General features: G+C 42.7%; 14 protein-coding genes, 1 long non-coding RNA gene, 11 other non-coding genes and 2 pseudogenes across 35 annotated transcripts in view; 13 read left to right on the forward strand and 15 right to left on the reverse strand.

Annotated features, from left to right (window-relative positions):
- The first annotated feature begins 12,154 nt into the window (after positions 1–12,154).
- On the forward strand, positions 12,155–24,520 carry spp1 (secreted phosphoprotein 1). The gene is made up of 9 exons (XM_020938384.2): positions 12,155–12,249; positions 16,635–16,689; positions 17,645–17,689; positions 17,774–17,827; positions 18,098–18,151; positions 19,275–19,442; positions 19,760–20,104; positions 20,714–20,916; positions 22,376–24,520. Exons 2-9 carry the CDS (start codon positions 16,636–16,638, stop codon positions 22,614–22,616), a joined length of 1,164 nt encoding a protein of 387 aa, XP_020794043.1. The 5' UTR covers positions 12,155–12,249; position 16,635; the 3' UTR covers positions 22,617–24,520.
- A 2,334-nt stretch (positions 24,521–26,854) lies between these two features.
- Positions 26,855–32,754, reverse strand: LOC110172429 (uncharacterized). The gene is made up of 4 exons (XM_020938290.2): positions 32,581–32,754; positions 29,824–29,961; positions 29,314–29,388; positions 26,855–28,365 (listed from the first exon to the last, which is right to left on the reverse strand). The coding sequence occupies exons 1-4, from the start codon at positions 32,752–32,754 to the stop codon at positions 28,030–28,032; spliced, it is 723 nt and encodes a 240-aa protein (XP_020793949.2). The 3' UTR covers positions 26,855–28,029.
- LOC110172430 (regulator of G-protein signaling 3-like) lies at positions 31,960–55,153 on the reverse strand. Its single transcript, XM_055153216.1, has 16 exons — positions 54,881–55,153; positions 46,453–46,534; positions 44,749–44,854; positions 44,384–44,471; positions 43,631–43,853; positions 40,807–40,991; positions 40,580–40,663; positions 40,388–40,499; positions 39,908–40,104; positions 38,640–38,844; positions 37,717–37,928; positions 34,620–34,666; positions 34,464–34,547; positions 34,336–34,397; positions 33,243–33,406; positions 31,960–33,177 (listed from the first exon to the last, which is right to left on the reverse strand). Exons 1-16 carry the CDS (start codon positions 55,151–55,153, stop codon positions 32,983–32,985), a joined length of 2,319 nt encoding a protein of 772 aa, XP_055009191.1. The 3' UTR covers positions 31,960–32,982.
- Positions 55,154–58,757: 3,604 nt separating this feature from the next.
- On the reverse strand, positions 58,758–60,691 carry LOC129408886 (uncharacterized). Its single transcript, XR_008632131.1, has 3 exons — positions 60,591–60,691; positions 59,609–59,672; positions 58,758–58,808 (listed from the first exon to the last, which is right to left on the reverse strand). It is a non-coding gene; the product is annotated as an uncharacterized LOC129408886 (long non-coding RNA).
- Positions 60,692–66,068: 5,377 nt separating this feature from the next.
- Positions 66,069–81,541, forward strand: cog5 (component of oligomeric golgi complex 5). Its single transcript, XM_055153415.1, has 22 exons — positions 66,069–66,173; positions 66,654–66,793; positions 66,930–66,987; positions 67,993–68,047; positions 68,116–68,185; positions 68,301–68,421; positions 68,632–68,762; positions 68,864–69,020; positions 69,286–69,398; positions 69,724–69,801; positions 69,916–69,997; positions 70,129–70,327; positions 70,672–70,833; positions 72,754–72,853; positions 73,297–73,407; positions 73,879–73,941; positions 74,162–74,265; positions 75,296–75,533; positions 76,207–76,283; positions 77,637–77,763; positions 78,483–78,562; positions 79,237–81,541. Exons 1-22 carry the CDS (start codon positions 66,125–66,127, stop codon positions 79,358–79,360), a joined length of 2,439 nt encoding a protein of 812 aa, XP_055009390.1. The 5' UTR covers positions 66,069–66,124; the 3' UTR covers positions 79,361–81,541.
- ndufa5 (NADH:ubiquinone oxidoreductase subunit A5) lies at positions 79,849–85,974 on the reverse strand. The gene is made up of 5 exons (XM_020938335.2): positions 85,862–85,974; positions 84,478–84,522; positions 83,918–84,034; positions 81,769–81,834; positions 79,849–80,036 (listed from the first exon to the last, which is right to left on the reverse strand). The coding sequence occupies exons 1-5, from the start codon at positions 85,880–85,882 to the stop codon at positions 79,935–79,937; spliced, it is 351 nt and encodes a 116-aa protein (XP_020793994.1). The 5' UTR covers positions 85,883–85,974; the 3' UTR covers positions 79,849–79,934.
- Positions 85,975–88,805: 2,831 nt separating this feature from the next.
- trnal-caa (transfer RNA leucine (anticodon CAA)) lies at positions 88,806–88,915 on the forward strand. Its single transcript has 2 exons — positions 88,806–88,843; positions 88,870–88,915. It is a non-coding gene; the product is annotated as a tRNA-Leu (tRNA).
- A 1,120-nt stretch (positions 88,916–90,035) lies between these two features.
- trnak-cuu (transfer RNA lysine (anticodon CUU)) lies at positions 90,036–90,108 on the forward strand. Its single transcript has one exon. It is a non-coding gene; the product is annotated as a tRNA-Lys (tRNA).
- A 1,226-nt stretch (positions 90,109–91,334) lies between these two features.
- trnak-cuu (transfer RNA lysine (anticodon CUU)) lies at positions 91,335–91,407 on the forward strand. Its single transcript has one exon. It is a non-coding gene; the product is annotated as a tRNA-Lys (tRNA).
- Positions 91,408–91,950: 543 nt separating this feature from the next.
- trnal-caa (transfer RNA leucine (anticodon CAA)) lies at positions 91,951–92,060 on the forward strand. The gene is made up of 2 exons: positions 91,951–91,988; positions 92,015–92,060. It is a non-coding gene; the product is annotated as a tRNA-Leu (tRNA).
- A 549-nt stretch (positions 92,061–92,609) lies between these two features.
- trnak-cuu (transfer RNA lysine (anticodon CUU)) lies at positions 92,610–92,682 on the forward strand. Its single transcript has one exon. It is a non-coding gene; the product is annotated as a tRNA-Lys (tRNA).
- A 1,229-nt stretch (positions 92,683–93,911) lies between these two features.
- On the forward strand, positions 93,912–93,984 carry trnak-cuu (transfer RNA lysine (anticodon CUU)). Its single transcript has one exon. It is a non-coding gene; the product is annotated as a tRNA-Lys (tRNA).
- A 543-nt stretch (positions 93,985–94,527) lies between these two features.
- On the forward strand, positions 94,528–94,637 carry trnal-caa (transfer RNA leucine (anticodon CAA)). The gene is made up of 2 exons: positions 94,528–94,565; positions 94,592–94,637. It is a non-coding gene; the product is annotated as a tRNA-Leu (tRNA).
- Positions 94,638–95,762: 1,125 nt separating this feature from the next.
- Positions 95,763–95,835, forward strand: trnak-cuu (transfer RNA lysine (anticodon CUU)). The gene has a single exon. It is a non-coding gene; the product is annotated as a tRNA-Lys (tRNA).
- A 466-nt stretch (positions 95,836–96,301) lies between these two features.
- Positions 96,302–96,411, forward strand: trnal-caa (transfer RNA leucine (anticodon CAA)). Its single transcript has 2 exons — positions 96,302–96,339; positions 96,366–96,411. It is a non-coding gene; the product is annotated as a tRNA-Leu (tRNA).
- Positions 96,412–98,285: 1,874 nt separating this feature from the next.
- LOC110172508 (zinc finger protein AEBP2-like) lies at positions 98,286–116,542 on the reverse strand (annotated as a pseudogene).
- Positions 116,543–117,510: 968 nt separating this feature from the next.
- On the reverse strand, positions 117,511–154,969 carry LOC110172439 (pleckstrin homology domain-containing family A member 5-like). The gene is given in 30 exon segments (XM_055153540.1): positions 117,511–118,196; positions 118,461–118,576; positions 118,952–119,061; positions 120,753–120,836; positions 121,505–121,627; positions 126,014–126,202; positions 130,892–131,013; positions 131,307–131,442; positions 132,549–132,595; positions 132,672–132,777; positions 132,915–133,016; positions 133,124–133,273; positions 133,542–133,622; positions 134,897–134,953; positions 135,952–136,005; positions 137,383–137,502; positions 138,309–138,386; positions 138,768–138,997; positions 139,672–139,907; positions 139,989–140,825; positions 140,827–140,952; positions 141,292–141,422; positions 141,855–141,955; positions 144,267–144,339; positions 145,744–145,848; positions 145,926–146,115; positions 147,899–147,982; positions 153,693–153,750; positions 154,205–154,281; positions 154,382–154,969. Coding segments are annotated over 30 exon segments (4,050 nt in total). The 5' UTR covers positions 154,474–154,969; the 3' UTR covers positions 117,511–118,161.
- A 6,945-nt stretch (positions 154,970–161,914) lies between these two features.
- Positions 161,915–176,880, reverse strand: recql (RecQ helicase-like). 4 transcript variants are annotated; one of them, XR_008632211.1, is made up of 15 exons: positions 176,631–176,879; positions 175,254–175,478; positions 172,368–172,547; positions 171,125–171,231; positions 169,656–169,854; positions 168,729–168,895; positions 168,011–168,092; positions 167,786–167,934; positions 167,185–167,302; positions 166,817–166,955; positions 166,463–166,554; positions 166,079–166,295; positions 164,547–164,670; positions 163,767–163,972; positions 163,160–163,300 (listed from the first exon to the last, which is right to left on the reverse strand). XR_008632211.1 is itself a non-coding variant. In XM_055153973.1 (15 exons), the coding sequence occupies exons 1-14, from the start codon at positions 176,650–176,652 to the stop codon at positions 163,862–163,864; spliced, it is 1,932 nt and encodes a 643-aa protein (XP_055009948.1). In that variant the 5' UTR covers positions 176,653–176,879; the 3' UTR covers positions 163,168–163,300; positions 163,840–163,861. The 4 variants fall into 4 exon arrangements, 3 of the variants coding, with proteins under 3 accessions (XP_055009947.1, XP_020793974.1, XP_055009948.1); XM_055153973.1 differs by having other exon boundaries at positions 163,168–163,300; positions 163,840–163,972; XM_055153972.1 differs by lacking the exon at positions 163,767–163,972 and having other exon boundaries at positions 161,915–163,300; positions 176,631–176,880.
- A 556-nt stretch (positions 176,881–177,436) lies between these two features.
- golt1ba (golgi transport 1Ba) lies at positions 177,437–191,823 on the forward strand. Of its 3 annotated transcripts, none has more exons than XM_055153519.1 (6): positions 177,437–177,595; positions 179,028–179,119; positions 180,348–180,526; positions 181,135–181,216; positions 182,462–182,501; positions 188,437–191,823. In XM_055153519.1, exons 1-5 carry the CDS (start codon positions 177,571–177,573, stop codon positions 182,474–182,476), a joined length of 393 nt encoding a protein of 130 aa, XP_055009494.1. In that variant the 5' UTR covers positions 177,437–177,570; the 3' UTR covers positions 182,477–182,501; positions 188,437–191,823. The 3 variants fall into 3 exon arrangements, with proteins under 3 accessions (XP_055009494.1, XP_055009493.1, XP_055009492.1); XM_055153518.1 differs by lacking the exon at positions 182,462–182,501 and having other exon boundaries at positions 188,437–188,507; positions 190,190–191,823; XM_055153517.1 differs by lacking the exon at positions 182,462–182,501.
- A 10,041-nt stretch (positions 191,824–201,864) lies between these two features.
- On the forward strand, positions 201,865–206,382 carry LOC129408912 (spexin prohormone 1-like). Of its 2 annotated transcripts, XM_055153521.1 has the most exons (3): positions 201,865–202,030; positions 204,493–204,579; positions 206,249–206,382. In XM_055153521.1, the coding sequence occupies exons 1-3, from the start codon at positions 201,925–201,927 to the stop codon at positions 206,311–206,313; spliced, it is 258 nt and encodes an 85-aa protein (XP_055009496.1). In that variant the 5' UTR covers positions 201,865–201,924; the 3' UTR covers positions 206,314–206,382. The 2 variants fall into 2 exon arrangements, with proteins under 2 accessions (XP_055009496.1, XP_055009495.1); XM_055153520.1 differs by lacking the exon at positions 201,865–202,030 and having other exon boundaries at positions 204,281–204,579.
- Positions 206,383–208,164: 1,782 nt separating this feature from the next.
- Positions 208,165–234,947, reverse strand: gys2 (glycogen synthase 2). Its single transcript, XM_055153667.1, has 16 exons — positions 234,482–234,947; positions 231,538–231,719; positions 230,477–230,668; positions 228,836–229,021; positions 224,494–224,638; positions 223,370–223,487; positions 217,998–218,118; positions 217,643–217,749; positions 216,908–216,967; positions 216,745–216,823; positions 213,568–213,681; positions 212,206–212,332; positions 210,938–211,033; positions 209,501–209,664; positions 208,688–208,768; positions 208,165–208,553 (listed from the first exon to the last, which is right to left on the reverse strand). Exons 1-16 carry the CDS (start codon positions 234,603–234,605, stop codon positions 208,353–208,355), a joined length of 2,097 nt encoding a protein of 698 aa, XP_055009642.1. The 5' UTR covers positions 234,606–234,947; the 3' UTR covers positions 208,165–208,352.
- A 7,372-nt stretch (positions 234,948–242,319) lies between these two features.
- On the reverse strand, positions 242,320–254,912 carry LOC110172433 (L-lactate dehydrogenase B chain). Its single transcript, XM_020938296.2, has 8 exons — positions 254,795–254,912; positions 251,217–251,353; positions 250,399–250,516; positions 248,319–248,492; positions 246,164–246,337; positions 245,025–245,142; positions 244,167–244,290; positions 242,320–242,843 (listed from the first exon to the last, which is right to left on the reverse strand). The coding sequence occupies exons 2-8, from the start codon at positions 251,343–251,345 to the stop codon at positions 242,676–242,678; spliced, it is 1,005 nt and encodes a 334-aa protein (XP_020793955.1). The 5' UTR covers positions 251,346–251,353; positions 254,795–254,912; the 3' UTR covers positions 242,320–242,675.
- Positions 254,913–258,654: 3,742 nt separating this feature from the next.
- LOC129409092 (5S ribosomal RNA) lies at positions 258,655–258,767 on the reverse strand (annotated as a pseudogene).
- An 8,200-nt stretch (positions 258,768–266,967) lies between these two features.
- On the reverse strand, positions 266,968–273,252 carry slc25a3b (solute carrier family 25 member 3b). 2 transcript variants are annotated; one of them, XM_020938330.2, is made up of 8 exons: positions 273,105–273,252; positions 272,577–272,735; positions 270,487–270,608; positions 270,080–270,259; positions 268,867–269,048; positions 268,420–268,592; positions 268,071–268,181; positions 266,968–267,286 (listed from the first exon to the last, which is right to left on the reverse strand). In XM_020938330.2, exons 2-8 carry the CDS (start codon positions 272,716–272,718, stop codon positions 267,126–267,128), a joined length of 1,071 nt encoding a protein of 356 aa, XP_020793989.1. In that variant the 5' UTR covers positions 272,719–272,735; positions 273,105–273,252; the 3' UTR covers positions 266,968–267,125. The 2 variants fall into 2 exon arrangements, with proteins under 2 accessions (XP_020793989.1, XP_055009899.1); XM_055153924.1 differs by lacking the exon at positions 270,487–270,608 and adding an exon at positions 271,095–271,219.
- On the reverse strand, positions 268,653–268,844 carry LOC129409090 (small nucleolar RNA SNORA53). Its single transcript, XR_008632257.1, has one exon. It is a non-coding gene; the product is annotated as a small nucleolar RNA SNORA53 (small nucleolar RNA).
- Positions 269,855–270,046, reverse strand: LOC129409089 (small nucleolar RNA SNORA53). The gene has a single exon (XR_008632256.1). It is a non-coding gene; the product is annotated as a small nucleolar RNA SNORA53 (small nucleolar RNA).
- Positions 273,253–275,044: 1,792 nt separating the features above from the next.
- LOC110172495 (lamina-associated polypeptide 2, isoforms beta/gamma-like) lies at positions 275,045–283,575 on the reverse strand. 3 transcript variants are annotated; one of them, XM_055154032.1, is made up of 9 exons: positions 283,253–283,575; positions 279,913–280,009; positions 279,253–279,378; positions 279,053–279,177; positions 278,571–278,639; positions 277,835–278,272; positions 277,374–277,469; positions 276,909–277,009; positions 275,045–276,490 (listed from the first exon to the last, which is right to left on the reverse strand). In XM_055154032.1, the coding sequence occupies exons 1-9, from the start codon at positions 283,487–283,489 to the stop codon at positions 276,127–276,129; spliced, it is 1,653 nt and encodes a 550-aa protein (XP_055010007.1). In that variant the 5' UTR covers positions 283,490–283,575; the 3' UTR covers positions 275,045–276,126. The 3 variants fall into 3 exon arrangements, with proteins under 3 accessions (XP_055010007.1, XP_055010008.1, XP_055010009.1); XM_055154033.1 differs by lacking the exon at positions 278,571–278,639; XM_055154034.1 differs by lacking the exons at positions 277,835–278,272; positions 278,571–278,639.
- Positions 283,576–284,780: 1,205 nt separating this feature from the next.
- LOC110172453 (serine-threonine kinase receptor-associated protein) overlaps positions 284,781–285,993 on the reverse strand; it is a 9,449-nt gene continuing 8,236 nt past the window's right edge. Inside the window, exon 9 of the mRNA XM_020938324.2 lies at positions 284,781–285,232. Coding sequence (XP_020793983.1) covers positions 285,171–285,232 — 62 coding nt within the window. The 3' untranslated portion in view covers positions 284,781–285,170. The remainder of the gene's footprint in view (positions 285,233–285,993) is intronic.

Here is a 285,993-nt window from a genome sequence, read left to right on the forward strand (position 1 = left end):
GATGTTGAAGAGGCGTGTCAGCCAAGACCCACAACATCCAGAGACTTAAGGTACTCAGGATGGATCTCATCCAGCCATGGGCTTTATATTATGAATAGGATTTTTTTGATGGACAAAATAGCAACAAAAAAAAAAAAAAAAAGGATCATGTAGAGCGGGTTCATACAAACATTTTAAGACCAAAATGTCAAGGCTCACTGCAGCAGGTACAGAGAGAGGAGCCACAAGATCCTAATGTAAGTCCATTGGAGCCAGAGTCAGAAGGAGCCGGAAGAGCCTCCTGGAGAACTTCCTATTTGGCACACGGCAGCTCCAGCGTTAGATCTGTCCACTCATATATACAGTCTATGGTTGTATGAAAGTGATGATGATAATGATGATGTATAGAAAATGTCTCATAAAAAAGTTGTGTAATCATATTGTGTCTAAATGTGTGTGTTGACATCCAATATCCAAATTTTATGTTAGCTACTTTTAAACTCTTTGAGTTATCTGACCAGCTGCATGTGATGTTTATAATTTGTTTTACCCATATTGTTGATGTATTTCAGCAGGATAATAATAAAAAAAAAGAAAAACATGTTTTTGGAGGAACATGGAGTATTACATGTGAATATTACAGTGAAAATGCAAGAAAACAACCAAACTGGGTCATTTTTGACCCACTTATTCATCTAAGGGTTAATGTGGGTAAGTCTTACAGCTTTGTAACTAGCACCATTTGATTCCCTGACCCTGAAAATGTGGGTTTAGCAGTTAAAATCAACATTTCAACTTATTCAGAGGCTGAGATATTCCAAAAAGTTTTTTTTGGCGGCCATTTTTAAAAAATCCATTATGGCCGCCATAAAGACATGTGGGTAAATGCAAACATTGATTTTCTCCATATACTATAACCTTTCCAAAAATATATAGGTTAGCAAATCCCCAAAAACTTCCCACTAAGGTCAAAAAATGACAATAAGGAACCGGACTAATAGTCGTGAAGGCCCGGAAGATATCATGATATGATCCCGCCCATAACTTGATGAATATGATTGGCTAAGACAACTGTCAATCTCAGAATTATACCCACATTGACTTGAACTGTACGGGCCTTTGCTACAGGAAGACCAAGGCATTGAACTAAAGAAACACCTGCAGGGAAGTCACTGATTTACCCAGATACAATTGGAAGAAAAATTGTGATTGGTCCATTTCCATTCCATTATATTAACCCTTTGTTTCCCAGATGAAACTTGATGAAGCCAACAGCACATCATATGCAAACAGCATAGATGAGATCCTGTGGTCCCCAAATCGGACCCCCTCTAGCCCTTGACTGCGCCTAGAAATTCTGTCCATAAATACAATACACAATATACAAATACACAACCGGTGACAAAGGGCAGCCCCGGTGGAGTCCAACATGCACCGGGAACAGTGCGTGGGAATATTGCTGGCCATAAACACAGATCCTTCTCCAGTCATACAGGGACCGTACAGCCCTTAGCAAAGGGCCCTGAACCCTATTCTCCCAGAGGACCCCCCACATTGCACCATGAGGGACACGGTCGAATGCCTTCTCCAGATCCACAAAGCACATGTGGACTGATCGGGCAAACTCCCATGAACCCTCGAGCTGGTCCAGTGTTCCATGGCCAGAAAATAAAACACACTGCTCCTCCTGGATCCAAGGTTCGTCTATTGGCCAGATTCTCCTCTCCAGTACCCTGGCATAGACCTTGCCGCGTAGGCTGAGGAGTGTGATTCCCCTGTAGTTGGAACGCACCCTCCGGTCCCCCTTCTTAAACAGCCACCGCCACCCCAGTTTGCCAGTCCAGAGGTACTGTTCCCGACCACCCGATGTTGCAGAGACATGTCAGCCAAGACAGCCCCACAACATCCAGAGACCTAAGATACTCAGGACAGATCTCATTCACCCCCGGAGCCTTGCCACTAAAGAGCTTGCCAGCCACCTCAGTTACTTCAGCCAGGGTGATGGATGAGTCTGCCTCCGAGTCCCCAGCCTCCGCTTCCTCCTAGGCAGATGTAACAGTGGGATTGAGGAGATCCTCAAAGTATTCCTTCCACCGCCCGACAACAGCCCCAGTCGAGGTCAACAGCTCTCCCCCCGCACTATAAACTGTTGGTGAAGCACTGCTTCCCCCACCTGAGGCGCCAGATGGTTTATCAGAATTTTTTTGAGGTCGTCCAATAGTCCTCCTCCATGGCCTCCCCGAACTCCTCCCAGCTTAGAATATTTGCCTCAGGAGTTCCATGAGCCAACAAGGCCTGATAGGACTCTTTCTTCAGCCTGACGGCATCCCTTACTTCTGACGTCCACCACCGGGTTCTGGGACCTTACACCCACAGTGACGAGCGGACGTATTGACAATAGAGGCTGAGAGCAAAACCCACTCGGACTCCATGTCCCCAGCTTCCCGCCAGACGTTCCCAAGAGACACTCACTACACGCTTGGGCCTGCCAGGTGTTTCTGGCTTCCTCCTCCACCAGCGGACTGAACTCACAACCAGGTGGTGATCGGTTGAGAGCTCAGCCCCCTCTCTTTACCTGAGTGTCCCAAGCCTGGAGGTCAGATGACTCGACGACAAAGTTGATCATCGACCTCGGGCCTAGGGCGTCCTAGTGCCGTGTGCACTGATGGACACCCTTGTGCTTGAACATGGTGGACAAATTGTGACACAGAAGCACAGAATTCCAGTAACAGAACACTGCTCGGGTGCAGACCAGTGAGGCTGTTCCTCCTAATCACCCCTCTCCAGGTGTCACTGTCATTGCCCATGTGGGCATTGAAGTCCCCCAGTAGAACAACAGAGTCCCCAGTTGATGCACTGTCTAGTATCCCTCCCAGTGTGTCCAAGAAGGCCGGTTACTCTGCACTGCTGTACGGCCCGTAGGCCGACACCACAGTGAGGGACCTGTCCCTGACCCGAAGGCGCAGGGACGCAACCCTCTCGTTCACCGGGGTGAACTCCAACACACGGCGGCTGAGGTGTGGAACAATGAGCAGGCCCACACCAGCCTCCCTGTGGCCAGCGCCAGAGAAATGGAAAGTCCAGCCCCTCTCAAGGAGTTGGGTTCCAGAGCCCAAGCTGTGCGTGGAGGTGAGACCGAATATATCTAGTCGGTAACGTTCAACCTCCCACACAAGCTCAGGCTCCTTCCTCCCAGTGAGGTGACAGTCCATGTCCCCAGATGATCGGATCATCGAAGCCCCCTGTCTTCTACTGCCGCTCAGATCTCCTTGCACCGGTCCCATATGGATCCTCCCGTGGGTGGTGGGAGGATCATTCTGTGCCTGGCCTGGCCCCGTGGGTGAAGGCGCGGCCACCAGACGTTCGTCATCGAGCACCCACCCCAGGCCTGGGTCCAGGGTGGGGCCCCGGTAATGCCATTCTGGGCGACGTAACTGGCCTCATTGGTATGCTTATCATAGGGGGCATCTGGACCATTCTCTTGGTCTCTCTCTCCCTCATCCAACTCGGGTCCTCTACCAGAGGCCTGAGAGCTTGAAAGTTCCTGCTCTGCACTTTTCTGGACTATGATGTCTGTTGTTTTTCCTGGGAAAAACAAGTTTGGGAGTTACAGCCCCGAGTGCGCCGATCACCACAGTCACCACTGATGCCTTCATCTGCCAGGCCTTCTCCAGCTCCTCCTTGAGCCCCTGATATTTCTCTAGTTTCTCGTGTTCCTTTTTCCTGATATTACCATCGCTTGGCATTGTGATGTCCACCATCATGCCTCTGCTCTGTTGCTTATCCACCACCACTATGTCTGATTGGTTCATCACCATCCTGTCAGTCTGTATCTGGAAGTCCCACAGGATCTTGGTTCAGTCATTCTCCACAATCTTTGGAGGTGTTTCCCACCTTGACCTTCGGGTCTCCAGTCTGTACTCTGCACAGATGTTTCTGTTCACTGCCCACCACTTGGTTATGTCACTTTTCCTGCCAGCATCTTATACCCTGCAGTTATGTGCTGACTGTCCCAGGAGCCTCTTTGCAGAGACTACACCGTGGGTCTTGTCTGGTGTGGTAGATCTGGGCCTCTATTGCTCGAGTACTCAGAGCCTGCTCCTGTGCAGCCAGGATGAGAGCCTCTGTGCTGTCCGTCAGACCAGCCCTCTCAAGCCATTGGTAGGATTTCTTGATATCAGCCACAGCCACAGTTCTGTTTCGGTGGTACGCCCCATGTAGGAGCTTGTGCTGCCATGATGGTCCCTCCAGCACCTCTTCCTCTGAACCCCACTGTCTGAAGACATTCTCTGAGCACGTCATCTGTCGGGACCTTGTCCTTGATGTACTCATGAAGCTTGAATGTTTCATCCTGGACAGTGGTTCCCACGCTCACTAGTCCTCGGCCCCTTCCTTCCGGCTTGCATACAGTCTCAGGGTGCTGGATTTGGGATGGAACCCTCCATGCATGGTCAGGAGCTTTCGTGTCTTTCTGCGGTCTGTATCTCCTCCTTTGGCCAGCTTATGATTCCTGCAGGGTATCTGATCACTGGCAGGGCATAGCTGTTTATTGCCTGGGTCTTGTTCTTGCCACTGAGCTGCTTCTAAGGACTTGCCTCACTCTTTGCAGGTATTTGGCCGTAGCCGCTTTCCTTGTTGCCTCTTCAAGGAGCCATTTGCTTGTGGGATACCGAGGTACTTGTAACTGTCCTCAATGTCTGCTATTGTTTCCCTCTGTGTGTACTACCTTCCCTCTCTTTGTCACCATCCTAGTCCATTTCTCAAGCCCGAATGACATTCCAGTGTATGTGCTGTAGATCATGGTGGTGTGGATCAGTGAGTCAATGTCTCGCTCGCTCTTAGCATACAGCATGATGTCATCCATGTAGAGGAGGTGACTGACGGTGGCCCCGTTTCTGAGTCAGTATCCATAGCCAGTGCGGTCAATGATTTGGCTGAGGGGGTTCAGACCTATACAGAACAGCAGTGGGGACAGTGAGTCTCCTTGGTATATGCTACATTTGATGGACATTTGTCCAAGTGGCTTCCCATTGGCTTCAAGGGTGGTTTTCCACAACCGCCTCGAGTTTGTAATGAACGTCCATAGAATCCTGTTGATATTGTACAACTCCAAGCACTCAGTGATCCATATGTGTGGCACTGAGTTGTAGGCTTTCTTGTAATCAATCCAGGAAGTGCACAGATTGGTCTGATGGGATCTGCAGTCACGAGCAACCAGGACTTGGTGTTTGACTCCCCTGGTGTTTTTGCCGATGCTCTTCTGTGCTGTGCTCATGTATTTATCCATGTGCCTGCTTATCTGAGCCATGATGATGCCTGACATGAGCTTCCATGTTGTGGATAGACAGATTATTGGCTGATAGTTGAATGGGACTGTACCCTTTGAGGGAGACTTCAGGATCAGGCAGCTGGTTCATTTGTGCTGCTAGGTGCTCATGGAGAGCAGTGAGCTTTTTTAGGCAGGATGCGTGGAATATGTCAGGGCCTGGTGTGGTCCAGTTTTTCATATCTGAGACTCTTTCCTGAATGTCTGCCACTGTGATGATGACTGGATTCTGTTCAGGAAGGTTGCTGTGGTCTTCTCTCAGATTCACCAGCCACTGTGCATCGGTGTTATGTAATGCCTTCCTCTCCCATATGCCTTTCCAGGACCTTTCAGTCTCCAGCCTTGGTGGATCTGCTCTGGTGTTATTACCCTGCCACTGAGCGTACACTTTCGCAGGTTGTGTTGTGAACAGCCGGTTTATTCGTCTGGCTTCGTTATCTCGTGTGTACAAGAGGCGGCTGGGTGGCTGGCCAAGGTTTGGAGCCTTTGTTTGGCAGTTTCAAGTGGTTCAGATATGGGCATCTGGCTGTAACTCTTGTGTGTTTAGTTTTTCATTGCACCTTTCTGTGCCTCTGACAGTTGGTTCACTTCTCTCCACGCCTCCTTGATTTTAGACTCTAACCATCTTTTCCATGGTGGGTATTGTTTCTCATGGCTCCCATGGTTGCTCTTATAGCCCAGCACCTCTCGGATCACTGCTGCGGAAGTGTATATCAGTATATCATAAGTGTATATCAGTTAATTGGTTTCAGTGATGGTTGTGGTAGCGATAGCTCTCAGTGCTGCATACTCCTAAGAGACTTTCAGATGGTACTTCACTTAGCCTCTGTAACTGGCGTTGGGGTTGCTTTGTGTTCATTCGGGCCATGATCTTATCTTTCAGGTCAGCCGCTGCCTCATTCTTTCTGGTTCCCCCTTGTCGTAGCATTTGTATTGTACCTCATCAATCTCTAGTTGTGATAGCAGTTGCCGTTTGTGGACGTTGAAACACTGAGTTACTAGTTGTGTGGGTGTTAGCTTGGACTGTGGGTATCGAAGTATCCATCCAACCATTTTCTTCCACTTATCCGGGGGCCAGGTCGTGGGAGCAGCAGTATGAGCAGGGTCTCCCAGACTTCCCTCTCCACACACACTTCCTCCAAGGATCCTGAGGCATTGCCAGGCCCTAAGTCCCTCTAGCGTGCCTTGGGTCTTCCCCGGGGCCTCCTCCCGGTGGGACATGCCTGGAACACCTCTCCAGAGAGGCATCCAGGAGGCATCCGGAACTGATGCCCAAGCCGGGTAAGTAACCAAATCAAAATCGAACTAGATGTGGGAGTATAAATAAAAATAATTTTGCCAGTAAATGCTTCGAAACCGCCCTTTCTTATGGTGGTATTTCTGGTTAAATATGGATCCCATGAATTTCAAAGGAGAATATGAGAATGGTTTTGCAGCTTAACTAAGACATAAAGTAGTTTAATTTGTGTAAAATTTTCATGTGCACCAATAGTCAAAACTGCATTGATTCTCTGTGAGGCTTTAAAAGGAGTTTATAGTCTGTTTTGAAAATCGGCAGCCCCATAGAAAATAATACAATGATGGTAGTGCACATAAAGGTGTAATAAGGTGGATAAGAGCCCATAGACTAGTATATGCTCATGGACCACCGCGGACCACATGGAAAAAGAAAAGAAAGTATAGTTGTAATGTTGAAAACTAAAATAAAATCTGTTGTCTAAATAAAGACTTAAACTATTGGTATTGAGTATCAAGCAGTGTTTGTTCCTTGGTATCAAGATTGAAATTTTTGTATTTGGTAACAAATTTTCTAGCAGCATACTTTTACTCCTACTTGAACAATATTTGTATTGAAGTAACAGTATTTTTACTTGAGTAAAAGTTGTGGTTCCTCTTCCCTCTGTGAGTAAGTCTACAGGTGACAAAAGCTTTATAAAACACTAGAAAATTATTTGAACATTTGTGTTTCTTGCATCTCATTCAGATATGATTTAGTTTTTGTGTCATTTTTGTGTTTGCCCTTTAAAAATGTGAATCTTAATACAATCATTTCTTGGAGCACTTCTTAGTCCCTGTGCCCTGGTTTGGCCCTGTTTTTTGTGTTGTGTTGTTGGAGATGAGTGTGGCAGCTGAGGGCAGAGGACACACTCACACACACACACACACACACGCACACACACACACGCACGCACACACACACACACACACACACACACACACACACAACACATGACACAACGGATTGAATTCAGTCATTGCGACAAACCACGGCTGTGACAATAACCATAAATGTCCTGCTCCCACCCAGAGTCCATCCAGACACCTCAACTAGTCAAGCCTGCCATGTGGAAAGTGCTGCGGCCTGCACAATCCAGGGCTCACACAGCGCTCCCTCTGCTCCTGCTCCTCACCACCTCTGCTCCTCACATCTTCTGCTCCTGCTCCTCACCTCCTCTGCTCTTGCTCCTCACCCCTCTGCTCCTGCTCCTCACCTCCTCTGCTCCTCACTCACCCTCTGCTCCTGCTCTCACCTCCTCTGCTCCTCACCTCCTCTGCTCCTGCTCCTCACCTCCTCTGCTCTCCTCACCTCCTCTGCTCTCACATCCTCTGCTCCTGCTCCTCACCTCCTCTGCTCCTGCTCCTCACCTCCTCTGCTCCTCACCTTCCTGCTCCTGCTCCTCACCTCCTCTGCTCTTGCTCCTCACCCCCTCTGCTCCTGCTCCTCAGCTCTTCTGCTCCTCTCCTCCTCTGCTCCTGCTCCTCACCTCCTCTGTTCCTGCTCCTCACCTCCTCTGCTCCTCACCTCCTCTTCCCCTGCTCCTCACCTTCACTGCTCCTCACCTCCTCTTCCCCTGCTCCTCACCTTCACTGCTCCTCACCTCCTCTGTTCCTGCTCCTCACCTCCTCTGCTCCTCACCTTCACTGCTCCTCACCTCCTCTACTCCTGCTCCTCAGCTCTTCTGCTCCTCACCTCCTCTGCTCCTGCTCCTCACCTCCTCTGCTCCTCCTCCTCACCTCCTCTACTCCTGCTCCTCACCTCCTCTGCTCCTCCTCACCTCCTCTGCCCCTGCTCCTCACCTCCTCTGCTCCTGCTCCTCACCTCCTCTGCCCCTGTTCCTCACCTCCTCTGCTCCTGCTCCTCACCTCCTCTGCTCCTCACCTCCTCTGCTCCTCACCTCCTCTACTCCTGCTCCTCAGCTCTTCTGCTCCTCACCTCCTCTGCTCTGGGCTTTAAGTGTCTGCTCTAGGTTCATGTGTCGCTACATGTTCCCACATTCCTCTGCTCAGCTTCAGAGTGATTCAGACACAGACAAATTCACCTTCTCACCGCCACAAAACCACAACATGTCTGGAGGTCGGTTTATCCCCTCTGGGCCTCAAGAGGAGCAGGAGCAGGAGGAACACATCATCTCTCTCTCTCTCTCTCTCTCTCTCTCTCTCTCTCTCTCTCTCTCTCTCAGGACTGGTTTTGCATGTGGAGGTCATTTCATGTTTCTACCTCTTCGTGTTTTTTGGCTGGTTTTTCACTAGTGCTGCTTTGGCTATAGTAATTATCACTAATATGAGTATGAGGCCATTCCTTAACCCTACAGAAGTTACACAGATTGTGGCACATCCAGACATGCTGTTGCAAGGAGATTTAATGTGTTTCCAGAACAATCTCCAGATCATGGAGATTAGGAGATTAGGATCATTAGGAGAGCTGGACAGGGCCGAAGAAGGTCCTCAACCCATCAGCAGGACCCATATCTTCCCCTTTGTGCAAGAGGAACAGGTTGAGCACTGCCCAGCAGACCACTAGTGTGAACATCTCTGCCCAAACAATCACAAACAGACTTCATGAGGATGACTTGAGGGCATCACGTCCTGTAGTGGGCCCTGTGCTCACCACCAGCATTTTGGAGCTCCACTCACATTTGGGTCCGGTCAAGTGGTAACGGAGGGAAACGGGCAGATTTTTATATTCAAATGTCTCTTATTCAGAAACTAGAGGGACTATTGAAATAAGTAAAGTATCAGAATGTAGGAAAGAGTTAACACTCCAACAGGGTCAAGTTAAACCTGTGATATTCTTTCAAGTTGTTGACAAAAAAATTTAAAAACTCATGTCGGTAACGGAGGGAATGAAATATGCAGCACTTTTTGGGCAATAAATCCAAACAGTGATAACTAGTGGTTCTCACTTACATATCCTTAACAAACTGGTTTGAATATTTGCTTCATATAGTTTTCTACCATATGGTACAAGATTAGGTTGAAAAACCTCTTACTTTTTGACTCATGAGATTTTTTTATTAAGATCATGGTAATGGAGGGAAAAGTAACGGAGGGAAAATTGTGCAAACAAGTAGAAGGTGCAGGATTTTACATCATTTGTCAACTTTTTTCTTCCGAATACTTTAATATTACTTCAAAATGAAAGGAAACTATTTCTATAAAATATGTCAGTCCTTCCAAGCCAATTTATATCATTTTAAATACATTTTTTTTTTTTAAATCATGTACCTTCATCAACAGTTCAAAGATGGAATAACACAAGATATGATGAAATACATCATTTATTGACATGATTTGCAGGTCTTTGAAATTTGGGAAATAATTTTTGTTCCATGTTTCATACATGGTCTGTTTAAAACATATGGAACTTTAGAACCAAAAATGGTACAGAAAAAAGGTCAACAGTTTCATAAACTAGAGTACATATGTATCTGTTCAATACATTTTTGTATCAGATGCATTAACTTGAATTTTTGGCCTTGCTGTTTATTTCTGCTTGACCGGACCCATTTGCTACATGACACCAGACATGGCAAGTCCACCACTGGTGCCCTGTGCTTTTCACAGATAAGAGCAGGTCCACCCTGAGCATCTGTGATAGACGTGAAAGAGTCTGGAGAAAACAGGAGAACACTATGATCCCTGCAACATGGTTCAGCATGAGCAGTTTGGTGGTGGGTCAGTGCTGGTCTGGGGAGGCATATACATGGACACACAGACCTCTACCAGCACGACAATGCCCGGCCTCATGTGGCAAAAGTCTGCAGACAGTATCTGGGGGATGAAGGGATTGATATAACTGATAGAACACCTCTGGGACATTATGTTTAAGTCCATCAGAAGCTGCCAGGTTGCTCCTCAGACTCTACAGGAGCCCAGTGATGTCCTCACACAGATCAAGGAGGACATCTCACAAGACTCGTCTTATTAGAAACATGACACAACTTTGTCACATGTGCAGACAAGCACGTGGGGACCACATAAGATATTGAGAAGCATTTTAAGTTGCAGAAATAAAATTTTGGCAAAATAGACCAGGCTGTCACATTTCAGGGTGTCTATAAAATGAAACCCTCTGTAGGCTGAAATTGTTATTTCCATTAGAAGAGATGGCATCCCTTTGTACCTCAGACATTGCCCATTGAAGTTAAAAATGTATACACTTGTATTGGCTTTTAATGTTTGTATTTGGTTTTCGATATGTTTTCTCCCACTTACCCACAACATGAAAGGAAACATGAGACACTTGGATGAGTGCTTGTTTTGTCTTGTTCGGAGGCGTTTTGGAGAAGTGATTCAGAGTCACAGTAAAGTCAGGCTTTAGAAAGTCTGCATCATCGTCAGATCTTTCCACACTGTGTTTGGATTTTTATGAAGAGACCAGGAATCTAAAGACAGCTCATGTCTACACACAAAGTCATGTTATGCAGTTATAATGATAGACGGAAAAGCAAGTCAGACTCGGGCCTAACCCAGGTCTAACCTGGGTCTAGTCCAGGTCTATTCCAGGAACAAAGAGAATGTTTGGTGAATTTTATCAAGGGGAAAGACGTTATTGTCCTTCTTCCTACAGGATTTGGGAAAAGCTTAATATACCAGTTAGCTCTGTTAGTGGCGCATTACATAAATCACGACCAAATAGCAGCGATTGGTTTAATGAAAAAAAAGTACCCGCCTACCACCGAGCGAACAAATCCTAATGCTGCGAGGTCAAATGGTTTCTAAGTCTATTTCAGATCTAACCTAGGACTATCCCAGGACTATGCCAGGGCTAAACTAGGGCTAATACAAGACCATCCTAGATCTATCCCAGATCTATAGGAATATAAATCTAAGCAGAGACTAGTCCTGGACCATCTAAGGTCAAACCTGGTCGAACCCTGGACTATGCCAAGACTAAAAGAGGCTGTTGTCCCTGTTCTGCTTCATGGATAGACTCTAGAAGTCATTTGTACCACACGCCATACGGCTACACAACGTTTCTCTATAATTTAATAAATGTATATAAATTGATGTCATGTATTACATTATGGATTTATGCTGCCTGAAATACAAATTTCCTTCAGTAGAATAAAGTATCTATCTGTCTATTGCTGCATTCTATTGACTGTTTGTAGTGGATAAATCCGAGTCACTTCTCCTGACATCCATTGTAAATGTGTTCTATTGCAACAGTTGGGACGCCCAAGAAAGTTTAATGTCCAACCGATTCAGTCTGCACCAAACTAGTCTGAGTTGGTGTTTCAGAATCCCGATTTGATTGGTTTTTCCATTGCAGTCTGTCTATCTCTCTCTCTATCTATAGATATAGATATAGATATAGATATAGATATAGATATAGATATAGATATAGACAGACTCTGGCAGGACTGTGTCAGGTCTCTCACAGCTGTGCACATGTGTAGTCGGAGTGCGTGTGCAGGGAGAGTGGGAGCTGTGGTTTACCACATGACCCCACACACCCGCTGGTGATTGGCTGCTGGCTGTGAGTGTGCAGCATGCTGATTGGCTGCAGGAAGGACTGGGGGGTTTATAAAGAGGACCATGAGCTGGAGATGTTAAACAGCATCTGGAGTCTGAGGATACAAGTCCACAGAGAAGTCCTCCAAGAAGCCCACAAGAACCAGAGGAACCAGACCAGAACTCCATTAAAGACCGCAGTCCAGGTGAGTTCCACACCAGTGTTAGTCCAAGTTTAGTCCAAAGTTAAGACTTGATTTAGTCCTGCTTTAAGTTTTTGTTAAATCACAGGTTAGGTCCTGTTTTAGTTCATGTTTAGTCTAAAGTTTCATCCTGTCAAATACTGGTTTATTTCAGGTTTAGTTCCAGGTTTAGTCGGTGATGCCACACAAACTAATTACTAAACTAAGACTAAACCTGGGCAGACCAGGGCTAAACCAGAACTAGAACAGAACCAAATGACCAAAGAATGTCAAATCTAAACAGTGAGTGTGAATGTATTCTAAGTCCTGGTAAAGTCACAGGTTGTGGTCTTATTTGTAGTCCTGCTTTAACTCTAGTTTAGTCATAGGTGTAGTCCTGGTTCAGTCCTGTTTTAGTCCTGTTTTAGTCCTGTTTTAGTCCTGTTTTAGTCCTGGGTTAGTCCTGGTTTAGTCTTTCTTTAGTCCTGATTTAATTCTGGTTTAGACTTGGTTTAGTTCCAGGTTAAGTCTTAGGTTAGGTCTCTGTTTGACCTTTGTTCACCTGTGTCATGCACTCTAATGCTTTAGATTCAAAATACCAATCACTTTTCTCATGGAGGATCTGATATCTGCTCATCTCCATGGAGAGTAAATTTTGCCTGTAATGTTACATAATATTGCATTATTCCATATTCAGAGGAGACGCTGCTACAGTAACAACATATTTTTAAAGCAATAAAACACCTGTAATTGATTAAATGCTAAATGTCATACTGTCAAACCTTTAAGGAAAAGAAGTTACTCAAGTAAAAGTACAATTGTAGTGCTCCATCAAATCACGCACGTATGTTAAGTAAGAGTAAAAAAGTAGTCTGTGGTAAGAGCAACATCTGATTTATTATTTGAAGAGAATGTCATTTGAAAGACAAAACATTAAATAATGCACAAGAACAGACACAAAAGTTCTGGGTTCGATGCCCGGGCCTTTCTGTGTGGAGTTTGCATGTTTCTCCCCTTGTCTGGATGGGTTTCCTCCGGGCGCTCCGGTTTCCCCCATCAACCCAAAACATGCTCCAGGTCTCCAAGAACAGTTAACAGTCAAGGTCAGTTAAATACAATCAATCAATGAATCTGTCCAGGGCACTGGTGCTAGTGGCAAGACACTTCACCCACATAGGATAAAAGTGGTGTGTGTGAGTGATGGTGGTGGTCGGAGGGACCTTTGGCGCCGATTGGCATGGCAGCTGTGCCTCTGTCAGTCTGCTTACCATCACCAGCTATAGAGTGAATGAATAATATATGCTGAATGTAATGCTTTGTAAAGCATCTTTGTGACAAAAAATGTCTGTGAAAAGCGCTATATAAATGGGGACTTACTTACTTAAAAGTGAGACAAACCAAATCACATCTGAAGGAGATGCAAGAAACACAAATGTTCAAATCTTCTCATATTGTCACATCAAGATTTTATCACTTTAGGCAATGTTTATATGATGACGGTCTGAACAGAAAATGCAAAAGTGGCGTCGCTTCTTCACTTTTTATTCCACGTTTTTCAGAAGGAAATGTGTGTACATATGGTGACGCAAAAGCATTGGTGTAGTGGGCCTGGTACGCAGGCGTACGCCGTCCACCCACTTCTCTCAACATCAGATATACAAAACTAACATACAAAATGACCTACAAATTAAATGTCAAACCGGAGCTGTTGGAAATGGTGAAAACAAACTGCATAGGCTCATGGTATCTGCACTACTGTCCTGTACCTGAGGCATGAGGGACCAGGACTGAACTTGGTGTGTCATCCTGGTGTAGTCCTGGTGTAGTCCTGGTGTAGTCCTGGTGTAGTCCTGGTGTAGTCCTGGTGTAGTCCTGGTGTAGTCCTGGTGTAGCCCTGGTGTAGTCCTGGTGTAGTCCTGGTGTAGCCCTGGTGTAGTCCTGGTGTAGTCCTGGTGTAGTCCTGGTGTAGTCCTGGTGTAGCCCTGGTTCAGGTTCAGTTCTGGTTTAGACCTGGTTTAGTCCTATTTACTCATAAACTCATAAAACACTAGCATGTAGCCTATAACTTTATACACAATTCGCTGCACATGAGCCTGGAGCAGAAGCACTGAGTTCAGGTAACAGCGATAAAGAAAGAGGAGCACTCACTGTTGGTCAGATGGTCCGGAGGTTCTGTCCTCCATGTGCTGGTTCCAGATGAGGGCGAGCAAGACCAGTGCGAAATGGACTGGGGCGGAGCGGTCCGAGCTGTCCTCTGTGCACCGGATCCATGCAGGGAAAGTGAGAATGCGCTGTGGACTACAGGTGGGCTGCTCCAGTCCTCCGTGCTCAAGGACCGTGAATGGTTATGAGGTGGTGCAAAGAATTCAGACAGAAGCGCGAATCCAGTTTGATTCGTTAAATGTTGTTCTGAGCTGTCTATCCTCTGCCCTGTCCGGGTTCTTCCCAGGGAAAGCACTTCTCAGGCTGAGGCACCTAACACCACTCCCTGCTCCAGCTCCTCTGAGCCCGGCCTGAACCGGAACTGTTCCCGCTGGGTTAGGACTGTGGTTTGTACCTAGTCCAACTGTAGCATTCCTCACACGAGGGTAAAAGAAGGGCATTTTAGAAGTTGAATCAATTACCAATTGTCATCAAATTATTTGGTTCATTAATAGCCTAAAATAACAAATGCTGGTTGCTACATGAACACAGGGAACACCAGGACCTCTCTGTGCGTGCACCATCGACTGGTTCTCCAGGTCTCATCCGCAGGTGTATGGCTCGCCTACGATGAACTGATGCATCTGAGACAGTGTAGACAGTAACCCTATGACACAGTCTATTCAACTTTTCCACCCTGGAGAGTGGCTTTAGATTTTTGCATTTTAAAGCCCCAAAAACGCCGTCACCATCTAAACGAAAAGCACTTCCCATAAAATATTTTGTCATTTTTAGGCACAAGTGTTCTCGTGTAAACAGACCCTTAGACTCACAGTGGGAAGAGGATACACAGCTTTTCAAATAACCTCAGTACAAATACACTGTTAGTCAAGTAGGAGTAAAAGTATGCTGCTAGAAAAGTACTCTGAAAACAGTAGAAAAAAATAGTTACTCTAGTAAATGTAACTGATTACTACCCACGTGTGCTGTTGTATTTGTGATGCGTTGGTGCGTTTGGCCTGTGCCCTGGTCTTATGTGTCAGACGAGTGCACAGTGGAATGTTCCGTCCCAGTTAAGCTGGGCTCACTCCTGTTTTTGCGCTGATGTTTTGCATGTTCCTCTTATGCCAAGGCTTTACTTAGAGCTGGAAAATGAGCACTTCTTTTTAAAGACTTTACAGTAGCGGAGAGTCCGACCCGTGATTGGCTGAGGGGGGGTGTGGTGGGCGGTGGCCTGTGATTGGATGATTAGCAGGAGGAAGTTGTGGGCAGAAATGACAGAGTGTGGAGGGAGGGGCTGCTCACATATTCTAAAAACATATTTTTTTTAGTGAAGGTGGAGCAGGTGAGGATTTTTAGCCACTTGTCTTTAAGATGTTATTGTTTTGCCTGGAATGTTCCACCTTGCGGCATTAAATGCATCTATAATGCATCTATATAATTACAAGAAATTAAGCAAATTGAAGTTAGTTTAGTCAGCAACTCAGAAGAGACTGGAAAATGATGGAATTTTGACTGATTACTAAACCAGGACTAAATCTGGACTAAATCAGAACTAAACCAGGACTAAACCAGGACTAAACCAGGACTAAACCAGGATTAAACCAGGAATAACCAGGCCTAAATCTGGACTAAATTCAGATTAAACCAGAACTAAACCAGGAATAAACCAGGGCTAAACTAGAACAAAACCAGGATTAAACCAGAATAAAACCAGGATTAAACCAGAACTAAACCAGGAATAAACCAGAACTAAACCAGGAATAAACAAGGATTAAACCAAGACTAAACCAGGGCTAACCCAGGACTAACCTAGGACTAAACCAGGATTAAACCAGGACTAAACCAAGGTTCACGACCCAGATCTTCCCTCTAGCCCAGAGCCGGACCCAGAGCCAGTCCAGGACTGCAGGGCGGATGTGGTTGTCTGTGCACAATAAAACCTGGGCCTGTTTGCTTAGGGCTGTGGTGCGTTCGAGGGCTGTGGTGCGCTGGAGGCCCTGGTGTGTTCGGGTGCTGCAGGACTCTGTAATGACTCGGCTGCACTGTGTAATTGAGCAGGTTAAAAGAGGAAAGCATGTAAAGCCACAACTTCTCTGGCTCCACACGCCCTGCATACAGCTATATTTATGAGAGAAACGCATGCAGACCGGGTTAAGTCCTGCTTTAGTCCTGGTTCGGTCCCGTTCGGGGTCCTGCTTTAGTCCTGGTCGAGTCCCCTGTGTTGTATTGTCTGTTTGAACGTTGTCCCCTGTTGTGTTTGACAGGATGAAGGTGCCGCTGCTCATTGCTCTGCTCTTCACCGCAGTCCTCTGTCGACCGGTCAGTCTCCTCTTCATTTTCTGACTCCTACATCATGTCTCCTAAGGAATGACCATTACATCCTCAATCCTATGTTATGTTCCCTACGTTCTGACCCTTATAGACTCACCCCTAAGCCCTGGCCCCTTTTACATATCCCCTCTGTCCTGTCTCCTGTGCCCTTAGCTGTATGTCCAAACCACTACATCCTCCAACTAAGCCCTGTGCACTTTTTTCCATACTCCTATGCCATGTCCCCTATGCCCTGACCCTAATATCCTGACCCCTAAGTCATGCTGAGGAGGAGCTCAAAGGGAGCAGAGGAGAAGGCAAAATAGATTGAGCTGAGGAGGAGGTGCAGAGCAGGTGAGGAGGAGCTAAGTCCATGTTGAGGAGTATGAGGCTGGAGTCTCCTCTGTGTTCTCTTGGATAGTGAGACATGTGAGCAGAACTGTGGTCGTGCGGTGGTCAGGCTGTGGTCAGGCTGTGGGGGAGGCTCACCACTTCACTGGATTTGGAGGGGCACATACAGACCCCGGGCCTTCATTCCATTCACTAAGATACTTTTTGTTTTCATCGGTGTCATATTTTTGCTGTCTAAAATATATAAGATGTAATCATAATAAAGGTGTGAAAGTATTGAAAATAAGATACGAATTTATATTAAATTATATTAATTAGTATTAAAACTCGACTCATTAGAGCAGGTATTGCTTTAGAATGAGCTTGAGCTGTATGAGAACAAGTCCAAGAGTTATAATTGGTATTGAATATCAATGAGTCTATTATTGAAATCAAACTTAACTTTTGCTGACTAAAACAGTAACATAAAGTTGATCTCTTTGTCACTATAACATATAAATGAAAGAGAGAGACGAGACAAGATTCAAGTAGCACTCTTCATTCCCTGAGCTCAAAAACAGACCATAAACAAGCCTGTCCAAGAAGCATCTTCTCACACTAGTTTTCATTCCAGGCGAGGAAGGTTTCTCTGAGCAGTTCGGAGAGCTCTGAGGAGGTGGTGAGTACACATGTTTCTCTACAGAGTTCCTCACGGTCGAAACATGGACGCACTGACCTGACCCTGTCATTTTGTGTCCTACAGGCAAGACGTCCCACTTCTGCGCTCCAAAGACAGTCCCAGTCCACCTCTGTACAAGTCAGTAAAGCAGGCCAGACCATGTGTCACACACAAACCATAAATATTCAAGCATTCTTTTCTCAAATGGAAAACACTTAATACACTTTTTAAACTCCATACACCTTCACTAGAATCATTTGGATAATTTCAACCCTGGACTCTTGTCCTCACTGGTATCTGGACCAACAGACCACATGAGGCTTTGTTTAGGTTCCTTCAGATCAGTTGTGGTTAGTGACCCTTCACATGTCCAGAGTCTGAGCTCCTAAACCTGTGTTTCTGTTTCAGCACGTGTCCGTGTCCAGCAACTCTGATGACAGCAGTGAAGCCTCCGAGGAACAGGTCAGACCCTGACCTCACCTCCTGACCCCACCTCCTGATCCCACCTCCTGACCACACCTCCTGACCCCACCTCCTGACCCTCCTGACCTCACCTCCTGACCCCACCTCCTGACCTAACCTCCTGACCACACCTCCTGACCACACCTCCTGACCCCACCTCCTGACCCCACCTCCTGACCACACCTCCTGACCTAACCTCCTGACCACACCTCCTGACCACACCTCCTGACCCCACCTCCTGACCACACCTCCTGACCACACCTCCTGACCTACCTCTGACCCCACCTCCTGACCACACCTCCTGACCCCACCTCCTGACCACACCTCCTGACCTAACCTCCTGACCACACCTCCTGACCTCACCTCCTGACCCCACCTCCTGACCACCTCCTGACCACACCTCCTGACCCCACCTCCTGACCACACCTCCTGACCTCCTGACCACCTCCTGACCTAACCTCCTGACCACACCTCCTGACCTCACCTCCTGACCTCCTGACCACCTCCTGACCACACCTCCTGACCCACTCCTGACCTCCTGACCTAACTCCTGACCCACCTCCTGACCTCACCTCCTGACCCCACCTCCTGACCCACCTCCTGACCACACCTCCTGACCACACCTCCTGACCTAACCTCCTGACCCCACCTCCTGACCACACCTCTTGACCCCATCTCCCAAGACAAGATCATTTCTGTATTGTCTTACAATCAATGGTTTTCAAAGATGAAAACAATAAAAAAAACTCATTAAAATTATATCTTTGAATGAGAAGTCTTCAAAATGGAGCCTTTATACAAGTGACTGAAAGGCATGAGTAGATTTTCTACTGTCCAACCCAGACTAACTAAATCCCGATCACACTCAGACTCACTGGAGCTCTTCAGATCACTACTAAAAACTCACCTGCTCAAACTGGCATTCCCCATGATTCCTCCGTTTTCTACAGTGTCACTGTTTATTTGTTTATAAAGCGTTTATATAAGTGCTATATAAGTCTGATGTATATGTGTTATTATGATGATGAAGATGATGATGAACCAGTACTGCCCTAATCCCAACCGATCGCGCTCCTGCCCAGCCTGATTTCAACTCTTCTCATGTCATGTGTTGTCACTGCAGGTAGCTGCAGATGTTTCGCTGCAGCTGAAGTCTGCCTCTCTGTCCGACTCTGTGTCCGACTCTGTGTCCGACTCTGTGTCGGCCACAGCCTCGGCCTCCACACAGAGCCCGGACAGTGAGGACAGCGATGATGATGACGATGAGGAGGAAGATGATGATGACACAGAGGTGAGTTTAAGTTCACACTAGTACATGTTCATTCTCTTGCTGAATTATTGTTTGTGGCTGACTGGCTACCAACCACACTGAGCAGTTTCTTAACTTTCTTTTAAAAACTGATCTTATATTTTGAACTTATGGAAACCCAACCAATTAAGTTCCCGAGAAGCACATGAATGCAGCAAAAAGAAGTGAAAGGACAGAAGGATTATTGGGTTGTGTGATCTGAGCACTTTGTTTTTCCTGTGTCCGTGGTGACCCTGCATGGAGCTAGCTATGCTAAGCTCTGAAATGCTATGAATTGAAATTGAAAACTTGAATTTCAGGAAACTGAGGAGTCAGAGAGCTCTGAGTCTGGTGAAGCCTCCACCGTGTCCACAGCTACAGTGTCCCCGGTGATTGTAACCGATGATGTTACCACAACAACCATTGTGGAAGAGATGACCCCTGACCCCATCAACCCCACCATTGTCACGGACGACACCGCAGACTCAGGGCGCGGGGACAGCCTGGGCTCGTATCCCAGCGAGTACAAGACCATTGTGTATGTGGAGGACAAGTCCTACCACAAACTGCCTGAACCACACAAGTCCTGGGACTACACCAGCAAGAAGAGCGCCTATGAGCCCAACTACGACAACGAGGTGCACAAGGCCTTCAAGGTGTACAAGGTAACAGCTCTTTACAATCAACATCACAACTCACACAATACATGTATAATGTAGAGGAGCTCAAGGAAAAAATTGTGTGAACTTGAAGCCAACGTGCATGGTTCTACTCTGCCTATGGTCCCACATTATTAAAGAGGACTATTACTCTTCTCTGGGTATTAACTCACATCATCATTAGATCACCATGTTACTTTTAATGTTTTGAAAATGCTATACTCTCCACAAAGAACAAATTAACATGTTTTATATCTTTACCTATGCTAAGTTACTCCCCATTCGGAGCATTATCACATTACAATCAGTGTGCATTCGGCTAATGAAACTACTGCACTTCGCTTCAGGTTTGTCAGGTTGTGTTGTATTGTGTTGCATCGTCAGAGTCAAGCGAAAAGCACTTGGGAGAGAAATGTAGATATGTAGATAATCTCAAACGTGCATGGATGACATCTAAAACCTCTTCAGACATGTTTATGATGAGGGAACATTATTAGAACCCTTTGGACTTATTTGGACTTGGACTTGATTGAACTGTTTTTGCTTCTAAGTTTGATTTGCACTACAACAACACTTTCTTGTGTGTGTGTGTGTGTGTGTGTTTGTGTGTGTCAGGGTGTGCAAGTTCATCAGGAGCTGCTGGAGGAGGACACCAGCACCCCGGAGGTGGAGAGCCAGGACCTGAGCCCCAGACAAGCCTCTCTGGACATGGAGGGCAGCCCCAGCCAGAGCAGCAGCAGCGACAGCACCAGTGGCAGCACCAGTGACAGCACCAGTGACAGCTCCGGCACCGCTGAGGAGGAGGACGCCCAGGCAAAGTGAGAGCTCCAAAAGTTAATTCACTGTTGCAAGAAGAATCTCTACATGTTAAAATGAGTTAAAGGGCCCATATTACACTATTTTCTGATTTATGTTCCAGTGTTTACCCACAGTTGTGTTTTGTTTCATTCACGCATTTTAACACACACATCCTGCAGATTTAGATACGACTGAAATGATTCTGGTGAAGGTGGGTGGGGTTTAAAAACTCACTAGGGCACTTTCTGTACTGGAGAATTGACAGAGTGTTTTCTGTTTGAGGTCAGAACTCAGCCTAAATGTGCAGGGTTTGTGTGTTAAACGTGTGAATGAAACAAAACACAACTCCAGGTCTGTTTGTGATGAGGAAACTATATTATGACAAAAAAATATATATAGTGTAATAATAGTACTTTAGAGATGCATTTCATTTGTGAGCCATTAGTTTCTGCCTTGACTAGCATGCTAACATCCATCAGTCAATCAAACTGTATTTGTAGAGCACTTTTTATACATTTGAAATGTAGCACAATGTGCTTCACATGCAACAGAAAAATGACAACAGCAGAATCACCCCAACCCCACTGTTTCATCCAAACTTACAGCAGTTTAAACAGAAACATAAAACATAAAGCTTAGAGTAAAGATTAGAGTAAAAAAATAAGATAATTAGATGGAGACTAAGTAGAATAATAATAATACTTTAATTTAAAACAAATGTAATAATAATAGAAAGTATATAAATATGAAAATAAAAGCTACATTTAAAAGATATGTTTTGAGTTTACTTTTAAAACTATGAACTATCGCAGTGGACCTCAGGTCTCAGGTCGACTGTTTCCCAAAGGTAAAAGCTGATTGACGAGTCCAAACGACTTGAGGCAAAAAAGATGAGACCTGAGGACCTGAGAGTCCAAGAGGCTCATATGATAAAAGCAGATCAGATAAATAAATAGTGTGGTGTGATGTGCTCTCTCTTCCTGGTCCTCGTCAGCAGCTGCTGCAGAGTTTTAGAGGAGCTGTAGTGGAGCTGTAGTTTTATTTGGAAGATCAGAAAGGAGAGCATTACAGTAATCATCACGGTTTGTAATAAAAACAGGTATGAAAGTCTCTGCACTGGCTTGAGAGAGAAATGGTCTGACTCTAGCAATACTCAGAGCTAAGCTCACTATCAAGAATAACTCCTCAACATCTAACCCTCTCACAGGGTTCAGCGAGGAGGTTTGGAGCTGAGCTTTGAGCCTCTCTCTCTGAGCTTCAGGACCAATAATTAAAACCTCGGTTTTTCTCCCTGGTTGTGCTACTGGACAACAAAATGGTTTAGAATTAGATGACAACAACATGCAGCTGCATCTGCATCTGTATCATGTAATGTATCTGTACTGGGCCACGTTTTGCTCAAATACATGTGAACTATTGGGTACAGAGCTTTTAAGCATAAAAGCTAAAGTGTGTGTGTGTGTGTGTGTGTGTTTGCAGAGCAGACAGCATCAGCTCTGCTAGTACCCACGAGGAGAGCACCAGCACCCACGAAGAGAGCGCCAGTGCCAGCGAGGAGAGCCCGGAGGGGGAGAGCCTGAGCCAGAGCAGTGAGGAGGCCACAGCTACACCAGGCGCCGCCGACAGCCAATCAGACGAGAGCGATGAGAGCCAGTCAGAGGAGGACACACAGCAGCCCGAGCTCACCACTGACCTGCCAGTGGTCATCACCGCCAAATAAGCCCCGCCCACATGGACAATATCCCAAAGGACTCACTTACAGCAATGAGCTCATCAGAAGTCTGTATGCATCATGTCTTATTTATTTGAAGAACACTATCTGTGTAATAGAACCACACGTGTGCCTGAAGGAGCTATGGCCCTGGGTGGACCAAACTCATGGAGGAATTCAGGTAACTTCAGGTACAACAGAGAGTACATGCAAAACAGATTTTTCTATAGAGGATTATTTGTTTCATCAGATTTTGAATTTTAAATGTTGTTGAATTTCTCACTTGGACATTTTTACTCTTCAAAAAACATGTTTGGTCTTTTTTGATGGGCTTGGAAATAGATTTAGCTGAATAATATTAAAGGTGATCATTTTTTAGATAGAATTTTTAAACACATTGAAAATGTATACTTAAAATTCATCAATTTAAATTCAGAATAATAATATGTTTTTTTAGCGTTATAAACTTCAATGGCATTTAAAATTCTAAATCTGATGATACAAATTATCTTCCATTCCTCCTCTAAAAGCAAAAAATAAAATTAAAAAAAAAAAAAAAAAAACAGAGACGTAATTCTGATGCAGAAATTTGCTTTGAAAAATAATTTGTAAAGATGTTTTCTTGTGTTAAATGTTATTCCTTTATGCACTTATTTCCTTTTGGCACTCAGATATATTTGATAAATATTTGCATATATTTGCTGTTCTACTCTCACATATGCAGGAAACAACTCAGCAACTCGGGTGTGTTAGTTTTAGTGTAGCTCCTCCCTTCAGACAGATATAAAGCGGTGACTTAACAAACGAAGAGCGACCAAACATATTCAGTTGCTCTTTTCCTAACATGCTCTTAAAGCGGGACTAAACACCTAAACTCATCCCACAACCACATTCCCAACTGAGCTGCTAAACTGGACCGTACCTGGAGGAGTAAAGGGAAGAATGAGGGGGAGGAGGAGCAGGTCTGGAGGGTTTTTGGAACATTTCAAATTCTAACCCTGCAGCCAGAAACACCTGACTGTAGTCACTGTCACACCACTGTCAGAACACACAAATGTCCACAGGCCTCCACCTGAAGCACTGTTTTAAGGTCAGTGTAAAAATACATAATAAAGTATTTAAGAACATCTCTGTCATTAATTTCACATGAAACCATCACTGATTCCAAGTCCTTCTCTGGCACAACAAATCATTTCAAACAGATTAGTTATTTGAAGCTGTGGGCTCACTCACTCATTCAAGCCTGATGCTGTTACTGCTAACACTATTAGGCAAAGATCTAGAACAATATGAGTGGTTGCAATTTTTGTTTTTCTTTTGGAGCTTTCCACCATATTCTAATGTTGTTCCTCATCCAAAACATGCCTGGAGAGGTTTTAGATGTCATTCTTGTATGCTACCAGACCTACGTCACACAGGCTCCCACACAGCTATTCTCCATAAACAGACAAAAACAAGACACAAAAGTACAAAAAGTACACAGCAACTGGACAAACCTGATGTGGAGAGCATCATGGAGAGCACAGTGATTGTGTTGTGCTAAGAAGGGGGAGTGACTTTACTTCAGGAATAAAACACATTTTTCTGTGTGAATATAGTATTTTCAAAACAATAAAAGGTAGCATGGCTTTCTAAATATGTTATGTGTTACAGTTAATATCCCATAGAAGTCAAGTAGTAAACACATGATTTTGAGCACATTTACACATTGTGTGTGTACTTGGAAGTGTCACAGCAGACTCCCTCTCTCCTGCACCTGCTGTAGTCACATGCTTTGTGTGTGATTGCTTAAAAGCCGTTGGGATGCGAGGCGAAGTGTATTCATATGTCCAACTGATTGAATGTAACCCTTTTTCGATGGACTATGTTTTATTTTATCATATTATTATTCATAATAAATGCTCTTAAAGGAATTGTACACAGCCTGCACTCTTACTCAGAACCTTCAGAATTCCCTCCCTGAGCTGCAGAGGCTGCACTAGCACTGACTCATGACTGGTGCAGGTGCTGGGGTTTAGGGAGTGACCGTCAGATCAGAGAGACACATTTTAGATTTAAACACACTGGATTTTAGCATTGAAACTGGAAACCCACATGAGAGAGTCATGTGAGGCTCATTCTGCTTTGTGATTGGAGAATCATTAAATTAAAAAAGCAATTATAATTATAGCAATAATTAAGAATAAATCAACATTGCAGTTGTTAAGCTATTTGATTTGAATACATTTATCTTGCATCTTACCTCGCTGTGCAGGTCCACCAGATGGAGCTGCTGCTTTGAACAAAAGCCCAACATCACAATACAGATCCCAGACCAGTGCAGGACAATGTCAGCCTCTTTCTTGCTCTAAAGTGGGTGGAGCTTGTTTTTCTTTATGGTATTTATTTGTGAGGATCCTTGGAGCAAAGGCAGTACACTAACAAGAGATTTCAAATGTAGGAAGAGGATTTGACTCTGTCATTTTGGGAGTGTCTGTGTGACATCCTGAAGAACTGAGGGTTCTGAGAAGAACATCATTTACATCACATTTATTTATCGGGACATGTTTGACATAGATGTGTGACTCCATGCACAATACCTCAGTGATACTACTACTACTACTACTACTACTACTACTAATAATAATAATAATAATAATAAAAAGGCAGATGCTATTTGCACAATGGGTGTAAATAACTAACATTGTTATTCACACATAGGGCACATAGCCATTGTTGCTGTTTACACCCGGGTGTATTTAGTGTGGCACACAGAAGGGCACCTGGGTGTTCCTAGACAAAAATGCTATTTACACCCAGGAAAAAAAACAAAACTCACTGTCAGTACAAACATAAAGGCCCCAGCCCAGTGAAAATCAGTAATATTTGATGTTTTTTTTTTACTCAAAATGATGCGGAATTGATCAATCAATCGCAGTCTGTGCCTAATGGTTTAGTCCTGGTTAAATCCTGTTTTAGACTTGGTTTTAGTCCTGGTTTAGAACTGGTTTTAGTTCTGATCAACTAACATAACCGTTAGCTATACATCGCACAAGCTCAATAAACTGCCCATGATGCCGTGATGCCTTCAACTTAATTACCCAAACAGTAATGGTCGGACAGGCATTGCAAATATATTTTGTAGCAACACTGACTTACCTTTTACCTTTTACCTTACTTTTGTTTTGAATTTTATTTCTTTGGATTCTCAAATCCAGCTTCCCACACTTTTCACAGGAAACGACGTGAGCAGACATGTCACCATTCCCTTTTTTCTTGAGATGGGTGTAAATAAGAATCATGTCCATTGAACTATTAACACCCGAGGTGCAAGTAGACACTCCATAAAAAAAACAAAACAAAAAAAAACTTTCTTTAGACAATAGAATGTTATTTTCAATATTAAATAGTAGTACTTTCTTTTCTATTCCCATGTGTCTTATATGTGTGTAATGGTCAGTGGTGCAGTAGGTTCATGTTGGTCCATGTGTGTGTACTAGTCTATGTGCTCTGACACTTGTTCTGATACAGCTCATCATCATTCTAAAGCTGCAGTATTCTAAAGCAGGAACAATTCATTTCTGTCCTGTCAATAGGACTTTTTGATCACTTTTTATTAATAACTGCTACTTTAACCCAACATCTCTTTTCTCTGCAGAGTACATGATGGCTAAAACTATGAGATAATGCTGATGTCATTCCATGGACACTGTTTAAGAGCAGTCCTTTTATTAAACTGCACTGAGACATTTGACACAAAATCCACTGAGACGCACAGTGGAAATGCTGCAGCAAAACTTGAATTTCCCTCAGGATCAACTAAACCTGGACTAAACCTGGATTAAAGCAGGACTAGAATGGTACCAAACTAAATCAAATCATTAGGACTCAAGATGGACCCAAACAAGCAGGTAGTGCCAGATCAGAGGAACAAACAATTGAATAAACAAATCATAATACAGACTAGACCAGACAACTAAACCCATTTAAACTGGATGTATTTTCCCCCAGACCAGATCCTAAATCAACATGACAGGAAAGAGCTGGTCAGTCTGTGCATGTGCAGTGTTTGTGTCAGATCATTCATAAATAGAGGTGTGCAAAAAGATCTAAATATCGATATATCGTACCGTTTAATGTGATGATACAGTATCGATATCGTGAGCTGCTGTATTGATATATCACCAAGAGTATTTTTTGATATATTTTTCAAAATTATTTTGGTACACTGCTAAAATTTTGTTGCTTATTCAGTGAAAAGAAACTCGTTTATGTGACAGATTTGACATTTTTTTATAGATAAGGTTGTAATATATTTACATTGAATACATACATTGAATCAAAAGTGCACTGTATCAAGATGTGTATGGTATTGTGGCCTATGTATCGAGGTATGTATCGTATCGGCATCTTCTTAATGATACTCAGCCCTATTCATGAACGTCATGGGTCTTGTTCACGAGTGAGGGGAGGATGGAGCGTGACATTGGCAGGTGGATCAGTGCAGCGTCAGCAGTGATGCTGTCACTGTATCAGAGTGTTGTAGTGACGAGGGAGCTGAGCAGAAAGGCAAAGCTCTTGATTTACTGTCAGTCTTCGTTCCTCCACTAACCTGTGGTCATGAGCTCTGGGTAATGACCGAAAGGACCAGATCACTGATACAAGTGGCACAAATGAGTTTCCTCTGCTGGGTGGCTGGGTGCTCCCTTAGAGATAGGGTGAGGAGCTCAGTCACACAGGAGGAACTCGGAGTAGAGACACTGTTCCTCCACGTCGAGAGGAGCAGCTGAGGGGAGGGCATCTGTTCTGATGCTTCCTGGGTGTGCTGGAGGGACTTTGTCTCTGGGCTGGCCTGGGAATGGCCTTCCCCGGAGGAGCTGGAGGAAGTGCCCGGGGTGAAGGAAGCCTGCTTAGACTGCTGACCCCATGATTTGGCCCTGGATAAGCGGAAGAAATTGGATGGATGGATGCCTCTTTCAATCCCCCTTTAGAGCACTACCTAATTTTAATAATGAAACTACTGCACATTGCATCAGGTTTGTGAAGTTGTAGTGTTCTGTTTTGTGCAGGAGACTGGATTCCAAAGACTTGTGGATGGAAACTTGTACAGGCTTGAACTGCAAAATGTAAGGAGGATTCAAATAGCATTGGGAGAGATCGCAAGAATATTGCAACATGCAAGGATGACGTATAAAACACAAATGTTTTTGTCTTTGAGGGAACAAAGTTAGATGATGGTAGAAAGCTACAAAAAGAGAATAAATAGCCCTCTTTAAGTTTTCTCTTGTGGACATGGCTGTGGGCTCGTCTGTGTCTTAGCAGTAGGCTTTTGGTTTGGGTTCTTTTAGAAACAAACATTAGTTCACTTTTCTGGGGTAGATAAGTTGTGAGTTGTGAAAAGAGCAGTGAAAGTGAAGCTCAGTGAGTTCATGTTCAGTCCGTGTTAGGCGTCCCCTCTGCGGATGGTGACTGGGGGCTCTGTGGAGATGTCCACAGTCACACAGCCAGTGACCATTGTGGGCAGGTGTGTCCCGGGCAGGCCTGTTGTCATGGTGACAGGGAGCCCGGTGGGAGGGGTGGAGCCGGCAGGGGGCAGCTCTGTGGGAGGAGCCTGAGTGAGGCGTTTGTCTTCTGAAGACTCCTCGGAGGACTGGGACTCGCTGGAGGATCTCGTGGCTGTGTAGAACCTCCACATGTTCATCCTGTCCTGGTCTGAGTCCTGGTCTGAGTCTGAGTCTGAGTCTCTGATGTGTGCTTTATGGTGCAGCAGCAGTTTGGCCTGAGGACACATGGGAAACTAATTTAGACGTATGTTATAAGGAGAAGAAATGATATGTAAACCAATGAAACCAACCAATGATAAACCAAGCCACCTCCAGAAAGCAGAGGTGCTAGAGTAGCAAAAATTGTACTCAAGAGCAATGTTACTTCAAAATAATCAACTAAATCATACCTGAAGCAGTGCAACAAGAAACACAAATGTTCAAATCAATTCATATTGTCAAGCTTTTGTCACAGCAGGAAAAGGAACTACAACTTTTACTCAAGTAAGAGTCCGGGTTCCCACTCTTTTTCACTGACAAAATTTCAAAACTTTTCCATAACTTTTTCATGACCTGAAGTGAATTTTCCATGACTTTACAACACCTACATGTGTAGAACTGATCAAACTTTTAGAGCTAAATATGAAATGTTAACTCTTTCCGTATGGTTTGGGATTATAGTTTTTGAACATTCTAAATCCTGTCAGTGCTTTTATTGTCGTCTCTTTTAAACAAAAGTCGCATATTTTCAGAAATAATCATAACATCCTCATGAGAACTTAACAGAATGCTGGAGTTGCATGAAACAGATACTAAAATTCCTTGACTTTTCCAAAACTTTCGTTGAATTTACAAAATTTCATGACTTATCCAGGCCTGGAAAATGACATTTTCAATTTCCATGACTTTTCCAGGATTTGACTGTGGGAACCCTGAAGAGTACCATTACTTGAATACAAATACAGTAGGAGTAAAAGTATGCTGTTAGAAAAAGTTAAATATCTTTTAAAAGTTTAAAAAGTTCAGAGAGTTACATACTGTAACTATAAATGACTTCAAATAATATTGTATGAGAACATTGGGCTGTGAATGAATCCTAAAACTGTAAAGAAACAGTGAAAATCCCATTCTACACATCAGAAGTCAGATCTGGACTTGTACATGGTTAGTGGTGGTATTATTACCGGGCCGGCACAGGCACTGCTGAGGAGGGCACACACCAGAGCACAGATGAGGAGCGCCATCTTCTGTCCACTGTTCTGCAGAGGGACAAACCATCAAGAGGTCACCAAGAGTTCATCAGTCTGACCTCAAGTCTCGGTGAATGGACAAGTCTACAGGTACACAGGTAGGTTCACAATTGCACAATCACCACATATACTGTACATTGGTTCAAAACTGGAACTAAATTTGGAAGTGTACCTGAACGAGAACAGGAATAAACCAGGATTAGAACAGGACCAAAACAAGTCTACATCAAGACAAACAGACACATAGAGAACATGCAAACCCCACAATGTTTACACAGAAGAACAAGCAGAGCAGAGGTGGTGCACAGGCAGTAGACATGTCCAGGACTAAATTATACATAGACAAATCTGTAGAGTTAAGCTATATTTATTTGGAAGACATGCAGGGGGTTAGAGGACGGGGGGACAGAGGGACATTCAGACACGTAATGGACATCGTCTCACCTGCCCTTCTGAATCCTGAGTCTCCGTCACAGTGGAGCGCGTGAGGCACTGCGGGCGCTTATATCCTCCTGGAGTGGTATGTGGGCGGTGCCGCGTGGAGGGGCTGAGGCTGTTGGAGCGTCCTAGGATGGTGTGTATCTGCTGGGGTGGGGGAGCGACGCAGGAGGGTCAGGATGTGGGCTAACCTTGGGCAGTGTGGCAGTGAAGGGGGAACATACCAAACATAGCTCTCATAGCTGACAACACCCCCTTCTGAACATCTCTCCATGGCTTAGACGTCATCACGCTGTTGGCCTTGTTGTTGCTTTTCAGTTTCAGGAATTGCCCATATGACCCCATTTTCTGATCTATGTGGTGACGTTTTCTTGCCAAAACTATGCCTGAAGTTGTGTTTTGTTTCATTCACACAAGTTTAACACACAAACCCTACATATTTAGGTTGAGTTCTTCTCTCAAACTGAAAGTCAAACAGTTTCACTTGGATGGATTTGAAAAGTATTACTGCATGACATCACAAGGTGAAACAGAGTATTTGGAGCTTTAAGATGTAAGATTACACATGAGTGAATGAAAGAAAACCAACTCCAGTATAAATGTTTTGAATAAAGGTAACAACATTCTAACATAGGACCTTTAAATAGGAATAAAGTTATGAAATGTTTTAACAGTGTTGCAGAGTTGTTCGGAGCTCTTGAAGAAGCCCAGTGATGGTTGTGTGTGGTTAAGATCTGCCCACGCTCACACTTACTCACTACTGTAAATCTCCCAGTGGCAAACATCAACACTTCAAAACAGGAAACGGTTCACATGGCATTATTGTGAACAACAGGAGGCAGCCGCAGTGACACAAACACTATGTGTCTGTGGAGACATTACATGAGATAAACAAACTGAATCATGGCACAAGCCAGTTGTAGTGCCCAACTCAGCTGAGCCTGTACCAAACACCACAGTTCAGGTTTCTCTAAAAACGAGAAACTATTTAGAACATTTTGTCTTTTATTATAATGAGGAAAAATCTTTATATAAACGCAATGTCCATTTGGGTTCGAGGCATCATTAAAGCGCAACAGTATTTTGGTACAGGTCCCTCCCTCGAGCACCGGTGCTGGGCTCCAGATGCTGCTCACATGGGATTCTGCTCTGGATTTTATAATAATGATAATTATTATTCATTCAATTATTAATTATAATAATGACAATATTAAAATAATTCAACAACTAGAAATTCAGCTCTTTCAGGCTGGTTATTATATTGGCGTATCTGCCAATACCAGATATTAAACAATACCAGTTTTATTTTCTTAAAATACATTTAACTTATTACACAAGAAACCCAACAGTGTTAACAAAACTGTTATTTATTATTCACATCACTACAAAACAGTTTTGTATGAAGAAAAGTTCAAACATTATGAGACAGTAAATAGTCATTCAATTAAAGGCCCACCCAGGGTATCGACTTACGGACGTGTTCAAAATTGTTGGTACTCCTCTGATAATGAAAGAAAAATCAACACTGGTCACTGAAATAACTTGAAACAAAAAAAAAAAGAAATAATAAATAAAAATTTACTGAAAAATAACCAATGAAAATCAGACACTGTTGTTGAATTGTTGTTCAACACAGTTATTTAAAAAAACAAACTAATGAAACTGGCCTGGACAAAAATGATGGTACCTCTAGAAAAGATTGTAAATAACTGAACAATAGGGACATGTTAAACTGTGGTGTGTCTCTAATCTGCATCACAGGTTCTTCAAACTTGTCCTCAGTCAGTGTGTCTGTTTAAAGGGACAAGTGTCATTGTGCTGTTTGGAGACATGATGGACACAACACTGAACATGGAGCAGAGAAAGAGAAGAAGAGAACTGTGTCAGGAGACTAGAAAGAAAATGACAGACAAGCAGGTTAAAGATAAAGACAATAAGATCATCCCAAGCAGCTTGATGTTCCTGTGATTACAGTTACACATGTTCTTCACAAGTTTAAGGTCCACAGGACTGAAGCCAACCTCCCTGGATGCAGCTGCAAGAGGAAAATTGATGACAAATTGAAGAGATGGATCATATGAATGGAACCAAAGAGCCCAGAACAACCTCCAAACAAATTAAATGTGAAGTTGAAGGGCAAAGTACATGAGTGTCAGATCACACCATCCATCAGTGTTTGAGCCAAAGTGACTTCATGAGAGGACACCACTGCTGAGAGCAAATCATAAAAAAGTGAGACTGGAATTAACAAGAATGAAACCACAAAGCCTCTGGGAGAATGTCCTTTGGACAGATGAGACAAAACTGGAGCTCTTTGGCAAGACACATCAGCTCTATGTTCACAGACGCAAAAATGAAGCAGACCAAGAAAAGAACACTGTCCCTACTGCAGGGGTCTCCAACCTGTAGCTCGGGATCTACCAGTAGCTCTCCACCCCTTTCCAAGTAGCTCACCAAGGGAGTTCTGATTTCCACGTATTGTGCTCAATAAGTAAAATTTGATTAATTAAATGCCTTTAATGATTCTGTTGAACCACAGGTGAAAAGCAAAGTTTGATTTATGTAGAACCATTTTCAGTAATTTTTTAGTGTTTATTGTTTTTATCAGATTCAATGTATTTCAGTGATGATTGTTGATTTTTCTTTCATTGCCAGAGGGGTACCAACTATTTGTACTATTTTGTATTCTCAACTGGAGAAGGTTAAGATCAGACCATGTCATCATGATCTTCCCTAATGAAAAGGGCCTCAGCTTTATAGTACCAGTGAACCAGGGTTCCAGGGGTGTGAACAGGCCCTGAAGTGCTCCGGGAGTGTGAACAGGCCCAGACTTTCTCCCAGAGTGTGAACAGGGCCTAGACCGGCTCTTGGGGTGTGTAGAGGGGTCATGGAGGGGCCACAGAGGTTGAGGGACTCCAGGTTCCAGGTATCCAGCATCCAAATCACATTTATAATGAGCACATGAACATGCAGACTTCACAAGTGCACATCCAGGAATTGTACACTGTGCTCTGATACTATGCAACAAAATAAAGTTTGATTACTACTAGAAATATAAACAGGTTACACATATGGTATATAGATTCAGATGTTAATAGTTCTGAAAGGTTAATTCTTTTTCTTGATCAGCCCTTGAGAAGAAAATGTTCAGTGACACATTTGCAGTCACAGCAGTTTTTGGCTCTGTCGTAGGTTTTGATTGGCTAATTGGGTGTAAAGGCGCGACTTCAAGAAGCGTGGGTAGCTGTCTGTCAACATAAGGTTGTATATCTGATCCTGGGCCAGCTGAAAAGAGGAGGGGCTAAGCCGAAGAGAAAGCCTTTGATTGGTCAGCTCTCGCACCGTGGAGTCGATGTTGACCTGGAAAACACAACATTTGAGTTCAAGCTAAAATTGTGACGGGCTGCAGGGGGCGCTGTGCACACCTGTCGTGTGGCGTTGCAGGAAATAAACTCATTGTAAATCCTGGTTGCCTTGGAGACCATCTTCTGAGGGCATGTTCTCTTGAACTTCTCCACAGCTAACCAGAAGTCAAGGTTCTCCTCACTGAACTCTGAGCGCAGAAAATGTCGGAAGACCGCCAGACCATCTGACACACACACACATACACACACATGTTGGCTTTCCATCCTTTTTGGGGGCACACATTGACTAAGATTAACTTCCTGGAGACTGATTCTAACCTAACCACCACATTACTATTCGAACCTTAACTCATTTTGATCCATCTCTTTAGACCATATTGTTGATTTTATGATGCCATTTTAGGTCTTCATGATGTTCATGCCCACATGCCTGCTCACATCTACACTCTCGCTCACACGATGTGACATGTTCAAGAAGGGTGCACACAGTTGTCTGCACATGGAGGAATCAGGTCTCAAATCAGCAACTAAATGACACCCAAATGGCCAAGATGCGAATGAAGCAGTTTTGAGGCTCAGAGAAGATGACTTTAGATTAATGGATTAATGAAACAAGCTTGTATGAAACAAAGTACATCTCCATGTATGTTTTGGATGAGGCAGTATAACATGGTCACTAGGTTAAAAAAAGTCAGTTTAGCATAAGTGTTCTTTAAAAGTCCAATATTACTCAAAATAGACAGTTTTGAGCTTTAAGCCATGTTGTTACCTCATCAAAAACATACCTGGATTTGTGTTTTGTTTAAGTAATTATTAATTATTAGTCTGCCTACAACTCCACAGCAGAAAATGCTCTGTTCCACCTTGTGATGTCAATAGTTTTCAGGTTAACAGCAACCTTTTACATTTTCTTCAGTAGAGATTGTCAGTTGCAGAACTGAAATCCTCCAACTTCACGTGAAAGTGTACGGATTTTAAAACACAGTGTATATATTACCTCATGGCATCACAAGGTGGAACATCATGTGTATTGTGTCTGCGAGAAGAACTCAGCCTGAACATACAGGGTTAGTTTATGTTTTAGTGACATAGCTCAGAAAATACATACAGGATCTTTCAATAGAGTTTGGGAGTGTTCTGTTTGGACACTTACACTGATTGGTCAGAAGAGCCTCCAGGGACTCCGCCCACCTTTGGACCTGTTCTGTGGCTGGTCTGAAACAGAAGCTGTGGTCAGTGTTGGAGCACGTGGGAAGAGTGAAGTGTGAGACTGGAGGTCACCTGTTGTTCCGCAGGGCCTTCTCCAGACTGTTGCTGCTGAAGAAGCTGCTGTTTTTCCTTCGCTGGAGAAAGGCCAGGCTCACCCTAATCACATCAAACGTAAAGCTTTTAGTCCCACCCACATTTCAGCCAATCAGATGCAACCACTGGACTTACAAATTCTTGTTCCTCTTTTTGAGTGGCCCGGGTCCTGCCTCCAGAGCCTGTCCACACAGAAAAGCAGAGTTGTCTGAAAGGTTGTCTTCATTTGATGTGAATCAGTTAATCAAGACTAATTGACTATAGAAAATAATTGTAGTCATATTTTAATAATTGTAAATGCTAGCCTGTGTCATCAACATTTCCTGGAGGTGTAATGCTAACTAAAGGCACTACTCTGTCAGAGGCTACTGTACATTAGACATTAATCTGAGCTTTATTTTAACACATTCTGATCAAAAAAACATGAATTAGTTGGAACTACAACAGGTGAGATGATTTTTTTTTATTTTAAAAAGTCCCTCACACATAAAATTACAGTCACAATTCTACCTAGCAACAGTTTTTCAGTTTTTCCTAAACATGATCGCTAATAGTGATCACAGGCTTCTGAAAATGTGCTTATTTAATTCAGTTTTTTGGAGCTTTCGGATGATCTTAAACTTTTTTGGCTGTGTTTGCTAATGTCTACATTGTGTCTCCATGGTTACTACTGAACATTCCATCTTAGAGGTACATGTAGATCACTCCCTGTGTGATGTCACGTCAAAGTATCAATACAGTCTCTAAAACACACACAAAAAGACCTTTTATAACAAAGACAAAGGCATTATTAAATCAAAACCTCAAAATAATATACACTGTGGCCATAGCGGCTTGCCAAAACCCAATCCTGGTCAGTACTTGGGTGGGAGACACTGGGAAAATCAGGTGCCACAGTGGGGCGCCAGTGGGAATAACTGTCGTTGTGTCCTTAGGCAAGACACTTCATCCGCACTGCCTAGTATGAAGGTGGTCTGTGCGTGAGAGATGGCGCAGATTGGCAGCCGTGCTTCAATAGCAGTTTACCACCACTGGGTATGAAGTGAAAGAGTAATGCTCTGTAAAAGTGTCTTTGTGACATTTGTCTGTGAAAAGTGCTATATAATAAAAAACTTTCTTACTTTATTTGTAAATATTAAAAGTCTTCAGTCAGCAGATTTCCGCCTTTATTTGTTTGATCATTTATTTAAAATGTTTACAAAAAATGATTATTGACTAGCTGAAAAATGAATCGCTGACTCCAGGACTAGTAAAAGAATTAGTTGCAGGATAATTCCAATGAGCCTTTGGTTTAAACTGGAGAGAATGATTTTTTTTACTGTTAAACTATTAAATGTAATTGCTTTTCTCTATTAAGGTGTTACTGCTTTGTCTGAAATGTTTCACAGTATGGCATTAACGTTTTTATCTTCATGGAGACCAAATCAGACTAAGTAACAGGTCAGATCTGTGGAGAGGCGACCCCGCTCAGTCAGAATGTGTGTTTTTCTATGAATTTCTGAGCTATAAAACCAGCTGTAATTGAATAAATGTAAGGTAGAGTTGTTTAATGCCATACTGTGGAACATTCCAGGCAATGACATATACATAGAAATAAGCAGGTGATGGACCCTCCAACCAAAAAGTGCAACTTCAAATATTTCTGTAAATACTGACTTACACAACCACTCAAAAGTCTGGACATGCTCTCTCATTCAGTGTTGTTTTTTTCTTTTCTTTGACTACTTCCTACATTTTAGATACAATCAGAAGACATATGGGGCCCTATCCTGACACCGCTCTTTGCGCGGGTGCTAGTGTTAACGCATTTCCAGGTTGGGCTGTACTTGGCCGCTGGGAGCTGGAGTGGGATTGTACAGGTGCATATATGCTGATGGCATCTGAATCAGTCTGTGACGAGTGTGGGATTTCAAACCTCTGCCAGCATGGGTAATGTCTGCAGTCTTTGCTCCTTAGCAGGCAGCACAGAGGAGTGTGGAGAAAAAGGGAACAAAGCAAAAAAATTGGTATGGGTTAAAAAAAAAAAAAAAACAGCTCCAGAGCCTCACACACCAGTACAAGCACCCCACAAATCGGCCATGAAAAAAAATTGGGGACTGGGGTTTGGGTGCATTCCTTCGTTCATTTGTCTTTCTTGTGCACTCTCCCCCCGGTCACACCCGCTCCCGCCTGTCCTGGGCCGGGGGCAGTCTGCTCCCACTTGTCCCGTGTTTCTCACCTGAAATACAAGTTCCCACTGCTGCTACTGCTGACCACTCGCATTTTCGTTTCACAGGTGTCCTCTGCTTTTGGTCCCAAACAGACAGATGTCTCGAGGTCCGCAAATTATGGAATATATTTATTATCATATAAATGTTTCTGATTTTACCACTTTGTGGACAGACATGTCTTAACCCATGAACATACAGGGAGGGTGAATGCACGGCCTGCACTTGTAGAAAGATTTGCCACATGATGAGCAGTACCATGCTGACAGGGTAAGAAAAGACACTTTAGGATAGTGCAGTAAACGACCTCATGTGAATGAGCAGCTTTTGTACAGATTGTGATCAAACCAAACTGTAGAGCAGCGCTGAGCCGACAGAGGGAGAGGACACGAGTCTGAGCTCTGCTGCAGGAGGACATCCGAACAGCACGTGAATATGTGAATATTATGCATTTATCATATATTTAAAATAATATATTTTATAATAAAATAATATAAAATAAAAGAAGGCTTTTTATGCCTTGAATATGTTACACATAATGTTTCTGTGTGGACTAGTTTGATATTTATGTTTATGTTTCTGGTAATTCACTGAACGCTCCACACTATGCTCTCAGTCTACTCCACTCCACCTGATATTCAGGCACAGCACACCAACTGTTTAGAGCTCCATGCTCTTATGCTTGCGCTCGCAAAGGCAAGATATGCCCGATGATGTTTTCTTAACCTTAACCTTTTACATTATATATACATACATATATACTATATATATATTTTACTTTATTTTTTCACTACATAATTTTAAATACTGTATGTTGCTTCATATATTTATTGTCTTCTGTATGTAACTAAAATGTAGAAAAGAAAGAACACTTTTGACTGGTAGTGTACATGAACCAGTAGCTGACACAAAGTTCAGCGGCTATGTGTCTTCACATTAACAAAGGGCTTAAAAAGTAAAAAAAAAAATAATAATAATAAAATAAGGAATGTGTGTCTAAATAAACAGACAAACTCCAGACGTACCTTAGTGCCATAGAGCAGCTCCAGAGCCCTGTGCAGACTGCCTCCCTCAGTCAGGTGCTTCTTCAGGGTGAGCACAGACGGCTGAGGCACACCAGAACTCTCAGGGCCCAGGCTGGCTCTGAGGGGCCACGTCAGGACAGGACTGTGGGACAGGAGGTGAGGGGACCGAGGCTCATGGAGCAGTGAGCCCTCAGAAAGAGAACGGGTCAGGCCTGTCCACAGGAGAACACGAGTGGTCAGCGCTGGACACTCACATCCAAGACTAGTCAACTCATATGGCCTTAGAAAGGCAATGGACTGAAACAGTGGAGGTTCATTTCTGTTTCTGGAAGTCAAATCCCATGAAAAAAGTAGTAAGTACTTAATAGTAGAAGTAGTACTTGTCCTCTCTTAAGTTTTACACACCACCAGGCTAACTTTATTTCACCTGCATCACTGAAAAAACTAATTTGACGGCACGTTGCGTTTCAACCTGAGGAAGTTGTGACCTAACTTGGCTCACTCCAGATTGATCTGTCACTCTAAACTGAGCTCCTAATCAGTCTGGGATGGTTCTCGATGAAAGAGAAGAAAATACAGATCGTCATGACCATTATTTGAATCTGATTGGTTGAAGCGTTTAGTGTCCTTTAGTGTCCGCACAAACCTCAATGCTGCTCTGAGATTGAGATCTATCCTATCGCACCAGCGCACACATGTCAAGATGGATTCTGATGAGCGTGTGAACTCACAAATACCTACAATATAGAATCCATCTTGCTGTACACAGTTAGTGGTGACCATGTATAGTCCTTAAAACAACGAGCATTCCGTAATCCTGAGGCACCTTTAAACACTTAATGATTTTCACAAAGTCAGAGAATGAAAATGTTCCTTCCATAACCAGAAATACCCACTGCTTCATAGAGAGGAGAGTGAAGGACCTGAGGGGCTGTCTGATCCCCGCCTGAGCTGTTTCTCATAAGTGTCCTCTGGCTCTGAGTAGACAGGCACTGGCTCTACAGCATCAGGAGTTCTCTCTTGGCCTGGCTCGTGGTACTCTGTGCTCCGTGGCTTCCACACTGGACTGCACAGGGCGGAGACCGGGGCAGGAGGCGGGGCCAGCAACTCCGAGGGCTGGTCTCTCGTCTGTACACAAATGAGATGGCTCTTGGTTTGTGTACAGGCATTACAATTTCTATTTCTAACAAATGAGAGTTCAGCACTGCTAGCCCCCCCTGTTGTAGGTCATGCTCTTTAGATGTTACATAGCAGCATTTATAAGTGGAAAACATATACGTGCTCTCACCACCTTGAGAAATAAGACTGGCAAGGAGATGGAAGGAGCACAAAGTGCAGCTTCCAAAGGGTGGCCTGTTCTAATAATGTCTTGTGACTGGCCTGGGAGCACATTGAGGTCCTCATGGAGGAGGTAGAGGAAGTGTCTGGGGCGAGGGAAGTCTGGGAGTCCCTGCTCAGATAGCTGCTTCCTTCATCCGGCTCCAGATAAGTAGAAGATGATGAGTGAGGGCACATGTGTTTGGATTCACCCGAGGTGAAGGTAAATGCACCATATTATCATTATAGATTAAAGATTCATGCTGAGACCTGTATTTTATGGCTGGAGAATGGGACCATCACCTCTTCTTGTGGTGCTTAAGTTGTAAAATGTGCATATACATTTATCACCAGAACAAAACAAGGCAAAATTACATCAACTCAACTTGACTCAATGAATTTAAAGAGGTAGATTTTAATTCTAGGGGGGTATTAACTGCTAAAGAAGCATCAAATATTTAGATCACATGATACCTTATATTGTTGAAAAAACTATATTTCCCCAAAACAAAGTATTAACATGTTTTATAAGTTTCACTTTTGTTTTTGAGGAGTGCTATCACAACACAATCAGCGTACATTCACTAATGAAAGCATAGGGATTTTCAAGGTGCTGTGTAGTTTTATGTCATGTTTTTATATATTTATGTAGAATTGTCATGTTGGAGCATGGGTGACATAACCTTGTGGAGTGATCATTACACACAATCTTACAGCTAACTGTAAGGAAAGTTTGAATAAAGCTAAAACATTCAGATCTGCATGGATGACATCAGGACTCGAGGCATGTTTTTGATGAGGGAAACACATTCTAACATGGATATATGATGGGTCGCACCTGGGGGTTTCACCTTTAACTGTAATGACACTGCACCTGTTTGCACTCCGGTGAAGTTGGGCTGTTGTCATGGAGGGAGAGGCGCTGTGTCTCCATGGAAACCAGATGATGCATATTGTCATGGAGACAGATGCTGAGGCGGTGCTTCTGCTGGAGACTGTATGCTTCCAGGCTAAACTGAACAGAACCATGAGCCGTTCTCAGGAAGAACAGGTGCAGAGGCTTTGAGCTGACTGCAACAGGAACAGAAAAGGAACAGATATTTTTCCAAAATCATTCAGCCCTGGTCTGTGGAAGGTAAGTAGTAGTTCTGTAGTAGGTTAGTCATACATCTGTAGTACATCAGTGGTAAGTCAGTTGTAGATGTAGTAGGCCAAGCATTGGTCAGTCAGTTGTAGGTCAGTGATAGGTCAGTTGTAGCTCTGTGGTAGATCTTGAGTGTATGTGTAGTAGGTCAGAGGTAAGTTGGGCATTTGTAGGTGGTAGGGTCAGTCATAGTTCTGCTGTGGCTACTACCTTCGATGAATGACACGGTGTCTAGGTACACGGGGCTCTGCAGGATATTGTATCGGCCAATCTCATCCTCTTTAGTGAAGAGCAGAAGATCGGTGTACACCATAACCGTCACCTGCTCCACAGCAGACTGATGAGCCACTTCAGATTACGCAAAGAAAAATATGTGTTTAAAAAGAAGCTCAGAGACTGTACCTTGGCAGGCAGCAGGTCTGGCTGGTGCAGGATCAGGTCTTCAGACATTAGAAGAGTTCTGTTAGGGCTGCACAGATCTATAGGCTGCACAAAAACACAGTCAGTTCACACAAAGGGGCAGTCCTGGTCCAGTCCTGGTCCAGTCCTGGTCTAGTCCTGGTCCAGTCCTGCTCCAGTCCTGCTCCAGTTCCAGTCTAGCGTTGGCACAGTCCCTTTTTCGCTCTTACCTTGAGGTGTATTGGGAAGATGAGAGTTTTGGGAGCGATGGAGCCAAAGTCGTCACAAAGGTGGGATTGAACGATGGTGCAGTTCTCGTAGTCGCCATAGCAACCTAGAGTCTTAGCCAGCAGAGGGGGCAGTGTGGCAGAGGAGTATGAGGGGCGTGTGGAGGGAGGGGGGTGGTACCAGCGACCTGTGACAGAAAACATGCCCTGAAAACAAAGCCGTTCATTGGGCGACTGTGTGCTGGGAGGTAAGGTAGGGTAAGGTAATTCATATTCAGCTGATTCAAAGAAAAAAGGTACCAGGTTTGATTGTTAGATTCTGTGGTCACTTTTCTCTGTGGAGTCTATCTACATGCTTCAAAGGGCTGAAGTGCTTCCACAGACTGTAGAGGTGGACTAAGACAGTGTGACATCAGCATTCATTCAGCTCCAGTCAAATGAAGCCAATCGAGGCTACAAGTTATGGTGGCTAATTTACTTCCATGTTCCATAATTAAAATTACGACCACATGTATCATAGCAACCAAAGAGCCATTCAGCCAACCAGGCTGCTGGTTTGGTAGGGAGCCTCAAAGAAAGAAGGCACTTGATTGACCTATTATTATGAATCATATCTTAATTTATGGACAAAATTGTCAAATACAAAACACCAGGATCATGTACAGCAGGGTAATACGAACATTTTAAGACCAAAATGACAAGCCTGACAGCAGTAGTTAGAGAGAGAGGCCATACTTTTTCAATATAAAGTCAACTGGAGTAGATGGAATTGCTGGAGCTCAAACACGCCCATGCTCACTTCCTTTCTGGAATGCAGTGGTTAGTGGGTTTAATAGGTCCATTTATATATCCAAGCCCAAGACAAAAACAACTGGAGATGGTCCCCTGGTGCTGTGCTGCAGTCACCCACCACTATGATTACTATATATTATTATCTAGACAGCAGGCTAGGACGGTTTGCAGCCGAGTGTGAAGCTGCTGGGATGAGGATCAGCTCTTCCAAATCCGAGGCCATGGTTCTCGACTGGAAAAAGGTGTCTTGCCCTCTCCGGGTTTGTGGAGAGTCCTTGCCTCAAGTGGAGGAGTTCAAGTATCTCAGGGTCTTGTTCACGAGTGAGGGGAGGATGGAGCGTGAGATTGACAGGTCGATTGGCAGCATCTGCAGTGATGCGGTCACTGTATCGGACTGTTGTGGTGAAGAGGGAGCTGAGCAGAAAGGCAAAGTCTCTCACCTGTGGTCATGAGCTCTGGGTAGTGACCAAAAGGACAAGATCGCGGATACAAGCGCTCGAAATGAGTTTCCTCCGCAGGGTGGCTGGGCGCTCCCTTAGAGATAGGGTGAGGAGCTCAGTCACACGGGAGGAGTTTGGAGTAGAGCCGCTGCTCCTCCACGTCAAGAGGAGCCAGTTGAGGTGGCTCGAGAGTCTCTCCTGGGCGGCTCAGAGGTGTTCTGGGCATGTCCCACCGGGAGGAGGCCCCGGGGAAGACCCAGGACAAACTGGAGGGACTATGTCTCTCGGCTGGCCTGGGAACACCTCAGGGTTCCCCCGGAGGTGCTAGAGGACGTGTCTGGGGTAAAGGGAGTCCCTGCTTAGACTGTTGCCCCCGCGATCTGGCCCCGGATAAACGGAAGAAAATGGATGGATGGATATTATTATTTAGTATTGGAAGGTACTGGTTTAAATGTTATATATCTTTGTTCTAGGACCTTATACAGTGTGTAAATGCTATTTGTGAAAAAAAAATGTCTGAAATGAATGCTATTGTCTACACATTAAACATATATACATATAGGATAGGAACCATAAGCAAACAACTGCTAGGAACAATTGTTATATCCAATAAGAGACATTTTTATGAGACTGACCCAGACAGCTGGTTGTTTGTCACAGTTCAACAGTGAGGCAGAAAGGGGCAGCGTTACACTCCAGATGGTTCATAGTTCAAAATAGAGGGTGTTCCTTAATTCCCAGGATCCTTTTTTCTAAGACCACTTTAGAGCACTCCTCTTAGTGTCCTGCTCACAATAAGCTTCTGCTCACAGTGTCTGAGGTGCATGTGAAACAGGCTCCGGAGGAACATGACCAGATCAAATGCATTAAAACTCTTTTTTGAACATCAGTGCTTCAACAAATGAAAAGTATCCAGATGTGTCTTTATGTGCCCACATTCATAACAGATAACAGATGATCCATTTAGCCTTCATTATTCACATGTTTTAAATAAAGAAATGCACATTGTAAAACATCCCCAGTCCCCTTCAAGAGGTTTTGCTCATTATGCTGCATTTGTCCTGATTTAAATTAATTTGGTAGTGTTATCTGAAGCAGTGTGGCTAAAACATAGGCAAAATATAAGCATAGCAAAATATTTACTTAATTTCTATGTGTAATGACTCATCTTATTAAAATGCATTTTACTGTTTAAATAAAGTTTGTAAAAAAAGTGGCAGTGCATTGTGCAATTTCAAGCTCTGCAAGGAGTGAAGCCTCGAGGATGTGAAGGGCTTTTGGGGAATTGGAATACCACTGGGCAGAGTTCTGATGATGTGAAGCTTTCAATATTCAGAAGTCAAGGATCGTGGCAATTAACACCCAAAGTAGCTGCTAAACTGGGCAGTACCTGTAGGACTTGTGGAGTACCTATGGTGGTGTTTATAGTTAGTGGACTGTGGAGTACCTATGGTGGTGTTTGTAGTTAGTGGACTGTGGAGTACCTATGGTGGTGTTTGTAGTTAGTGGACTGTGGAGTACCTATGGTGGTGTTTGTAGTTAGTGGACTGTGGAGTACCTATGGTGGTGTTTGTAGTTAGTGGACTGTGGAGTACCTATGGTGGTGGCCCGGCCTGCGCTCAGGTTCTGCTCCATGGAGGACAGAAGGATGTAATCCTCCCCTCCAAATCCACTCAGCACAGGTCTTCTCAGGGCGGGCTCTTCTCTGACAGTGGGATTAGGCTCCACCCCCTTGTCTTGGCTCCGCCTCCACAATGACCTCTGACCTCTCCTCCTGTTTTCTGCTCCAGACTGCTCCAGACTCTTTGTCACCTCACTCTGGGAAAGACAAACATAGAGGGTTGGAGAGGGGCTCGTACAGTTCTAGTAACAACCTTTCCAGTCTACATTTTCAAAAGATCCATCTTCTGCTCCTCTGACCCAATCCTCTGCATCCTCTGACCCAATCCTCTGCATCCTCTGACTCAATCCTCTGCATCCTCTGACCCAATCCTCTGCATCCTCTGACTCAATCCTCTGCATCCTCTGACTCAATCCTCTGCATCCTCTGACCCAATCCTCTGCATCCTCTGACCAATCCTCTGCATCCTCTGACCAATCCTCTGCATCCTCTGACCTCATCCTCTGCATCCTCTGACTCAATCCTCTGCATCCTCTGACCCAATCCTCTGCATCCTCTGACCCAATCCTCTGCATCCTCTGACCCAATCCTCTGCATCCTCTGACTCAATCCTCTGCATCCTCTGGCCTTTCTTTAGATCTGTTTCCTTGCAACTTTAAACATTAACATCTGACAAATAACTAATGTAACATTACTCATCTCACCCTGATTTGTAGAAGGAACTGACCTGTTGAAGTGGTGGGCGAGGCCATGGTGTGGGTGTGGTTTCAGCAGCAGGTCTCCAGATGACCAGCGAGATGTGGGCGGGGCAGCACCTGTAGAAGCGTGCATGATTGAAGGCCTACAGTTGCACTTTGATGTTCTTGTGAAGCTGGTTAAGAGTTGATTAACAGCATCACATTCAGCGTTCTTCAGAGATGTCTTGTGCACATTTAATGTGCATTGTTTTTTCCACTATTGTAATTGAGCTACTGCAGAGTATGCAGTATATACTGCAAGTATATCTAAAGTAATCTAAGCAGAACTGTGCTGTAAAAACAGCCATGACCAATGTGAACTTGGTAGTTTCTGAGTGGTACTGTTTAGGGTTACCTGATGGCATGTGCAAGCTGACCACATCCCCACGTTTCCACGGAGACCCCATTTAACTGGAGCACAGCATCACCATGACGTAGGCCTGCCGAGTGGGCGGGGCCTCCTACACACCAAAAAAACAGGTGTGAGACAGATGTATTCACTTTATTCCAGAAGTTGCTGTGGCAACAGCAAATATACAGAGGCGTTTTAAAGTTTAAAGTTTTGAAGCCTCACAGAGTCAGGGCATTGTTGACTTGCTGTTAAAGAACATTGAACATTTTACACAAATCAACCTACATTATATCACATGTTCATAGCAAAACAAATTCACCATTGAAATGAGTGGGATTCCCGCTTAACCAGAAGTGCCACCACAACAAAAGCGTGCTTTACTAAAACATAGCCAGAGTCCGCCCCATTCTCTCTCCATGTATGCTTTTATCACCAGTCGAATAGACTACTGTAATCTGGCCTTCCCAAAAAGACTATTTCAGGTTTGCAGTTATTACAAAATTCTGCAACACGTGTCCTGATGAGGACCAGAGGGCAGGACCACGTTACACCAGTTTTAAAATCACTGCACTGGCTCCTGTGAGTTTCAGGATTTTAAAGTCCTTTTACTCTTTTTTAAATGTCTTAATGGTCTTGGGCCCTCTTATCTTTCAGAACTGCTTTTACCCTACAAACCCTCGTGGACCCTGCGCTCCTCCAGCAGTAGCTCCTGGTCATTCCCAAAGTCAGGACACACACTCACGGAGAGACGTCTTTTCTGTTCTATGGCCCCCGTCTATGGAACTGCAGCCGGAGGAGCTCAGGGCCAAAGAGAACGTTCATGTTTTTAAGAGCAGGCTCAAGACCAACCTTTTTAGCTCAGCTTTTGAATGAAATCTTATACTTTTACTTGTTTTTATTGTACACATTTTATTATATTTATTTATTTTAGGCATATTTTTAGGATTTCCAATGTTTCCTCTGTAGGAGCCTCTGCATCAGGAGCAGAGATCGGCTGTAGCTGTTGGATCTGTCCCGTGTGCGGTCTTATGTATTTTAGCATGTTAGTGTGTGTGTGCATGTTAGTGTGTGTGTGAGTGTGTGTGTCTGGGTTGTTTGGTTGTGTGGGGTTGGGGGTGGGTTGGGTAAGTGGGTGTGTGGATGGAAATGTGGGACTGTTTTTAATCACCGTAAAGCACTTTGTGTTACATTTTGTATGAAACGCGCTTTATAAATAAAGTTTGATTTGATTTGATAACTTGAGCAACAGAGTTTCAAACAGAGCAGTGTAAACAATAGGGCTGGGCCAAAAAATATATATAAAAATGGATGAACTGAATTTGAATTTCAAATCAATTTGTTTTGAAAAAAAAATCTATATTTATTTGCCCCACTTTCTTGCACTGGAAACTGCAAACTGAAAATGAGCAGAATTTAGTACAGGGTCATGCAGCGCTGATGCTTTGAAATCCATGACATCAAAATAAATAGCTGCTTTTATCTCATCCATAAAACATTTCTCCAGTGGGTTAAATATGATCACTGAATACAGTCTTGGCACTTTTGACTATTTTTGCAGAAATTTTTTTGTGGAGAGTGGAAAAAAAATTGAAAATCAAATAAAAAATCTAATACTTTGAGGAAAAAATAGACAAATGGCCAACTCTAGTCTACAGCTCCAACTTATTACTAAAGCAAGCTCTGACAAAGGCTGAAAACTGGACCAACCTGAGTCCACGTCCTGCACGCGCACTGGGCAGTCCGAGAAGATGGTGAAGCCAAACCCATCTGGGCCACGGGCGATGACCATCTGAAACACACATGGAGAGGAGACTGAAGAGAGCAGAGTTATATTTGAATTTATTTGTCTGGAGGAAAAGCCCCTTGAGATGTCTCGCCAACTCGTTTTCATGGAGGTTCTCAGTCCTCACAACAAGAGACAGATACAGTAGGGTAGACATAGACTACATAAACTCAAAGAAACAGAAAAAACAAAACAACAAAATCAGCACAACCACACACACACACACACACTCACACTTGATTGTTAGATACATAATAAATCAAATTTGAACAAAAATTATGACAGAGTTCAAATACAGCCACAAAATACAAGATGAACAAAATTCAACAAAATGATAAAAAAAATGACATAGGATATGTAAATATCGAACCAGAGCATTTTTAAATGAAGGGACAGAAGTTAATTGATGAGGGAAGATTGTTCCAATCAGAGGGAGCTTTATTTTTAATGTTGTTTTTTGACTCTTGGGACAACAACAAATATCTGCTCTGCGTGACATAAACTGTACGAGGATTTGAATGGAATTAAATACTGTTTGAGGTATTCAGGAAAACTGAGGGACCCGGTCAAGCAGAAGTAAACAGCAAAGCCAAAAATTCAAGTTAATGCGTCTGATATAAAAATGTATTGAACAGATACATATGTACTCTAGTTTATGAAACTGTTGACCTTTTTTCTGTACCATTTTTGGTTCTAAAGTTCCAGACGTTTTAAACAGACCATGTATGAAACATGGAACAAAAATTATTTCTCAAATTTCAAAGACCTGCAAATCATGTAAATAAATGGATGTATTTTATCATATCTTGTGTTATTCCATCTTTGAACTGTTGATGAAGGTACATGATTTTTGTATTTAAAATGATAAAAATTGGCTTGGAAGGACTGACATATTTTATAGAAATAGTTTCCTTTCATTTTGAAGTAATATTAAAGTATTCGGAAGAAAAAAGCGACAAATGATGTAAAATCCTGCACCTTCTACTTGCTGCACAATTTTCCCTCCGTTACCATGACCTTTCTTAATAAAAAAAATCTCATGAGTCAAAAAGTAAGAGGTTTTTCAACCTAATCTTGTACCATATGGTAGAAAACTATATGAAGTAAATATTCAAACCAGTTTGTTAAGGATATGGAAGTGAGAACCAAGAGTTATCACTGTTTGGATTTATTGCCCAAAAAGTGCTGCATATTTCATTCCCTCCGTTACCGACATGAGTTTTTAAATTTTTGTCAACAACTTAAAAGAATATCACAGGTTTAACTTGACCCTGTTGGAGTGTAACTCTTTCCTACATTCTGATACTTATTTCAATAGTCCCTCTAGTTTCTGAATAAGAGCTATTTGAATATAAAAAATCTGCCCCTGTTTCCCTCCGTTACTGCTTGACTGGACCCTGAGATGAATGCATTTAAAGATAAATAATAACCAGTGAAGTTGACGTCGGGAGCAGGACAGACGGTGGTAAATTGTACAGTGGTGAGTTCTGAAGGGACAGCGGAGAATGAATCTGCACAGACTGTTCTAGATAACACTGAGTGGTTGGTGGACAGAAGTTGTAGTATTTTGATAAATCATATCACAGTAATCTAAAATGGGAAGAATTAATTGTGAGATATTTGATATGATGATAAAAAGGCTGTTGATATTGTCAGATGGTGGTGAGCTTGAACTTTTCTGCACACAGCCCTTAGCTACAGACACTTCTCCACTCCTCCTATTGGTGCATTAGCAATTATTTAACAAAGTAAATACATTCATGTTTCTGCTCCTAAAAGAATGTTGACTGGTCAGATTTTGGTGGAGCTTTTCAATAAGAGAGAGTTTTGTTTATGTGTTTTTTGGCCATATAGACGTCAGACTGGACTACAAGAATCCTTGACACAGCTGTACATGATGACTCAGTACTCCACCGTACTCCACGGCACTGCAAGTAGTGGTGAAAGGGTCTGTGTGGTGGATCTTTGTCCTCTGTCACCTAAAGCGTGTGAATGTTGTGACCTGTGTCTAAGGCCCTGAGCTGCATAGAGAGGACGAGGGGTGGAGGGGCAGAGAGAGAGGAGCAGAGATGTACAGGGGCAGAGGAGAAGAGGGTGGAGGAATGGAGGAGTGGAGAATCAGAGGGCAGAGGACGGCCCTTCTCTGGATCTGCTCAGGCTCTGGTCCGGTGTTCAGTCCAGTGCCTCGGGGCTCGGTCCACAGGGTCATTTGCTCTGGCTCTGGGTCAGCTCTGGCTCCTACTCTGGTTCTGGTTCGACTCTGTGCCTGGCTGTAGCTCTCCTCTGCACAGCTGACAGGCGCCTGCTTATTGCCCCGGGCCTGTGTGACTGTCTCTAAAGGTTACACAGATACTTGTGTAGTTTCTGTGGAGACAGTGTGGACTCCTGCTGTGCTTAAGGCCAGGACAATAGTCTGACCCAGAGTCCTGCGCCGAGGGGCATCTGAGCCAAAGGCAACACAAGCATTTGAGTCTATGTAAATGTTATTTTCTCTTTGCTGAGGTTTTTATACTCACCCTTTTGTATTGTATTTTAAAGTTGTGTTGTCTGATGTATTTATTAGACTGATCTACTCCTATTCATGCACTGTTTCTTAAAGGGCCTGTATCACGTCATTTTCTGATTTATGTTATGTTGTTTCCTCTTCACAAACACACCTGAAGTGGTGTTTTCTTTCATTCCCACATGTTTAACACATAAACTCTGCAGATTTAGGCTGAATTCTTCCCTCAAACTGAAAGCACATTAAGCTTGTGATTTCAGGAAGTACTCTGTGATAGAAATTTAGATTGTGGAAAGATTTCTCTCATTCTGTCTTTTGTGTAAATTAATGTGATTTCTACCTGAGACCAGACCCCCACAGGAAAATACTGATTATGATTGATTACATTAAAATGATTAGTTTATCTTTTAGAAACCCATTTGGTCTTGTAACTAAAACTCATTTGGCTTTTTAGGAAGACCCTTCAGTGTAAATACTTCTGTTCCTTTTGCTTACTGATCTTATGAGGAAGTGACAAATGCAGGTGACTGTGGAAGCAAATCAGATCAAGCACATGTGACCACACCTCAGTAGGAGCAGTCACCTTCTCACTTTGGATATAATGTATATCTTCTGGTCATCTCAGGCTATATAAACTTGGTGCTTTGTAACAAAGGGGAAGATAGATGGGCAGAGATACTGGGAGAGACAGTGGGAGATGTAGTAGGGACATTCTGCTGGTGGGGAGAGGCTGTTGGGCTTTGGCCAGAACAGGCCGAGGCCCTGTCCATATCTGCTGTAACAAGAATAAACCTTGGTCTATATTCCAAAAACTCATCGGGCTTTGCAAATTGATTAACTATTTATCTTCAAGAGATATATAATTTTTTCCACGACAACTTCATTCCATTTTTAAATTCTATACTTTTAAATTCTTTACTATTCCTTCACTAGAATCATTTGGATGATTTCAGATCTTGAATTGCCAAGCTCTACTGAACTTAAGCTAAAAGATATTAGTTTTAGTTAGATATTAGATATAGTCTGTCTGCATCTCCAAAGTCCTTTCTACACAAGTGAGTGCCTTGGTTTCTTTCAGCCCCACTACCATTCACTTTTTAAACTAACATGATAAAGATAAATCTCTGTTTGTCCATGATATGTAGCCTCATTCTTGAATAGCACCTGTGTCCTACATTCTTCCCCATTACAGCCCTCACCTCCATCTCCTCTGTATCAGGGCAGCATCAGAACAAGTATAAGAGCACATAGATTGGTATATGCCCCAGGTCCACTATGGAACCTACCTGGATGACTGAGAAATTACACAGATATGAGGTCACATGGTAATATCATTTAATGTTGAATATAACATTGTATTGTCTAATAAAATCAAGTCTATTTCTTAATGTTAAAATTAATTCAAGCACAAATAGATCATTTTAAAATGTCTTCCTTCAGTGATAAGCCCAATGCCAGTCTGGTCTCCCAACCTGCTCCTCCTGTGGCGCTCTGGGTTGTCTCAGGGTGGGACAGTGAAGTGTGTGTGATAGGTTTAAGTGTGTGTGATGGGTTTATTCAAGTGAGACAAAAGCCCATGAATAATGGACACAAACATGACATTCTAAGCTCCTGAACAGTGGATGGACAGCCCAGAGGAGCAGACAAGAGCAGAGACAGAGGAGCAGACAAGAGCAGAGCCAGAGGAGCAGACAAGAGCAGAGCAGAGCAGAGAGGAGCAGACAGACAGAACCAGAGGAGCAGACAAGAGCAGAGCCAGAGGAGCAGACAAGAGCAGAGCCAGAGGAGCAGACAAGAGCAGAGCCAGAGGAGCAGACAAGAGCAGAACCAGAGGAGCAGACAAGAGCAGAACCAGAGGAGCAGACAAGAGCAGAGCCAGAGGAGCAGACAAGAGCAGAACCAGAGGAGCAGACAAGAGCAGAGCCAGAGGAGCAGACAAGAGCAGAACCAGAGGAGCAGACAAGAGCAGAGCCAGAGGAGCAGACAAGAGCAGAGCCAGAGGAGCAGACAAGAGCAGAGCCAGAGGAGCAGAAAGCAGCAGAACCAGAGGAGCAGAAAGCAGCAGAACCAGAGGAGATTAGCCTGTTGTTTTCATACCTGACTTTCACTTTTTTTTTATTATTTATTACCCAGTGTCCTTATATGTGTGTAATTCCTCAGTGGTGCAGTAGGTTCATGTTGGTCCAGGTGTGTGTACTCGTCTATGTGCTCTGACATTTGTTCTGATCCAGCTCAACATCATTCGAAAGACATTCAGGAAAAGTACATTTCTGTCCTGTGAATGGGACTTTTTCATCCATAGCTGCTCAAATGAGTATCTAGTTTCAGTACTCATTTCAATATTAATTAGAAATGGATTTTCAGTATTTTTGACAACCCTACCCTGCTCACAGTAAGACAGCATGTTGTCCAATGAATTTATAAGATATATAAATTAGATAATAAATACTTTATAAAATGATTTAGTGCCATACTGTGAGAAATTCCATAAACAAAGCATAAATGACATTTCCCTGGAGACAGCCCAGTAGCAGACCACTACCAGAAAAGTTAGTTTAAACTATATCAGTCAGATATAGATTCCATTTGAACATTTTCATATTAACATTTTTCTGTTGCAAAATCATTTGTGTGTGTGTGTGTGTGTGTGTGTGCGTGAGTGTGTGTGTGTGTGTGTGTGTATCTGTTTTGAGTGCATCACAGGCTCCTGGGAGACGCGGCTCATCAAACATTGACCAGTGTCACTATATTTACCGCTGTCCCTGCTCCTGCACTCGCACCATGAATAACACATGCACCAAATGGATGTTTCTGCGTGTGTTTGAGAGCAACAAGCCCATGGGAAAACCAGCTCCATTCAACTGTGAGGAATAAACCCAGCAAACACATCTAAAGAGCCTACAGAGCCTAATAAGCCTACAGACCGAGAAGACCCTATGGAACCTTCAAAGCCTGAAGAACCTATTATGCTTAAAGAACCTGAAGAGCCTATATAGTCTACAGAACCTGAGACTATAGCCTACAGAGCCTCCATAACATATGAAGCTTACAAAATCAGAAGAACCTATGGACCCTTCAGAGCCTGAAGAACCTATGGAACCTTCAGAGCCTAAGGAACCTACGGAACCTTAAGTATTTTTAAGGCCTGAAGAACCTGATGAGCCTACACAATATATGAAGCTTAGAGAATCAGAAGAACCTGAGAAGCCTAGCAAAACAGAACATATGAGGCCTACAAAACATGTAGAATTTATGAGATCCACAGAGCCTAAGAACATGAACAGCTGATAGAATCTGATGAATCTATGAGGCCTACAGAACCGAAATAACCTATAACCTACAGAGCCTAAACAATATTTATATAAGGCCTCTATTCATATATGTCAGAACCTATGGAGCCTACAGAAGAACCTACAAGGCCTATAGAGCCCAAAGATCCTATGAAGTCTACTAACCTACATAACACGTGAAGCCTTCAGAACCTGAAAAATCTACAGAAAAAATGTAAAGAGCCTAGAGAGCCTGCAGACATGCAGAGTGTGAAACCTATGTATGGTTGTGCTGTTCTGCTGATGAAGTCAAACCTGAGGCAGGCTCTGTTTGATGCAGGTGCGACACAGGCGATGCAGGGTGTACATCTCAGTGAGAAACACATCCAGGGTCCAGCAAAAGTCCAACAGCTCCTTCAGTCCTGAAAGTATGAGACAGGTCCCAGCTCCTCAGTGCTGCTCCGAACCTCTCCAAACCACAACATCTCAGCAGAAGTCCAAATCCAGAGAGTCCCAAAGTGTGTGAGAGAGCAGAGAGCTGGGCCAAAGAACAGTGTGGGAACAGGAAGTGATGCGGACACAAACACAGGCTGTTTCCTGTCGATAGAGCCTTCCTCTGAGCGGTGTGTCCGGCTGCACTCAGCTCCTCTCACTCACATGGACCTACTCCACACTATGTTTATGTTATACAAACAGTCGGACAGCAGGGGGAGACCGGCACACCAGGTCAGCGGGACACAAGTCTGCCTGAGAATCCTAATCAGTCAGTAAGAAGTTTGGGACATTTCCTTAGTAACACTTGCATATAATGGCCAGGATTAAACGAGCAAAACAACAGGGTTATGGTGAGATTTCTCTGGCTTGAGGCTCAGTGTGGTACTGCTCAGCAGGACCTGATCACCATAGCGACTATAGTAACCGCCAGCAGGCCCTGCATGTCTCCAGCAGACTCCTGTCAGAGTAGATGTACTGTGTGTGGACGGGCTCAGAGACTTGTGACTGTGCTACAGAGGGACACACTCTGTCATCGCACACAGACCTGCTCTATAACAGAACACATGAGGACTCCTCAGGGACATGAGTAAAGAACCAGCAGAGTACTACAGACCGGCCCCTACACCACGCTGCTTAAGGCTACTGACAACACTGTATTAGGGCATTAATAAAGGATAACAAACTTTATGTCATGTATAAAATGTGGCAATGCCTAGTAAACAGGCTTTTCATTACATTTTTTATTTACTGAATGTTAAGGACAAAAAATGTATTAGATTCAGAAAGGTACAATATGTGACTTTCTGGAGGTGGCACATCACCTGCACGGTTCCATGGAAATAAAAAGTTAACATCATACTTCAGAACATTCTCCATGGAGACAGATTTTTAGGTTAGGCTTTATGACATACTATGGAATATTAGAGCCAACAGAGCAACAATTCCATGGAGACAAATAGGAGCCCAGCTCCCTTCAGCACAGGGGCCATACTGCCCTACAGAGGTAAAGAGCTTAACTCTCCAGAGTGTGAAACTGAAAAAAATGACAAGTAGTTGCTATAATGAAGAAATATTTGTATGTGAAAAATATTGAGCTCAAAATTGACCTTTGACCCTTATCTGTCAGTTCCTGTTCTCTGTCTTTGTGTTGTGTCAAAAATAAGGAGTCGTTCAAAGGCAAAAGGCAGAAACTGACATGATCATTATTTGCTTGATTTTGCCCAGATCCATTATAAGAAAAACACGTCACCAAGCTCCAGTCATCATGATGTTTGTCTGAAATGATCTAGAAGAGCTTTGGATTTCCTGTTTAGTGCAGCAACACTTACACAGTTAAACAGTTTGACAAAGTGACTTTGCAGTATAGTGTGTACAGTTTGAATAAATACACCAGATACTTTCACATTAAAGATCATTGAAGTATAACTGAATACAAAGGTTTATTTATGTAATGTGTTAAGACCGTGTGCCAAGGCCGCAACAATAAGGAGGTCAGAGGTTGGATTTTAAAATAAAATACATTTATGAACTAAATCACAAACAAAACATACACTGTTACTGCCTTTTGCCTTTGCCTTATTTTTGATTCATGATACACAGGCAGAGTACAGGAACTGACTAATAATTTTGAGCTCAATATTTTTCACAATATTTAATCACATGATAAAGGAGGTCTCAAATACAAACAAAATGACATGAACTCATTTTTGATCAAACATGATTATGGTATTCTGCCTTTGCAGGGCAGAATGGTTATGGAGTAGAGGGGGAGGGTCCACAGCCCACAGTAGACCAGGACCAGGACCTGAACTCCACAGGATGTCACTCTGCAGCCTCTGGTGGACACCAACAGTTTTATCACCCTGCACAGCTCTGAGATGTGGAGCTGAAATATTCAGTTGTATGTGAAAGTTTAATGAGGCTGAGTGAGGGAGGGGCTGTGGGCACACTGAGTTAGACGACAGCTCCATATGTGTGGAGACTGTCAGAGCTATGATGATTCTCCACTGTTTAAAAGCTACAGTGTGAGAAAGCATGAGAGAACAGCCTCAGAGCTGAAGTAGTGAAGAAAAGTGGTCCACTCACCTTGAGCTGGCTGCTGTCTGTTCTGCCAGGGTTGGAGCTGGAGCTGACATTAGCATTGACCCTTGTGGAGGTGTTGCAGGTGTTAGCTTGCTCCTTGGGTGCACTGCGTCCATCATTTGACACCAGACTGGGCTCCACTTGGCTTCCAGGCTCTGAAGACACTGTCGGATTGATGCAGAAGGGGACAGCGTGCTCAGCTGTGAGTAAAAAACCATCATCGTCAGTGTCTTTGAGAGTGCCATCGAACGGCCACAAGACATTTCTCCAGAACATGCTCAGTGTTCAACCTGACAGATGCTTTTAGTGAAGAGAACATCAAACCAGCATCCACAAAGTCTACAGTGGACTGTGTCCAACTTCTTTGCCCATGGCCAAACCTAGAAAAAGAGTCCACAAACTCCAAATGGTTTTCAAGAATGGGGGAGATGTTAGGATGCCTGAGAACACGGGAGATCGCTGGAGCAGAGATAGCTGGTCTTCTGTAGATGAGCTGGAGTCTAAGTCTGAGCTTGAGTCTTCCTGAGGGGCTTTTTCTGTATGTGACATCATGACAAAGGGAGGAGGGAGGGCTCCTGGTTTCCACAGCAACCCAGAGTCTCAAGCAGAGATGCAGCGAGCACAGAGCCCATAGCAATACACTGGAGAGGAGTATTCTAATTGAAAGCACTGCATGTCCCTCTCTATTTGAAGGAGGGTCACTAAATACATATGCATAAGTACATAAAGAATAATACTTTACAAGTGTGCTGTACAATAAACACATTTAAATCAAAATGAAGTCGTTTGGTTGCTTGGGTTTTTGAATGGAAGTAAATGCATGTGTTCTGGACCCTCAGACTTTTAGTGTTAAATGGTAACGCTTAAACCTCAAAAGTCCTTATTCTTTATGCTCAGGATCGAAAGCCATAGATAAAAAAAATAATTTAAAAAATTAGCAATGTAACAGTGCTACAAAGAAAAAAAAAAAAATATTGCTTTTAATTTGGACGGCTTTAGCTCACTTGGTAGAGTGTTTGTCCACTGATCTTGGTGGTTCGAATCCCGCTCTCGACATAAACGTCATGGGTTGTGTGGTCAGATCCGTTGACCCACAGGTTGGCTGGTGTGATTCCAGCTCCCAGTTGTCATTGTGTCCTTGGGCAAGACACTTAACCCACTTTGCCCCCACTGTCTGCGTACACTGGGGTATGAGTGTATGTATGAACGGTTTACAGCTTTGAGTGTCTTGAAGGTGGAAAAGCGCTACAGAAAAATATGACTATTTACCATTAATTTCCACTAATTTTACCTATATGTGTCCCCAGATATGAGGTAAAACATTTAAAATCAAATATAGCTTTTAATGATAACATTTATAATGGAGATTTATTCTGTTATAATTTGATTATTACTCTCTGACGAGTACTATTTCTTTAAAAGTGCATTTGTCTGCTTGCATGCTCTTAACAGCTGGGCCTGTGCTTTAGTGGCCTCGTGGTTAGGTGCAGTACTGCAGTGTTGTGACCTTCACACTGTACAACACAGACAATTCACATTAATAGAGTTCAAACTCACCTGTTTTGTGTCTCCACCCTGATGCACTGCGGAGGTGTTTCCTCAGACCAAACTTTGGTCTTAAAAAATAAAACCAACCACTGACAGGCTGCAGTGGAAGAAGAGTCAGATAATATGAAAGGTGAAACTTAGAGTGGTATTATGATTTTACCTTTGAAAGCAAAGAGGTTACTCCAAAACTCATACAGCCAATCACAGAGCTGCTCCCACTTCTGCAAGACATGCATTGCCTTAACTTACAAAGGCTCATCAGTTCTTTATGTATGCAGTAAAGCAGAGAGTATAGGACATGGGTGTAGTCGTGTATGGAGGACTGGACTCTGGAGTGTAGGTCTCACCTGTGCAGAGACAGCACGAGCCGAGAGCGGACACGAGGGGCCCCAACCACAGCCCTGTACGGAGCAACACAACACAGTCACTCATCCCAAAAGGTAATCATAGATGGCAACAACAGCACAACAGGGTGCAGTCATATAGCCTCACTCATACTATTTAGAGCATTAGGACTGGAGAACAGACCAAAAAGAATCCTATGCATTTCAGAACACGTTTGTAGAGGTCTGAACTAGAGATGCACCTATACGATATTGGTATCTGATATCGGCACAGATACTAAAAATTTAGACTATTGATGTAATAAGACTATTTATTAGCTGGCCCAGAAAGTCTCAGAATGTTTGAATTTCTATTCATACAAAGCTGTTCTGTGTTACCTGAGAGATAAACAAAGAAGAAGAATCAGTATCGAAACTGAAAAAGCTGGATCAGTGCATCTCTACTATAAACTACAGAGTTAGCAGTTTTTACACAAAATAAAACCCCATTCACACACAGGAAGGGCATCTGACACACAGGAAGGGCATCTGACACACAGGAAGGGCATCTGACACACAGGAAGGGCATCTGACACACATGAAGGGCATCTGACACTCACAGGGTCAGTCTCTGATTGCAGGAGGCTCTATTGCTCCTCATACTCTGAGTCTTGCTGGAGGTGCTGGGGTCACAGGTCAGCCACACCTGCAGACACATATATATACACACACACACACACACGCGCACACGCACACACACACACACACACACACACATTACACACGACTACGGGTGGGACTTCTATTCCTAGATATATAGTGCCACTAGTCGTACTGGAGTACCAAGTACAACAAGTAAAAGTGCTTAAAAATTTTTATATATATATATATATATATATATATATATATATATATATATATATATATATATATATATATATATATGCAGTAGAAATTACAGATGCCTAAAAAATGATACTAAAATAGGTTTACTTTTGGAAAAGTAAAAGTTCCTAATGAGTGCAAAGGGAAATGTGAGATTCTGATGATGAGTAGAACCTGACTGGAAGACTCTGTTCAAAAGGAATCTTTGTGAGAATGAAAATGAAAAGCACAATACATTTCTGTGAGAAGCATGTTGAACAGAAACATCTTAGCTGTGTGAACAGATGATTCTTACCTGGACATAGCAACTCTGCATGTGTGCCCTCTGCCTGAGGGGGCGCTGTGCTCCTGCCAGCCTGTGTGCCTCCTGGACTGCATGAACACACACAGACACACACACACACAGACACAGACACAGACACATAGACACACACAGACACACTATTTGGGTTAGTGTTGATGTACAATATATTATAATCTAATTAAGCATTTAAATGTTAGAATTGAAATGTAAACATTTAAAGTTGTATAATAATGAATCCTTTTTTAAATGCTGTGGTTTTCAGTCCTTGTCATACTCTCAGATATCAGAAGACACATGACTATGAGCTGCAGTACAGGCTGGGGACAGTCGGGCTGTCGTCCACTAAAGACATGCCTAGCGATGAACCGATACAATATTGGTATCAGATACTGGCGGTGATATTGAACATTTTGGTGGATATTGGTTTAGCTGATATCTCATTTTGGTCCAAAAATCTGTGCAATTTACTAGCCAATGTGTGCTCAAACATAATATTAAACATGTAACTTTTATAAAGTTGTTCTGTAATTACTTTAAATGACACATTTGCGTGTGCACTCTCTGCCCTAGTATTGGTTGATATCGAGTATTGGTAGATACTTAAAGCCAAAGTATCAGAACAGAATAAGCTGAGTCAGTGCATCCCTCCACACGTCCTGCTGATCGATTAGTTGACTAAACGGGCTGTTGCAACTGAGCCAAACTGTACCCAGGACCAACATATAAATAAATCTTTAGCTAATTCACTTTCTAGTGTCCTCTTATGGATGTTATATGTTTCACGGAAATCTTTATAATCTAAATAAAATGATAGTCTTACTGTGGATGTGGATGTGGGCCTGCTCTCGGAGGATGGACACTTGCAGCACACCTGAAACAGCACAGTTTTTAGGTCTTATTTCAGAACTTAAAGTGTCCACTAAAGGAAAAGAGCAGTCATCATCTGGATGTTTAAATGTCCTATATTACACATAGAGCCGTGTTCTAATGTTGTTCCCTCCTCAAAAACAGAGCTGGAGTTGTGTTTTGTTTCATTCACACATGTTTGAGTAACTCTTTATTATTAGTCTGTCTCCATCTCCAAATTTCAAAATGCTCTGTTCCACCTTGTGATGTCATGAAGCTGTAGTTTGAGTTAACAGATACCTCTTACCTTTTTATTCAGTAGAGATCGGCAATTCCAGGGCTGAAGTCATCCAAATGATTCTAGTGAAGGTGTGTGGAGTTTAAAAACACAGTGGGGCACCTGCATTACCACACGACATCACAAGGTGGTGCAGTTGTAGTTGTAAGGGATGGTGTGATATGGATTTTTTGGAACCAATACTGATACTAATATTTACCTTTTACTTTAATTTAAGATACATTTTTAGGCCTTACTACGAACTTTAAAGATCACAAATAAAATTTTCACTTTTGTAAAAATAATAAAACATATTTATCTTATCCGCTATAAAATCATTAGTTACATATTTCTATTCTGACTCTTTACTCAGAAAAGGGCACTCAAAAATATTAGAACTGAATATTAAATATTGAATACTGAATATCAGCCAATACTGATATAGATGAACTGTATCGTATCAGGCGATACCAATATTGGAACTGATATATCGCCCATCTCTAGTTCCAAGTAGTGGACATAAACATGGGCACAGTGTTCTGCCTCACCTGTGATGGCTGAGCGAGGGACTGTGTGCCTCCGTCTCCCAGAAGGCCGAGCGCAGGGCTGGGCCTGCAAGATCACCATGGTTACAAGATACTCCCAGCTACGTCTGTCACAGTAAATGTTATTTGGACTTATCGTACAATACAGATGAAACTATTATTTTTAGGTGTCAATATTTATCGTTTATTGTATTTTTTGTTGTTTTTTTGTACTTTCCTGAAGATTTGAGCTGTAGAAGCATATATAACTTATATGGCTCATTAAATGTTTCATTTATTCATTGCAGCTCATGTTCATTAAAAATACTGTACAGATAACAATTATTTTGGGGGGAACTCTTCAGTGGTGCGATGCCATTCAGTATTATTGTTTATTGTCTGTTTTCTTCAGCAATGTAGCGCACATCAAAATGGTAACACTCCTTTGAGGATAGTGAGGTACAGATCTCAGTCAGAGAAAATAAATGGTTTGAGAGGGGAGTTAAAGAGGCTATTTTTGTGAAGAAAGACAATTCTTCCTTGAAGAGAAATGGAGGACTCAAACATCATTATTATTATTATCATTATTTCTTATTTACAACCCCATCCTCATGCCTACATCAAAACAAAGAAAACAATAGAACAATAGTGACAGCCTGTTCAGGTTCAGAGACCTGAATGATTCTGCTAAAATGTGCCAGTCCACACTTAGTGCAGTTCAACAGATCGAGCTAACACACAGAAACTGTAAACAAGTAAGATTACTAGTTTCAGAGTAATTACAGTGTAGTTAGCTCCTTCCTTCAGCAGATATAAGGCAGTGTCCACCAGCGTCTGACCAGAGCTGAAGAAGCAGCTTGGATGAGCTGTGAAACGTATTCGATCAAAAAACTTTTGTCCAGTTGACAAAATTGAATTTCAGAATTTCTTTGCCCTGGGTTCTACCTGGACAACTGAGGAATTTCATAAACTACAGGGTTTGTCCACAGGGGGCCACTGCACTCACCTCAGCCCGGGTACTTGAAGGCTCCAGTGTTAGGTCCTGCTTCTGTCTGCGAGGGGCGCTGTTCCTCTCCTCAGCCTGGGCACTAGAGCGTTCTGATGAGAGACTGTACTTGAGACTGTACTTCTCTCTGCAGGGAGCAGACAGAGAATTGAGAGTGTTGAGTGTTTGGGCCAAAACTGAGTTCCATTTTTGAAATGTATTATTTTATTTAATGTATCTGGATTTTTATAGCGTGCATACCTGTACTACCATCTGGAATCACAAGTTCAGAACTGAACATGGCCAGGTCTCACAAACCAAACCTCACGTAAAAGCTAAGAACCTCCAGAATTTCCTCTCTGAGCTGCAGAGGCTGCACTAGCACTAATTTATGACTGGTGCAGGTGCTGGGATTTAAGGAGTGACCATTCAGATGAGAGAGACACATTTTAGGTTTAAACACACTGATTTCACCACTGAAACTATAAACCCACATGAGAGAGTCATGTGAGGTTGTCTTGAACCAAAATACCAAATTATAACATAAATAATGTCTAATGTGTTTTGTAATTAAGTAAGAATAAAGTGTTCAGTAAAAGGGTAATTGACTTGAGGACCATTTTTGCTGTTATGAATTTAAATGACTTTCTAAATAATAAACTCAGAGTTAATCTGTCAATTATGTACCTGAAAGATTTTAAGGGTTAAGATTAAGAGATTAAGGATTTAAATTTAATAATTATTTAATAATTATTATTATATAATAATATAATAATTATAATAATTTTATTGTTTTGTTATTTTCTCATTTAGTGTGATGTTCTGCAGAGTGACAGCTGTATTTAAAAAAAAATATTAGTTATTTAGTAGATTTTTTTGACACATCAAATTCGTGGTGTGTGTACAGTGGGGTGACAGGAGGGGTCAGACCGCACAACACGTTAAAATGTCTAAAATTATAAGAGTTACACAAAAACATGATGTGATGTTTGTGAAAAGGCTTATTTACAACTGCTGTAAAACTGATATGTTTTTTAAAATATTTTCTGGATTTTGCTACAAAGTTTTGTCACAGTACAGGACAGAAAAAAGGTGTTAGGCCTCCAAATGTCAACTACCCAAAAGATGTGAACAAGTTTACCCCCATCATGTTTATGGCATTTCAAATATGACATACAGTTCCTTTCATTGTGTAAGAGTTGCTATCACAAGTCAATCTCTCCTCTGTGAAGTCAAGAAAGTTCTGTCTGCTCTTGAATCAAGTTCTTTTTACTTTCTGCTCTGAAAACAAGGACCAGACAGAGGTGACCAGACTAAAACCTGCGTTTACAAGACACCTACACTCACTCACCTGCACTGCTCCGGCTCCGGCTCTGCGTTCTCCTTACAGCTCCTCCTCTCACTCCTCCTCCTCATCTCGTGGGCCTCCATGTGCAGCTCAGAGTGGTCCCCCAGGTGCAGGTAATACTCCCCCACACAACAGGACCTATAAAAATGGTCTGGTTAGTATTGGCTTTGGTCTGTGTATATTGGGCATACCTTCAATTGAAAAGAATTCTGACACACAAAACAAATATCTTAAATATGAGTTAAAGGAATTGTATATAAGATTATGAGTTTAAAATTTCATAAACATAATCCATCTGTGTCCCCAGATATGAGGTAAATATGTTCAAATCAGGACAGAACAGGTTTTGAAAACATATTTTTTCCAAAGCATTTATGGGAGTTGTATATTTTTGTAGAGTGAGGTCTGAGCTGTGCAGAAATGCAAAGGAACAGGTTCTCAATATTTTTTTATTTTATTTTTTAATATTGCATATTTCCCCATACAACTCCTTTATTGTTAACTCCATCAAACACACAAAAACACATAACAATTGATTTATTACATTCCTATTAATGTAATCTATGGCATTCAATCCTATGTTGTAATAAGGGGTATACACAATTTTATCTGAAAACATTATCTGTAATTTTATACTTTTAAAATAAATAAACGTTATAAAATGTTGTGGCACACACCTCAGGCTGTAGGTGTCAATGCCCCTTACCTAACCACTTAAAATTAGATGCAATAGTCAAGTTTCAAAATGGACAAAACTCCCCCTAAATGAAAGAACACTGGTAACAACAGACCAAATATGTTTAGTCCAAATGAGAAGAGATGCTACAACTTTAACATACTATACTTCAGAACAATTATTTCACTTCCAACCTCCAAACTCACTATAGAAGACTTTAGAGATTGGTGATTTTATAAGACTCCTTGAAGCATTAGTGTCGCAACATGACTGGTCTGGAACAGGCTCAAAATAGAAGTGCCAACTGTCAATACAAGAGTCAAGAGTGTCAAGAGAGTTAGTCAGTTTGTCAACTCCACCAGCCTAAAATGTCAACTCTGTCACACATTCAGCTAGAGTTTTCAAACACCATCAAACCAAATGTTTCCAGCTGTGATGGCACAAATTTCAACATAATATGAAAAAGTGTAAAAGTGGCCTGGCTGTATGACCCTCAGGGATTTACATAATTATATTACAGACTCATTTAATTAGGTTTTTCAAAATGTCTGATGGAGTTGACAAAAAGATGGGACACTACTTTGACAAGCTGAATTTTGAAGAAAAATTAAATAAATAATACGTTTACCAAAGGTGTTTGGGTTTTTCTTATGTTTTTTGAGAATCTCTGAACCCTGGCAGAAGACACACAAAATTACATTAACTGCAAGGTTTCCTTTACATTTATGTCAAAATCTTGTGTCAGTGTCAAAAAATCAAATGTCAATGTCAAAAATATTTTTAAATAAAAAGCTCCAGTATACACAGTATACATAGTTCCCTTAGATTTAACTTTGTATGCATGTCAATTGTGATATTTAAAAAAATATTTGATACAAATTCCTGCGTTTTAGAAGATGTGTTTTTCCCCGACTCTCAAGAATCACTGACGTAACTCTTGCTCGTAACAATTCTAATGCCGATTTATATATTAATTACCAAAATAATTATAATTCATTAATAATATATTCCATTTATTTATGTTATAATATGGTGTTTTGGTCAGCAAGACAATTATCCAGTCAGAAAGCAGAATGCACTCACATGAGTCAATCATCGGGGTTGCCAGTTTCAATGCTGAGGTCCAGTTGGTTTAAACCTAAAATGTGTCTCTCTGATCTGAACGTTCACTCCCTAAACCCCAGCACCTGCTCCTGTCATGAGTCAGTGCTACTGCAGCCTCTGCAGCTCAGGGAGGGAATTCTGGAGGTTCTGAGCTTCACCTGAGGTTTGTCCATAAACTGAGAATGAGACAAACTTGGATGTGTCTCTGTTTGCAGGTTAAGGCTCCGGAGACACAGGTTCAGTGTTTTTTTTTTAAACAGTAGGAGCGCAGGCTTCATACAGCACTTTTAACACCAACACATTAGGTGGTGGCAATGTATCACCTGACTGTATAGTGTTTCTGTGCTCCTGGGCAAGACTTTTGACCCACATTGTACTTAAATCTCTATGCAGCAGGTTTACAAGAAGTAAGCAAAAAGACCCAGAAGCTAAAATGTATGTAATTATATTTATATTTAATTAATATTACTGCTTTTATTACTGTATAAGTGCAGAGGTGATACAGTAGCCAAAAATTGTACTCAAGTAGGAGTAATGTTGTTTCAAAATAATATTTCTCAAGTTACAAGGTAAGGCTCAAGTAAGTATTTGGGAACACTGCTAAGAGTATCTGTCAGGATTTGTCATTTTAATGTAATGTAACCTGAAGGACAAAACATTAAATAATGCACTGAATCTGGTATTTTCAAAGGACAGATACAAAAATAAGACAAACTAAATCATTATTATCATTATTATCTGAAGGAGCGCTGCAAGAAACACAAACACTCAAATCATTTCAGATTGTCCACACAAAGCTTTTGTCACTTGTAGACTTATTCACAGTGGGAAGAGAGGAGCCAACACTTACTAAGAGTACTTAGGTCAATACAGATATTACTCAAGCAGGAGTAAGAGTATGCTGCTAGAAAAGTATGCTGGAAAGTACAATTTCCTTAAAAAATTACTAACAGTTAAGTCAGTGTAACTGAGTAAATGTAAAGATGTACTACCTATGTCTGCATAAGTGGATGTGTTTACCTGTGAGTGAAGTCCATCGATCTGTGCACACTGGAGCCTCCTGTGCTCCCTCCTGGTTCTGTTTAAACTCAGCCTCAGCTGGCGCTTCCTGTGACCTTCACTATAAAGCACGCTGAGGGAAGTCTGAGGAGCACTCACAACATTAGAGCAAGTTTTATTGTGAAGGGTGAGGGGCTGCTGTGCTGAGAGGCCACACATCTGGAGCTCATCAGTGGCCTCCTCCAGATGCCCTCCCAACGGCTGCTTTGGGGGCAAGATGTGAGAATAACTCTGTGAGGCAAAGGAGGAGAGGAACCAAACTCATTCATGGCCTGCTTTATCCACACAGTGCAAGTAAAAGCTCAAAATGCAGCGCAACGAAACCAAGGTTCAGGGGTAAATGTGGTGTGTGCACGTGTGTGCGTGTGTGCGTGCGTGTGTGTGTGAGTGGTTAGACGGGCTGATGGTCAGTCCACCCCAGGACAGCTGTGGCTATGGATGTTTCTTGCCACCAACAAGTTTATAGGACATGAATACTGGAGCAGCCCTATAGCCTCTGAAAGATCTGCACAAATTATAAATGTAACTGAGAGGCTATGACTTGGTCCTGGACATAGTGCACACTAAGCACACTCACCATCACCATCCTGTCAGTCTGTATCTGGAAGTCCCACAGGATCTTGGGTCGGTCATTCTTCACAAACTTTGGAGGTGTTTCCCACCTTGATCCTGGGGTCTCCAGCCTGTACTCTGCACAGATGTTTCTGTACACTATGCCCGCAACTTGGTTATGTCGCTCCATGTTTGTTTCCCTGCAGCATCTTACACCTGCAGTTATGTGCTGGACTGTCTCAGGTCTTGTCTGGTGTGGTAGATCTGGGCCTCTATTGCTCTAGTGCCCAGGGCCTGTTCCTGAGCAGCCAGGATCAGTGTCTCTGTGCTGTCCTTCAGACCAGCACCTCTTCCTCTGGACCCCGCTGTCTTGAGACATTCTCTGAGCATGTCATCTGTCGGGGCCTTGTCCCTAATGTACATGTACCAATGGAGTGGTTCACACACTCGATAGATAGATAGATATAGATAGATATATCTATATCTAACACATTGTGGACATTTACTAATTTTCACTTTGTATATGTCCCTTTGCAAAAATGTCAACAGTATTAATTTGTTTATTTGCAAAAGTTACCACCACTTCATGATCAGGCTTAGAGGACTTGTGCTCAGCTCTGCTCCACTCTGTCGGTTTTGAAGCGCGTTAAACGAGAGGAGCTGCAGGAGAGAGGACCGTGCAGGCCTCAGGCGCCCGCTGCTCTTCAGGAGGAAGCAGCGTCAGGAGGGGGCGCTGAGCCGACCACTGCCCCCACAAAAGAAAGAAGAAGAAAGTGCCGCGTCACCCGGAAGTGAACGCGGAAATGAAAGGTAAACATGGAGGAGCCAAGAACCGCAGGCAGCTCCGACTCTCTGCTCAGCGAGGGTAAAACTACTTTAACATGTCATCTGATCTGTGTGTGTGTGTGTGTGTGTGCGCGTGAGTGAGTGAGTGAGTGTTAGGCTGAAGTCAAAAGTACTTCTAATGCCAATCCCTATTAAACAATGACAGAATTCCAAGACAGAAAAGCAGCATATGAACAGCAAGTTTGAGTTTACAATTTCACTTATGACTTACTGTATGTATAAGAGACAAAATATAAATTAAAACAAACTAAATTTAACACATAATTCACTCATCTCAGAGCTGTATAGCTTTCAAACAACGGTTTATTCTCTTTTTAAAGGCTTCTACAGTGTTAGACTTTTTAAATCATCACTCAGGTTGTTCCATATACTCACCCCTCGAACAGAAATACAATCACTTTTTTTTTTCTTCAAATAAAGATATGATGAGCCTTTATTGTCATGGATTTGAATGGCACTTGATGGCAATATGAGCCTTAAGCCACATTTGTCTTCACAGAGTGGTACGTGGACTTTGTGGCAGAGGAGTTTGATGTGAAGGCTTACACGGCTCAGGCCATCCACCAGGCGGTGATCAGCGAGCAGCTGGCCCGACTCGCCCAGGGCATCAGCCAGCTGGACAAGGAGCTGCACTGCCAGGTCTGTGCCCTTCACCATGCTCTCATGTTCTGCCTACAGTCTGGAGAGGAACTCAGTTGGACAATCTTATGTTTCTGGACTTCTTAAAGTATCCTCACACAGATGATCTTTTTCATTTGCGTTATTGTGTGTGCAGGTAGTGGCCCGACATGAGGACCTGCTCGCTCAGGCTACAGGGATCGAGTCTCTTGAAGGTAACACAGCATTGACATGTGACACACGGTAGTTACTATATCGACTTATTATTCAATATGTGAAGATGGAAAAATACTTTTTCAGGCTCGAAAAAAATGTACCTTTTCAGATTTTTTTGGTGTATTCATCTTTTTGGTAGCATTTGAGCTCTTCTTTGTCAAATAATGAATATTGTTAAGTGTTTAGTTGTGCTGTTTATGTATGGGTCGCATGTTTTTTTACAATATGGGTCACTTCGAAACAGGTTTACCTGGTTCAGGGTTATTGTGTCAGTGATATCAAGTAGTTTCAACATTATCGTTTATCATATTTTTCCATAGCAAGATCTCATACTTCAAAATGTGTTATCCTAACAGGACTATTGTTCTAGCACTTTATAGCAGATGTAGTGCTGGGGCCGTAGTGTCCAGCTAACTGTAGACAGATAGATAGATCTACTTTTTTATCCCAAAGGAAATTCATTTTTTCAGGTAGCAACAGTACTATTATGTAATCAGTTTATAGTGAAACAGCCTGTCCCCAAAGGTGCTCCTGTCCGGTGATGGTGCTGTGCAGGGGTTGCTGGATTATCCAGGATGGACAGGAGTTTGTTTAGGGCCCTGTTCTCAGCCACAGATGTGAGTGAGTCAAGATCTGCATCCACTACCTGCCTTCCTCACCATCTTATCCAACTGTACAGCGTCCTTCTTCTTGAGGCTTCCTCCCCAGCAGATCACAGTGCTGAAGGAGCTTTTGGCAGAGGTTAAAGGACTTCAGCCTTCTGAGAAAGTACAGCCTGCTCTGTCTCTTTCTGTACAGCAAGGCTGTATTCTCAGACCAGTCCAGTCTGTGATCGAGATGTAGGTCCAAATACTTAAAACTCTCTACAACCTCGACAGTGTCCCCCTCAATGGTCTCAGGTTGCAGCTGTGGCCTGCTCCTCCTAAAGTCCACCACCACCTTTTTGGTCTTTGCAGTGTAGTGTTGTGGCTGTAGTGTCCAGCTGACTGTAGTATTGTCTGTAGGGGTCCTTCACATGATGCAGACCAGGATCAGTGCTCTGCAGGCAGCTGTGGACAGGTCAGTAGCTCTCCTCTGTCCCTGTTATGCTACTGTTACATCATGTCTCACAGACTTTTCACTTTCAGAATAAGAAATAAGATTTTAGATCCATACAACAAGATTATGGCCCGGATTACACAGCTCTCCAGACTCCAGGTAAATCTGAACACACGTTCAAATGCTGCTTGTAGTCCTGATGTCCAGTCTGATCATCTTTGATAAATGCATAAGTTTGTAAAAAGTGAAAAAATGTTTGACCATGTGGCTCCAGATGGCCTGTGACCTACTGCGTAGAATCATCCGTATCCTGTACCTGAGTAAGAGGCTCCAGGGACAGCTCCAGGGGGGCAGCCGTGAGATCAGCAAGGCCGCACAGAGCCTCAACGAGCTGGGTATGTCTCCCAAATATAATAATGATCAGTTTATCAAGCACCACATAGTTCGTTTTAGCACTGCACCTTTTAGAGTCTTCACAAATCTAATCTCATATTTCTTAGTTATAAGAAAGGTATTTTTTTCCAAAATCATTCTGTCCAAGTACTTTTCTGTGACAGCCTTGCTGTTTGTGTTCTGGTGTGTGTGTGTTTTGTGTGTGTGTTTAGATTACCTGTCCCAGGGTGTGGACCTGAGTGGCATAGAGGTAATAGAGAGCGAGCTGCTCCTGATCAGCAGAGCTCGGCTGGAAGTGGAGAACCAGGCACACAGACTGCTGCAGCAGGGCATCGAAATCCAGGTACCCCACAGAAACTCCCACCCTTCAGTCTCCAGTGCAGCCCTCTGTGTCCAGCACGTGGGAACTCTACCTAAACCTGTAATGTCCCTGTGTCCTTGCAGAACCCCACACAGGTGGGCACAGCCCTGCAGGTGTTCCATAACCTGGGCAGTCTGCGGCAGACGGTGCTGGCTGTGGTGGAGGGGCACCAGAACAGTGTCAGGGAAAATATCCGATTTGCTCTGGAGATCAGGGGCCTGACTCAGTCTCACACCAGAGGTAAATACAGCCACACATTATTAATATATAAATATTTAGAGTTGCCACAACAGTTCCAATGTCTTTAACTTTACCAAACTCTGACAGGTAATTTGAATTAAAAGTAACATTAGCATAAGGAGTGGGAGAAAGCTATCTGGGTTATTTGCAGAGCTAAACACGCTATCTTTTGCTTCTTATAATTAGGTACTTTGTGGTGCATAATGTAATTTGTCATTTTCTAATACAATGGCAATGTTCCTCTATATCTGAATATGTTCTACAGGTGCTCCTGGTCGGGCCATGCTGCCCACGCCTGGCACCACGGCACAGTTCCGGGCTGCCTTATGGACCAACCTGGAGAAGCTGATGGACCAGATCTGCGCAGCCTGCAGACAGGTGCCATCAATTCACATGCTCTTTACACTGTGACTGCTCTGTGTGATAGGCCTGGGAATATACGCTATCTCCTGCATCTATGCTGCACTATCCCAGTCTAAAAAGCAGATCAGAGATTGAGACAGGGCTTGGACAATCAATGTAAAAGACAAAAAATAATAAATAGTTACATAGTTAATTACAGTACCAGATAAGTTCTTGCTGGATGGCAGGAATACTAACTCAGCAACTCACTAGTGCGACAGCTGCTGTATATTTCTAGAGACGTATTCATTTATAATATGTTTAACTGTCATCATTTTTTCAATCGATTTTGTGGAGGCAGGTACAGCATCTTCAAAAGGTTCTGATCAAAAAGAGGGACCCAGTGAGTCACGTCTGCTTCATTGATGAAATCATCAAGGTACGAACCCCTCATGAAACAGAGTTTTGGAGGCCCCCTGTTGATCCTGCGGTGGTCCAGTGGAGGTCCTGTTTAGGTTCTTTGTACGTATGATGTGTGTGTTTCTGTGGACAGGACGGGCAACCAGACATCCTGTGCACCTTCTGGACCAATGTGACAGACACACTGAGCAAGGAGTTCCACAGAGCTGCAGAGGGTGAGCATTATCAGGAGGGTCATGCCCACATGTGTGACGTATAAACACATAAAAACTGAGCTGAAAATGTAATCCATAAAATGTACACCCAGCATTGTAATATTTTGGTTTAAAAAGGGTTTTGTTGTCAGCCTCGTCGTTTCTGAAGCAAGCATTAGAAGGAGAATACCCAAAGCTGCTGAGGTTATTCAATGATCTGTGGCGTCGCCTGCAGCAGTACAATGGCAGCCTGCAGGGGGCGATACCAAGTGGCACGGAGCCTGGTCTGGACCTGAGCTCCACTGAGTCAGAGGGACATGACCTCTTCACCTACGCACAACAGGACTACAAGTGAGTGTGCACAAAAGTCACAAGTGAAATTCTACTAAAAGCTCAGATCTGTGCAAACACACATTTCAAAACAGCTCATAATTACCCATTAATAATGAATACATAAATCTGTATTTTTAGTCAGTACCATAACAAATGATAAAAATGTCACACAGGTTTTTGGAACTGTGTTTGTGAACAGAATGTTTCAACAGGTTTTGAGTTCATACCACATATTCCCTATAGAAAAGACAGTATAGTTTGATTTCAAATGGCGTGATTGCTCTAACAAAGGTCCTCAGTGAGGATGGATGTTTATATTAGACACTTGATTCCAGTTGTGTTGGTGTTGTTTGTGTGTGTAGCCCGGAGAGAGCACTGAAGGACTGCCTCCAGCCCTACGAGTCAGCCTATCTGTCCAAGTCTCTGTCACGCCTCTTTGACCCAATCAATCTGGTGTTTCCTCTGGGAGGGTACAACACGCCCTCCACTGAAGAGCTCGACAGCATCGTGCGCACCATTAGCAGGTAACTTACTGGAGGGAGGCCTACAAAACCCATTTGGACCGTGGTATTTCCGTAAAGTAGTAAAGAAAAAGTAGTTCAGAAATGTATTCCTTTTATGTCAGGTTTGCAGGTGTTATACCATGTTATAACATTGTTCCCTCATCAAAACGTGCCTGAAGAGGTTTTAGATGTCATCCTGGCATGTTTGAGTAATCTGGTAATCTTTCCCAGGCACTATTCAAATGCTCCTTTATGGTTAGCTGTACGAGCCAGTACAAGCCAGTAGGGCTACTTGAAATCACAGAATCAGTTATTCAAATGGTTATATTTTAGTTATGTGATGTATTTATTCAGCATTTCTCTCTTAAAAAAAACAAAAAAAAAACAAAACAAAACACTTTGTTATTGATAATTTATGCAAAACTTTCAAATTGGAAATAAATATAGACTATAAATATGTACCTTAGAGCAGTTTTGCAATGTATAAAACATAAAATGAATAAAATATAAATTTGGAAAAAACTGAGACACTCAAAAAGTACAAAATAATTAAAAGCCTTTAATAGCACATGGCAAATAAACTTAAAATCATGCCAACGCATTTCGGCGCTTTGGCCTTCATCAGGGCAAATTTGAGATGGCTATCACAGTGCAGATTTAAAGTCATAGGTGTAGGTCACATGTTCACAGTGGGCTGGCCCACAGTCCCCTGGTGCATGATGGGACATGTAGGCTGAACAGATTTTAGTTACAAGCTACTTATGTTTAAATATAACACAAGATATAAATAGTACAAATCCCAACAACCAATACATAGAAAGATACATATTATAAAAAGATACATAGTATAAGTGTAGATAGATAGATAGATAGATAGATAGATAGATAGATAGATAGATAGCAAAAATTCAAAGTGCTACAGATATAACAATCATTTGTATAATATATTAAAGGGCTAGTCTTAAACTGTTTCATGGAGGTAAAACAGGAATTGATTACACATTTAAAGCTTTTGGTTTTAAAGGAAGGGGGTGAAATCTAACTCTCCACTGAGTCCTGGAAACTGGGTGGTCTTGAGAGTATAGATCCAGTAGGACTCTCTTTAATAGTTTTTCAGTCTATCTGCTCCTCTTATTGTTTCTGTGTATTGTTTCTATTCTATATGGTCAATGGCACAGATTTTTAGGCTTTTACAGCTGCCAGCTTTTAGGCTTCATCTGCCATCTGGTATTAAAGGCTTTTAATTTTTAATTTTTTATTTTTGAGTGCCTCGGTTTTTTCCTATTTTGTATTTGAGACTGGTCCCTACACTGAAGAGCACCAAAAGGACAATTCTGCACAATTTTTTTGTATATCCAAGTAGCACTCCTGCCCCCAAAAGTTTTGTTGAATAAAATATACTTTGAACATGAAATAAGGCATAGAAAAACATAAATGTATCCAAATTAAACTATATCCAGCTGTTCTACAATCTCTATATTTAAAAAATGTAATAAATATACTATAATAAAACATCATAAAATAAGCTTTGTTAAGCTTTAATCATTTCAACTCAATTATATGAGTTTGGAGATCGTTTGACACACAAAATCACAATCAAAATTTGATTAATTGCACAGCCTTACAAGCCAGTATAACCAGGAAGCACTCTTCAGCACTCCTGCCCATTCTCCTGCACTGCTATTTTTCATAAATATACAAAAGCATGAAAAACAATACACTAACAGAAACTAATTAAACATTGTAATAGATTTTCAGCAAATAAAGCACTTTCAAAATGATAAAAGGTAACAACCAAAAAACAAATAGTTACAAATAGTAGTTACTGAGGCTAACCTACCTCTGTATAACTGGGTCACAAATTTCTCTTTCTCTGCATAATTCATTAGTGTGAGAGTGATGAGACGAGATGTAAGATGTGCGGTTGTTGTGTGCTGACAGTGAGCTGAGCGTGGCTTCGGTGGACCCACAGCTGTCCCTGTCTGTGGCCAAGAACGCAGCCAAGACAGTTCAGCTCTTTTGTGTCAAGTCCGAGCAGCTGGTGAGTCTGGCACAGGGCACATTGAGCTTTGACATTTACCTTAAACTGAAGTCATGATGGACAGATACAGTCACGTCATTTGTGCTTGTAGCAATTATTTGAGCTGTAAATCTTAAATCCTGGTGGTGGTTCAAAAGGCCTGAATAATGCAGAATATACACTATCAGCCTCTTTGTTTACTACTTACTACATTTTATATACATACAAATATATGAAGCAAGATGTATGGAATTATGTAGTAAAGGAAAAAAAAGTATCTATAACTCAATTAGCTATATTTCATATTCAAATCCTCAGAGTATCCACCCTTTGCTTTGTTGACATCGCTGCAAATCATTGGCCTTTCCTCAGTGATCTTCATGATGAAGTGTCATATTTTTGTTTGCTATATTCCACATGTGTCATTCACTCTGTGTGTGTGTGTGTGTGTGTGTGTGCGGCAGTTGTACACGGGGCCGGATGCTACGCAGGTGATCGGCCCGCTCACCGAAGGCCAGAGGAGGAATGTGGCGGTGATCAACAGTCTGCAGCGGCTGCACCAGGCTGTCCTCAGGGTAAGAGGGTTTTATTATTGTATGTAGTACTCCCACTGTGAGTAAGTTTACAAGTGACAAAAGCTTTATGTTGACAATATGAAATGATTTGAACATTTGTGTTTCTTGCAGTGCTCCTTCAAATTTAATTTAATTTAATTTAATTTGTGTCTATCCTTTGAAAATGTAAGATTTTGTGCATTATTCAATGTATTATTTCTTGAGTCACAAGTAACACTGTTTTACGCTTACTTGAGCAATTTCTTAGACCACTACTTTATACTGCTACTTGAGTAATATTATTTTGTATTCTCTACCTACATCTACCTCCAAATCCATTCATTTATTGTAGTTGTATTACATGACCATGCCTCAGGAGAGTAACCAAATAAATCAAATAGATGTGTAGAAAAGCCCTGAATAGATTCCAAATGTCTTGGTGCACTGACTGTGCGTGTGTGTGTGTGTGTGTGTGTGTGTGTGTGTGGGCAGGTCCTCTCCAGTCTGAGCTCCTGTCCGGCTGCTGCTGTGGAGTCTCTTTCCTCCTCACTACAGGTACGGATTATGCACCTTTGAAGCAAGGCTAACCACGGCCTTAGTCATTCTGTGTAGCGTGAAAAAGTCACAGAATGTCATAATGATATGGTCAACTATTTATAAAACTCATTTAGTCAAAAATATAATATAGAAATATAAATAAATGTACTGGTCTTTCTGAATAACTGCATTGAAAACAAACAAAGTGCAGTATCTTTGAGCTGTGTGTGTTATCCAGGGTTTGCAGGTGCTGATGGGCAACGCAGTGCAGCCTCTGCTCCAGTCTGTCAGTGACTCCATCCAGGCCATCCTCCTCACCCTGCACCAGGAGGACTTCTCTGGGTTAGACCACCACCCTGTCATCACACACACACACACACACACACACCCACACACACCCACACACCCACACCATGCTCTACACATACTGACCCATCTCCTCACCCTGCACCAGGAACATTTCTCTGAGTCAAGCCACCACCCTGTCACCACCACCATAGGACACTATATAAATGGACATAGCTAACGTGTTAGCCTCTGCGTTCCAAACTGGAGGTTGGCGTGGGGGCCTTTCCCGCTCCTTCTGACTTTGGCTTCAATTGATGTGCATTGAATATTTGGGTCCCTCTTTCTGTAACTGCTGCTGTGAACCTCGTCATTTTGACTTGAACCTGCTCTACATGATCCTGTGTTTTTAGTTCACTGTTTTGTTCATAGATTCCTATTCTTAATATGGAGCTGAACACTATGGGCGACATCACACTCCCTTAATCCACATCTTTATATGGTCTATGGTCACCACACACATCACACTCCATACACCCCATACACACTAGACACAATATATATCAGGGTGGACAAAATGCTCAACTCAGTTCTGCATAATATTAATTGTATTTCTTTATAAAAAGCACTAAATATCAGTTTTGACACGCTGGTCAGACTGGTAAGAGTTTATGTTATGACTAAGCAATGAAAAAGTGAAGTTGCCTTACAAAAAATGTCATTTTACCTGCATGAGGTAAAATGATAAAATGTGGTTATTTTATCTTAAATTATACTTCATTATCTTAAATGGGCCAGTAAGAGTCCATCAAAGGGCTGTATGTGGCCTGGGAGCTGCACAATGCCCAGGTCTGCTGTATATATTGTACCATGTCCTCACCTGCACCAGGAGGACCACATCCTCCTCACAGTGTACCAGCAGGACTTCTCTGGGTCTGCACACCACACTGTCGCCATATGCACATACATTTAGCTCTTTATACTCCATAATAACCTACAAAGACATATGCATGTATACATGGTTATTTCTGTATGTTTGGTTGAGTCTTGACTCTGCTGTGCCCCTTGGGCTATGTGCTGTGTGCAGAGGGCTGTCCAGCGCTGACAAACCTGATGTGCCCTGCTCACTGTACATGAAGGAGCTTCAGAGCTTCATCTCACGTGTGATGGCTGAGTACTTCCAGAATTTCCAGTGTGTAGACTTCATCTTCGAGCGCACAGAGAGTATTGCACAAGGCGCCATCCAGATGTTCATCCGCCACGCCAGCCTGCTGCGCCCTCTGGGCGAGGGCGGCAAGATGAGGCTGGCTGCTGACTTTGCTCAGGTAAACATCCTGGGCTGTTCCAGTATTTTTTATTATCAGGATTTAGGGTTATCAAAAGTATCAACACTCTGATACTAAGAGATACTACATCTAGTACCAAAAATAGAACAAGTATCAATACTAAAATCACATAAATAAGATACTGAGTTTTCAAAACTAATAGAAACTAGTGTTATTTTGTGTTTAGAATAAGGTACTCAGTTGTATTGCTATTGTTTGTGAACACAATTCACAAACAGGCCCTGGAGACGTGCAGGTCCTGGAGAAATGGGGTGCTGCAGCCCATGTGGCCTTGATGTGCCACGTGTGATGGATGAGGATGGACTCAATGATTGATGGCTATGTTAACTTTCCCTCACCTCCTATAAATTACATTCTATTGTGCACAAAAGGGGTGTTTTAAATTATTCTTGTCATATAGAATATCAAAATATACATTTTGAGATGTAACCACAATCTGCAAAATCTGTACATATTCCCACTGTATCTGGACTTGCCTCCTACCTGAAAAATCAAGTCCCCAAGAGAAGTAAATCCTTTATTAATATTAGATTAGTTCAAAGTTCAGATATGGGTTGAATAACTATGGTTAACTTTAATAATAAGTCTCAAGGAAACAAATGTAAGGCAATGTAATGTCCCCATAACTAATATAAACCTAACATGTGTGCAGATGGAGTTGGCTGTCGCTCCGCTGTGCAGACGCGTCTCAGACCTGGGGAAGGCCTACAGAATGCTCAGGTCCTTCAGGTCAGTATACATGTTTTTTTTGTTTGTTTGTTTTACTTTTAACAACTACAGCAGCTAAAATGGAATTGGAGGCATCATTATTTCTAAGCAAATGTCTTTTTAAAGATGATTCTGACACATTTTCAGCAGATGTCTGTAACAACCAAAGTAATCCACATGTGCCAAGAAATCCGAGCATATGTACAGTCTTCTGTAGTGATTTGAAATGACATTTTGCATTGGACACAAATCCCAATTCACACATTTATGTAGTAGTGAAAGGAATAAGCATAAAAACACTGGCCCTTCTGAGGACAGGAGATTCACTCGCTCTCTGTGTCAGAACTGTGTATCACCGAACCTACATGCAGATCATGACAAGGCAACCCAAAAAAAAATCTCTTGAAACCCACCTGAGAGTCTCAAAATAGTCTTTGGGATACAATGAACTTGACAATCTAAATTAACAAAGCTAGACTTTGTTGCTCCCCCCTTTGGCTTGGTCCAGGAGGTCGCTGCTAATGTCCACATAAGGTCTTGCCTCCTAATGATCAAGTCCCTTATCTCTTAATTAAATGTATGTGTATGGTAATTAATGATGTAATTAATTAAATGTGAAATCTAAAATGTAAATCAACTTAAAGAAAAATACTAACTCTGTGGAGTGGTGGCAGAGGAATCCAGCACCGAAACATTGCCTTAAACTAAAGGGCCTATTATGCAGATTTTTGATCTACATTATTTTATAATGTAGTTTCCTCATCAAAAAAAAAAAAAACAAACATCCCAGAAATTCAGTTTTATTTCATTCACACATGTTTAACACACAAACACATTTAGGCTGAGTTCTCCTCTCAAATTGAAAACACTGTGATACTTATTGAGGAGGAAGCGTTCCCCTGTGTTTTTATTGTTTTTATACTCCATATACCTTCACTAGAATCATTTGAGTAATTTGCAGTCCTTTAAATGCCAAACTTCAAAGCTACATCTATTGTTGAAACACATTCACTTCATGAAATAAGAGAAGATACTGTAGACTTTGTGCTTTTTTTTATTATTTTTTTTAAAGACAACAACTTAAGGTTATTCTTGTATCACGTGAAGTTCTTAATATTAAAATACGACTTGATGACATCACAAGGTGGAACAGAGCATTTTGAGCTTTGCAGGCATAGACAGATGAAACAAAACACAACTCCAGTTATATTTTTGATAAGGTGACAACATTCTAATACGGCTTAAAGCTCACAAGAGTCAGGAGGAGTCACAAAATTCTGCTGTTGTACACTAAATGATGACACTAGTATAAAAACAATAACACTCTAAATGGAGGTCCCAGCAGGTAACAGCTGTTTGTTCTCCACACTCCAGGCCGCTGCTCTTCCAGGCTTCAGAGCTGGTGGTGTCTAACCCGGCCGTGGGAGAACTCATCCCCTACAGCACGGTCCTGCACTTCCTCTTCTCCAGGGGCCCCCCAGAGCTAAAGGGCCCACACCAGGTCAGTGAAGATATTGAATAAACAGACCTAATTTCAAAGATATGAGAACATGTTCAAATCAAATATAGCTCTTACAAGTAACAAGTAATGCCGATTTTATTCTTAATTATAACACTGGACATAATGGCCAAAGTGTGACAAGTGACAAAATTATAAACGAGTCTTTGGTCTCTACCTAAACGCCAGCACCTGCACCAGTCATGAGTTGGTGCTAGTGCAGCGCCTGCAGCTCAGGGAGGAATTCTGTAGGCTCTGAGCTTCACATGAGGCCTGGGCATGGCCTGTCCATATACTGAGAATGAGAGTGCAGGCTACATACAGTTCCTTTAACGGAGACAGATTATGCAAAATGTTATTAGGGTTTTCCCTTGAGTAGAATATTGTGTGATATTATATAATAATATTATATATAATATTGAAGTGAAGTGAATATTGAAAACAACCTTATCCTTTATTTGAAGAATTCAAGAGACAGGATTTGAATGAAGTCAGTTGAAGTTCTGTTTTAATCCAGGTTTCTCCTGTCCTGGTACATCTTGTTCTCAATTACATACAGTGTGGCACATTCTTACCTTATTTTAAGGTCTGTTTAGTCTTAAAACCTTGGCCTGTGTTAGTCCTGGTTATGACCTACTTAGACCTGGTGTAGTTCTGTACTTCCAAGATGCTCTGGGTATGGAAAGCTCACTGATGCTCTGGTTGACTGGTCTTGTTGACAGAGGGCAGACTGGTCTATCGCACGATACTCCCAATGGCTAGATGACCACCCGTCGGAAAGAGACCGCCTCACACTCATACGGTGAGTCCCTCCATTCTGTTTGAGTGGGGTGTACAAAAAGAGGCTGTCAAATCTCAGTTTCTACATTGATTGACAGAGTGACCGAAATAATTGCTTAGAGTTGCATGACAGGGGGCGTGGTCGGAGGGGTTGATGGCACAGATTGTGTGAAGTGAACGAATAATGCTCTGTAAATGTCTTTGAGTGTCCAGAAAAGGGCTATATAAACTGAGAAAAATAATAATAATAAATCATTCTCTGTTGAAATGAGTGGGATTCCCGATTAACCATAAACCATAAACCATACAAAACCATGATACAGAACTGTACACAGCAACTTGACAAACCTGCTGACGTGCAGTACTTTCATTAGTGGGATGCATATTGACTATAGTGACTCTGATGAGGGAGTAACTAGAAGTGTGGAGAGCAAAAGGGGCTCTATGAAACATGTTCATTTGTTTTGGGTGAATATATAGCTTTTTCAGAACAATAAACGGTAGCATAAAACAACCAAAACAAGACCATAATATGTGTATACAAAATAAACTAGTTATAAATGAGCAAATGGGAATGCTGTGCATATAAGCCCAGTGTTTGAATCTAATGCTCTTTTGTACAGCATATACCTGTAGATAACTTCATAAGCATCAGCTCATCTTGAATGTGAAGGTCATATACATGTATTTGTGCAGAGCAAGCCTGGAGGCCTATGTCCAGTCGGTGAGAGCCCGGCAGGGGAAAGAGTTTGCCCCCATCTACCCCATCATGCTCCAAGTGCTGCAGAGGGCCAGTGCACCGACCGACGCCCGAGCCTGACCAACACACCCATGGGCACAAGGACTGTGGTTTTAATCTGCATCTGACAGATGAATATTTTCTTTATTCTGACATGGTTTGGTGGGATGGTACTCAAGGTAAATATTAATAATTTTGTAAGTCAAGTGTCAGTACTTTTTCCTCACAAACTAACAGCTTAGAAAATACATGCAGTGTAAGTTCTAGAATTCCTCTACCTGTTATCAATGCCTCAATTTATGCACAATGATTTAATAAACTTTCCTGTCAAATCATAAGAGCTGTGTAATGTTGACAGGTTTTAGCTTTTGGTAACAGTTATGAAATTACTCTGCCTTGGTCACGGGCAGATGTGACAAACATGAAGTAAAATGAGAAACTTGACCAAAACTACAAAAGACTAGTCATGATTTGTGTAATTTTATCATTTTAAACTACAGGTTAGGGAAATAAAGCTCATATGACGTGTCAGACTTAAGTTTTACTATGAGTAAAATAAATGTCTGAAAAACAAGGAAAACATTTTATTTACACAGGTGAACATTAAATGCAGACACAGCAGCAGTTGTACAGTTGTTTGGGGGTGGAGGGTGCTTTAGATGGGCCACTTCCACTGGTTTGGGGGTGGCTCTTCCACCAGCGGCTCCCAGGCCTTCCACTCACTCATCTTCCGAGACAGGCTCAGCTCACACTCCGCCTGCATGACAAGGATTTAACTCAGTCACAAACATTCTGTTAAAAAAGCCTATATTGCACCAGTTTCTGATCTACACTAAACTTTCCACCCTGTGATGTGGTGATACAGGAAACATTCCACTCTGTGTTTAATCTCCATACACCTTCACAAGAACCTTTTGGATGATTTCAGATTTAACGTAAAATGTAGCTGTTAACTTAAACTACCACTACATGACATCACAAGGTAGGGGTGTGCAAAAAATATCGGAATATCGATATATCGTATCGTTTAAAGTGATAATACAGTATCGATATCGAGTATTATTAGGTGTGTTTTACTAAATTATTTTGTTACAGTGCTACAGTTTTGTTGCTTGTGAAGTGAAAGGAAACTCATTTATGCCACACATTTGACATTTTTACTGTTTTGAGAATTAAAATGTTTGTGTTTCATATGAACTTTGCATAAGAAGTGATTTAACAAAGCCCTTTAGTATCACAGCCACGATTTAGCCTTTATTTTTTATTAAACCGTATCGAATCGGCAGCTCCTTAATGATACCCAGCCCTATCACAAGGTGGAAAAGAGCATTTTGAGCTTTGGAGATGAAGACATCATAATACAGAGTTAAACAACAAAACGTCTCCAGGTATGTTTTTGAGGGCATGACTTAAAGATAGAAGAATCAATTTGTGTAATATAGGACCTTTAACAAGACAAGGAACGTTACAAGTCCCCAAATCTATTCTTCCAGCTTTTATATATTGAACGATTAGTCAAGATAGTAGATCTGCTATTAATCTTACAGTATGGGCCCAGCCAGCTGCCTAAATGTGCATGAAAACACAAATACATAACCAAGAATACATGAACTTATGAATCTTTAAAAAAAAATGGCATATATCGTGAGTCACATGGTAAAAGTTATTTTTGACATCCCTGGGTGTACCATGATAAAAATTTTCAGCTGTGAGCCTCTATGGAGCAGTTTACCAGCTGCATCTGAGGAGGACGCCACACTAACTGTTTCCCTACTGGACCAAAATATTTAACAATGCAGCGTGTAAGGAGGGACGCGTGTGTATTGAGCGAACAATTCAATATTAAATCAAATATGTTGCATCCCTAATGAGTTTGTACAGAATTCTGATTAGACCATGAGGAAAATTACCAAAATCAGATAAACATATTGGCCCAAAAATATCAGCAGAGGTCATCAGGCATCGATTCCTCTGGTTTCTCAAACAATCTGTATCATGATCACACTCACAGGCTATATATATTTTTTTTATGTAGCTTCATCTTCACCAATACATTTTTATAGAGTAAATGCATAGTCTGTTTATGGAGTAGGGCCAAAAATTTATCTTAAAAAAGGTCATAAATTATACTTTCATCTTGTGGAAATGTTAAACACCAAGTAACCATTTTTAATCTGTAAACATTTTATCAGTATTTAACAGTACAGGCAATAAGGCATTTTTTACTCCCCAAATTGTATTCAATAAAATGTTTTGAATATGGATTGTGTGTGTGCCACTAAATCTCAGTATAACCCAGTGGGAAACACTGATATACATTTCATCCAATACTGGAGCAAACAAAGCAACATCTCTCTGGAGACAAGCGGCCCTCCCTCTGGACCATCCATAATGCAACTTTACAGCCACTGGATCCATTTAAGTGCCCAGAACATTCTTTTTGTAATCAATTCTTTCAATTGCAGTGTTTGTGACGTTTTGTTGCTCACCTGGAAAATAACCTCTTCAATCTGACCACAGCTGATCTTCTGCTCCAGCTTCTCCACATCCGGCTCCTGCAAAACACCACAGCCTTCACTCATCTGTTTGTGTCTATTCTTCTACTGCATTCTAAAAGCGCAAGTTCATCTTCTAGAATATGATATCAGTCGCAGAAGAGAAATGCCCAGTAAAACTAAAGCAGAGGCTTCACAACAGAGGTTCAAAAAACGTGTTAACTTGCTGAGTCGTTGGTCTCCTGAGAGTTTCTCTCTGACAAACAGGTTTGGAGCAGAGTTAAAAAAACTCACTTTATTCACCTTGAGTTTAGCCAAGGACTCTGTCAGTGGAGGGGAGGGGGTGAATTAAGGTTCAAATCATTCAAATTGAGTGTGTAAACGAGAAGAGAAAATGTAACATTAAAACATTACACTTAACAGATTTAACATAGATCAGAAAATTGTTTAAATGTTGTTTCCTCATCACAAACATACCTGGGCCTGTGTTTTATTTCACACGTGTTTAACACACAAACCCTGCAGATTTAGGCCGAGTTCTGCTCTCAAACAGAAAACACTCAGCTTTGATTTCAGTTTATGGGCAGATGCTCTATTGTGTTTTTAAACTCCATACACCTTTACTAGAATAATTTTGATGATTTCAGACCTGGAATTGCCAATCTCTACTGAAGAAAATGTAGCCTTTAACTTACACTACATGACATCACAAGGTGGAACAGAGCATTTTGAGCTTTGGAGATGTAGACTGACAATAAACCAGCATCAATCAATGTGTGCATGAAGCAAAACAAGCTCATGTATGTTTTGATCATGTAACAGCATTACAACATGGTTAAAAGCTCACAAGAGTCCATTTTGTGTAATAGAATGCTCCAAATGCATACAATTGACAAATATCCTTAAAGAGGGGGTATTTCTATGGGATATTAATTACTAACACATAACATATTTAGATCACCATGTTACCTTTTATTCTTATTCTCCCTTGAGTCAGTCACCGCTAATGAAATCATTGCACATCGCATCAGGTTTTTTTAGTATTTATGGAGAACTGTCAGGAGCCTTCAGAATCTTACTGTAAGGAGGGTTTGAATAGGGCCCTGGGCAGACTGCTAAAATACTCAAACATGCATGGATGACATCTAAAGCCTCTTGAGGCATGTTTTTACTAAGGGAACTTTATAACCATTGGTGGGCTGTCAGGGCCTGGAAGGCCTTCTCTGCCGGCCTAAAAAATATCTGAATCACAGACTGATGTTAATTGTATTATTATAAAATTCCAAATGGTCTGTCCGCTTCCTTTCATATTTTTTTCCAGTGATTGTACTGCTTCCAGACATGTATTTTCATATTAAAGCATTTGACCAATCACATTTCAGCCATCATTTGTTGCCAGGTGAATCTCAAAGCAGTGTACCGGAGGCCTTCCCAATCTGTTCTGCAGGCCCTCGAACTCAATAAATGTCCATGAAACTGTTGCTTCAACCAATCAGATTTTGCGCTGGTGTCACCAGAGCCTTCTAACAGACGTATGGCAATGTCACCGGATTCAGACCCATTGATTGGACAGCGACCGTCAGAGAGCGACAGAGAGAGTGAGAGAGAACCCCGAGCCCGCGCAGCAAGGTGTCCGCAAAGTGCAATCGGGCGACGGCTGCATTTAGCCCCACGGGGTGTGGAGCTCTGGGCCAGTACTTTCACCTGGGGTCATCCGACGGACTACGCGGGCTCCCCCGACACTCAAATGGCCCTCGCTTTGACTACGTCTCTCCAAAACATGTGAATCCTTGCAAAACTATCGTTGTCACATGGAATCTCTGCATACCCCCAGCTCCCCACTTCTTCACCGTGCACAGAATCTCCTCGGTCATAAAATAGTTATTGAGGAGTGCATTGTTTCAGAGGGAGTGAACTGCACACTCCGCCACTGATTATAACAGTAGAAAACTCCATGAAACAATTTTGCACAATACCCCCCCTTTAAATCGCTCACACATCTGAAATCATCACATCGTGAGTTTCTGAGTCGTTGGTCTCCTGAGAGTTTCTCTCTGACAAACAGGTTTGGAGCAGAGTTAAAAAAACAATGGACAGAAACATGTTGGTTAATCCTGGCATCATGTGTGGAGCTTGTACTTACTGTTTTGACATGGTGCAGTCTGTCATTGACCAGCTGTTCTGTGTACTTCCTGTAGGCGGCGTCTTGTGGCATGCTTTGCAGTGAGGCCAGGATCTTGGAGTACAGGATCCTGAGCCGCTGGGCACACACAGCAGTCACAACACAGTCACAAAGAAAAGGCACAAAGAGCAGCCTGACACAAGTCTCCGTGAACCAGGGAATAAAGAACAAAGTGTAACTGTGATGTTGTGACTTTGGCTATTCCCAAGTCAGTTCAGAGAAGGTACAGCAAATTAAAAATATAGAAAATTTGATCATCTCTGTGTAGTTGTGTAATGACAGCTCTTATTGCGATACACAATATCAACTGGTATCAGTGCACAGACTGGGAACAGCATTTATCAAATACTGCATCTGATCACTGCATTCCTACAACTACTGTACAGGAGTATTTGCGTAAACACATCCCTACAGAAAACCCTTCAGACAGCAACAGAAGAGATTTTAATTTGATTATTTAATTTACTGGAAATTGGCACACTACAGTCACAGATATAATGGAGACAACATTAAAGACTTACCTCGTGTGGGTTCTGGGACACTGCAAGGCCGACCAGCCCGGTGGTCTGAGGAAAGCACAGGGACAGAGGAGTTAGTTCAACATGTGATTTAAAACTCCATGTCCTGTCCAAGTCATTTCTTATTTATTTATTTGTAAAGGAACAGCACAAATTAATGAACATTTAAAATGTAAATATGTAAAGATGCAAGCATGGCTAATTTCCATCTCCCGTCCCTTGGCAGGTTGATGTGAAGTCATCTACAGGACAGGGAAAAGTACAACAACAATCACACAAAAGTACACAACACCAGCACACTCACCATACACACACACAACACACTCACTGTACACTCACTATTCATACAATTCATTTCAAACAGTTCCTTTGAAGTTTGAAGTCAAGAGTTAAAGAGTTAAACCAACAACCTCAATATAAAAAAATGTAATTTGGTTAAACATGGTGACATATTTGGCCATGTCATGTCCAAAACTAGTAGAAAGTTATCGTGGGCTCCTGTATCGCCAAGAGTATTTTTTTTGGAATGTTTTACTAAATTATTGTGTTAGAGTGCAACAGTTTTGTTGCTCGTTTAGAGGAAGGAAACTTGTTTAAGCAGCGGATTCGACATTTTCACTGGTTTGATTATTAAAATGTTTGTGTTTCATAAGAACTTTGCACAAAGACTTTTAGTATCACAGCCATGATTTAGCCATTATTTTTATTGAACTGTATTGCATCAATTTACTGTATCGAAAAGTTCAATGTACTGAGATATGCATTGTATCATGGCCCATGTATCGAGGTATGTATCGTATCGGCAACTTCATAATGTTATTCAGCCATATCCTTGATTGTTGTAACCCTTTAAACCTTAATTAGTAGTCTAGCGTTTGAATGAACCAAAGTACAACCTGAAGTACGTTTTGATGAGGTAACAACATTAAGGCTCACAAGAGTCAATTTTGCACAATATAGGACCTTTAAAGCCAAAGCATCAGTATCGGTATCGGTACGAAAAGACTGGGTTGGTCCATCCCTAATTTCACCTTTATCGCCCTTAACCAGTGTTTGTTGTTTCATGTGGACAGGCCCAGTGGGGTTTAGATAGACATCAGAACCATAAACCACGCCAAAGTAACGTTAACCGTTTTATCACACCTTAAGAGAAAACTCAACAATGTCCTCGATGTTTATTTTAAACCTGTGGAAATGTTGGTCTGAACGCTGGTTTAGACATATTGCTGCAGAAGTGCGCAGGACCATGAGCTAAAGCGCATTCGAGAGACGGCTGAGGGTCATTTACACACCGAGCACCGCTGGGCCCGTGTGCGGAGGAGAAACAAAGCTAAATGTGCATAAATGTGCATAAAAGTGCGTGAAGGTGCAGAGTGACCGCTGTTACCTTCTTGAGCACGCCCGCCATCTTGTCCTCTATAGCATCAGCGGTTTCTTCTTCGTCTTCTTGTGTGGTTTTATTGGCAAACAACTACTGGTGCATTACCGCCACCAACTGATAAGGAGTGTGAACTTAAATGCGACTTGCTGATAATACTAATTAAAATAAAATAAAAAATAAATAAATAAATGATACTACTAATAACAATAGAGATCAAATAACTAAAGCAAAAATAATGACTCAAATCCTGTTAATCAAATTAATATACTTGAGAAACTTAAATAAAACTCTGAAACTGCTATTCCTGGGTGCTGCTGTAATAATTGCACCAAATCAAATCTCCTTGAGCCTTTTCTTGTACGGGGCGTAGGGCCGAAAATCACTGGGCTGAAAATCACTGTACATCATCTAGACAAGTGGGGCATCTAAAGTTATGGAATTTAGTTTGCTAACTGTCACGGTTCACGTGCAGCGAAGCTGCAAATTTCATTCAGTTTTTTTGCAATTCTCCAACATCAAATTTTGTTCCCGTTCGCACATACAAAGTCCGATTGGCCTCAAATTTGAATCACTTGGAAAAGTTTCTGGCCAAAGCCTACTAATTGTGACAAAAACTAAAATGGGGCGATAGCGCCCCCTACAGAACACAACAATAATTTGCATGGAGGGTGAAAATTTTAGTTTTTCCAAAATGAACAAAATTTTGCAGAACATTACCTTGGGGCTTTTCAATCAAAAAAGTCAACATAAACCCAAAGGTATTTTTAACCATGTTGCCATGGTGATGCACGAAAGCTCCAATGTTATCCTAAACAAAGGGAAAGATCAGAAAAGTTCCCATTCATGAAAAAAAAATTACAATCATGGAATATTCTCAAATTTGGCACAATGACTCTTCGTGTCATCCTGATCAAAAAAGTCAATGACAGTCATATGTGAATATTATATATTTCACAGGGTTACCGTGGCAATGTGCCAAAGCGTCCTTGTTATCCTAATGGCAAAATTTAAACAATTTCTTACATTTCAAAGTGATAAAACAATTTATTAATTTCACTGAAGAATGTGAAATTTGTCACAGTGATTCTTCAACTCACCCCGATCAAAAAAGTCCAGGGGGCCAAAGTGGTATTTTGCAGTGTTGCCATGGTGATGTTCCAAAATGCAAATGTTTATTTATGTTAACACATCAGCATCTCCAAGGTGTGTGACTTTGTGTTTACTGACAGGTACAAACCAAAGCCACAATCACATGGAATCACAAGCAAAAACGTATATTACTGACATCAGAACGTTTCATGGTTGGCCAGCAGGGGGCGCAAAGAACATTTAAAGGCGCACTATGTAGATTTTCTGGTGGAGGATGTGTTGGCACACAAATTCAGGAAAATGACAGGGTTCGGTGAGGAGTTACAGTTCAGGTAAGGACTAGGGTTACAATTGGGGTAGGGGCTATGGTTAGGGTTACGACTAGGGTTAGGTTTAAAGTTACGGTTACATTGAGGGTTAGAGCTAGAGTTATGGTTTGGGCTAGGAGTTAGGCGCGGCGTTTGCAGGGCAGGGTGTTGCGGGCATGGCGGGCACTGGGCGAGGGCCGTTCAACACTGCTTGCAGCTTTAATTGTATTTCTCTCCCCTGTATATTTTCTACACTCCATAAATACATGTTCTATTGTTTGTGGTTGTCCACAGTTGTCACAATGCCTGCTATTATGGTTTCCTATTTTATTTTATAGTTTAATCCTGAATGTCCAAATCTTAACCTCAAAGTTAGCATATCTAATTTAGCATATCTTGATTCCACTTTTTTCTAAGTTTTACGAGTTGTATACAGTCAGATGAGACGAAGTATAGAGCTCAGATAAAAAAAATATATATATATAAATTATGCTGGCACTATGAGAAAAAAGTCGTAACATTTCGACATTAAAGTTGTAATTTTATGAGAATAAAGTCATAATTTTACAAGAATAAAGTCGAAGTCAAAATAAAGTCGTGGCCGGGAGCAAGACTGGGTCTGAGACCGGGACCAGACCAGGACTGAGGCCAGGACCAGACCGAGACCAGACCAGGACTGAAAACAATTTAGTCCTGGTTTAGTCCTGTTTTAGTCATGATTCGGTCCTGGTTCAGTCCATATGCAGCCCAAAGTCTGGCATTGCAGTCACGGAAGTCATGTAAATGGGAAACAGCCGTTATCTGCTTTTTCATTTTGGTTTTGGAGAAAAATAATGAAGAAAACCCTTGTGTTTTCATTTTCTTTTTTGGTTTTATATTGAAAAACGAATGAACGAATGATACAAGGACTGATACTTCTCCTTTACAAATTGGCTGGAAGCCAGGTTCACTCCTCAGGATGTTTTTTACTAATTTTTTTTCACTATTATTTCCTGTTATCTTATATCTTGGGCCATAATAAACTCATAGGGACCATTCGGTCATTTGGTAGAGCATGAGACTCTTAATCTCAGGGTTGTGAGTTTGAGCCCCACATTGGGCATTTGCTGTTTTGAACATGATGGAAAAAATAGCCATAACAGTCCCTGGCAACCTCATTTCTACACACATACATTTCAACACGTTTACTGGAAGATACATAGAGGTCTCAAGGCCAATATAGGGGAAATGTCAAAACGTCTTGAATGCCCATTCATTGGACATTGTGCTTTGAGCAACTTGCAAGGATGTAGATCGCCTCAATGGCTGCTTTACTCAAAGTTGAATATTGCTTAACTACTTTGCTACATTGCTTCTTCTTGGATACACTACTATTGCTGCAGCTGTGAAATCATCTCAGTTTCAAAGACGCTTCAGATGATGCACTAGTTATATATGCTTGGTGCCAATTCAACAGTAAGTACAAGTATGGTCATTTGTGCCAGGAAAGCCAGTAATAATGGATTAGGGCCTACATACTGACAGCACACACCAGGACCAACATGCAGCAGGATGTCAGGATGGCCGAGCGGTCTAAGGCGCCAGACTCAAGGTTAGCACCTTTCTCACCATAGGAACTTCTGGTCTCCACATGGAGTCGTGGGTTCAAATCCCACTCCTGACATAGCAATTCTACATAGACTAGCTTTTGAACTGTAGGCCTGTTTATACACCACTGAATTAAAATCACATGAGTTTAACGACACAATGAAACACTTGAACATCTCCAAAATGAAAGGCTTTGATGTTCCCTCAAACATAGATGAACTGTGATGGTCAGTGGTCGCAAAGGCACATGTACTGGCCCAAAGTACTGACAACGTTCTCCAAGGTTAGATTTGAATGGTTGATGTTGTTTTGTTCTCTCATCTGCTTTATATGTCCTTGTATTTAGTGTGTATTTTTTGAAGAACATTGTGTCTACTCTCATTGTAATATGCTTTATAAATAAATGTGTCTCTGTGCATAACCTTCAGCCTCAGTCAAATACTTTACAATCCAAGCTGCTTCTTTAGTTCTGGTCAGACGCTGGTGGACACTTCCTTATATCTGTCTGCAGGGATTAGCTAACTAACTGAAACTAACACACACATTTGTTTACAGTTTCTGTTAGTTAGTTCGGCCTTTTGACCTGTACAGGGTGTGGGGTCTTATTAGCAGAACAATTCATAACCCATAATGGAGCTTTCACACCTCTGGACCTGACCTGGATACACCTGTTGTTTTCTTGTTTGTTTTGAATTAGGTTTGAGGATGGAGTTGTAAATAGGAGGTAGATGGTGTCTGAGGCCTCCGTTTCTGTTTAGAGAAGGATTCTCTTTCTTAACAAAAATGGCTTCTTTCACTCCCCTCTCAAATCACTTCTTTTCTCTGGTTAAAATCTGTACCTTGCTGTCCTCAAATGAGTGGCCTGTGGCTTTTAAGTGGAGATGTACAGCAGACTGAGGTCCACTGCTGCTCTCTCGTCTGTGTTGGTACATCCTCTTGTGAAGTAGCTGTTTAGTTTCAGTGTAGTTAGCTCCTCCCTGCAGACAGATACAAGGAAGTGTCCACCAGCGTCTGACCAGAACTGAAGAAGCAGCTTGGATGAGCTGTGAAACGTCTTCAACCAAACTAACTTTTGTTCAGTTGACAAACAGAATTTTCTCCTCACCTGGATGACTGAAGGATTCTTCTCACATACAGTAATTGTGAATATATATCACATATCCTGAATCACGTATGGTACTGTACTGCGTGTAGATGCCCGACTAGCTCAGTCGGTAGAGCATGAGACTCTTAATCTCAGGGTCGTGGGTTCGAGCCCCACGTTGGGCGTTTGAGGTTTTGAACGTGATGAAAAAATAGTCATAACAGTCCCTGGCAACCTCATTTCTACACACATACATTCCAACACATCTACTGGAAGATACATAGAGGTCTCAAGGCCAATGTAGGGGAAATGTCAAAACGTCTTGGATGTCCAAGGCATCGACCTTATGTTAAACTCCTTACTGAGCCCTAACCCACCTGATCTCCGAATGGAGTCGTGGGTTCAAATCCCACTCCTGACATAGCAATTCTACATAGACTAGCTTTTGAACTGTAGGCCTGTTTATACACCACTGAATTAAAATCACATGAGTTTAACAACACAATGAAACACTTGAACATCTCCAAAATGAAAGGCTTTGATGTTCCCTCAAACATAGATGAACTGTGATGGTCAGTGGTCGCAAAGGCACATGTACTGGCCCAAAGTACTGACAACGTTCTCCAAGGTTAGATTTGAATGGTTGATGTTGTTTTGTTCTCTCATCTGCTTTATATGTCCTTGTATTTAGTGTGTATTTTTTGAAGAACATTGTGTCTACTCTCATTGTAATATGCTTTATAAATAAATGTGTCTCTGTGCATAACCTTCAGCCTCAGTCAAATACTTTATAATCCAAGCTGCTTCTTTAGTTCTGGTCAGACGCTGGTGGACACTTCCGTACAATTCATGGTCATAATGGAGCTTCCACATCTCTGGACACCTGTTGTTCTCTGGTTTGTTTTGAATTAGGTTTGAGGATGGAGTTGTAAATAGGAGGTAGATGGTGTCTGAGGCCTCCGTTTCTGTTTAGAGAAGGATTCTCTTTCTAAACAAAAATGGCTTCTTTCACTCCCCTCTCAAATCACTTCTTTTCTCTGGTTAAAATCTGTACCTTGCTGTCCTCAAATGAGTGGCCTGTGGCTTTTAAGTGGAGATGTACAGCAGACTGAGGTCCACTGCTGCTCTCTCGTCTGTGTTGGTACATCCTCTTGTGAAGTAGCTGTTTAGTTTCAGTGTAGTTAGCTCCTCCCTGCAGACAGATACAAGGAAGTGTCCACCAGCGTCTGACCAGAACTGAAGAAGCAGCTTGGATGAGCTGTGAAACGTCTTCAACCAAACTAACTTTTGTTCAGTTGACAAACAGAATTTTCTCCTCACCTGGATGACTGAAGGATTCTTCTCACATACAGTAATTGTGAATATATATCACATATCCTGAATCACGTATGGTACTGTACTGCGTGTAGATGCCCGACTAGCTCAGTCGGTAGAGCATGAGACTCTTAATCTCAGGGTCGTGGGTTCGAGCCCCACGTTGGGCGTTTGCCATTTTGAATGTGATGAAAAAATAGTCATAACAGTCCCTGGCAACCTCATTTCTACACACATACATTCCAACACATCTACTGGAAGATACATAGAGGTCTCAAGGCCAATGTAGGGGAAATGTCAAAACGTCTTGGACGTCCAAGGCATCGACCTTATGGTAAACTCCTTATCGAGCCCTAACCCACCTGATCTCCGAATGGAGTCGTGGGTTCAAATTCCACTTCCAGCAATCTGTTTGTCTTATCTTGTGCTTTGAGCAACTTGCAAGGATGTAGATCACCTCAATGGCTGCTTTACTCAAAGTTGAATATTGCTTAACTACTTTGCTACATTGCTTCTTCTTGGATACACTACTATTGCTGCAGCTGTGAAATCATCTCAGTTTCAAAGACGCTTCAGATGATGCACTAGTTATATATGCTTGGTGCCAATCCAACAGTAAGTACAAGTATGGTCATTTGTGCCAGGAAAGCCAGTAATAATGGATTAGGGCCTACATACTGACAGCACACACCAGGACCAACATGCAGCAGGATGTCAGGATGGCCGAGCGGTCTAAGGTGCCAGACTCAAGGTTAGCACCTTTCTCACCATAGGGACTTCTGGTCTCCACATGGAGTCGTGGGTTCAAATCCCACTCCTGACATAGCAATTCTACATAGACTAGCTTTTGAACTGTAGGCCTGTTTATACACCACTGAATTAAAATCACATGAGTTTAACGACACAATGAAACACTTGAACATCTCCAAAATGAAAGGCTTTGATGTTCCCTCAAACATAGATGAACTGTGATGGTCAGTGGTCGCAAAGGCACATGTACTGGCCCAAAGTACTGACAACGTTCTCCAAGGTTAGATTTGAATGGTCTCAATGGTAAAGCAGACTGAGGTCCACTGCTGCTCTCTCGTCTGTGTTGGTACATCCTCTTGTGAAGTAGCTGTTTAGTTTCAGTGTAGTTAGCTCCTCCCTGCAGACAGATACAAGGAAGTGTCCACCAGCGTCTGACCAGAACTGAAGAAGCAGCTTGGATGAGCTGTGAAACGTCTTCAACCAAACTAACTTTTGTCCAGTCGACAAACTGAATTTTCTCCTTGCCATGGATTCTACCTGGACTGAAGGATTCTTCTCACATACAGTAGTGAATATATATCACATATCCTGAATCACGTATGGTACTGTACTGTATGTAGATGCCCGACTAGCTCAGTCGGTAGAGCATGAGACTCTTAATCTCAGGGTCGTGGGTTCGAGCCCCACGTTGGGCGTTTGAGGTTTTGAACGTGATGAAAAAATAGTCATAACAGTCCCTGGCAACCTCATTTCTACACACATACATTCCAACACATCTACTGGAAGATACATAGAGGTCTCAAGGCCAATGTAGGGGAAATGTCAAAACGTCTTAGACATCCAAGGCATTGACCTTATTGAGTTCTAACCCATCTGATCTCTGAATGGAGTTGTGGGTTCAAATCCCACTCCTGACATAGCAATTCTACATAGACTAGCTTTTGAACTGTAGGCCTGTTTATACACCACTGAATTAAAATCACATGAGTTTAACAACACAATGAAACACTTGAACATCTCCAAAATGAAAGGCTTTGATGTTCCCTCAAACATAGATGAACTGTGATGGTCAGTGGTCGCAAAGGCACATGTACTGGCCCAAAGTACTGACAACGTTCTCCAAGGTTAGATTTGAATGGTTGATGTTGTTTTGTTCTCTCATCTGCTTTATATGTCCTTGTATTTAGTGTGTATTTTTTGAAGAACATTGTGTCTACTCTCATTGTAATATGCTTTATAAATAAATGTGTCTCTGTGCATAACCTTCAGCCTCAGTCAAATACTTTATAATCCAAGCTGCTTCTTTAGTTCTGGTCAGACGCTGGTGGACACTTCCGTACAATTCATGGTCATAATGGAGCTTCCACATCTCTGGACCTGACCTGGATACACCTGTTGTTCTCTGGTTTGTTTTGAATTAGGTTTGAAGATGGAGTTGTAAATAGGAGATAGATGGTATCTGAGGCCTCTGTTTCTGTTTAGAGAAGGATTCTCTTTCTAAACAAAAATGGCTTCTTTCACTCCCCTCAAATCATTTCTTTTCTCTGGTTAAAATCTGTACCTCGCTGTCCTCAAATGAGTGGCCTGTGGCTTTTAAGTGGAGATGTACTGCAGACTGAGGTCCACTGCTGCTCTCTCGTCTGTGTTGGTACATCCTCTTGTGAAGTAGCTGTTTAGTTTCAGTGTAGTTAGCTCCTCCCTGCAGACAGATACAAGGAAGTGTCCACCAGCGTCTGACCAGAACTGAAGAAGCAGCTTGGATGAGCTGTGAAACGTCTTCAACCAAACTAACTTTTGTCCAGTCGACAAACTGAATTTTCTCCTTGCCATGGATTCTACCTGGACTGAAGGATTCTTCTCACATACAGTAGTGAATATATATCACATATCCTGAATCACGTATGGTACTGTACTGCATGTAGATGCCCGACTAGCTCAGTCGGTAGAGCATGAGACTCTTAATCTCAGGGTCGTGGGTTCGAGCCCCACGTTGGGCGTTTGCCATTTTGAATGTGATGAAAAAATAGCCATAACAGTCCCTGGCAACCTCATTTCTACACACATACATTCCAACACATCTACTGGAAGATACATAGAGGTCTCAAGGCCAATGTAGGGGAACTGTCAAAACGTCTTGGACGTCCAAGGCATCGACCTTATGGTAAACTCCTTATCGAGCCCTAACCCACCTGATCTCCGAATGGAGTCGTGGGTTCAAATTCCACTTCCAGCAATCTGTTTGTCTTATCTTGTGCTTTGAGCAACTTGCAAGGATGTAGATCACCTCAATGGCTGCTTTACTCAAAGTTGAATATTGCTTAACTACTTTGCTACATTGCTTCTTCTTGGATACACTACTATTGCTGCAGCTGTGAAATCATCTCAGTTTCAAAGACGCTTCAGATGATGCACTAGTTATATATGCTTGGTGCCAATTCAACAGTAAGTACAAGTATGGTCATTTGTGCCAGGAAAGCCAGTAATAATGGATTAGGGCCTACATACTGACAGCACACACCAGGACCAACATGCAGCAGGATGTCAGGATGGCCGAGCGGTCTAAGGCGCCAGACTCAAGGTTAGCACCTTTCTCACCATAGGGACTTCTGGTCTCCACATGGAGTCGTGGGTTCAAATCCCACTCCTGACATAGCAATTCTACATAGACTAGCTTTTGAACTGTATGCCTGTTTATACACCACTGAATTAAAATCACATGAGTTTAACGACACAATGAAACACTTGAACATCTCCAAAATGAAAGGCTTTGATGTTCCCTCAAACATAGATGAACTGTGATGGTCAGTGGTCGCAAAGGCACATGTACTGGCCCAAAGTACTGACAACGTTCTCCAAGGTTAGATTTGAATGGTTGATGTTGTTTTGTTCTCTCATCTGCTTTATATGTCCTTGTATTTAGTGTGTATTTTTTGAAGAACATTGTGTCTACTCTCATTGTAATATGCTTTATAAATAAATGTGTCTCTGTGCATAACCTTCAGCCTCAGTCAAATACTTTACAATCCAAGCTGCTTCTTTAGTTCTGGTCAGACGCTGGTGGACACTTCCTTATATCTGTCTGCAGGGATTAGCTAACTAACTGAAACTAACACACACATTTGTTTACAGTTTCTGTTAGTTAGTTCGGCCTTTTGACCTGTACAGGGTGTGAGGTCTTATTAGCAGAACAATTCATGGCCATAATGGAGCTTCCACACCTCTGAACCTGACCTGGATACACCTGTTGTTCTCTTGTTTGTTTTGAATTAGGTTTGAGGATGGAGTTGTAAATAGGAGGTAGATGGTGTCTGAGGCCTCCGTTTCTGTTTAGAGAAGGATTCTCTTTCTTAACAAAAATGGCTTCTTTCACTCCCCTCTCAAATCACTTCTTTTCTCTGGTTAAAATCTGTACCTCGCTGTCCTCAAATGAGTGGCCTGTGGCTTTTAAGTGGAGATGCACAGCAGACTGAGGTCCACTGCTGCTCTCTCGTCTGTGTTGGTACATCCTCTTGTGAAGTAGCTGTTTAGTTTCAGTGTAGTTAGCTCCTCCCTGCAGACAGATACAAGGAAGTGTCCACCAGCGTCTGACCAGAACTGAAGAAGCAGCTTGGATGAGCTGCGAAACGTCTTCAACCAAACTAACTTTTGTCCAGTCGACAAACTGAATTTTCTCCTTGCCATGGATTCTACCTGGACTGAAGGATTCTTCTCACATACAGTAGTGAATATATATCACATATCCTGAATCACGTATGGTACTGTACTGTATGTAGATGCCCGACTAGCTCAGTCGGTAGAGCATGAGCCTCTTTATCTCAGGGTCGTGGGTTCGAGCCCCACGTTGGGCGTTTGAAGTTTTGAATGTGATGAAAAAATAGTCATAACAGTCCCTGGCAACCTCATTTCTACACACATACATTCCAACACATCTACTGGAAGATACATAGAGGTCTCAAGGCCAATGTAGGGGAAATGTCAAAACGTCTTGGATGTCCAAGGCATCGACCTTATGTTAAACTCCTTATCGAGCCCTAACCCACCTGATCTCCGAATGGATGTAGATCACCTCAATGGCTGCTTTACTCAAAGTTGAATATTGCTTAACTACATTGCTTCTTCTTGGATACACTACTATTGCTGCAGCTGTGAAATCATCTCAGTTTCAAAGACGCTTCAGATGATGCACTAGTTATATATGCTTGGTGCCAATTCAACAGTAAGTACAAGTATGGTCATTTGTGCCAGGAAAGCCAGTAATAATGGATTAGGGCCTACATACTGACAGCACACACCAGGACTAACATGCAGCAGGATGTCAGGATGGCCGAGCGGTCTAAGGCGCCAGACTCAAGGTTAGCACCTTTCTCACCATAGGGACTTCTGGTCTCCAAATGGAGTCGTGGGTTCAAATCCCACTCCTGACATAGCAATTCTGTATAGAAAAGCTTTAATGTATGCTTTGGCCTTAGGTTTTCCTGTAAACATTCTAGTTAGAATGGGTTTTATGTAAATGAGATTGATATGTGTCAGATGAACTGGGCAGATACTTGAATACATGGAGCTAAACAGTTTCACTTACAAATTTAAGCCTTCACAAGGTGAGCATGTATTATTAGAATTTTTTTTTTTTTTTTTACTTCATTTAAATCCTCAGTTCATCTTTGAAGTTGTTAGAGTTTTGATGTTGAAGGGCCTTAAAATGGTGCACTGTACACTGACAGAACTCGCTACCCTCTGGGAAAGATGTGCATAAACTATAGGTCCTGTGTGATATATAAAGGAGACACACAGAAAAACTGTAGGCCTCAGCTTTCTATGAAGGTGGAATAAAAAAAATAAGTTTTAGGCAAATAAAGACTGCTGTGAAAAGATCAAAGAGGCCACCAATACATACATAGTGCACAGTGCGTAGGGCACAAAATGCTTGCGGGGGCACCACACGTGAATTCTCACAAAACAACTGGCATAGCATTCCGCGGTGCGACCAACGGCACTTTGAGAGCTCTGGAGGCCACAGCGACAGGTTAGCCAGTTAAACTTCAAATATCATTACACGTTACAGCGCAGAGTTCCATGGACAAATGTGGACTTCATGTGATTTTTACTCTGTATTATTTTATTTGATATGTAGCAACTCAGTTGGCACAGAATCATCATGACATCTTCTGTCATGTCAGGCTACGTGATTGATTTGGGTCCAAATAGGCCCATACGAATTATACCACATGTAGAGGCTGAAAGAGGTGTAGAGAGATTTACACTGTGCTTCTCAGTCGGCTTTGTGTCTCAGTCAGAGGTCTCAGTGCAGATTAACAGGAGGACTGGTCAGCAGATCTGTATCAGGGCAGTTTGAGAAGAAGAACTAAGTGTCTCTCCTCTGTATCCTGCATCATCAGTGTCCAGGGCAGACAGGTGAACACATTTTTCAAGGATTAGGGTTAAAATCCCATGATGTGATGTTAAAAATAAATAAATAAAATCTGCTCAGTGTGTGAGGCAGGTAGCCATAAAAGCAGCCACCACTTGAGTTGCCATAGGATAAACAGACAACTTGTTTCACTTAACAGATTTGGACCAGATCATAAAACTGGAGTTTAGAAGAGGACACAAGACTTTATCAGTGAATTCCAGAAAGGAGGATTCACCATAATGGTAAACCAGAGGAGGTTTAATCCTCTAAAAAATGTTGTTGCAGCCTACTTGCCATACACCAAACAAAAAGTTTAAATTCACAATTTTTTTGATTTCAGATTTTAAATCAAATTTGATATCATTTTAACTCATCTGGGGTTAGGTGCTGTATAGCTCATTGAGTATTTTTAAATGTACACAAATCAACTTAAACTATGACCCATTAATCTGATCTTCAGTTCTCAACATGATTTACTGCAAAAGGTGATCAAAGTATTTGAAGTGTAAAGTAACAGAATACAAGTCATTAAACTCTTGTCAAGCCTTATAAGAGCACCTGGTCCATCTGTGACTGTCCAATCAGGGCTCTTCTTCAGTTGCAGACTCCTCTGGGTTAGAGGAATAAAACCCACTCTGGACCAAGTTAGGTTCACCAAGCAGGTTACCATGGTGACTGACTCAGTGAAAATGAAAACTCTGAAAAGAGGTCAATCCAGAGTTAACAAAGACTGAGTTTGGACCAAGCCTGCTTCATCGAACACCTGTCACCCATCTGGGCCACAGCACTGAGTCAGTTACTATGGTACCACAGACCCCAACAAGAAGCCAACTCACAAATGCACACAGAAGAATCAGGCTGAGGGTTAGTCTTTAATGACTTCAACAAAACAAGTCCAGTTCAATGATCATATGTTTAAAAAAAAAAAAACTATCTACAACAGTGTGAATACAAAAGTAGAAAATATATTAAACATGGGGGTATTTACAGCAGTTTCACAATTCAGAGCAGCTTCGGGGGGCAGCAGAGGGTGCCACTGAGGAGCCTCGGAGACTCAGAAGAACATCCTAGAACAAGGCAAGAACCAAGGTCAGAAATCCATAGACACACCGGGGAAACAGAGAGGGGATACAGAGAGGGGACACAGAGAGGGGCCACAGAGAGGGGCCACAGAGGGGACACAGAGGGGACACAGAGGGGACACAGAGAGGGGACACAGAGAGGGGACACAGAGAGGACACAGAGGGACACAGAGAGGGGACACAGAGAGGGGACACAGAGAGGGGACACAGAGGGGACACAGAGGGGACACAGAGAGGGGACACAGAGAGGGACACAGAGAGGGGACACAGAGGGGACACAGAGGGACACAGAGGGGGACACAGAGAGGGACACAGAGAGGGGACACAGAGGGGACACAGAGGGACACAGAGAGGGACACAGAGAGGGGACACAGAGAGGGGACACAGAGAGGGGACACAGAGGGGACACAGAGAGGGGACACAGAGAGGGGACACAGAGAGGGGACACAGAGGGGGGATGAAGATTTACAGGGCCATGGGGGGCACACAGGATAGAGGAGACACTGAGGGGACATAAAGAAGCGAATCATAAATGATGAGTTTGGATGTGATCAAACTACTCAATCTAATGGAGACACAGGATGTACAGGGGGCATAATACAACATAGGACATGCAGAGACAGGACATACAGTGAGGGGACATACATGTAGGACAGGCAGACAAAGGGTGTACAATAAATCAGATTCATAGTTGTGATTTCAGTGATTACTCAATTAAAAAATACTATAATTTAGCTTGCGTTTAGAATGAGCTGTGTGCCAGTTCTGCCACTCACAACCTGGAGCAGTTTGTTTATTTATTTATTGATTTATTGATTTATTTATTTAATGAGACAGGGACAGTGCACAATTGACATGAACCTTAACAGGAGAGATGTTTGTAGCAGGTTGTAGCATCAGTGTTCATTTCCACCTGTCGTCCCTGGGCAGGTTGATTGATTGATTGTATTTTTAATTGACCTTAGCTATCAACTGTTCTTCCTGGAGACCTACATGGGTAAAATATTAGGTCTATACTTTCTCCAAAGGTTCATTTCAACAATACAAAAGTATCGACTTGTTGCAGCTGATGTCAGCCTGGGGGTGTGGTGGTAACTGTAGGCACGGCTCTGTCTGAAGCTGTTACTCAAGTTAGACTTTAATCTGAGATTCTTTTTTTTTTTTTAGTTGGAGCTACAAAAGGTGAGCCAATTTGTGCTGATGAACAAGTCTTTCTCAAATAACATTACAGTCACAAGCTAGCAACATCCCCCCCTGTCCACAAGCTGTCCACATTTTAGATGGTCCAACCACAGCTGCTAATTTGGAGATGATTCTTTAAAAATCTGCACTGTTTCTCCTTTGATTGGTTAATCCGCCAGTCCATCATGCCCTTCTGACTGGGCAGGTAAGATAATGGGTGCACCGTGGTAACTGCTGAACAGCCCACCATAAACATGCAGAAGCCCCTAGCAGGATGTTACTGCAGAGTATCAGTAATCATGATTATGACTTTCATTATAAGCAGCCCTAATACAGACGGTACATTCTCAGGGGACATAGTGAGGGGTGGACTGAGGGGAGACACAGAACATGCACAGGACACATGTATCGAGGGGGACATAGTGGGGACACATAGAAACAGCCAGAGGACATACAAATAGAGCATGCAAAGAGGACAGAGGAGAGATTACATAACAGACACACAAGGAGACACTACTGTCTAAAGTTTGGACACACTTTCACATTGTAGATTCTCAAAACTATGCATGACATGTGGACTGTAATTAACTCAAAATAACCTCAAAATGAGTTCAATTCAAAATAGCCACTCTTTGCTTTGACACTTGCCATTCCTCGAGAGAAGGCCAAGGGTTTGCAGTGCTGTCAGCAAAGCAAAGGGTAGGGTAGGTTGACCTATCTGGGGCACAGATCGCAGGGGCAGCAGACTGAGCACCCACTCACTCAGCTCCCCCAGTGGACACCAGGGCAATCCCAGGCCAGCCAGGAGCCATAGGGCCCTATCTTGCCACCAGCAAGTGTTAATGAGTTGGTGTGTCCAGGTCCTGTAGGCTGTGCATGTACACTCCTGTTAACCATAGTTTTCTCTGTGTTCTGTTTTTTTGCCTCCCATTACGCAGCTGACCGGTATCTTTCTTGCATGCTCCCCATCCCACATCAGACTCAATGATGTCCTCTCTCTCCCAGGTCACATCTGCTCCCGCCTGTCCCGTGTCTTTCACCTGAGGTACACTGAGGTTTCACTACTTCTACAGGTGATCACTCGCATTCTCATCTCACAGGTGTCCACTGCATTTGGTCTCCAACAAGTCAGCAAATTATGGAATATATTTATTATCATATAAATGTTTCTAATTTTACCACTTTGTGGACAGACATGTCTTAACCCATGAACATACAGGGAGGGTGAATGCACGGCCTGCACTTGTAGAAAGATTTGCCACATGATGAGCAGTACCATGCTGACAGGGTAAGAAAAGACACTTTAGGATAGTGCAGTAAACGACCTCATGTGAATGAGCAGCTTTTGTACAGATTGTGATCAAACCAAACTGTAGAGCAGCGCTGAGCCGACAGAGGGAGAGGACACGAGTCTGAGCTCTGCTGCAGGAGGACATCCGAACGGCACGTGAGTATGTGAATATTATACATTTATCATATATTTAAAATAATATAGTTTATAATAAAAGAAGGCTTTTTATGCCTTGAATATGTTACAAATAATGTTTCTGTGTGGACTAGTTTGATATTTATGTTTATGTTTCTGGTAATTCACTGAATGTGCCACACCACGCCCTCAGTCTGCTCCACTCCACCTGATATTCAGGCACAGCACACCGACTGTTTAAAGCTCCACACTGTTTATGCACTGGAGACCGGAGACAAGATATGACCCATAGTCTCTTGAGCATGTGCTGGGCCTTCCCCGGGGCCTCCTCCCACCAGGACATGCCTGGAAACCAGGAATGCAGACTGATTGTTAAATCAAAAGATTTACCTTTAATTTCAGCTACTCCTTTACCTCAACAGTCCGATACAGGTTTTTTTTTTCCATCATTACAATTAATTATGTCTTGTGTCTTTCTTATGCATCTAAAATGTAGAAAGTAATAATAATAAAGAAAAAAACTAAACAATGAATGAGTATGTGAGTCCAAACTTTTGACTGGTAGTGCACTCAAGAGCTCAAGTGTGGCCATGTGTGTGGAGAGGAGCAGCACCTGTAGATGTTGGGGTCCAGGAGGACAGCTGTGTCCGTGGGCAGTTTGGACAGATGTACCACACGAGTTTTCTGCTGCAGACGCTCACTCTCGTTCACCCACACATCTGGCAGTCTGAAGGCAAGCACAACAAGTCAGCAAAACTCAGTCTCACCAAAGTCACTAAAGACGCCATATCTGATTTTTTGTCTTAAAAAAGTGAAAAACTTAACTAGCTGATTTGATCTGGTTTGCAGTGGTTCCTCGTTAGTATCCCAAAGCATCATAATTATAAACTCATTGTGGTGAATGAGTACTTTTTACAACTCTCTGAGACCATAGTGGAGTTATATATATTGAGCAAGTGTATTTATTGCCCCTGCGGATGACAAGAGAAAAAATCTGATACGAGGCCTTCAACTGTGGCTTGTGAAATATTTGTTCTTACTTGCCATGGCAGTTCTAAGTAAGTAAATAAGTCAGCCAGTCCCCATTTATAGAACGCTTTTCACAAACATTTTTTTCACAAAGACACTTTACAGAGCATTACATTCAGCATATATTACTCATTCACTCTATACCTGGTGATGGTAAGCTACTGTTGTAGCCACAGCTGCCCTGGGGCAGACTGACAGGCACAGCTGCCATGCCAATCGGCGCCATCGGTCCCTCTGACCACGACCATCACTCACACACACACCACTTTCATACTAGGTAATGTGGGCGAAGTGTCTAACCACTAGCACCAGTGCCCTGGACAGATTCATTGATTGATTGTATTTAACTGACCTTGACTATCAACTGTTCTTGGAGACCTGTGTAGCATGTTTGGGTTGAGAGCTCCTGCAGTTGTCACCACGCAATCCAAACCTCCAAACCCCACACTGGCAGTGGACGGCCGGACAATTTCCATTGAAACTAACAGCATGGGCCCCAGTGAACAAACTTCATGGGAGTTTCAGAGATTGTGTACAAATGTTACCCCAGGATGTAACATTATTAAAGCGAGAAGAAAACTTGAGCCTTTTACTGGATTTACAAAGCTCCAGACTGACAGTATAAGTGGATTTCTGCAGCTTCACATACTAGCAGCTAATCAAGACTGAGGTATGAATCTATTTTTAAATCGATATTTTTTTCTTTATTTGAATGATTCAACCATAGTCTCATAATGATTCAAAAACTGTTTATTAATGAGGCAGAGAGAGAGTAGATTGAAGAGAAGCAATCTCAAATGTTTTTTGCAAAACACTGTTCATACGTTTAACTGACTGCTTAGAAACGTGGATTGCAGATTACATTTCCATGAGGGATTTAGCTGCTATGTAGCTACAACATCTGCATATTTGTCAGAGCACATTGTATTTTTGCTATTTTATCCATTTCACATTATTTAAACTGTAAGTATCAGTAAATGTTACCAGACAAACACTTCACACACATCTCCAGATTCAGTGTCTCAGAAAATTTGAATATTAGATATGATTATAAAAATAAATAAATAAAAAAATTAAACAGAAATGTCAGGCTACTGAAAAGTGTGTTCATTTCCCTGTACTCAGTACTTGATTGGACCTCCTTTGGTGTAAATTGTTGCATCAGTGCGGCGGACATCACCCTGTGGCACTGCTCCGGTGGCACAGAAGTGCAGGTTGCTTCGATAGTGGTCTTCAGATCATCTGCATTATTGGCTCTGGCATCTCATTTTCCTCTTGACAGTATCCCAGAGATTCTCTATGGGGTTCAGTTCAGGTGAGTTTGCAGGCCAATCAGGCAGAGTAACACCACTGAACCATCTTTTGGTTCCTTTGGCTGTGTGAGCAGCTGCCAAGTCCATCCATCCATCCATTTTCCCATTTTCGTCCGCTTATCCAGGGCCGGGTCGCGGGGGCAGCAGCCTAAGCAGGGACTCCCAGACTTCCCTCACCCCAGACACGTCCTCCAGCTCCTCCGGGGGAATCCCGAGACGTTCCCAGGCCAGCCGAGAGACATAGTCCCTCCAGCGTGTCCTGGGTCTTCCCCGGGGCCTCCTCCCGGTGGGACATGCCCGGAACACCTCCCGAGGGAGGCGCCCAGGAGGCATCCGGAACAGATGGCTGAGCCTCCTCAACTGGCTCCTCTCGACGTGGAGGAGCAGCGGCTCTACTCCGAGCTCCTCCCATGTGACTGAGCTCCTCACCCTACCTCTAAGGGAGCGCCCAGACACCCTGCGTTGGAAACTCATTTCGAGCGCTTGTATCCGTGATCTCGTCCTTTCGGTCACTAGCCAGAGCTCATGACCATAGGTGAGAGTAGGAACGAAGACTGACCGGTAAATTGAGAGCTTCGCCTTTCGGCTCAGCTCCCGCTTCACCACAACGGTCCGATACAACGACCGCATCACTGCCGAAGCTGCACCAATCCGCCTGTCAATCTCACGTTCCGTCCTCCCCTCACTCGTGAACAAGACCCCGAGATACTTGAACTCCTCCACTTGAGGCAGGGACTCTCCACCCACCCGGAGAGGGCAAGCCACCTTTTTCCGGTCGAGAACCATGGCCTCGGACTTAGAAGAGCTGATCCTCATCCCAACCGCTTCACACTCGGCTGCAAACCGCCCCCAGTGCACATTGCAGGTCCTGGTTCGATGAAGCCAACAGGACAACATTGTCTGCAAACAGCAGAGATGAAATCCTGTGGTCCCCAAACCGGACCCCCTCCGGCCCCTGACTGCGCCTAGAAATTCTGTCCAGCTGCCAAGTCCTGCTACAAAAAGAAATGAGCATCTCCATAAAGCTTGTCAGCAGAAGGAAGCATGAAGTGCTGTAAAATGTTCTGGTAGATGTGTTGACTGTGGACTTCAGAAAACACAGTGAACCTACACCAGCAGATACATGGCAGCTCAAATCACCACTGACTGTGGAAACTTCACAGTGGACTTCAAGCAACATGGGTTCAATGCCTCTTCGCTCTTCCTCCAGACTCTGGGACCATTTCCAAAAGATATGCAAAATGAACTTTTATCTGAAAAAGAGACTTTGGATCACTGAGCAACAGCCAAGTACTTTTTTTCTCCACAGCCCAGGTAAGACTCTTCTGACATCATCTCATGTCCCATAGAAACTTCATCTGCACGTAGTGGCTCTCGATGCTCTGACTCCAGCCTCAGTCCACTCCTTATGAAGCTCCAATAAACTCTTGAGTGGATTTTTCTTGACAATACTCTCAAGGCTGCACTCATCCCTTTGGCTGGTGCCAAACCACTACCACTTTTTAAATTCCACTCCAGTTTCTCTGAATACACTTGGAAACAGCAGGGAACAACCAGCTTCTTTAACAATGACCTTTTGTGGCTTTCTCCTTGTAGAGTGTCTTCTGCAGCCTTCTGCAGCTGTCCAATCAGCAGACACCATGAGTGTGTAGCCCACAGACTCAGAGAGACAATTTAAAGGCTCAGGAAACCTTTGCAAGTATTTTGAGCTAATTAGCTGATTAGGGTGTGACACTTCATTTGGGGTTTTCACTATCTGGAAGCCACATTCATAGAAATTAAAAAAAGAAATAAAGGCTTTAGAGTTTTACTCTCTGTGTCATGAGTCTATAATATATGGGTTTGACTTTTTAGACTAAGTGACAAAAAATATTTAACTTTTTCATTATATTCAGATTTTTTGAGATGTACTTCAACATCACACCCGTGCCAGCTAAGGATCCCTAATGTTTAATCTTATTAGTTTTAAGATAAATGATTGTCTAAAATTTCATTTAATAACAAAAAACTCCAAAAGTGACCTAATCCACCACTGCCAACATGGTGTCCGTTAGATTTAGTCACGTGGCTGCAGGAGCTCTATACACTTCATCATAAATTAAAAAAACACTTTAGCAGTAGGTAGCAGCATGTGTAAACCTGAATGTAGAATGTCTTGAGTGTTTGTGTCGCCCTGCCCTGCATTGAAGGGAAGTACACTTCTCCTGTGTTCCAGATCCAGATCCACATTCAGAGCCTCCAGCTTCTCTACTACTACTACTAGTTGTACTACTAACTACAACTAATGTTTCTACAACAACTATCATTGAACTATCACAATAAGAACACATCTTAAGGCACATTCTACACGGAAATAAAGTGTGAATCTTTGGATATTCTGGCCATTCGAATCTGATGCTGAACTTTTTGTAGCACTGCAAAACAAACAACAATAATCTTGATTTGCCAAAAAGTGACCTTGAAATTTCTTCTAATCTTTCTGTCTTATAGTACCGGTAGTTAAGGGAGGAATAGATTTTGAAAAACTATTTTAGGCTATCTAATTCAATAACTGTATTATTATGTCATATTGCCTAAAGATTAACGTGCAATTTTTGAAACAAGAGTCCACCAAGAATTTGTATGCAACATGAAAAAAGCCTCATGGGGTGAAATTGCCCTGTTACCATGACTGCCCACAGCAGCCATAGGTGCCCACACAGAACACTCACATGTCCTCCGGAGTCCAGTGCAGCAGGACCTTGACTTTCCCAGAGTCCTCCTTCCTTCGAGCGATCACCTGTCATACACACAAGGTTAAATCAGACATGTCCAGACTAGAGATGCGCGGATGGGCTATTTTTTCATCCGCAACTGCGACACAAAACTCATCATCCGCCCGCTGTCTATTTTGCACCGAAGGTTTTCAAAACCGCACCCGCCGCCATCCGCCGATTGATTTTAGATTTTAGAACAATCATACAGCAAACAAACTAAGGAGCCTCGATAAAAATGCAAACTCTCTAGCTCATTCATTCCAAAATTGGCTCAGCGTGTATGTTCACATTCTTAATTGTCCGTAACAACCCCAAACTTACCTGGTTTTCTTGCGCAGCTAATTCATTGACAATGTTTTCCGACTAGGCTGTTTTTGAACCTTCTTGCCTTCGTGTTGGATGTTGTTACATTCTGAACATTCTGCCATTGCCCGATGTTATTTCAAAGTCATAGCCTCACTCCATCGGTCTTTCTTTAAGTTTTAAATCCCCCGAGTGGCAGTCTACGCTATAATGTCTGCGTGTTTTAAAATATAACTGATATCGAAATGGCCCTATAGCCACTTATGTGTTGGCAAACAGCTGAAATAAATTAGAAATAATAAAATAAACTGCATATAATATGTGCCCCGTAAACCTTAGGCATCAATAACCCGACACAACCTGAACCTTCAGAACATAAAAACGAGGTCAAATGGGCTAATTAAGGATATAACGTACACTTCATACTACAAGCATAGACAATGAGACTCATCTTTCCAGATGTAGGTAACAATACTAACAATAACTTTTTAGTAGTTAAACCGCCACCTGCCCGAATTTAATTAAAATGTAATTTTTCGTCACGTCATCTGCCCGACCCGCGGATTAACCGCAGATACCGCGGTTGTAACCGCAATTCGTGCATCTCTAGCCCAGACACATGCACGCACACACCCCTCTGGAAAAAAAATAAGAGACCGCTGCATTTTTTTCTGAAATCAGCATCTCTACATGTATGAGAAGCAATTCCAGTCCAGCATCTGTTGAATTCCAACACAGGCACACCTCATTCTGCTCACTGAGGTACTGATTAGGTAATCACCTGAACCAAATCTTCTTTAAGAAGGAAAAGTATAAAAACCACTGCTGTGTTCATCACTCTCCTCTTGCAACAGGACAAGCTGGATGGCAAAATCAGTGCTAGTAGTACCTAAAAAATAATTGGAATCAAATAATAACTACTGACCATGCCAAAAGAGTTAAAAAGAAAAAAGTTCTGGCTTTTCTGGCAGAGGAATACAGTGAGCATCAGGTTGCTTCCATCCTTAAAATTTTTACAACAATGGTTCATAAAAACAAGGTCAGGCAGCAGACACTGGGGACAACAAAGCTACAGCCCGGCAGGGGGTGGAAACGACTCTCCACTGACCCAGATGACTGTCAACTCATTTGAGTGTCACTCAAACTGTAGGATGACATCAAGTGACCTACAAAAAGAATGGCAAATCACAGCTGTGGTGAAGTGCACAGCAAGAACTGTTCAAAACAGGCTCTTAGGGTCAGGGCTCGGGTAAAGCTAGAAAAAAGCTCTTCATCAATGAGAAGCAAAGAAGAGTCAGGCTGAGGTTTGCAAAAGACCATAAGGATTGGCCCGTCGAGGATTGGAGTGAGGTCATCTTCTCTGATGAGTCCAGTTTTCAGCTTTGCCCAACACCTGGTCGTCTAATGGTTAGACGGAGACCTGGAGAGGCCAACAAGCCACAGTGTCTTGCACTTACTGTGAAATTTGACAGAGGATCGATGATGTTCTGAGGAATGGATTGGATCAAGGACGAGGAATGACAATCAAGTGATGGGAACACCAAGCCATCAAACAAAGCCTGGGCTACTTGAATTCTTGCACCAGGATTGGAATAAAGTCGCCCAAGAACAATGTGAAAGACTGGTGGCGAGCGTGCCAAGACGCATGATAAAAAATCTGGGTTATTCCACTAAATATTGATTTCTGAACTCTTCCCAAATTAAAACATTAGTACTGTGTCATTTTAAAATTAATATGATCTTCTTTTCTTCGCATTATTTCGTTTATTTGCATTTTCTGCAAATAAATGCTCTAAATGACAATATTTTCATTTGGAATTTGGGAGAAATGTTGTCAGTAGTTTATAGAATGAAACAATCTTTTTCATTTTACTCAAATACACAGAGAAACTGATAATTTTGCAGTGGTCTCTTATTTTTTTCTAGAGCTGTGTGTCATACATACACGCACTTACATAGATCCACATCACAAAAGGCAGACTTGGTGTAAAGGTAGAGGGCGAGTAGCGCTTACCGTGCTGTGGAAGACCACACTATGCCCGCTGCCCAGGCTCTCGATGTGGGTGGCCAGGTTCAGGCAGATGGCCCTGTGGCGGATGGCGTCCATGGTCTGAGCGTCAAAGAAGTCATGAGGCCGCGCTGTAAACAGGACACAAGAGTGTGAGCAGACGAGAGTGTGAGCAGACGAGAGACGACAGTGTGAGCAGACGAGAGACGAGAGTGTGAGCAGACGAGAGACGACAGTGTGAGCAGACGAGAGACGACAGTGTGAGCAGACGAGAGACGACAGTGTGAGCAGACGAGAGACGACAGTGTGAGCAGACGAGAGACGACAGTGTGAGCAGACGAGAGACGAGTGTGAGCAGACGAGAGACGAGTGTGAGCAGAAGAGAGACGACAGTGTGAGCAGAAGAGAGACGACAGTGTGAGCAGACGAGAGAGAGAGACGACAGTGTGAGCAGAGCAGAAGAGAGACGACAGTGTGAGCAGAAGAGAGACGACGACAGTGTGAGCAGAAGAGAGACGACAGTGTGAGCAGACGAGAGACGACAGTGTGAGCAGAAGAGAGACGAGAGAGACGAGTGTGAGCAGACGAGAGACGACAGTGTGAGCAGAAGAGAGACGACAGTGTGAGCAGAAGAGAGACGACAGTGTGAGCAGAAGAGAGACGACAGTGTGAGCAGAAGAGAGACGACAGTGTGAGCAGAAGAGAGACGACAGTGTGAGCAGAAGAGAGACGACAGTGTGAGCAGAAGAGAGACGACAGTGTGAGCAGAAGAGAGACGAGTGTGAGCAGACGAGTGTGAGCAGTGTGAGCAGAAGAGAGAGAGACGAGTGTGAGCAGAAGAGAGACGACAGTGTGAGCAGAAGAGAGACGAGAGAGAGAGAGACGACAGTGTGAGCAGAGAGAGACGACAGTGTGAGCAGAGAGAGACGACAGTGTGAGCAGAGAGAGACCAGAGAGACAGTGATGTGAGCAGAGGAGAGACGACAGTGTGAGCAGAAGAGAGACGAGTGTGAGCAGAGAGAGACGAGAGAGACGAGAGCAGTGTGAGCAGAAGAGAGAGAGAGACGACAGTGTGAGCAGTGACGAGTGTGAGCAGAAGAGAGACGACAGTGTGAGCAGACGAGAGACGACAGAGTGTGAGCAGAAGAGAGACGACAGTGTGAGCAGAGAGAGAGACAGACAGTGTGTGAGCAGATGAGCGAGTGTGAGCAGAGGAGAGACGACAGTGTGAGCAGAAGAGAGAGACGAGTGTGAGCAGAAGAGAGACGACAGTGTGAGCAGAAGAGAGACGAGTGCGTGAGCAGAAGAGAGACGAGTGCGTGAGCAGATGAGAGACGAGTGTGAGCAGAAGAGAGACGAGTGTGAGCAGACGAGAGACGAGTGCGTGAGCAGACGAGAGACGAGAGTGTGAGCAGAAGGGAGACGAGTGCGAAAAGACGAGTTATGGAGATTTTACACTGGATATTTTGCCTGGAGAAAGGGTGACTTACGCAGAGAGCGCCGTTGTCGGCTCCGGGCCTTCCTCCTCTTGAGTCCTGCCTTAGACGGAGACTCATCCTTGGCCCTGCTGTGCCCGGGCACTCTAGAGGAGCTGTGGGCGCTGAAGTGGGTGGGCACGTGGCGCGGCCAAGCCTCCTTGAGAGGAAAAGGTGGCAGTGCATCCTCCCACCAGGCACTGCACAAAACAAATAAGCCTTAGAAGTCACATGAGCCCCAGTCATTTTGATTGATAGATTTGACACAAGACTCACTTTGAAGGGCTTGTCCCCACTGTGGCTCAGCATGTGCCTCTGCAGCCAGCTCTGACTGGTGGACGGCGTGTTGTACACTTTACAGCCTTTCCACAGACATACGAACACCTGCTGAAGGAGGAGCAGTCAGAGCGCATGTGTGATAGAGCAGCTACCAACCAACCCTCAGGAGAGCTCTGAGGGAGAAAAGCACACAGGGAGTGTAGGGGGCACACAGGGAGTGTAGGGGGCACACAGGGAGTGTAGGGGGCACACAGGGAGTGTAGGGGGCACACACACAGGGAGTGTAGGGGGCACAGAGGGAGTGTAGGGGGCACAGAGGGAGTGTAGGGGGCACACAGGGAGTGTAGGGGCAACAGAGGAGTGTAGGGGGCACACAGAGAGTGTAGGGGGCACAGAGGAGTGTAGGGGGCACACAGGGAGTGTAGGGGGCACACAGAGAGTGTAGGGGCACACAGGGAGTGTAGGGGGCACACAGAGAGTGTAGGGGGACACAGGAAGTGTAGGGGGCACACAGGAAGTGTAGGGGGCACACAGGAAGTGTAGGGGGCACACAGGAAGTGTAGAGGGCACACAGGAAGTGTAGAGGGCACAGAGGGAGTGTAGAGGGCACAGAGGGAGAAAGGGGCACTACTTCAGGGCATTTGGCTGAACAAAACACAAGTAAAGGCACATGAGGAGTAATTAGAAATCCACCTCAGTAAGAATAACTAATATAACAATTTAGTACCAAATAATCAATAAAACAGGTAAATGTTTGAGTTTTATGACTGCAAGAAATCAAATTATTAGCCCATTAACATTGGTGCATATTTAAGACAACTGTTTGATTTTTAATGACAGATTTGTGATAGTGAATCTAAAATATGTAGAGTAGAGCCTCAACTCAAATTGTTGCAATTGACAACTGCTACAAGGTGGTCATACCGTCTTCTGCAGACAGTTGAAGATCCATGTGCATGAGATGCCCTCCCTGTGTCCCCATAGGATCTCATTCTGTATAAAAGTTGCACTGTAGTTTGGACTAGAGCCCGACCGATAAAACGGGAGTTGGAGCTGCCAATGGCCGATATAATCGCCGATATATTTAGTGATGTAAAAATTCACTGTAAATCTTGAATTATTAAAAAAAAACTTAGGTTTGGCTTTGTGGATTTTAAACTGAGTTTATTTAGGCAACATTTGTTGTTATTCTGCCTCTTTACATGATATGTCATAGGACTAAAGCAGGACTAAACCAGAACTGAACCAGGACTGAAAAAGGACTAAACCAGGACTAAAACAGATCTAAACCATGTGTAAAACAGGACTAAACCAGAACTGAATCAGGACTGAGTGTCGGGACTCGGTCTCTATCTCTCTCACTCTCTCGATCCCAAGATTAGTCCTGGTTTATTAATTTTATGCTGAATATATTTATGCAAGTTTTTTTAATTCCTATGCACACGCAGACTTTTGAAAGTTTCCTTTTGAGCCGTTGCCGCTGTCAAACTACCACGAGTCTGCACCAGTCCCAATAAGGAGCAGGCTCCCGTCGTTCGCTTCAAAGAGCCGACTCTAAGAGCCGCTTCGTTCGCAACCGACCCATCACAACTAGCTAGTAAAGAAACAATTGCTATTAGCCTTTAGCCGTAAATGCTGCGCACCGCAGTTAGGGACGGGCATTCAATGAAATTTTCTTAATCAATCGTCGGAAGAATTAACGATCGATTATCGATTAATCATTAACTTTTTTATATTAAAATGATCATCATTATTATTACTATCTGCACTACTAATCTGCATAAATAAATTCAACTTTACAACATATAAACCGTAACGACTCTAGAGCCACATCAGCCCGTTTGAGATTATAATGTGTTTAATTCAGTTTTGTTCAACTCTCACAGAAACAAAACTTAAAACCACATCACTAATTTGCATAAACTCAGCGAAGATAAAACTACAGCTGTTGTGTCGCTGATGTGGTTCAATTTCTGTCGGATTAAAAGACATGACTCAGGTGAATAAAGGTTAGTGTGACCAGATTTGCGTTTGACAAAACCAGGACACCGTACGGGGGGAGGGAGGTGGGGACTCGTCAGCGACATTGCGCGACTCTCACCTGGTAAAACTTTTTCCCACTGGACACTGAAACATATGTGCTGCTTTGTACACTGTGCACATGGACTCACACTTGTCCCGAACGCAACGGAAAGCGTGGAATTTCTTGTACAAATCATCGTTAAATACGCATTTCTGCTTCGGTACGTTGCAGACTGACCGACTGTTTGTGTTTGCTCGCTCCTTCTGAGTGCAGAGAGACACATGTACAGACCTGTTTGGTCACGCTACACACAGCAACCTACATTCGGTTTGTCGATTAAAATTTACGTAATCGATGAAATTCTTAATGATCAATTATCGATTAATCATGCCCATCCCTAACCGCAGTAATTAATTATATGCGCAAATTTCATCATTCACACGTCTATTCACAGCTCATTTACATGTCAGTGCAGGTCCAATAACAAATATATGGCCAATACAGTCACTTTACAATAGACCAATAGAAAACAGTCTGTTTATGTGCAGGAGCTACAGCAGCTAATCGCTAATCAATCAGAACAAACCAAAACTAGTTTCAAAGTCGAAATATCAGCACTCAGCCTCACACAGGCTCCTCCTCACATCACAAGTCTGCACTAATAAATGTCCTTTTAATCCAGACTCAAATTGATTGTCCGTAAAAAGAATATAATATCAGTGTTGCACATGGATCTATGTCTGTGGGGGTAAACAAACACACGTGACTCTGGGGGTGTGTTCAGGGACAGTACGGACACACACACTGAAAAATGACTCCGCAAATAAATCCTGATGAGGAGACACATATTAGGACATTTATCTGTCTGTAAATTGGATTAAATGAACAGAATATAGAGAGTCTAAGATTTATAACGAGGTATAACATGCCCACGTGAAATATTGGCCCCTATCAGCAAGCATATTGGCTGATAATATCGGCCAACCGATATATCGGTCGGGCTCTAGTTTGGACCTCTATAAAACATGTTGTGAAATGCTTGAGGCTGCTGGATTCATTTAGCAGGATTAGCATGTGTGAGTGCTGGGCTGTGGTCTCACCCCTCCTCTCTGCCCGTCCACGTGGCGGTCGCGGATGTGGTCGGCCAGGTCGGGGCTGGAGGAGAAGGGCAGCCCGCACAGGTCCCAGCAGCAGGTGTAGTTCAGGGAGGCAGTGGGCGGAACCACCCTCTTCTGCTCCAGCACCAGGCGCAAGCTGCTCACATCAAGTTCAAGTTAGACCGAGCTGCAAAGGCTCACAACAGATCACAGATGTGCATCTTTTGTATTTGGTAACTTCCCCATCTCATAGTTGACCTTTATAGAGTAAATGAAAGAGTAATGTGAATGTTAAATGCGCTGTGATTAGAATAATTTCCTTTCTGGGCAACATGAGCCCTGATGTGTTTTCTGTTTTTATGATTTATGTTAAATTGTCGTGGTCTCTTTCTGATTACATAAGAGGGAAGCCTGCCTGTGTTCTTGGCATAGGAATAAAAAAGGTCACAGTTCAGTTCAGTTGGTAGAGCGTTTGTCCACTGATCTGAAGTTGGTGGCGTGAATCCGGCTGTTGATGTAAAAAGATCATTGGTTAAGCAGTTTGATCCACTGACCCACAAGTTGGCAGTGCGATTCCAGCTCCCACAGATGAATGCTGTTACTGTGTCCTTGGGCAAAAGACTTAACCCATCTCATCCTTAGCGTCTGTGTACACTGGTGTGTTGTTTCTTGATATAAAGCGCTTTGAGTCCCTTGAAGGTGGAAAAGCACTATCTAAAAATGTGACCATAACTTGAGTTGCCAGAGCCTTAAACTGTCATATACTACACAAAATTCACTCTTGACTCTGAGCTTTAAGCCATGTTATGTTTGAGTAATCCTGCATCAGGCGGTCTGCCGCCTCAAAGCTCAAAATGCTCTGTTCCACCTTGTGATGTCATGAAGCAGTAGTTTAAATTAACAGATCCTTTTACCTTTAGTTCAGTAGAGATTAGCAATTCCAGGGCTGAAATTATTCTAGTAAAGGCATATGGAGTTTAAAAACACAGTGGAGCACTTCCTGCATTACCACATGACATCACAAAGTGGAACAGAGCAGAGAATAAATATGCGGCCTAAATAAGCAGAGTCTGTGTGTTTAACATGTGTAATGATACAAAACAACTCCAGGTATGTTTGTGATGAGGAAACTAAATTCTGACATAAATCAGTAAATATCTTCATAATGAGCCCTTCAACCTGCAAGTTTAGGACAAACACAATATTTCAGTTCAAGTAGCTGGTCCATGCCTCAACTGAAAGTCCAGAACCTCCAAAATTCACTCACTTGAGCTGCAGAAGCTGCACTAGCACTGACTCATGACAGGTGCAGGTGCTGGGGTCCAGATCAGAGAATACCGTTACATTTAAACAAACTGAATTTTGCATTGGACCTGGGAACCCAAATGAGACTCCTGTAAGGCTCATAACCTTTTTGACTTGAAAAACAAAACACCAATGCAACTTGCCCAATGCTTTTAAAGAGCATCTGAGCTGTTATAGTGTCTCCTCATCAAACACCTACCAGTGTGTCACTTTGTATCTTTTACATACAGGATTTATACACAAGTAGACGAGTCCTGTTTGAACTCCAAGTCCTTGGTGCTCCTGGTACACAGCAGGCCGTTATTATGTAAATAAATTAAAGCCAGGAGGCTCTAGTAGACTATAGGCTACTGCATTTACTGTGGGCTCTATGTTTTTGACACGTTTAATTACTTCCGATTATTTCTACGTGTAAACCAACTTATTGGGCCCAACACTGACCTGTCCTGCTCCGCTGGGCCCGGGAGCCTCTCTCCACTTGAGTCCGGGGCCACGCTGCTGGGGCTCGCTCTCTCGGTCTTTGTGCGCTCCGCAGACCCCCCCGGCCTTTGTTCTGAGTCCAGCGGGACCCGTGAGCCCTCTGGGGGGCAGTCACTACTGCTGGCCAAGCTGCCCTGAACGGGACTCTTTTCTGGTTCGGACAGATCTTCGCTGTCTTCATGTTCCACGCCGTCGGGACTTGGGTTCATTAACCGCGTTCTGGAGTGTGCCTCGGCGGACGCAGCGCCCTGGTCTGGCCCGTGCCCGTTCTTACCAGGTTCTGGAGCGGAGTCCTCGGCATCAGGCTTCGAGCCGGTGTGTGCCGCTTCACTGGTCGCCTCCACCGCCGCCATCGCCTCGGGACTGTCGTACGAACCTTTGGTCAGTATTTGGGGCATTTTCCTCCGCGTGTACTCGTCCCGTTAACTCTGATCTCTGAAGTTGTTTGCGCGTGTTCTCCTTTCTCTGCTGCCGCGCGTCCCCCGCGTCCGCTCCGAAACACAACAGGGGTCCTAACCATAGAACATGGTCCTAACGCGTGACGTGTACGCCGTGGCAAAGATCGTCTGTGTGGACTGATGCCTGGACTGAGACCTGGACTGAGACAGTACTATGGAATTGATTTAATAATGCGCATTTGGTACAACTCCACACCCCCGTGTGCACAGTGACAACCTTTGAGCGTCAAATGTAAAAGCGTGTAGCTGACAGCGAACGCGAACGACGTGGATCAGACACGGAGCTTACGCAGCGCCTGAAGCGGGACTCGTGTGCGAGGAAGAGCTCCTGCTGCAGCAGCTGCTCCACGTGTTCTGTGCAGCCGCGTGTTTGGCTCCTGAACTCAGCGCTGGATCTAGTGATGAGACTTTGGGCTCTTTTATGGGATCCGAATAATTTGGGTCTGTTTATTTCAAAGAACCGTTCAGCAGACTTATTCTTTTGCTATTCATTTACAGAAAACAACAAAAGAAAGATTAGATTAAAACGGTTCAAATTGAGAGTGGGAGTGTGTTTACCCTGTGAAATTATGCATGAAATAAATATCACGTTGCACTACATTATTATTATTATTTCTACTATTATTAACGACAAACGTGTTTTTTGTGCAGAACTCTCGTGTTGCCTACTGCTTCGGTGCAGATTTTTGTGTTAAGCGTTAATTGGTTTAAAAATGCACAGCCACTGGTGAGAAAAATATTTGGATCCTTTAAAAATAAATAAAAATAATACACCTGTTCACATTAGCGAACCGTTCAAAAGAGTCGACTCCTTCACAAACATAACATCAGTAACTAGAACATAAGGACGAGGCATGCTCCACTCTCACCCCGCCTCCCAGCGCTTCTGTCCCTGGACATATACGCGGACGGATTAACCTAAATATAATGAAGTGTATCATATAGACTGTACAAGTAATCAGCAAGTAACTACCGATGCATTTCCTGTGTTCCGCTGCAGAGCGTGACGATAGACACGTGAAGACTCTGGAGAAACTGGGTTGTTTCATTCTAGCTCACTAACCAGCACACACATAATGTACTGTATACAGACTGGAGCATGCTCACCGGCACAACACAAACACAAACACAACTAACCTCTTATTGTACACTGCTAGGATATTGGAGTTTTTAATTACACCTGTGTGTTTGTGAACCCGACAGATAATAAATTGTATATATAAATAAATTTTCATTATTTTATATATGTCAAATGCCTAGTTTAGCTGCTGAAATGTGGTTGTTGGCAGAGTTTAGGTGTTTAGTCCTACTTTAAGTAGGTGTGTTTTAGAGGCTGAAATCTGCTAGGACACTACACAACAGGACAGATCTCACATTAATTTGAAATGTTCCACTGAATAAAACTACATCAAACTCGGTGAATGCATTCTCCTGTTTCCCTGCACATCGCGGACTCACCTCGTGTCACTAGAGCAGAGAAGTGACCCCGCGTCACCAGAGCAGAGAAGTGACCCCGCGTCACTAGAGCAGAGAAGTGACCCCGCGTCACCAGAGCAGAGAAGTGACCCCGCGTCACTAGAGCAGAGAAGTGACCTCACATCAAAGGTGTGCTTCTGGACTTGCAGGATATTAAAACACATTGGGTTCAATCAGTCATGAATGCACAGGTTTGAAAACACTGCCTCTCCCTTCATTCAGTTTAGGCTTTGATGTCCATAAAGGCAGGTGAAGGTGGCTTCAGTATTACTGGGGCATGCAGTGTGGTAGGACTGTCCGCCCGCTTCAGTCTTCACTGCTTTGCTTTGCTTCTCCAAGTATTTAACAGGACGCGTCAGTCAGAATACTCATGCTGAAATGGTTCTAAACTGGTAAATGTGATCTGATATGAGACAGCCCATATTGTGTGAACAGTAATATTTATTTTACATGATATAAAATTGATGGGTTATGAAGGCTTTGCATATTGACACTATTAATATAATCTCATAGTTCTATATTCACTCTCATTCTTTTGTGTACATAAATTAAGCTTAGGGTTTACACATTTACATTTATACAGACTGAAGTGTTCAGCTCGTGGGTTTGCTGTCCGCCTTATTGCTCATAAGGACCTTTGGTCCAGGCAGCATGTCCCTCTGTCCATTCAAACGGTCAATGTTAAAGATGAAATGTAACAAAAAACATTCAGAGTTGAGATTAAAAAATACAAATGTTATAAAGATTTGTAAAAATGAAGTGAGCAGCATGGGGTTCTGTACTAGTGAACATTCTATGGAGAAAGAGGCACTGATGATCCCTGCCCAAACGCCCCCTCCCCCCATGGAAGGCCTGGTATCCTCCACCCACACCCCCCCACAGTAGGCCCTATCCTGCATCCACACATGTGATCACACAGAGAGGGGAGCGAGGGGCCACATAGGGCTGTGTGCCCGAGTGGGCTAAGGGCCCAGGCTGAAGTGGATCCAAAGCACTGGTCGGTGTTCCTCTGGAGATGGTCTGCTGGGTCTGAATGTGTCCATGGAAAAGCTGAAGATGTGGAGTTGTGTGTTCATGTGTCGCTGCTCACCAGAGCCATGGTCTGTGCTGAGGAGAGAATAGACAGAGTAAAGGTGGTTACTTCACACTCTTTTGGTCAGGATTAAAAAAGCACAGTGCACACCTGCCAGACTTGAGAGATAAAATAAGAGCTACATAACACATTTGGGTTAGTTCTTTCTCATTTTTTCAGTTTAAACTAAATGTTGTAAGTGTCTTCTCTGGTATTGGTTGATATTGGATATCACCAGATACTTAAAACTATAGTATTGGAATCACTATCACAACTGAAAAAGCTGGATCAGTGCGTACCAGGCAGGAGGTTGTTGAGGTGGAGGTCGTCAGCGCTCAGCTCACTGTCCCCACCCTCCTCTGCTCTCAGCTCCTCTCTCACTTCTGCACTCCACTCAGCCTCTGGAGTCTGCAAGCTGAAACACAAACACTCGTTGATTTCATTTCAGATGAAACTCAAAGGTCTGTGTACCTCTTCATTAAACTGGAATGAAAATCAGAAGTGAGGCGTGTGTGGCATTTGCCACTGAAGGCAGCACACACCCATTTCTAGATGATTTTACAACAGAAAGGTGCAAATTATGTTGGGTTTGTACTAAATGACTAGAGCAATGCTCTTAAAATGCAGTGTACACAGTACAATGGCAAAGGAATAGTAGGCAAGAAAGTATATTAGTTTAAAAGGCTAAATACATTGTAATCTGGCAGTTAATTTTCATGTTCATATCACACATCTTTACGTGGGATTACAGACCCAGACTGCTACTGTGACGTGACCAGAGCTGACTCACCTGTGCTCTGAAGGAGAGGTGGCGGAGCTCAGATCTTCAAACGGCTGCAGCTCCACCACCTTCACCGTCCGAGGCAGCTCCAGGATGACTGCAGTCTGCCGCTCACCCTCCTGCACACAACACACATGTCAACCAACAGTTATTCAACTATTATCGGCATTTCAGAACATGTTTTTAGAGGCTGCAGAAAGGCTCAGGTCACCACTGTCAATTTAAATCTAAATGGTACTGAATAGTTGTTGAATAGAGTAAAAAAAGTATTTGCACTCTACCAAACAGCAGTATTGTAAATAGCATCTAATAGTGGTATGTGTGAATGCAACAGGGCCTGGCCCCAGGACTTAAATGTAACTGTTCATAGAAGAGATGGTCAACATGTGCTTTTGTCACTTGTAGAATTAGGCATATTGTATTAATCCACAAGGGAAATGACTTGGACACAGTAGCTCATATGTCACAATAAATATATGAACAAAGAGCAACAATAAAAATGGTAATAATAAATTCTAAATAATTAGCAAAAAGAGATGGTGTCAAATAAAGCATAATTATATAAATGTATATGTACAGGTTAAAATAAAGAAACCCAAAACATGCTACATGGGTCTCCAGGAAGAACAGTTGATAGTTAAGGTCAATTAAAATACAATCAATCAATGAACCTGCCCAGGGACGACAGGTGGAAATGAGCACTGATGACCTGGTAAAAGCATCTCTCCTGTTAAGGTTCATGTAAAAAATGTGCGCTGTCCCTGTCTCATTAAATAAATAAATAGAATAATAAAGTAATACATTTCTATATTTTTATTTGTCCTTGTACATATACATTTATATATACCTTGTGGATAAATAAAGTTTGTCTAAGTCTACATCTACTCACAGTAGAAAAAACAACCCAAACGTTTACTCAAATAGGAGTACTGTTACAATATATTACTCAGTTAGGAGTAAAAAGTATGTCTGGAAACTACTCAGAGGAGCACGGTGCTCCTCTGAGTAGTTTCCAGACATACCTATTTAAAAAGTAACAGAGTATTTCCCCTCTCTGTTACCATGACATGAGTGTGCATCACAGGTCTTTAGAGTGGTGTTACAGTTCTTCTGGGGGGCTCAATCTAACACATGTGGGCGCGACTTGTGAGACCAAAACTACTTCCAATCATTGTGGGGAAAAAACAGCCATGGAGGATCATCTGAAGGTGAAGATCTCCAACATGAACTCTATGACTTTTATATCAAGCAAGGACTGTGCATTTTATGAACTAAAATTAAAAGCAAACAAAAATATGGAGCACTTATGGGCCTCGTGATGAGCTGAAGCGCTGAGGTGATGTACATGACGAGCTACGCAATGGCACAAGCCCCACCCACAGAGTGCACGGGCTGCTTGGAGAGGCCCCGGTTCTGATGAAATGACTGTGTGAACAGCACCAAGCATGATAAAATGTCAAGTAATTTGCGTCACTGAGATTGTAACAAGTCATATATTGCTGATTTTCATCTTGGTAATGTGTTATATTGCTGCATTACAGAAAAATTAAATATATATACTATAATTTGTTAACGTTGTAGCAATGTGTTACTCGTAACACTGAGTTTCATAGGAGATATTTGACGAGGAAACCTACGCAGGCACAAGGGGGAGCATGTAAACTTCACACAAAAAGGCCCAGAAGTAAAAAATCACGTTATTAGTAGTGAAACATAGGAAGTAGCTTTGTCCTGACAAGCCACGCCCACATGTTTTGGACCCAGTGCCCCCAGTTAACAGCGCCCCCAGGAGGAGAGTGTTGGGACAAACCTCTGTGGTGGGGTCTTTGCTTTCGCTCAGCTGCTGGAGCTCTTCACTGTGTGCCGCTCCCTTTGAACAGCCCCTGTCCTGCACCTGGAGCACCAGCCCAGGGAAACAAAGCATCATTCACCATGTTATCATGCACAGGCAACTCAGGTCTTTGCCACTCTGTTCCAGTCTACAGCAGGTCCAACCAAACAGGTGTGAACGGAGGACTACGAGGCATCGCAGCTTTCATACATATAACCAGACTTTTGACAGAAATATTGACATCTTATTTACACTGAGCATTTGATTTTCAGCCACGAAGAACTGTGTTAGTCACAAGTTATTTGCTGTCCACTGCATATATAAACACTGAAGCTCCGCTAAGTTTTATTTTCACTTTAATGCAGCGGACCAAAAAAAAACATGTGCTCAGAGGAGAGGGAAAAAATGAGTAAATGTCCAAGCACATGTCAAAAAGTTTCCTGGTTGTTTCTTAACATGAATGCCTCTCTTAGTCTGTGCCTAGTGTAAGTCTCACTGGTTACATGCATGCAGGTTATAGGGATCTTTGAGATTCAAATCACAACGCCTCAGTCCCAATTCCCAGCTTTACATGCATTTTGAAAAATCTGAATAAAATTGGACTAGGCCAGTAGTCTGGTTTCCCGGGTGTGCATGTAAATGTAGTGAGTGTTAGAGGTTGGAGGTAGGAGGTAGGGTGTGGGGTGTAGGGTTAATGGGATAGGAGAAAGTCTGAACTTTTAGGGGCTTACCTGCACCTGCTCTGGCACCAGGGCCCCTCCCTCAGACAGGGACTCACTCATATCCTTCAGACGCTGCAGTGCTGCTTCCAGCCCACAGGGGTCAGTGCACGAGCCCTCAGTCTGCCCTCCACTCTGTACAGGAGATCAGGACAAGTCAGTTAGCAGAGTTAGTTTAAATGGACCATTGGGACGTGGAATCAAAAATAAGATGTAAATCAGGCCATAGCTAAGAGACCTGCTGTGTGTGCATTTTTCACTTCTGCAAACAGAGCTATTGGATTTCACGTGAACATTCTTTATCCTTTAGTGATGAATTGAGGTGGGGGCAGAGAAAATGCGCGGGCTTGAGTCAACAGAGCTGCTGCAGTTGTCACAGTCCCAGCATTGCATCTCCAAACCCATCACGGCAGAGATAGTGGCAGAGAATTCCCATAGACTAGCTGCGTCTGGCAGAATGAGCAAACTTTATGGGAGTTTCGTAGACTGTGGATTATTGTTGCACACTGGGATGTAGCATTATCAAGTGTAGAAGAAAGCCTGAGCCAGACTGACACGAGAACTTAGTTGGCTAATCAAGACATACATTAATTTAGATAGGATTTCATTTTTGCATTGATACTGGTAGTGCATTTATTTGGGGAATGATTTAACCATTGTCTCATAACAAGTCCAAAACTGTATGTTAGGGTGGTCCAATTTTTTCCCCCTATTCTCTATATTAGAACCCTGCATCTGGTTCCATTTCTGGCCAAAATATGTGAGTCCAAATCTTATGCAAATGAATATTTGGAGGTTGCTCAAGACACTTACAGGGCCTATACTATAAGATAGAACCAAATAAATAAGGCATATTCAAATCATTTGTTATTTTATTCTGGAAACACCAATCTGAAACTTGCATAAAAATGACTTAAAAAGTCCATAAAGTCCAGAAAAAGTCAAGTCCAGCTCCACTGTGTCTTTGTTGGCTTTGTCACTAAAGATGTGCCTTTGCTCTTGTTTCCTGTTTCTCATCTTCATTCTTTATTCAGCTACAGTTAAAATCTTGAATAAGCTTCACCTCCTTTCAGTAGCATTATTGAAACTTTCCTGGAATGCAGAGTTTTATCAGCTTCTGAAAGTCTGCATCATCAGCCCAGTCTGCTGGAGAACTGTTCAAAACTGTTTTTAGCAGATCAAGAGCTTTGAAGGAACACATCGTACTGGTGGTGACGAAAATCCCTGATCTGCTTCTCATCATAATCTGCTTGATTCAGAGCATCACGTCGCTTTGGTGGAACCTCTGAACCTTCCTTTTCCATAATATTGTGAAGTATCATCTTCTCCTGTTCTTCTGTCACACTGGAGTGGATGAATGACAGGACTTCACTCAAATACCACAGATATCACCTGAAACCTGTTAAAGCTGCTTTCTTGACAACTGAATTTTCAGACTGTCACCGCTTCAAAACCAAATCATCTGCAGGAGCTTCAACACTTCATGCAGAAACTTCATGCAGCTTGAGCAACCTCTAAAACATCTTTTTTTTTTTCCAAAATAGAGAAAACAAAAGCTAAAACCTATTGCAGTGTTCTAATGGAGGTTATCTGAAACTTTATTTTTTACCATGCTTGAATGGACCATCCTACATGTATGTTTGTGTATTGTTAATTAGCATTAGTCTGTTCAATACAACAATAACCAACATTGTCAAATTGTGTGATATTTTATATCCATGACAAAAGGAGAAATTTGTCATTCTACCTGGACTATAGGGTTTGTAAACACAGTGATATTGTATCGTCAAAGCACTCACAGTAATATCATGAACACAATATATCCAATTGCAAGGTTTTTCACTTAAAAGTAATGAACAAGAGAAAACTGCATAGGCCATGATCTGTTACTTAACTTACTACACAGCAGAATAACATTATTAAGCACTTTTACATTTTATTTCTTTGGAGTATGACAGTAATGATTCACACTGAAAACTTGTCAAGGTATTTAAAAAGGAAAACATGTACAATTCTGTTAACCTCTCCAAAATATCGCACTAATTATCGTACCGTGAGATGCATATCATGATAATACAGATGTGGACAAAAATAGTTGGTACCCCTCTGGCAATGAAAGAAAAATCAACAATAATTACTGAAATAACTTGAAACTGATAAAAGCAATAATAAATACAAATTTACTGAAAATTGTCCAACAAAAATCAAACATCGTTTTTCACCTGTGGTTCAACAGAATTATTAGAAAAAACAAAATAATGAATCTGGCCTGGACAAAAATGATGAGGCAAACTCTGGAAACTCTCAATTTCTGTGACTGTCAATGAGACTTCTGATTTGGTCAACAGGTATTCTGACCCACTCCACGTGAGCAAACTGCTCTAGTTGACGTTTGAAGGGTTCCTTCTCCAGACGCATGTTTCAGCTCCTTTCACAAATGTTCAATAGAACAGATCTGGACTCACAGAAGAAAACTCCAGAACAGTCCAATGTTTTGTTCTTAGTCATTCTTGGGTGTTTTTAGTTGTGTGTTTTGGGACATTATCCTGTTGGAAGACCCATGACCTATGACTGAGACCGAGCTTTTTGACACTAGTCTACACATTTTGTTCCAAAATACCTTGATAGTTTTGAGATGTTGTTGTAACTTGCACAGATTCAAGACGCCCTGTGCCAGATGCAGCAAAACAGTCCCAGAACAAAACCAAGCCTCCTCCGTGTTTCACAGTAGGGACAGTGTTCTTTTCTTGGTCGGCTTCATTTTTGCATCTGTGAACATAGAGCTGATGTGTCTTGCCAAAGAGCTCCAGTTTTGTCTCATCTGTCCAAAGGATATTCTCCCAGAAGCCTTTGTCAATATGCATTGTGGTGAATTCCATCTTAGTGTTTTATGATTTGCTCTCAGCAGTGGTGTCCTCACATGAAGTCACTTTGGCTCAAACACTGATGGATGGTGTGATCTGACACTCATGTACTTTGCCCTTCAAGTTCACATTTAATTTGTTTGGAGGTTGTTCTGGGCTCTTTGGTTCCATTCGTATCTCTTCAATTTGTCGTCAGTTTTCCTCTTGCAGCTGCGTCCAGGGAGGTTGGCTTCAGTCCTGTGGACCTTAAACTTGTGAAGAACATGTGTAACTGTAATCACAGGAACATCAAGCTGCTTGGAGATGATCTTATTGTCTTTATCTTTATCCTGCTTGTCTGTCATTTTCTTTCTAGTCTCCTGACACAGTTCTCTTCTTCTCTTTCTCTGGTCCATGTTCAGTGTTGTGTCCATCATGTCTCCAAACAGACACATGTCGCCCTTTAAACAGACACACTGACTGAGGACAAGTTTGAAGAACCTGTGATGCAGTTGTTCAGTTGTGTCTAGAAGTGGCACATTGAACTCTTGGTTCGTTCCTCGTCGGCGTGGAGTGATGAGTGTGTCTGTGGGTGTGTTTCGCTGTGTGGTCGCTCTCTGCTCCGTGTGTGTTTGTGTGTTCTGCAGGTGGTGCGGCTTTGTAGTTTACTGAAGTCGTGCTGGGACACCTGAGTGAATTTGTGTATAAGGCGCTCTGGATTGTGGGGCGCGCAGTCGTTTTTTGATGAAGTTAGAGGCTTAAGAGCGCGTCTAATAGTGCGGAAAATACAGTATTCCTGTTGAACAACAATTCAGAAACAGTGTCTGATTTTGTTTGGTTATTTTTCAGTAAATTTTTATTTATTCTTGCTTTTCTTAAGTTATTTCAGTGATCATTGTTGATTTTTCTTTCATTACCAGCGAGGTACCAACAGTTTTGTCCATGACTGTATCGTGAGGCATTTGGATATCATTACATGCCGAGTAGATTGTGGAGAATGACACAATGACAAGTTAAATCAATGTTTTTTTTTTTTTTTTTTAATTGGTTTAGCTGCTGAGTAGGCTACAATATCTGCACATTAGTTACAGAATCATTTTTTCATTATTTTAGTAGGCTCACACTATTTTAAAGACTCTTTTTTTTTTCTATTCTAATCTATGACACCATGGATCAAGTCATTATAATTTGGACATTTTAAATCGCAGTATTCATCTAAAATGTGGTCATAAACGTCATCACAACAAAGCGCCACATGCTATGGATAGCTGCACATCATATTAGTGAGCAGAAGATTTTTTTTTTTTTTATTTGCACCAAAAAGACAACAAAACACTGCTGAATCCTACATGAATCAATGAAGTAAAATTGGAGAATGAAGTAAGTATGTCACAGTGGGTGTTTAGGAGAAATTTGGAAACATGGCGTCTTCAAAATAAGGGATTAAAGATTGCTCAAACTTGCATGACTTGTCACTCCAAATACAACCTGAAGTGGGTAAAGGAGAAGGGGAAACAGATATAACGTGGTTAAAAGCTCTGAGAGGTCCATTTTGCATAATAGGTCTGTTTTAACCGTCAGTATGAGTAAAAGTTATAGGCACAGGGCTTCATAATTAGTATGTGCATGTGTGTATGTGTGCGGGAGATCAGACTTGTGTGTGTGTGTGTGTTCAGACCTGTGTTCCAGGAACCGGCACCAGGTCGCGGTTGAACGACGAGGAGCGGGACAGCCTGCTCCTCCTGAGGGTGGAGGCTTCCTGGTTCCTCCTGATCCTCTCTAGCTGCTCCTCCACACTCATGCGACTCCTGCCCAGCTCCCGCTCCCCGAAGCTCCCTGCCTGGTCCAGAGCACTGTGGGGCCGCTCCTGCACACAAGCATGAGGGATCGCCATATTAGACTACAGCAGGTGTCTGTCCACTGTCTCAAGAGCCACATGTGGCACTTTGATCAGCCTCTGGTCTGCCTCTTTGCACTTGGACTGAAAAAAAGTTTAGGGAAAAAAAAGATTGATTTGGAGGAGGAACAGAGTATGAACAACCACACTCCAAACTCCGCCCCTGCAGCCCAACGCTAATCAGAAACACCTGGCTGTAGTCAGGGCAGTACTGTGTGATGTCACATAGTACTCGAAATTACAGTGGCCACTTGAAGGCAGCACACATTCAGGTATTTTGATCAGAACCTAGTTTGTACTAAAGTTTTGTACACAGTTTAGTAGTGAAAAAAGTGGATTTAATGCCTCTTCCACTATAATTTATATTTTGTTTTTGTGGAATAGAAAGTCCAAGACTGGTCGCTCAGTTATAGATAAAACATAAAAATGCCCCAGAATGTAAGAAACAATACGCCATTATGCTCAAAAGCTGGAGAACCCCCAAACCCCCTCGCATCTGCAAGAAAATCGAGCAAGCTGATCTTTACAAATGTTACTGATTAAAAGCAGAAAAAAATGGACCTACTTCTTTTATATTAAATTAATCAAACTGAATTCATTGTATTGATCACTTTGTTGTGTCATTGGTATTCTGACTTTCATTTGGTTTGTAACAGGTCACTGTGGTTATTTTGCTGTTTAAGGTCCTGTATTATACAAAATTGACTCTTGTGAGCTTTAAACCATGTTGTTACCTCCTCAAAAACAGAGTTGGCCTGGAGTTGTGTTTTGTTACATTCACACGTAACCCTTATTGGTTTGTCTATATCTCCAAAGCTCAAAATGCTTTGAATCATCTTGTGATGTCATGAAGCAGTAGTTTACATTAACAGCTACCTTGAAATTTTCCCAATCTCTAGTAAACAAAAGGTATTATTTACTAAAATCAGGGCTGAAATTATCCAGTGGTTTTAGTGAAGGTGTATGGAGTTAAAAAAGACAACAAAGCACTTCCTGTATTACCACATTACATCATAAGGTGGAACTAAGTGTTTTCTGCTTGTGAAAAGAAATCAGCCTAAATATGCAGGGTTTGTATGTTAAACTTGTATGAATGAAACAAAACACAAGTCCAGGTATGTCGAGGAGTTCTTCAGAACTGAAGCAGCAGCTTGGATGAGCTGCCAACCGTCTTCAACCTCACCTAACCTTCAACCTAACTAACTTTTGTCCAGTTGACAAACTGAATTTCTCCTCGACATGGATTCTACCTGGACGACTGAGGGATTCTTTACACACAAGTCCAGGTACTTTTTTAATGAGGAATAAGGACATAAATAAAGCATAATGTGTTTAGGATCTATCTTTTCATTTATTGGATGTAAAAAATACTATTTGGGATCACGATTATTGTACCAGGATCCGGTCAAGCAGAAGTAAACAGCAAGGCCAAAAATTCAAGTTAATGCATCTGATATAAAAATGTATTCAACAGATACATATGTACTCTAGTTTATGAAACTGTTGACCTTTTTTCTGTACCATTTTTGGTTCTAAAGTTCCATACGTTTTAAACAGACCATGTATGAAACATGGAACAAAAATTATTTCCCAAATTTCAAAGACCTGCAAATCATGCCAATAAATGGATGTATTTCATCATATCTTGTGTTATTCCATCTTTGAACTGTTGATGAAGGGACATGATTTAAAAAAAATAAAAATGTATTTAAAATGATAAAAAATTGCTTGGAAGGACTGACATATTTTATAGAAATAGTTTCCTTTTAATTTTGAAGTAATATTAAAGTATTTGGAAGAAAAAAGTTGACAAATGATGTAAAATCCTGCACCTTCTACTTGTTTGTACAATTTTCCCTCCGTTACCATGACCTTTCTTAATAAAAAAATCTCATGACTCAAAAAGTAAGAGGTTTTTCAACCTAATCTTGTACCATATGGTAGAAACTATATGAAGCAAATATTCAAACCAGTTTGTTAAGGATATGTAAGTGAGAACCAAGAGTTATCACTGTTTGGATTTATTGCCCAAAAAGTGCTGCATATTTCATTCCCTCTGTTACCGACATGAGTTTTTAAAATTTTTGTCAACAACTTGAAAAAATATGACAGGTTTAACTTGACCCTGTTGGAGTGTAACTCTTTCCTACATTCTGATACTTTACTTATTTCAATAGTTCCTCTAGTTTCTGAATAAGACACATTTGAATGTCAAAAATCTGCCCCTGTTTCCCTCTGTTACTGCTTGACCGGACCCACCAGTTACGTTAGAGTATAAAATTGTCATTAAAGAGACCCTATAATGTTCCAAAGTTTTGCTTGAGGACACTGTGCCTTGTTGCCTGAGACAGGGCCTCGGTCAAACTTATTGTGAGACCCCTGGACTAGAGCCAGACCGTGTGGACTTCTGTATAGAGCATTTTCTCCAGCTTTCTGACTTTACTTTTGTAATTATGAAACTTGACCTGGCAAGCACTACAATACTAACATGATTTCTTATGTAGCAAGCTGGTCCATGTGAGTAGAGTAGGATTGTGAAAAGTAATTGAAATACTACTATAATCCTATAAACTAGAGACAAAACTCGATACTCATTTGAGTAGGCATCAATGTAATACATGAAAAGTCACATTCACAGGACAGAAATGTACCTTTCCTGAACAGCTTTAAAATGATCTGAGGTAGGAGTGGGCGATATCTCGATATTTTAAAAATATCGAGATATTTCTTAAACTCAGTTTGAATCCTGACTTATCGTATATATCGATATAATGCTTATATTCAGTTCTGATTTTGCCTCCGCCTCTCTGATTTTGCTGCTTGTGTCTCATTCACTTCTCACTGCTGCTGTGAACGCTGAAGGTTGGTGTCAGTGAAAAGCTTCTAGCACCACGAACAGACAAGATCATTTACAGACAAGACCATCAGCAGCACATCCTCTGTCACAGAGAGAACACTCATATGAACACTGAGTCGTGTCCTTTAGTCTGAAAGAAGCTGAATCTGCATCAGTGCACAAGGAAAGAGCTGTTTATGCAAATGAGCCATGTGCTGTTTGTTTCTGTAAAACGTAAACACATGTGTGCATAACTGCATTAAACACATTATAATCTCACACGGGCTGATGTGGCTCTAGAGTCGTTATGTTTATATGTTGTAAAGTTTAGTCATGTAAAGTTTATTTATGCAGAAGATTTTAATGAATAATCTGCTGCAGTGTCACTTGTACAACAGTGTTTGGAAACGTTCAGTTTGATTTGCAGTGGATTGTGGGATTAAACCTCAGAGCTCCTTACTGCTGGATAAGAACATGGATCTGTTCAAATAATGAACCTCCCAATTAGGGATGGGCATTCGATGAAATTTTCTTAATCGATCGTCGGAAGAATTAACGATCGATTATCGATTAATCATTAACGTTTTTATATTAAAATGATCATCATTATTATTACTACCTGTACTACTAATCTGCATAAATAAATTTAACTTTACGACATATAAACCATAACGACTCTAGAGCCACATCAGCCCGTTTGACATTATAATGTGTTTAATTCAGTTTTGAGCAACTCTCACAGAAACAAAACTTAAAACCGCATCGCTAATTTGCATAAACTCAGCGAAGATAAAACTATAGCTCTTGTGCACTGATACGGCCAACTTCTTTTGGATTAAACGACATGACTCAGTGGAATACAGGTTAGTGTGACCAGATTTGCGTTTGTCAAAACCAGGACACTGTACGGGGGGAGGGAGGTGGGGACTCGTCATCGACATTGAGCGACTCTCACCTGGCAAAGTTTTTTCCCACTGGACACAGAAACATATGTGCTGTTTTATACACTGTGCACATGGACTCACACTTGTCCCAAACGCAACGGAAAGTGTGGAATTTCTTGTACAAATCATCGTTGCACATCGTTCGCATTTGTGCTTCGGCACGTTGCAGACTGACCCACTGTTTGTGTCTCGCTCCTTCTGATGCAGAGACACATGTACACACCTGTTTGGTCACGCTACACACAGAAACCTACAATCGGTTTGTCGATTAAAATGAACTTAATCGATGAAATTCTTAATGATCAATTATCGATTAATCGACTAATCATGCTCATCCCTACTCCCAATCTTGAATGAAAAGAAGGAAATATGTATTATTTCTTTTATTTTACAGTTAAATTATTACTTATGTAATTAGGAATTTTTGTAAGCTTAAATGTGGCAGAAGCCACATTGTGGAATTTAGCAAATTTTTTTTTTGCAGTTTTCAGTTTTAGGGGCTTATTTTTTCCTGTACAGATATCGAGATATATATCGTATATCGAGATATGGCAAAATATATTGAAATATATTTTGATCTATATCGTCCAGCTGTAATCTGAAGTATATCAGAATTAGTATAAAACCACATAGACAAGTATATGCCCATGGACCACTATGGAACCTACAATTATGACTGAGGGATAATAAACATTAGGCCACAGTACAAAAGAACGTAAAAAAGCAAAAGAAAGTACTGTGATTTAATGTTGAAATCACATTCTATGGTCTAAAGAGTGTTTTCTATGATTATTGTGATATTGGTATCAAAATTGGTAATGAGTATCAAATATATTCCTTAGCATCGAAATCAAGTAGGTGAGGTGAGGAGACACATACCGCTCGAGGCTCCAACTTCTTGCTCTTCCTCAGGGTCACATATGAAGCAATGGTGCTGGATTCTGGGGCACTGATGCTGCACTTGGTCCTGGGGGGGACGATGCCCACCGGACAAGGTGGAACTGCGGAGACAGAATGTACTCAGCACTGTCGTATCAAATGTGTGATAAATGAGAATACCAAATATGTCACCAATTTCAAAAACCTCTCACCGTTGCAAAGAGGGCCAGTGGGTTTCCCTGGTCTTCATGCTTTAGTGAATAACTGAGATGGCAGGCCAAATGTGTATTGTGAGTTTTATCGTGTGTGGTAGTATAGCATATATAAAAATATGATTTGTGATGCATCTTCCCTTTGGACATTTAGTATTCAAATAGCATACTGGATCTCTTCTGCATTGAGGAGCTATGCATACCTTTGGAGACTGGGGTGTCCCTGCGCTCTGAAGCTCCAGTCCCTCCTCGCTCCTCTGGGTGGGGCTCATCAGGCTCCTCCTCCTTCACCGTGGTCAGCTCTGGCTCACTCTTGTACAGTCTGTAGTCTGGGCCCTGCTGCAAAGCCAAACAAGCCTTCAGAAGGAAGCACTCACACAAACCAGGAGGGCACGGCCACAGCAAAGACAGACAAACGCATGGCTCATGATGAAGTACTTTCACTTCATTTAGTCACTTCACATAGTCTTAAAGCACACATGCAGAAAACATGAGGTGAACAAGACAAGGGGTTCAAACAGACAGTCCAACTGTCCATTCTCCACTGTGGACTTAACCTGCTCTGTCAGCAGCCCGCTGTTATGCTATTCTATTCACATGGTAATCAGACTTTGTGTAAAACTTTTTGTCTCATAAATAACATTGTTGGAGCTTGAAACAGTTGGGTCACCTCTCTGTACCAGAACTCTCTTTCCCAGAGTTTCGACACGTGTAAAGTAAACCTTAAGGTGACTCACTCTGATCAGGTCCTGATGCTAAATGCTACAGAACATAAGGGCTTGATGAAACAAAGTAAAATGGTGGGCAAGGACAAACAAAAACTTGACCAGAGCTATGGTATTTTTCCCTTAGCATTATGACTGTGAATGGATTTGATGGCGTGAAAAAGGGAACGCAGGGCTGATCTTACACTCTGTGCTCCGCTCCGGGAGCCAGCTGTCCTATCGTCCGAGCGGGCCGTAGGGTGGGGGTAGTGGTGGGGCAGGGGTGGGCGAGGGGGCACCGGCTCCCCCTCCTGCAGGGGACTGAGGGGCAGCAGCACTGTCTGTCAACACCAAACACAGCCTCACAACAGCGTGCACAGATACAAGCATCCAGAACTCCAGCACGCCAAGAGGACCATGTGTTATTACCACACCCTGAACAACAGAAAAGCTCCACAGACACGCTTTTACCATCATGTACTTGGAATCCACGTGTGCAGCACAACTTTGCACCCTGGACCCAAACCCGGCCTGACCACAGAGCAGTAGATACTTCCCCAGCTCAGCTCCATTTGTGTGTGTTGGGTTTTAGTAACAAAGATTTCAAAAAGTGGTCCACTGAAGGTTTCAGTTATTCTTCTATCCAAGTCTTTTTCACTTCTGGAGCAAGCACTGGTTTGAGGGCTGAAATGATCCTGCTGAGGTGTAATCTAGAACAATGTCAGGCTAAAGAGCGCTTACCTCGTTTTTGGATATGCTGGACAGGGGTTTGGAGCTTGGGAACAGGTCTGTGAGAAAAAGCTTGGATTTAAACTAAAGAAGCGCACACACTTTGGATTACAGTCAGAGAACGTGCAGACATACTGTCGCTGGGAGCCTGGGACTTGTGTTTGGCCAGAGCCTCCATCACGTCCTGGATCCTCCACAGCTCCTTCTGGATCTGGATGTGTCGCTGACTTGGTGGCTCGGTCTGCATGCACAAACGCACACATGTTCTCACTACAAGTCATTTGACCCACCAACCCACCAACAATGCCATATGATTCATGATGTGATCATCCTGTGATCCAGTCATGGGACCAGTCGTATGACAATCATGTGACTCACCTGTGGACTGCCCAGTGCCTCCAGCTGCTGCAGCAGGTTGGCCTTGGCCTGGCTCACGTCGCCCTCTAGCCGCTGATACTCCTGCTTCGAGAGCTGCAGCTCCTGCACATCCATCACATTCATGAAACCAGATTCTGAAAACATTCAGCTCCACACTCGCAAAAATGACACCTAAAATAACATTGGAATATATAAATGAACATTCTCACCGCTATGACACGGTTGAGCTCGCGGCATGTGCTCAGCAGCCCCCCCTGCAGGACATCTCTCTGCTGAAGCAGGCTTTGAGCCTGAGCAGAGTGCAGGTTCTGCTCATTCAGCTCCTGACTGGCCGACAGGAGCGCCGTCTCCAGTGTGTGCTGCTCACCAAACAAACCAAATAAAGACAAACGCAAGTTTACCTTCATGGAGCTTTTCAAAAGTCTTCACACATGCCCATGGTAGTGATTCACTGAAAGCCCTCTCATATGAATATATCCCTGAAGACCCTCTCTCATATGATTATATCACTGAAGACCCTCTCTCATATGAATATATCACTGAAGACCCTCTCTCATATGAATATATCACTGAAGACCCTCTCTCATATGAATATATCACTGAAGACCCTCTCATGTCACACAGTACCTTCTCACGGTGCAGTTGCTGCACCTTCTCCTCATGTGTCCTCACCACCTTGTCTTGCTCACACAACCGGCTCAGCTTGGTCTGAAAAAAGCACATTTGTCACATACACATTATTTTTGTCAGTGTCTACAACCATTGTTCCATAGGATAATGGTATATAATACTGTCCTCAGGGCCTGGAGCATACAGCCTAAATTTAGTGCACAAGGTAGGGCTGGGCGATATGGAGCAAAAAATATATCTCGATATATTTTGCTATATCTCGATATATGATATATATCTCAATATGTGTACATGAGAAATAACCCCTCAAAACTAATTCAAAAACAAATATGACAAATTCCGCAAGGTCTTATTTATTGAACTGCAAGAGTTCGGCAGTTCATGTAGGAACAAAGTGCTTCAGCCACATTTAAGATTACAAAAATCCCATATTACATAAGTAATAATTTAACTGTACCTATTTTCTTCCTTTCATTCATAAATAAAACAACAACAACTCAAGCTCATCTTTGCATTAACTCTGTTAACCGTATAATAACCATGAGTAGCAGAGGAAGATTGGGAGGTTCATTATTTGAACAGATCCATGTTCCTATCCAGCAGTAAGGAGCTCTGAGGTTTAATCCCACAATCCACTGCAGATCAAACTGAACGTTTCCAAACACTGTTGTACAAGTGACACTGCAGCAGATTATTCATTAAAATCTTCTGCATAAATAAACTTTACATGACTAAACTTTACAATATATAAACATAACGACTCTAGAGCCACATCAGTCTGTGTGAGATTATAATGTGTTTAATGCAGTTATGCACACATGTGTTTACGTTTTACAGAAACAAAAGCACATGGCTCATTTGCATAAACAGCTCTTTCCTTGTGCACTGATGCAGTTCAGCTTCTTTCAGACTAAAGGACACGACTCAGTGTTCATATGAGTGTTCTCTCTGTGACAGAGGATGTGCTGCTGATGGTCTTGTCTGTAAATGATCTTGTCTGTTCGTGGTGCTAGAAGCTTTTCACTGACACCAACCTTCAGCGTTCACAGCAGCAGTGAGAAGTGAATGAGACACAAGCAGCAAAATCAGAATTGAATATAAGCATTATATGGACATATACCATAAGTCAGGATCCAAATTGAGTTTTAAAAATATCGAGATATATTGAAAATATATCGCCCACCCATAGCACAAGACCAAATAAACTGAAGAAGCAGCTCGGATCAGCTGCGAAATGTATTCGACCAAATTAACTTTTGTCCAGTTGAGAAATTGACTTTCTCCTTTTGCCAAGACCAAATAAACTTTCATCTGAAAACTAATCCTTTTTGGCAAACAGAAAATTGTCTTACATCGATGTCAGGATCTTCAGTGTCACTGACCAGGCTCTTGATGGCCTCTGGGCTGATCTGAAAGACAATGAGGACTTTTTAAAATGCTGACGTAACACAGGATGCATGTTGTATATGGCAACCAAAGATGAGTCATGAGTGTGTGTAATGAACAGGTCTGATTTAACACTGATGATCTAGAGTCAGGGCTGTAGATGGAGCACAAAACAGGACTGGTCCTGGACATCTAGAACCTGAAGACAGGCACTGCACTGGTGAATGTGAGGACGGCAAACTCAGCGGGGCTTACATGACCATGAGGGCAGGGCTTACATGACCGTGGGGGGCGGAGCTTACATGACCATGAGGGGGCAGAGCTTACATGACCATGGGGGGAGGAGCTTACATGCTGGTAGAGCTGCGGTCTTGGTGCAGAGTTCTCAATCATTGTGTGAATCATGAAGATTAGAGGCTCGTTGTCCTTTTTCTGCCCAGTGCAGCAGAGAGAGACAGACCAGTGAGAGTCAGTGTCCACATGTGGACACATGTGGACACATGTGTCCACATGTGTCCACATGTGCACAAACGCAGTGTTTTCCATCAGTGCATATGCATATGAACTACACTAGAGGATACCACCATGTTCTAGTCAAGGCCCTATTGAGTCATTTAGCAGTGATTCAATTATTTCAATTATTTAACTGAAAATGTCCAAGAATAAGACAATAAAATACTGTAACAAATCATATTTAACCTGCTTTAACATGTTTGTTAATGTTAACTTTGCGGGGCCAGTACCGAGGTGGTGGCATTGTTATTTGGAGGTAGAGAAGCTCAGCCTTATAGGTCAAAGTCAAGTACAGGTCATCAGCTCCAAGTCTAAGACATGGTCGTTACTATGAAGCTGCAGCAAAGAGTCAAACTGTAGCAAGAACCGGAGCAAACACAACCAACAGAAGAACCTGGTGAAGACGTGAACATATTGTTGATGACGTCGCCTGGCTGTCCACTTATGGAGAAGTGTCCTACAGTTTTATGACAGGGAGAAGAACAGTGTTAGGCTGACAGGGCCTCACCTGGCTGTCCAGGTAGCGCAGACTCCTCTGCAGATGGTGTGAGAGAACATCTGTCTGCTCAGAGCAGCAGGAGGAAGAGGACAAGCACAGTGAGACCTCAGGACACAACCCTACTCTTGCCACACGCTTGAATCCATCAAGTGCCCAGCCATGTCAAAGCAATGTCAATGTCACTATGGCAACCACAACAGTACAGCCCTGAGCTACTCATGAGATGAGGACAAGCAACACCTACTATGTTACTATGGCGATTTTTTTGGGTTGGATTTCACTGATTGCAATAAAAGACCTTATCTTGGCCTGTCGCAATAATGACTATATCTGCTATGTCGTTCAGTATATGAAAACTGGAACAATAGATTGTGTGTATATTTCTTTGCAATAGTGGAGAGATTTCTGCCATTTTTATTTAATGCAATACAGTTTGAGCTATAGAGGATACAATAACTAACTTCTATTGCTAAATATTGATTGATTCTATTATGTATTTGTTGCAGCTCAAACCTTTTAATGCTGTATATTTAAAACTGATTTATTGGAATTATCCAGTTTTGTATCAGTGGCATTAAGTACTTTAAATATCATCTTTTATTGCAATATTTCTCTTTAGCAGTATAGCATTCTTCAAAATGTATTATCATCATGGACCTAACCTTATCACTAAAATAAATGATCAGGGTCAGTATGCAGAGTGACCCTCCCCCCACCTGACAGGGTCATCAGCTCTACATTCTCACAAAGGCCAGTGCAAACTCTGGAGCCCCCTGGTGGTGGGAGGAGCTCCTTCATGACTCTGAACATGGAACATTGTCCTTCTCTGTTCTCCACAGAACACCAGTCTCACATGGGCATGCACACTCATGCAAAAGCACTAAGCACAGTCCTCCACCAGCTACAGAGCTCCTGCAAACCCAGGCCACTCAGGAGCCCTCCACAAACCTGCCACACAAACTCAGGAGAAAATGGCCACATGCCTGTGATGTCATGAAACAAACACGCCGACTGCGACACTGTGTTAAAAGGCCCGTCTATGACTTGGTTTGCAGAAATGTGGCACTTTCTCCATGTAGGACCATGCACACACAGCATCCCCACAACTGTACTAGGGTGACCAGGAGTCCCTGTGTAGGCTCAAGCACCATGGAACACACTCCATTGTCAGGAAATCTGGTCACCCTAAACTGTGGGCATGAACATGCGTTTTGATCTCATGATACGTTCATGAGAGAAGCATCAGTATTTCCCAACTAAAACAAAAGAGTATGGTGGCCCCTGTAGGCCAACAGTCTCGTCTAAGGTCTAACCAAACTGAGTTTGGCAGAAGACAATGATTTACATTTTGTACAACATAAAAATGATGAGCAGCACCACCATAGCCTCAGCAGAGATCTGTGGGAAATCCTGAGCATGCATACATAGGTGCAGGCTGACCTTGGCGTTGGGCCCCTCAGAGCCCAGGGCCCTTAGCTGAGCCAGTGTGTGTTCACGCAGGCTGCTGAGCTCTGCCTGCTGCCGCCGCAGTTTGATGAGCAGCAACGTCAGCTCCTCAGACTAGACACAGCATATGACAGCATCAGCTAACACTAGCTGACATCACATAGTATTGCTAAGACTAGTGGCACATCTCAATTCTCTTTCCTCCTCTTGTGTCCCTAATTTATTACCTAGGAAAGAAGAAGTATCAGCCACAGGCTGAGTCTCTCTCTCTCCTCTCCCCTATTCTTCTGTTGTCAATCCAATGAGCTGTAAGTGGTGTCCCAAAGATCAGGAGAAAAGGAAAGAAAATATGGAGGAATAACAGGAATGGTCTAGGAGGCAGATATAAGCTTATGCTAAAATTAAACTAAATAAGCCTTAGTCCTGACTACAAAGTCATTAAGGTCAGACCAGTGCCATAGAAATGAATATGGGGCCAATGTGATACAACAGAGTCAAAGCTGAGGAATCAAGGAGTGAGGAAATAGAAATGAGATGTACCCTAACTAACATCATGTAGTTAGTAGAAGTAGTATTAGTTGCAGCATCTCCTAACAACAGCTTACATCACTTTGCCTAAGCCATTTCTGACCCTCTTCACTTATAAATCATCTTATAACTAAATGACCAACCAGATCTCCCCACAGTGTGCTACTGAAACACTATCAATCCTTCAAGTAGCTTTTACATCTTTTGTTTTTTGCAGTCATTATTTTCTATGAAAACCAGTGCATCCACAGGCCCAACTGTGACCAGGAGACCTCAGCTTCCTCTGATGGAAGGCTCTTTGACCCATCATGAGTCAGGCTTGCTCCTGCTCCTCACACTGGGCCATATTGAGCTAGAGGAGCCGCTCGAGAGCCACATGTAACAGTTCTTACCGTTTTACCCTGCAGGGACTGAGGGGTGATGTTGTGAGGAGAAACACCAGCCGTTGCAAAACGCTCAGGATACCCCAGCTACAACAGAAAGATTATGGTCCAACATTATGCACACATTTCAAGCAACTTTTCACATCGAATTATCTGTTCTGTGTGTGCAGACTGCCTGCCTCATTTTTTTTTTACCATGATACATTATAATGTGATTTAACAATGTGTCAGAAAAAAAACAAAAGAAAAAGCAAAAGTCACTTTATAAAAGGTACCCCACTATATACCTCACTATATATTTCGTGTTGATAGGACCACACAGGCAGAGTCCTCATCAGCACCATGTGCTCTTACTGCCACATGAGCTTTCCATTAAACTACACTTGTCTCATCGAGCTCAGCCAAAGTAGAGACTGTGCTCTATCAATCTTTAGATTTTTGGATGTGTTGTGTATACAGTGATGGTACCTTGAGAGGGAGTGTCTTCTGGCGCCCGAGCGTCGCAGTACCGTCTCTGAGCACTGGAGAGGACAGCTCAGAGTGTGGGCTGCTAGGGTTGGGCGCCCCCTTGAGCCTTGGAGGAGGGAGGGTGCTGTAGAGAGAGCCATGGGACGGGGAGGTGGGGAGGGGCGTGGCTATGCTTTCACGGAGGTGGCTCATGGTCTTAGCGCTCGGCAGAGTGCCATAATGACCTGCACCTGAAGAACCAAATAGAAGAAACACTTCTTACCCACAAACTTCAACCACAGATCACTAATGCTCAGGTCAGTGCGTGTTGTTGTACTGTTCCCTCTGGCCCTCACCCCTCTGGCCCTCACCCCTCTGGCCCTCACCCCTCTGGCCCTCACCCCTCTGGCCCTCACCCCTCTGGCCTCACCCTCTGGCCCTCACCCCTCTGGCCCTCACCCCTCTGGCCCTCACCCCTCTGGCCCTCACCCCTCTGGCCCTCATCCCTCTGGCCCTCATCACTCAAACACAGTGCATGCAGTTTGGGACTTCCCGCGCAAGACTTAAAAAGTGATTAAAACCAATGCACCCTGCCACACTGACCTCTGAGGAGTGCGGGTGAGGCATAGGTCTGCGGAAAGAATCAGCAAGGTGTATATTCTGCAGGACATTGCAGCAGTCTGGAGCAGTTTTCAGGTTATTACATATGAATTATCACTGCAGTTGTCATGTAACAGACAATCTGTAAGTAACCTGCTGTTAGTACGCAGCACACTGCACTTCAGACTTAAGGCTTCACGCTGGATTTACTGTAACTATGGGCAGGTCAGAGCATACCTGTGGTGCAGTTAGAGGATACCTCTAGACAGGGTCAGAGAGTATCATGGGTGGGATCAGAACACCTGTGGGCGGGGTCAGAGCATACCTGTAGGCGGAGCCATGCTGAGCCTGGAGTAGGCTTGCCGCTGCTGCCATTCGTAGAGCTGCCACATGGTGTCGTCCTTCATAGACCTTCTCTTGTCAGCTGAGCTGGCAGCACAGACACTGTCAGGACGGCACAGGCTGTTGCGAGGCAGAGTGCGGTAGCCCTCAGGAAACTGGGGTCCCATCTGGCTCCGGTGACTGGGCATGTTTCTGGGTAATGTCTGGTATGAAGAAATGCTGTGGAGATAAAAAGTAACTCCCCAAGATATATTTATGCCGTTAGCAGCTGAATCACCACACTACGCATCAGAGGCTCACCTTGTTGTTTCCGGGTCTGCTTTGGCCCTGTAGGGCCGTGCCCAGGGCTCCATGGGGGGCATGGAGTGAGTCCTGGACAAACTGGTCTTAGGGGCAGTGTCAGTGGGCAGTGTTGAAGTGTGGAGGAGCCTAGAGCTGCCGTCTGGTTGGTCCACAGCGGCGCTCACGGACCCGTTGACCTTCTGGTTTTGCCGTGAGGCCGAGACGGCGGCTGCGATGGCAGCTGCCTGGGCTGGTTGTAGCTGGATGCTAAGCTTGGTCCTCTCAGCGCTGGTGTCTCTGTGCAGACCATACTGCAAGTCTGTGTCCTTCAAGGTGGCATAGCGATCTCCCTCTCGCAGAGTGCTGTACTTCTTCACCTCCTTCAGCGTGCCATATCGATCCATCAAATGTACGGTTCCATATTTGTTATTAGCAAACATGCTTCTGTCGGTCTCCCTGAGAGACAGCTGTCTCCTTACCTCCTTTACTGGGGCATACCTGTGCCCTTCTGTGTGCTGTGCTGGAAGAGTGTGCGTCTCATTCACATGTAAGAGTTTGGGTCCTTCTTTGACCTGGTTGTACGTGTCCTCTGAGGAGGATGTGCGCAGGTGGTTCTTCATAGTGCTATTCCTCTGCAGGTCTGGGTGGAGCGCACAGGGCTCATCCCTTTGGAGACTGTATTTGTCTCCATTCTTCTTCAATAAGAACTGCTCTCCATCTTTGTGGAGGACATACCTGTCTCCATCCTTCTCCAGAGTGTAGTTCACTCCGTCCTTGCGTAGCAGGAGGCTGTCTCCGTCACGATGCAGAGTGTAGCATTCTGCTTTGTCACCATGTTTCTCCTCCTCTGGTACAGGAGGCCTGCCGCGTGGGTTCGCGGTTGCGTTGGTTGTTCTGGATCTCTGGGCAGGTTAAGGCTCGCTGGTTGTGCTGATTGTTCAGTTCCTCAGACTTCTTCAGATCTGCATTCACTTTGTCAATTCTGAAAACAACATCAGAGTAGGTGGTACTGATCCAACAGGTGATTGCTTTTAAACATGGTTAAATGGATCCCTTATGAAAACATACAACTAACAGCATTGCTGTAACATGCTTATTTGCTATTCCAAGAAGCTACTTGTTTTCCAACTACTTTTGAGTAGACTGCTCACCAGCCATCATTCATCCATCCACTACAAACCACACTCATCCATAAGCACAGTGGCACTGGTCTGGTTAGAGCTGGACTGGTTAGTTTGGGTTGGTGGTAGCTATAAGGCCGCCCCACTTTAGTCCATCCCCCAGAATGTAGGACATTAAATCTAAATGTGTGTGTGCTCACAGGTGCTCTGCAGAGCGCCGGAGAGGCTCTGTGTGCACCAGAGCAGCGTCCGTCATGACCTTCATCCAGGACTCTGAGTCTTTGGCCGAGTCGCTGCAGAAGTAGTATGTGCGCATGTTGGGATGGGTGGCCTGGGAGCACAGGAAGCACACGCTTGTTTAAGGAATCAACAATATCACATTTTAGTCTTACTATTATTGTAAGAAAAGAAGAAAACATGATTATTCACAACTACTGAAATCACCTAACAGTAACAATAAAATCATTCATTTTCTTTCATTTCCAGTATTTAACATGTGACAGTCTGACTTGGTTAATGAAATCAAACTTTCAAAATGATAAGGTAAAGCTGAGGTGACATAAATAGCCAGATAAACACTTTACAAAAATTATTTCATTTTGCTTCTAAAATGGTTACAATTATTATTTGTAGTTATTACTCTTATATGTGACCTGAATAATTATGATTATCGATAAACCTAATAATCAACATCCCTGCTCTTGTTTAAATACTAACAGTGTTTACATTCAGAGCAAAGACACAGTACACAGAGTAGGATTACCTTGAAAGCATATTTTCTGTTGATGTGGTCATCCACTGACAGCATAGAGATGTGGAAGCTGGGCAGCAGGATGCTCCCCAGAACATTGTCTTCTTTGTCATCTGAACCACAAACACACAAACACAGCTCTAACTCCAACTCCAAATCCCATAAAGTCAGCAAATCCAACAGGGTCATATCAACTCGTGTATAATTTAAAACTAAGGATGTAATAGAAATAAAAAAGAAAAAAAATCTACAAGTAATAAAACAACAATTTTATTCTCTCATTCTCAATTTCCTAAAAAAGTTCACAAAATATTCTTTGTCCATCTTAAGGTCGCCACAAACTACAGGTCAGGAAAAAGCCCACATCAGACACGAGGAGAATCTGATGAGATTTAAAATCTCTGATCGCAAAGACTGCAGCAGGATGTGTCTGCGTAAAACAGTTTAAAGTTGTGAGCCAACAATGGTGAGTCTACCATTTCCTGTCTACAGTAAAACCACTCGCTTTGAGACTTTTAAGTGTTCAAAAGATCAGAGCACTGCACTGAACTAATAACAATGTTAGTACTTGTCAGATGTGGTGCAATACTTCAGACACACGATTTTTAAAGCATAGAAAGTTGGAGACGCAGTACAAAGGATGCAGAATCTTGCTACTGTGCAGCTTCACACCCAATCCGCACGCTGTGTGGATGTAAACAGAGACATGTGAGGAACTACTTTCACCTTTTTACTGTAAAAGAATGTGTCAAACTAGATCAACAGCGCTGTTTTGTGGATGGGGTGTCATTATTTACAGAAGACAAATTCTACAGATAATGTGCATGAGATGCTGCAGTTTAAATTTACCACTTTTTGAGAGGTGAGTAATAATTATTTTCAATATTTAGTGAGTTTGTTCTTGTGCCTCTGTATCCTGCCTCCCTCTGCCCTGATGCTCTGTTTTATTGGCTGATGTTTGGTGGTTATGACAGAGCAGAGCAGCTCACAGTCACACAGACATCACACATATGAGGAGCACAGCGGCTTCAAAATTGCACACAAAGACACAAAGTCGGGTCCCGCCTCGCCGAACTCGGGGAGAAACAAATCGCAACCTAAACCGGGGAAATTCTCTTGTAAGGTGTGGCGGCCTTAAAGCAGGGATGTCCTAATGTTTTTTCACATGCTTGTTCTTGCACATGACCAGGGTATAGTGCAGGGTAGGTAGGGTCGGCGCGGCTGTGGGTAGGGTCCCTGAAAACTCCCTGAAAAATAAATAAGGGACACCTCATTGGCAGGGCCGGTGTACTGTCGATTTGAGCTACCCGTCATTTTGCGCTACATAGCACTACTGCGCATGCGCACACCCCCCAAGTGCTATTCCAGTGTAAATGCCGTCGATTTGAACTTCATAGGCAGAAGTGGAGTAACAAGTCACATTTTAAAAGTGGATTGGTTTTATTGTATGTTTTGACCAGTTAAGCGTGTAAGCATGGACATGTGTGTGTTAGATTTGTGGCAGAATACCTATGTTAGGCTGCAGGTAGCTCATTTCGACGGGACAGCCCATTTCAAAAGAACACTGTAAAGCCCTGTTGGCGCCACTGTCGTCCATGCTGCTTTGTGACAGAGTTGAACCCTCAGGGCCTTCAAGGTATTCAGTGAAGGCCCAAGAAAAAATACTGACTTAATTTTTGTACTACTAATAGAATTTTTCAATTTTTCTATTCAGTGAGTAATAAACACTACACTAGTAATCATTTCTAGATCATTGTTGTAAACTTGGACTGATAATTTTTGGGAAACAAAGGGTTAATAAAATGGAATGGAAATGGACCAATCACAATTTTTTTTCCCCAATGGCATCTGGGTAAATCAGTGACCCCCCGCCAAAAAAATGCGCTGGATGCCTCTATTTAGACGCCTTGGAGACATCTGAAACAGAGGGAGGAAAAGACCTGAGAACTGGAGCTCGTAGCCCACGACCAGGGCAGAGCACGGAGCTTGCGGAGACTCGGAGCACGCGGTCAGGCCGGAGCTCAGAGCCCGCAGGCAAGGCGGAGCTCGGAGTCAAGCATCCTCGACCAATGAGATGATGAGCGGGGTGTGTGTGCTGTCAGCTCATATGTCACAGAGCAGGAGAGGCTGAGAATAACTTTACTGTAAATTTTCTTATAAAGTGCATTCCACTGATTACACACTATTTCTGGTTCTCGTGGTAAAAGTGCGTCCCTTTTCAGTTCAATACGGGAGGCGTACTTTTGTTTCCGAATACGGGACGATTCCGTTTTTCAAGGGACGGTTGGCGACCCTAGTAGGGTGTCTGTGGGTGGGTACAGCGCAGGCTTAGGGTAGGGTGAAAAGCAGCACAGTATGTCCTTGCACATGACCCAGGTACAATGCAGGGTTGGTGTAGGGGCGTCTGTGTCTGTGAGTCAGTACCTCGGTAGTAGAAGAGGCACATGTCACACAGGACGAACCAGCGCTTCTTCCACAGCTTCATGCCTGTGCTGTCCTGAAGGTCAAAGGTCAGAGGTAAGTGCTCTGTGAACACTTATCAGTAGAGCGCACATAAAACACTAGTATAATATAATATCAAATGTTAATGTTACAATTTTGACACTTTTGTTAAGTCATTAAAAGGTTCTATATGATGCAAAATTGACTCTTGTGAGCTTTAAGACATGTTAGAATGTTGTTACCTTCTCACAAACAACCTGGCAACCAACTTGTGCTTTGTTTCATTCACACATGTTTGAGTAATTCTTTATTACTACTAATAGAGATGTAGTCCGTCTACATCTCTAAAGATCAAAATGGTCTGTTCCACCTTGTGATGTCAAGAAACAGTAGTTTAAGTAAAACGTAAAGAGCAGAATTGGTTGGTAAATCCAGAGCTGAGATTGTCAAAATGCTTCTGGTGATATATTGTATGAAGTTTATAAACACAGAAGAGAAGAACTTAGCCTAAATAGGCAGGATTTGTGTGTTAAACATGTGTGAATGAAACAAAACTATTCTGTGTACGTATGTTTTTTGATGAGAAAGCAACACTGTAGGAGCCAGAAAAAGGCAGTGTTGGGACCATATTATGCTAAAACATAATTAGGACCATTTCATTTAAAAGTTCGTATTGTAACTACTCTGATCGTTACGTTATTACTTTGCCTGGAATGTTCCACAGTAAACGTTAAACATGTCCATCTCAGGTCAAGTTTCAGGTCAGGCAAAAAAAGAGTCTGTTCCCTGTAAGAATGTTTTTCAAGGGTTTTGTTCTGCGTTTTAGAAGCATTTTTGTTGTTTTGTTTCCCAATAAGTATACAAGTAACTAAAGAAATTATAGGGAAAGCAATACGTCTAAAATCTTGTATTCTAAAATTGAGTACATCAGTGACATAACCGTCCACTAGAATGCAAACAAAGAATCACATGAGTGTTCCTGGGCCTTGAACTTGTGCAAATGCACAGAACAGTGTTGTACAGGGTTCTTCACTGTAACACGTTAGTCTCTGCTATTAACGCTAACTATATCAGAAGTCTGAAAACTTGTCTTAAAAGAGCTAAGCAAGACTTGGCAGGGGATATTTCATCTTTTAAAGTTTTCATATAGCACTTTAAAACCACTTTAAAAGAGATTTCATCTTTAAAGTGCTCCTTTGCCATTTAAATTGTATCTACTGGTTAGAATGTATTTTGGGGTTTTTATAATTTCCTTTAGGATAAGAAAGTATTTCTAATTGTATGTATATTTTATTGTACTTTTAAGTAATGGACCCCAGGAAAACTAATGGGGATACATATGATACAAATACATTTGCACGGAGACAAGTAGGTGGTGAAGTATTCTCAAAAAAACTATTGATATTTGACAATATAATACACATTTTGACAATGAATTTATGAAGATTATAGGACAGACCTGTTTGTAGAGCCAGCCCCTCTTCACCACAGGCGCATTCACGTTCCTCTTAATTGAGTTGGACCTTTTACCAAAGTTATGAACTTTTTTGGAAGACCTTGAAGGCTGTGGAAAACAAAGTCAAGATAAGTCCTCCTGTCCAATCTCCTACTTTTGTGGGGGCAGAATTTGGAGAGACAGACCCGTGCTACAGCAGAGGGGGCGCTGCTGAGCCGTGGGGGGGCATTGTTGAGGCCTGTCCCGGGGCAGGGAGAGGTGGCCGTGCTAACGCTGGTGGCTGGACTGAGGTCAGAGCCCCCATTGTCGCTCAGGATACTGGTGGGACGCTCCCTTTGCTCTGCACTCTGCTCCAGCGGGACAGGAGGGGCGGGCCTAAGAGAGACAGGACACTTTGCTCACAAAACAGTAGGTTCATAACATGTCCTCTGGGTTCTACACTGATTTCTGATCTGAATTCTTCTCTAAACTTCTTCATATAAAGTGCTGAACATGGTGAGGAAGCAGACTCCTGACAGAACAAACCTTACACAGCATTGCCACACTGAGGAGATGCAGAGGGACACTTTTTGCTGTGATTCTCTTGACAATAGTAGGTGTGCGCATTCGTGATGCACTACTGTTGGTTTGAGCATCCATCCATCCATCCATTTTCTTCCAATTATCTGGGGCCGGATCACAGGGGCAGCAGTCTAAGCAGGGACTCCCAGACTTCCCTCACCCCAGACATGTCCTCCAGGTGTTCCCAGGCCAGCCCAGAGACATAGTCCCTCCAGCGTGTCCTGGGTCTTCCCTGGGGCCTCCTCCCGGTGGGACATGCCTGGACATGCACCTCCAGAGGGAGGCGCCCAGGAGGCATCCGGAACAGATGCTCGAGCCACCTCAACTGGCTCCTCTCAATATGGAGGAGCAGCGGCTCTACTCCGAGCTCCTCACATGTGACTGAGCTCCTCACCCTATCTCTAAGGGAGCACCCAGCCACCCTGTGGAGGAAACTCATTTCGAGAACTTGTATCCGCGATCTCGTCCTTTCGGTCATTTCCCAGAGCTCATGACCATAGGTGAGAGTAGGAACAAAGACTGACCGGTAAATTGAGAGCTTTGCCTTTCTGTTCAGCTCCCTCTTCACCACAACGGTCCGATACAGCAGCAGCATCACTGCCGAAGCTGCACCGATCCACCTGTCAATCTCACGCTCCATCCTCCCCTCACTTGAGAACAAGACCTCGAGATACTTGAACTCCTCCACTTGAGGCAAGGACTCTCCATCCACTTGAACATATGTAGTAGATTTATGTAGTTTGAAGAGTCAGGGCTGTGGCACTGAAACATGTGCATAGGTTTAGGACATTGGTCTCTCAACCTGTGGGTTAGGACCCAGAATGGAGTCACCCTACATCAATATATGTAGATGTTTATTATTATTATATATTTTTTTTTTTACTTTTTTTTTTTTTATCACAGCCAACAAAGTGAGAGATGGGTTATTCCTGTGACATGTATAGACAGACATTACATTTTCATTCTCTGAATTAATGTAAATCCATATCTTACTATTTATCGGCCCTTCGATATGCAAGTTCTCCACTTTTTTCACTGACAACATTTCAGAACTTTTCCATGACTTTTTCATGACCTAAAGTGAATTTTCCATGGCTTTACTGCACCTACATGTGTAGAACTGATCAGGCTTTTAGAGCTAAATAAAATGAAAGGCAAACTCTTTCCTTGTTAACCTTATGGTTTGAGATTATAGTTTTTAACTTTCAAAATCCTGTCAGTGCTTTTATTGTCGTCTCTTTTAAACACAAGGTGCAGATGTTCAGAAATAATCAGAACAGCCTCATAGAACTTAAAAGAATGCTCTAGCTGCCTGAAAGAGATACTACATTTCCATTACTTTTCCAAACCTTTCATTGAATTTACAAAATTACATGACTTTTCCAGGCCTGGAAAATAATAATAATAATTTTCAATTTCCATGACCATGGGAATCCTGAATATGAAAATTCTTCATCACAAATAATGGCAAATATAGAGTGTGTCATATGTGCTTGTTACAAAAATGCCAGCAGGGGGCACACATGCCAGTAGAGGACTTGTGCAGCTCCTGGAGAGTGTGTGTGTGTGCGCGAGTGTGTGTGTAGTGGGGACGTACTGTTCATTGACCACAAAGATGCAGTTGTCCTGGGAGGGTGCTCCAGACAGAGGGTGCTTACACGTCACCTTCCGCTCGTTATGACTGCAGCAGAACGACAGGGGTGGGGGGAGAGACGGGGAGACAGGGGGGAGAAGTTAGATCATAATAAACAAAAAGCCATTACGATTTATTTTTTTTCCAGAGAATAACAAACATAATGTAAACAAGTGCCAGAACTTGTTTAAATTGCACAATAGTTATGATTAGACTAATACTATTAAATGACAAGAGCTCAATGTTCAAACATCAGGGTTTAAACTGTCAGAATGCCTTCTTTGAGCTTAAAGTATCCCTGGATTCAAACTGCCACTTAACTGTTGTAAAACTATGATAAATATTTACTATTCCTATTTCACCAAACCAAGTTAAGACAAGAAAACAATATGAATCTGTCAAATGCACCTGAAGTTCTTCTCCACTGCACAGAGCCTCCAACAGGCCCTCAGTCTGAGAACATCTCCACTGCACAGAGCCTCCAACAGGCCCTCAGTCTGAGAACAATGTGCGCAACTATTTGGTTTTGTTTATTTGAGCAAAGCACCATGACACATTTTCACATGTCTTCTTTTCAGTCACGAGACAGGACTGACATTGCACTGGAGCATCTTAAACGGTCTTAAACATTCAGCACAACTTGGGCAGTGATGTTTTATGTGTGGCTCATTCCAAGTCAGTGCCCTAGAAAGTTAGGCAATCCCAGCACAAGTACATGATCATATTTTTAACGGTAGTAATTAATACTACTAATTAATACTAATTAGAAAAGGAATCATGTTTTACTTGTGCTATAATGAAATGAACTGTACCCAATTGGCGACTATTAGAGGTTAGCACAAGAGTTCACTCCAAATAGATTCTGATGAATGCAAAGGAAAGCAAAGCAATATTATCAATGACAATATTATTATTATAAATATCATAATTATTATTAATATTATTATAATTTGTTTCATTGTTGCTGCTGCCAACAATGAACTGCTAACAGTTTCGTTTGGGATTAATAAAGTATTCATCTATCCATCTATTTTAGTGTTGTCACGATCCAAAAATTTCAATACAAAAACTCAATTTTGATAGAGTCGATACTCAGTACAATTCTGATACCACGATAATAAAAAGCACTTTATTTAAACAGTATGTAATTTAACATTACATGGTAGCACTTTCTGCTGTCTTCTCATGTGTCTTATGTGTGTGTAATGGTCAGTGGTGCAGTAGGTTCATGTTGGTCCACGTGTGTGTATTTGTCTATGTGCTCTGACACTTGTTCAACTCAGATGAGTATCTAAGTTCAATACTAGTTTTACTACCAATTAGGATCAGATGTTCAATGCTTTACACTATCGGGAAAGAGAGAGAAAAAAAAAAGAAAAGCACAAAAGCCAGTATTTTCAAAGGACAGAGACAAAAATGAGACAAACTAAATCATATTTGAAGGACCCCTCCAAGAAACACATATTTTTCATATTGTCCACATGAAGCTTCTGTCACAGGTTGAGAAGTTAGAAAAGCTGCAGTCAGACTGGAAGCACATGACCAAACTCAGAACCTTAACATTCACATTTTGCACTCGCAGCAGAATGGAATCTTTCACTTCCTCTCAGACACCACAGGATTTTGAAAGAAGAACTATTGTGTTTGCGTCTGCTATATAAATATGTAAAAAAAAAAAATCCCATTTTCCATCGCAATATTCATTTAAAACAACTTAAAAAAAAAACAGAAGTCTGCTAACTTCCACGTTAGAAAACTGTGTTGCCCAATGGGAGTTGATGTCGCTGCAAACGTCATGGCACACATGCTGTGTGCCCTTCCTATGGATAGTTGCACATCACAGCTGCGAGCAGCGGATTCACTTTCATTTAAGACACTGACGAATCCTACGTGTGTCACCAATCAGATTGGATTGGATTGAAACTGGCAATGAGAGGCTCCTGTGAGCTCATGGACCACATGGAACCTACCTGGAAAACTGAAGGATTACACAGATATAAGGCCACATGGGAATAGAAAAGAAAGAAATACCATTTCATGTTGTAAATCACATTATATTTTATTGTCAGTGGGGTACCGAAATGGGTATTTGTAACAAGTTTGAAATTTTAGCATCATGGCAACACAGTTTGCAGTGAGTGTGTTTATAAGCTCTTTTCACAACTGTCAGAGACCACAATAAAATTTTGCTAGCATGCCAACAGTGCACTTCTGGACAATCCCAATAGGCAAAACAACGCTGTGTAGTTAAATGCTGACAGGACACAGCAGACTTCTATTGTAGCTGCTCTTAAGGTACAAAATGTGTGTAGTGAGGCAAGACAGTTTGCTCACAAATATGGGGAAACAATCTAACACAGGCCCTTTACAGTGAGGATGATTCATTCACCTGCAGGAAATATAAAGAATATAATCTGTTCAAAATGACAGGAAATATAGAGGTATCTAAAGGTTATAGGCACAATTTACACACATGAGCATTGTTTTCATAACATAAAAGGTGTTTCCTTACATTTTTACATCTTACATAATTTGAGGAGTTTTGGCAGAGTGTCCTACATGGTTGCTAGGTAACAATAATGGATTTCCCTAGCGTGATGTCATGACTTCCAACCAGGAAGCACAATTTGAAACCTAAATAATAACCAAATTGGGTTTTCAGACTCAGACCAGGTCAGATATTGGCTCGATCACAGTGGGAGAACTTGGGAATTGTCTTCTGGCTCCTCACTGGACAGAGGAGGCCCGCCCATATCTGAGGTTGCCATCAGACCAGAGCAAAGTGAGGACAAACAGGAAGGCACCTCCCTGCTGGAGAGGTCACGCCCTGCACGACACCCACGGGCTCATTAGGAATCCAAATGAGTCAAATGGCTGGGAAAGATCCTGCTACTCACTGTGTTTGTCTGAAGGAAATATGTGGGCAGGATAATACTGGAATTAGCAGTCAGATTTGACTTGAGTATATTGTCCATTTAAAAATAGATATTTTTGGCTTTTTTTTAAGTTCTCACTTTGTACTCAGTTACATTTACTCGTGTGACTTTTTAAAGAAATTGTACTTTTCAAATAATTTTAAGAGTGGCATTATTTTATTCCTACTACAGTCATTTTTATTAAAATAACAGTACTCTTTTCAAGTAAAAGTTGTGCTTCCTCTTCCTCACTGTGAGGAAGTCTAAAGTGACAAAGCTTTATGTGACAATATGACATGGTTTGAACAATTGTGTTTCTTGCAGCTCCTTCATATATGATTTAGTTTGTCTCATTTTTGTGTTTGTCCTTTGAAATGATCAGATTTTGTATATGATTTCATGTTTTGTCCTTTAAATTACATTCACTTCAAATTATAAACCAGATGTCTGCCTCGTCAGTCTGTCCCAGGGCAGCTGTGGCTATAGTGGTATCTTCCATCCCTGAGTGTGGGTGAATGAAAAATGCTCTGTAAAGTGCTCCGGGTGTCTTAAGAGGCACTATACAATATATTCAATGTTATGTCTAGACAGTTATTTTTACTTGAGTCGTCTTTTCCCAAAATACTTTTTTACTTTTACTTGAGAAAATATTTGGACCAATACTTCATGCTTCTATTTGAGGATTATTATCTTTAAGTCACTGTACTCTAACTTGTGTACAATTTTTGGCTACTCTACCCCTTCTGATAAAACTGTTATTGTAAAACTGTTTGATAAAAATAAATGAAGTTGATCATTTGCCATTATGAATGTAGGACTGGGGAGGTGGGTACTTCAAAATAATATTACTTAAGCATAATTTGGAAAACTACTCAAGTAAGAGTAAGTTAAATAGTAACTGTCATGACGTAACATCTGATTTATAATTTGAAGTAAATGTAAAGTGAAGGACAAAACATTAAATGAACAAAATCTGGTCTTTTCAAAAGGTCAGAGACAAAATAAGACAAACTAAATCATATGTGAAGGAGCTGCAAGAAACACAATTGTTCAAACCATGTCAGATTGTCACAGATAGATTTTGTCACTTATATGCTGCTAAGGAAATGTTCAGGGTTAAGCACATAAATGTAAGTGAGTACCACAGTTAGAGGATGTGTGTGTTCTGCACTAATGTGGCTCATTTCACACTCCAATCACACTTGTGTAACACTTGGGCCTTCACCAACACATTTAGAGGCATGTTTGGAAGCAATCATAAAGGATTACAAAAATACCATCTGATTACAGTTACTGGGATCATAAACTTCTTTATGTAAATCCCTCCTGTAATGTCGGGATGAATCATTAAAGGCGCTGTACCTGACTTTGTCTCAAAAATGTGAGAAATAGTTTGCAGTGGTCCAAAGTTAATCCTCACTTACCTTCTGCATTCTGAGCAACCTACAGTCATTATTCACGGCGATGAGTTTACAAGCACTTTTCACAGGTTCCAAAGCTGAGTACTATGACGGTAAAACAACAACATGTACTTCCTAATTATCAATAAAGCATTCAAATGCTCTAGAAGTAGATGCAGACTGCACACAGTGGACTTATTTTGACTTCAGGAGCTGCTTATAAACAGAATAGCACTGGGACATTTAGCTCAAATATATGAGAGCAAAAAATCCAGCACAGGAACTTAAAGCACAGGAAAAAGTAAGCTGTAGCCACAGCTGTCCTGGGGCAGACCGAGGGAAACATGGAAGCTAATGAGGACAGGTGATTCTAACCCAACAAATCCTTCAAACATATGACAGCCAAAGTCATTCTGGGTGAGGTGTCTTGCCCAAGGAGACAAACGCTGGGAGAAGAGGACAGAGACACTATGTCGTCACCATACAAACATTTCCAACATGATTTTGATGTTAAGGAATAAACTCAATACTCAATACCAATTCTGATACCACAATGATTAGAAAAAAGCACTTCCTACAACAGAATTAGATTTTCAACATGAAATGGTAGAACTACTCCAGCTCATTATCATTCTAAAACATTCAGGAAAGGTTCATCTCAGTCCTGTGGATGTACACTTTTAGTTTCTATACAAGTTTAGGGTTGGGGACAACTCTAACAGAGAGGAAAGGACAGGCTGTGGAGAGGACAGTGTAAGGTCAGAGGCTGTGGACAGTTTAGCCGATGGTGTCAAAGAGAGCAGAACTGGAGCACCTGCTGACCCCTGACCCCTGAGCCTGTGGGAGGGGCCACAGAGCTGCAGGTGTAGGGACATGTCTCTGACAGTCCCTGTCCCTGCTCACACATACCAGTGTACAGCGGTGGGGCTATTTATAGAGGTGCTATATTAGCTCATACATGTGTCAGCTGCTGCTCTCAAAATGGCCCCACACAGAGGGGCCTCCTCCCACAGCCTGAACCCTCCACACCAGCGCGGCGTGCACTGCGTGTGCACGTACAGGGCGCACTCAGGGCATGGTGCTGTGGGTGTGTGCTCACAGTGTCTCAGACTCTTGTCAGACACTGTTGTCAAACAGGTCTGTGGAAGAAGCCCGGGGAGGTCCAGGCGACATGTGCGCACAGGCAGCGCACAAACAGCGCACAAACACAGCCCAAACAGCGCACAGGCAGCGCACACAGCGCACGCGGATGGCATATCAACAAGTCGAGCCTGTTCTGACTAACGCCCCAGTGTCCTCCCTCTGCTGTGTGCGCATGCACGTGCAGTCTACCGCTTATGGGTCACCACTATGGACAGTGGACAGTACAGACAGAGATGGGCACGCGTGTGTGAGTGCGTGCGTGTATGTGTGAGTGCGTGCGTGCGTAGTATGATCACTCACTTGATGAAGCAGCGCGCGCCCTCAAACGTGTATCCCTCCTCCCATCCTGTGGGCAGATCTGTGGAGACAAGAGGCACACGGTCAGCGCGAGACACACACTGCTACAGCCCCGCACCGAGTATGAACGCGACCGCGGCTCTATGGCCTCCCGCACACAATCCCGCACACACTGCGGTGCTCGGCCCAGCTGTGCGCCGCTGGTCCGCCCTCCTCTGCTCAGGGCTAGGCTGCTCTGGCTGAGCCTTGACACACAGAGCCACGGCCTTTGGGTAGAACCGTGTCGAACGTGAGTGAGGAATGGCCTCGCACGGCGCGTACGTGACAGAACTTCCAAAAAGTGTGGAGATTGGTCCAGGTGAAGGCGGGAGGACGGAGCTGGCTCTGCTGCAGAGCCCCAGTCCCCCTCTGCTCCAAGCTCCAGCCCGCACTTTGTCAGCTCCTTCCCCATGACGCGCATGGAGCCTCGGTGTGAGCGAGAGCGGTGGGCTTGAGGGCCGTACGGACGTGGTTACCTGATGTTTTTCGGTGCCCGGTGACCACTGCCTCTCCGCTAACAGGATGCAGCCAGGTTGTGCTCTGGGCTTGCTCACTGTGGAGAAGAAAACCACAAACACAAGTCAGTGACGGTGCTCTGTCCGGGCCGTAAAGGACAAAGCGCTCCGTGCCGCGCCGATCCGACCCATATTTACTTGATAAAGAAGATGCGTCCGTCTCGAAGCACTCCGTAACTCCACGCAGAGGGCAGACGGGAGAGCCAGTCCGGCCGAGGCTCCGCCGCCATGTCTACACTGGACCGAGCACTGCGCTCATGTCTGTGCGCGCTGCCGACAACTGCGCGCTCGCACGCAACGAGACCGCGCTTTCTTCACACGAGGGCGCGCCTAAGAAAAGGATAGAGGCAACATTTCTGAGGAGTAGGACTAACACATGACGAAATGTGGTCACGTGATCTGGTTTTAAAATTCATAACAGTCTCCAGACGAAACGCACGAAGAACAGACTCCCAAGAGTCCCACGCATTATAGAAGAGTCCTCTTGTTGGCTGGGGCCAGGAGATCCTCTGCTGGACACTGATCACAAAGTTCAAAAAAAAAAAAAGTCAACTAAATGAAAAGACCCTTGCGAAACAGTCTGCTCCTGTGCTCACGTAAGAGATGGTTAAAGCAGCTTCTGGCGCCTCATGGTTAAACCATCAACTAGAACTTCAGGAAAGTGTTCTGAAGCACAGTTTTCCCATAACAAACAGCCCAGGCGCGTCCCCGTGTGCGTCAGGCTGCGTGACCGCGCTCGCTGCCTTCACGTGCCATATGATACGTCATTCACCCAAAGGCTCTCACGCTTAAGACAAACCCGAGGAACGTAACGCACGGGGAGCACCTGTCCCCCTCTGGGCGTTTGTCCAAACTGTTCCAAACGCACCTGTCACGCGTTTCCATGGTGACGTTTAGTCCGTACGCGGCTGACGTGAGAGGGGCTGCTTATCTGTGCATGTTCAGGAATGATCCTAATACTGGAGGAGCCAAGAGCCCATTACCCGCGCCCCAAGCGCATCTTGTGACTACGACCCGGAGAGAGTTGGGACAGACGGACCCGGAGCACGGGACCCAATTAAGATTCTCATTTGGGATTGTTTATTTGACCTTAAAATGATTGAAGGAGCACTGAAGTTAGTATTTCAAATAATCCCAGTTAAACAGGAGGCTCCTGTCTGCTTCGAATGTTCCACAATATGGCATTAAAGAGATCAACCTTATACATGTATTAAATTACAGGTGATTTTACAGCCCAAAAATACCTAGAAAAACAGACATTTTATGTCATTACTTATTTTCTATTTTATTTTGACTTGTACATATACATTGATATAATTATGTCTTCTTTGACACTCGTTTGTTGCTCTATTCTGCCACTTATTTCGAATTTATTATTACCATTTATATTGTTTATTATTTGTTATTATATTATTATATTGTTTGAGCTACTGTCCATCCATCCATTTTCGTCCGCTTATCCGGGGCCGGGTCGCGGGGGCAGCAGCCTAAGCAGGGACTCCCAGACTTCCCTCACCCCAAACACGTCCTCCAGCTCCTCCGGGGGGACCCCAAGATGTTCCCAGGCCAGCGTGTCCTGGGTCTTCCCCGAGGCCTCCTCCCGGTGGGACATGCCCGGAACACCTCCCGAGGGAGGCGCCCAGGAGGCATCTGGAACAGATGCCCGAGCCACCTCAACCGGCTCCTCTCGACGTGGAGGAGCAGCGGCTCTACTCCGAGCTCCTCACATGTGACTGAGCTCCTCACCCTACCTCTAAGGGAGCGCCCAGCCACCCTATGGAGGAAACTCATTTCGAGCGCTTGTACCCGCGATCTCGTCCTTTCGGTCATTACCCAGAGCTCATGACCATAGGTGAGAGTAGGAACGAAGACTGACCGGTAAATCGAGAGTTTCGCCTTTCGGCTCAGCTCCCGCTTCACCACAACGGTCCGATACAGCGACCGCATCACTGACAAAGCTGCACCAATCCGCCTGTCAATGTCACGTTCCATCCTTTCCTCACTCGTGAACAAGACCCCGAGATACTTGAACTCCTCCACTTGAGGCAGGGACTCTCCACCCACCCGGAGAGGGCAAGACACCTTTTTCTGGTGGAGAACCATAGCCTTGGACTTGTGGATCAAGTTTGTCTAAGTCTAAGTTTAAGTCATTCTGGCTGTGAGCGGGGCTGCCTTTGCACAGATCTGTCCAGTAACTTGGCCTGGTTCCATGGCTCCATGATAATAGAAAGGTTTAATGTTATAACTGTGACAATTAGACAAAGCAAAAACATCTCCATGGAGAAAAGCGTGTGGCGGACCCTCCATCAGAAGATGCACCTTTAAAGGCCCAGGATGTTTCAGGATTGTGCAGTTTTGTTGAACACAGGAGCAGGAGGGTCAGGGAGTTTGTTTGGATGGATCAAAGACAGGCAGAACTGTGTCAAAAAAACAAACAAAAAAGTTCAGTTCACTTTCATTATTTAAGGCAACACAATAACATCGCCATGGAGACCAGCAGACGTTGACTCCTCCATCAGAAAAGTTCCACAGTGCACCTATAAGGCAAGTTACAAATGTTCCCATAAGTCGACACAAACCTTCTAGATACTGGAAAGTACTGACAAGTGCAGAGCCTTATCTCACATACACACAGAGCATGTGGCAGGTGCGCTCCTTCAGAGAGTTGACATCTCAGGTCTGTCCCAAGGCCACAGATAAACACAGAACACAGACTGCACTGTCTGCTGCTGTGGAGCTCATAAAAGACTGTCTGCACGACTGTCTCTTACACTGCGCTCACACAGAGGCACATCGAATAAGGCTAACAACACCAGTGAGACTTTGATGTACTTTGGATTAAAGAGGGGGGTTTCACTTTTATGGGGTATTAACTGCTAACACACAACATACTTTAATCACCATGTTACCTTTTATTGTTTTGAAAATGCTGTATTGGCCCAGAACAGTGTATTTACATGTTAGGCCTCTACATCAATGGCAAGTGTAAGTAAGTCTTTATTTATATAGTGCTTTCACCGACATTTCTGTCCCCAAAGACGCTTTACACTTTATTCAGCATTCATTCATACAGCATTATTCATTTACTCTATACCCTGGTGATGGTAAGCTACTATTGTAGCCACAGCTAGGACACAATGACTGAATTGATTGTATTTAACTGACCTTGACTATCAACTGTTTATGGAGACCTATGCAGCGTGTTTTGGGTTGATGGGAGAAACCGGAGCGCCCGGAGGAAACCCATCCAGACACAGGGAGAAACATGCAAACTCCACACAGAAAGGCCCGGGCGACCCGGGGATCAAACCCAGAACCTTCTTGCTGTGAGGCATAAGTGCTAGCCACTCAGCCACCATGCCGCCAAGTGTGTGGAGCAGGTCCACACCTTCGGGTTTCTTGATGTTCTCATCTCCGACAACATGGATTGAGAACATCACAGCAATCACCAAGAAGGCCCAGCAGCGACTACACTTCCTGAGAGTGCTCAAGAAGTATGACCTGGACCCCAGCCTGCTCCTGATCTTGTACCGCGCGTCCACTAAGAGCCTGCTGATGTACTGTATCACAGTATGGTATGCTAACTGCACTTTGGCAGAGAGAGGCTTCAGCAGGTAATCAAGACAGTGCAGATCATCTGCTGCCCTCTCCCCTCCCTGATGGACATCTACACCTCCAGCAAACTCAACAGGGCCAAAAACATTATTAAGGACAACTCCCACCCTGGCACTGAGGTGTTTTGTCCCGTGTCCTCAGGAAGGCGCTACAGGTGCATCAAAGCAACGACCACGACACTCAAAGGCACTTTTTTTCCAAGGGCCACACACATGCACTGACTGTCTCCACATTCCTACCACTCCATCCCCTGACCTCCTTCCATCCATCTGCTAATTTTTCTATACAATTTAATACAGTGTAATATTTTGTGTAAAATTTACTACAGTACAATCTCTCTCAGTGCAATATTTCATATTTAACACAGTGCAATATCTTGCTTGTTTGAATTTTGTAGTCGTAGATGTCCCAGTCTTTTTATGTTTTGCACGAGTACTACGTACTTATTTATTTTCATTATTCAATTTTTTCTTTTGTACTGCATTGTGTGTCCCATGAGCATGTCTGCACTGGAGAGTGAGTTACTTTTAATCCCGTTGTGCATGTGTATACTGTGGTTTGTACATATGTATAGTGACAATAAACAAGGTATTCTATTCATAAGTTTCACCTCTGTTTTTGCTCCAAGTTCCCTCTGCCTTTACTCTTTGCTTTAAGTCACTCCCCCTTCAGAGCTCTATCACAACACAATCATCTCACTAATGAAACCACTCCATATCACATCAGGTGTGTCAAGTTTGCTTTGTTTTGTGGTTGAGTTTATTTCACTTATTTAGTGCCAAGCATCATTTGGTAGGTGCCCACCTACCAGTTTATAAAACACATCAAACATAAAGCAAACAGATCACACATCAAACATGCATCGTGTTTTGGTATGTAGGCTTGTGGGCGGAGTCTTGCACAGAATCTTACAGCTAACCATAAGGAGAGTTTGAATAGGGCTCATGGGAGATCACTAAATTTGTCATACATGCATGGATGACATCTAATCTCTGGATTAAGGGGCACTATGGAATATTGAGGAAAATCTTAGATACAGAATTCCCTTCAACACATTCATGCATTTCAAGTGAATTCATTTTTAATTTATTCAGTCAGTGCAGATATCTTAGAATTACACTACTCATGGTTAAAGACATTCTTTTTGTTTTGTTTCGTTTTGGATCAGAACAGTATTTTTACCACTAGATGTGATACTAAATCCAGCTCATATAGAGTCTAATGGGATCAGGACGGGTGTGTTCAGGTCAATGGGCAGGTGATGAATATTTAAGGGCCCATATTACACAGATTTATTTATTTTTTTAATTTATGCCATAATGTTGTTTCTGCCTCAAAAACATACCTGGAGTTCTGTTTCAACTTGTGATGTCATGTGGTAATACATACAGGAAGTGTTCCAATGTGTTTTTAAACTCTGTACACCGTCACTAGAATCATTTGGATCATTTCAGACCTGGAATTACCAAACGGTAAAAGGCAGCTTTTAACATGAAAACTATCACTACCAACACAGAGCATGTTGAGCTTTGGAAATGTACAGATTAATAATGCAAAAACAACACCACAACTGTGTTGAGATGAAGAAGTAAACATTCCAACATGGCTTAACTCTCACAAGAGTCCATTTTGAATAATACATGACCTTTAAGAGATCTGTCAGGCTATTTGAATAATCCAAAGTTGTGGTCCACATCAAATACTGCAGTCAAATGAAGTCCAGGTAACAAAAGAATAGGCTACGATTCCACACACCTCACTCAATCTTTGGCACGCTCTGTGTAATGTGACCACTGGGTGGCGCACTAATCATTACAAAAGCATTCAGTGCAAAATGAGCATCAGAGCTCCCCTCCTCTCTTTAAACAAGATTACACCATTTCTTGTTTTGTTTTCAACAATTCATTATACCAACAGATTCTAAAACATGTGTGCATGAAACCTGCACAATATTGGACCCATTTTGCGATATATATATATATATATATATATATATATATATATATATATATATATATATATATATATATATATATATATATATATATATATATATATATGTGTGTGTGTGTGTGTGTGTGTGTGTGTGTGTGTGTGTGTATATATATATAGACAGATAGATAGATATAGATATAGAGATATAGATGTATAGTCTCTCTGGCAATGAAAAAATCGACAATCATAAAATAACTTGAAACTGATAAAAGCAATAATATTTAAAAATTTACAGAAAATTATCCAACAAAATCAAACAATGTTTTTCACCTGTGGTTCAGCATAATTATTAGAAAAAACAAAATAATGAAACTGACCTGGACAAAAATGATGGTACCTTAACTTAACATTTTGTTACACAACCTTTTGAGGCAAACTATGAAAACAAATGATTTCTATGACTGTCAGTGAGACTTTGGTCAAAAGGTATTTTGACCCACTTCTCGTGAGCAAACTGCTCTAGTTGTCTCACGTTTGAAGGGTTCCTTCTCCACACAGCATGTTTCAGCTCCTTTCACAAATGTTCAATAGAACAGATCTGGGCTCACAAAAGAAAACTCCAGAACAGTCCAATGTTTTGTTCTCAGCCTTTCATGTGTGTTTTTAGTTGTGTGTTTTGGGTCATGATCCTGTTGGGAGACCCATGACCTACAACCGAGACCAAGCTTTCTGACACTAGACAACACATTTCATTCCAAAATACCTTGATAGTTTTGAGATGTTGTTGTAACTTGCACAGATTCAAGACGCCCTGTGCCAGATGCAGCAAAACAGTCCCAGAACAAAACCAAGCCTCCTCCATGTTTCACAGTAGGGACAGTGTTCTTTTCTTGGTCAACTTCATTTTTGCATCTGTGAACATAAGAGCTGATGTGTCTTGCCAAGGAGCTTCAGTTTTGTCTCATCTGTCCAAAAGACATTCTCCCAGAGGCATTGTGGTTTGTCCCTCTGCATTGTGGTGAATTCCATCTTAGTGTTTTATGATTTGCTCTCAGCAGTGGTGTCCTCTCATGAAGTCCACTTTGGCTCAAACACTGATGGATGGTGTGATCTGACACTCATGTACTTTGCCCTTCAAGTTCACATTTAATTTGTTTGGAGGTTGTTCTGGGCTCTTTGGTTCCATTCATATGATCCATCTCTTCAATTTGTCATCAATTTTCCTCTTGCAGCTGCATCCAGGGAGGTTGGCTTCAGTCCTGTGGACCTTAAACTTGTGAAGAACATGTGTAACTGTAATCACAGGAACATCAAGCTGCTTGGAGATGGTCTTATTGTCTTTATCTTTATCCTGCTTGTCTGTCATTTTCTTTCTAGTCTCCTGACACAGTTCTCTTCTTCTCTTTCTCTGGTCCATGTTCAGTGTTGTGTCCATCATGTCTCCAAACAGCACAATGACACATGTCGCCCTTTAAACAGACACACTGACTGAGGACAAGTTTGAAGAACCTGTGATGCAGATTAGAGACACACTGAAGTTTAACATGTCCCTATTGTTCAGTTATTTACAATCTTTTCTAAGGGAACCAACCATTTTTGTCCAGGCCAGTTTCATTAGCTTGTTTTTTTTAAATAACTGTGTTGAACAACAATTCAAAAGCAGTGTCTGATTTTCATTGGCTATTTTTCAGGAAATTTTGATTTATTATTGCTTATAACTCTAATAACTTGAAACTGAGAAATATGAGATATATAAAGATATATAGATATATTAGAATACTGAAACTGTCAAAATGAAATATTATATATTAGACCCCATATTATGCAAAATATTTTAACTTAGCTGGAGTTGTGTTTTGCTTTAGTCATCTGTAATCCATTATTAGTATTTTTTTAATGTTTATATCTCCAAAGCTCAAAATGCTCTGATCCACCTGTGCCATGCAGTGGTAGTTTTCAAGTTACCTTTTACCTTTAGTTCTTGTGAAGGTGTAGACTTTAAAAACAGAAAAGAGGACTTCCTATATGACCTCACAAAGTGGAACAGTGTTTTTTGTTTGAGTTCGGCCTAAATCTGCAGGGTTTGTGTGTTAAACTTGTGTGAATGACACAAAACACAACTCAGGTCTGTTTTTAATGAGGAAACTACATTATAACAGAGGTCAGACAACAGTGTAATAAGAGCCCAAAAACAGAAAAAACACTCCCACTCTCCTGCTGCTTATGTTTTGGAGTGAATCATTTTACAGGAGAATTATGACACCCTAACTCACCATGTCCACAGAGACGCAGAGATGCAACCCAAAAGCAGACACGCAACTCAGACACAGAGACGCAGCCCAAAAGCAGACACGCAACCCAAAAGTAGACACGCAACCTATAAGAGACGCAACCCAAAAGAGACGCAACCCAAAAGTAGACACACGACCCAGACACAGAGACGCAGTCTAGAAGCAGAGACAGGTACACAGGTACATCAGGACACAAAAGTTAGCTGCACTGTGCACTGTCCACAGCTCTGTGCGCAGGCTCAGAAGGACCAATATCTCATCTCACTCATACCAAGAGAAAGACTCCATACTCCACATCCATTTCAATAACACTGTAATAACGTTTTTGTAAAAACAATATAACATTAACAATAATTACAGAAGTTCTGATAGAGAGACTACTCTAAAATCATGATACCAGGTTTAGAATAATCTTTTTTTACATTAACAGGAACAAAACAAAACAAATTAGATGCTGCTTTTAGATTATGTATATAAACAGGTTTTAGTGTTTAACTCATGAAACAGATTAACAATGAAATCTAAATATGGACATCATTGACATCTAAAATGTCTTATATTAAAGCAAAATTCTACAAAAACAATAGACAATCAAGAGGCTCAGAGGTTCTGGTCCCCATCGTGCCGCAGAGGTCGGGCTCCGTCGTGCAGCAGAGGTCGGGCTCCGTCGTGCAGCAGAGGTCGGGCTCCGTCGTGCAGCAGAGGTCGGGCTCCGTCGTGCAGCAGAGGTCGGGCCCTGTTGTGCAGCAGTCAGATGGTGTGCTTGGTTGGTTGCAGAGGCACAGTTGTGTCCTCAGAGGAGCTTTTTGCGGGTGCTGAGCCTGCTCCACAGGCTGTGGGCCGACTGATTGACAGTGCACGACAAAAAGAGGCTCCTCAGGGGGCCACTGAGACAGCTCAGGGCCCCGTGCTCAGGGTCAGGTCCCACATCCTCATGGGACATGTAGTGTATCCTCCTGAGCTGTCGGTGGTAGTAGTTCCGCAGGTGGCACAGCTCCTCAGTGGGGCTGTCTGAGATGATTGACAGCTGTGAGGAGAGATGGGCAGGGACAGAGTTGCGTATACTGGGCTGTGGACAAGGTCTTTTCCTGTCCTCTCCTCTGTCCTCCTCCACAGATCTCTGTGTCTCTGTGTGTTCCTTATATCTACCCAGGCGCCTCTGCACCTGCTCCTGCTTGTGCACCTGCCGCACCTGCCCAGAGCTCCACTGCATGTCCTACAGGAAAGCACATACAGGCAGATAAAACACAGGGCCTATAACATTCATCTGGTTAGTTCAACATGCCAGATTAGAGGATATAGGGTCTGGTGTTAGGGCTGTGGGTATAGGGTCTGGTGTTAGGGCTGTGGGTATAGGGTCTGGTGTTAGGGCTGTGGGTATAGGGTCTGGTGTTAGGGCTGTGGGTATAGGGTCTGGTGTTAGGGCTGTGGGTATAGGGTCTGGTGTTAGGCTGTGGGTATAGGGTCTGGTGTTAGGGCTGTGGGTATAGGGTCTGGTGTTAGGGCTGTGGGTATAGGGTCTGGTGTTAGGGCTGTGGGTATAGGGTCTGGTGTTAGGGCTGTGGGTATAGGGTCTGGTGTTAGGGCTGTGGGTATAGGGTCTGGTGTTAGGCTGTGGGTATAGTTTAAAAATGACAGTGGTAGGAGTAATGCTTTTAGACTGGATCCACAAGGGAAGTTACTTGGACACAGTAGCTCAGTAGCAGAGTTGGGGCTGGTAGTTTTAGGTTGTGGTGCTGTGTGGCAGGACAGTACTTTGCTCCAGGGCAGGGCAGGGCTAGGGGAGTGCCCTCTTTGCCTTCTTGCTCTCAGGGCCGTCTCCTGCGTTTTGGCCTGACCGCTTTGGCTCTTTGCTCCTCTCTTTGTCACCCACAGCACACGGCTTTACCTGGAAGTTATCAACAGTCATTACCAATCCCTCTGGATTTCACATGAGATTCTACAGAAAATACAACCAGGTTTAGTTTGTCTAAACTGGTTATGACTCTAGATGGAGGGATGGAGGGTTCACTGTACCATGACCAAACAGATGAAACAAGGAGACAAGGGTGAGTGTGCAGGGTGCATAGGGCGAGTGCAAACACAAACCTACACAAAAACTGTCAATTGTTTGTGCTTCATTTGTGCTTCTTTATTAATTTGCTCTTCAATGAGTAGCAGTTTTTCCAAATGTTACTCTTGAGTAATTTCTTGGACCTCTACTTTGTGCGTGAGTAATATTATTTTCCAATAACATTACTTACTTGAGTACAAATTTTGGCTACTCTAACCACTTTTGAAAATAAGTAAATAAATAAAATAAAATAAAATCACAGTCTTGGTGTATGATAAGGCCTGTAGCTGAGACTGTGCAGTGTGTGCAGTGTGCAGCAGTGATGTGGGGGTGACATGTTTGAATGAACCATACAAAATAACATCTTGGGCTGGACAGGGGCTTGTGGTCACAAGTTTGCAGGACTCACCGCAGCTGCCCCCGGGGACCTCATGTTCATGCTCAGTCTGTGGTTGGAGCTCTTGAGGAGGGGAGCTTTCCGGCCCAGTTTGAGGTAGAAGTGTGTGGTGTAGGGCGTGAAGCTGAAGTCCTCCCTGAAGGAAACACCAGAGCTGTTAGTACAGACAGACACAGCATGGGCCAGTACTCTGTGCCCTGTGGGGGATATCCACACACTAGACATTTTTAAACGAGAGGGGGGGGGGGGAGTTCACCATTTTTGCGCTTTCTACCATGATAAAATGTTGTTCCCTCATCAAAATCATGCCTGAAGAAGTTTTAGATGTCATCTATGCATGTTTGAGTATTTTAGCAATCTCTCCCAGGCCCTACTCTAACCTTCCTTAGGGGTAGCTATAAGATTCTGTGCAATGCTCCATCCACAAGCTTACATCCCACACGACAATTCTCCATAAATATTCAAAACGTGAATTGTACAAAGAAACTTGACAAACTTGATGCGATGTGCAGTATGCAGGATGCATGTTGAGTGTGCTGTGACAGCTCTGAGGGGGCATAAAATATTTTCCAGATAAAACATTGACATTTGCAGCTTATTTTTCCTAAAAACCATGAAAGATGAGTGGGGCAGTAATACTGTGAGGGTAACAATGTAGAAGTGAGTGTTCACTGTAGGGATGCAACAATACAGTTTTCCCATGATTCGCTACATATCTCAATACACGGGTCACGATATTGATTTAATTTCAATACGTTTTAAGATGCAAAAAAAAATATAAAAAATCATGTAATTTTTTTCTGCTAATGAGTATAATATAAAAACAATATGATATTAATGAAACATTACATACAATACACACAATACACTACAGTAGAACTACTACTAAAGTTATGGTTCATAGGTTAAGTGTTGTTCAATTCATTTGGTTCAATGATTTATAGCACAAAATTTTTATTCAGTGAAAATAAGAACAGACTTTTCTCTGTTATACTTTATAATATACCAGTCTATTCTTAATATAGACTGTAGGGGAGTTACACACTGTCCTGCTACAGTCTGTGATACACAGCATTCTCCCATTCTCTTTCTGGATACTAAAACTATATTATAATATATAATATATATATATATAATATATAATGCAGAAATGTCTCAACAGACTGTTTTCTAAGTAAAACGTATGAGATACAGAGTCTGAAAAAAACACTGTGTATATCGTACACATGTATCACAGGTGCGAATAGGAGAGCATTTGATTAAAGCTGATGTGAAGGCAAAAGCGATTCTAAAGTATTTAAAAGTGAATGTCTTTGTCATTCCTGGGTCTATTAACGTAAAGTAAAAAGTGAGTGTAAGTCCATATGGAGCTGTTTTCTTGCTGCATCTGAGGAAGGTGATAACCCTTTTCCTTTCAGACCAAAATAAATGACAACAGAGCGCATTGGAGGGACACCTGCATATTGACCGAACATGTGTATCGCATTGTGACACCAGTTTCGAACGATTCGATATATATCGTTGTATCTCTAGTTGAGTGTGACCTGAGGTATCCGAGCAGCAGCATGTGCACCAGCACGGCCTCGGCGTGGTGCCGTCCCAGTGTGGTGCTCTGGATCATCTTCCTGTGTTTGGCCGGGCCCTTCCCGCTCCAGGCCTCCAGCAGCTTCAGGGGAGTCAGCCTCTCGTCCTGAGACGCAGCCAGCTCCAGGATCTGCACCACCTGCCGCGCATGAGGACTGATATCCACCGAGGTGTATTCTAGAGGGGAGAAAAGCAGAGGGTTAATAAGGGCCAACCATTAGAGTAGTGACGTCACGGTACCACATACCAGCCAGATCATAAGTACTTTACATTTAGGTTCATTTATTGGGAATGTCCAGCCAGAGAAGTCAAACCAGAGCAGTCTAATAGTGAAAAAGACACACCGTTTCCATGGCGACAGGTGTCACACATCTGGTTGCAGTCCTTCTTGTCCCACACTTCATCAAAGTGAACAGCCATGAGAGAGCGCCGACACCTGCCAGCACAACAGTTACTGTCACATGGACGTCACATTTTAACATGTTCTTAGGCATCAATAAATTATCTAGCTGTGTGGTTGTGGTCAGGTCATGATGAGGTTTCACTCTGTTCCTCTGAGGGAAGTCCAGGAAGTACTCTTTTATCTCTTTTTACACAAACACAAGTCAGGTCAATCCCAACCCTTGTCTTAGCCTGTTATTACAATGTTTTTATGATTTTATATTAAAAGAGTTTTTATGAAGGGGGGTGCATTGTACCTGTCCACATTCTGGCAGTAGTCCACCATCTGCAGCAGCTTCTGTTGGCCCACGTTCTCCATGACCACCATAGTGCTGATCCTGAAGATATCTGCAAAGCCATAGTAGACGACGCAGTCTGCTGGCTGGTCGTCTCGACCTGCGACACACAAATACAAGTGTAAGTACAGTGGCTAAGGCATGATGCTTCACCCATATTGCCTTGTATGAATGTGGTGTGTGCACAAATGATTGGTGGTGGTCGAAGGACCAATGGCGCAGATTGGCAGCCTAGCTTCTGTCAGTCTGCCACAGGGCACGTGTGGCTACAAAAGTAGCTTACCACCACAAAGTGTGGAGTGAATAATAACACACACACACACACAGACCTGCGCGGCCGCTCTCCTGGTAGTAGTTCTCGATGGACTTGCTGATGGTGTGGTGGATCACGAAGCGGACGTTGGGCTTGTCTATGCCCATGCCAAAGGCCACTGTGGCCACCACCACCTGACAACACACAGGCCCCCCAACACCCACATCACATCACATCACATCACTAGAAACACCATTATGAAGTTATCCATTTGGAGCAGCCTTTAGCATATCCTTCAGTTGGAGAGCTTCTCCTGATGCCATGTAAATGTAGTAAGTTGAGCAACACAAAATGATCACATACAAAAGATTTAAATGGTCAACAATGTATCAAGATATGGAAGATAAACTTCAAGATAATAAAGACTTGCATTTGTGCTTAGTTATTATTTAAGTTTTAGTTCCACTTCTTCCACTCCTAACATCTCTCTTATTATTTTAGCCTCTGCAGAGAGAGTGTTTAAGTCACTCTAGGCCTGTAATTGCCATAAACGTCACACTACATCAGCCAGACATGATGTAGCCATGTGACTTCATGATTGTATCATTTGGAATGGTGGAGTCAAAGTGCCCCTGAGCCTCTGCTCTGCTCTGCACCCAGACCACAGCAGCTCTTGCCTGTATCTTGTTGGAGGTCCATTTGCGATGGACTCTGGACTTGTCATTAGCGTCCATGTTGGCGTGGTATGGGTAAGCCACGATGTCCCGCTTCTGTAGCTCAGAGGACACGGTCTCTGCGTCCTTCTGGGAGAAGACATAAACAATCCCTGAGGACACAGGAGTGAGAGAATGAGCAGTGTACAGCAGTGTATCCCATCAGGCCTGTGTTTGGGTCCTCTGTACCTGACTGGCCCTGGTATTTTTTCGTGATCAATGAGGCTATGTCATTTAAAGATGTGTCACTGTCTGAAGCTTTGAATCGCACCTGCAAAAAAAGAAAAAAACAAAAGACTGTAAAAAAGGTTGTAAAATGCTTTTAAAGTGCTCTGTATTATTTGCTGGATTTAATATGCATTTTTTTATATTACTATTTTTTTTAAAGAGCTGATGTATTGTAAAAAAATATATACTAAAATTTTTAAAAATGTAAAAAGTAAGGATTGGGTCTACAAACTTGTCATATTATTAAACCCGTAAGTCCTTTCAACAGACAACAATCACAAATTTGTGTTTGAGTAAGGTATTGAGGCTATTCTGAAAAACAAATGTTTACCTTAGTTTGTTTCCCTGAATTTTGTGTCAGTTTTTGTTTTATGTATTACAGAGATATTAACCATAAAAAAGGTCAAACAGTTGCAGTTTGACTTTTAAAAGGTAAATCTGATCACAGACTCTGACCACACATGCCTGTGGAGCATGGGAGATCGCAGGTAATACCAGAGGCTCTAGTGAAAACTGTTATTGTGTCTTTAGGCAAGACATTTCACTCAAATGCTCTGGCTGTCATGACCAGTGTGATATAAATCCAATGTAGCATTATTATTAAAATGAGTCCCGCTGTAGAAATCATCTACAGAAGTGATTGTTCGAGTGAGAGGAGCAGAGGGAGCAGAGCGAGCACCTCATAGTAGAGGTTGGTGCGGTTGAAGGAGGCAGTTAGGGTGATGGGGCGTGACACATTCAAGATCTTCTCACAGTCCTGGAGCACACTGGAGGTGGCTGTAGCAGTCAGGCCTAACAGAGGGACCAGGGGGAACTGTCTCTTCAGGATGCCCAGCAGCTTGTAATCTGCAGCACACAAAGACACAGAGAGACAATTATAGGTCATTGTTTATCTATATAAATAATTACTAGTAGAAACCACTTTTTGAGTTTACTAGTTATTACTTATTTATTATTAATTTGTATAGAAAAAGTCTTAAGTGATAGGAATATAAAAAGCACAAAAATGCAAATTATTCATTACATTGCTCTAACCGCATGAATGATGAGGATTATGGACTTCTATTTTGCTTTATTACTTATTTGTGAGGTCTGCTCCCTCTAAACTCCATGAAAACATGCAATGTGACAGAAGAGTCCAAATGTGGAGTTTTCCTGATCATTTCTATATTTCTGTCCTCAAATCCTGTTCATTATAACTGCATGTTTCAATGAGCATGTCAGAAAAAGCTACTAAAAGCTGCTTGAGTTTGTGCTTTTTTCAGATGTAATTCCCTCTGTTGCTGGGATTCATTTCAACCCTGAGAGATCCCATCTCTACTCAATAAAGAGTAAAAGGTTGTTGCTGACTTGAAAACAATGGCCTGATGACATTACAAGGTGGAACAGAGTATTTTGAGCTTTGGAGATTAGACAGACTCAACCCTTGAAGACGTCTGCGTGGGCTGAATAAAGCAGAACACTAGTCCGGGTACGTCTTTAATGAGACATCGTTCTAAAATTCTAATATTATGTGTAATACAGGACCTTTAAAGACCTGTAACAATGCAAAGAATGCATAATATTTGCTTTTTAATGGTTGATGTAGGGACAGATCAGGTCTCACCAGGCCTGAAGTCATGGCCCCACTGGCTGCAGCAGTGCACCTCATCCACGGCCACACGGCTCAGCAGCTGGGCCTTGTATGCCTTCTCCAGACGTGACATCAGTAGCTTGCTCTTGGCGATCTTTTCCGGGGTCACGTAGATCAGCTTAAAGGGGCTCTTAGGCTCGGTCATGGCTGCCATCACTGTTTTAGCATGCTCCTGAAGGCAACACACAAAAGACATGGTTGAAATTGTTCTTTGTGTGTCTGACTAAAATTATTTGTAGCTCTAGTTAGTGCTGTCAAATGATTAAAAAATTTAGAGATTAATTAATTATGATCTGTAATTAATTAATCTCTTTTTTAATCTCACCTAAAAATTGCTGAGAAAAGCTTCAACTTGAGGCATTTTCATTTGAATTCATTATTACATTATTTTCATACTATCATCAACGTTTTTATATAAGTATCATCATTATTACTGTTACTAATCTGCATAAATAAACTCAACTTTACAACATATAAACATCACCACTCTAGAGCCACATCAGCCTGTTTGACATTATAATGTGTTTAATGCAGCTTTTCACAAGTCTCACAGAAACAAAACTTAAAACTGCATGGCTAATTTGCATAAACTAAGCAGAGGAATGAAGAAGAAAAAAAACAAAAAAACGCTTGTGTCGCTGATATGGTTCAACTTCTACTAAAGGACATGACTCAGTGGAATATGAGTGTTCTTTCTGTGACAGAGGGATGTTGATGGTGAAGGTGAGTCTGTTTTGTGTGTATGTCGTGATGTTTTCAGAGATCAGACGTGTGCAGGTTTATCACAAATGCGGCAAGAATGGGAATAAAATTTTAATTCTTTGCGGGAGCGAGCAGAGCAGGACTGCACAGTGACTGTGTCCTAACAACACATAAAAACAGATTTTATAATAAGGCAACTCGCGAACAGAAACAGTAAAGTTAGAGATTAAAAATAAGATTAACACGATTAAAAAACATAACTCTCTAAATATGACTTTAATTAATTCATCGCAATTAACGTGATAATTTGACACCCCTAATTCTAGTCAATGGTTATTCTTCAGTTTTACATTTTCCATGGAAATAGACTGTGGAACATTATAGCCAAAGGAACATTTCCATGGAAACAAACATGACGAGGCCTTCCTCCAGGCTAATAAGAGTCAGGTTTGTGGAGATACAAGTCCACTCACAGCAATAATGCTTTTTATGTTTTTAGTGCAATAAAAACTGTTTAGAATTTGGCTAAATGTTACGTAGTAGAGCTTTAAACTAGGAAACACTACTGTAAGCAATGTGTTAAATAGTTTCTCTTCAAAATATTCAGTCACAAACAATGTTCTCATTGTAGACATGCTCATGAAAGTAGTAGATGACAGCTTTGGCATGTCACCATTTGAAACATGATGCTCCACTCCTCTCCTCTTTTCTAGAGTGATGTGCACTAATGCTGGTGTTACCTTGGTGCTGGAGGCGTTGAGCATGGCAGCAGGTACCTCCAGAGAACGCAAGAACATGATCTGATCCTCCATGAGCGAGACCAGAGGAGTGACCACCAGTGTGAAGCCTGCACACAGACAACACACACATGGCACCTGTACCAATACTGGTATTGAATATCGGTGCCGATCCACAAACATCTGCAGATCGTCAGTTCAGCTGATATCCTGGTTGGAATCTTAACTGGCTGATGTAAGCCCAGGACATCTCAGAATGTTTGAAGTTTAATTCATGCAAAGCTGTTCAGCAGTTACTTTCATAAAAGTTACATAACACAATCGGATCAATTTTGACATTTTCAGTCCCAAACAAAACAAAACAAAATCTGCAGAATTGTGTTCCAACTATGAGGAAACTAACAGAATCAATCAATAAAAAAAAATAAAAATAAAATCGATGAACAAAAAAATAATAAAATCAGTACATAAAGGCAGTACTAAAAAAAATAAATTAGAAAGTAGAACGTAAAAGTAGAAAAACAATTGTCCACTGCCTCCAGTGGCCTCTGCAATTTCAAGTACTACATGACATCCCACATGACTGGTTAGTAAGGAGACAAGGGAGGAGACAAATAAAGATACAAGGCAGCACTACATTTTCATGACTTATTTTAAACAAAGTAATACTAGTATAGTCATGTAATACAGAGTAAAGATGCAAACTAATGCTAATGGAGATGTTAAAGGCACAAAGAAGGAGATAATCAAGGAGGCAAGGGAGGAGGCTGTAAGGATGTAAGGACAGAAAGGAGAGGAGAGAGAAGAAAAGGAGGGAGGCGATGAGACTGATGAGGAAGTGCATAGGCACCAGTGATCAGGCTCCAGCAGTACCTGTCCTCCGTCAGTACCTGTCCTCCGTCAGTACCTGTGCTCCGTCAGTACCTGTCCTCCGTCAGTACCTGTCCTCCGTCAGTACCTGTCCTCCGTCAGTACCTGTCCTCCGTCAGTACCTGTCCTCCGTCAGTACCTGTGCTCCGTCAGTACCTGTGCTCCGTCAGTACTGTGCTCCGTCAGTACCTGTGCTCCGTCAGTACCTGTGCTCCGTCAGTACCTGTGCTCCGTCAGTAACTGTCCTCCGTCAGTACCTGTGCTCCGTCAGTACCTGTGCTCCGTCAGTAGCTGTCCTCCGTCAGTAGCTGTCCTCCGTCAGTACCTGTCCTCCGTCAGTACCTGTCCTCCGTCAGTACCTGTCCTCCGTCAGTACCTGTGCTGCAGAGCGCGGGCAGCTGGTAGCACAGACTCTTGCCCCGGCCTGTGGGCATGACGAGGAACAGGTCTCTGGAGGACATGGTCAGGTTTATGGCTCTCAGCTGCAGAGGCCGGAACTGATGCAGGCGGAACGTGTCCTGTAGGTGGCGCTGTGCTTCATCTGACCAGGGGAAATCTGCACACAGAAGAGAAAGGCAGCCATCAGCAACTTTGTGTGAATGATAGTTTGTGTTCTTAGTAATATGTACTAGTACATCTAAAAAAAATAAAAATTAATTAATAAAAAAATATATATTTTATGTCACTTATTTTGGAAAGTCAAACCAATATATTATATAGACCAGCGGTTTTCAATAGGTGAGGTGACACAGATGACCTAAACCGGGAGGACTAAACCGGGACTGAACTAGGAATAAAACAGGACTAAATGAGGACTAAACCAGAACTGAACCAGAACTGAACCAGGACTGAACCAGGACTGAGAGTCAGGACAGGCCCGGAGGTGCGCCCGCGTGGACTGTCAGGTGTCCACAGGCGAGAGAACCCGTGCAGCTCCACACCTCACAGAGCTAAGCGCACCAGTCGCCCGATTGCGCTTTGTGGACACCCTGCTCTGTGGGCTCGGGGTAGAGCACTGCTCTCCCATGGGTTTCCAGCGGGTCCCAACGCAAAATAGTGCAGCATGGGACACATTTTGAAAGCTCACTGCAGCCGCGGGCGGGAGCGGGATTGCACAATGTGAAAGCAGGTGGGTGGGATGATAAACTGCAGACCCGCAAACTAAATATGAGTGTAAAGTCCATCCATCCATTTTCTTCCGCTTATCCGGAGCCGGGTCAGGGGGGCAGCAGTTTAAGCAGGGACTCCCAGACTTCCTTCACCCCAGACACTTCCTCCAGCTCCTCCAAGGGGACCCCGAGGTGTTTCCTGGCCAGCCCAGAGACATAGTCCCTCCAGCGTGTCCTGGGTCTTCCCCAGGGCCTCCTTCCTGTGGGACATGCCCGGAACACCTCCCGAGGGAAACACCCAGGAGGCATCTGGCCTGAGCCACCTCATGTGGAAGAGCAGCGGCTCTACTCCAAGCTCCTCCTGTGTGACTGAACTCCTCACCTTATCTCTAAGGGAGCGCCCAGCCACCCTGTGGAGGAAACTCATTTTGACCACTTGTATTGGCGATCTCGTCCTTTCTTTCATTACCCAGAGCTCATGACCCTAGGTGACAGTAGGAACGTAGACTGACCGGTAAATCGAGAGCTTCACCTTTTGGCTCAACTCGTTCTTCACCACAACGGTCCTGTAGACGCTGCAATGATCCGCCTGTTAACACCTCATCCTCTGTCTTCCCTCACTCGTGAACAAGACCCCGAGATACTTGAACTCCTCCACTTGACGCAAGGACTCTCCACCCACCCGGAGAGGGCAAGACACCTTTTTCCATTCAAGAACCACGACCTTGGATTTGGAGAAGCTGATCTTCATCCCAGCCGCTTCACACTCGGCTGCAAACTGCTCCAGTGCACATTGCAGGTCCTGGCCTGATGAAGCCAACAGCACAACATCCTCTGCGAACAGCAGAAATGAGATCCTGTGGTTCCCAAATCCGGACCCCCTCCGGCCCCTGACTGCGCCTAGAAATTCTGTCCATAAATACAATGAACAGAACCGGTGACAAAGGGCAGCCCTGGGAGAGTCCAACATGCACCGGGAAGAGGTCTTGACTTACTGCCAGCAATAAACATAGCTCCTGCTCTGGTCATACAGGGACTGGACAGCCCTTAGCAAAGGGCCCCGGACCCCATACTCCCAGAGCACCCCCCACAGGACACCACGAGGAACATGATCGAATGCCTTCTCCAGATCCACAAAGCACATGTGGACTGTTTGGGCAAACTCCCATGAACCCTGGAGCACCCGATGGAGAGTGTAGAGCTGGTCCAGTGTTCCACGACCAGGACCAAAACCTCCTTCCTCCTCCTGGATCCAAGGTTCCAGTATCAGCCAGATTCTCCTCTCCAGTACCCTGGAATAGACCTTACCGTGGAGGCTGAGGAGTGTGATTCCCCTGTAGTTGGAACACACCCTCCGGTCCCCCTTCTTATACAGAGGGACCAACACCCCAGTTTGCCAGTCCAGAGGTACTGTTCCCGATCACCACGTGATGTTGAAGAGGCATGTCAGCCATGACCCACAACATCCAGAGACTTAAGATACTCAGGATATATCTCATCCCGGAGCCTTGCCACCAAGGAGCTTACCAACCATCTCAGTTACTTCAGCCAGGGTGATGGATGAGTCCGTCTCCGAGTCCCCAGCCTCGGCTTAATCCTTGGAAGATGTGCGGTGGGATTGAGGAGATCCTCAAAGTACTCCTTCCACTGCCCGACAACATCCCCAGTCAAGGTCAACAGCTGTCCCCCCACACTGTAAACAGTGTTGGTGAAGAACTGCTTCCCTCTCCTGAGGTGCCGGATGGTTTGCCAGAATCTCTTTGAAGCCGTCTGATAGTCCTGTTCTATGGCCTCTCCGAACTTCTCCCAGCCCCTTAGAAGTCAAGCGAGCCAACAAGGCCCGATAGGACTCTTTCTTCAGCCTGATCCCTTACTTCTGACATCCACCACTGGATTTGGGGACTGCCGCAGCGACAGGCACTAGAGACCTTATTTTTTTTAATCATTTAATGTAAGATGATGTAATCCCTTTAAATGGGATTTAAAAAAGATGTATCCAGTCTGATTGCTCAGCATGGAGTGTTGGCTTGCACATGTTCTGAGAAGCCACTTTAAAAACCATAAACCTGCCCCTATGAATGCATACAGATGGTTAAGGCAAGATTTAGAAACAAACATCCTTTTAGTTTTTTAAGAACAAGCCGAGTTTGTACCTGCTCTGTCGTAGCGCTCCAGCTCCTGTTTGGTGATGGCCGGTGCTCCCTGTGAAGAAGAGGAAGAGGAGGAGGAGGAGGTCCCGTGCCCGGACCCTTCCTCCAGCTGGGACAGCAAAGCTTTGCGCACAGACTCCAGCTCTTCCTGCCTCTTCAGCAGTTCTGAGATCTGCTCCTCCACCCGCTGGAGCTCTACCTCCACTTGCTGTAGCTCTGCATGCACATCTGCAACAACACACAAATACTCCAGCACACAAAAGTATTGAACATCAGACACCATTTGAAACTAGATAGTAATCTGAGCTAAAACATTCACAGGACAAAATTGGGCTTTCCTGAACAGTTTTACCAGAAGTATAAGAGTACATGAGTAGATTTGTGGGGTAAACTTTGAGTAGATATTTCAACTTGTACTTGTAATTGAGTGTAATTCTAGCCATGTAATTGCAATTAGTTACATTTAGAGTACTGAACGATTCCTAAGTGGTCCGATCCATATCTGTCTCTGCTCCTTTTTATATTGAAAAACTTACATAACAGCACTGTATCGCCTGCTGTGATTGGTCAGAGTTCAGAGAATACGTGGATTCAGGTCTAGAACAAGATCAAGTTTTGTATAAAAGTGTGACCTAAATGCTTCTAATATTTTGTTAAAAAGGAGCTAGTAAGGCAAAGGAGACATTCAATTTGTCTACTGGACAAACTTTATTTAGGTTGAAAACGTTTTGCAGCTCATCCAAGCTGATTCTTCAGTTTCGCAGTTTGGATGAGCTGCCAAACATTTTCAACCTAAATAAACCTTTGTCCAGCTGAGAAATAGAATTTCTCCTTTGCCATAGATTCTACCTGGACGACTGAGGGATTCTACACACATCTTGAGAAGGAACTAGTAACTAATACTCCGAATAGAATTTTTTATGAATACTTTTTACTTTTACTTAAGTACAATTTTGGCAGCAGTATTTATACTTGTAATTGGGTACATCATCAGCCATGTACTTTTACTTGACTACACATGTACTCTGTACTCTTTCCACCACAGCTTAAAGGCTCATTGTGCAACTTTTCTGGTGGGGGGCCTGTCACCTGCTTGTTTCTATGGAGATGTCATTGCTCTGCCTGGAATGTTCCACAGTATGACATTAAACCTTACTCAATAAAAAAAAAAAAAAAAAAAAAAGAAGAGAAAAAGAAAAGAAAAACACTGACTATTGTATCCACAGATCTGACCAGTAACTTGGTCTGGTTTGGCCTCCATGAAGAAAGTGAAACATTCCAAACAGAGTAAGAACATCTCCATGGAGAAAAGCATTTGACGGAACCTCCACCAGAAAAGTTACACAATGCACTCTATTTGAAATAAATTACCAGACTTACCACCATCTTCACCAGCGTCCATGACTCTAAACTCACACAGACCAAGCACCTTGCTCTTGTCTACTCAAGCAGGACTGTCTCTGGATAATTATGATTAAGTGGCTCATGGGAAACACAGTGGAGTTCGTACTTATGGAGATTATAGCAGATAGATGTGTAGCAGGTCTGTAAAGTATTGGATCATTGTCTTCTGGAGGTCTGTTGTGCGTTTCCAGCCGAGGTTGTGAGGCGTGGGACCCGGGACGGATGCTCCAACCACGTGGCTTTAAAATCCACAGACCAGGGCGGATATTACACTTTCACGTTTTGTACTGCGCGTCTGCGAAACGTAAAATAATCAAACCTATATGTCATATATTCGAGAAATTATACATGGCATGATATGTGATTAATTGTGGGTTTTATTAAAGCAAGGTAGCTATTTATCAATCTTCTGACGCGTTTAAAAAGCCTTGGAGCGACTTTGCGGGGACGAGTTTTTGGTTTTCTTTAGTGTTCTTAAACGCGTCACTGTATTTTTGCGGAAATGACCCGCGTTGCCAATTTTTTATTTATTATTTTTTTTAAACAGAAAATAAACAAATACAAACAAACAAACAATACTAGACCAGCCACAGCCAAAGGTCACACATAACCAAAGTTCACGTTAACAAAAAAAAGTATAAATTAAATTGTTCAGAATTTTAACCTCTTTGGAACTGGGTGATAAGTGGATGGTTTTCTTATAATATTGTATTTCGGAAACAAGTTCTTGTTTTTTTCTTTAGCGTTCTTAAACCATCTTAAACGAGTCACTGTGTTATTGCGGAAATGACGTCAGGGCGCGTTGTGTTTCCGGAAGACGTGGCTGTCATGGCGTCTGTGACAGGGGGCTGACACTTTAGCACAAACTTGTACTTTTATTTCCTTTTAGAAGTGTTGGATCAGAGCGGACGCCAGGATGATTTCGCTGACGGATTCTCAGAGTAAGACCCGAGAAAAATCGCGTGTATTTGTGAACTGTTTTCGCCTAGATTCTCGTTTGAAGTTGTTCTAGTCGCAAATGTCCATGATGTTCCAGAGTTCAGTCCCAGCTCATTGTAACTGATGGCAGCGGTTTAAAGCGTTAAATGTGCGGTGTAGCTTTTCTGGAGGAGGCTTGCTTGTCTTCATGGTAGGGTGACTAGACGTCCCTATTTCCCCCGGGACAGTCCCAGTTTTGAGCCCTGTGTCCCCTGTTCCAGCAGATTTATACAACAGTGATTTGTCCCAGTTATTATACAAGAAATGTCCCAGGTGTCCATGTTTTTGACCCATTTGATCCCTGCCAATAGTAAGAAGAGGCATAAACTGTCATTTGTTTAGGTAAAATACAGAAAAGCTGCTTGAAAAGTCCAAAACACAAAGAAAATATCTGAAATCATTTTAATCAATACCCCCCAATCCACCTCCCATACCAGCAATAGTCTCAGCCCTCTTGCTCCCAGCATCACCCCTGCTGCCACAACCCCCTGTGTAATTTTTGAATCTCACTTCAACTTCCCAATTCCCAATCCTGTTTTCTCCACCTCCTCACAGTTAGAAAAATCAAAACTATCCTCTCCTGTCCTGATCTTGAAAAACTCATCTTCTCCCGTCTAGACTATTGCAACTCCCTCCTCTCCGGCCTCAACTCCAAATCCATCTCCCACTTCCAACGGGTTCAGAACACAGCAGCTCAGCTCCTCACTGGGTTTAACAGGCATCAACACATGACTCTGTTTTACTTCCCTTCACTGGCTGCATGGGGGTTTTACAATCAATTTTAAGATTTTACTGATCACTTTTAAAGCTCGCTTAGGGCTTGCACCAAGCTACATTTCAGAACTTTAAGCCCGTATGAGCCTCCCGCAGCCGCAGATCCTCAGGCAGGTCCCTGTGGCTGTTCCTAAATTCAGGCTCTGAACAAAGTCTGATGGAGCCTTTTCAGTCCGGGTGCCTCGCCTTTGGAACAACCTGTCTGAGGAGATGAGACCATCAGTATCATCTTTTAAATCACTTCAGTTTTATCGGTTGGCCTTTCTTTAACTTTTAATTTTTCCTTATTTATTTTTACTCAGTTTCTTTTTATTTATTATAATCAATTGGATTATTTGCATCATTATCTGTTTTTGTCTGTTTTCTGCATGCTTTTTTATGCTTTTTGTATTGTTCATTGTTGCTTGTACAGCACTTTGTAAATGTTATTTTTAAAAGTGCTTTATGAAGAAAGATGTATTATTATTATGATGATGATGATGATGATTATTATTATTATTATTATTATTGTTATTGTTATTATTATTATTATTATTATTATTATTATCATTTGCCATCATTAAACCATAAATCATTGTAAACAATCTAACCTTGTGTGTGTGTGTGTGTGTGTGTGGACAGAGATTGGCATGGGGCTGACGGGCTTCGGTGTGTTCTTCCTTTTCTTCGGGATGATCCTGTTCTTTGACAAAGCCCTTTTGGCCATCGGCAATGTGAGTCCTCCAGCACAGCAGAACACTAACACTAGTCAGTACACATTTAAATAGAGGAACTTTAAATTACTGGAACTAAAAAAAACATCAGGCCACTGTGTTCCTTTATATTTGATTTGAATTACTTTATATATATATTATATATATATATATATATATATATATATATATATATATATATATATATATATATATATATATATATTAGAGAGAGAGAGAGAGCATGAGGAGAGCATGAGTTAAAACACTTTTTCACACACACAGTTTCCGCTTTAATGCAGTTTTAGAAGATAGTTATGTGTATAACTCAACATTTTCTAATGAACTCTTTAAAAGTGTCAGGATACATCATCTCATATGGATATGCATATTGCCAAGAAGTCTGCTACCATCTATTTCTAATCTATTGCTGCACTGATATTTGGACTACAGCCCTACAAGCTGTTGTAGATCAATATTGTTGTTATTATTATATTAGTTAGTTATAATAAGTTATAAGTTATAATAATGATCTAGTTGGTGATTGCAGGACTAATAAATAAGAATGAAGATTTAAAGTTGAATTAATTATGTTTTAACTCAACACAGAGCATGTGCAGAGCAGGGCATTAGGCTAACATCATTTGAATGAATCAAAGAAATACAAAATGTACTTGTCAAGTAAATCTAAACTAAAACTTAAAGTGAAATCATGTAGCTTTCAGGAGGTGGCACGTCACCTGCATGATTCTATGGAAATAGTTGTTAAAGAAACAAAAAACATTTTCATGGAAAAAAGCAGAACAAGACTGTCCTTGAGGCCATTATCTTATAAAAAGCCTCTTAATTAAAGTTACATCTTGTCTATGTTACTTTCCCTTGTCTCTAGAAAACTGGTTTTATACAATGGTTTTATTTATTTTTTATGTACTGTTGACACAGTTGATGATTTAATGGTACAATGTTTAACTCTTCTGGTGGTGGGTCTGCTGACTTGTTGACTCAATGGAGATCCAACAATGTTCCGCAGTACTGTATGTCATATGCATCTCCATGGAGAATTTTAGATACATACAGTATGTATTAACGTGTTGGGGAACATTACAGGAAAATCAATAACATTTTCCTACAGATTAACAGGGAAAACCAGAAAAGTTCCACAGTGCCTCTTTAACATGAACCCCTCAGCCCGTCACATCTCTTATGTCTTTTCAAACATCTCCGCCCCCTGTGCTGTCTTGTTTGGCAGGTTTTGTTCGTGGTGGGTCTGGCCTTTGTCATCGGTCTGGAGAGGACCTTCCGCTTCTTCTTCCAGAGACACAAGCTGAAGGCCAGTAGCTTGTTCCTGGGTGGGGTGCTTATCGTGCTCATCGGGTGGCCCATCATCGGGGTGCTCTTGGAGCTCTATGGCTTCTTCCTCCTCTTCAGGTTCACACTGCTGCAGTTTTTACACTTTATCTGTTACTAGAATGTCTATCTCTTACTGCAAGTCGCTAATCAACTTTTTACACTACTTAGTTACTTCAAAAAAGTACATTACTTTGAGATTACTGTTCTATACAACTGTATAAATGAATCAAACATGTGCTTTTATTTAGTTTTTTATATTTAAATACAGGTAAAGAAGAAATGAGTTGTTTAAATTGTCTCAAATGTCATCACACCAACTATAGAAATGTGTAATATTATGGCACTGCTTCTGTCTGCTTCTCTGAAGCAGAAGTCATGTATGTGGGTAATGTGTAATGTGGGTATTTTGTCAGTGATGTCTTTTAATTACAAGTATTTTCACAGTAATGCGTTACACTACTAGTGTACTTAATATTACTATCCAGTTAGAGTAAGTAAGTGTTTGTATTTCAGTTACACCTAACACTGGAACTTGGGCAAGACAACATCCAGCCACTTGAAGTTGATAAGGTCCAAATTTAGTAGAAGTCCTGAAGTAACCAGAGCCACCACTAGAGGCCACTGTGTTGTCATATAGTGCAGCCATACTGTTGTCCCGGTGCTGAGTGTATGTGTGCTGTCTCCAGGGGCTTCTTTCCGGTGGTGGTGGGCTTCATCAGGAGGATCCCTGTGCTGGGGGCCCTACTCAACCTGCCCTTCATCAGCTCGGTGAGTGCCCCACTGCCCCCATGCTCCCCTTTGTGTCCTCCTTTGTGCCTCTCCTGGGCCCAACTCCTTATGGTTAGCAGTAAGTCTGGGCAATATGGGACAATAAAGAATCACATTTCTTCCCCCCATATTGCTTGATTTCGATTTTCAATTCAATCTTCATAGACAGACATAAAGAATGGTGTGTAAGGATCACTGCAGTTTTTATTTTGTGTTGATAGGGCCAATAACTCTGGAGAAATCCACATGTGAAGTTTGTAATGAGTTTGTACAATATATTAAACCTAAATGCATGTGCAGGTTACTGTTAGTGGCAGATACACAAGCACGCGTGTACTACCTCTATCAACAGAAACATGTGCGATGTCTGTGTGCTAAAGCAGGACTTAAGTTTCAGTCGTAAAAGGTGAGAAAATTGTCATTTACTTTCAGTAATTTGAATTATAAAGATGAGAAGCACCAGAGGAGAGCAAGAGGAGAAACTGGACTTTTAGTCAAATTGTCCAGAGTTACCTAAAAACTTGTGAACACTTGAAGAGACATAAAGAGACACACTGTGGCTCAGGCTGCTTTTTCCTAAACAAGAGCTTAATTCGTCATCAGCACCATGTGCTCTTACTGTCATGTGACTGGCAGTAGACCTGTCAATGACCTTATCTTCGAAATCAACCAAGCTGAGATTGCAATCTATCAATCTTACGATTTTTGGCACAGCCCTAGTTAGCAGTTCTGTGCAATGCTCAGTCCACAAGCCTACGTCACCCATGCTCCCACGCGACAATACAAAGCTGTACACTACAACTTGACAAACCTGATGCAATGTGCCGTAGTTTCGTTAGTGGGATACATGCTGAGTGTGCTGTGATAGTGCTGAAAGGGGAGTGCATCAGGTGAAAGTGAAATTTATGAAACATTGTAATATGTTTTCGGTGAATATAGCATTTTCAAAACAATAAAAAGTGAGATGGTATGTTATGTGTTAGCAGTTACTACTCCACACAAGTCAATCTTTAATTTCTATTCTAATGAAATAAAACAGAATTCTGTTACTGTTTTCACTTTTTCTTTCAAAAATGTAAACTGACATAGAGTTACAGTGACCTGTGACTGAAATAGTGCCATCATCACATTTAGGAATGGGAGCCAGCCTAAAGCATGTCTAACAGAGCGGGTGCCCCCTTCAGCTGTGAGTGAGTGTGACCTGTGATGATTGACAGCTATGTCTGTGTGTTCTTTATGATTCAGAGCACAGGGGCGTGACCACAGCCGCTGCCTCCTTCACCTGGTGACTATCTGCTCCGTCTGTACCCCCTTCACCCCCTTCACCCCCTCCACCCCCTTCACCCCCTCCACTCCTCACACAGAGACGGGCCTGTTGTGTCAAACCTGTGTCCACCAGAGCACCCATCGTTAACCACTCTTATGCATTAAACTAATGTTGTCACAATACTATCATTTCAAATTTGGTTTTGGAAGGAATAATAAAAACACACACTAGAATGTGATTTTCAGCATTAAATTGAAGTATGTTCTATTCCCATGTGTCTTACATGTGTGTAATCTCTGTCCTGTCAATGGGACTTTTTACTAAAAAAGTCCCATTGACTGATACTTGCTCAGATGAATATCTAGTTTTGATACTAGTTTTAGTATTGATTAGTATACCATTTTCAGTACAAGCCTTGTAAAAGGCCACATAGACTAATCCAAACAAGTTAATTTTGTCTTCTTATGGCAAAGGAAAAATTCAATTTGTCAACTGGACAAAGTTTATTTTGGTCGAAAACATTTCAGAGCTCATCCAAGCTGCTTCTTCAGTTCTGGTCAGAATGCTCCTTTGCCTTGGATTCTACCTGCCCAATTGAGGGATTTTACACACATTTACACGCACATCTTCTTATGTACATGCACCTCTTGGGTACAGTAGGAGGTGTGTTTACCTTGTTGACATGTTTCACCTGCTAGCTGCTAGCCGTCTTCAGAACTGTCCTAGACTGTAGACTAGACTAGTATACACCCATGGAGCACTATGGAACCTACCTGGACCACTGAGGGATTACACACATATAAGACACATGGGACTAGGAAAGAACGTACTATGATTTAATGTTGAAATCACATTCTACTGTCTCGAGAAAAAGTTTCTTACTATCTTCTCACCAGCAAGTTTATTCCTTAGTATTAAAATTAAAATTGTAGTATTTTAGTTTGAAATGTGATCATGCTGACAGTATAGATTAAAACTATGATGGCTTACTTTGTTCACATGCCTTATGCTACACACTTGTTTCACATGTTTGACACGAGAGCCATGCACACAGCTCCTCAGTCTACTCTGCTGTCTGCTCTACAGCTCCTATATTCTGCACAGTCTGGCTTTTCAAAACTACCTGGGGATGGCTTTCGTCTTATAGAACTCCACATAACTGTTACACAGTTTGAACAACTTGGTAAAATATGAAATATAATCATAGAAATGTAAATGATAATGAATAATATATGCATTGTAAACATGTAAAAGTACCTCCTCCATAAAGTATGTATAAAAGGCCAGCAAGGGGCACAAGGGGCTAATGCGCTGGATATCCATCGTGATGGAGGAGAACTTCAGGACTTCCTCCTGGTGACATAATCAAGTGGGAGAGATTGAGGAGGACACAGCAGTTTAACAGTGTTCCAAAAAGTCACATTGGCAGAATATAGGACCATTAAGAGTGATGGAAAAAGTGTTATGCTGTCCACCACTCCATATGAGCTCATAGCATTGTGTCAGTGTTCTCCACAGTTTTGTGCTCACAAAGTGGTGGCACGGCAGTCTTTACTTGGAATAGGTCAGGTATTCATCTGAACAGTTTTTGAAAAGGGGGTGTTTCGACTACCATCCACAAGTCAGAAACACTGTCCAGATCCTTAGCACTGACATGTGTTCTGGGGATGTAACCAAATCCAAATCTCTGTATGAAATTATCACTATATGCATCTCACTTTACCATATTTATTCTGATATTTTGAATTGCAGAATGTTTTCGTTTTTCCCTTTTTAAAATGCCTTCAGAAAGTGGTGTGTCGTAATCTAAAGTAGTATGTTTTTTCTTCTGCACTGAAATAGAGCAAAGGATCATGGTCTATGTAGTTTTCTGTTTTTTAAGCAAAGGATCTCATGATTTGATTTTGTTATATTGACAACCCACAATATTTTAGTTCGACCTTTGATGACAGGATATCACATTTATGAGTGTACAAAAATATCAATATATTGTATCACTTAGTGTGATGATACAGTATCGATATCGTGGGGTGCTGTATCGATATATTGCCAAAATTATTTTTTGGTATATTTTATTCAATTATTTTGTTACAAAGCTGCACTTTTGTTGCTTGGTCAGAGGAAGAAAACTTGGTTATGCGTCACATTTGACATTTGTGCTGTTTTGATGATTAAAATGTTTGTGTTTCATATGAACTTTGCACAAGACGTGGTTTAACAAAGACTTTTAGTATCACAGCCGTGATTTAGCATTTAGTTTTATTGAAGCGTATCGAATCGATTTGAAATATATCATATCGAATCAAAAGTACACTGTATCGAGATATGTATTGTATCATGGCCTCTGTATCGAGGTATGTATCCTGTCGGCAACCTCTTAATGACACCCAGCCCTAATCACAATATTTTGGTTAATATTGTTACATCCCTAAGATTTTTGACCATTTTATTTGAATAAAACCTTGTGACAGTGATCAGAAGAGCAGGCTCTGTGTCACCACTGTCTCCTCTGTGAGAAACGCTGCTTTAGTCCCCTCTGTGTCTGTCTTGTGCTCTGTCCATCCTCAGTCCTGCATGTCTTCATTTCGAGCTCATTATGTGGACCTGTGCTCATATTTCCATGTATAACACTTGATAGTACTTGATAGTTTAGTGTAGAACTGTCGTGAGCAGAGAGCAGAGGAGGTGCTGTGTAACGTGCACATGTGCATACATGGACACTCACAGGACAAGGTGAAGGGGAATGTGCACTTTAATAATGTCCTTATTACTGTTGTCCCAAAACTAAAATGTCAAACACAATTTTGACATGAAGGAAAACATTTGATCATACTGATTTTGGTAACGCCGACAAACACACAATGCCATTTTCATCTTAAATTAACAATAGTTACTCTTAAAATGTAATCGAGATCAAGTCCATTTAAAAACTATTATGGAAAAGTCCAGCATCCAGCGAAAATGAATATTGTTACATTGCAGATTTGTGCTGTAATACAATGAGTTCTTGGGTCTTGTCACTAATAGAAATGATCAGGTTCAACATTTGACCTTTTGTGTATTTCATGGTAAAGTACAATGGAATCAATAAGGAAATCTGTCTCAAGTACTTTTTATATGTGTGTTTCTAAAGAGTTATTTAGTGTGATGTCACTTCCTGGTCCAAGGCGTATCAGCTGATTGAAAGCAATGCGCAGTTTACAATTTCCTTTTTTCTTTTTTTCTTCTTCACCGACCACATCAATTAGTGAGATGTACACACTGATAATCCTATTTTATCATAGATTATTACTGCATTATTCACATATTTGATGCTTTTTCATTGTGATTAAATATTAAACATTTGACGCACCGATACCGATACTGGTATGGGTTGTCAGCCCGATACTTCCTTAATATACTCGTACTCGTTAAACATTTGTCGATACCACGCTCTGATACCACTGTTATACGACACCACACAACATCACTGGTCACGTTTAAGAGGCCGTTTGTTGTTCAACTTCAGTGTCGAGGCAGAGACAAAGAGCCAAAAGACACGGCTGGTCATAAGCACAGATAAAGCTCAATCAAGTCATCGTAAGCAGTTTTGGAAGTTTTAGTATTGGGGAGGACAACAGGAGTGAGGCAGATTGCAAATGATGTAGTGCCAGTGTTTCGAGAGGTGGAAGGGAAAACACCTCATTTAATACAAGCAATTTAATCAAACATTTGAAGTAGGGATGGGCATGATTAATCGATAATTGATCATTAAGAATTTCATCGATTACGTTCATTTTAATCGACAAACTGAATGTAGGTTGCTGTGTGTAGTGTGACCAAACAGGTCTGTACATGTGTCTCTCTGCACTCAGAAGGAGCGAGACACAAACAGTCTGTCAGTCTCCAACGTACCGAAGCACAAATGCGTATATTACGATGACTTGTACAAGAAATTCCACGCTTTCCATTGCGTTCGGTGTGAGTCCATGTGCACAGTGTATAAAGCAGCACATATGTTTCGGTGTCTAGGGGAAAAAAGTTTTGCCAGGTGAGAGTCGCACAGTGTCGATGACGAGTCCCCACCTCCCTCCCCCCGTACGCTGTCCTGGTTTTGACAAACGAGAAATCTGGTCACACTAACCTGTATTCACCTGAGTCATGTCTTTTAATCCGACAGGAATTGACCGCATCAGCGACACAAGAGCTGTAGTTTTATCTTCGCTTAGTTTATGCAAATTAGCGATGCGGTTTTAAGTTTTGTTTCTGTGAGAGTTGCGCAAAACTGAATTAAACATATTATAATGTCAAACGGATTGATGTGACTCTAGAGTCGTTACAGTTTATATGTCGTAAAGTTGAATTTATTTATGCAGATTAGTAGTGCAGATAGTAATAATAATGATGATCATTTTAATATAAAATGTTAATGTTAATGATTAATCGATAATCAATTGTTAATTCTTCCGACGATCGATTAAGAAAATTTCATCGAATGCCCATCCCTAATTTGAAGACACAACACAGTGAGTGTACAACGAGTTCACCAAAGCAGCACAAGCCGTCAACAGCCAACTTTCACCCAAGTTTTCAAGAAGCGAGAGAAAATGTCCAAAGATAGCACTCCATCAACAAAAACAACTGAAGCACTTATCCACTGCATTGCACTGGATGACCAGCCACTTTCACTCATCAATCAAATTGGGTTTCAGCATCTTATAGATGTTCTAGAGCAGGGGTGCTCAATATGTCGATCACGATCTACCAGTTGATCGCCAAGGTCGTGTGGGTAGATCACCGTGTCTCGTCTCAGACTCGCGTTTGGACTCGGTCTTGTCTCTCACTCAAGGTCTGACACTCAACAAGTGCGATCGTATTTCATTACGGCCGCTGCTGTTGGTAATAAACTTGTAGCGGGTGCAGGAGCGTGTGGGGCGTCTCAGTGCAGCCTGTGCGCTCATTTGAAACCCGCGGAGACTCTACGGCGCATTACAAACACACACGCTCCCTATGCACGGCTCGTCTGCAACAGCGTGTGCCCTCGTGTACCAGCGTGCATCACAGGGCAGGTTCAACTTCCTAAACATCCTACCTGTCCATCTGCCTCACGTCAGCACGCCGCCCCTCGCCTTTTCACACTCTCGCTCCTTCCTGCGTACAGCCAACACAAGCCCCTCCCACAGTGCGGCTGATTAGAAGAACAAGACCAAACGTGAAGCAAAAACCAGTCTAAATTTGTGTTCCAGTGTTGGCACAAAGCAGGTCTACAGCATAGAGTAGATCTACAGAACAGACCTACTGCCACATTTGGCTGAAGTTTGTCTAACAAAAGTGCACAAATGCATCTGTGTTTGTCACGATGTGCGTTTGGTTTGGTAAACGTGCAGAGGCTGGTAAATATCACTGCAAAACCAGAAAAGAATGCAACTCCAGTTTGGAACTTTAAAAAACAGGTTTAAAAATCTTCCTTCACTTTTTTCACAGTTTTGTGTAAAGTGCCAGAGGAAGTTCTCTTAAAGAAGAGGTTCTCAAACTGTGGGTGAGGGTCCAAAAAAGGGGCACAGAGTGTTTCAGTGCAGTTTGCTTGGCTTTGTATTAGGTAGATCTTTATGACTTGGTCATTTTGTAAGTAGCTCACATGCTGAAAAAGTGTGAACACCCCTGTTCTAGAGCATCACATTTTCTAATGATCAGAAAGTAAAAATAAAATCTGCACTTCCATTTAAGTGTCGGTATCAGTACTCAGTATTGGCAAGTACAGAAATGATTATACTCATACTCGTATGGGTTTTCAAAGAAGTGGTGTCTGTGCGTCCGTACAGAAATCAGCAGTGAAGATTCTGGTTGGACCCGGAAGTGACACCATCGCTTCACAGCCCTATTTCTGGTTCTATACATTTTCCCATGATGCTTTGTCCACTGTGTTGGGTTTCTAGGTGTGTCTTTGGGCCTGAAACTGTCTGTGTCATTTCAGTACGTGGATGGGATGGCGGAGAGCAGTTCGATGGTGTAGCAGTGTGCGCAGCAGCGTTCAGGAGCCAGGAGGTTTGTGGACCTGTCTCTCCCCCCACTACTGTTCACACTACGGCGCCCCTGTGTGAGCGACACTGGCCACTGCAGCCACTCTGTCAGACTCTTAAGCTTCTACCAACTGATTTTATTTAATGTTTTTTTTTTTTTTTTGAATAAGGATATTGAACTGGTTTATGTGCCGCTGTTGTAGAAGTGGTACCAAGTGTCATGTTTTTGCCCTGTGCCAATGTTCACCTGTGGAGACATAAGGGCTGGGCGAGTATTATCTAAATTTGTTTTATTAGTATCCCTAATATTTTGTAAATCCATTGAAAATGTGTTAAGACATGCCTGTAAATGTAAAAAAGGCAAAGGGACTGTGAAATGAACCTCAAAAGTGCAGAAATGTTTATCTAGGTCCTTATTTGAAACCCTGATAGTTTAGTTTGACTTTTTAGTTTTATTCTTTTAGCAGCCTTACTACATCTATTCTCATTTTGTGTCTCTTCAAAACTATATTATTTATTTCCCGACATATCTCCCACTCTTCCCCTGTTGGTCAGCCTGTGTCATACTCTTAGTTAGGTCCCTTTAGTTGCTTTTAAAGGAGACATATTGTGCTAAATCTACTCTTCATTATGTTTCAATCATTGTATTTGGAAAGATTCATGCATGTTTGAGTTATCTTTATTTTTTTTAAGACGTCCTTGCTCCGATCTACCCCCCTTTTCACCTCCACTGGTACACGCCCACTAATCAAGCTTGCTCTGGGCTGATATGTGTGTCACTCTGAGCTCTCACAGCTCTGCTCTGTCCGGCTTGAAAACAGCTCCTGAAAGGCAGAAGGTCACGACAGACATTTGCGGAACAATTGAAGACAGAAAAAAAAAAAGGCGCCGCTTGCTCGTGTGACGTGCAGGAGTGATGTGATGAGGAGTTTGCAGGGCCGTGCTGTACAGGCGCTGGTGGGTTAGGCTCCAAAAAACCTCACTGGGCTCCGCAATTTTCCAGCCCAGAAGTCAACCCACCTGTCGTTTTTGATGAATAGTGTGATTTAAAGGTGCAATGTATAACTTTTCTGGTGGAAGATTCGTTACCTGCTTGTTTCTATAGATACTTCATTGCTCTGTCTGAAATGTTAATCTAAACTGTTTGGTTGAGATGAGGGGGTTTGCAAGATCCTCAGGGAATTCTACAGAAATTCACTTTAATCATAACAAGCTCGCGCTATTGTTGGTGCAAAATGTAATATTTGTCAGACTTTAGACTGGTCCTTCTGCTGATGTTGGAAAATGGCGACGACTACATGCACTCCAGTCTCAGGAAAGATGCATGATGAAGGTGCAATAATGTTACTTTTTAGGTTGTCTCCCTGGAGATATTAATGCATTCACCTTACCTGTTACCTTACTTATCTAGTATATATTTATATTTAGGTATTTTTATTGCTAAAAAAAATGCTTTGAAAAACATGAACAGGCTCTTCTCTTCACAGACCAGACCTGTAAATTTAAGTTTAATGCCATTCATATGACCATAGAAAAGTTACAGTGTGTCTTTAAAGTTGTATAGATCCCACTGTTATAAAAGTTACTTGTAATATTTCATTTACTGATTCTGTCCCGCCTCGAGAACCTGAATGAGAACAGCTCATGTTTAAATATGAAGTGTGTGTGTTTATGTGCCATGTTTTCAGTTTTCTTTGTTTTTTAAAGATGCCTTGAGCAGCGCCCTCGTGTGTGCACTGGGCTGGGACGTACCCACAGTGGAAGATATGAGAGTCAAAAGTACCTGGTCATGTGTTATTTCCAAAGATGAGAGTGTACAGATGAAGCTGAAATGTTCAAACCATAGACTGTATAAATGGACATAGCTAACCCACTGGCCGCCACATTCCTAACACAAAGTGAGCATGGATGCACTTTTGGCTCCATCGACTCTCGTATCACTAATGGAAAAACCTTCGTCCCTCTCTCTCGTAACTGCTGCTGTCAGCCTCGTCATTTTGGTCTTAAAATGTTTGTATTAACTTGCTTTTCCTGATTCTGGGGTTTTTATTTCACAATTTTGTCCCTAAATCGAGATTAAGATATTAATAACAGACCAATGAGGTGGTTTCTTTTACCAAGGTCATTCTACTAGCGTTAGCAATAGGTTTGATTGACAGCCTCGATGAGCTTCATTTGACTGGACCGATATGGGTGTCATCATTTTCCCTTAGTCCACTTTATACAGTCTACGGTTCGGGTTCCCACAGTCATGGAAATCCTGGAAAAGTCATGGAAATTGAAAATGTCATTTTCTTGGCCTGGAAAAGTCATGGAATGTTGTAAAGTCAATGAAAGTTTTGGAAAAGTCATGGAATTTTAGTGTCTCTTTCACACAACTATTGTTCTGTTAAGTTCCCATGAGCCTTTTGTTTAAAAGAGATGAGAATAAATGCACTGACAGGATTTAGAATGTTCAAAAACTATAATCCCAAACCATAATGTTAACAAGGAAAGAGTTTACATTTCATATTTAGCCCTAAAAGTCTGATCAATTCTACACATGTGGGTGCCATAAAGTTATGGAAAATTCACTGTAGGTCATGTAAAAGTCATGTCAAAAATTTGAAATTTAGTGAAAAAGAGTGGGAACCCTGACGGTTAAATAGTTTATGTCAACATAAAGAACTGTATGTAACCTGGACTCAGAGTCTGACTTTTTTAAATATCATCACATGTGAGCCTGTGTCTCCAGAGCCTTCACCTGCAGACAGAGACACATCCAAGTTTGTCTCAGTCCAGTCCTGTCCATAAGACGAAGCCTCATGTGAAACTCAGAACCTCCAGAACTCCCTCCCTGAGCTGCAGAGGCTGCACTAGCACTGACTCATGACTGGTGCAGGTGCTGGGGTTTAGGGAGTGACTTTTTCTAGTTGGATACTTTGCTTTGAGAACAAAAAATACCCTATTATAACATTAACTACCATGTCCACTGTTTTTCTAATTAAATGTAATGCCTATTTATTCTTTTCATAAAAGTTATATTGAATTTGCACGTGTTTACCTCAAATCTGGGGACACAGATCTTCTTAAATCATGGAATTTAAAATCCAAAAATCGTACACAGAGTTCTTTTTAAGCTTTTGTCACTTGTAGACCTATCACAGTGGGAAGAGTAACCAAAATGTTTATACAAGTAAGAGTACTGTTACTTCAAGTGTATTCGGAGTACAAGTATTCTGTCAGAAGCCCTCTGTTATGTACAGGCTGTTGAAAATGTATCTGTGAGTGGAGTGCAGCCTCTGTGCTGTGCTCTACAGGACAACGTGCAGAAGGTGGAATAAAGATGGTCTGGTGCCTTAGCTCTCCTCTGCTCTTTCTTCAGTTAAAGGTGCAAGATCCATCACAGTCCATTCCAATTCACAGTTTCAATGGATGTAATTAGCAAAGCATTTTTAAAACAGACCTATTCCTTTTCAGAGCTTTTAATCATGTTTCCTCTCCCCATTTCCTCAAAAGCTGTATTTGGAGTGATCCCTGCACGTTTGAGTAATCTGCCATTGAAAAATCTTAAGTAATCGCTTATTTTCAAGATGAAATTTTGCAGCTCTAAAAGCAGAAGTCATTTTAGATTAATATTAAGATTTCAAGGTCCCTTATTAATTGCATTTTTCTCATTTATGCTCTAATGTTGTTTCGTCATCAAAAACCTAGTTTTGTTTCATTCAAACACAAACCCTGAAGATTTAGGCTGAGTTTAGGCTTTTCTTAAATAGAAAACTGTCTGTCTGTATATGGTAATACAGGAAGTGCTCCACTGTGGTTTTTAAACCTCATACATCTTCACTAGAATCATTTGGATCATTTCAGCCCTGGAATTTCCAAGTAAACAAAGTAAACAAAACAAACAAAAGGGAAAATGTAGCTATTAATTGAAAGCTGCCACTTCATGATAGACTAATTATAAAGGGTTACTCAAATGTGTGAATGAAACAAAACACATCTCCAGGTCTGTTTTTGAGAGGTAACAACATTATAACATGGCTTAAAGCTCATTCTCGTTTGTCAGCTCATATTTCAGTCTTTGTCAATGCAAGCACAAGTAATTGCGAGGCTTATCTGACGTTCAGACTGCAGCCAGAAGTGACCCAAATCCGATTTTTTAGCTTCTATGTGACCTGTATCCGATCTTTTAATGACAGTCTGAACGACACAGATCCAATTTTTTCAAATGTGACCCAGGACACTTGGATATGTGCTCCTGAAACCGATACATATCTGATCTTTTGACATGTGACTTCAGTGTGAACGACCAAAGTGCATTCATCCACCTACACGTTATCAACAAGACACAAACGTCACTATTCTGCACTGAAGTAGGAGAAAATTGTTAACGAACTCCATGTCACTGAAGTGAAGCACATCTCCACTCAACACTCTTGGCTCCGTCTCCACATCCACACGTTCCTTTCAACAGACGTCGCTGTCGCTGTCCCACAAAACACCACGGCCAAAAACCTCATCCTTCTCCTTCTCAATCTCCTCCTTAAAACAAGTAAGTTGTTCATGTTCTGGCTCCGGTACGAGAGGAACTTTAAAATCTCCAGGTGCTCAATGCTGCGTCCGTGTTTGGACAACTTCCGTAAACACAGAGACGCTCGCTGCGGTTGACGTCGTCGTGTCTCCAGTGTCACATGTGGGACACTTTTGGGCCGTTTAATGTTCACACTGGAGTCACATACAAGTCACATTTAACTGGAAATGTGAACGACCTCGCAAAAACATTGGATTTCACAAAAAAAAAAAACAGAATTGAGCGTTAAGCCCTGCAGTCTGAACGTAGCCTGAGAAATCACAGTTTTGATGGTAAATTTTTCTATAGTGCTTTTCCACCTTCAAGGCACCACTCACCCATACACACATTCATACACCAATGTACGCAGACACTGTGGGCAAGGTGAGTTAAGTGTCTTGCCCAAGCATTCATCTGTGGGAGCTAGAATCACACCAGCCAACCTGTGGGTCAGTGGATCTGAAAGTCTTTAGAATGATGAAATAACAAAATTGGAGCGCTACACTGGATAAAAAAAAACACAAAAACTTACGCATACAGGTGCTCATCAAACCAAAGGGCTGGATTCTCGTAAAATAGAAAAATGATGGCAGAGGCACTCTGATTTTGAATTTGACAGGCTGAGATTTAGAGTTGAAGGAGTGATTGCATGTTGAATCCAAGTTGCAAGATAAATCATGATTAGGTTAGCAACAATTAAGTTCATTGAAGATGACAAAACAAAGTAATTGAGTATTTATTAAAAGAATAAGATTAGCGCAACAACAGTAGTTTTTACTCTCCACTTTTATTTGATACTGTATTGTGTTTGACAGATGAGGTTTGTAGTCGTGTCTCTTTGCTGGGATGAGTGTGGTGGTTGTTTATGGCTGTGGAGCGAGAGCAAATATGGACGATTGGCTGGTGTCAGATAATTACACTGTAGCGCTCCCATTGATCTGCTGCTCGTTCACTCCTCCGACACTTCAGCAGATTGGTCTGACCTATAGAGGCTGGCCTCATGAATACACACGCTCCCTAGGCTCCTATAAAGGAGTCTGAACCCCTAAGCCTATAAAGGCTCCGGGGTCCGGACTGCTGCAGCTTCTCTGTCTGAGCACCCACAACCAGCACCCTCAGAGACCACCTACACCCACAGAGAGCACCCGCAGAGAGCACCCGCAGAGCACCCGCAGAGAGCACCCGCAGAGAGCACCCGCAGAGATCACCCGCAGAGAGCACCCGCAGAGAGCACCCGCAGAGAGCACCCGCAGAGAGCACCCGCACAGAGAGCACCCGCAGAGAGCACCCACAGAGAGCACCCAGGACTAGGCAACATGAGGGTAAGTCGTTCTTTTAATGTATTCAGGCCTGTTGACAGCAGTTTGCAGGACCGGGCTTTAAGGCTCACTTGGGCCACTCTCTGATATTAATTTCTAGGCAGAGGTTCCAATTCTGGGCCTCCAAGACCCTGGAGCCTGGGACGACAGACCCACTTTTACCTCCCTGTTGACTCTCCTGCACATATTATCTATTTAAAGACAACTCAAGTACAAGACTAACAGAGGGGGTCACCATACTATTCAAACTATTCAATTCAACAATTCAAACTCTATTTCAATACTAAAGGATAGACTTGATACACAATACCCATTTTGATACCACAATGATGATAGGAAAAAACTTAAAATTTGTATATAGACAATAGTATGTTATTTTCAACATTAAATCAAAATTCAAGTATTTTCTTTACTAGTCTCATGTGTCTTATATGTGTGTAATCCTTAGTGCTCCATGGCCATATACTAGTCTACGTGCTTTTGTACTTAAAATGTAAATGTGACTTTTTTTTATTATCGATACCTCTGAAAAATGAGTTTTTAGTTTTCATAATAGTTTTATCATTATTTAAAGCTGAAGCCACTGAACTGTAGTGTAACAGACTTAGTAGTAGTACAGCGTATTCCAAATGTTCTCCATTCTTTTTATCTATGATTTAGCTGAAGCTTTGTTATTGCTGAATTTTCTATAGGCCCATCATATTCAACACAGGAGAGGGGCAAATGAAATGTTGTTCTCATCAGGTCATGTTTGAGTGACCAGATTCAGTGTGCCTGGGTGAATAACACTCTATCACCCTTTAAAAGCCGCCTCTACGGGAGTGTCTCAGGGCTCCTTTCTTGGACCTCTGCTCTTTAGTATTTATATAAATGATCTCTATAATGTGTGTACTGATGTTGTTATAATAATGTATGCTGATGACACTGTGCTTTTTAGTTATGGGAAAACCAATTTGGGGTAACAGAAAATAAGCGTAAATCCCCACAGACTCATGAAATTTTAGTAAATGGACAAAACATCAGGAATGTGGATGAATTTAATTATTTAGCTCTATTATTTGACTCAAAACTTAATTTTAAAAGTCACATTAAAAAACTTGGAAACACACTGAAGTTCAACTTGATGAATTTTAAACATATTAGCAGTGTTGGGAAGGTGACTTTTAAACTGTATTCCCCTACAGATTACAGATTACACACCCCAAAATGTAGTTTGTCAACGTAATCCATTAAATTACTTGAAGTGAGTAACGTAATCTGAATACTTTGGATTACTTGATATTGTCATGCTTTTTAAAACTACATGAACGTACCAACCACATCCTGTAAATTCATGTTTGTTCAGTCTTTATTTGACCATATTAAAAATATTATTGATAGAGAAATGATTTTTAGATGAGATCACAGCTGACTTCATTATGTCCACCTACTGTTAGTGTCATATTCTATTAGTTTAGTCCTGGTTTAGACCTGGTTTAGACCTGGTTTAGACCTGGTTTAGACCTGGTTTTAGTCCTAGTTTAGTCCTGGTTTTAGACCTGGTTTAGTCCTGGTTTTAGTCCTGGTTTAGTTCTGGTTTTAGTCCTGGTTTTAGTTCTGGTTTTAGTCCTGGTTTAGTCCTGGTTTAGTTCTGGTTTTAGTCCTGGTTTAGTTCTGGTTTTAGTCCTGGTTTAGTTCTGGTTTTAGTCCTGGTTTAGCCCAAAATGTGAAAATAGGAAAATTCCGCCGTGTAATCCATTTATTTCAACAAAGTAACTGTAATCCGATTACCACTCACTGAATAAGTAACTGTAACTGAATACAGTTACTCATAATTTGTACTCTGATTACGTAACTCTGGTACATGTAATCTGTTACTCCCCAACACTGGCTATTAGAATGAATTTTAAACATATTAGAAATTCTTCAACAACTGAGGCTTCATATACATATTTTAATGTCATGACTGTCTCGCTCCTTGGATATTGTGTTACAAGCTGGTCTGTAAAACATCTCTAAAGCCCATTGTACAAACATTACTATAACTGCGTGACAAAAAGCCACTGCTCAATACTTGTCAAATATAAATAGTTACATTTTGAAAACTTGCTTATGGTAAATTTAATCAAATTTGTGAATTTATTGCCTTATTATTATTTATTTAATTGGAACACCATCAGCCCCTCTGACCACAACCAACACACACACACACACACACACACACATCACATTCACTCTATTTAAGGTGGGTGAAGTGTCTAGCCTAAGGACGCAACAACAGTTTTTGTCACTGGTGCTCCTGTCACTGTGGCACCTGGTCTGACCTTTTGTATATCATCACCTTCTAGAATCTGAACACCACCGACGCCAACTGAGTAGTTTTATCTTTACATGGTCAGAACACGAGAGCTGCAGTTGAACATTCTACTCTGTGTCTACTCTTCTTTATTCATATTTATCTGTTGACCACCTCTTTTACAGATTGTTGTTTTTGTGGTGTGTTCGCTTTAACATCATAATGCTGTTACCTCCTCAAAAACACACCTGGAGTTGTGTTTTGTTTCATTCACATGTTTGAGTAACTCTTTATTATTAGTCTGTCTACGTCTCCAAAACTAAAATGTTCTGTTCCGCCTTCTGATGTCTGATCTCATGTTTAGCCTCAATTGCTTTATTTTACAATTCACTAGAATAAACTAAATTGTTCCATTTATTGTTGAATAATTTTGTTTTAGCTTTTGTATAACTGAGATCGCCACAGAAAGTCTTTAATTTAGGCTGGTGCATTGAGGAGTCAAACAGTTTCAATGAGGTTACAACGACAGCTGTGACTTCAAAGTTTGGGAAATCCAAAAATTAAATTATCCAAATGAGTCTAATAAATAATGATAAATAATACTTTATAAACTCTTAAACAATGCTTTTTCAGATGCTCAAAGTCACTTTACAGTTTGGTGCATTATTCATTTGCAACCTTTTCAATAAATCATTAAATGCTTAAAATTCTAAAATACATAAAATGTCCAAGGCCACAGATAAGTTTGTAAATAAAAGGACAGAGACATGACTTTAAAATATGTTGTAAAATTTATTAAAATACTAAAAGGAGCAAGTACAAATGTAAAAGGGTTTGTTTTATAAAAAACAGGCAGTGGTTAAAGTGATAAAAATGTGGCCCATAAACTCTACTAAAATAAAAATAAAACCTTGCAGCCCCTGGGCGAAGGAACCATGTCCTGAAACAGAAATAAATGTTACAAATCAACCAAACAAGGACGACTTGAGAGGGGCAGCCCCAACCAGAACAAAATGAAAAGTGCTACCATGCAGTCACATCCATATAATTTAAAAACCCAAAGTGCAAAGTAAAAGGGAGGCTCAACCCGTCCCAAGTCCGACCTGGGAACTTACACCGAGCTAAAGCTAAAAGCCCGGGGATGGTAACCATAAAAAACACGTTTATTTAAGGTGCAGTAGCTAAAGTTAAAAATATATAAGGTCATTTTAAAACAAAACTATACAAAACAAAACCAAAAACAAAACAGCAGCAGACCAATCCTGCAATCAAGTGTTAAAAGGATTAAAACTATAAATAAAACAAACTGTCCTCTCTTAAAATCTCCAATACCAGGGAGAAAAGGTCTGACGCCGGTTTAACTTTAGCTCTAAAAATAGTTCAAACCGGTTTAAAAGAGCTAAAATATTTAAAAATCAAGGAGAGTGTTAAAATCTTACCTGACCTGACCAGCAGAAGGCTGAGGCTCTGCCACGTGGCCTATTTAAGCCCGACTTCCACTGGCACAGGAAGTTGGCATCGTGTGATTTAAAAAGTAAGTGCGCCCCCTTCTGTCTGCCACACATTCATCAGAGGTGGTAAAATAGTGGGGCACCACCACCATCACTCACACACACACCACTTTCATACTAGGCAATGTGGATGAAGTGACTTGCCCGAGGACACAACAACAGTTTTCATAACAACTGGCGCCCTCCTATGGCTCCTGATTTTCCCAGTGGTCTCCCATCCAAGTCCTGACCAGGTCCAGACCTGCTTAACATCTGCGAGGTGATGAGGTCAGGCTTTCACAAGGAGGTTTGTGGAGTTTAAAAACCCTGTGTATCCTTTCCTGTGTTATCACTTAATGACATCACAAGGTGGAACAGAGGATTTTCAGTTAAAGACACGAACACAGCCTAGATCTTTAACTTCTTGGGTTCTTTTTAAAGACAATGCAGTAAAGTGTGTTTACCACAGCCTAGATCTGCAGGGTTTGTGTGTTAAACACACGTGAATGAAACAAAACACAACTCCAGGTCTGTTTGTGATGAGGAAACATTATAACATGTGTGTGGAGAAGTGTGTGTGGAGAAGTGTGTGTGGAAACATGTGTGCAGAGAAGTGTGTGTGTGGAGAAGTGTGTGTGTGTGGAGAAGTGTGTGTGTGGAGAAGTGTGTGTGTGTGAGAAGTGTGTGTGTGTGTGTGTGTGTGAGAGAAGTGTGTGTGTGGAGAAGTGTGTGTGTGGAGAAGTGTGTGTGAGAAGTGTGGAGAAGTGTGTGTGAGTGTGGAGAAGTGTGTGTGTGGAAACGTGTGTGCAGAGAAGTGTGTGTGTGTGTGGAGAAGTGTGTGTGTGTGTGAGAAGTGTGTGTGTGGAGAAGTGTGTGTGAGAAGTGTGTGTGAGTGTGGAGAAGTGTGTGTGAGAGAGTGTGTGTGAGAAGTGTGTGTGTGTGTGAGAAGTGTGTGTGGAGAAGTGTGTGTGTGTGAGAAGTGTGTGTGGAGAAGTGTGTGTGTGTGGAGAAGTGTGTGTGTGTGAGTGTGGAGAAGTGTGTGTGTGTGGAGAAGTGTGTGTGGAGAAGTGTGTGTGTGGAGAAGTGTGTGTGTGGAGAAGTGTGTGTGTGTGGAGAAGTGTGTGTGAGAGTGTGTGTGGAGAAGCGTGTGTGTGGAGAAGTGTGTGTGTGGAGAAGTGTGTGTGTGTGTGTGGAGAAGTGTGTGTGTGGAGAAGCGTGTGTGTGGAGAAGTGTGTGTGTGTGTGGAGAAGTGTGTGTGTGTGTGTGAGAAGTGTGTGTGTGTGGAGAGAAGTGTGTGTGTGTGAGAAGTGTGTGTGTGTGTGTGTGAGAAGTGTGTGTGAGTGTGGAGAAGTGTGTGTGGAGAAGTGTGTGTGTGGAGAACGTGTGTGCAGAGAAGTGTGTGTGAGTGTGGAAAAGTGTGTGTGAGTGTGGAGAAGTGTGTGTGTGTGGAGAAGTGTGTGTGTGGAGAAGTGTGTGTGTGGAAACGTGTGTGCAGAGAAGTGTGTGTGTGTGGAGAAGTGTGTGTGTGTGTGTGTGTGGAGAAGTGTGTGTGTGTGTGTGTGTGAGAGTGTGTGTGTGTGTGTGTGAGAAGTGTGTGTGTGTGGAGAACGTGTGTGCAGAGAAGTGTGTGTGTGTGTGTGTGTGTAGAAGTGTGTGTGGAGAAGTGTGGAGAAGTGTGTGTGTGTGTGTGTGTAGAAGTGTGTGTGTGTGTGTGTGAGAAGTGTGTGTGTGTGTGTAGAAGTGTGAAGTGTGTGTGTGTGTGTGGAGAAGTGTGTGTGTGTGGAGAAGTGTGTGTGGAGAAGTGTGTGTGTGTGTGTGTGGAGAAGTGTGTGTGTGTGTGTGTGTAGAAGTGTGTGTGGAGAAGTGTGTGTGTGTGTGTGTAGAAGTGTGTGTGTGTGTGTAGAAGTGTGTGTGTGTGAGAAGTGTGTGTGTGTGTGTGTGTGTGAGAAGTGTGTGTGTGTGTGTGGAGAAGTGTGTGTGTGTGTGAGAAGTGTGTGTGTGTGTGTGTGGAGAAGTGTGTGTGTGTGTGTGTGGAGAAGTGTGTGTGTGGAGAAGTGTGTGTGACCTGCTGCTTGTGGTGCTCAGGGTTTGAGGACAGTGGGCACGTCTGCGCTGACCGCTCTGCTGCTCGCCACGCTGGTGTCACACTGCTGCAGCGCACCAAAGGTACAAATACACAAGTACTACTACACTAAATACTACACACAAATTAATATTATTATATGTGTGTGTTTTAGGTTTAAATCTTATGTGTCTTGAAGTAGATGAAAAGAGCTTAAAGAGCTAAATGTGTCTTGCTCAACTACAGATCTGTTGTATTAGGCAGCTGCTGAGGTCAAAATAAATCCACTGTGTACTCATGTGTCTGCATCTCATGTGTCTGCATCTCATGTGTCTACATGTGTCTTATAATCTGATAATCAGGGAGTGTGTGTTAACATGCTAATTGTTGTTTTTCTATAATGGCAAAACACCACTCTGGCCTCTGAGAGTGAAACATGCTTCTAAACTCGTCATGGTGAATGATTAGGAAGCTCTGAATAGGCGAGTTTCAGCTGACGTCACTGTTATTAAAAGCCCGCGTTGCATGCTGGGTCGGAGGCAAGAAACACGGTAGCATCAAACACAGTGCGTAACCTCGTGTATTTATCCCCGATAATGGTAAATTCCTGCTGCATTATCGGATGCACAAATAGAAGCACGGAAGAAGGAAAATGTCTTTTTCATATTCTGAGTGAAAAGAACCACTTACGGTGAATTAAACGACTTTCAAACATCCGCAGAGCAAACGTAGAAGATCCTAACAAACCGTGGACTCCAACAAGTTCAACAACACATCCAGACTCTTGGAGGTTTTCATCTTTTCTGCTGTGAATGGCCCAGGAGTTTCCACCAAGTCATTGTGGATATCACCAAAGTGAATATTTGTCCAGGCGATTCTGACTAGAAATTTGGTTTGGTCCACCTTTTGTCGGGGTTGAAAAGGGTGATTTGTCGTCCGTCGATGCTTATGACCAATTTCTGGTCAAATGGTCTTGGGTCCTCTGCCGTTAGAGTGGATAAATAACCAGGATCAATACCCTTTACGAACTTTCTCACTCCGTCCGTCATGTTGAATTAGTGTTTCTTGCCACCGACCAAAATAATTCCCAGCATGCAACGCGCACTTTTGTCAACAATGAAACTCACCTATACATAAGGAGGAATAACTTTGAATCACTAGTTCTGTTTTTCCTGTTTTTCAGACATAAAAAAATCAGAGACAGCATCTTTAATGCATGTGTTCAGAGACAACGCACTTGAGTGAGGAAAGACTCATAATATTTGTGTGTTTTGTTCACAGAATTTTCAGAGAAGGAACTGGACCCCACAGGCCATGCTCTACCTCAAAGGCACCCGTACGTCTCTTACACATTCACTTAGAATTCACACAAACATTTATAGAAGACATATACTGCTTGTGTTTGCTTTACTCTTATACTCTGTGACACACATGGATCATTATGTTATCATTTAGTTATTTTAAATCGTAACATTCATCTAAAATAAAAGAAAGAAACGCTGTAAATATCATGACAACAAAGCGCGGCAGGCTGTGGGTCCTCCTGTGGACAGCTGCACGTCACACCACTGAGGCAGCACACGGTTAGATTTAGGCATTTTTGATCAGAAAGCTGCAAATGACTAGCAACACTAAATGATTCGCAGAGTTAGTGTTTAGTTCCATTTTGTTGTTTCGTGATTTTTGGTCACATCTGCACACTGGTCTAGTCCTAAAGGAGACCACGTGAAAGTGCCCAGACTGAATGATAAAACTGTCCCACATATCCCCCCCGTGTTTGTCCACAGAGGGGCGCCGCTTTGTGTCAGAGGACCATAAAGAAGGAGATGTGTACGACACACTGCATTTAGGTGAGATGTTGCTCTCTTATTCAGGCCTGTCCCACTGACACAAACACTACAGATTATTGAGTAACGATATCCAAACCTCTCATTACAATATTTTCACATATGTATTTCACAGTACCACATTTATTGCAGTATTTTGTATGGACAATTTTCCGTGTTCAGTAGAGCTTTGGCAGGTAGGTACTCTTCGGTGCAGGAACCATTCTCACTTATTGCTTTATTTTCCACTATTAAAAGGAAAAAGGGGACTATGTGTTATTGAAGTTTTCAGCTTGTCCAAGAAAGGGTGGAAGTAAAAGACTGGAGATCGACTGGATGTCTTACGCAGGAGAAGTTTATTTACCATCTCTATTATTTACCAATAATACGGCCCGGGGGGACATGAAAAGTCAACTTAGGCTCCGTTCAGACTGCAGGACTTAACGCTCAATTCCGATTTTTTGGTGAAATCCGATGTTTTTGCGAGGTCGTTCACATTTCCAATTAAATGCGACTTGTATGTGAACTACAGTGTGAACATTAAACGGCCCGAAAGTGTCCCGCATGTGCACTGGAGACACGATGACGTCAACCGCAGCGAGCGTGCTCTGTGTTTACGGAAGTTGTCTAAACATGAACGCAGCATTGAGCACCTGGAGATTTTAAAGTTCCTCTCGTACCGGAGCCAGAACATGAACAACTTACTTGTTTTAAGGAGGAGATTGAGAAGGAGAAGGACGAGGTTTTTGGTCGTGGTGTTTTGTGGGCCGCGGCAGCGACGTCCACTGAAAGGAACGTGTGGATGTGGAGACGGAGCCAAGAGTGGTGAGTGGTGATGTGCTTCACTTCAGTGACACAGAGTTCATTAACAATTTTCTCCTACTTCAGTGCAGAATAGTGACGTTTGTGTCTTGTTGATAACGTGTAGGTGGATGAATGCACTTTGGCCGTTCACACTGAAGTCACATGTCAAAAGATCAGATATGTATCAGTTTCAGGAGCACATATCCAAGTGTCCTGGGTCACATTTGAAAAAATCGGATCTGTGTCGTTCAGACTGTCATTAAAAGATCAGATACAGGAACATAGAAGCCAAAAAATTGGATTTGGGTCACTTCAGGCTGCAGTCTGAACGCAGCCTTAGTGTGATTTCAAAAGAGAACATAGTTTGATCTTTGACTGTTCAAGTCTCTTTACCCTACTTCCAGAAGAGGAGGTTTATAAAGCAAGTGGTGAGACTGTGAAGGCCAGTACGACCCAGTTAGTCAGAAATATGCCACAATTCAGATAATGGTGCCAATGGTGTGCCAAGGGGAGATCATGATGTAAATCTAGTTTTTGTGTGTCAGTGTTAAACTGAGATGTACGTGGAAGAGAAATTACTTAAATTCTCTTACACTATGTACATTTCACAGAATGGCATAAAACTTTGCAGTGTCCATGGAGACAAGCATGAGACTGTATTTTTGACAGTACTGATAAATTGATTTTAAAAAAAATAATAATAATCATCTCATCTGTTGTAGTTCTAACTAAGTCAACTCTGGTTAGATTGTGTTAAAGTAAAGCTCAGATTGAAGTTTAATAGAGCTTCTGACAGAGTAGTGCCTGCAGTTAGCATCACACCCCCAAGAAATGTTCATGACATTAGCTGCAAAGTATCAATATACACATGTAAGTAAATGAAAGATTATACAAGTTTATACAAGTTTATACAGAACAGTGGAACATCCCGGGCAAAGCACAAATATTTTGAGGAGACGGGCAGGCGACAGACCCTCCACCAGAAAAGTGACATAGTACACCTTTAATATTACTCTATTCACCATTCATGAAATTGTTCCTCTAGGGGCAACGTTGACACACTTCTGCTTGTACTGACTTTGAAATAAAAGGTCCTAGTAAGAAGAGAGTAAAGAGAACCATCCATTCCACTAGAGGAAACCTTGAAGTAAAGATTGATCATAAAGGAAAATACTTCGATAATAATATCATTTAAGTAGTACCTGTAAACTGTGATCCTTTGAGACACTTCTTCACACATGTTGGAGTATGTGAGTAGAACTTCTTCACACATGTTGGAGTATGTGAGTAGAACTTCTTCACACATGTTGGAGTATGTGAGTAGAACTTCTTCCCACATGTTGGAGTATGTGAGTAGAACTTCTTCACACATGTTGGAGTATGTGAGTAGAACCTTCTTCACACATGTTGGAGTATGTAAGTAGAACTTTTCACACATGTTGGAGTATGTGAGTAGAACTTCTTCACACATGTTGGAGTATGTGAGTAGAACTTCTTCCCACATGTTGGAGTATGTGAGTACATGTTCTTCACACATGTTGGAGTTTGTGAGTAGAACTTCTTCCACATGTTGGAGTATGTGAGTACATGTTCTTCACACATGTTGGAGTATGTGAGTGCACATCATGGGAGTGTAACCTTTTGGCTTATGTGTCCTCTCTGTCCACGCTGGTGCGGCTCAGAAACTCGCAGTCAGAACACAGAGAAGCTGAGTGTGGATGAAGCTACCAGCCTCCTGCTCAACCTCCTGCAGCAGGCCCGCCAAGGAGGTGAGCCTACCCCACCACCCTGCGCCTCCACCCTATTTAACCATCATACTTCACTATCCTACCCCAATATCCCAACCCCACCCCCCTAACCACCATACCACCCTACTCATCCACCCTATCGCTCCACTCATCCACCCTATCCCCTCCACTCAGTCTTCTGCAGGAAGCCTCCAAGGAGTTGAGCTCCCACCACCCTACCCCCATTGCCCAACCCCACTGTCCAAAGTGGAGTAAGCGAGTATGACATCACCCATACCATTCAGCTCCATTCAAATGACGATCACAGAAGTTAGTAGTTATATCGCGAATCTGGGGCCGAGTTCCATATTAGGAATAGAAATTTATTTATGGACAAAATAGCTAAATTAAAACCCTGGGATCATGTAGAGTCGAACATTTGAAGAACATTTGAAGAGTTGATGGAGCCAGAAGCCCACGCTCATTTCCTATAGGAGGGTTTCAGTCACGTGATCACGATGATGCGCGAATTTCAGGTGGAGGGCAGGAAGTGAAGACAAACACGACAAACACAGCTCTGGAGAACACAGATATGGAGAAGAGTTCTTATTGTCAGGATTTAGGCAAAAGTACGAGCAGTTAGTTGACAAATATATTGCACGTGACCCCATCTTATTGAAAATGAGAGAATTTTCAACCGAAGTAAAAGATTTGCCGACAATCGAGGCAGAGGAGATCACGAACTATTTAGCTCTTCAGACATCGTTCTACACCAGACAACAGAAGAAGGCAAAGTACAAAAGTTTGGAGACATAGAACTTTTTTTGTGAGTGGATGGGTCCTCAACCTTGGTTCCAAACCCCTAAATGATGATTATGGTTTGGTCTTGGCCGGGGTGAGTGTTTGTCTTATTTTATGTGTATAGACGTTATGGGAAAAACTGCAGTGTATCAGCAGTGACCTCAATCTGAACTATTTAATGTCAACAAATGTCGTTAGTCGTTAGTCATTAATGATTTGTTTATGTTTAGGTAAACCACAAAAAACAATTTAGCTTTTTAACAAACCTTTGACGAAGTGTTCACTGCAGACACGAGCATTAGCAAATTCTGCTCCTCTCGACCACAAACAGGTTTGTGATCCACTTTTTACAGCGTTGTTCTGTCAGCTTTTCCCATTTCTGACCTTTGTGGACGACTATATTCGGTACTCTAAAAAAAACGTTTTTCCTTCTCTCGGTTAGAACAATTGGCACAGCCGTAAACTACACAACACATCAGTATTTTCCTCCAGTCAGTTCACTTCCTGCCCTCCATCTGATTTTGCGTGCTGACAAACGTAGCCCTGTGACGTCACGTGAAACCCAGCTATTAGAAGGTGGTGGCTAGTGGGTTAGCTATGTGCATTTAGTTACATATGTAGAGAGAGAGTCTAGGGCCTAACCACAACCCTAACCTACAACCACACCTCTCCACTCCACCTCACCACTGCACCCCTCCACCCTACCCCACTATTCTACCCTTCCGAAGCACACATACATGTACTACTAAAGCAGGCCTGTCAAGGAGGGGAGTCTAATCCACCATCCTCCCCGCTATACCATCCTATTATGAACCCAGGGCATAGGAGCACTCAAGCCTCAGATGGATTACATGCATGAATCATTTAAAAATATGCCTTTGTGTGTCTCTTCTCTGTCCTCTGTGTGCAGTGGAGGACATGCCCGCTGAGGTGTACCTGCAGGAGCTCCCCCTGTGGAAGAGACAGTACTTCTGACTGACATGTGGCCCGCCCCCTGCCCTGCCCCCTGCCCCGCCCCATGCCCCTTCACTCTGTAAATAGGACTCTGGATGTCATTTATGTCATTTTAATAAAGACTTGGAATTCATAGCATTCTTGTCTGTTTTTGTTTAATTAAACACACAAACAGTCTTCAGGAAATGTGATTAGATGACTAGAACTGCGTTAAAACTGTAAGCAGCCTGCTCTCTTACAGTTTTAGAAAGACGTTTTTACAATCATAACTGAATCTGTGTCACCAGAGCCTTCACCTGCAGATAGACACACATCCAAGTTTGTCTCATTCTCAGTTTATGTTCAGGTCTCATGTGAAGCTCAGAACCTCCAGAATTCCCTCCCTGAGCTGCAGAGGCTGCACTAGCACTGACTCAGGATGGTGCAGGTGCTGGGCTTTAGGGAGTGACCGTCAGATCAGAGACACATTTTAGTTTTAAACACACTGAATTTCACCATTGAAACTGGCAACCCCAATGAGAGGCTCATGTGATGCTCATTCTGATTGGATAATCATCCAAACTGCAACATAAACCATCAAATAACATCATGACCAATGTTTTTGTGATTAAGAATAAATCAGCTGTATAGTTGTTATCACCAAAAACTGTATTTGATTTGAACATGTTTACCTCATATCTGGGGACAAAGATAGGTCATGGATATGTCATTTAAATCTTCCATTAACAATCATATATCAGCATGTAATTCTCACTCTTCTGGAGAATACAGAGAAGAAAACACAGGCTTACAGGGAGGTCAGTTCACTGTTGAATTGAGTAAGCAGTCGCGTTGTTACAAAATGCCATGTATAGTGAGATGTACAAATACTGTTTCTATGGCTACACTCAAACGAAACAGAAAATGCACACCAAAGTTCTTGTAGAGGTGCAAGTGCAAGGAACAGTAAAATAAAAGTGAAAAAAATGTTTACTGTGGTCCAAGGCAAGAAAAATGATCTGACAAAGGCTTTTTTTCCCAAACGTTATTTAAAAATAATTTTAAAAAAAGCTTTTGGCCACTTTTATCTGTGGCTGAACATCAAAATATTTTTATTAAAATATTATCAATTTAGAATAAAGCTTGAGTTGCCACATAAGTTTTCGACCCATCTGATAATTTGTTCCAAAATGTAACATGTTGTAAATATGACGATTTTGACAAGAGGATCAGATCACTCTTATCTCCGTGTTTGGCAGAAAGATCAGAGGAGCTGCTTTTATTATTTTATTATTTATTCCCAACTGGTTTTACTCCACAAACCTTGACTCAACGTGTGAGACTCATTCTTTAAAGAGGGGTATTATGCACAAATGACTTTTTTGAGCTTTCTACTCTGTTATAATGTTTGCTCATCATTTTAGGTGTCATACATGCATGTTTGGGTAATCTAGTGATCTCTCCTGAGCCATTTTAAAACCTTCTTTATGGTTACAATTCTTTCGAAAGCTCAGCTCACAGGGCTACATCACACAAAGCTGATGCGATGTGCGGGAGTAAGAAACTTCTTAAACATGTTAATACATGGTTGTCTGTGAATATAACATTTTCAGAAGAATAAAAGGGAACAGAGTGATGTAAATCTGTGATTAGCAGTAGAAGTGATAATAGAAGTGTAATAGCGCCTCTTTAAATTCAGTCTCTTGGTGATTTCCTAAGCCAAGAGACTTTGAGTGAAACTTGTATGATGTGTGTTCATTGGTCACAGTGAAACCAAACCTTGTCCGTCATATACAAACAAAAACACGACAACGGTCAGGTCCCGGCCTGTGGTGAGCTGCTTCTGTGCTGTTAGGTGGAGGTACTGGTCAGTTGTCGGGCTCTGTGCTGTTGGATGGAGGTGAGGTGGTGTCAGTTGCCGGGCTCCGTGCTGTTGGATGGAGGAGAGGTGGAGGTCAGTTGTTGGGCTCCGTGCTGTTGGATGGAGGTGATGTCAGTTTCCGGCCTCTGTGCTGTTGGCTGGAGGTGAGGTGGAGGTTAGTTGCCGGGCTCCGTGCTGTTGGATGGAGGTGAGGTGGAGGTCAGTTGCCAGCTTCTCCATGCTGCTTCTTCTTCTTGCCATTGGACACAAACGGAGCCTTGATGTTTATGCGGTCCCTCTCTGCCTCCAGGTCTTCGTCGTAGGGCTCATCCTCTTCGTCGCTGTGGTGGGGGGTGGAGTGAAGGGAGGCAGAGGGGGACGGGGGTACAGAGTACGGCCTGGGGTACTGGAAGCCCTCTGCCTGTGGACACAAGGCAGTACAATATAAGAGGACTGAGGGGGTGTGATGTGGCTGGAGTTCGGTTGCGACCAAATGAAAGCCAATTGAGGAAATGAGGAGGACCATATTTGGAAATCTGTGGTTTGTGTTCTCACCTGTAGAGATGACATGGGGTCCAATTTGTACTGGTCTGGGAAGGCTCTGCTGAGGGCCAGGTGCCGGGCGTGGACGTAGAACTGAAGACACAACACCTCTGGTCACACAGGGCATACAGAGCTCACCACGCAAAACTGAACTCAGATACAATTAATAAAGGTTGATAGCGCCTGTTTTTGTAGTTTTTAAACCTGACAGATTATCAGACAAATACGGCTGTCAACATGATCTAAGCCGAAACCAAGACTAAACCAAGACTAAACCAAGACTAAACCAGCACTAAACCAAGACTAAACCAAGACTAAACCAGCACTAAACCAAGACTAAACCAGGAGGACTAAACCAAGACTAAACCAACACTAAACCAGCACTAAACCAAGACTAAACCAGGAGGACTAAACCAAGACTAAACCAAGACTAAACCAGGAGGACTAAACCAAGACTAAACCAAAACTAAACCAGCACTAAACCAAGAATAAACCAAGACTAAACCATCACTAAACCAAGACTAAACCAGCAGGACTCAACCAAGACTAAACCAGCAGGACTAAACCAAGACTAAACCAGGAGGACTAAACCAAGACTAAACCAAGACTAAACCAGGAGGACTAAACCAAGACTAAACCAGGACTAAACCAGCACTAAACAAGACTAAACCAACACTAAACCAGCATTAAACCAAGACTAAACCAGGACTAAACCAAGACTAAACCAAGACTAAACCAGCACTAAACAAGACTAAACCAAGACTAAACCAGCAGGACTAAACCAAGACTAAACCAGCACTAAACCAGGCCTGCACTATAACTGACCCGGCCCAGGTATCTCCAGTCGAGGAGCTCGGACAGGCGCTCGGTGCGGTTGCGTTGGATGATGCGTTGGCGGCGGGACTGTTGGCAGAAGCTGAACATGAACTGGGTCAGCTGGTTACACGAGTCGTCTGCAGAGCGGAACCTACGATCCACGATGTAGATCCCTGCAAAGACACGCTAAAAGTGTGAAAGGACTTCAACTGTCTCAGTGTCTTCATTTTGATAATAGAAATCTAATGTATACATTCTGTTTGTTTAGATTGATGTTCTGTATGTAGAGGCACATTGCCACAGCAACGTGCCTCTACAGCAACGATGGGACCAAGTCATTTTGAGAGTCTCAAGTAAGTCTCAAGTCTTTGACCTCAAGTCCGAGTCAAGTCCCAAGTCAAAGATGGACAAGTCTCAAGTCACTGGTTCATAAGTATAAGTCAAGTCCAAGTTGTGTGCTTTGAGCTTCAAGTCATTTCAAGTCTTTAAACCAAAAAAGTACCAAATGTAGCTTAGATTTTTTGCAATTTATATGAATTTTAAACTAAATTGTACTTAAAAAGTCATTGTATATTTATGCACATTTTCATTTTTAAATGTCTTGACAAGAGTGTAAATTATTATTGTCAAAATCAAAAGAATTCAGATTGAAAAGAGCTTAATATCAGTCATTTTGTCATGTAGTCTGCACTGAAATGGAAGGATCATGTTCTATTAGTTCCCTCTGTTTTACTGTATTGTACAGTATATTACTGTATTGTACTGTATATTACTGCTGTACATTTGAGGTACCATCTCACAGTACTTCAGTTACATCCAAAGTACCAAATAGAAGGGATGTTCCAGTTTATTCCTTTAAAATTAAGCAGTAGAAAAAGTCTTTTTTTAAAAAACACATTTTTAGGAGTATCAAATCTTCTTAAGTCACATTGCCCAAGTCGCTGACCTTCAAGTCCGAGTCAAGTCCAAAGTCTTAGTCCATTTTATCAAGTCAAGTCTAAAGTCCTAAAAAAAGTGACTCAAGTCTGACTTGAGTAAAAGTCACAACTTACAAGTCTCCACCTCTGGCTCACAGGGCTTTCAGTGTTGCTTCACAAAGAAAACATGGACAACTGGCAAATCATTTGGATTTTGCTCTGTCGGCTCTGGTGCTCTCACTCAGCTCAACGAGAGGGCTTCATTTGGGCCTTTCATGTCAGAACCGTGCAGTGCCACAGCTAGATCTTTCAATATTGTGGCACGGTGGCTCAGTGGCCGGAAATTCACACTTCACAGCAAGAAGGTTCTGGCTTTGATCACCTGGGCCTTTCTGTGTGGAGTTTGCATGTTCTTCTTGTGTCTGGGTGGCATTTTCATGTTCTCCTTGTGTCTACGTGCTGATGTCTACACTGATGTCTGTTTGGATAATAAGGGTAGGTGCAGGGCAGGTGCAGGGCAGACACTCACCATATGCAGAGGGGTCAGACACATGCTCCTCCATGAAACAGCCGAATCCTGACAGGTTAGTGGTGACACTGGGGATGCCCATGACCGTGCACTCACCTGAGGACACAGACACAGCGAGGAGGGACAGTGAGAAGGGACAGTAAAGAAGGACACTCAGATGTGTTCAGGTGTGTTCAGGTGTGTTCAGATGTGTTCAGGTGTGTTCAGGTGTGTTCAGATGTGTTCAGGTGTGTTCAGATGTGGTAAGGTGTGTTTAGATGTGTTCAGGTGTGTTCAGGTGTGTTCAGGTGTGTTCAGGTGTGTTCAGGTGTGTTCAGGTGTGTTCAGATGTGTTCAGGTGTGTTCAGGTGTGTTCAGGTGTGTTCAGATGTGTTCAGGTGTGTTCAGATGTGGTAAGGTGTGTTCAGATGTGTTCAGGTGTGTTCAGATGTGTTCAGGTGTGTTCAGTGTGTGTTCAGTGTGTTTTCAGATGTGTTCAGGTGTGTTCAGTGTGTCAGTGTGTCAGGTATGTTCAGATGTGTTCAGGTGTGTTCAGGTGTGTCAGGTGTGCTGTGTTCAGGTGTGTTCAGGTGTGTGTTCAGGTGTGTTCAGGTGTGTTCAGGTGTGTTCAGGTGTGTTCAGATGTGTGTTCAGGTGTGTGTTCAGATGTGTTCAGTGTGTTCAGGTGTGTGTGTCAGGGTGTGTTCAGATGTGTTCAGGTGTGGTTCAGGTATGTTTCAGATGTGTTCAGGTGTGTTCAGGTGTGTTCAGGTGTGTTCAGGTGTGTTCAGATGTGTTCAGATGTGTTCAGGTGTGTTCAGGTGTGGTTCAGATGTGTTCAGGTGTGGTCAGGTGTGTTCAGGTGTGTTCAGGTGTGTTCAGATGTGTTCAGGTGTGTTCAGGTGTGTTCAGGTGTGTTCAGATGTGGTCATGTGTGTTCAGGTGTGGTCAGGTGTGTTCAGATGTGGTAAGGTGTGTTCAGATGTGTTCAGGTGTGTTCAGGTGTGTTCAGGTGTGTTCAGATGTGTTCAGGTGTGGTCAGGTGTGGTCAGGTGTGTTCAGATGTGGTCATGTGTGTTCAGATGTGGTCAGGTGTGGTCATGTGTGTTCAGGTGTGGTCAGGTGTGTTCAGGTGTGTTCAGATGTGTTCAGATGTGTTCAGGTGTGTTCAGGTGTGTTCAGGTGTGTTCAGATGTGTTCAGATGTGTTCAGATGTGGTCAGGTGTGGTCATGTGTGTTCAGGTGTGGTCAGGTGTGTTCAGGTGTGTTCAGATGTGTTCAGGTGTTACCAGGAGTGTATCCCCAGGGCTCGTAGTAGGAGGGGAACACTCCCAGGTTACAGCCGCGCACAAAGTCGTCATAGTCCATGGGCAGCAGGGGGCTGGTGGAGGACAGGAACTCTGGGTGGAAGATGATCTGAAACACACAGACCATTTTGGAATCATGACTGAGGAACAGTTCAGTTTCTTATGTGATCACATAATTATTACAAGCATACACCAAGTGCACTACACACTACACGGTGCACACTAAACACACACAGTTCTGCCCTTTTGTTTACATCAAGGGTGTCAAACATTTGGCCCGGAGGCCAGATCCGGCCCTCCAAGACCTTCAATCTGGCCCTTGACTGATTTTCTACTAAAATATTTGAATTATATTTTCTATTAAAATATTTGTAATTTTCTGTGGTGTTTATCACAGCAGCTTCTCCAGTGTCTCTGTATGTGGCCCCTCCCACCAGAGCAGCACAAATGAAGACTTGTCTCTTTCCAAACGCTCTTAAAGGACGATCGTTTTGACTGTTGACCGTGACACCCTCATCAGAAAAATGTCCAACATGAGAAAAGTGGAGCCGAGTGCAGGATTTTACAACAAAAATGGACTTATTCTATTTGCAAACAAGTTCATGTTAAAACATTGTGTTGAAATTGTATTTTTCTTAAAGTTTCAGGTTGTTCATAATATTGTAATATTTTGTAAAAGAAAGAGTTCATCAATTCAAAAAGATTTCTGTAATAGATTTGTGTTTCTCTGCACAAATATTTGAACTTATTGTTATTTTTGGGGTTTATATGACATGAGTTTTCTGATCCGGCCTCTTTGGGATCAAAGTAGGTTGGATACGGCCCCCGGACCAAAATGAGTTTGACACCCCTGATTTACATGTTTTCCCCAGTCCAGCTCCGTTTCCCTGTCTGTCTGTTTTGGTCCTCATGTTTCTACCTCGTCCTCGTCGTCTCTTGCCTCTCATTCCCTGATCAGCCCAGGCTAGTCTACACACACTCCTCCTGCTCACTCACTCTTTGTTAGATTATTGAGCTGTGAAGACACACACTCAATCTCTCTGAAACTCTGCACCTGTATTCTGTTGTTTGCATTTTGTACATTCTGCTTTATTCCTGTTTCTAGTATCTGTTTGAGTTTAATCTCAGCATACTTTCTACTTAGAGTATTTCCCAGGTTTTGGAAGATATTTTAGTTCACATTAAATGAATCATATATTCCTCTGTTGTTTTTCAGTCTGATATTAAACATGACCTGTTCTAGGACACTTTCTGTTATTTAACTAAGACTTTGTTTGCCTGTGTTGCATTTGAGTCCAGTTTACCTGCGTGATAAGCTGTACTTCCCTTTGAATGCCCTTTTACCTTGACACGGTCGTTGCGGTCGTTGAAGAGGCCGATGCGGCGCACGTTGGTCAGGATGGGGTCAGTGGCGTCGTCCAGCATGTTGTGAGTGGTGACCGGAGGCAGGCTGCGTCTCTGCTCACAGACAGGACAGGACAGGTCAGAACAGAGCACTGCTGACCCGCCAGACACAGGGAGGATGGGACAAAGGACATCCTCAGTATTCAATAGAGAGTTGAACTGTTGCAGTGACATATCAGTATTTGGCATTAGTCTGTATAAAATCTGCTAACTGTCACAAACATGTTATTAAAAGCAGAGGATTTCTGTTAGAAGGGAGTCCACCACCTGCTTGTTTCCATGGAGGTGTGCCACCACCAAGCCAAGCTACAGGTTAGATCAGCTGAGAGGAGAGCTTTTAATGCCACACTGAGAAACATTCCAGGCAAAGTAGTAACATCTCCAAAGAGAAGTAGTAGAAGTATTGTGCACCTTGAAATCATTTTATTTATTTTTTTCTCAATGATCTGCATTTACAACACAATGCATAATATAAAAGGAATTTATCTTAAAGAAAGGCTATTTCTATGAGAAATGATCAGTCAACATAACGTGTGTCCCACTAATGAAACTACTGCACATCGCATCAGGTTTGTCAAGATGCTGTGCACTGGTTTGTATGATATATTTTTTTGTATATTCGTGGAGAAATGTCGCGTGGGAGTGTGGGTGACGTAGGCTTGTGGGGGGAGAATTGCACACGCTTGCACTAACCATAAGGAGGGTTCAAATAGGCACCTGGGAGAGATCACTAAAACACTCAAACATGCATGGATGACATCTGAAACCTCTTCAAGCATTTTATGATGAGGGAACAACATTACAACATGGTAGCTCCAAAAAGTCTATTTTTAACCGGAAGAAAATCAAATCAAGTATAAACCCTGTTATACTCAGTGTTGGGGAGTAACAGATTACATGTACTGGAGTTACATAATCAGAGTACAAATTATGAGAAATTGTATTCAGTTACAGTTACTTTTTCAGTGAGTGGTAATTGGATTACAGTTACTTTGTTAAAATAAATGAATTATATGGTGATATTTTCCTGTTTTCACATTTCCCCGGCGCTTTTTTTTTTTTTTTTTTTTTTTTTTCGGTAATTCCACTCATTGTTGGATACTAAACCAGGTCTAAACTAGGACTAAACCAGGACTAAACCAGGTCTAAAACCAGGTCTAAACTGGGACTAAACCAGTTCTAAACCAGGTCTACAACAGGATTTAACAGGACTAAACCAGGACTAAATCATGCCGTGCGGACCGTGTCTCCTCGTCTTCTATCAATAATATTTTTAATACGGTTCAGTAAAGCCCTTTTCATTTTCTTTTATCAGACAAAACTTCTTATGTGAAGATTTCCTCGTCTTTGTTTCTCTACAGCAAATCAAGTAATCCAAAGTATTCAGATTACATTACTCACTTTAAGTAATTTAATGGATTACGTTACAAACTACTTTTTGGAGTATGTAATCTGTAATCTGTAGGGGATTACAAGTAACCTTTCCAACACTGGTTATACTAGTGACATGGCTCTATAGATGTTTATGAGGGGGGTGGAAGAAGCTGTGTGTGAGACATGACAGGCCTGTCCACACCACAGTCTCTCACTGTATGGTGGAGTCTACAGGCTGCAGCCCTGCGCACACACACAACAGAGGAGTTATGAAGTGCTGCTGAGGAAATGAGAAAATGACAAAGGGAGACCTTAATGTTTGGTCAATACAATCACACATGTTTAGCGCACACATAAATCTCACTGTAACGGCCCCGTCGAGCCCAGTGTCAGGCATACATCAGCTCAGTATTGACCACTGCCCCTCCCTCCACGCCTTATATGGTCCACATCCTGCTCCCATTCACAAAACCACTCCGTCGCTTTCTCTACTGCACACGACAAGATACATTACCACTGTTGCCAAGTTTGCTTATTTATAGAGACTGTGGCCTTTTTCATTTTTACATTTCCCAGAGACCAGATTTCTCTGGGGCGGAATGCACTTTGACAACACTATAACTGCGCCTTCATTTTATGTTTCATAGGATGACCATATTTCCATTTGTGAAAACCTGGACACCTTTTGGGGGGGGGGTTGTGCAGGTCTCTGTGCTGTTGGGAAAATAACACAAGGACGACAGCAGCAACAAGTTTTAAGAAGCAAGTAAAAAGGGTTGCACCTGTCCTGTCTGAGAAAAGTGTATAAAGTTTGTGCTGAGGGGTTTTACAGCCTTAACACAGATAGAATAATTGTAAAATATAAAGTTGATACTTCGCAGATTTCACCTATCGCAGGTTATTTTTAGAACGTAACCCCCACGATAAACGAGGGACACTGTACTCTCACCTCACAACCTGTGCACATGGACTCACACTTGCTACGACCGGGATGGAAAACGGAGAATTTCTTGTCCAAGTCATTGTTAAATGTGCATTTGTGCTTCAGTGTGTTTCAGACTGACCAACCGTTTGTGTCTCGCTCCTTCTGAGTCACAGATGCTACGAGAGACGCTCAGTTTAATGCCCCCAATGAACGGTACCCGGACATTTGCATCACTTTATAAAAAAAAAACCCAGACGCCCCGGACATGACGCAAAATACGGACATGTCCGGGGAAAAACAGATGTTTGGTCACCCTATGTTTCATGAATATAACGTTCACAAACAACTGTCAAACATTACAACAACAAAAATATACTTTCAAAATCCTAATAATTTTTCTCTGTCTAGACAAACGGCAGTGAAATAAAACCAGGCTTTAACTGTGGTGCAGTTCATGACAGAGACTAAGACTAAGACCAGGTTTAAAAAGATACTAGGACTAAAGCAGGTCTAAAACAGGTAAACCAAGGACTCAAGAGGACAGAGAGGAAGGAGGAGGGCAGGGTCTGGAGGGTTAAAGCAGAGAGACAGAGAGAGAGAGAGAGAGAGAGAGAGAGAGAGAGAGAGAGAGAGTGTGTGTGTGTGTGTGTGTGTGTGTGTGTGTGTGTGTGTGTGTGTGTGTGTGTGTGTGTGTGTGTGTGTGTGTGTGTGTGTGTGTGTGTGTGTGTGTGTGTGTGTGTGTGTGTGTGTGTGTGTGTGTGTGTGTGTGTGTGTGTGTGTGTGTGTGTGTGTGTGTGTGTGTGTGTGGGGTCTGGTACCTGTGTGGCATAGATGGCTCTCTTCATGATGGTGAAGTCGTCGCGGTCAAGGATGGCGTTCATGTCGGGGATCTGGCCTCTGAGTAGAAGCAGAGGGTTAAATGATTGACAGGGGTGAGATGATTGACAGGGGGACAGTGTGAGTGCAGCAGGACACACTTACCTGAGTAAAGAGTCATAGAGCCGCTGACCAAACTTCTCCTTCACAGAGTGAGCCGTGTCCCTGCCACACACAGTGTGTGTGTGTGTTGGGAGAAAAAATATAAAAGATAAAACTTATAAAATATAAGATATGAAGACTGCTAAGATAACTGACACCACATGTTCCTATTTTCTTTAATAATCACTGAGGCAAAAGATGAGATACTCCAGGCCACCACAATGGGGCGATCAAACCAGGCAACTGCCAAGGGCCCCACACTGAAGAGGGCCCCAGAACACATAACTAACTTAAGAGCCAGGCTTGAAAACTATAGACTGCTGTTATGATAATCTATGTTTACTGCTAAACACAAAAGCACAAACTAACTGGTTTTGAAATCATCAAACCTACTAGGCCCCTGTGGTGTCTAGAGACAGCTCTGAAAATACTTACACTAGTACATGTACTAGATCTAAAACCACGACTCCTAAACTGACTGTTCTGGAGTCTCTTTTATGTATCTACATACATACTTTGTACACAACATTCCATGTTCTTGGTCCATAAAAACACAACTTCATAGGAAAATGAGCAGTCTGGTGCTAAACTCCTTGCACATCAGAGTTTTGAGAAGAGGCTGAAGATCTCAGCTCAGAGTCAAGAAGTGAGCAGGTTTGAGATAGTTTGCCTTTCTTTCGTGCGTACACTTTGAGTAAGAATTGCACACAGATATATTGAGACCCCCGTGAGGCTCACCACAGCTGCTTGCGGATGGCCTGACCCTTCAGCGACTCCACGTTGAAGTTGTTGGTTTTGGCGGGCATGATGAAGAAAACCACCACGGTCACATCACTGCGGTGCACCTGCACACAGCATGACACACTGAGAGGGTGACAGCATGAGGGAGAGAGAGCACGAGAGAGGATAGAGTGAGAGGAATAGAGAGGGAGAGAGAAGGACAGACACAGAAAAAGAGACAGAGAGGAACAGAGAAGAGAGAAGGAACGTCCCCTGTCTGTCACTGAGAGACAGAGAAAGAAAAGAGAGGGTGGGGGGGGTGACACTGTGCCAGAGAGACTGCACTATATGTGTATACATATCAGGTGAGTACCCTCAGCAGGTAGTTGAGGCGGGACAGAGACTCCAGGAAGATGTCGGCTCCTTTGTTGGAGAACTCGTAGCGTCCGGCGATGAAGAAGAACAGAGTCTTGTCCAGGTTAAAGTCCAGATGTCTGCGCACAAAGACACAAAGGCTCATATCAGACTATTTACTGATCTCTGTTATACTGTTGTTTCCTCATCACAAACAGACCTGCACGGAAAAAAATTACTTGTAAGATTTACTAGAAAAAATCTTCATAACAATTTGCACTAGTACTTTTTAAGTAAATTTTATTGCTGTAATATTAGGTACAATTTACTTCAGTCAGTATTAAGTAAAATGCACTTTCCACCACAATTATGAATTTAGTTACGAGCCATTTACTCAGTAATTGTTACTCCATTTTTTAAACTTAGAAGTCATATTTATGTAACTAAATTAAGTAAAATATTTAAAATATCATCATCATTAATTGCATTGCTGTGATGAAATAATTCAGTAAATATTATATGTCTAGTATTTACTGATGTGTAGAACATTTTTATACAACTTATTTCAATCGTCAAGTGCTTTACAACAAGGAACCACTCATCCATACACACACACGAACACACACACACGCACACACACACACACACACAGACACACACGCACACACACACACAACACACACACGCACACACACACACACACACGCACACACACACACACACACACACGCACACACACACACGAACACACACGCACGCACACACACACACGCACACACACGCACGCACACGCACACACACGCACACACACACGCACACACACGCACACGCACACACGAACACACACGCACGCACGCACACACACACACAGACACACACACACACACACACCAGTGTACACAGACACTGGAGGTGATGTGGGATAAGTGTCTTGCCCAAGAACACAATGAAATCTGTGGGAGCTTGAATCACACCACCAGGATTTAAACTGCCAACCTTCAGATCAGTAGATGAACACTCGACCAGCTGAACTCCTGCCGCCCCAGCCCAAACAAGCAGCTTTTATTTATCTAAAAGGACTTTGGTCTGACTCAGTATCTGTGGGTTTATGAGGAGCAACTGTAAAACCTTAAAAAGTGTTGTTGATTCTACAGTAGAACTTACTCATCAAACACAATAATTCGACTACATGAGTAAAGTAAATACATCTTGTCCATTGCTATTAAATAAGTTGTAGTTTTCACAGAATTATGCTATTTCACTGTAAAAATTACCCCAGTTGATTTTATATTTTTTACTCCCCAGAGAAGTGATTTTTTTCAATGTGGAATTGTGTTTTGTTTCATTCACACAAAATACAAACAAATCTGGCGTTTTTCCGCTGAGTTCTTCTCTCAGGCAGAAAACTGTGTTCCACCTTGTGATGTCATGGGGTAATACAGAAAATGCTCCACTGTGTTTTTAATCTCTATACATCTTAATTAGAATCATTTGGATGATTTTCAGCTCAGGAATTTCCATTCTCTACTGAACAAAATGTACAAGGAGCTGTTCACTTAAACCACAGCTTCATGACGTTGCATTTTGAACTTTGGAGATGTAGACATACGAAGAAGTGAAGTGAAGGAGAGGAGAGAAACATTCTAACATTGTTTAAAGCTCAATTTCATTTAACACAGAACCTTGACTATTTTTGTATACAATAGTGTGTGTATATGCAGTAGTGTGTCTATGTAGTAGTGTGTGTGTATGCAGTAGAGTGTGTATGCCTTAGTGTGTGTATGTCATAGGGTGTGTATGTAGTAGTGTGTGTATGCAGTAGCGTGTGTATGTAGTAGTTTGTGTATGTAGTAGTGTGTGTTTGCAGTAGTGTGTGTATGTAGTAGTGTGTGTAGTATGTGTGTATGTAGTAGTGTATATATGCAGTAGTGTGTGTACAGTAGTGTGTGTATGCAGTAGTGTGTATGTAGCAGTAGTGTGTCCAGTAGTGTGTAGTAGTGTGTGTATGCAGTAGTATGTAGTGTGTAAGTAGTGTGTATGTAGTTGTGTGTATGCAGTAGTGTGTGTATGTAGTATTGTGTGTGTATGCAGTAGAGTATGTATGTAGTAATGTGTGTATGTAGTAGTGTGTGTATGTAGTAGTGTGTGTATGCAGTAGTGTGTGTATGCAGTAGTGTGTGTATGCAGTAGTGTGTGTATGCAGTAGTGTGTGTGTATGCAGTAGAGTGTGTATGCCTTAGTGTGTGTATGTCATAGAGTGTGTATGTAGTAGTGTGTGTATGCAGTAGCGTGTGTATGTAGTAGTGTGTGTATGTAGTAGTGAGTGGATGTAGTAGTGTGTGTATGTAGTAGTGTGTAGATGTAGTAGTGTGTATATGTGGTAGTGTGTGTTTGCAGTAGTGTGTGTATGCAGTAGTGTGTATGTACTAGTGTGTCCATGTAGTAGTGTGTGTACGTAGTAGTGTGTGTATGTAGTTGTGTGTATGCAGTAGTGTGTGTATGCAGTAGAGTGTGTATGCAGTAGAGTGTGTATGTAGTAGTGTGTGTATGTAGTAGTGTGTGTATGCAGTAGTGTGTGTATGTAGTTGTGTGTATGCAGTAGTGTGTGTATGCAGTAGAGTGTGTATGCAGTAGAGTGTGTATGTAGTAGTGTGTGTATGTAGTAGTGTGTGTATGCAGTAGTGTGTGTATGCAGTAGTGTGTGTATGCAGTAGTGTGTATGTACTAGTGTGTCCGTGTAGTAGTGTGTGTACGTAGTAGTGTGTGTGTATGCAGTAGAGTGTGTATGTAGTAATGTGTGTATGTAGTAGTGTGTGTATGTAGTAGTGTGTGTATGTAGTAGTGTGTATATGCAGTAGTGTGTGTATGCAGTAGTGTGTGTATGCAGTAGCGTCTGTATGCAGTAGCGTGTTTATGCAGTAGTGTGTGTATGTAGTAGTGTGTGTGTATGTAGTAGTGTGTGTATGCAGTAGTGTGTGTATGTAGTAGCGTGTGTATGTAGTAGTGTGTGTACGCAGTAGGGTGTGTATGCAGTAGCGTGTGTATGCAATAGCGTGTGTAAGTAGTAGTGTGTGTATGTGCAGTAGTGTGTGTATGTAGTAGTGTGTGTATGTAGTGTAAGTGTGTGTATGCAGTAGTGTGTGTATGCAGTAGAGTGTGTATGCAGTAGTGTGTGTATGTAGTGTGTAGTGTGTGTATGCAGTAGTGTGTGTATGCAGTAGAGTGTGTATGCAGTAGTGTGTGTATGTAGTAGTGTGTGTATGCAGTAGTGTGTGTATGCAGTAGAGTGTGTATGCAGTAGAGTGTGTATGCAGTAGTGTGTGTATGCAGTAGTGTGTGTATGTAGTAGTGTGTGTATGCAGTAGCGTGTGTACGCAGTAGCGTGTGTACGCAGTAGTGTGTGTATGTCGTAGCGTGTGTATACAATAGTGTGTGTATACAATAGTGTGTGCATAGTAGTGTGTGTATGCAGTAGCGTGTGTATGCAGTAGCGTGTGTATGCAGTAGCGTGTGTATGCAGTAGCGTGTTTATGCAGTAGTGTGTGTATGTAGTAGCGTGTGTATGCAGTAGCGTGTGTATGCAGTAGCGTGTGTATGCAGTAGCTTGTTTATGCAGTAGTGTGAGTATGCAGTAGTGTGTGTATGCAGTAGCGTGTGTATGTAGTAGTGTGTGTGTATGCAGTAGTGTGTGTATGTAGTAGTGTATGTACGCAGTAGCGTGTGTATGTAGTAGTGTGTGTGTATGTAGTAGTGTGTGTATGCAGTAGCGTGTGTATGCAATAGTGTGTGTATGTTGTAGAGTGTGTATGCAGTAGTGTGTGCATGCAGTAGTGTGTGTATGCAGTAGTGTGTGCATAGTAGTGTGTGTATGCAGTAGTTTGTGTATGTAGTAGTGTGTGTATGCAGTAGCGTGTGTATGCAGTAGTGTGTGTATATAGTAGTGTGTGTATGCAGTAGCGTGTGTATGCAGTAGTGTGTGTATGTAGTAGTGTGTGTATGCAGTAGCGTGTGTATGCAGTAGTGTGTGTATGTCAGTAGTGTGTGTATGCAGTAGCGTGTGTATGCAGTAGTGTGTGTATGTAGTAGTGTGTGTATGCAGTAGCGTGTGTATGCAGTAGTGTGTGTATGCAGTAGCGTGTTTATGCAGTAGTGTGTGTATGTAGTAGTGTGTGTACGCAGTAACGTGTGTACGCAGTAGCGTGTGTATGCAGTAGCGTGTTTATGCAGTAGTGTGTGTATGTAGTAGTGTGTGTATGCAGTAGCAGTGTGTGTATGTAGTAGTGTGTGTATGTAGTAGCGTGTGTATGCAGTAGTGTGTGTATGTAGTAGCGTGTGTATGCAGTAGCGTGTGTATGCAGTAGTATGCAGTAGTGTGTATGTAGTAGTGTATGTACGCAGTAGCGTGTGTATGTAGTAGTGTGTGTGTATGTAGTAGTGTGTGTATGCAGTAGCGTGTGTATGCAGTAGCGTGTGTATGCAGTAGCGTGTGTATGCAATAGCGTGTGTATGTAGTAGTGTGTGTATGTTGTAGAGTGTGTATGCAGTAGTGTGTGCATGCAGTAGTGTGTGTATGCAGTAGTGTGTGCAGTAGTGTGTGTATGCAGTAGTGTGTATGCAGTAGTGTGTGTATATAGTAGTGTGTGTATGCAGTAGCGTGTGTATGCAGTAGTGTGTGTATGTAGTAGTGTGTGTATGCAGTAGAGTGTGTATGCAGTAGAGTGTGTATGCAGTAGTGTGTGTATGTAGTAGTGTGTGTACACAGTAGCGTGTGTACGCCGTAGTGTGTGTATGTCGTAGCGTGTGTATACAGTAGTGTGTGTATACAATAGTGTGTGCATAGTAGTGTGTGTATGCAGTAGCGTGTGTATGCAGTAGTGTGTGTATGCAGTAGTGCGTGTTTATGCAGTAGTGTGTGTATGCAGTAGCAGTAGCAGTAGTGTTTATGCAGTAGTGTGTGTATGTAGTGTGTGTGTACAGTAGTGTGTGTATGTAGTAGTGTGTATGCAGTAGTGTGTGTAGTATGCAGTAGTGTGTGTATGCAGTAGTGTGTGCAGTAGTGTGTATGCAGTAGCAGTAGCGTGTGTATGTAGTGTGTGTATGTAGTGTGTGTATGCAGTAGTGTGTAGTAGTGTGTGCATGCAGTAGTGTGTGTATGTAGTAGTGTGTGTATGCACAGTAGCGTGTGTGTACGCAGTAGTGTGTGTAGTGTGTGTATGCAGTAGCGTGTGTATACAAGTAGTGTGTGTGCAGTAGTGTGTGTAGCAGTAGTGTGTATGCAGTAGCGTGTGTATGTAGTAGTGTGTGTGTATGTAGTAGCGTGTGTATGCAGTAGTGTGTGTATGTAGTAGTGTGTGTATGTAGTAGTGTGTGTATGTAGTAGTGTGTATGTACCCATAGAAGTGTCCTCGCACAAACTCCTGGATTCGTCCTTTGCTGGTGACGTGGAGGTTCTGGAACTCGTGGATGGCTGAGAACTTCTTGATGTTCAGGCCGTTGGGGGTCACCACGTCTGCACACACAGCAGCTTAGACGCAAGTACGAAATACTAATACCATTATACTCCTAGTGCTACTACTACTACTACTACTACTACTGCCACTACAACTACTACTAATACTACTACTACTACTACTACTCTAACAGCAAGACCAACAAGAGCTGCTCAGAGCATTAGAAGCAGAGGTACAAAGGTCAAAGGTCACACATGTACTGATGTCCTGTTGTCTTCCATCCAGCACATAGCACATATACTTCACAAAGATGTGAGTCACGTCATTGGTGAGCCTCATGTTCAGGCGGGCTTGATTGACAGGTGGACTAGCCAATCAGGGACATCCATGGGACTTATGAGGGAAAAAATAAGACAGGGACTGAAAAATGTGGAGGATTAAACTGTTCATCTGTGGAGAGAGTGATGTCATTTTATTCAAAATAAGAGATGACCAATGAGCTCCTTCATCTCACATGTGCCACTGAAATAAACAGATTTGATTGGATGACCATGTTTGGTTCAGAGAGTGTGGGGAGCAGACTCATGACCGAATATATAAAACACACACACACACACCACACACACACACACACACACACCCACACCACACACACACAGGCGCACACACAGACACACCCACACCACACACACACAGACGCACACACACACCACACGCGCGCGCGCGCACACACAGACACACACACACCACACACACACACAGACGCACACCCACACCACACAGATTACTTCTACTACTAGACTAGTAGACTGGTTTAAAAGTAACTAACTACCACTACTAGTAACTAACTAACTACTACTACTAGACTACTACTACTAATTACAGTACTTGTACTAACTAACTAACTACTACTACTTCTATTAGACTATTATTACTAACTTCAGTACTCGTACTAACTAACTACCACTACTACTAGACTGCTATACTGGTTTAAAAGTAGAAGTAGAGTGTGTGACAGAATGTTGTTGTGCGATGATGCCTCGTGTGTGAGAGCGCCCCCTGTACCTGCTTTGCGGTGCAGCATGTGGCTGGCCTCCACAGCAGTGATCTGGGACACGGTGGTGAAGACGTGTGCGCAGTGGACGGCTGCTCTCTCCAGACAGTAGCGGTGGTAGATCTGCCTCTCCCCGGCCTCTTTATCGATGTTAAACTGAAACAAACATTCCATTCACTTCCATTCATTTCCAAAACTGATCCTAACCTTAACCACAGTCTCTACTTGACTAATTTCCATTTAAACCTTAACCAATGTAACTCATATCTGAACGAGCAGACACTTTCCATACTAAAGACTCAGTACTCAATAGACTTAAACTTAGACCAACTGTATTGATCCACAAGGGAAATGATTTGGACACAGGAGCTCTCACATCACAATATAATATCATAACAAAGACAATAAAATATAGTGGTAATAATACATTCTAAATAAGCTGCAAAAAAAGATGACAGGGATCAAAAATACTGATTCTGATCCCACGAAGCTCCTAAAAACTCTTTCTTTAGACAATAGAATGAGATTAAATTAAATGGTAGTACTTTCTTTTCTATTCCCATGTGCTTTATATCTGTGTCCAAAAAAGCACTATAAAAGTTGTATTATCATTATTATTATCATTATTATTATTATTATTATTATTATTATTATTATTATTATTATTATTATTAATCCATCAGTTGTGCAGGTAGGTTCTATAGTGGTCCATGGGTGTATACTAGACTATGTGCTCTTATTCTGATATTTATCAGAATTTCGCATGTCTACTTAACAAGTTGAAATGTAGCTTTTAACATGAAAACTACCACTGAGGGTGATCAGACGTCCCTGTTTACCCAGGATAGTCCCAGCTTTGAGCCCTGTGTCCCCTGTCCCAGTAGATTTATACAAAACCACTGATTTGTCCCAGTTTCATAAAAGAAATGTCCCAGGTGTCCCTATTTTTGACCAGTCTGATCCCTGCCAACAGTAAAGAGAGGCATAAATCGTCAATTGTTTAGGTAAAATACAGAAAAGCTGCTTAAAAACGACCAAAACACAGAGAAAATGTGACTATACTGACTCACATTTGTCATGAATGGTCTCTGCAGAATAATTTTCCTTAATTACACAGTTGTTAGATCATTTTATTCTTACCAACCACCACAAACCAGGGTGTTCCAGTTTTTGATTTTGAAAATCTGGTCACCCCAAACTGAACACAACTCCAGGTATGTTTTTGAGGAACTAACAACATTCTAACTGACTTGAATTGACATGACTTAAAGCTCACAAGGATCAACTTAGCGTAATATAGAACCTTTAAAGAAAGAGGCTGATTCTGTGACATAAAGTGATATAAAGAAGCATACATAAACATTGCTCCTTCGGTCGCTTCTTCGGGGTTCTGTTTTTTGTTTGGAGCTACTTTCAAAGACTTAGTTTGCTTATTTCCAACTGGTCATGTCCATCTATGAGAAGGTCAGGCTTGTGTAGTTCTGCTGAATTATGTAGAACTGGAGCGCTAAATTAAATCTAATCAAATCCAGATGAACAGACTCAGCTCCAGTTGTTGTCACAAGTACACAAACTTGTGTAATACTAATAATAATGTACAAATGTGTGCTGGGTTGAGTGGTCTGCCTGCTCCTGCTCCTGAATCAGAAGGCTTATTGATATGATTCTGTCAATAAGAGGGGGCTGTCTGTCAGTCATCCATCTGACGTGTGACCTTTACCTCCGCACTGCCCTTTCCCACCCGCGTCCCGCAGCCAATTACACTCACCTGAACCACATCATGACCCCTAACTGCACTTCCTCTGCAGCTCCACTTATCACAAATCTGTTCTCAAGTTGGTCCCAACAGGATTCCACTTTAGCCAAACTGTTTAAAACAGACATGTCAAACTCAGGCCCAGGGGCCAAATTTGCCCCACAATATAATTATATTTGGCCCACGAGATCATATCAAATCTGTATTCAATCTGCCCGCTGGCTACAGATCGACTATAGAGACATTATTTATTTAAAATGTTGTTTTATTTTGTATTATGCGTGTTCTGGATTCAGTGTTTATTTATTTGTTACATTTATTTAAAGAAAAAATTATGTATCTTGAAAGAAGAGAAAACATGCAGATGTTGTTGAAATTTTTCAATAAATATTTAGTTTGGCCCACGACTTTCCAGTTTTCAATTTTGGCCTCTGTGAATTTGAGTTTGACAGCCCTGGTTTAAAGGTTCTATATTAGGCAAAAATGGACTCCTGTGAGCGTTTAACCACGTTACAATGTTCTTACTGGTGTTGTAATTGTTGTAGAGACCAAGACCAGTCTGAAAACACAGGGTCCCGAAACCAGGACCAAGACCTCTGAGAGTCGAGAGCGAGACAAGACCAAGACTTTTAAAGGTCGAAACCGAGACAAGACCTCGACCATGGCCCATCGAGACCAAATCGAGATCATCTTTGTCATTTCCTACATTTATTTGTATTTTACACTTATTTTGGCAAAAATATATAAATCCTTTTATAAATCTACCTCCATTTGATCCAATTAATGTTCATTTAGACTTAAAATAGGCCAAACAAACTGTACTGCACTGAAACACTCTGTGACCCTTTTTTGGACCCACAGTTTGAGAAGCTCTTCTTTAATCCCACTTCCACTGGCTCTTTACACAAAACAACTTCAAAGTGAATCAAGTGTTTTTTTCAAGTTCATAACATTTACAGTGACATTCTCTTACTGGTGAAGCTGTGATATTTAGGAGCCTCTGCACATTTACCAGCTGTAGTGAAATATGATCAAACTCGTCAAGTGTCAGACCTCGAGTCCGAGACAAGACCGAGACCAAATGTGCTCAAGTCCGAGACGAAACCAAGACTGTAAAAAAGTGATCTCAAGGCCGGTGTCGAGTACTACAATACTAGTTGTCACTCTGTTTGTGATGTGGTCCACTGTGTTTTTAAACTCCAAACTGTTTCACTGCCAGTCTCTACTGAACTAAACATGAAAGCTGCTAACATGAAAAGTGCCCTACAAAGGTAAAAGAGCTTAACTGACAAAAATGACTTCAAAGTTTCTAGTTTGTCCAGACAAAAGTATAATAGGCAGGACTCCCAAAATTTGACAACTAATTGCTATAATGAAGAAATATTTGTATGTGAAAAATATTGAGCTCCAAATTGACCTTTGACCCTTATTTGTCAGTTCCTGTTCTCTGTCTTTGTGTCAGGAGCTAAAAATAATGAGTCGTTCAAAGGCAAAAGGCAGAAACTGACACTTTTACTTGTCTAATTTATTTTACTTATTTATTGCTATTTTATGATTTTATGGTTTTACTTTTATTTGCTTTTATTGGTTTCATTGCACTGGCATGACCAAATTTGAGCAGTTTACCTCTTCATTTTATTGATCTCTGTGCAGCACTTTGGAAACTGTTTGTTTGTAAAATGTGCTTTAGAAATAATGTGGATTTGGATTTGAAAACAGGAGCATGTATGAGCAGAGAGTTATCATAAACACTGAAGCACATATATACTGTACATACATATATATATTTGAGACAGGGACAGCACACAATTTTCACATTAACCTTGACAGGAGAGATGCATTGTACATCAGGTTGTAGCATCAGTGCTAATTTCCACCTCTAGTCCCTGATTGATTGTATTTAACTGACCTTGACTATCAACTGTTCTGGAGATCTGTAGCATGTTTTGGGTTGATGGGGGAAACCGGAGCACCCAGAGGAAACCATCCAGACACAGGGAGAAACATGCAAACTCCAACACAGAAAGGCCCTGGGCGACCTGGGGATCGAACCCAGAACCTTCTTGCTGTGAGGCATGAGTGCTAGCCACTCAGCCACCGTATTTATATACTGCTCTCTGAGCTCACTTGTGGTGCAGTGTGATCATTGTTTCCGCTGCATCTTTGCTTCTCCTTACAGTGTTTGGCCCAGAAAATCTTTTATAAAATGAATAATAATACTGCTGACCTTTGACCTTTAGGATGCAGCTACACACAGGCCTTTGCCCCATGTCCTGAGCAGTTCAGTAAAAAGAGCTCCCTGTACTTCCACACTGTACTCCCATACTGCACACCTACTGCCATGCCAACTGCCACCAGCAGAGGGCGCCTACACCACTCCAGCTTCACTAGAGTTCAGTGTGATGGGCTGAAATGCAGAGGACTAAAGGTGTGCAGCCTGAGCTCACACTGGTAAACTACTTGTCAGTGTGTATGGACAGGCCTTACACAGATCCTCTGTAGTACACTCTGATGGTAAAACAAGACACTGGTACTGCGTGAATACTTGACTTAGTGAGGATTCACATCAGACGAGTGATTTCAGAAAAGAGAAATACCTTGTGCAAGTTGTTGTAGAAGTCGGCGTTGCCCGCGCACAGGTAGCGCCCCAGCAGAGTGGCGTGTGTGGTGAAGACTGTGGCCACAGGGAGCCTCCGTGAGCGGGTCAGGACCAGCCCGGGCCCCGCCTGCCACTCATGGAAGTGTGCGATCACATTCTGCCTGTCCCCCAGGTCGTCTGTTACCTGCACACATGCACACATCCATGCACACATCCATGCACACAAACACACACACACACACACACACACACATATATAGTGCATCTAATTATAACACATGTTCTTTTATTTTAAGTGAATGTTTGCATGCTAGTTTCCTTTACTGTGACAGCAAAACTGGACTCTGAACATAAATTGTGTTGAATAATTAGGATGCTCAGAATGCATAAAGGAATAACTTTGGATCACTGTTGTGAACTAGTTGTGTTTTTCATGTTAGATCGGCTCCCTAGAGTTACTGCTCATGCGCACACCCCCATGTGCTCTTACAGTTTAAATACTGTCGATTTGAGCTCCGAGGCAGAAGTGGAGGAACATGTCACATTTTAAAAGTGTATTGGTTTATTGTATGTTTTGTCCAGTTAAGCAACGACATGTGCGTGAGATTTACAGCAGAATACTGACGTTAGATGATTGAATAGTTTGGATTTAATGTTTGATTTTATCACTATCATTTTCATTACACTGTAAGTGTAGAAAACATTGTAACTTTAGAAATGTACTGTATAAATAAAATATCACTATATTATAATAGGAAATCACACCGTAGCCTGTGATATGAGTGTTAAATATTATGTATTTAACACTATTTAATATAAAGATTTGAGTGTTTCCAGTCATGTTTTTCTCTTCTATAGTGGGAGTCTTATTTGATAGAAGATATCGATGCAAATTCATATAAATGAGTGAATAATAATGATTCTACAGTGGGAGCATTATTCGATGGTTAAATTGTCCTGTCGATATGTGCTCTCTTTAGTCAGAGCCTATTTGAGCAGAATACAAATGTTGAAATGAACTGCCTATGCAGATTCAGATAAATGAGTTACAATTTGACATAACTAAAGTATAAAGTGTGATCACTGTGTGCAAACAGCATCAAACCTGCGTCTATAATCCAAAGAAATATGTTATAAAAGTGGGGAGGTCAGGTCATTCACGCCCTGAGCGCCTGAGAGAGTGACTGCTGGGTACAGTAGATCACATTTGTCAAAGTGAGGGACAAACTGCTGTCCATCATGGACACTCCTGCTCACCCACTGCACCAGACTATAGAGGGACAGATGCTTTTATTCTTATAAATTAAGGCATCAGAAAAAGTGAGCATGGCCCTCAAATTTCAATGGACCATAACTCAGAAATGACTCAAGGGATTGAGCTAAGATTGAGCTAAAATTAGAGATTCTTTCATTTGGTGATTTTAGAATTTTTTTTCAATCAAATCTGAGATGGCTCATAAGGGAGATTCCTTGAAAAAAGCTGATTTCATACGGACTGACCCTTCTGCCAACTTTATAAATCCAGTGATTCATTCAAAAACAGTACAGTGCCTTTAATGGAAGTGCACGTGACCTGAGTTGTACAGAAGTGACATATTAAAAGATCTGAGGACACGTGTGGACAGCAGCAGAGACAAACCTCTTTGAAGAACCAGGCGATGAGGGCTCCCAGGATGAGGGCATCGTTGGCCTCACGGTCGTGGAAGGGCATCCCGATGTGGCAGCTCTGCCACAGGTCGCCCTTCCAGCGGTCCAGGTTCCAGGCAGCAGAGCCCAGGTCAAACAGGATCACGTACGGACTGCCCTCGATCAGCCAGCGCCCACAGTGCACCTGCGTACCACCATGTACACAAGACAAGTCAAATACTTCGACAAAACAAGGACAAGTCTGAATATTCATCACTTTTCAAAGAAACCAAAATGAGGTTCACAAGGTTTTTTCTTCAATATTAGGATCAAAGGCCAGGAAATAAATGTAAGTCAAGCTGTACACAGTCACATCCTCTGGCCCCTAATGAGGACTAAATCAGGTCTATTTGAGATCAGCAGCATGGTTTAAAGATCAGATCTGGGCTCAAAGTTATTACCATTTGTGTTTTTGTGTGTAAAGTGGGAGCTACGGTGTCACAATCATTTCCCTTGTGGCTCATTAATGAGACTTTGCTCTCCTGTTTGAGCTCAGTTTTAATGAGTGTCTCTTTTCAAAGGGTTTTATGTACACAAATGTATCTGTAATGTTGTATCCTCCTCAACTGTGTCACAAACACACCAGGAGTTATGTTTTGTTTCATTCACACATGTTTAACACACAGAGAGTTCTTCCCTCAAACTGAAAACACTGAGGGATACATCACAGGATAATCCATATGGTAACACAGAAATTGATCCACTGTGTTTTTAAAGCCCATACACCTTCACTAGAACCATTTGTGTAATTTCACATGCCAAGATTTGAAGTTACAGTTATTGTTTTAGGCTTGTTGAAACCTTCACTTCATAGTGCCCCAGAGGAGACCGTAAACTGTCAATCACAAAATAGGTTTATATGAAAATATGTTTTGTTTTTTTGAAATGCACAAACTTGACATGACATGGGAGAACAGAGCATCTTGAGCTTTGGAGATGCAGACATCATAAAAATGCAAGATCACTCAAACATGTGTGAATGAAACTTTTGCCTTTAACACTGTGCAGTGTGACCTTGCAGCCGTTGTTGGTGAGGGCGTCAATGGCCTTCTTGACAGCAGGGTTTGGGGGTTCACAGCCCTCCACTTGAGTCTGGAAGTTGTGCTCAAAATAAGGGCCCATCATGTAGTAGTTGTCCCCCCATTCGTCCACGGTGATCTTGGCTTTGGTCTGGATCACGGTGTAGATCCCTCCCACTGCACACACACACACACACACACACACAGGACACAGGAGTAATGCTCACAGCTCGACACAGGTCCTTTGTCTATACCATTCCATTAAACACTCCAACAACAGCGTCTGAGCACACTGTTGGGTTTTGTCACTTATGTTTAGCACCGTTCTTTGCACACAGTTTGAAACTGTTGAGCAAAACCAAAAGGACACAAGCCACTGAAGTGAGTATGAGTCAAAGACAGAGCTGTTAACACCAGTATTCACATGTGAAGGGTTAGAGTTCTGAGTTTCAGATGTTATCAAAGCTCTGCTCATGCAGCAGCAGGCTCACTTTGAACTGAACTGATAAAGACTGTTTCATATAATCTATGGTCAGGGTTCATATGAGAGCCTAAAGGTCACACAGAGGTCATGAAAGGCCTAAAAACATATTGGAATTCACATGACGTAGAGACCTGCTGTGTTCCTCCACACAGCTGGAACATTAGAACCCATTTTAAACACAGACTGAATCTGAATCATGATTTGACTCTTTCATGTGAGTAAAGTCTCATTCATTCTGCTCCACAGCCGCTTAATTTTTAACTGTGGAGTGAATGGACTTGAACTCCACACTAGATCAATATTGATTTAGTGTTACACAAAACATAGGAGCAGAGAGTGATGTGTGGGGCCCCTGAGGGCCTCTGCATGTTCTCACAGGTCACAGCATGTCTATATGTGAGTGAGGAGTGGATAGTGAGTGCCCAGACACAGATATGCCCAAGGGACATTGGTCTAATGCAGGGGTGCCCACACTTTTTCAGCATGTGAACTACTTATAAAATGACCAAGTCAAAATGATCAACCTATTACAAAGCCAAGCAAACTGCACTGAAACACTCTGTGCCCCTTTTCTGACCTTCACCCACAGCTCGAGAACCCCTTCATTAATCCCACTTCCTCTGGCACTTTACAGAAAACCAAAGAAAGTGAAGAAAGTCTGTAGAAATTTTAAACCTTTTTTGTCAAGTTCCTAACTGGAGTTACATTCTTTTACTGGTTTTGCAGTGGGATTTAGTCTCTGTACATTTACTAAACGCACATGTGACAAATACAGATGCATTTGTGTGCTTTTATTAGGCAAACTTCAACCACATGTCACTGGAGGTCTGCTCTGTGCTGTAGGTCTGCTCTGTACTGCAGGTTTGCTCTGTGCTCTGTGCCAACACTGTAACATAAATTTAGACTAGTGTTTACTTCTAATCCGCGGGCACAGAGGAGTTAGTCTGTGTGCTCTGTATGCAGGGAGGAGAAAGAGCGTGAGAAAGTGAGAAGGGTCACGCTGACGTGAGGCAGATGGACAGGTAAGATATTTTTAAAAATCTAATCTGCCCTGTGACACCCGCTGGTACGCGAGGGTACACACTGATGTGGACAAGCCTCGCGCTGGGGGCTTGTGATCACACTTGTAGAGTGTCAGACCTTGAGTGAGAGACAAAGACCAAATCCAAAGCTCTTGGGCCAGACTCATTGTGAATGTGATGTGTGAGTGACAGGTGTAGTCCGACCCTGTTTTCCTCAAGGCAGTTAGATTGACGCAGCAGCTACTAAGTGACCAGTACAACTAATACTAGTACTACTAATACTAGTACTACTGCTACTACTACTAGTAGTACTACTTCTACTACTACTACTACCATTGATACCACTGTTTCTGGTGTCCCACAGGGATCCGTGCTAGGCCCCAAATTATTTCTTTTATATATAAAAGACTTGTACTTAGTTTCTGAAAAACTTAAATCCTTTCTGTTTGCGGATGAAACAACAATTCTGTGTTCAGGTGAGGACCTTCAAACATTAGTGATCGAAAGACACACACGAAATTGCAAAGTTACAAGTGTGGTTTGCCTAAAACAAATTGTCTCTAAATATCATGAAAACTAAAGCTGTGTTCTTTGGAAACTGTGAAATAAATCAGAAAATTCAAATTGATAATGTAACCACAGAAAGAGAACTTGAACATACATTTCTTGGTGTAACTCTTGATCACAAACTTTGTTGGAAACCCCACAGTGATAAAATTAAAACCTAAATTGCAAAGTTATAGCCTTGATGCCTTGATGAACAAATCCAAATTTCTTGTAAATAAGAAAGCCCTGTGTACAATCTACTGTACTCTTATCTGACTCCATTTAAGTTACAGTGTAGAGGTCTGGGGAAATCCTCATAACTTTTCATCTTCTTCTTATATAAGTAACACAGACGTATTGTTTAAACTGATAGAAAAAAACAAAACAGTACGAATAGCTCACTTAGTTGGATATAGAGAACATACAAATGCACAGATATTGAAATCTGGGGACCTGGTAAAATTTTAAACCTGCCAAATCTTATTTAAAGTGAAACTCGACCTGCTCCCAAAAAACACCCAAAAACTGTTCTACACCAATGAATTCAACTACAGCCTGAGAAGTCAAATGATTAAAAAAAAATTAAAATTCTCTTGAACCACCCTCAAAATCACGTGTGTTAGCAGATGTGGAGCAGACTTATGGAATATGACCATATCAAACTTGGTGCACTTCAAAAAACAATATAAAAATCTAATCTTACAGAAATACCTAAAAGACTAGATCCACTGTCTTCACAAGTAAACACGACTCTTCTTTCTTTAACATTACTTTTTAGTTTGATACGATCATAAATGATACATTTTGTGCCTTATTTATCATTATTATTAGTTTGTATGACCATAAAAAGTAGAACTTTATGAGTGAAGTGTGTGCTTATCTCTGACCTTTGTTGGTGACCTCCCAGGACACTTCAAACAGCAGGAGGTCATCCACAGGCAGCTCGTCGTCTTCCCACTGCGGCAGCACCCCACTCAGGGAGCTCATGGACAGGGACCGTGACAGCGGCATCTCTGCAAGAGCCCCCACACAACCAGGGGCCAATGAAGAATGACAACTGCCAGTCAGGAGATGCAAGGAGATGCAAGTCAGAAACACGAGGGCCCGTCAGAGAACCAGGGACCAGTCAGAAACACAGGGGCCGTCAAAGAACCAGGAACCAGTCAGAAACACAGGGGCCCTTCAGAGAACCAGGGAGCAGTCAGAAACACAGGGGCCCTTCAGAGAACCAGGGAGCAGTCAGAAACACAGGGGCCCTTCAGAGAACCAGGGAGCAGTCAGAAACACAGGGGTCTTCAGCAGGCACAGGTCCTCCTCTCTCAGTGGACTGTGTATCTTCGTGTAGAGTTTGGAGTTTGGAGAGTTCAGGGGATTGTGCAATGTTTGTGAGGTAAGCCTCAGCCCCTCACAGTGACCATTTCTGTGGCATGACATGCCACAAAGCATGATGGGAGAGGAGGGGGAGGATGGGAAAGAAGGGGGGTTTAAAGGTGAGTTGGAATAGGTTGATTCATCCAATTAAAGTAAAGGAAACTTGCGCTACAAGCATGTTTGAGTGTATATAATGCCTACGACAATGGAGCACAGAGAGTCCCATTCACCATGACAACAGAGAGTAGAAATGCTCTGGTGCTAGCATACTTCTCTCCCATCAGAGCAAGCTGTGTTCATGTCTAAAACAGGACATTGGTACAGTGCTGTCTCAGTTTAGCCTCTACACATTTCCCTTTATGGATTAAGCAAAAATCCTAGAGGCCAAAGGCAGTGTTTTTTACTTTGGCAAAAGGCCTGGGCTAGACACATGACGTGGGCGTCACAGATTCAGTGGACACTAACAGGAGGTTCAAAGACCTGCATGGTCAAACAAATAGAATGCACTAGAGCTGCTCTGTCACACAGACCTTCACTGGAAGCACGTCCAAAAAACCGGAATGCCCATCTCTAAAATACTTTGAGTTATTTGTGTGTTCAACATGTGTGAATGAAACAAACACAACTCCAGATCTGTTTGTGATCAGGAAACTTTAATACTCTTTGTCTATTGGATAACTGATACAGTGAAATTAAAGAACCTTTCATGTATCCAGACAACAAACACAGAATCCCTCTGCTCTCGTGAGCAAGCAGGCTACAACCAAACACATCTACACATGAGCTGAACTGGAGCTGGTGCACTCACGACTAACTCCAGTCAGAATGACTGAAACCAGTGTGAATGAAATCAAATACAACTCCACGTATGCTTTTGCTGACGCTTTTGCATTGGTTAAAAGCTCAAAAAAGTCCATTTTGCATAATATATGTCCTGCAGGTTTCATTTTTAGGGATTTGTGTTTTTCTCCCACAAACATATCACTGATTTGGGCCTGACAACTATCTAAATAGATGTGGTTTAAAGGGCTCATAATGTGAGCGTAGTTATGAGGAAAAAGCGTGTGCTATGATGTTGTCTCCTGTTGCATTATGGAAAGAATCATGGACACTCTGCGTGTTATGATAAAATGTCCACACGGAGCGGCAACATTTCACAGAATCCACATGAATGATGCATCAGACAGGACACAGCTCCATTTACTCTGTCCCATCAGTCCATCAGCGGGACGAGGGGTCAGCGGGGGTCACTGGTGAGACATAAAAGCAGGAGAGAGCGGCTGTGGGACATTGGAGCAGAGATGGTGCTCAGAGGAGACGCGTGGCTGCTGACGGCGTTGGCTCTGGGTGGGCTCATGTTGGGACAGGACACAGTGAGCATGGGGGTCCCTCTGGGAGTCCCTCTGGGGGTCCCCCTGCACGGAGCTCCAGTGCACGGGACGCACACGGCAGGTATGCACACATCTATCAGACAGTATGGGGCGCTGCACAGAGAGGGGAGAGTAGAGCATGCAGTCGTGAAGTTGTATTTGGAGTGATTTGTGTATGTCTGAGTAATCTTTAATTGCTTTTTTCAAAACGCCCTTTTGCAGATCACTTTGCATTGTCATTTTGGTACAAATGAAAAAAAAAGAAGAAAAAAGTACTGCTCACTGGGGTGACGTGCAGCTATCCACAGTGGGGGCAAACTCTTTGTAGTGATGACGTTTACGATGACACCAGCTCCCATTGAGCACCACAGAAGTCAGCATAATTTGTTTCTTTTATTAAGTCATTTTAGATGAATTTTGTGATTTCAAAAGTCCCAATTATGACATAATGATCCATGGGTGTCATAGATTATAACTACAGCAGACACAAACATAATAGGTCTTCTTTAAAGTGGGAGGTCATCCGCCTGCTCGTCTCCATGGTGATGTCATTATTCCACAGTATAGACAACATGTCTCTATCCATAGAGACAAGCAGGTGATGCCGCCAAGTTACAGGTCCACATCTGTGGAGGGGCATTTTTAACCCTTATATTGTGTTAGAAAGCTACACTCATCTTTAGTGAACCTCATCTTCATCCATAGACCATATATATATATATATATATATATATATATATATATATATATATATATATATATATATATATATATATATATATATATATATATATATATATATATATATATATGAATGGACATAACTAACACTGTAGCTGCCGTGCTCCAAACAGGAAGTTCTCCAGGAGGCTCTTTCTGACTCTGGCTCCAAGTGACTTACGTTGGGATCTTTTCGTCCCTCTCTCTGTAACTGCTGCTGTGAACCTCATCATTTTGGTCTTAAAACATTCGTATTATCCTTCACCACATGATAATGATTTTTTTATTTGCTGTTTTGTCCATCATAAAAATCCTATTCATAACATAGAGCCTGGCTCTAGATTCACTCCTGTAACCATGAGCATTGTGAGCTTCGTTTGTGCGGCACTGAACACTGTGGGTGACATCACACTCGCTTAGTCCACTTCTTTTCTACAGTCTATGTCCTCATCCTCATACACCTCTTCCTCAGCTTCACTTTCCTCTCTGTGTTCAGAATCACGCCTCATAAACAGTGAACCTGCTCATGGTGACTGATGCTGCAACAGAATGCAGCTGATAATATCTCACTAAAACCCTGTTTATATATGACAATGTTTATTTTCGATTCAAAATGTATCAATGTGCTGCGAGAAAGAGAAGAGCTCACGTGGGTGAAGAGGACCGTTGTGTGTGTGTGTGTGTGTGTGTGTGTGTGCGTGCATGCGTGTGTGTGTGTGGGTGAATATAGATTCTACGAGAAAGTTTGAGTTCACGTGGGGGAGGGGTGGTGAAGGGGGCCTGTGTGTGTGTCTGTGTGTGTGTGTACGTCTGCATGTGTTCAAATTCAAAGATAATATAATGCATGAATAAAAAGAACAGAATGAAATAATATCTTGGGAGAAAAAAATTAAGTGATTTTGAAACCTAGAACAGATGAAAAGGATTACACATTTCGAAGTACGATATATTTTGGGAGAAAATATTGACAAGAAACGATAATAAACAAATCTACACACTCAAACAACAGCGAGTTTATCAATAAACACTCTTGAAAATGTACAATAAAGTAACAAAAACACAAACTGCAATAATAAATGAATAAAAAGCAGAATTAAGCAAATGAAGCCAGGCTCTATATTATGAATAGGATTATTTTTCTATGAGAAAGTTTGAGTTCACGTGGGGGAGGGGTGGTGAAGGGGGCCTGTGTGTGTGGTGTTTGCGCGTGTGTTGTGTGAGTGTGTGTTTGTGCGCGTCTGCATGTGTGTGTCTGTGAGTGTGTGTGTGTGTGTATGGGGGTGTGTCTGTGTGTGTGTGTTGTGGGGCGCATTGAGCCATATTTGATCCACAGAGCAGCCCACAGCTTGTAAGTGATGCGGGTTATTTTTGACCCGTAAAACCACAAATGTCACTTTTTTTTGAGACCTTTACAATTTACTAAAATGGTGAAAATTAATTTTGTTGCGTTAAAATAGTTGTGTCTGAGGATTAGATGAAGCCTCGTTCCAGTACAAAAAAGCAAATGGTAGTTTTTACATACCTAAACTTGAAAACGGGTCAGTTTTGACCTGGACACAATATAAGGGTTAAGTAATAAAAGAGCTCATAATTAAATCTTCTGGACAGATTTAATGCCATACTTTAGAACATTCCAGGCAAAGCAATAACATCTCTGTGGAAACACGGATGTGGCAAATCCTTCACCATAAAGTTACATAGAGAAACTTTAAACAGGCAATATGTAACTTGTGGTGGGAGGTCTCCATGGAGATACTGTTGCTTTGACTGGTTAGTTTGGAAATTGAGTTTGAAATGTGAATATGGTGACAACACTAGTCTGTACTCCTACCCCTCGATATTTTATAGCCATGATAGTTGCAGTGAAGGGGCTGATTATACTTGTACTGTGCCCTAGAGGAAGGCACTCCCCTGCTCCAGGACACTGGGTGGAAATGGTTTGGTGAGAGTTTGCACTGGCCTGAGCACAGAGGACAGGGGCTGGTTTCTCTCAGCATGTGCAGTGAGAGGAGCTGATACGTTTTAGGTCTAGATCCATAAATCTAAAGTAAATGTTATACTTCAGTGACAGAGGTGAGTACTACAGTACTTTTCTTAAGAAAGTTTTTATAGAAATACGTTTTTTTGCAGCGCTCCTTCAGAGATGATTTTGTTTGTCTCATTTCTGGAACAAAAAAATAAATAAAAATAACAGATTCTGTGCATTTTGTCCTTCAAATTACATTCACTTCAAATTATAAACCAGATGTTACATCCTGATAGTTTAGGTTACTCTTACTAGTTTTTCCAAATACTTTTTGTTGAACCACTACTTTGTGCTTTTACTTGAGTATTATTATTTTGAAGTAATGTTATTACTTGAATACAGTTGTTGGCTACTCCACCCACCATTGCTTGGTCACATGTTGTTTCATCATATCTGTGTGGGTCCCAGGTCTACCCCCCCTTCAGGTCCTACCCGCCCTTCGGGCCCTGAGGGACATCCTGCCTGATGACCCCAGTGTGTGTGTGTCTGAGACAGAGGAGAGGCTGCTCTGCACCGAGCGCAGCCACTTCAACCTCAACACGTTTGGTCTCCGCTTTGGCAAACGCCAGGGTGGCTCCAGGACCAGCTCCAGGACCAGCTCCAGGACCAGCTCCAGGACCAACTCCATGACCAACTCCAGGACCAACTCCAGGACCAACCCAGTCCAACAGGGCACCAGCTACTACCACCTGCCTGTGCCCGCCTACGGCCCCAGGTTGCTGCCCACCTGAGCTGCCCGCTGTCCACAGTGGCCTGTGAGCACACAGACGTTTAGGACTGAATGTTTCCTGTCATCTCTGAGTTTCACATTCTTATAATAAAACTGAAAATAATGAACCCTTTATGTAGTCTTATTTATAGTGGGGCTAAACACCTTAAACAATTAAACATCTAAAAAAACAAATAAAACACCTAACTCCGCCCACAGCCACTTTTCAAAGAGATCTACTAAACCGGGCAGGACCTGGAGGACCTGGAGTTGACAGAGGGTCTGGAGCTTTAAGGAGCACTGACAATGGTCTAACAAGTATCCACACTCCACACTCCGCCAGGTGTTATATCAGAAACACTTGTCTGTAATCAGGGCAGTCTTGTGTGATGTCACATAGTACTTGAAATTGCAGAGGACACTGAAGGCAGCACACATTCATTTATTTTTACTGTTTTTGGACAGAAATTTGCAAATTTAGCTCATTTGCACTAAAGATGCCCTATATATATATTTATATATATATATATATAATATATATATATATATATATATATATATATATATATATATATATACATATATATATATATATATATATATATATATACACATATACACAGTTTAGTGTAAAAAGTGGAGCTAGTGTTTGGTTCCACTTTTGTGTGGGACGATGATTATACACAGCACGTGGAGGGTTCACATTTCAGGGTAAAATATTTCGGAGTTGTTTTTAAAACATAAAGTGTTATTTAAAAGTTAAATGGGGGTTGGAGTTGGGGTTATTTGAGTTGATGTAGTTAAAATTAATTCAACTTCCCTTAGTGTTAATTTGGCCCCTCCCACCACCACTTCAACCTTCTGTAAGAGAAGACCAGTTTGAACCAGTTTTGGACAGAATTGCCTCTTTCATAATGTTTTAAAGAAAATAAAGGCTTTACATGCACTGAATGTGATTTTTTTTACAGTGAACTTTAATTTACACTTCTCAGTGTGCAGTTACTACTCCCCAAAATGTTAACGTGTAAAAATAAAACACCTCTGTGTGTTGTTCAGCTAAATATAGACCCTATAAAGTGTTATCTGTTTGCTCTTCAAACATTCATGTAACTCTTGATTTCAGGGTTAAACAGGAACTTTGGTCCAGTGTTACTTAATGAACATTTCCAAAAATGTTACATTAACTCTAGAACAGATTGGACTCATATAAACCCTGAGAGAATGTTCAAACTGATTTTGTAGAGTCAAGACTTTTTGCTGTGTATCTGGAGCATGAACCTGTTGCTGCTGGTAGAATCTTCTAGTCCAGAGAGTGAAATGATCCAAAGAACAGGACAGGAGCCTGTCGCTCTCGTCTTGACCACACACTGTCTCCTGGGACGAGCTGCAGCATCCAGAGCAAACTCAAAGGTCCTCTGACTGAGGCTGTTGTAACTGTATTTGTGATTATGAATATGTAGTGTTAATACTTTGTAGTTAATGTCATCAACAGAGTGAACTACTGAAAGGCACTGCTCTGTCTGTTAAACGTCAGTCTGAGCATGGAGAACAGACAGAGCTGCACAACAGATGATCTGATTTGTGCTGTTAAACAAGTCCCAGATTACATTACAGTGACAAGCCCAATAAGCTTTAGCCAACATTTTTTCAGTGAGTCACTCTCACCTTTTTGGTTGAAAATCAAACACCCTAAGCAGGAATATGAATGCTTGTATTGATAAAAAATATACTGTTTATATCCTAAAGTTTATTGTACCTTAAAGAGTTTTTATTTTTGGACTTTGGACTTTTATTTTTAAATAAAAGTTCCTTTTGACAGACCAGTGTAGGGTTGTGATGTTACAGTGACATGTCTTGACTTTCAAGGACCTGGGATGGTGTCCTGGAGCAGTTGGCCTGCAGATGGCACTATTCCCCTCCCTCCTAGTGCAGGAGGAGAGTGGAACCAAAATCTGTGTCTGAGCCGCAAGACACGTCACTGTAACATCACACCTACACACAAACTATGTCAGTTGTTTGTGCTGTTTTGTGCTGTTAAAAGTTTTGTTTGTACCGTTATGGTTCTTAAGATATTAGTAATTTTATTTTGATCTGAGGCTGTGGAAAAGTCTGTATTATTATATAAAATATGAATCCAAAGCAAGTTACTAAAGACTGATCCAGACTTTTCCACAGTCTCAGATTGTTTCTCTTCACTAGTTTTATTGTTTTCCTAAAGCCGCTGCCGTCAGCTGAGCGGAAATGACATAAAATAATACGATTCTGCTGTTTTGAGGCTATTTAACATTTTGAGAGGGGCCAACTTGATTGATTGCATTTAACTGACTTCCATGAACTATCAGCTCGTCTTCCTGGAGACCTGTGTAGCATGTTTTGGGTGTCATGGGGGGGGGGCTGTGTGCTGTGTGCATTACTAAGGTGTGCATTGTATCACTATGGTAACTGCTAAACATTCCTCCACAGACATACATGCACTAAACCCCTCCCCAATCCCTAAATGACACACAGAACAGAACACACACAGAAGCCTAATGTCCAGATTGTTTTTATTGGTCAGTGTGTCTCCTGAGTGGCCGGACCCTCCACATACAGAGGCAGACTGCGCTCACCTCCAGCTCAGTGTGTTCTGGACGCTGCTGGTGACAAGGGACACTTCTACTGTAACAGATGTGTTTGCTTCATGTACATAAGGCAGTGAGGTGACAAGGAAGAGCACCTGTTGTACCTGGAGGCAGTGAGTTGATATGTGGTCGTACCTGTCTGTTGTACCTGGAGGTTTCCGGTTTGGGAGCAGCAGCACAACCAAACTGCTTCCTACTGTGTGTGTGTGTGTGTTTATGACTAAAGAGAAAACGGTGATTGAAAAGTGAGAGGGCCACAGGGGCTCAGAGGTCCTTGAGGTCCTTCTGGATGCCCCACAGAGTGTCTGCGCTCTTCTTGAGCTGAGCCACCTCGGCGTCGGTCAGAGTCATGTTGACCACACTGCTGACCCCACTGCTGTTGAGCACACAGGGCAGGGACAGGAAGACCTCCTCTGAGATGCCGTACATGCTCTGAAAAGACAAAGAACCAGTCAGAAAACACACTGGAATTTCACTTATTTCATTAAAGGTGCATTTTGTAACTTTTTTTTTTGGTCCTGCTTGTCTGAGAAGTTTTTGCTTTTCCACAGTATGCTGTTATACATATCTATCTTACCTTCATTTAACTTTTTCTTAAAATGACGTTCAGAAAAACAAACACTTAAAGGACTTATAATGTATTTTCCACACTATTAGTCGTTCTGGATTATAAGACGCGCTGTCATTAAATGGTCTATTTTCAAACTTTTTTCACAAATAAACCACACTGGACTTTAAATGAAACCCAACAGTGTGATGGGTGAGTGGTTTTGTTTGTTTGTGGCGTTCACGGTGACTCTGGGCTTTGTTCAGTTGTGGTGTGTACGGAAGGTTTTGGGAAGGTTATTTTTAAAATGTATTCCCCTACAGATTACAGATTACATACACCAAAATGTAGTTTGTAACGGAATCCATTAAGTTACTTAAGGTGAGTAATGTAATCTGAATACTTTGGATTACTTGATTTGTTGTAGAGAAGCAAAGACTAGGATATCTTCACATAAGATGTTTTGTCTGCTAAAAGAAAATAAAAAAACGAGACTTTACTGAACCAAATAAAAAATATTATTGATAGAAGATGAGGAGACACAGTCAGACACAGCATGGTTTAATCCTGTTAAATCCTGTTTTAGACCTGGTTTAGTTCTGGTTTGGACCTGGTTTATTGTCCGGTGTGGAAGAGTGGAATTACGGAAAAAAAAAAAAAGAAAAAAAAAAGGGAATAGCCCAAAATGTAAAAACAGAAAAATACTGCTGTGTAATCCATTTATTTCAACAAAGTAAATGTAATCCAATTACCACTCACTGAAACCTAATTTGTACTCTGATTACGTAACTCCAGTACATGTAATCTGTTACTCCCCAACACTGTGTAGGGAGGGTGCTGTCTGTCGCTGGATTGTCGGCGTGTTCACAGTGACTCAGTTGTTCAGTCGTGTCTAGAAGTGACACATTGCAGTCGTCGCTTTTTCGGTTTGTTCCTCCGTTCCGTTCCTCGTCGGCGTGGAGTGATGAGTGTGTTTGTGGGTGTGTTTCTCTGTGCGGTTGCTGTCTGCTCCGTGTGTGTTTGTGTGTTCTGCGGGTGGTGCGGTTTTGTAGTTTACTGAAGTCGTGCTGGGACACCTGAGTGGATTCGTGTATAGTGCGCTCTGGATTGCGGGGCACGTGGTCGTTTCTTGATGGGGTTGGAGGCTTAAGAGCGCGTCTAATAGCCCGGAAAATACGGTAGGTGTTTAATGTGTGTGCGTGTGTTACCTTGACCATGGTGGAGACGGGATGCACGCGGCTCATGTTCTTGACGATGCTCTCGGTCAGATCAGCCACACTCAGACCGATGGCCCAGTTCGTGTAGCCCTTCAGCTTGATCACCTCATACGCACTACAGGACAAAAGAGGACAGCCGCTGACCACTGTGACCAACACCAGGGCAGAAAGAGCCTTGCCAGCAAGATGAATTCTCACAAACTCTTGAGAATCCATCCTTGCTTGCGATTGGCCCCATATCACTGACCAATCACAGAGCAGTTTGGGGGTAAGATAGCTCCGAACAAAGCAAAACAAACATGGCGTCGTAGACAAACGTACTTCTGTCTATTTTAGCAGAAACACAGACGATGCTTGTGTATTTGTGGACGGGGATAATGTCTGTGCTTTTCTCTCTTCAGCATGTAACAAAAGTTTTTCGCCTTGTTGTGATTCTTCGATCAATCAACATGCAGTATTTGTTTGAATCATCCAATTGTTGGTTCTGAACGCTGAACGATCGCTGTTCCAAATGATGAGTCTGTCCACAGAGCTCACATATCAGTCTGCTGAGAGAGACTGTGGAGACGTGTGTGTAGAGGCCGTTTTCTCCAGTTATGACTTTAATTTAATGAAAGGTTCTTATTATTATTTTAACTGGAAGAGAACGATCTTTTGGGTGTGAGGAGCCTGTACTTTAATCATCAGGTGTGGCAGCTCTTCGGTGGATTGCTTCCCTCTGTGGAATGTGTAGAACTACCTTTAGCTGTCAGTTAAGTAAAGTCTGGACATTGTTTTCATTCTCCATTGCACATGTTCAAGATATATATATGTATATACGAAGGTGCCCAGATGGAGGCGTCACAGTACCTGTCTACCACAGCCTTGTGCGTGGCCTTCCACTGTTCATGGTCTCCGTCTGTGCCGATGTCCGGGTTCAGCTTCTGCAGGTTAACCCCAGCCACGTTCGCTCCACTCCACACAGGAACTGAACCCACACACACAAAACAAAGCACATGAGACACAATGACCCACTCCACCCAGGAACTGAACTCAGACTTACTCCACACTTGAGAAAACCATGAAACCAGTCACCAGAGAACCTTCAGAACACTGGGAATGGTACAGGCACAGGTACTTTGGCAGTTTTTTGTTTGTTTTTCACTGGCAGTGTAGTATCCACCTTGGACTTGATGATTCATTACATAAAATAACGGTGGACATAATCACCTCACATCAGCAGTGCTCCACATACTGTCTCACCTCCTCAACTACTGGCAGCAGAGGGAATCACCATGGGGAAAATAAATCAACTAGGTAATGAGGAAGTAATGCAAAACAGTAATGCAAGGGATTTGATGACAGAAATGTTTAAAACGAGTCTGGCAGTGATTTATGAACGTGTAGGGCTTCTGTCTATGACATCACAATCCAGTGAAATTTGTTTGTTTCTTTTTGACAGAGGAAAATTAGTGGGAATGACACAAAATACAACTCCAGGAATGTTTTTAATGAGAGAACAAAAATTCTAACATAACTAAAAGCTCAAAAAATAAATTTAGCATAACATGTATCTTTAAAGGTGCATTGTGTAACTTTTCTAGTGGACGCTCCATCAAACACTTTTCGCCATGGAGATGTTATTGCGTTGTCTGGGATGTTTCACAGTGTGGTATTAAACTTTTCTATCTTCATGGAGACCAAACCAGACCAAGTTACAGGTCAGATCTGTGGAGAGGCGACCCCGCTCACAGTCAGAATGTCTGTTTTTAGGCATTTTTGAGCAGTAAAACCAGCTGTAATTGAATAAATGTAAGGTAAAGCTGTTTAATGACATATCCACAGAGACAAGCAGGCACTAAACCCCCAACCAAAAAGTGACATAGTGCACCTATAAGGTTGTGGTTTAGGTTCAGATTAGCTCAGTAGTGACATTGGTTAAGGCTAGGATCAGGCTCAGAGAAAAGAATGGAAGTCAATGAAGCATAAACATGAGTGTGTGTCCTCACCGCTCGTGTCCCCGTGCTCGCCCAGGACCCAGCCGTTGAAGGAGCTGGCGTGGATGCCCAGGCGCTCGGCCATCAGGAAGCGGAACCGCGCAGAGTCTAGGTTTGTGCCACTGCCGATGACACGGTGTTTGGGCAAACCACTCAGCTTCCAGGTCACATAGGTCAACACGTCCACTGCACACACATACACACACACACACACATACACACACACACAAAGACACACTTTAAAAATATGCTGGAAATGGAAGACAAATCATGTAAAATTAAAGAAAGCATCTGTGACCTCCAGATTGGATTACTGTAATGCACTTTATGTTGGTGTCAGTCAAAATGCACTTTGTCATTTGCAACGAGTCCAAAACTCAGCGGCTCAACTTTTAACTGGAACCCAGAAACACAGGAGCATCTCACCTATTTTAGCCTCTCTCCACTGGCTCCCAGTGTGCTTTAGAGTTGAGTTTAAAATTATGATATTTACTTTTAAATGTTTGCACGGCCTAGTGCCCTCCTGCCTCTCTGACCTAATCCACTCTTACACCTCAGGTCAGCAGACCAGCTCCAGCTCAACGTCCCAAAGACTAAACTTCGCTGGGCCTGAGCGTTTTCTGTTGCAGCTGCACGGCTGTGGAACTAGCTGCCATGACACATTCAGAATCTGTACCTGTTTTTAAACTCCTAAAAACATATATTTTTTCACAAGTTTTTAACAGTGAGGTGTACCTTTATTGTTGTTGAGTATCTTTTCTGTTTTTTTTTGTAATTGTATTTGTATTGTGTATTGTGTTGTACTGGAATTGTCCATCCATCCATTTTCTTTCGCTTATCTGGGGCCGAGTCACGGTTGGCAGCAGTTTAAGCAGAGACTCCAGCTCCTCCGGGAGGAGGTATCATACCAACTTTATAAATAAAGTTGGTATGATATGGTAAATACATGAATAACCTAAAATAGTTAAAGATCCAATGCTCATTTATTCCATGTATTTGAATAAAATGTCTTGCCCCAGTACAGTACATCAAATTATCTCATTTTATTGTTTGATAATCTGGAAGTATGCAGTTAGCATGATAGTTGTACCAGCAGTAGTCAAGGTAAGGGTTCCCAGTTCCTTGTGTCCTTGTGCGTTCTTCAGTGCACACAGACACTGGAGGAGAGCCGAGTCAAGTCTTGAATATCAATGTGTGTGTGAACGGACAAATGGACGTGAATCTAAATGAGAGTTCAACATGGCCTAAAATGGGACTAAATCAGTTTTCAGATGTAATCAGGCCACATATAATGTCATTCTGAACAATGATGCAACTGGAGGACAGCACCATGAACAGATTTGCCTCTAAATAAAACAAAAACTCACAACTGCACAGGGCCTTGTGTAGCAGTGGGGCAGTACACACACCACAGTTTGCGAAACACTGAATTAGACTGAAGAAAACATACAACCATCTGCAGTTTGTCTGTAATGTAGTATTACACACATAAGTGTATATTCATTAAACTCATACATTGTTTATTGCCACTGTCTTCCTCCTAAAGTCTCTTATGTTTGAGTTTATTTATTGCAGATAACAATTAACCACTGTCCTCAAACTCTCCATCTCTGCTCCTCTTCACTTTTCCCTGTGTCTGCAGACTTTGTGGAGAGTGCATGGCAGAGTCCCACCCCCAGGTCCCTAAACCTCAGGCCCAGGGTCCTGACTGGTGCAGAGATAAGCAAAGTGCTGCACTTAGTAAGACTTTTATAAATCCTGTAGTTTATAAATCAACCCTCTGAATGGTCAGTACATAAGCCCCAGCACCTGCAGGGTTTCTGTTTTCCACCTATTCACCTGGCTCCCCCTAGAGGCTCACTGTGAGGCTGCAGATCTAGCTACATGTGTGAAGTGTCACGTACCTGGACACCACTGTGTGTGGCAGTGTAAACAATGAAACCAAACACAAATCCAGGTCTGTTTGTGATGAGGAAACAGCATTATTACAGAGATCAGAAAATAGCCTGATATGGACCCTTTAAGATAAACTTAATTTAGACGACAGATATGTTGGTCGACTAAAACCACATCAACCAACTAAATGACTAAAGGCCTACAGCCCTAGAGCCCTAAAGCAGTGTCAGACCAGGGCTGGAAACCATGATGAGGGTGCTGTGGTTCATACCTGGGTTGGAGACCACTATGAGGGTGCAGTTAGGGCTGTACTTCATGATCTGGGGGATGATGGACTTGAAGACGTTGACGTTCCTCTGGACCAGGTTGAGGCGGCTCTCCCCCTCCTGCTGTCTGACCCCAGCAGTGACCACCACCAGGCGGGAGTTAGCTGTGACCGCATAGTCTGCAACACAGCACGGGCATGATCAGACTGAACTACCAGCACACACCTCCAATCACAAACACAAGTCCATTCTACAGGATGACCAGATTTTCTGTAAGGTCAAGTGAGCACTGAAGGATTTTAAACTATGATCTCCTCAGAGAATGCTAAAATGTAGTTAATGTTCCACTGTATGGCATTAAACCTTTATCTTGAATGTATTTGATTACACAAAGATATAGACCAGCAAATTGGTCTGCAGATTAAACTGGGTCGATATTTGCTTGACATTGCACAAAATAAGATTACGCTGCTCCATTTCGGCTTAGGAGCTAAACTGGATTGTGCTGGTCTAAAAATCATTTCTACTTTTTTCTCCTACTTCTATTTTATTATCATGAGACTATCTGCATTGGTCATGAAAAAAAAATAAAACAATATAGTGGTAGATATTATGTTACATTTCATTTCATACAAAGTGTTTTGGCAGTGAGTTACTTTGCGGTGCACAGACCTACATCAGAGTATCAGTGTTTTCAGGTGTCAGATCAGATCTGTACGAACATGAATTCGTGGGAGCTGGAGGCACCAGATGGTTCTGTCTCTGGAGCTTTTTTCAGTCGGATTAGTGTAAACCAGTGGTGCTCAATACGTCGATCGTGATCTACCAGTCGATCGCCAAGGTCGTGTGGGTAGATCGCCGTGTCTTGTCTCGGACTCGCGTTTGGACTCTGTCTTGTCTCTCACTCGAGGTCTGACACTCAACAAGTGTGATCATATTTCATTCCGGCCGCTGCTGTTGGTAATAAACTTGTAGCGTCTCAGTGCAGCCTGTGCGCTCATTTGAAACCCGCGGAGACTCTACGGCGCATTACAAACACACACGCTCCCTATGCACGGCTCGTCTGCGACAGCGTGTGCCCTCGTGTACCAGCGTGCATCACAGGGCAGGTTCAACTTCCTAAACATCCTACCTGTCCATCTGCCTCACGTCAGCACGCCGCCCCTCGCCTTTTCACGCTCTCGCTCCTTCCTGCGTACAGCCAACACAAGCCCCTCCCACAGTGCGGCTGATTAGAAGAGCAAGACCAAACGTGAAGCAAAAACCAGTCTAAATTTGTGTTCCAGTGTTGGCACAAAGCAGGTCTACAGCATAGAGCAGATCTACAGAACAGACCTACTGCCACATTTGGCTGAAGTTTGTCTAACAAAAGTGCACAAATGCATCTGTGTTTGTCACGATGTGCGTTTGGTTTGGTAAACGTGCAGAGGCTGGTAAATATCACTGCAAAACCAGAAAGAATGCAACTCCAGTTTGGAACTTTACAAAACAGGTTTAAAAATCTTCCTTCACTTTTTTCACAGTTTTGTGTAAAGTGCCAGAGGAAGTTCTCTTAAAGAAGTGGTTCTCAAACTGTGGGTGAGGGTCCAAAAAAGGGGCACAGAGTGTTTCAGTGCAGTTTGCTTGACTTTGTATTAGGTAGATCATTGTGACTTGGTCATTTTGTAAGTAGCTCACATGATGAAAAAGTGTGAACACCCCTGGTGCAAACGAACACTGCACCCACAACCAAAACGACTTGAATACAAACAAAGTGTGGACGGGGCCACAGTGACAGGAGCATATATCCATTATTCAGGCTTTAGCATTGGTTTAATAAGGAAAAATGTAACTGTAAAAACTGTAAAAACTATTCAGCTCTGGAAGGGTTAGGGTTAGGCTGGTTTGAGCACCAGCACATGAATGTTTCGACATCTGGAAAAAGAAATAGAAATGACCTAAAATGGCAGGGATGTTACACAATGGGGCTTTAAAGGGTAAAAATGTCCAGATGTCAGATTGTGGCTGTCAGATGCTCACTGATTGTTCTAGCTTGTCATGGGTGCTGTTTGGTTTCCTGTATGTGCTGAAGAACAGGAGGCCCACCTTTGTTTGCGCAGATCTTGGAGGTCTTGAGGAACAGGCTGCCGTGCTGAAGGTCCATCATCTCCCCTTTGAGACGGTCCTCCATAACATCCACCAGAGCCAGCTCGTCACACAGGTCCTGGCACACGCACACAGATGTAAGCCTGACATGTACAATATGTGCTTTAAACGAGACATATTTTACTTCTGTTTAGTATTTTTATTAAACTATCACATATATTTTGCATTGTACATTCTGTTCATTGTAATACTGATCTCAAACGGCCTCATAATAGAAATGCGTCCATTGACTTCCTGTTCAAAAATGCAAAACTGAGATAATATGTGAATAAGTCCTTGGTTTAAGTATTTCTCCTCACTTGAGTACATTTTGACAATCTTAAAACACAATTTGTGTTCTTTCCAGAGCAGTAGCATTTGTCTCCTCATTTCAGGGGAGAAAAAGACTTGTCATTGTCTTATTTGAAGTAAAAGAAGACATTTTGTGCTTCTTCTATTAGTGAATGTTATTTTAAGGCACAATTTTAAGCACTTCCAAACTGTTGATCCTTTTTCACAATGCATTTTCTAGTGGCATTTCATCTTAATAAGCAGTAGATTTTTTCTGTTTGATTGAAAAATACTGTGTTATGGTTGAAAAATACTTCTTACAAAAGTAACTGCATAGTACTGTGGTTCTGTGGTGCTGTGGTCCAAAGCAAGAAAAAGATCATGTGCAAAACATCTGTGACAAAAATAAGAATGTAGATTTGACTAGATTTGATTTGTGTTCATTTCAGAGTATGTTTGTGAGGAGCTGTTGGTGGTGGACGACTCACCCGGAGCAGGATGCTGATGGCACAGGCCATGCCCACCTGGCCCACCCCCACCACGGTCACCTTGTTACGGGGGAGCTCGGGGCCGCTGGAGGCCAGAGGACTGATCAGCTTCTCCATCACAGATGCCATGTTCTCAGCTGCAGACAGAGGGCGCTGTGGTTAAGGAGGCTCTATTGTCATGAGACTATTTATACAGCACCAGGCTATATTTAAATATTTATCTACCACCGTAGAACCACTGTGCCACAACATACCACACTGTACCACACTGTACCACACTGTACCACAACATACCACACTGTACTACACTGTACCACACCAAACCACACTGTACCACACTGTACCACACCGAACCACAACATACCACACTGTACCACACTGTACCACACCGAACCACAACATACCACACTGTACCACACTGTACCACACCGAACCACACTGTACCACACCAAACCACACTGTACCACACCGAACCACAACATACCACACTGTACCACAACGTACCACACCGAACCACACTGTACCACACCAAACCACACTGTACCACACCGAACCACAACATACCACAACGTACCACAACGTACCACACTGCACCACACTGTACCACACTGTACCACACTGTACCAAACCAAACCACAACATACCACAACGTACCACAACGTACCACACTGTACCACACTGTACCACACTGTACCAAACCAAACCACAACGTACCAAAACATACCACACTGTACCACACTGTACCACACTGTACCACACCGAACCACAACATACCACAACGTACCACAACGTACCACACTGTACCACACTGTACCACACTGTACCAAACCAAACCACAACGTACCAAAACATACCACACTGTACCACACTGTACCACACCGAACCACAACATACCACACTGTACCAAACCGTACCACACTGTACCACACTGTATATATATATAAGTTTCCATTTACTACCACATACACACACATACTATATATATGTATATATATATGTATAGCACAGGTGCAGCATGTGTGTGTTTGTGTTAGTAAATGGAAACTTGGCAACATCAAGGTCAGAGTGTCCTGTGGAGCCATGATGAGGGCCCCGTAAAGGGGAGGGGCCACACAGAGGGGAGGGGCCACACAGAGGGGGAGGGGCCACACAAGAGGGCAGAGGGTGTGAAAGGGGTGAGGTGAGCAGCTGCATTTTTGTTCATGTTTTTTCATTCTTGTTTTAGTGTGCATTTGTCTACAAAAGTTGGAGTTTCTGTGTTTAAAGCTACAGTATGGAACATTCTGGAGGTGGCACGAAACCCGCAAGAGTCCAGGGAAATACACAGTGGCGTTGTAATGACTCGGTGTCATGACTCAATGTTGTTATACATTCTACAAATTAATATTTAAAAAAAAATTATGTGTATATATATATATATATATATATATATATAATATATATATATATATATATATATATATATATATATATATATATATATATATATATATATATATATATATATATATATATATATATATATATATATATATATATATATATATATATATTTTTTTTTTTTTTACACTTACACTACACTGTGAGCAGTATTCATTCTACACTCTGTGCTGTAAGATATTACTGTAGCCACAGCTGCCCTGGGACAGACTGACAGAAGTGACTCTGCCAATCTGCACCATTGGACACATGTGATGGACACATGTGAGGGACACATGTGAGGGACACATGTGAGGGACACAGGTGAGGGACACATGTGAGGGACACATGTGAGGGACACATGTGAGGGACACAGGTGAGGGACACATATTCTTTTAACAATCTGCTGCCAGTGAAATCAGACAGGACCAAGGTAATAAAAATACATGCAAGACCATGTTACTATTCTGAGTACTTCTTATTATATTTGCTTTGGACTGAATACATTGAATACTTTGAATACATTGAATACTTCGAATACAATGAATACTTTGCAGGAAGAGTGAAAGGTTCCTAATAGTGCATGTGATTTAAAAATAAGTTTGAGCAAATCCAAATGTTCTTTATGATGATTCTTCATAGACCAGCTGTTCTGAAAAGTATACAGGTCCAAATTGTATTCACCAGTTGATTAAAAGTAGATATTTTGATTGTCAGTATTTTTAGACTGCACTCTAATATTTTTTGTAGTATTCTTCTTCTGTTCTGTTTCTTATGAGGATGACAGTTTTAGAATGATCTAAAGCTACAGTGTGTCACTTTATGTAAGGCTTTAACTTTCTATTTCCACTGAATCATGGCCTCCAGAAAGTTGCACACTGTGGCTTTAATATTGTGCTGCATATGAGTGATGAGTGTGAGTGATTCACTATGAGATCCTGTTGTGTGTGGTCCCAGACCTGACAGGTGACACTGTGACAGCAGTGGGCATCATGTACTGTACTGCACTGTACTGTACTGTACTGTACTGTACTATTACACAATACTACGAAAATGTGCTATTTAGAACTATGAAAGCATAAGAGTCATCTGTAATGATCTGCTGCTGCTGTCTGTAGTCCAGTACTAGTGAACTGCAGCTACTGAATATCTGAACATAATGGTGATAAACAGAGTATTACATCAGCTTATTTTTTTTTACACTTACACTACACTATGAGCAGTATTCATTCTACACTCTGTGCTGTAAGATACTGCTGTAGCCACAGCTGCCCTGGGACAGACTGACAGAAGTGACGCTGCCAATCTGCACCACAGGACACAAGTGAGGATACAGGTGAGGACACTACAAGTACTACTGCAGTACTACTACTCCAACTACTACACTCGCACTACTCTTGCTACTACACTACTACAGTCTGATCAGTGTACCCGAGTACTAGTACCCTGTAGGATGTTGAATATTTGACTTCCCGCACAATGGTAATAGACAAAGTATTAAGCAGGTTCACTACTACTACTACTAATACTACTACTACTACTACTACTACTACTACTACTACTACTACTACTACTACTACAAACTGGTCAGTGTACTAGTACCCACCACTTATTGAATATTTGATTTCCTTCACAATGGTGAGTATTAGACAGGCTTAGTTCTTTAGTACTACTACTAATACCACTACTACTCTTCTTACTACTACTATGAATATCACTGCTACTACTGCAGTGTAGTCCAGTACTAGTACTCAGCAGTAGTAGAGTATTTAACCTTCCACACAATAGTGACAGCCTAAGCTTTAGGAGGCTTATATAAGAGCAGGCAGGCCCCACTGTGCTTTGTGCTCTCAGCCAATGAGAGCAGCTCTTATCAGCGAGCTCTCCTCCAGCTCACACAGCAAACGCACCAAACATGGAGCTGTGGAGGAGACTCAAGAGCAAGTCCCTTGCAAGCTTTGTCCCATGCTTATCCAACATTCTGTCCAGTATTCTGAACAATAATCTGACCTCAAAGTACTGCACGTACCATATTGAAACAGCACAGAAATCTGGCAAAGTATGGCACTGAAAAAATACTTGAATACACCAGCCATGCAAACCCGCTCGCCTATTCTCCCAATTACAACCCAAAGCCAAACAAACAAAGCCCCACTGACCTGTGTGTGTTTTTGTGAATGCACGCGGGTCCTGAGTCTCCGGTCGGTCCTGGGGGTCCTGTGCAGTGTGAGCGAGCAGACTGTCGGAGAGATGGAGCCGAGATGGAGAGAGAGAGAGAGAGAGAGAGAGGACGGGGGAGGGGAGAGGGGGTGTGGTGCTTTCTCTCTCCTTACAGTCTGAACCTCTGAAGACACTAACCACTCAAATATAATCTGTTTTTCAACGGCTTTGATACTAAAATCTATATTTTGCCACAAATTCCAAAACCTGTGACTCACACTCACGAACTTAAATACATGTTCAAGCTTTGACCAGAGATGGGAAGAGGAGCCAAAAAAATTTTACTCAAGAAAGAGTCATTTAACAGTAAGTGTGATGTAAGTATGAGAGAAAATTTGAAGTGAATGTAATTTGAAGGACAAAATCTGGTGTTTTCAAAGGACAAACACAAAAATAAGACAAACTAAGACATATCTGACGCAGCTGCAAGAAACACAGATGTTCAAATCATTTCAGACTGTTACATAAAACTTTAGTCACTTTAGACTGACTCACAGTGGGAAGAGGAAGCACAGCTTTTTCCCAAGTAAAAGTACTGTTACTTCAATAAAAAATATGACTTAATTAGGAGTAAAAGTATGCTGCTAGAAAAGTACTGTGAACAATAGAATAAATGTAACTGAGTAAATGTAACTGAGTACTGCCCACCTCTGGTTAATGATGGTTATAAATGTGTTGATGTTTATATTTGAACCACAAAGTCTCCTTGTAAGACTATTTTCTGTTCAAACATGCTGACTTGTTTTGTGTTATGTGAATAGTTTTGTAAAGATTTGTTGCTGGTTTGAATATTGTAATAAGACAGAGATCGGGTCAAATACCGTGCAAATTCTATTCTCTGGCAACATGTTTTTGTCCTAATCAACTTTAAAGTCGCAAAGTATGTTATGTTCAAATGTAAACGGGCAAAGACAGAGTTCAGTCCTGGCTCATGGTAAAGCTGCACCGTGGCACTTTTTCTGGCAGCAGTTTTGAAACCTGTTTATCTCCATGGTGATGGTTTTGCATCACTTGAAATGATCCACAGTAACGCCCCACTGGCATTGCAAACTTAATCATCTCTGTGGAGATGAGCAGGTGTCAAAATATTTTAGCAATAAAAAACTCAAATGGAGTGAATGAAAGATTTCAGTTTAATGCTCCACTGTGGAATATTCCACCAATGTTTTAGACATGCTTTAATGGTCTAATAGTGCAGACTCACTCCCATAATCTGAGGGCTGCTTTAGTCCTTGCTTAAACCTGGTTTAGTTCTGTTTTAGACCTGGTTTAGACTTTGTTTAGATCTGGTTTAGTCCTGCTTTAGTCCTGGTTTAGACTTTGCTTAGACCTGGTTTAGTCCTGCTTTAGTCCTGGTTTAGACTTTGCTTAGACCTGCTTTAGTTCTGTTTTAGTCCTGCTTTAGCCCTGCTTAGACCTGGTTTAGTCCTCGTTTGACCTGGTTTAGACTTTGTTTAGACCTGGTTCAGTCCTAGTTGTTCTAACATTGTCTGAGATGTCATCCTGCTGTATATTTTCCAATCCTCTTTTGTATGGACAGAATTTATGGCAGCAGTAGTAGTAGTAGTAGTAGTAGTAGTAGCAGCAGCAGCAGCAGTAGTAGTAGTAGTAGTAGTAGTAGTAGCAGTAGTTTATTCAGTTATTTGTAGTGGCTTGAATAACACAAAAGTAGCACATGACTGCTGCTGTTTATGTTTCCACGGTGACCTTGCGCGCCCTTGTTTGGTCACGTTCTGCTTCCTGGCATTGTGTATAAAACATGAGGATGGAGCAGCGGAGGATGGACGTGCACGTGCAGTCGGTGTGCATGTGAGGAGGGGGCAGGGGCAGGGGTGCCGGGGGGCTTCTCACGTGGAGCTCCCATTGGCCCAGAGTGGAGGGGGCGTGGCTACAGGGGGCTTACATAACGCTCTCCATCTTCTGCTCCAACGCACACACACACACACACACACACACACAGGAGGAGAACACAGGAATGTCACAGTAACACAGAAAACACTATAAGAATAAAAAAGGAGAAACTGCTTTATTTTCTAGCTACAGATTCCTTTGGGTTTGGGTGGTGTATTGTAAAAGTGTTTGAACAAAATGTTTGAGAAGAGAAATGGCTAAAATAAAGAGCTGGTTTGATAAAATAAACAAAATAATTATCAGTGGCATAAAACTAAGACTTTGACTAACTTTACTGATGCACAAGGGAAATAATTTGGACACAGAAGTCCACATCACAATATAATATAATAACAAAAAGAAAAAATATAAATGGTGATAATAAATTCTAAATAAGTAGCAAAAAAGAGCAAGAGACAGGAGTCAAATGAGACATAATTATATAAATGTTAATGTACAGTAAAAATAAAACAGAAAGATAAGTAATAAAATATAAAATCTCAGCTTTATTCAAGAGGTCATAGACAAATGTGATTTTTGTGACAGAGTGTCCAAATGAACTGAGCCTCACAGCAAGAAGGCTTTGGGTTCAACTGGCGGGCCCCTCTGTGTGGAGTTTGCATGTTCTCTCTGTTTGTGTGGAGTTTGCATGTTCTCCCTGTTTGTGTGGAGTTTGCATGTTCTCCCTGTTTGTGTGGAGTTTGCATGTTCTGCCTATGTTTGTGTGGGTTTCTTCTGAGTGCTCTGGTCTCCAGCTGAGGGAGTCCTGACCCAGATTAGGTCAGGATCTGGAGACGGGTGAACAGACGCCCCAGCAGCCTGAAGGAGGGACACAATTCCCAGTGACCACAATACCAACCTTAAATGTTTGGTACAAATATATGAAGGTAAAATACAGTATGATGTCAGTATTGATCATTCAACTAAAATGAAATCTTCTGGGGATTATAATTGTATAATAAACTCATATGACAAGAAACAGAAGCACTGGGACTGAGGTAGTGTCTTTATGAAGTCAGACAGACCTGTAGAGGCCGTGCTGATGCTGTAGCTGCACTGGATTTCTCTGTAGCTCTTACGGGTCCCTGAGGACAGGAGAAGAAAAGGCCATTGTTGTGGCCCCTCACAAGGTTGTTGGTGGTGTCAGGTTATGGACTGGTTTGTACAGGGACACAAGCCTTTTTTTCCAATGGCACACTTCTGTTGGGGCCTTGGAGGGGGTCTGTGCGGGCTCCAGCACAGCTTCAGTGCTCTGTAAGACACTGACGTCAGCCAAGCATAACTCATGTCTTCTTTATTAATAACATTTAAATCATAAAAAGGCATTTAGTAATTCCTAGGTCTGTGAGGCGTGGCTAAATCTAAAGCTAATAAACACTAAACAACTTATCTCCAGGTTCACTTCTGTGCCCCTCTGCGTCTGGATCTCTCTCTATGTGATGCACTGGGCATGTGGATGTATTATGCTGTGGAAATATCAGATTACCAATATCAGAGCACGTCGGCTCAACATCACTAGAAATACAGAGGATTATCACAAGATCAAATCAACATTTGGTGAGAGATGAATATTTTATATTTGTTTCTGCTTTCTCTCTTGTCCAATCATCTGTTTGGTCATTTTAATTGCTCCTCAGTTAAACTGATTTAGGAGCTCATGGTACAGGCTGATACTGATCAAATAATAATAAAACTAATAATACATAGCTCTTTTATGGTCACTCAAAGACGCTTTACACAGCATTATTCATTCACTCCACATTTGATAGTGGTAATCTAATATTGTAGGCAAGGAAGTGAGAGGTGCCATTCTGCACCATCAACCCCTCCAACCACTTTCATACAAGTCAATGGGTGAAGTGCCTTGCCTAAGGACACAATGACACTGGTGCACTGGTGGTTGGGAATACCACTGTGGCACCTGGTATTCCCAAGGGGCTCCCATCCAAGTACTAACCTGGCCCAGCCCTGTTTAGCTTCTGAGATCAGATCAGGTTTTGACAAGAAGGTTTGGCCACAGGCAATAGGCAGCAGACACATTCCAAAGTGAACCAGTGGAAACGAGGCTATGCCAAAACCAGCATCCAGCACAGCCCGACCACAGATCATGTGGGAAGTAAATGCATGTTTCTTTTGGAGGTTAAGTGTCTTCACACTAACAAAAAGAATCAATATGGTGGCATCTGATTGGACAGTAGAAGAAAGAGAAGTGAGTGTTTGAGAGTTCACACACGTACAAGACATGTGTGCAATGATGTAGGACAGAGGGGAGGCTTAGACCAGCCCTGTGTCAGGGTGTGGTGAGTATTTTTAAATGACCTTACACAGTCATGTGGCTGCCTTTGCCCCTGCTTGAACCGCCACCTTAACATGTTGGAGGGGTCTTAGTGCGAATGATCCCGGGAACTATGTTGCTGGGGGGTTCGAGCCCCTGATAGGGTCACCCAAAGCAAACAGGTCCTGAGGGAAAGGTCAGACTAAGAGCAGCAGCAGCAGCAGAAGAAGAAGAAGAAACATGACACTGGAGTTATTACACAACCAAACATCTGGACACATGAGCCCTCAGGACACTGTGAGAGCATGGTCAGTCCAGTGTGTTGCAATCCAGTCTCTGCTTCTGTTGTGTTATATGGAATTAGAAAAATTGCTGATCTAAATAACTCATAAATGGTGTATATGGTGTGGTATATATTCCAATCCCTCTTGTATACTAGTGGGAGTCTGTGTGTGCAGGCCTGGGGTGGGTGCTCGACATCAAGCATCTGGTGGGTTGATTCTTCAGGCTGTGCTCGACCGGGCCCCATGGGGCTGTCCTCCCGTGGACCCACCACCCTCAGGAGGATCCATAAGGGGCCAGTGCAGAGAGATCTGGATGGCAGTAAAAGGCGGGGGCCTTGACGACCGGATATCTGAACCGTCCACAGGCTCCGGGGGTGGATGACATTGTCCCAAGTATCTCAATTCTCTGGATGTTGTGGGTCTTGGCTGACATGTCTCTGCAACATCGCGTGGCGGTCGGGGACAGTACCTCTGGACTGGCAAACTGGGGTGGTGTTCCCTCTGTATAAGAAGGGAGACTGGAGGGTGTGTTCCAACTACAGGGGAATCACACTCCTCAGTCTCCACGGTAAGGTCTATTCCAGGGTAGTGAAGAGGAGAATCCAACCGATAGTCGAACCTCGGATCCAGGAGGAGCAGTGTGGTTTTTGTCCTGGTCCTGGAACACTGGACCAGCTCTACACTCTCCATCGGGTGCTCGAGGGTTCATGGGAGTTTGCCCAAACAGTCCACATGTGCTTTGTGGAGAAAGCATTTGACCGTGTCCCTCGTGATGTCCTGTGGGGGGTGCTCTGGAAGTATGGGGTTCGGGGCCCTTTGCTAAGGGCTGTCCGGTCCCTGTATGACCGGAGCAGGAGCTGTGTTCATTGCCGGCAGGAAGTCAGACCTGTTCCCGGTGCATGTTGGACTCTGCCAGGGCTGCCCTTTGTCACCGGTTCTGTTCATTGTATTTATGGACAGAATTTCTAGTCGCAGTCAGGGGCCTGAGGGGGTCCGGTTTGGGGACCACAGGATCATCTCTGCTGTTTACAGATGATGTTGTGCTGTTGGCTTCATTAAACCAGGACCTGCAATGTGCACTGGGGCAGTTTGCAGCCGAGTGTGAAGCAGCTGGTGAAACAGCTGGGATGAAGATCAGCTTCTCCAAATCCAAGTCATGGTTCTTGACTGGAAAACGGTGTCTTGCCCTCTTCAGGTGGGTGGAGAGTCTCTTCCTCAAGTGGAGGAGTTCAAGTATCTCGGGGTCTTGTTCATGAGTGAGGGGAGGATGGAGCGTGAAATTGACAGGTGGATCAGTGCAGCGTCTACAGTGATGTGGTCGCTGTATCGGACCGATGTGGGAACTGAGCCGAAAGGCAAATCTCCCCTCACCTATGGTCATGAGTTCTGGATAATGACTATGAGCAGCTGAGTGGGTGGGGTGGGGGTGGGGTCTTCAGGACACGCTGGAGGGACTATGTCTCTGGGCTGACCTGGGAATGCCTAAGGATCCCCCGACAGGAGCTGAAGGAATTGTGGGGGGTGAAGAAAGTCTGGGAAGCCTGGTTAGACTGCTCCCCCCGTGACTCAGCCCGGATAAGCAGAAGAAAACGGATGGATGGATGGTGGCTGCCTTTGGAGATTGAATGAATGAATACGACTTAAAGATTGTATATGTGAGAGCATGTGTTCCTCCAGACCACACTGTTCTAAAACACTCTTATGATTGGGGCTTTAGAATGAACTGAAGTCTCCTGAGAGAAGAAGAAGAAAAAGAAGAAGAAGAAGAAGCATGACACTAGAGTCATTACAGAACCCAGCGTCTGGACACATGAGCCCTCAGGACACTGTGAGAGCATGGTCAGTCCTGTGTGGTGCAATCCAGTCTCTGCTTCTGTTGTGTTATATGAAATTAGAAAAATTGCTGATTTAAATAACTCATAAATGGTGTTTTTCATATGTTCTAAACCCGCTTGTGTACTAGTGGGAGTCTGTGTGACTCAGTCTGTGGGCTGTGTCACCTGTGTTATGCAGGCAGCACTTCAACAGTACTATTCTTATGACTATTATCTGTGCTCTGGCACTCACCCTCACAGACACAATGAGAGCCAGTCATAAGGCACATGCTCAGCATACCACCCCACACCCACTGAGCATCTGACCCCTGCATCCACAACTGAGGACCACGACAGAGGAACAAAAACTAGTATACTAGTATACTAGGGTGCATAGTTTTTTTCTAGGTTCTTGTACGCACTCAGCAGAGTGTGTGAACCCAGAGCTGGAACATACATGATCTCATATGATCTACAGCTGAACATGAAGCCCACAGGAGATCCACCTCCTGTACCTCCTCAAATCTGCAAGGACCTCCCGGAACACAGCACACATACACATACACATGCACACGCACACACACACACATACTTGGTTTTCAGGGTCTCTGGCCTGGCACACCAGGTTGGGAGTCTCTCTGTTTAACAAGACCAGAGGGTGTGTTCCAACTACAGAACAATCACACTCCTCGTCCCCCCCAGTAAAGTCTAATCCAGGGACTGGAGAACAGATTAAAGACAGTGTGGTTTTCACATGTACTTTGTGGATCTGGAGAAGGCATTCTGCCGTGTCCCTCTTGGTGTCCTGTGGGGGGTGTTCAGGGAGTATGGTGTCCGGAGGCCTTTTGCTCAGGGCTGTCCAGTCCCTGTATGACCAGAGCAGGAGCTGTGTTCTCTGCAGTAAGTCAGACCTGTTCCCAGTGCATGTCAGTGTCCTCTAGGGCTGCCCTTTGTCACCAGTTCTATTCTTCTTATTTCTGGACAGAATTTCTAGGTGCAGTCAGGGGCCAGAGGGGGTCCAGTTTGGGGACCACAAACCAGGACTAAAACAGGACCTGCAACATGCACTTGGGCAGTTTTAGTGTGAAACATCTGGGATGAAGATCAGCTCCTCTAAATTGGAGGTTGTGGTTCTCGACAGGAAAAATGTGGCGCCCTCTCGGGGTGGGTGGAGAATCCCTGCCTCAAGTGGAGGAGTTCAAGTATCTCAAGTGAGGGTTTTAGTCTGGTCCTAGTCCTTAGGGAGGGAAGGATGGAGAGTGTGATTGACAGGTGGATCAGTGCAGTGTCTGCAGTGAGGCAGTGGCTGTATCCGACTGTTGGGGTGGAGAAGGAGCTGAGTCCAAAGATCTCCATTTACCGCTCAGTCTAGGATCTACTGTCATTTATGGTCCCTGGTTTAGACCTGGTTTAGTCCTAGATTAGATCCCGGTTCCCCCTCTCCTGATCTCTGGGTAATGACCAAAAGGACAACATCACGGATCCAATGTAATCCACTTTATTTCTATAAAACAGAGGTAGACGGATGGATGTTTTTCTTTATTATAACTATATACAAGTGATAACAGGTTCTTGTGTGTGCATTACACTGCACTTACATGACATATGTACTGTATGTGCTCCCCAGGACAAGTGTGGCATGTGTGACCAGGACAAAACAGAGTTTCAAACATGCCCTCATGTGCCCGAGCAGCCCCCAGCTGCAGTTGTGACTGTACATACTCTGCTGCTGTATTGTAAATATGTGAGGGAAAGGGGGGAGGGCTGTCGGAGACTGTGTGAGGGAGAGAGGCCTCATTCCTCCTTCAAAGTCTGAGAGCTGCTGACCTCTGCGACCTCACACCCACCAATCAGAACACACACCCACTTTAGAGCAGCCAATCACAGAGAGGCCCTGCACAGTGCTGAGCTTTTCAGTGTGATCGTAGGAATGCTACTGTCAAGATGCTCAATATTAGGCTCCTGTAAGACATCTGGCTTTATTCTGACAAACAACTTGAATTTAATTTATGTCTTAGTCTTTTGACAATGACCTTTGTGTTAGTTTTATATTAGACAAACTGTTTAATCATTAAAATGTCATATGATAATGATGGATAACTAATATGGTAATATGTAATATGGTGTCTCCACGGCGACGTGGGTCAGACCTCAGGTTCTCCAGATGCCCTTGTCGGATGTAATGAGGCGTGAGATGTATTTTTTTCTGTGTAACTGAAAGCAATAGTGTATAAGTTTCTGGAGGTGGCATGTCACCTGCATGAGTCAGGTTTGTGGAGATGCAAGCTCGCTCACTGTAAGGACACAGGACGCATGTTTTTCAGGACATTAAACAACCAAAAAAAAAAAAAAAAAAAAAAATATATATATATATATATATATATATATATATATATATATATATATATATATATATATATATATATATATATATATATATATATATACATATATACATATATATATATATATATATATACATATAAAATTAGAAATAATAAACCTTTGGTGGACTTGTGCTCCTCCTCAGGCTCTGTGGAGTTCGAGGAAACAGGAATGTGCAGGCAGCTCCCACTTCACAGGTCACTGCTCTATTAGGTCCCATGGGAGGAGCCTCGTCATATTGGGGAGGGTTTTTTTTGTTACAGACATAAGACATCTGCTGTGTTGGACTAAGGACACACTGCTGGAGCTTGGGCTTGGTGTTTTAGGAACCAAAATATATCCAAGGTTTATAACGAGAGGCTCCAAAATATGAAATAAATAAAAAGTATATAAAAATAAGCCCTGCCCTTTACTGGTTTAATGGAAATGTACATAAGATTTTATTTTAAATTTCATAAACTTGACTTCATTGTGATACAAGGTAAACATGTTCAATTCAAACAGTTTTACTGAAAACAACCTTCACAAAACAGAACGCGCTCACATGACTCTCTCATGTGGGTTTCCAGTTTCAATGGTGAAATCCAGTGTGTTTAAACCTAAAATGTGTCTCTCTGATCTGACGTTCACTCCCTAAACCCCAGCACCTGCACCAGTCATGAGTCAGTGCTAGTGCAGCCTCTGCAGCTCAGGGAGGGAATTCTGGAGGTTCTGAGCTTCACATGAGGCATGTCCATAAACTGAGAATAAGACAAACTTGCATGTGTCTCTATCTGCAGGTGAAAGCTCACGAGATGTGTGATAGTGTGTGTCAAATGTGTGTAGAGTGTGTGTATGGTGTGGGCATAGTGTGTGTACAGTGTGTGTATAATGTGTATGTAGAGAGTGTGTAGAGTGTGTGTAGAGTGTGTGTATAGTGTGTGTAGAGTGTGTGTATGGTGTGTGTATCGTGTGTAGAGTGTATGTAGAGTGTGTGTAGAGTGTGTGTAAAGTGTGTATATAGTGTGTGTAGAGTGTGTGTAGTGTGTGTGTAGAGTGTGTGTATAGTGTGTGTAGTGTGTGTGTAAAGTGTGTGTAGAGTGTGTATATAGTGTGTGTAGAGTGTGTGTAGAGTGTGTGTATAGTGTGTGTATAGTGTGTGTAGAGTGTGTATGGTGTGTGTATGGTGTGTGTATCGTGTGTAGAGTGTGTGTAGTGTGTGTGTAGAGTGTGTGTAGAGTGTGTGTAGAGTGTGTGTAGAGTGTAGAGTGTGTGTAGAGTGTGTGTAGAGTGTGTGTAGAGTGTGTGTAGTGTGTGTGTAGAGTGTGTGTAGAGTGTGTGTAGTGTGTGTGTAGAGTGTGTGTAGAGTGTGTGTATAGTGTGTGTAGAGTGTGTGTAGAGTGTGTGTATAGTGTGTGTATAGTGTGTGTAGAGTGTGTATGGTGTGTGTATGGTGTGTGTATCGTGTGTAGAGTGTATGTAGTGTCCCACATAGCAAAAAATATCCGCGGCAGATACGCGGCGGATCCGCATCGGAGTTCACTTGCACATTGCCGCGGATCAGCAACGGATCCGCCGCGCGGATACGCAGCGGATCAGCCGCGCCTCCGCCGCAGATCCGTCAAAATAAGCCCGGATCCGCGGCGGAGGCGCGGCGGAGGCGCGGCAGATCCGCTGCGTATCTCGCGGATCCGCCCAGGACCCGTTTTGGATCCGCTTTCAGAACCGGGTTATCTGCCGCGGATCTGCCGCGGATCTGTTTATTGTGTCGTTAGGAGCCTAAATATGCTTCAGATTTAATACTGATCCACTTCCTACTGACCTAAATACACACCAGCAGCATTTGCATTGTAATTGTACATAAAACTTTTACAGCAAGTATTAAAACTAGGATATAAAGGCTTAAATTTAAAAACATAAACTTAAACAATTTCAAAGTTGGATCAGTGATATGTGTGTGTAAAGTGTGTGTAGAGTGTGTATATAGTGTGTGTAGAGTGTGTGTAGAGTGTGTGTATGGTGTGTGTATAGTGTGTAGAGTGTATGTAGAGTGTGTGTAGAGTGTGTGTAGTGTGTGTGTATAGTGTGTGTAGTGTGTGTGTAAAGTGTGTGTAGAGTGTGTATATAGTGTGTGTATAGTGTGTGTAGTGTGTGCAGAGTGTGTGTAGTGTGTGTAGAGTGTGTGTAGAGTGTGTGTAGAGTGTGTGTAGTCTTGGTCTTGGTCTGTGTTTAGGGGATGAAGCTTCATTTAAAGCTACACTATGTGACATTTCTTATGGAGGTCCAGTCTCTGCTTGTCTCCAGGGAGATTTTATTGCTTTGAATGGAATGTTCCATAGTGTGACATTAACGTATCTCTCTTTCTGTGTTCAATGACATGTCTTTAACACTTGAAAACACTGTGGATTCTGTGTGCTCCACAGATCTGACTCATACATGGAACTGATGTTTTTTGAACACAGTAAGAGTTCAGGCTGCGCAGTTCCTTTAATCTCAGTTGCTTCCAAACTTCATAGTGGACTGTGCTGCCATCTACAGGTGAATCCACAGCACTGGCTTTTACTTATTTCATTTCAATCACAAAACAGAACGCACTCACGACAGTTTGTTTAAACCTAAAATATGTCTCTCTGATCTGAATGGTCTCTCCCTAAACCCCAGCACCTGCACCAGTCATGAGTCAGTGCTACTGCAGCCTCTGCTGCTCAGGGACGGAATTCTGGAGGTTCTGAGCTTCACAGGAGACCTGTTCATAAACTGAGAATGAGACACACTTGGACGTGTCTGTCTGCAGGTGAAGACTCTGGAGACACAGGCTCACATGTGATTGTGGAATCTTTTTGTGAACACAGCAAGAGTTCAGGTGCTTCAGTTCCTTTAATCTCAATTGCCTCCAAACTTTATAGTGAGTGGACTGTGCTGCCATCTACTGGTGAATTCAGCTAATTCATGAGTCAAAGGGATACCAAGAGAGCATCTATTTGTTCAACAGTTCTCAAATAAACTATGGTCCAGGGGCCAAAAGCAGCCCTCAGCCCTGCTGAATTGGCCTAAATGATCACAATGCAGTACTTGATGTGGCAACTATAAAATCTAATATCACACTGCACTGTGATACCAGTTTAAAATGAATGTTCCACTGAGGCTGTGCCAAATCTATGTAAATGCATCTCTGACAGAAGCAGTATTGATCACCAGTCTGCAGCCCTCCACCACAAAGGTTTCATATACGGCCCTGGGTTTTAAGTTTGGACATCTCTGAACAAGTCTCATATGAGTCACTGAAGTAATATGCTTTGGTGCATTTGGTCATGCAGGAAGTGAATGCTCCGAAGTGACTCATTTACTGTTAAACATAAGCCCTGATGCAGAAGGATCGTTCCACAACGCTAAGAGAACAGTGATGTTGGTGTGGTGTAGTGTGGCTTTCATTAGATCACTCGTGTATGTGCAGTGTATGTGCACACTTGTAAGACGCACACAGATGTGGGGAACTCTTTATTAGAATAGTCACATTCTATCAACAGGAATCATAAAACCAGACGTGTTGTACAGGAATCGAGGCAGTCCCATCACCTCTGCTCGTGTCAAATATACACAGGGACATAAATATGGGCTCCGTGAGGGGAGGTAGGATGGGGATTTACTCAGTCAGGCCCAGCTTCTTCTTGAGCGACTCTGGCATCTCGGGAGGAGGGGGGCGGGGCAGGCGGAAGTACACCTTCACCGAGTCGTAGATGAACCACTGCAGCGCCGTGAGGGTACCGATCATGATGATACGAGCCACCAGACCCTTCCACACACCTGCACACAGACAGACACAGGTCACACTTATGGATTCATGGGGGCATCAGATCATGAGGAAGTGAGACGAAATGAGACTACAACTGGAGTGGTGAATGCTCTGCCAGAATGTTCCGCAGTATGGCATTTATTCAAATTCATACTTTACCTATTGCTCTGAAATCCCTTGTAAAAAAAAAAGCATGTGTTATTTTTAGAATTTAGAGCAAAAAAATGTTTCCTTCTTCTTAACCACAGGCTTTTACTGGCAAGATTAGCGATATCTCTTGACTACCCAAACTAATCTCTAACCATGTACCAAATTATATGCAAGAGACCATGCTGTCAATTACAATGAACCCCGTCCTCTTAGTCCTTTCTGCTACCGTGACATTGCACCATGACACAGAAACATCTGTGTGGGATATGCAACTACTTGACATCACTCTTGAAAATGCACCATGAAAGAGAATCAAGTGTCTGAGAGCCTCTGGCAGCTTATTTCTTACATTATAAAAAATGGGGGGGGGGGGAGAAAAAAAAAATAGTTATGTGAATATCTTATCTGACATGAAATCATTTCTTTTTTAGCAGCAATACATCATGTGAAGAAAATTTATCTTGACAAGAATATAATCCACTTTTACATCATATTTACCTCTTAAATTACATGTCAATAGGTTGTCACAGGTAAAGTAAAAGTAAAACTTTGTGTAGTGTCTTCAAGAAGTGTTCATTGCCCAGCTTGTGCCCTTCATGCTAAACAAACACTAGGCACATATAGAAGAGTCAGGGTGACACTGACCTTTGGGGCCCAGCCTCTTGAGCACCTGAGCCGCCGTGCTGCCCTTCTCCTTGTTCAGCACAGACACCACAGAGTCGGCTGGGTGGGACACGATAGCGCAGAACACTCCAGCTGTAACACAGAGAGAGGAAAGATCAGGACGTGGAATGGATTCTGCTTTCCTTATTTTTACATTTTACTGACATGTTAACTAAAGAACAGTGTAAAACCAAATACAGGCCTATTTAACTGCAGTACCAACTACAGTGCGAGTTCATTTGTGAAGTGTGACATGGAAAGTTACTGAAAACAGGAGTTTTCATATTTCTGCTTCACCTCAGTGACCCTAAAGGTGGGGGAGGACACGTACCGATGTATCCAGCGACGAAGGTGACCACCAGCTGCTCGGGCTTGGAGCACTCACTGCGGGGTTTGGGCACCACATACTTGTAAAGCAATTCCACAGTGCGCTCAAAGCATGCGAACTTCATCATGGTGTAAGGAATCTGTCTCATCCACAGGGGGACCACTCCTTTGTAGAAACTGAGGAGACAACACTGTTTAGCACTTACAATGGTCTGCTGTAGTCATTAACGTTAAGCTTATGTCCATCTCCCAGACTGGCCCCACTGGTGTGTCCTGCCTCTGGGACAGGGGCCAGTGGGGCCCTGGGCTGGGGGACAGGTGGACTGCTCTGACACGCCAATGACTCAAGCACCTCCGACAGTACAGCTACAGGCTGCTGAGGAATGGGCCAGGCCCACAACCTCCAGAGGTGGATCTAAGGAGCGTGTCTCAAAGACAAAGCAACACTTACGCCCACAGGCCCTCCTCGGCATACATCTTGGGTGCTGCCTCTCTCAGGGTGTTGGCGTAGCCGGGCTGGGTCTGGATACGCACTTTGGCAGCCTCCATTGGAGCCAGAGCGATATCTGCAAAGAACTCTGCACTGGCTGATGCAGCAAGGTATAGAGAGGTCCTCCACAGGTACGCGTTCTCCTGAAACATGAGCACAAACAAGTCAGAGAACAAGCACTTCACATCAACAACTCCACACATGTACGTGACCCTCCCAACTGAGCCCTTTGCTCAAGTGTCACCAACCCAAAGGTCCTTCTACCAAAGGAAGACACTGCCATTAAAGTGAAACTAAACACTAAAATCAACTGAACTGTGGACATGGTGTTTGAATACTATCCTCACTCTGTTCTTGACAATTTTAGTGCAAACGAGACAAATATGTGGCTCTGAGTGTGTGCCGTCTTAAAATGTTAGTATTAACCTGCTCTACATGATCCTGGGGTTTTTATTTTGCCATTTTGTCCCTTTAAAAAAATCCTATTCATAAACAGAGCCTGGCTCCACGTTGGCTCCTTTAACCGTGAGCATCATGAGCTTCATTTGAGTGAAGACGAACGCTCTGGGTGATGTCACACTCGCTTACTCCACTTCTGTATACAGTCTATGCCCCTGTAGGACTGCTCTGACTAACTCAGAGTTATAGATACCCGTCAGACACTGTTCATCATATGTCCAGATCCCACCCCTCCTCCACCCTCACCCTCCCCTTTTGTTGACCAGGTACTGCCCAGCAGAGCAGCCTTTGAAATGCGACTGTGGGTGGAATTCAGTCCACTTTAAGACTCCAGTGTGACTGTGGGTCAGGTGGCAGCTGTCATGTCCACACACAAAAGTTAAATTACACTCAGACCTTTGAGACAAAGGAGAGTGCAGTGGAAATGCTGCTGCAGCTTTGAGGCGCCCCCTTTACAACAATTACATAATCATCTTTACATCACAAATAGAGTGTCCGTCTCCCAGACTGGCCCCACTGGTGTGTCCTGCCTCTGGGACAGGGGCCAGTGGGGCCCTGGGCTGGGGGACAGGTGGACTGCTCTGACACGCCAATGACTCAAGCACCTCCGACAGTACAGCTACAGGCTGCTGAGGAGTGGGCCAGGCCCACAGCCTCCAGAGGTGGATCTAAGGAGCGTGTCTGCTGGGGTGTGGTGTGAGACGTGTGCACTCACCTCGCCCAGTAAGTCAGCGTAGAAGATTTTGAACACTTCGTAGAAGCCGAACTTGCACAGGCCTTGCATGGAGTAGCCGATGAAGGTGGGAGCCCAGCCCTTGGCCAGGCCTCTGAAGCCATCTTCTCTCACAGTCACTGCAAAGCCATTCCCAATGCTCTTGTATTTGTCTGGGTTCACCTGGCAGAGACACAGGTTCAGACCACAGCGGCAGGTGCTAGGCTCGTCACTGACACAGGTAGATGTAGGGACAGCACTATCTTACTCAACTGAATTAGCAGCATGCGGATGGACACTTCAGTTAGATCAGTGTACAGTTATAAGGCCTCACCTTCTTACTAAAGCCAACGGTAATATTCTAAAGTCAATACAGAGTACAGGTGGGCTGTGGGCAGCTCTGTACAAACCTGCAGGCGGCACTTGACCAGATCCAGAGGGACCACTGCTGTGTGGGTGATGCCACAGCTCAGGATGCCCCCGAAGCCACACAGGGCATAGTACTTTGAGGAGCCAAACTCACAGCTCACGTCTGGGACAGAGAAAACATGCAACATGCAGGACACATGCAACACAGACACAATCATTAGAGCCACTGTCCCCAGGACTCGCACAGACAGCGGGGGGCGCTCATGACCACTCCTGGAGACAGTGGACCTTCACCTTCATTGGAACAGATCATTACACCACCATGATTGATGAAGAGGACAGAGCTGATGGACGTGTGTGATTGAACCAGCAGCAGTGTCCTCTGTGGGATCAGGCCCTTTATGTGCAGAACAACCTGTTCAATTGTCAGACACAAAGTGTGGATTTAAACAGCCTAAATCACAATCAGTCTTTCCAGTCAAAGGCCTGTTATATCAGGACCATGTCATGAATAAAAATGAATTTGTAAGTTCACAACTTTAATGATCATGCATATTGATAAACCAAAGACCAGTTATGGGTGATGGGAGGCATGTCGGGCACAACACGGGCGAGCACAGGCAAACCGGGCACGGACTCGGGCACAGACCTGCATTCTGCATTTGACCAGATCCAGAGGGACCACGGCCGTATGCGTGGTGCCACAGCTCAGGATGCCCCCAAAGCCACACAGGATGAAGTACTTCTGCGAGCCGAACTCACAGCTGTCCCCCTCTGAAGACACAGGGACAGCCACAGGGACGCTTCAGCTGCTGTTTACACTGCAGGGTCAACTCAACACATGCAACCCTCATGTGTGCTACCTCAGAACTAAAGGTTAAAAGGCCCATACTGCTCCACTCTTGATCCATGTTCTAATGTTTCCTCATCAAACAGACCTGGAGTTGTGTTTTGTTTCATTCACACATGTTCAACACACATACTGCATATTTAGGCTGGGTTCTTTTCTCAAACTGAAGACACTCTTGTACCACCAAGATGTCATGAAGAAAAACAGAACGCTCCACTGTATTTTTAAACCTCAATAGTTGCTGGTGATCTATGATTCTAGTAAAGATGGAGAATTTCTGTGACAATCACAACTAAAAAGGTAAAAGTAAATTATTAAAAATAAAAGTAAATAAATGTGTTTTAAGAGTATTAAAGGGTGAATCAGTTCAATTGAAGTTGAAAACAGCAGTTAGCCTTCACAAGACATCACAAGGTGGAACAGAGCATTTGGAGCTTTGAAGATGCATTAAATCAAATATATGTGAATTAAACAAAACAACTCTCGGTCATGTTTTTGAGGAGGTAATATTTTAACATGGCTAAAGGCTCAGTCATTTCTGTGCAATATAGGACCTTTAAAGTGTATAATTAAGTGCCTAAGTGTATTTAAATAAATATATATTTTTTTATATTTCTGTACATCTTTTGGTGTATACACTAATCTATGGGCTCTTCATTTTAAAACACTAGACACTTTACGTGTTTATGACAGTTCAATAAGCAAAGTGAATAAATGCTGGTTTTAGACCAGGAAATAAAAGTAGGTGGCAGCACCAATGCACCAGTCTCCTCTGTCAATAGATAACAGTGTTCAGGTTTGTACAATGTAAAATAAAGATCACTTGAAGTTGTGTTGCCTTTATAGAAAGTCAAGAACATGTGGCCATTTAAACCAATATAGAGTTTCACACAAGGACAAAATGTTCTTGGGGAAGTCATGAGCAGCAGGGTCACAAAGTCATGGACCCAACACTAGTTTCTGCTGTCCTAAGAGGAAAAAGGTTTAGTCTAACACACAGGAAGCGGTAGTGGCTCATTAAAAAGCGAATGAAAGCTTAAAAAAACCGCTTTGCCCTTCTGTGTCCTCCACGGCCGCGGGCGCGCCGGGCCCTGCGTAACGGCACCGCTGCAAAGGTTACGGTGGAAAATGGACACTGCCGGGTTTAAATAGTGCACAGCTATAACTCATAATGAAGTTAGGATTTAACCATGTAACCACAGTCAAGCACCGGCCTGTGCGGCTGTGGCTAATGTTAACACTGCTCCTCGTGCGCTCCCGGACTGTCCGCGGCCGGCTTACCGTCTGAGGCGGCGGCTGCTGCTAGTCTCCGTGGCCTCTGTGTCTGGAGGCTCTGTTGGGGCTCATCCACTTTCTGCAGGGAGAAGAGGGGGGCGCTGAAAGGGTTGGCCCGAGCCAGCTGCGTCAGGGCGCTCGGGTACATGGCGCAGGTCTGTGGAGCTGCAACAGAGCAACAGGTTAGCCGTGCGCTTTAGCCGTGTGTCCGCAGCTACAGACGTGCGGGACAAAGCCATGCAAGCCCGACGGCGGCAGCAAACGACACAGAAGATCCATGTGCGCTTGATGTGCAGAAATCCATGTGCGCGTAAAGGCAGCGCGGCCGGAGGATGGAGCGCATCCAGGGCACCTCAGTGGAGCTAATGCTAACGGGCTAATTTGACCGCTTCAAGGTGGAACGTAATCTCTGAGCACAACGCGCGACAAAATGGACTCGTAAACAAAAACAACACAATGCCCAAAACGCGTTATGAACATCTACCCGTCCACACACGCGTGAATCTTCGTATTTGCTCATTTAAATACACTTACTTTATGCCTGTCTCAAGATGGCGCCTTGCTCGGGAGCAGCCGGTGTGCAGAGAGGCAGATGACCTCGCCGTGCATCAAATATCCTTTGCTTACGTCACTAGTGCCGTGTTTTCCGGTGTTCGGTCCAATCAGAAAAGCGCTGGGGTGTTGTGTCCAATGGGAGGCGGCGTAAAGAGGAGTGGGCGTGTTTAAGGTTCAGGGCGCATCGCATTTCTCAGAGCGTGCCTCCTCCTCGCCTGTCTCCTCGGTTCCTTTGCTGCGGGACCCTCTCTGTGGTTTTAATGCAGGAACGAGGAGTGACGTGCTCTTTGAAAAATGGGATTTGGCCCAGGACTTTTGTTAAATTTGCAATCAAACTCAAAGGCAAAAGGAGAAATTCAATTTGTCAACTGGACAAACGTTTATTTGGTTGAATATGTTCCAAGCTGCTTCTTCAGGTGTGATCAGACGCTGGTGGACACTGCCTTATATCTGCTGAAGAAGGAGCCAACTACACTGAAACTACTCTGAAACAAATACCCTACTTGTTTACAGTTTCTGTTAGTTCAGCCTATTGACCTGTACAGGGTGTGGGGTCGTATTAGCAGAATCATTCATGTCCATAATGGAGCTTCCACACCTTGTTCTCTTGTTTGTTTTGAATTAGGTTTGAGGGTGGAGTTGTAAATAGGAGATGATGGTGTCTGAGGCCTCCATTTCTGTTCAAGGAAGGATTCTCATTCTTAACAAAAATTGCTTTTTTAACTCCTCAAACCAATTCTTTTCTCTGGCTAAAATCTGTACCTCAGTGTTCTCAAAGGAGTGGCCTGTGGCTTTTAGATGGAGATGTATGACCCCACTCTCAGTGCAAGTTCAACAGGCCCAGCTAACAAAGTGTAAACAAGTAGGTGTGTTAGTTTCAGAGTAGTTTCAGTGTAGTGAGCTCCTCCTGCAGGGAGACATAAGGCAGTGTCCACCTGCAACTGACCTGAACTGAAGAAGCAGCTTGGATGAGCTGAGAAATGTAATCAACCTAAATAAACTTTTGTCACATTGAATTTCTTCTTTTGCTGCGGATTCTACTTGGATGACTAAAGGATTTTACACAAAACAAACTCAAAATCAAGTTTGATTCATTCATTCATGGTGCAAAAAATTAAAGTGGGGAGGTTAACTGAACTCTTTTTTGAGAGCAATAATTTGTCTGTGTCAGTAGACCTGGGTGGCTCCCTTTCTGTATTAAATATTAAACATTCTTACATCAAATGTCACGTTCTGCTTGTTTTTAATTTAAGCATACAATTTACCATTTTAGTTGTCACTCATCAGAGGGTAGCACTCAGTTACATTTACTTGAGTAAACTTTTAAAAGATATTGTACCCTAATTGAGTAATATTTACTTTTATATTGAAATGAATGTCTGGGTTCCTCTTCCCACTGTAAGACAAGTGACAGCTTAATGTTGACAATATGAAATGATTTGATCTTTTGTGTTTCTTGCACTGCTCCTTCAGCTATGATTTCTCTTATTTTGACATTTTGTCCTTCAAATGACATTAACTTCAAATTTTAAATCAGATGCTTAAGTTACTTGAGTAGTAGTTTTTACCTTTTTACTCTGACTCAAGTCATTTGTTGGACTACTACTTTGTACTTATACTTGAGTAGCATTTTGACTTTCTTGCTTGAGTAGTTTCTGGATACTCTACCCAACTCTGGCACTCAAACTATCTTTCTCTAACAGTAGGGGGCAGTCTCATGCAGGTAAGTGGCTGCTCATTAGTTAAAGGTTGTGTAATCCTTTCCATTGCTACATCGCCCTGACTTGCCAATAAAATGATCCTTTTAAGCCAGTGTGGAACATTTGTGATTTCACCTCTGCATAAGGGAGTGGTTTCTAAGAACGAGGGGTTCAGTGTAGTCCATCTTGCCCGATTCCCCTTCAGCAAAAAGACAAAAATGCATTATTAGAAATTAAACTTTATTATTAGAAACTGTAAGGCACATTGAAAAGTACACAAGTATTCAACAAACTCAAAATATAAAACATGAAAAAAGGTTTGTTTTCACTGCAAAGCACACAGGAAAGCTTTGGGACACTGTAAAAAGTCAAGATACAGGAGAATGAAATCAGACTGCTTTGATTTTTAAGACTGCATTTAGGTTTCTCTTATTTAAAAGCTACATTTTCTGGCAGGTAAGGAAACATTTAACTTCAAAGACAGACACAGGATTTGCAATTTTACTTGAGTCTACAGGAGATAAAATTATTTTTATTTTATCTCCTCTAGATGATATTAAGGTTCTTATGTACTGACCTTAAGTTTCATACCATGACAGTTGGAGCTCTCTGCTGCCTTCCTCAGAAGTGTCACATGATGGTGCTGTAATGTGTCTGATCAGCTCATTTAAACTTTTTTTGGCGCAGTTTTCCTACTTGGGGCAGTAGAACGACAGCAGACGTCTTTAGAATTAGTCATCATAAGATTGCTCTTCTTTCTACGCCTTTTTCATTCATTTTTTGTATGTTTGATGATGTCATACTGTTGATGTTTTTTTATCCATCCATCCATTTTCTTCCGCTTATCCGGGGCCGGGTCACGAGGGCAGCAGTCTAAGCAGGGACTACTGCCCCCGCGACCCGATGTCTTTTTATCCTTATAAATATTTATATAACAAATAAATAAGAATTATATCTCAGGTGTGAGAGAGTTGGTACGACCCTCATCACGATTTACAGTCTGGTGGGCACATTTCCAGATCTGGATGGCTCCCCATGATCCAACAATGGTGTCTGTTGTTCTCTGTGCCTATGACCTTAATACTGTCCCAGTCCATGAGATGGTTTTCACGTGACACTTCAGAGGAAGAGCGCAGCCGAACCTGTCAAATTAATAGAGATCTGGTAAGATTACACTTTAGAGTCTTATGTACAGAAGGCCTAAAAGGAACCTAATGGGACTCCTGTAGACTTTTTTACAGTGAGCACAGTCAGAGGTCACAGTTGAGGAGAACTATTTTACAAAAAAAAAGTAACCATCTTCACATCTCCTTGGCCTCCTCGAACGGGGCGGCGCTGTTGGTCTCCATGGCCTGGTACACGAGGAACAGGAACCCAGCCAGCACGGCCCAGAGGAGGAGCTTCTTCCACCATGATATGCCCCCCTGCGCCTTGGCCTGACGGGCAGAGGGGGCGCTAGCGTCGGGGAGGGTTGGTGTGGCTCTGGAGGAGGCAGGGCTGGTATAGGAAGGGGCAGAGTGGGCGCTGGAAAGGGCAGGGTTGGCAGTGTTGGTAATGGAAGAGGTGGAGTTGCTGACTTTGATCTCTGTGTGTGCTGATTGGCTGCGATTGGAGAGTATCACAGGACGACCAGCGGCTCCTTTGATTGGCCGGCGACACGAGGCTCTAAAAAGTAATGAAAAGTGTTAGAGATGGGCTGCATTTACATATTTCTTTTAAATCGGGTGTTTTCTGTTTTCAACATGACTGACACAGAGAGCTGCTTTCAAAGTTATGCGACAGATGATTTTAAAAGGAGCTGTACGTATCCTGCACTTATAAAGTTTAAAAAAAAAAAACAACTACTCCATTCACAACGTGAACCCGAGCTGCAGAGCCTTAACCTGCAGACAGACACACATCCAAGTGTGTCTTATTTTCAGGCCTTATGTGAGAGCTCAGAACCTCCAGAATTACCTCCATGAGGTAAGGTGTATGATGTGAAGATGCAGATCTTCATAAGGCCAACAATAACATTACTGGACTTGACCAAAATGAGATGAAACTACTGGAAATTGCAGCAGAAGTTCAGGAGTGCACTCACGTTAGTCCTGTGAAACTGAGCTCTGGCACTGCAGGGTCCTCCTCTGGTGGTGGATCTGTTTGGATCTTCTCCACCTGCTCTACTTTCTGCACCTTCTCCGTCTGCAGATAATACAAACATAGTTATGGATAAAGTACTGATGAAAAGCTTTCCACCTCAGTGCTCCTGGGACTGTGTGCGATGTCCCTCAGTACTCCTGCATAGTGATGACCACTGTGTCGTCCTCAGTGCCCCTACGACAGTGCTGTCCCATGTCCCTCAGTGCTCCTGGGACAGTGCTGTCCCATGTCCCTCAGTGCTCCTGGGACAGTGCTGTCCCATGTCCCTCAGTGCTCCTGGGACAGTGCTGTCCCATGTCCCTCAGTGCTCCTTGGACAGTGCTGTCCCATGTCCCTCAGTGCTCCTGGGACAGTGCTGTCCCATGTCCCTCAGTGCTCCTGGCAGATGAAGACATGGGCAGAATACCGCTGCTGACAGCACATGGTCCGGCTTGGTCTGTGATGGCTTCAATATGGGGGAGATGTTACACCTGAAGATGGAGGTAAGTGGGTCCAGAGGGACCTGTGGAGCACACATACATAAAAGGATACAGCACAGACGCCTTAGTCTGTCCATGTGCACTACACACTATTTCAAAACCCTGGAAACAGCTTGGTTATAGGTTTATGCAAAATAAAATGGGTATGATTTAAAAAAACAACAACAAAAAAACAAAGTTAAATCAGCAGAGCTGAGCTTGTGTGTGTGTGTGTTTCATCTTTATAAAGGCCTGATCATTTCACGTGACTAGAGTTTTAACTGCTGGATGGAGAGTTTTAAGGAGCAGACACTTATGTGTTTGACTGTCAGTAGACGATTGCTCTGGGACATGCACCCTTCTTTCACACTCTACTGCACATGAGCGATTCCACCACACACTGCCCCACCTGTGGAGAGAAGGGCCAGGGGCTCCCAGGAGCCACAGCCTTAGGAGGTCTGGTAGAAGAACCACGAGCCACAAGGCCACGTGCTGGAGCCGGTCCGGAACAGGAGCCAGGGGCCAAAGCTAACTGAGCAGATCTAGAAGAAGACACAGGGACCACAGGGTCCAGAGCTGGGGTAGGTCTTACTGAAGATAAAGTACCAACAGGTGGGTGACCAGGTCTGGATGGAGAGTCAATAGTCACAGAGCTTGGGGCCAGACCATGCCTGGTACCAGAGCCAGGGTCCACATGGCCATGGGCTGGAGCAGGTCTGGAGGAGAGAACAGAGGCCACAGGAGATGCAGCACATCTGGAGGAGGGAGGCAGGGGGCCCCTGACAGGGCTGTAAGATGTTTTTTCTGCCTCCTTTTCTGTCGAGAGGGGCCTGAGATCCTCAGGAACCTGACGAAACAACATCTGCTCAGAACGGATCAGGCATCTTGACTGACATAGGAGATAAGAGAGGTCATCAGTGGACAGAGGAAGACACCAGTGGATGGGAGGGGTCAGGTGGAGACACCAGTGGATGGGTGGGGACACCAGTGGATGGGAGGGGACGCCAGTCGATGGGAGAAGATGCCAGTGGATGGGAGAAGACGCCAGTGGAGCAGATAGTGGAGCAGACAGTGGAGCAGACAGTGGAGCAGATAGTGGAGCAGATAGTGGAGCAGACAAAGACAGCCATGGGGGCTGCATTCACCATTCTGTGGGCCAACCTCTTGGACCTGCGTGTGAGCTCAGCGCCCTCTGCTGTCCGCTCCATAGATCTCTGTACAGCACACACTCAGATATACCTCCAAAGAACAGCCCACAAACATGTACATACCAGTGTTTAACATTAATGGATCTGCTTGTACTTGTTTTGAGATTGTCAAGTTTAGAAGAAAACAATACAGCTGAACAAGAGTTCCCAGACAGAGTGGTCGACTGCAACCACCCTGCGCAGTCACCTTGTACGACTAAAGTCACCCCGTGCAGTCAGATAGTGTTACTAGAGTTACTACAGTTGGATAGGGCTGCTACCATCAGACATTACTACAGTTTTACAGTTACTAGTTTTATGGAGTTACTACAGTCTCATATTACTACAGATTTACAGTGTCACTACAGTCGGACAGTTGGAGTGAGTGCAGTCACACAGTTGGACAGTCAGTCAGTACCGTAATGTGGGATGGTGTTTACCGTGCTATGCTGGCTGCTGCTGAGTCTCTGTGAAATGTTGTTTCTGCGGCTCCTCACACCATCCTTCTGTTCGGGCACCGGCTCTGGCTCCGGGGCCGGTCTGGGGCCAGTGTCAGCGGTGGGCTCTGGCAGAGGACACACTACAGATCAATCAGGGAGCGGGGTCATAGCTGCGGTCAGAGGTTGTCAAAAGCTCTCACCCTCCTCCTGGTCGCTGTAGAGCTCGGCCTCTTGACTGCTGCTGTGGTTCTTCTGGGGCTCAGAGAGGACGGCTCCTTTGTCCTGGAGCTTCTGGAGTTTCTTCTCATACAGCTTCCGGGTAGAGGCTGCAGAAAACAGATTGTGTGTTAGCTCATGCTGTTCAAAGAGAAAATTTATACTGCGTCATGTTCTTTATGTTTAAATGAATAAGATGTCTTCCTTTTCTGCACTGATATCATAAAGATATTAGCAAACACTCAAATGGCATTGGTGGATCTGAGAAGCTTTGAGTTTAGGTGCAGGTGTGGAGGAAGTGGGTGCAGGTGTGGAGGAAGTGGGTGCAGGTGTGGGTGCAGGTGTGGGTGCAGTTGTGGAGGTGGGTGCAGGTGTGGAGGTGGGTGCAGGTGGGTGCAGGTGTGGAGGTGGGTGCAGGTGTGGACGTGGGTGCAGGTGTGGGTGCAGTTGTGGAGGTGGGTGCAGATGTGGGTGCAGGTGTGGAGGAGGTGGGTACAAGTGTAGGTGCAGGTGTGGAGGTGGGTGGAGGTGGGTGCAGATGTGTACAGGTGTGTGCAGTGTGTGCAGGTACAGTGTGTGCAGGTGTGTGCAGGTGTGTACAGGTGTGTGCAGGTGTGTGCAGGTGGGTGCAGGTGGGTGCTCACCCACGATGGGCCCTGCGTGGACCCCATGCACGAGGAGCTGGTCCCTCAGAGCTTCATCTGTCAGCAGAGTGACGTCCAGCCGAGCCGCCTCAGACTTCTGTGCACCCAAACAGCATTTAAAACAGTAGTGTGAAGATAAAGTTAAGCACGATTTAAGACGTCAATGCTCAGTTTTCTCTTCATGTATCTGTCACCGCACACTGATGTAGCTCTTTGTGTGAATGTGGTGTGACTGCACTGTCTGTTGTCCTTTGTTGATGTGTTTTTGTTTCCATTACTTGTCCAACAAGAATTTCTGAATAAAAGCGACAATAAAGGCTCATCTCATCAAAAAAGTTGTTCATGTGCATGTTCAAGCTGACAAACAGCAAAACAGCAAACAAATGTGCTCCACAACCCTCGTGTAAGGTTAGGTAAGGTACACTACCTGTCAAAAGTTTTAGAACACCTTAATTTTCCAGGTATTTATTGCAATTCAAGTCATTTAAGTCCAATGAAGAGCTTGAAATGGTACAAATGTAAGAACTGAACAGACAGAAGTAAAAAAAAAAAGATAAAATAATTAAACAGAAGTCCAAGCTCCGCCAAAACAACCTCAGGAAAAAAAACAAGACAGTAAAACTTGAAAACCTGGAGTGTCCAGCACAGTGTCCAGACTTAAATCCCACCGAGCTGGTTTGGGATGAACTGCACAGAAAAATGAAGCAACCTACAAGTGCCACACATTTATAAGAAATTCTGCAACAGACTTGGGAAGAACTTTCTGGAAGAATATTTGATTTCTGCTGCATAAAGAACGAGCCACGAGTGTGTTCAGCTGTTCTATCTGCCAAAGGGGGACACACATCAATCAAAAAGTTTAGAATATGTTTTGGTCAACAGTAAAAAAAAAAAAAAAAAAAAAAAAAAAAAAAAGTAAAAAGTGAGGTGTTCTAAAACTTTTGACTGGTAGTGCACACTGTATTGTCGCCATAGGGAAATTTGTCCTCTGCATTTGACCCGTCCTTCAGTGCCTCTGTCATCTTCTCAGTGAGCACCGCAGAGCAGTGCTCAGGGACCCATCTCCTGATCTGGACTTAGTCTTGGTCAAGACTATCTTAGCTGAAGAATATTTCTTTATATTTATTTGGCAACAGTGTTTTTTTTATTATAAATTATGTCAAAATCTTGTTTGTCGACTCATAGTATTCTGTTCCGCCCTTATTTTATGCCCGTAGGAATGTTAGTCGTAACATAAAACATAAGGCTACAATCTCATTTACAATCTAATAAGGCGTGCAAAATCCACTGCACTTCATTCCTCCGTCTCACACACTCACACACTCACAGTCACACACACATGCACGCACACACACGCCTTTAGTCCCTCCTGACCACCATAATCACAGTCACACCAGCACATTCAGACGAGAAGAGCTGGATTTGAACCGTCAACTCTCTGCTCCTCCAAACTGCACCTGTGTGTCTGAATGTACAGTATGTCATGTATGTCATGTACACATGCTCATTAGAAGCACAAATATGTGGGGCACGCACAGGAGACAGAGTCCTGGCACGAGCAGCCAGCCGCAGGGATCAAACACAGGGACCGAATCACAGAGAAAATGTATGGAATGTGCCGAGGACTGGGGCCCGGTATGAGAGGAGACTCGTCCATCTACATCCCCCGAGTCACACTCATGTGTCAACTCAGAGATTCTGTCTGTGTCATAGTTTTACCAGGGAAAACCACAATGTTCTGAAACATGTTAAGATCCAAGCTCCCATAAACACTGGGAATAAAAGCTATACAGAGGTGGGTAGTACTCAGTTAGCCTACGTTTACTTGAGTAACCTTTTAAAGACATTGTACTTGTACTTTTATTGAAGTAACAATACTCTTACTTGAGTGAAAGTTGTGGTTCCTCTTCACACTAAGTCTACAAGTGATAAAAGCTTTATGCTTGATTTGAACATTGGTGCTTTTTGCGGCGTTCCTTTAGATATGATTCAATTTATCTCATTTTTTATTCTGTCCTTTAAAAACATCAGTCTGTCTGCAATGTTTATGCTCTGTCCTTCAAATTACATTCACTTTAAATTATAAAGCAGATGTTACAGAACAGAAACAGAAATTACTCTTACTTGGTGTAGTAGTTTTCCCAAATAGTAATAAGTATTTTCTTGGGCCTCTACTTTGTACTTTTACTTGAGTTCATATTATTATTTTGAAGTATTCTTGCTCAGTGTTGGGAAGGTTACTTTTAAAATGTATTCCCCTACAGATTACAGATTATATACCCCAAAATGTAGTTTGTAATGTAATCCATTAAATTACTTAAGGTGAGTAACATAATCTGAATACTTTGGATTACTTGATTTGTTGTAGAGAAGCAAAGACGAGGAAATCTTCACATAAGATGTTTTGTTTGCTAAAAGAAAATTAAAAAGGCCGAGTCTTTAAAAATATTATTGATAGAAGAGGAGGAGACACGGTCCACGCAGCATGACTTAGTCCTGGTTTAGTCCTGGTTTAGTCCTGGTTTAGTCCTGGTTTAGTCCTGGTTTAGTCCTGGTTTAGTATCCGGCAATGAGTGGAATTACCGAGAAAAAAAAGTGATATAGCCCCAAATGTGAAAACAGGAAAATACCGCTGTGTAATCCATTTATTTCAACAAAGTAACTGTAATCCAATTACCTCTTATTGAAACAGTAACTGTAACTGAATACAGTTACTCATAATTTGTACTCCGATTACGTAACTCTGGGACATATAATCCGTTACTCCCCAACACTGTTCTTTCTTGAGTACAGTGTTTGGCTACACACCTGTGCACATTCCCAGCCACACTATCTTTGTCATCTCATTTGTTTGTTTAACTTACACTCACTAGTGCGGAGGCACTTTATGAATGGAGTGGTATTCCGTTGTGTTTACGTGAGTAACACAAAGCTGCACTACGGGACAGCAGTGCGCATGACAGGCTCCAGCACGCCCACACACCTGGCCTGGCCCGGCCTGGCACACCTGTTCAGCCGTTTGAGCTCGTTGGCTGGCCTCGGGAAGACAAACATCCATGCACTACCTGGAGCTGTTTAAGTCAAAGGAATTAGGGCCATGTCCAAAATTCTGGCTTAAACAGCAGGGCTAGCTAGCTGAAGTTTGACATTTTTGTAAGTTTGAGTGACTTACCGCAAGATATTCAACTTATAGAAATTCTAATTAAGTGGTAGAGACTTGTTCACGTGTAGTCAAACGTGCGTCAAACTACGTAAACCATGTAAACTATGTAAACTATGTAAACCACGAACTACAAAAAGTTTGCACCCCTCTAGCAGTTCGCGCAGCTGGGGCACTCACCCTCCCGGAGGAGCGGCTCCTGCGGGTCACCGGAGGCGGCGGCAGCTCCTCGTCGCTGGAGAATCCGTCCCGAGTGGCGTCGGTGCCGTGGCTCTGCGCGCTCAGGGTTTTCACGTACAGCTGCACGTACACGTCTCTAGGAGGGTTTCCTCCGGGGAGTTCCACGTTGTGCGCCAGGAGCTCGCTCTTCAGACGCTCTTTGGTCAGCACCGACGGGTCGTCCATAAACACGGGCATGTCTGCGGTACGATTCCAGCACGTACAGGGCAAGTGAATCCAGAGGCGCAGAGGAGCACCGGGGCTGTCTCCGGTCTGCTGAGCGGAGGGGGCGGGGCATTATCCGGGCTCAGAAGTGTGCGAGTAAACAGCGCCCCCTGCCGCATAGATGGTAAATACTGAAACCAAATGTCAGTATGCTTTTCTATTTTGGAACTTGATGACATACTCACAGAGGCAAGAGCTGCATTTTTCTATAGTGTGTAAAATCCCTTAGTCGTCCATGTTTTTTTCATTTTATTTTATTTGTATATTTATTTGAGACAGGGACAGTGCACAATGTTTACATGAACCTTAACAGGAGAGATGTTTGTACCAGATTGTAGCATCAGTGCTCATTTCCACCAGTAGTCCTTGGGCAGGTTGATTGATTGATTGTATTTAACTGACCTTTTCTACCAACTGTTTTGAATCGAATTTATTCTTTTGCCATTTTTTCATTTTTCTGTTGATTACACTGTACTTTGCTGTGAAATTGCTGGGTTTCAGATGACATCACAGCATTCCAATATTATGTAATATAGATGGGTACAGCTAAAATTAATGTTATTCAACTGGACATTTTTGTTGTAATACTGTGGTCAATAATAGAAATTAGGAGGGTCCATATTTGGGAATTTACCTTTCCGATATTTCATGGCAAAGTACAATGTAAACAATAGGAAAAACTGGCTCTTGCCCCCATCTGGGAGTATGACGTCATCACATTCTAGAATCTGAAAACTCAATAACTCGAAGGTAAATTCACAAATGTTGAACCTGATCATTTCTATTAGTGACAAGACCAAAGAACATTAATAATAATAGTAATAATATTATTATTATTATTTTAATACATGGCGTTTTAACAATATTAATTTCCTCTGCCCTGCCTGTTGTAATATGATTGGCCTATAGAATGTTGTGATGTCATCTGAATCCCAGCAATATTTGAACACAATACTCAAATGAGGTACTTTAATATGATTTTTCTCTACTGGGAGGTCAGTCTGATTCATCTGAGACAGAAAAAAGCAAACCACATGAAGCATAGGCCTAATGCATTCATGCTTCTTTTTACAGCAAATCCTCCACAAAGTAGTCTAACTGAACACAGTCCATCCAATATGAGTTTGTTATTTACTTATTAAATTCTCTATTTTCCCAATGCCCCATATTATCATGCTACTATGCAGAGAACTACTTTATATCCTATGATATACTTTAATCACGTGTGCAACAGAGAGTAAAGTTCATTGACCACTGAACACAATTACGATGCATCACTCCATTTTATTAATCCAGGAACAAAACTGACAAAAAGCCAAAACCAATGGGACAAGCCTCAAGTAAAAAACATTGCTTTATGTCAAAACAATTAGTACTGGACACATCTGAGCAGCGAATCCTCAAAGCAAAGTTACAACTGAAAGTAATGCAGCGTTATGCCGTCTTCTTGGAACTCTGACGTCAAAGACAAATTGGTCCAGCTCTTAAATAAAACTAAACGCTAAAGGAGCATGTTCGGAGGCTGAGATGGGGAATCTGAGTCTTGTTATCCCAGAGAGAAGGTAACCGCGCTCCACAGCTCTATAGCTCCACGCTGCAGCCACACAATGAGTCGTCCCCTACTGTCCCTCCTCCTGTCCGTGTGTGGGTGTCTTCAGGCTTTGACCTCCGGCGGTGCTGTGTAAATCTGTTCGTTGTTGTCAGCTCCCAGGTCCTCTGCAGAAAACACAGGTCGTCAAGCACACGGGTGATTCATCATAATCACCAGGGAAACATAATGCCAGATCACTTAGCAATGACCCCCATTCACACATGTGCCAGTCTCAGAACATTGCCTACTTGGGTGGGGACTCCCTAAAAGTTCATCATTCCGTCCAGAGCAGGACTTTGACAACAATGGTAATCTATTTTTAATCACTGTTTTCCTATTCACCTAAGCTGCCAAGTCTAAAAAAAATCTGCTGCCAATTTGTGTCAAGCTGTGGTTAAGCTCGCAAATGTTGCTTTTTGACTATATATTTTTTCACAGTCAGGTTAAGGTTAAGATCAGCGTTAGGAACATGAATGCCTATGTTTAGTTTTTTAAGATGTATTTTTCTACATAAAGCTTAAATACAGTTAACTAATACATTTATTTATCATTTAACAGATCACAAAAATACTGGCAATGCCTCTGAACTTTAATATTTGACTGAACTAAACTCCCATCCCCATGGAAAATACACCACACAGCAGTTATTTATTTTCTGGATGAAAAGCAAAGTATTTAGGGAGCCCTGAGAATGGAATGTAACCATGTATCATAGCAGTAGTACTGGCAATTTTCTGGCTTTATACACATAAGTCTCCCTCACATATTCTGTGTTATTTACTCGGGAAACTGCCAATCAAATATGCAGGTGAATCAGTTCTGGCTTTGTTCACACATGATGCTGTTCTGGCTAAATGCAGGAAAATTCCCAGTTGGAGCTGCATGT

This window comes from Boleophthalmus pectinirostris, unplaced genomic scaffold, assembly GCF_026225935.1.
Source record: "Boleophthalmus pectinirostris isolate CB_2022bp ecotype Guang Dong unplaced genomic scaffold, ASM2622593v1 HiC_scaffold_18, whole genome shotgun sequence".
Taxonomy (NCBI): Eukaryota; Metazoa; Chordata; class Actinopteri; order Gobiiformes; family Gobiidae; genus Boleophthalmus; species Boleophthalmus pectinirostris.

Excerpts from the sequence above, each read along its gene's own strand:
- spp1 (XM_020938384.2), top strand. The coding sequence starts at position 16,636 with ATGAAGGTGCCGCTGCTCATTGCTCTGCTCTTCACCGCAGTCCTCTGT. Across the intron at positions 19,443-19,759 it reads AAGATGATGATGACACAGAG|GAAACTGAGGAGTCAGAGAG; the intron begins GTGAGTTTAAGT and ends CTTGAATTTCAG. Across the intron at positions 20,105-20,713 it reads AGGCCTTCAAGGTGTACAAG|GGTGTGCAAGTTCATCAGGA; the intron begins GTAACAGCTCTT and ends TGTGTGTGTCAG.
- LOC110172429 (XM_020938290.2), bottom strand. The coding sequence starts at position 32,754 with ATGCTGGATACCTGGAACCTGGAGTCCCTCAACCTCTGTGGCCCCTCC. Across the intron at positions 29,389-29,823 it reads CTCAGGATTCAGAAGGGCAG|AACAGTGGACAGAAGATGGC; the intron begins GTGAGACGATGT and ends GTCCCTCTGCAG. Across the intron at positions 28,366-29,313 it reads GCAGTGCCTGTGCCGGCCCG|GCCAAACTGCTGCTGCACCA; the intron begins GTAATAATACCA and ends ATGTGTCCTCAG.
- LOC110172430 (XM_055153216.1), bottom strand. The coding sequence starts at position 55,153 with ATGTTCTGGAGAAATGTCTTGTGGCCGTTCGATGGCACTCTCAAAGAC. Across the intron at positions 46,535-54,880 it reads CAGACAGCAGCCAGCTCAAG|ATGGTCATCGCCCGTGGCCC; the intron begins GTGAGTGGACCA and ends TGTGTGTTTCAG. Across the intron at positions 40,105-40,387 it reads CACCGTGTCATTCATCGAAG|TCAGCTCAAAGCCTCTGCAC; the intron begins GTAGTAGCCACA and ends TTCCTGTTGCAG.
- cog5 (XM_055153415.1), top strand. The coding sequence starts at position 66,125 with ATGGAGGAGCCAAGAACCGCAGGCAGCTCCGACTCTCTGCTCAGCGAG. Across the intron at positions 73,942-74,161 it reads CTCTTTCCTCCTCACTACAG|GGTTTGCAGGTGCTGATGGG; the intron begins GTACGGATTATG and ends TGTGTTATCCAG. Across the intron at positions 74,266-75,295 it reads CACCAGGAGGACTTCTCTGG|AGGGCTGTCCAGCGCTGACA; the intron begins GTTAGACCACCA and ends TGCTGTGTGCAG.
- ndufa5 (XM_020938335.2), bottom strand. The coding sequence starts at position 85,882 with ATGGCGGGCGTGCTCAAGAAG. Across the intron at positions 84,523-85,861 it reads TGGCGGGCGTGCTCAAGAAG|ACCACCGGGCTGGTCGGCCT; the intron begins GTAACAGCGGTC and ends TGCTTTCCTCAG. Across the intron at positions 80,037-81,768 it reads TTGAAGAGGTTATTTTCCAG|GCGGAGTGTGAGCTGAGCCT; the intron begins GTGAGCAACAAA and ends CTTGTCATGCAG.
- recql (XM_055153972.1), bottom strand. The coding sequence starts at position 176,652 with ATGGACGCTGGTGAAGATGGTG. Across the intron at positions 172,548-175,253 it reads GGAGCGCTACGACAGAGCAG|ATTTCCCCTGGTCAGATGAA; the intron begins GTACAAACTCGG and ends TTCTGTGTGCAG. Across the intron at positions 167,935-168,010 it reads AAAATACCAGGGCCAGTCAG|GGATTGTTTATGTCTTCTCC; the intron begins GTACAGAGGACC and ends CTGTGTCCTCAG.
- golt1ba (XM_055153517.1), top strand. The coding sequence starts at position 177,571 with ATGATTTCGCTGACGGATTCTCAGA. Across the intron at positions 180,527-181,134 it reads GGCTTCTTCCTCCTCTTCAG|GGGCTTCTTTCCGGTGGTGG; the intron begins GTTCACACTGCT and ends TGCTGTCTCCAG. Across the intron at positions 181,217-188,436 it reads ACCTGCCCTTCATCAGCTCG|TACGTGGATGGGATGGCGGA; the intron begins GTGAGTGCCCCA and ends GTGTCATTTCAG.
- LOC129408912 (XM_055153520.1), top strand. The coding sequence starts at position 204,378 with ATGTTGGAGTATGTGAGTACATGTTCTTCACACATGTTGGAGTATGTG. Across the intron at positions 204,580-206,248 it reads GCAGCAGGCCCGCCAAGGAG|TGGAGGACATGCCCGCTGAG; the intron begins GTGAGCCTACCC and ends CTCTGTGTGCAG.
- gys2 (XM_055153667.1), bottom strand. The coding sequence starts at position 234,605 with ATGCCGCTGTCACGGTCCCTGTCCATGAGCTCCCTGAGTGGGGTGCTG. Across the intron at positions 231,720-234,481 it reads CTGGGAGGTCACCAACAAAG|TGGGAGGGATCTACACCGTG; the intron begins GTCAGAGATAAG and ends GTGTGTGTGCAG. Across the intron at positions 230,669-231,537 it reads TCACCAACAACGGCTGCAAG|GTGCACTGTGGGCGCTGGCT; the intron begins GTCACACTGCAC and ends GGTGGTACGCAG.
- LOC110172433 (XM_020938296.2), bottom strand. The coding sequence starts at position 251,345 with ATGGCATCTGTGATGGAGAAGCTGATCAGTCCTCTGGCCTCCAGCGGC. Across the intron at positions 246,338-248,318 it reads CATAGTGGTCTCCAACCCAG|TGGACGTGTTGACCTATGTG; the intron begins GTATGAACCACA and ends ATGTGTGTGCAG. Across the intron at positions 242,844-244,166 it reads CCGTCTCCACCATGGTCAAG|AGCATGTACGGCATCTCAGA; the intron begins GTAACACACGCA and ends TTGTCTTTTCAG.
- slc25a3b (XM_055153924.1), bottom strand. The coding sequence starts at position 272,718 with ATGTACCCGAGCGCCCTGACGCAGCTGGCTCGGGCCAACCCTTTCAGC. Across the intron at positions 270,260-271,094 it reads TGGTCAAATGCAGAATGCAG|GTGAACCCAGACAAATACAA; the intron begins GTCTGTGCCCGA and ends TGTCTCTGCCAG. Across the intron at positions 267,287-268,070 it reads CAAGAGGCTGGGCCCCAAAG|GTGTGTGGAAGGGTCTGGTG; the intron begins GTCAGTGTCACC and ends GTCTGTGTGCAG.
- LOC110172495 (XM_055154032.1), bottom strand. The coding sequence starts at position 283,489 with ATGCCCGTGTTTATGGACGACCCGTCGGTGCTGACCAAAGAGCGTCTG. Across the intron at positions 279,178-279,252 it reads CTACAGCGACCAGGAGGAGG|AGCCCACCGCTGACACTGGC; the intron begins GTGAGAGCTTTT and ends GTCCTCTGCCAG. Across the intron at positions 277,470-277,834 it reads CCTGGCCCTTCTCTCCACAG|GTCCCTCTGGACCCACTTAC; the intron begins GTGGGGCAGTGT and ends TGTGCTCCACAG.